This window comes from Sparus aurata, chromosome 2 (assembly GCF_900880675.1).
Source record: "Sparus aurata chromosome 2, fSpaAur1.1, whole genome shotgun sequence".
NCBI lineage: Eukaryota > Metazoa > Chordata > Actinopteri > Spariformes > Sparidae > Sparus > Sparus aurata.
In genome coordinates this window covers 4,427,165-4,692,516 of record NC_044188.1, presented here as the reverse complement: position 1 = coordinate 4,692,516, position 265,352 = coordinate 4,427,165, and the positions used below count along the sequence as shown (strand labels likewise).

At 42.0% G+C, this 265,352-nt stretch overlaps 27 protein-coding genes and 1 pseudogene across 40 annotated transcripts; 19 read left to right on the top strand and 9 right to left on the bottom strand.

Annotated features, from left to right (window-relative positions):
* Nucleotides 1-2,323: 2,323 nt before the first annotated feature.
* Nucleotides 2,324-9,029, top strand: LOC115596455 (uncharacterized). Of its 3 annotated transcripts, XM_030441605.1 has the most exons (7): nt 2,324-3,278; nt 3,388-3,448; nt 3,804-3,904; nt 5,606-5,864; nt 6,909-6,942; nt 7,168-7,354; nt 8,146-9,029. In XM_030441605.1, the coding sequence occupies exons 3-7, from the start codon at nt 3,847-3,849 to the stop codon at nt 8,499-8,501; spliced, it is 894 nt and encodes a 297-aa protein (XP_030297465.1). In that variant the 5' UTR covers nt 2,324-3,278; nt 3,388-3,448; nt 3,804-3,846; the 3' UTR covers nt 8,502-9,029. The 3 variants fall into 3 exon arrangements, with proteins under 3 accessions (XP_030297465.1, XP_030297455.1, XP_030297447.1); XM_030441595.1 differs by having other exon boundaries at nt 2,324-3,448; XM_030441587.1 differs by having other exon boundaries at nt 2,324-3,904.
* A 2,814-nt stretch (nt 9,030-11,843) lies between these two features.
* On the top strand, nt 11,844-15,358 carry LOC115571426 (cytochrome P450 2F2-like). The gene is made up of 6 exons (XM_030400847.1): nt 11,844-12,038; nt 12,268-12,444; nt 13,620-13,761; nt 13,858-14,045; nt 14,263-14,404; nt 14,619-15,358. Exons 1-6 carry the CDS (start codon nt 11,844-11,846, stop codon nt 14,798-14,800), a joined length of 1,026 nt encoding a protein of 341 aa, XP_030256707.1. The 3' UTR covers nt 14,801-15,358.
* Nucleotides 15,359-20,781: 5,423 nt separating this feature from the next.
* Nucleotides 20,782-24,622, top strand: LOC115594938 (cytochrome P450 2F3-like). The gene is made up of 9 exons (XM_030439158.1): nt 20,782-20,987; nt 21,127-21,289; nt 21,416-21,565; nt 22,311-22,471; nt 22,680-22,856; nt 23,149-23,290; nt 23,386-23,573; nt 23,782-23,923; nt 24,138-24,622. Exons 1-9 carry the CDS (start codon nt 20,817-20,819, stop codon nt 24,317-24,319), a joined length of 1,476 nt encoding a protein of 491 aa, XP_030295018.1. The 5' UTR covers nt 20,782-20,816; the 3' UTR covers nt 24,320-24,622.
* A 995-nt stretch (nt 24,623-25,617) lies between these two features.
* Nucleotides 25,618-28,422, top strand: LOC115575977 (cytochrome P450 2F3-like). The gene is made up of 7 exons (XM_030408432.1): nt 25,618-26,174; nt 26,267-26,429; nt 26,508-26,656; nt 26,949-27,090; nt 27,186-27,373; nt 27,582-27,723; nt 27,938-28,422. Exons 2-7 carry the CDS (start codon nt 26,291-26,293, stop codon nt 28,117-28,119), a joined length of 942 nt encoding a protein of 313 aa, XP_030264292.1. The 5' UTR covers nt 25,618-26,174; nt 26,267-26,290; the 3' UTR covers nt 28,120-28,422.
* A 1,527-nt stretch (nt 28,423-29,949) lies between these two features.
* LOC115575969 (cytochrome P450 2A10-like) lies at nt 29,950-44,711 on the top strand. Of its 2 annotated transcripts, none has more exons than XM_030408420.1 (9): nt 29,950-29,974; nt 40,670-40,832; nt 40,959-41,108; nt 42,260-42,420; nt 42,656-42,832; nt 43,086-43,227; nt 43,317-43,504; nt 43,617-43,758; nt 43,968-44,711. In XM_030408420.1, exons 2-9 carry the CDS (start codon nt 40,694-40,696, stop codon nt 44,147-44,149), a joined length of 1,281 nt encoding a protein of 426 aa, XP_030264280.1. In that variant the 5' UTR covers nt 29,950-29,974; nt 40,670-40,693; the 3' UTR covers nt 44,150-44,711. The 2 variants fall into 2 exon arrangements, with proteins under 2 accessions (XP_030264280.1, XP_030264271.1); XM_030408411.1 differs by lacking the exon at nt 29,950-29,974 and adding an exon at nt 40,248-40,527.
* A 5,469-nt stretch (nt 44,712-50,180) lies between these two features.
* LOC115575690 (cytochrome P450 2G1-like) lies at nt 50,181-56,518 on the top strand. The gene is made up of 9 exons (XM_030407931.1): nt 50,181-51,314; nt 51,694-51,856; nt 52,209-52,358; nt 52,561-52,721; nt 52,825-53,001; nt 53,198-53,339; nt 53,915-54,102; nt 54,462-54,603; nt 54,820-56,518. The coding sequence occupies exons 1-9, from the start codon at nt 51,144-51,146 to the stop codon at nt 55,002-55,004; spliced, it is 1,479 nt and encodes a 492-aa protein (XP_030263791.1). The 5' UTR covers nt 50,181-51,143; the 3' UTR covers nt 55,005-56,518.
* Nucleotides 56,519-58,044: 1,526 nt separating this feature from the next.
* Nucleotides 58,045-60,630, top strand: LOC115575760 (cyclin-dependent kinase-like 1). The gene is made up of 3 exons (XM_030408041.1): nt 58,045-58,196; nt 59,696-59,848; nt 60,086-60,630. Exons 1-3 carry the CDS (start codon nt 58,086-58,088, stop codon nt 60,179-60,181), a joined length of 360 nt encoding a protein of 119 aa, XP_030263901.1. The 5' UTR covers nt 58,045-58,085; the 3' UTR covers nt 60,182-60,630.
* Nucleotides 60,629-66,167, bottom strand: LOC115575701 (cytochrome P450 2F3-like). The gene is made up of 9 exons (XM_030407942.1): nt 65,794-66,167; nt 65,219-65,381; nt 64,765-64,914; nt 64,225-64,385; nt 63,893-64,069; nt 63,516-63,657; nt 63,007-63,194; nt 62,402-62,543; nt 60,629-62,222 (listed from the first exon to the last, which is right to left on the bottom strand). Exons 1-9 carry the CDS (start codon nt 65,962-65,964, stop codon nt 62,038-62,040), a joined length of 1,479 nt encoding a protein of 492 aa, XP_030263802.1. The 5' UTR covers nt 65,965-66,167; the 3' UTR covers nt 60,629-62,037.
* Nucleotides 66,168-69,155: 2,988 nt separating this feature from the next.
* LOC115575746 (putative inactive cytochrome P450 2G1) lies at nt 69,156-72,424 on the top strand. 2 transcript variants are annotated; one of them, XM_030408029.1, is made up of 5 exons: nt 69,308-69,428; nt 69,524-69,594; nt 69,980-70,167; nt 70,436-70,577; nt 70,751-72,424. In XM_030408029.1, the coding sequence occupies exons 3-5, from the start codon at nt 69,985-69,987 to the stop codon at nt 70,933-70,935; spliced, it is 510 nt and encodes a 169-aa protein (XP_030263889.1). In that variant the 5' UTR covers nt 69,308-69,428; nt 69,524-69,594; nt 69,980-69,984; the 3' UTR covers nt 70,936-72,424. The 2 variants fall into 2 exon arrangements, with proteins under 2 accessions (XP_030263881.1, XP_030263889.1); XM_030408021.1 differs by lacking the exon at nt 69,524-69,594 and having other exon boundaries at nt 69,156-69,428.
* A 363-nt stretch (nt 72,425-72,787) lies between these two features.
* On the bottom strand, nt 72,788-78,984 carry LOC115575725 (cyclin-dependent kinase-like 1). Of its 4 annotated transcripts, XM_030407991.1 has the most exons (11): nt 78,889-78,971; nt 78,474-78,519; nt 77,353-77,541; nt 76,733-76,854; nt 75,675-75,747; nt 74,747-74,837; nt 74,182-74,382; nt 73,932-74,014; nt 73,777-73,833; nt 73,233-73,385; nt 72,788-72,995 (listed from the first exon to the last, which is right to left on the bottom strand). In XM_030407991.1, the coding sequence occupies exons 3-11, from the start codon at nt 77,518-77,520 to the stop codon at nt 72,900-72,902; spliced, it is 1,044 nt and encodes a 347-aa protein (XP_030263851.1). In that variant the 5' UTR covers nt 77,521-77,541; nt 78,474-78,519; nt 78,889-78,971; the 3' UTR covers nt 72,788-72,899. The 4 variants fall into 4 exon arrangements, with proteins under 4 accessions (XP_030263851.1, XP_030263861.1, XP_030263843.1 ...); XM_030408001.1 differs by lacking the exon at nt 78,474-78,519 and having other exon boundaries at nt 78,889-78,984; XM_030407983.1 differs by lacking the exon at nt 78,889-78,971 and having other exon boundaries at nt 72,799-72,995; nt 78,474-78,858.
* tgfb1a (transforming growth factor, beta 1a) lies at nt 78,878-94,181 on the top strand. Of its 3 annotated transcripts, none has more exons than XM_030407970.1 (8): nt 78,878-79,032; nt 80,225-80,432; nt 83,712-83,882; nt 90,092-90,361; nt 90,534-90,768; nt 91,673-91,823; nt 92,647-92,757; nt 92,874-94,181. In XM_030407970.1, the coding sequence occupies exons 3-8, from the start codon at nt 83,783-83,785 to the stop codon at nt 92,919-92,921; spliced, it is 915 nt and encodes a 304-aa protein (XP_030263830.1). In that variant the 5' UTR covers nt 78,878-79,032; nt 80,225-80,432; nt 83,712-83,782; the 3' UTR covers nt 92,922-94,181. The 3 variants fall into 3 exon arrangements, with proteins under 3 accessions (XP_030263830.1, XP_030263813.1, XP_030263822.1); XM_030407953.1 differs by having other exon boundaries at nt 80,992-83,882; XM_030407962.1 differs by lacking the exon at nt 78,878-79,032 and adding an exon at nt 79,384-79,476 and having other exon boundaries at nt 80,992-83,882.
* Nucleotides 94,182-108,994: 14,813 nt separating this feature from the next.
* Nucleotides 108,995-117,665, top strand: ppp5c (protein phosphatase 5, catalytic subunit). The gene is made up of 13 exons (XM_030401830.1): nt 108,995-109,116; nt 110,799-111,040; nt 111,704-111,851; nt 112,046-112,167; nt 112,257-112,322; nt 112,531-112,629; nt 112,851-112,956; nt 113,095-113,237; nt 113,626-113,713; nt 114,184-114,224; nt 114,512-114,690; nt 114,785-114,866; nt 116,351-117,665. Exons 1-13 carry the CDS (start codon nt 109,020-109,022, stop codon nt 116,411-116,413), a joined length of 1,476 nt encoding a protein of 491 aa, XP_030257690.1. The 5' UTR covers nt 108,995-109,019; the 3' UTR covers nt 116,414-117,665.
* Nucleotides 117,666-118,224: 559 nt separating this feature from the next.
* Nucleotides 118,225-122,118, top strand: LOC115572060 (THAP domain-containing protein 5-like). Of its 2 annotated transcripts, XM_030401853.1 has the most exons (6): nt 118,226-118,428; nt 119,798-119,981; nt 120,192-120,494; nt 120,603-121,000; nt 121,234-121,420; nt 121,589-122,118. In XM_030401853.1, the coding sequence occupies exons 1-6, from the start codon at nt 118,355-118,357 to the stop codon at nt 121,706-121,708; spliced, it is 1,266 nt and encodes a 421-aa protein (XP_030257713.1). In that variant the 5' UTR covers nt 118,226-118,354; the 3' UTR covers nt 121,709-122,118. The 2 variants fall into 2 exon arrangements, with proteins under 2 accessions (XP_030257704.1, XP_030257713.1); XM_030401844.1 differs by having other exon boundaries at nt 118,225-118,428; nt 120,192-121,000.
* Nucleotides 122,119-124,122: 2,004 nt separating this feature from the next.
* Nucleotides 124,123-131,530, bottom strand: gipr (gastric inhibitory polypeptide receptor). Of its 3 annotated transcripts, none has more exons than XM_030442403.1 (15): nt 131,458-131,530; nt 130,496-130,616; nt 130,223-130,319; nt 129,390-129,497; nt 129,180-129,301; nt 128,979-129,085; nt 128,220-128,373; nt 127,312-127,471; nt 127,055-127,115; nt 126,908-126,977; nt 126,360-126,448; nt 125,431-125,569; nt 125,258-125,299; nt 125,016-125,108; nt 124,123-124,674 (listed from the first exon to the last, which is right to left on the bottom strand). In XM_030442403.1, exons 2-15 carry the CDS (start codon nt 130,544-130,546, stop codon nt 124,576-124,578), a joined length of 1,392 nt encoding a protein of 463 aa, XP_030298263.1. In that variant the 5' UTR covers nt 130,547-130,616; nt 131,458-131,530; the 3' UTR covers nt 124,123-124,575. The 3 variants fall into 3 exon arrangements, with proteins under 3 accessions (XP_030298263.1, XP_030298272.1, XP_030298278.1); XM_030442412.1 differs by having other exon boundaries at nt 130,496-131,141; nt 131,458-131,518; XM_030442418.1 differs by lacking the exon at nt 125,258-125,299.
* An 8,506-nt stretch (nt 131,531-140,036) lies between these two features.
* Nucleotides 140,037-141,463, bottom strand: LOC115595775 (claudin-3). The gene has a single exon (XM_030440595.1). It carries the CDS (start codon nt 141,299-141,301, stop codon nt 140,654-140,656), a length of 648 nt encoding a protein of 215 aa, XP_030296455.1. The 5' UTR covers nt 141,302-141,463; the 3' UTR covers nt 140,037-140,653.
* Nucleotides 141,464-143,370: 1,907 nt separating this feature from the next.
* LOC115596398 (claudin-3-like) lies at nt 143,371-144,629 on the bottom strand. Its single transcript, XM_030441480.1, has one exon. The coding sequence runs from the start codon at nt 144,471-144,473 to the stop codon at nt 143,817-143,819; it is 657 nt and encodes a 218-aa protein (XP_030297340.1). The 5' UTR covers nt 144,474-144,629; the 3' UTR covers nt 143,371-143,816.
* Nucleotides 144,630-148,268: 3,639 nt separating this feature from the next.
* Nucleotides 148,269-149,164, bottom strand: LOC115572376 (claudin-4). Its single transcript, XM_030402383.1, has one exon. The coding sequence runs from the start codon at nt 149,053-149,055 to the stop codon at nt 148,387-148,389; it is 669 nt and encodes a 222-aa protein (XP_030258243.1). The 5' UTR covers nt 149,056-149,164; the 3' UTR covers nt 148,269-148,386.
* A 7,204-nt stretch (nt 149,165-156,368) lies between these two features.
* cldnj (claudin j) lies at nt 156,369-175,341 on the top strand. Of its 2 annotated transcripts, none has more exons than XM_030442954.1 (2): nt 156,369-156,510; nt 173,479-175,341. In XM_030442954.1, the coding sequence occupies exon 2, from the start codon at nt 173,496-173,498 to the stop codon at nt 174,129-174,131; it is 636 nt and encodes a 211-aa protein (XP_030298814.1). In that variant the 5' UTR covers nt 156,369-156,510; nt 173,479-173,495; the 3' UTR covers nt 174,132-175,341. The 2 variants fall into 2 exon arrangements, with proteins under 2 accessions (XP_030298814.1, XP_030298823.1); XM_030442963.1 differs by having other exon boundaries at nt 173,471-175,341.
* cldna (claudin a) lies at nt 157,765-158,929 on the top strand. Its single transcript, XM_030442981.1, has one exon. The coding sequence runs from the start codon at nt 157,864-157,866 to the stop codon at nt 158,485-158,487; it is 624 nt and encodes a 207-aa protein (XP_030298841.1). The 5' UTR covers nt 157,765-157,863; the 3' UTR covers nt 158,488-158,929.
* On the top strand, nt 159,451-162,635 carry LOC115597174 (claudin-4-like). Its single transcript, XM_030442920.1, has 2 exons — nt 159,451-159,539; nt 161,401-162,635. The coding sequence occupies exons 1-2, from the start codon at nt 159,466-159,468 to the stop codon at nt 162,056-162,058; spliced, it is 732 nt and encodes a 243-aa protein (XP_030298780.1). The 5' UTR covers nt 159,451-159,465; the 3' UTR covers nt 162,059-162,635.
* LOC115597161 (claudin-4-like) lies at nt 164,315-165,574 on the top strand. The gene has a single exon (XM_030442898.1). It carries the CDS (start codon nt 164,396-164,398, stop codon nt 165,149-165,151), a length of 756 nt encoding a protein of 251 aa, XP_030298758.1. The 5' UTR covers nt 164,315-164,395; the 3' UTR covers nt 165,152-165,574.
* On the top strand, nt 166,278-167,373 carry LOC115597208 (claudin-4-like). Its single transcript, XM_030442970.1, has one exon. The coding sequence runs from the start codon at nt 166,355-166,357 to the stop codon at nt 166,985-166,987; it is 633 nt and encodes a 210-aa protein (XP_030298830.1). The 5' UTR covers nt 166,278-166,354; the 3' UTR covers nt 166,988-167,373.
* LOC115597188 (claudin-4-like) lies at nt 170,839-172,073 on the top strand. The gene has a single exon (XM_030442943.1). It carries the CDS (start codon nt 171,066-171,068, stop codon nt 171,729-171,731), a length of 666 nt encoding a protein of 221 aa, XP_030298803.1. The 5' UTR covers nt 170,839-171,065; the 3' UTR covers nt 171,732-172,073.
* A 196-nt stretch (nt 175,342-175,537) lies between the features above and the next one.
* LOC115597180 (claudin-9-like) lies at nt 175,538-178,210 on the top strand. Its single transcript, XM_030442933.1, has one exon. It carries the CDS (start codon nt 176,936-176,938, stop codon nt 177,617-177,619), a length of 684 nt encoding a protein of 227 aa, XP_030298793.1. The 5' UTR covers nt 175,538-176,935; the 3' UTR covers nt 177,620-178,210.
* A 339-nt stretch (nt 178,211-178,549) lies between these two features.
* Nucleotides 178,550-181,636, bottom strand: sbds (SBDS ribosome maturation factor). The gene is made up of 5 exons (XM_030442908.1): nt 181,379-181,636; nt 181,039-181,168; nt 180,727-180,927; nt 180,409-180,573; nt 178,550-179,667 (listed from the first exon to the last, which is right to left on the bottom strand). Exons 1-5 carry the CDS (start codon nt 181,504-181,506, stop codon nt 179,542-179,544), a joined length of 750 nt encoding a protein of 249 aa, XP_030298768.1. The 5' UTR covers nt 181,507-181,636; the 3' UTR covers nt 178,550-179,541.
* A 1,402-nt stretch (nt 181,637-183,038) lies between these two features.
* On the bottom strand, nt 183,039-192,193 carry LOC115571382 (uncharacterized; annotated as a pseudogene).
* Nucleotides 192,194-193,450: 1,257 nt separating this feature from the next.
* Nucleotides 193,451-196,723, bottom strand: LOC115596386 (zinc-binding protein A33-like). Its single transcript, XM_030441454.1, has one exon. It carries the CDS (start codon nt 196,392-196,394, stop codon nt 194,952-194,954), a length of 1,443 nt encoding a protein of 480 aa, XP_030297314.1. The 5' UTR covers nt 196,395-196,723; the 3' UTR covers nt 193,451-194,951.
* Nucleotides 196,724-196,913: 190 nt separating this feature from the next.
* Nucleotides 196,914-249,499, top strand: tyw1 (tRNA-yW synthesizing protein 1 homolog (S. cerevisiae)). Its single transcript, XM_030407336.1, is given in 17 exon segments — nt 196,914-197,272; nt 197,515-197,642; nt 197,835-197,957; nt 198,326-198,427; nt 199,704-199,898; nt 200,973-201,263; nt 203,103-203,225; nt 209,735-209,867; nt 215,573-215,625; nt 215,717-215,835; nt 216,820-216,868; nt 216,870-216,930; nt 222,660-222,837; nt 225,544-225,679; nt 230,220-230,330; nt 241,030-241,197; nt 247,866-249,499. Coding segments are annotated over 17 exon segments (2,256 nt in total). The 5' UTR covers nt 196,914-197,208; the 3' UTR covers nt 248,088-249,499.
* The last annotated feature ends 15,853 nt before the right edge of the window (nt 249,500-265,352 follow it).

Sequence of the window (265,352 nt, the reverse complement as noted above, 5' to 3'; positions counted from 1 at the left end):
GTATCTACTAACTTTATACTTGTTTATACTTGTTATTCATGATGTCTTGATGCTTGACATTCTTACATTTGTATTATGTGTTTTACAGGTTTAACAACATGTTCAGGGTTAAAAGGCACTTTCACAGTTCAGCTGATTAACGTGTGTCGTTCACGGGGAAAGATCGAGTTAAGAAGATTAAACGAGTAAAAGTCAGGTGGCTTTTCAACTTCATGAAAGGATTTGCTTTAATAACTCAGTTAAAAACCTTAAAAACTTAAAACCTTCTGCCCCACAGTGGATTCTATTAACCTGTTAACAGTTTAAAATGTTTCAACCTTAATTTAACATGACATTTTAATATCTTTATTACAACAACAACAACAGGATAAAGCCTTTTGATGGAGGCTGGGGAAAAAAGGAAAGTGACCAAAAAAATGTATTTTATCGCTCCTCATAAGCAGGATTATGTCATCACAATGTCTGGGAATTTGTTTGAACGTACCGCTTCAGCCAAAACAGACCGAAGCGTCAGCTGTAGTGTAAATAAAAGCTGCTGTGCCTGCATGATTCCCATCAGATGTGGGGCGCAGAGCAGCAGTGCGGGTTCATGTCGTGTTGTTGCAGACTGTGATGTCTGAGGTGACTGCGTCTGTTTGGACAGAGCAGGTGACGGCGGCGCTCGGTGCCTGGGACAACGCTCTGCAGAGTTCACATACCATTCATGAATAATTGATTTGCTGCGTAGATTCCTGTTTTTTTCTCTTTTCCCATGAAAATGATGGGATGGGAGGTGCTGGGACTCAGGTTGCAAAAGAACCTGGGTCCCACTGGCCCTTTAAGAGTGGCTCTCTGGACAGTGTTGTGTTCCCAGGGTCTTTAATGGAGACAGAGAGGGATTGAGAAAGACCCCATTGTATATGCTCCCTTTTCAATAGGAGCTTGAGCAATGGTGCTCTCACTGCTCCCAGATAGAAGCACAGAGAGGGAGAGGGAGGCAAGGGAGGGAGGAGGGTCACCGAGGGGGTCCTGTACAAGAAAGAGGGGTGTTCTGCTCAAAAACACAAAGTTTCAGGGCTTGAGACGACTGGAAGGAGCGACTGTTTGGGGTTTTTTGGGGGGGGATGGGCTTCAAGCTCTGCACATCTCAGTGTTTAAGTTGAGGCCACACTGAAATCCTGCAAACATGATTCACCAAAATTGCAAGACTTAAAGACTTTGGGGGAATTTTTGCATGAAGCTAAAAGTGGATTAAGGGAGTCGAGGGTGCACGCTTCAGTTATAAAACCACATGTATCAACAAAACATTTAAATGACCACCAGTTTCTTATTTTCCCTAACAGTTTAAAAATCCGAGTCAGTCAGTCTGCTGGTTTTAAAGGGGAGTCTCTCTTGGCTGCGAGACATGGGAAACACCGTCCTCCTGCACTCCCAGCTGAAGGGCCACCCGGGGATGCTAACAATGAGCTAACCTCTTCTTGCTCTTCTTCTTCTTCTTCATCTTCTTACTGCAGACTGGATGCAGCCAGACAGATCACTTCCCCCAACCTGTTGATTCATCACAGAGACTCTGGTGACACGTGACATCTGAAAGTTCAGACTCTTCTGCCTCCTGCTGGTGACAAAGTCCTCTTACTGCACATCTCACTGAAATCAGAAAATAGAACTTTTAGCTACCAGAATAGAAAGACAGTGACACTGGGGACAAACTCCACAGTCTTTGTTCTGAGGGGAGACTGTGGAAGTTAAGATGAAGCTAATATGAATGTTTTTAGTTTGAAGTTTCCTTTTTTTGCATCCATAAACAGAGTTTCCTTGCAGTGTAATGAAAGAGGAACAAAAACACTCCACTAAAGCTTCATATGATCTTCTTACACTTACACTTACATTACAATGGAAACCTGTAGACATGTTCTTTATTACTTTTACTTCAGGTACGTTGATATATTATATAAGCAGACCTTCAGTCCAACATCTTCTCATGATGTTGTTAAAGTAAAAGTGTATCTGACTCACCACGCTCAGTTTTAAAACAAACATTTAAATCCTTTATGACATTGATCTGAAAACATGAAATATATTTCATATATTTCATGTTTTACTTCATTGGTTTCACTGATTTGTGAATACTTATTCTGAATATGATTCCAGCAACATGTTTTCGAACCTTGGAAGGCTCGGTCACTCAGAATCACGTCATTGGATAAAGGATATTACTGCATGGGAATCAGGGCTGTAGAGAAATAAATATAGGTTTCTTGTGCAACATCAATCATTACACAGAAAGATCAGTATGGATATATATATATATATATTTTGAAGACTTCTTATTGTCACTTTTATCCAGAAACAACGCCCAACACAATTCAGTGCCCTCAGTATGTTGTCCTCTAAGTAAAAACTACCAAAAAGCAACCAAAAATGAACTATTTATATTAATTTATAATTTATTTCTATGTATCTGAAGACTGCTTAGTATTCCTAACCAGTAACAGTGATACGGTCGAGCAGATACTGAATGAGCCTTCGCTCGAGTCCTGATTTTGAACATCTGCTTTCTTTTATACATTTATAGAGTTAATGAAAATCCACTCCACAGCGCAGATCTGTCCGATGGGAAAATAACACTCACTGTAATCATAAGAGCCTGTTTTTTCCATCAACACTTGCCTTTTTTTTAATGACTATCTGTTAATGATTAGCCAATTTTTTTTACAGGGGATAAAAACTCCCAGAGTCGCTGAAAACAGAAACAGGCTTCAAACAAACACAGTTCTGGCGTGCTGCTGGTGTCATGCGGTTCATTTCACATCGTTTCTCGCTGACTGATATTAATCTGTGGGGTTTAATTTAAAATGTTTGTGAGTTCTATGCAGATTATTTCATTCTTCTGTTTGAAGATTTTCCATGATTGTGCTCCTTTCCGTCGTTGTTCAGCTGTTGCTTGAAAAATTAGACATTTTCAGTGAATGAGATATATTTTGAGTAGAATTAAATAAAAATGCACTTCACAGGACTTTAACTCAAACAGTGGATAAATCAAATGTAGGTTTTGTTTTCTCCTTCAGGCTGCCACCAGCTTCCATCCCATTTATTCGTGAAACATAGGACGTGTTTGATTGCGTTGTGACGCTGTCTGTCTCTCCTAGATCGCTGCTGTTACATAATGTTTTTCTAACTGTGATGGGAAAGCACAAGCTGATTCGACGATTGTCGTTTTAATCCCACCGAGATATATGACAATGAAAGAACAGTTAATATCTTGAAAGTTATTGCTTGGAGCGAGCCACGTATCCCAGGTCCGGGCAGATTAAATCAAATCTTGGTTGGGCCTATCTGCGGCGCGGCAACAACAAGCCTCCAGCTGTGCAAGAATATTAATCCCTCTGTTTTAATCTGCCCAAGCAGGACGTGATCCAAGCCCTGGTTCGGAGGCCATCCAAGGGCGCAGAGGTACACTGGGAAACAGGTTTGATGACAGTTTAATGATAAGCTATTATGAATCACCCATATGTTGTGCGCAGGACAACAGATAGATAGCTGAAATCTGTCTGCTCCAGAGAGAGGAGCAGTGTGGGGGTCCAACGTGACATCTGGTGACGGCTGCCATGGAAACGATAGCATCTTTCTGGTGGGATTTATCCACTGCTATTATGATTATTTGGGCCTTATGATGTTTATGTGTGCGTAAGTAGGGACGGCTCCAATTCTGCTCAAAACAGCACGGGTTTAAGGAAGGAAGGCCTACATAGTGGGGATTATTCTCCCTCTCTCTCGCTCTCTCTTTCTCTCTCTCGGTCGCTCTCTCTTACTCCGTTTTCCAGCATCGCTCGCTCTCTGCCTCTCACTTCAGTCCCTGTCGCTGCGATGACCACAGCAGGCATGAGCACAGCAGGCGTTCACCGAGGCTTCCTCAGGAAATACGGTAGGCCGACTTCCATTCCTTCATCTACGTGCACCTCTCTGCCTTCGTGTAATGAGTGATGGACTGTGTTTATTTGCCTGGTTGTTGTTTTTGTTTGCACTCAATCTATATAGGTCATTCTATTTCAGTGAATTCACCTGACCCTATTCCCTGTTAACCTGTGGTTCGCTGCAGTTTGTACTCGACACTTGACACCATGTCTGCAGTGCTGTCTTTTTCACGTCAGCTTGTCCAGGATTGAACTTTTGAATACTCAGCAGAGCTCGTTAGGCTGCTGATTTTACAGTGAACGAGGAGGATGGTGTCTCAGATCAGCACTCCAGCTCTCCAGATGAGTTATATGAATCTGAGAGTCACTTTGTGTGATAATAATAACTCCCAGATGTGTTTTTATAGAACGATGAGATGTTCGCTTCAAAAGCCAAGACACGATACAGGACTCAGCCAATGTTTTCATGTCTTTGTGCTTAGTTTACATCTGTTTTATATCCACTCAATTTGATAATGGCGTCATGATGGCTCAGGGGACTGATGCTGAAGATACTGTACTGTTAATATTCTTTATTATCTATCTATCTATCTATCTATCTATCTATCTATCTATCTATCTATCTATCTATCTATCTATCTATCTATCTATCTATCCATCCATCCATCTGTCTTTGGCTAAATCCACCTGTAATCCTCTGTATGGAGAAATAGAGCAGGTCTTCCACATCCATCAACATGTGCTCTCCATCTATTATCATTATTACACAATGGACGGCAGTCTGGGACACTTACAGTCTGACACCATCATGTGCGTCCCGACCTGAAAACTAAAGAAAAGCATCTCATTTTCATTTCTAAGGGTTAAAGGTTCTCTTTAACAGATACACACTCACACTCAAACCCCTTTTGCAATAAGAAGAGTTGATTAAAAGTGCATTATTTCCTATAGGGTTCCCCTCAATGTCTGTACAGAGAGATACACATTATCATTATTTCCATGAAGCTTTCACACTTTGATGCTGAGGGTGGTAAACATAGCTCTAGACAGAAATAGCTCAATACAATATATTTCACATGGCAGTCCTTTTTTCATGCTGAACAAAAAGGAACGACACCAAAGGACGATAATTAAAGGGGTCCAAAAAATGACAAACTCTCCACTATAACACCTGTAAACTTGGCAGTAATTCTAAATATTGATAGATTAGATAAAGCCAGCAGATCTATGAATGTATGTGTTGCTCAATCAGTTAGTTCACCACTTTGGTCCAGACTGAAATACCTGCAGCACTTCGTTTAGACATCCATTGTCAAAATGTCTATTTATCTGATAGCTGACATTTCCATCAGCCTAAGACGTACTTTGTAGTAATTGCGAGTGCTGGTTCTAACATCAGCATGGCAGCATTCTCATTGTTTGCACATATGGAAATTCTATTCCCCATGTGAAGAAAAGTAAATTGCATATAATCATACGTGATACACATGTGACTTTATAAATATGTCATGTAGAAATGTTTTTTACTTCCATTTAAACACTTTATAAATCTCTCCTGTCCAGTTTATCACATCTATTTTCATTCATAGTAAATTTAAACCTGTGTGACTCTTACCATAAATCAGCAAAAATGACAAAAAAAGCACAAAAAAAATTTAAAAAATGACCTGACCTAAAGTACATTACTCACTCTGTTTCTTCCTCTGCTGCAGGGGGCTTCATGTTTAAGCAGTGGAAGGAGAGGTACCTTGTACTCACCATGGAGGGGAGCCTGCTGGTGTGCCGCGACGCAGAGTCTCCACCTGACCAGGTGGTGGCGCTACAAACCAACTGTGAGTCGATTGCAGAGGGACCTGCAATTCTTGACCTGCCCAAGTTGCCTCCAGGGGGCAGGAGGGACTGCTGCTTCGCCCTCATCCTGCCCCAGAACAAGTTCCTGCTGCTCCTCACTGACAATCCCGATGACTGCAAGTGAGTCCCCCCTCCTCCCACACACACACACACACACACACACACGCACTGAAATTCAAAAGTCCTTTGTCCCAGTCATTATCAGTTGTGTACTGCACCTGCTGACATATTGACACATATAGGTAGATATATAACTTTATTAATCCCAGAGGGGAAATTGGGTCATAGTGTACATTCAGTGCAAATGCAATAAAAATATAAGGGCAAATGTAGAAGCAATAAGAAACAATAAAGTATTTTATAATTTCTTTCCCACTGCCATCCGACTCATAAACAGCAGACAGGAGTTTAATCTACCTCAGAGCTCTCCCGACTGTTTTGCACAGATTTCAGATTTGCACTGTTTTATTATTATTAATTATTCATCACTATATTGCTGCTCTGTCCTATTTATCACATGTGTCATTTGTAAAAGTGCTTTAAAGGTGCTTTACTTTGTATATTGTATATTTCAGTTGTATATATTTCTTTATTACACTGCTGGCATTCTGTAGACAGCAAAGGAAGAATTTTATTGCATAATTGAGAACATTTTTCTTTACTGTGCATATGACAATGAACACTTTGAATCTTGAATATGCAACAAAAACAATAGAATAAAATGTTCCTAACAATAGAATACTGTATTATACTATATATACTATGTAAAAATGTACTGCTTATCCACCCAAATCAGCGGATCTACGCAGGTTTCTTTAATGGGGGTCTACCCACTAAAAATCCCCTTTTGACCCCATCCCCACTTCCCCTAGGCAAAGCAGCCTGTCTATGTTTATTTATCTGAAGTGTCACGTTGTACGTCACCGATGTCACCGACGTTACATTTACGTCATGAATGCGCTGACAACAGCTGTAACGGAGGAGAAAACAACAATAGACCCTTTGTTAAAGAAGCATTTATAAAACGGGGGATACGTTTTTGCGAGCCCTCGTTTCATTGTCACAATTTGATCACATTCAATCCAAAAACATCTGGAAAGTCCTAACCATCTACCAAGTTGGATGTGGTTCAAGTATAATGACTCCTCATTTTATCTTTGACAGTTTGTGGCTGAACTTGATCAGGAAAGTGAGGGAGGTGAGTCATCAGTTTTGGCTTTTGTATATTCATGCTGATACTTCAGTCATCCCTGTTTTTTGTGTCTTCATTGAAGCAGCTCAACCCTCTTTTGTAGTTGTGTTTTCATACATACATTAATAAAAATATCTGAAAAGGGGAATTTCTTGTTTGTGTTTAACTATATGTGAGATTCTGTGTCACTGTTACTACATTATATGATCCTTTCCCCCTCTTATTTTCTAGGGCGTCATGTCCCCCCTCACCCCTCAGAGACGTTGCAGCATCACTCCCTGCATCACCGACAGAGAGCCCCTGCCCGACTCCTTCAGCGATAAAGACCCCGGGTCACCCAGGATTAGTGAGGGCACCCCTCCGTTGACTCGAGTCACTGAACGGGGAGGCTCCTTCAGAGACCGAGGCCAGAACCAAGGTGTGCTTTCAGCTCATCTGTCACTTAACAGATGTCATTTAGGTCTGGTTTGGCATCACAAGTCCTGTGATGCATTACAGAAAAGAAAATCTCTTTAGTATAGTTAACAATGAGCCAAAAAAAAGCCAGAAGCACCTCAAAGGTGGGGTGAATAACAATTTGAGTCAATATTATTATCAAAAATATTACTTTCTGAAGCTTCAAACAATGAATGCCATTGCAAGCTGGCTCCTCATTCACTTTTGATAAGCTTAAACATGCATGTGTGAAATTTTAAACATTACTACAATACGTATTATGTTGTTACATATATACAAACTGACTTTCATGTCACAAGTAGGAGGAGGAGATGGTGGTGGTGACATGACACCTAGGTGAGAGACCACCATTGTTCCAACTGACAAAAAAGCGTAATTTTGGTGACCGTCTAAACATTTTGCAGCCAACTTTGTGGTGACAAAACCAGATATTTTTAAACCAAAACATAATCTTTATCTAACCCTGAACAATTGGCTTTTAAACAGACTTTAAGTGTTTTCAGAAATGGACAATACCCAACATTTCTTCTGGCAGTTTGGTCAATTTACTGCTACTTGATCCCACACACATCCAGGAATCTTATAAGACTGATGGATTTGAAGCAACAGTGCTGGTTAAAGACAGGGAAAAAACCCCAAACAACACATAAACATAATAAAACATTTTGCTAACTTGTCAACTTTCCCCCCTAGTTTGGTGTATTTAAAGAAATCAACCATTTTATTAACATTATTTTTTATATTGCTCCTCAGCGAGTGCCCACCGGCGTTCTCTGCGTGGTGTTCCTGTGGCCCCGCCTCATCGTGTTTCGGATTGTCTTCGCCACGGCAACAGCAGCGATGCCCGGGCAGTGAGGGCGGTGTGCCTGCTGATGGGAGGGGCAGCGGCCTCCTCTGCTCTGGGCTACCTCAACTCCTGCTCCCCCTCCTCTCCTCTCGCCAGCAGAGGCCCAGAGATGGACCACGGTGCAGGCGGCTTCTCCGAGCTTTCTGCAGGAGGTTCCTTCCACGCCTGCAGCCAAGACGTCGACTCCCCACACTTCAACAGCTTCGACTTTGAAGGAGACTCCGACTTTGATGCATTCGACTGTGGAGGCTTTGCTTTTTAGTGTTGACTGGAAAGGGAGGGAATGTGTCTAAAAGGCCCACTGCTAGTTTTCCTTTATTAAAAAGGGCATTGTTATTAATTAACCACTCAGTTTAATTATCTATATGTCTAATTTATAAATTAATGAAGGTGTTCTTCCTGGCTTTACGCCCGTGCTCCTCAGGTAAATCATTCATGATTTTGACTCCTCTGAAAACTGTCTGTCTGTGTTGTATCAGTCTTTCCGTGCCACAGGACGGCTCGAGGTTAAGCAGTATAATATTCCAGACAGCCATGCAGACGTTTATGAGGACATTTTAATCTCATTTGTTTCTGCATTGTCCGTCTCACCACTAAGTTCATTTTATACTTTTTTAAAAACATTTTACCTCTGTGGATATTTTCTCCTTATCTGCATTCTCTCCATTTCATTCGCACAATTTCCTTTTTCGTCATGCTTTCTGAAATCACCCACCATCTGCATGTTCTCTTAACTTATAAGAAATGCAGTCCAAAGGTGAACTCCAAATAAATCCTGCTGTCAACATGCTGTGTGTCTTTCTCTCTGCGTCCATCTGCTGTTTGTTGGCTGCTGTGGAGCGTGAGCACCGACTGGAAGGAAAGCTCGATGGAACGACTGCTGTGAGATTCTTGCTGGATTCAAGTGATCATAAAAGCATCAATAAAGAGACATTTTTATTTTTCACACAGATGAAAATAAATCATTGACATCCCAGAGAATATTTCCTAACCAAAAAAAATCTTTCAGCTTCATAGTCGTTTTTGGTAATCAAACATCAACGGTGTTTATCACATCATCCCTCGATGTCTATATGTTAAGTAGACTTAGACTTCTCTTTATTGATCCTTTTGGGATGACTCCCGCAAGGAAATTGAATTTCCAGCAGCTTACAAGTAGAAAAAAGAGAGGTATAAAAATACAGTATAAATAAACAATAAACTCTTAGAATAAACAGCAAACAATAAACTCTTAGCTATATATATTATATATATATATATATATATATATATATATATATATATATATATATATATATATATATATATATATATATATATGGACTATATGGCATTGTGTTTTTATACAGTGGATAAATGACATTAGCAGAAATTAGCAGTTAAATTAAATTTAATTATTGCACTTAAGTGGTGGATCAAGTTATTGCACAAAGAGTGTGCAGGTATGTATGAGTAGATTTATTAATTGCACAGCACTAAATCACAACACACCCTAGCCCCACCCATCATCATCGACGGATTCCCTGTACCCTTCTCCCCACAAGTCAAGAGCCTCGGCGTCATTCTGGACAGCACCCTCTCATTTGCACCCCACATCAAAAACATCACCCGGACTGCCTTCTTCCACCTCCGAAATATCTCCAGACTCCGCCCATCACTGTCCCAGTCCAGCACCGAAATCCTGGTTCATTCATTTGTCACTTCCTGCATCGATTACTGCAGTGCCCTCCTCACTGGACTCCCCACCAAACTCATCAACAGACTGCAAATCATCCAGAACTCAGCCGCCCGGATTATCACCCGCACCAAATCATCTGACCACATCACCCCTATTCTCATCCAACTTCACTGGCTCCCTGTACAATACCGCATCCACTACAAAAACCTCCTCCTCACATACAAAGCTCTCCACCATCTAGCCCCCACCTACCTCTGCAACCTCCTCCACGAATACAGCCCCTCTCGCACCCTCCGCTCAACCTCTGCTGGACTGCTAACCATCCCAACACCACGCCTCAGTACCATGGGTGCCCGAGCCTTCAGCTGCTCGGCACCCAGACTATGGAACTCTCTCCCCCCACACATAAGACAGTCAGACTCCATCACAACATTCAAATCCAAACTCAAAACCCACCTGTTCAAACTGGGATACTCACTCTGACTGGTCACTGTGCACTACACTTTTCTTTTCCTTTTTATGTCAATGTTTGTTTTTAATATTCTGTGATATTATGTGGTGATATTACTCTGTGATTTTATGCTTTTATCCTATGTAAGGTTACCTTGGGTGACTTGAAAGGCGCCATCAAACAAATAAAATGTATTATTATTATTATTATTATTATTATTATTATTTATTTTAAGGAAATTAGCAAAAGCATGTTCAAATTTAAAGAATTCACATCTGAACTGATGCAAAATGCCATTCTGCTTTCGACTTTGCATGAGAAAAAATGGAAAATTGGAAATGCTTACGCACTGAGGACTATTTAAAAAAGAAAATGTAACAAAGGTTGTGCTCAAATCCCTAATCAATGGAATCTGTGTTTTCTCTCCAGTCCTTTTTTTTCTCTGTATCTTAATGGCTTCCTACACAGAGTGTGTGTACAAAGGGCAACCATGTCTAGCTGTGGTTGTTGACCTATCTGAAGATCTGCAAAAATCTAAGAGTAGTATAAGTGGATTGAGGAGCAAACAAATGAAGGAGCACATACATTCAAATGTGTTTTTTTTCCAAACAGATTTGATAAGAAATGAGATGGAAAATTCAGCCAAAAAGAGGACAATTAAACTTCACATCCCAAACAAGTACAAGCAAAATCTCAAACATCTTAAAAAGGAATACATTTCATGTAGGAGCTTTCAAGTTAGACACACATGCATCTACTGAATAAGTAAGATGGAAGATGGACGGATGAAGCAATAGGTATGCAGAGTGTGAAAGCTTTTTTAATTGCTCAGCACAAATCAGCCTATTGAGAGGAAGATTCAGATGATCTATAACAATAATCAGGTCAGGGTGCACTGAGATAAACAGGAGGGTCACATGACTCACCTGTAGCCTACTGCAGAGCTCCTGCCAACTCCCTGTTAACTATAAACACAAATAATCTCATATCACAGAGTGAGAGTCAGTATGAAAGAGACCTGTATACCAGCGAAGAGCCCAGACATATAAAGAGCATTATGGACCTTTCTACCACACTGATCTTAGGAGGGCTAATCTTAGCTCTGCTGTGGTTGGTCAAGGTAAAAAACAGTAGGAAGTATCGTTTACCTCCAGGACCCACAGCACTTCCTCTCATAGGAAACCTGCCACAGCTGGTCAAAAATGCGCCTGTTGAAAGCGCTCTGAAGGTGAGCTGAGAAACGTTAACATTTTACACAAAATAAATTGTATTAAAATCAGGATAATTATTACCCTATCAAATCTCGTCTTTCTGTAGTTAAGCAAAACCTATGGTCCTGTGATGACTCTGTACCTGGGCTGGCAGCGGGTTGTTGTTCTGGTTGGATATGATGCAGTGAAGGAGGCTCTGGTGGACCAGGATCCAAATTCCAATAGTTAATGCACTTTTATTGTGCTCATTAGTACTTTTATTGGATGAGTCCCAGTGTGTTGTGCTCTCCTCTTTCAGCCAAACCATTTGACCCCACGTTTTTGTTGAGCTGCACCGTGTCCAACATCATCTGCTGCATGGTGTTTAGCCAGCGCTTCAGTTATGATGACAAGCAGTTCCTTCGCCTCCTCAACATCATTAATGACGTTATAAAGTTCAGTAGTGGCCCCATGGGTGAGGTGAGTGGAGGTGATAGCTGGAAAGTCAGAGGATGATGGTCTTCTGAAGAAATACAAATCCATGTTTTTTAAATCTGGTTTTCATGTGGTGTCCTTATATCATCTTCAAGAAATAATGTTTTTCTGAAAAAGACTTCGGGATGATGGCAGCAACAACACTTTTATTTACATTTTGATGTTACTCCCTGAGAAACAAAGCTGCAGTTTGCTCTGTGCCTTCCTTCCACAGATGTACAACATCTTTCCCTGGCTCTTAGAGCGTCTGCCTGGCCCACAGCATGCTCTTTTTGCCCAAATGAAGGAGTTGAGAGAGTTTGTTGAGAAGAAGGTCCAAGAGCACAAAGAGACACTGGACCCCAGCTCCCCGAGAGACTATATTGACTGCTTTCTTATTCGAATGCATCAGGTTGGAAAGAACTTCAGGATAATCTGTTTTGTTAAAGGGATATTCCGGTGTAAATTTAATCCATGATCTAACACACTGTGACACTGAGTAAGACCCCCCCCCCCCCTCGAGAGATCAAGTTTGCACACAGCTAGCTTATGTAGTTCTAGCAACCTCAGAAAAGACAGCACGATAAAAATACACTGCAGTCTATGCCTCCACCAAGAAACTGCCATCAAAAAGCTTCTCATAGCCACAAATAATGCTCAGAACAGCACCAAACTTCATCAACAGTACAAATAGGGTCCCGGCACATAGTTCGAGGCATCAAACATCTGCTAGCTTTGCCAGATTTCTATTGTAAAGTGAACATAACTCACCACTCCAGTAGCTTCCTCTTGTGGGGAAGCCCTGAGTTCTGTAGCTCAAGGATGAAAATGTATGATAATTGCTCCATGGAATTGCAATCTCAGTTCATATGTGTCTTGCCTACAAGTTTATAACAGTTATTATCGAGAGCAGACAGGGAAAAGAACTGATAATTGAGCATTTCTAACTACACTCAGTGATCGACTCGTCAGGCTTCCCCACAAGAGGAAGCTGCTGGAGTGTTGAGTTGTGTTCTCTTAACAATAGAAATCTGGCTAAGCTAGCAGATGTGTGATGCCTCGAACTATGTGCTGGGACCCTATTTGTACTGTGGCTGAAGTTTGGTTCGGTTCTGAGCATTATTTGTGGCTATGAGTGGCTTTTTGATGGCGGTTTTAATCTTGGAGGCATATACTGCAATGTATTGTTATCGTGGGGTCTTTTCTGAGGTTGCTAAAACTACGTAAGCTAGTGGTCGGCAAACTTAATCTCTTGAGGGGGGATCTTACTCTATGTCACTATGTGTTAGACCATGGATTAAATTTACGCCTGAATATCCCTTTAAGGGAACGCTCCCTCATCCTATGAGTTTCATGTTAAAACTCCTCTTTATCTGTTAAAATAACTTCTTTAGAATACCCGAGGATCTGAGAATTGTTGTCTTGATGTAGCTGTGACTGATTTTCAATAATGTTAATAATGACAATTCAAATAATGCAAAATTTAATTGCAAACAAAAGCCCAACATGTTCTCTGTCACCTGCTGACTAAAGTGTGTTTAAAGTTTTTCAATTTTGGTTCTGTCTTTTACGCCTCTGTTCTGTCAGGAAAAGGACGTCCCCACATCTGAGTTTCACTATGAAAACTTGGTCGCTACAGTGCTGAATCTGTTTCTGGCAGGAACAGAAACCACCAGCTCCACCATTAGATATGCCCTCAGTGTGCTGGTCAAACACCCCGACATACAGGGTAGGTCATCTTATTTTACCAGCTCTTACCACAAACTCCTACCTTGTAACATTTATAATTACAGAGTAAAAATACTTTTAACTTTGTCCTGTACAGAGAAAATGCAGAAGGAGATTGACACTGTGATTGCCCAAGACCGTTGTCCCACAATGGAGGACAGGAAGTCACTCCCCTTCACAGATGCAGTCATCCATGAGGTGCAGCGTTTTCTGGACCTCATCCCCTTCAGCCTCCCTCGTTATGCACTCCACGACATCTCTTTCAGGGGTTATACAATCCCCAAGGTATCCTCGATTCTACGGAGCCCCTAAAGTCCTGAAAGGGGATCATTTTCTATCTTGTGTACACAAGAAAATAAATTGTATGAACAAGATCTATATCTTGTGTGCCCAAGAGAATATCACTTTGCAGGAATTTAGGTGCTTTATACAATTCCACGTTACCATATCCATCAGAGAAAAAAATGCATTATGACTCTAACATGATATATCGTCTCAACAGGACACTGTGATTATTCCCTTGTTGCATTCAGTGCTGAAAGGGGAAAAGGAATGGGTGACTCCCTGGGCCTTCAACCCCCAGCACTTCTTGGACCAGAAAAACAACTTTAAGAAAAATCCTGCGTTCATGCCATTTGCTGCAGGTAAAACACAGTCCTCAGTCAGTTGATAAACCAGCAGTTAAAGGGTTAATCCACCAATTCTACACTTTAAAGTGTGTTTACAGATCTTGGGGAGTACTGCTGCATCTGTGAAAAAGTAGTAAAAAGCTTTTCCGTGCTGCCAGAGAAGCTGAATGTTGTCTGATAAATGGCCTCCAGTGATGTCACTAAGCAGTGACATTCTGTCTCTTCACAGGGAAAAGAGCCTGTGTTGGCGAGTCTCTGGCTCGAATGGAGCTTTTTATCTTCCTGGTGTCGCTGCTGCAGCACTTCACCTTTTCCTGCGCTGAAGGCCCTGACAGTATAAACCTCATTCCAGCGTTCAGCGGTTTTGCAAATGTACCTCGCTCCTACCAGATCATCACCACACCGCGGTGAAAAGAAGAACTCCACTCAGACACACTTATGTTTGACGTTTTCACAAGGATGACTACACAACATATGTTACTGTGATGAAGCAATGTCTGCTTGACAGCTTGTTATCTGGCTGATAGCAGTCAGGCTAAATGTTTTCTATTCTGTCCAACCCCAATTATCAGAATCAGAAATATTTAATTTGATCCCCGAGGGGAAATTGCTTGCGTTACAGCTGCTCCCATTCAAAGTCCAGAAATATGCAGAAAAAAATTAAAATAAATGATATTAATAATAAAAACTACATTTAAGCAAGAACAACAAAACACACAAATCTTATCTCAATCTAAACTTTATGAATCCTCTTGTCCTTTTGGTTTGGTTGTTTTTCCATAAATATCTTTCTTTTGTGTGACATTTAATAATTCCTTGATTCTAATGTTGATTTTGAATATGCTGCCTTACACAACAAAAGCCAAATGTATTACCGCTATTAATTGCATTGCTAAATTCCTGTAAAATATTAAATCCTGTTATACGAATGGCAATAAAACACTTCCTGTTGTGGAAGAATTCTGTATACATTGTTCCTCTGGGTGGTGTTTCTGTGGCCCCCCCCCCCCATCGTGGGACGGATTGTTTTTGCCATGGCAACAGCAGCGACGCCTGGGCAGTGAGGGCGGTGTGCCTGCTGATGGGAGGCGGCTCAACCGACACCAGTTCCTGTTCCTTGGTCCAGGCCCAGCCTGTCCCAGCACCTCGGTCGGAGGCCTGGCCGAGGCCTGTCCCAGCACCTTGGTCGGACGCATGGCCGAGTGCTGTCCCTGCCCCTCGGTCGGCGGCCCGGTTTCTGCCAGAGAGTTCGGGTTCCTGCCAGTGTCTCTCAGAGGAGGGGCAGAGGAGGGCGTTGGTTCCCACGCCGACACCTCCTAGTGAACCTCCCAGACAGCTCCCTGTGGTCCCCCGTCAGTCCCCAGGCCGACACCTCCGAGTGGTCACCATCAGCTCCCAGGCAGACACCTCCTGGTGGTCCCCGTCGGCCCCCTTGCTGACGGCTCCCTGTTGTCCTCTGTTGGCTCCCACACTGACACCTCCTGGTGAACGTCCGTTGGCTCCCGGGCCGACACCTCCAGGTGGTCCCCGTCGGCACCAATGCCGACTGCTCCCTGTGGTCCTCCGTCAGCCCCCTTGCCGACAGCTCCCTGTGGTCCTCCATAGGCTTCCTTGCCGACAACTCCCTGTGGTCCACTGTCGGTCCAGGAAGTTTTCCCAGTCTTAGCCATCGTCGATGGAGCCAGCCTCCAGAAGGTCTCAATCTTCGTCTATGCCGTCGGTTTCCAGAGGGGGTCCACCTTCACCACCGGCTTCCAGAGGGTCTCAGCCTTCATCTTTACCACCGGCTCCCAGTGGGTCTCAGACTTCGTCTTGGCCACCAGTCTCCAGTGGGTCCCAGCCCACGCCACTTCTGCCGGCTTCCAGTGGGTCCCTGCCTACGCCGCCGGCCTCCAGTAGGCTTCCGCCTTTGCCGCCAGCTTCCAGCCTGTCCCAGTCTTCGTCTTCACTGCTGGATTCTAGAGGGTCTCTGCCTTTGTCTTCATCACTGGCTCCCAGTGGATCCCAGGATACATCTTCGCCGCCATCAGCCTCCCAAGGGTTTCTGCCTTTGACCCCACTGTCAGCCTCCCGAGGGTCTCTGCCTTCGCCCCCACCATCGGCCTCCCGAGGGTCTCAGCCTTCTTCCCCGCCATCGGCCTCCTGAGGGTCTCAGCCCTCGCCTCCACCCTCCCAGCTTCATTTTGACTTTGGTGGAAGATCAGCCATTCTTTGCATCTCTGCAGACCTCCTCAGCTTCCTGCATTTCACACACTGCCAAATATAAGATGATACTACTCAGTTTATCCCTGGGATCCAGTAACCATTTGACCGTATTTCACTGACTGTAAGTTCCTTGCCTTGGTGCTTGACTTTCTCATGACAGTGCAATTATCAGTCAGGCGATGTGGTGATCATTTGGAATTATTGCAGGACGCTTGAATGAACTAGGAAGAGACAAGCGACACAAAGAGCCTTTCTGACTTCAGGGTCTCTGACTGATGGGGGCAAAATTTCCTTTACCCACAAAAATGTTGGTCCTGTGAGCCAGTCAGACAAAAGAAGCTTGCTTGCTGTTAAGCCTCTTGTTGAGTGATCTGTAGGGTTTTCAGCAGTTGAGATATATCTCCATTGTTTAGGAGTTGTGTGGAGATGGATCTTCCAAACTCTGTTGGCCACAAATGTCTGGAATCATCGTGCCTGGTTGTTAATGTATCCTAGAACCACTATGGAGTTGGTCCAGAATAACTCCATCGGCCGCCACACATTCAAGCGTCCCACTTACTGTAACTGAGACAACTGCTGCTCTTAGTTCTAATCTGGGAATGGTCATGACCTTGGTGGGAGAGGCATGATTTTCCCATGACAAGCACAGTGAACATGTCCATCCTCATTTCTGAGCCTCACATATGAACATTGGCCATATCCACTTGTGCTGGCATCAGAAAAATAAAATGGTGTTCTATTCTCTGTTGTGATAATCTTTCCAAATCCAGGGGGTGCATAACAGCGTTTAATGCTTACTTTCTCCAAGTTTACAAGATCATCCTTCCACTGCTCCCACCACGGCCAAAAACTTGAAGAACTCTCTTTTCAATCAGGAGGAATGGCGCAACAAGTCCCAACGGATCATACAAAGATGCAACTGTCGATAGAACACCACCACGAGTGGCTGGCTGGTCTTTGATGTTGATACTGAAACTGAAACTGTCAGTTTCAATATCCCATTGAATTCCTAGTGTTCTCTCTGATGGTGAGTCATTAAATTTGAGGTTGAGGTCTTTGAGTTGCACACTCCGATGATGGTACACTCTCCATGACAACCTTGCTGTTGGATATGAATTTGTGCAGAGGGAGGCCACCTTTGGCACAAAGTTAACATGCCACCTGAGCAAGCTGAATGGCATTTTCTACCTTGTCAACACTTGTCAATCAACAACATAGAAATTTCACATCATGTACTGTGACCCCAATGGGTAAATGAGCTTGAGCTCCTTAGCCAGATGCTGCAGTCCATAATTAGCACATCCAGAAGAAGACGCAGCGCCAAGCAGATTGACATTCATGTGGTATTCCTGTGGCTGGGCACTGATGTCTCCATCTTTCCACCGCAGAAAGCGCAAGTAGTCTCGATCTCTCTCATGTACCTGAAACTGATGAAACATCGAGAAGATGTCACATATCAGTGCAATGGGGTGTTGGCGGAAGCGTAAAAGGCTCCTGTCAAGCATTTTGTTAAATCTGGCCCTGAGAGAAGATGATCATTCAGGTTGATTCCCTTACATTTAGCAGAGCAGTCAAACACTACCCAGAGTTTTTCTGGTTTCCAAGGATGGAAGACGCCGTGATGAGGGATAGATAGATAGATAGATAGATAGAATATACCAGGATATACCATCTCTCTCCTTCAATTCCATCATCATTAACTTCCTCAGCATCTCCCTTTTCAATGACTCCAGCCATGAAATCAGTATACTGTTCTTTGTACCTTTCATCCTTCGACAGTTTTTTTTGAGGTGGCTGAGTCGAACAACAGCGGAGTGTTTGTTGCCTGGCATGTAAGGTCTTTCCTTAAAAGTTAGGGGCATTTCATAGGTTTTCTTTATACCCCTTTCAAGCATGTTCAGGAAGAGGATATCGTCCTGAGATGCTGTCTTGCCATTTTCACCAGCATCCTTGAAATCAGACTCAAGAACACGAAGAGCATCTGCAGGAGTTAAAGGTGGCAGCTCTTTCACAGCAACTCTGTGACACAGGCTAGTGGTGCTGGGAGGGTCATGGCATGATGAAGAGGGTCCCACAGTGCTCCATCCTAACTCAGTGCGGACAGCATAAATTTCTTCATCTCCACCTGATATGACCTGCCTTGGTGTCAAGGCCCTTGAACAGTTGTGTCCTATAAGAAGGCCAACCTCGCAGTCTTGTAGTGGAGGGATTTCATCTGCCAGCATGTAGAGATGAGCCCACTGCCTTGCTGTTTCACATGTTGGGGTTGTGGAAGGTCAATCAGGACTGTGGAATTATGGCCTCTCACACGAAACCCTAAAACTCTTTGGCTTTCCACAACAGTGTCCTTTCTCATCATAGTCATTACCTTAAGCCTTACTGGTACTTCATCAGCATGTAAAGTGCGGCTTACTTCCTGGTCTATGAAAGCAGTATCTCTCTGAGTATCAAGCAAAGCGTAAACAAGCTTTTCCGCTCTTGGATTATATACCCTAACCCTAACCCACACTGGCACTATCATGGACGTGTTAGCAGCTGGTCCTCCCCATGCTTCATTAAGTGAAAGTGCAGTTGTTAACTCTGTGTTACTCTGTGTCAATTTCAAAATAAAATGTCACTGTTTTTACCAAGTCCAAAATACATACAAATGTGCAATACTGATAAATACAAAGGCAACACAAAAGATACTAAAATAGAGTCCTTTACACAGAGCCTGAATGGCTGTGTGTGATTATCTGAGATGTGCTGAGATCAGCATGCAGTACCTGTTCACAAACGACTGAGTGGAAGGAAAGCCTGATGGAGCAATTGCTGACAGATTCAAGTGATCATGAAAGCATGACTAAAGAGATTTTTTTTTATCTCTTACACAGATGAAAACAATTAATTGACATCCTGGAGAACATTTCCAAACCAAAAAAAATCTTTCTGCTTCAAAGTCAATTGATAATCTTTTCTGAATGACTTCTTACCAAAAACATCACAGGTGTTTATCACATCATCGCTCAATATTGGTTGACGGCCAACCAGACCAAACAGCCACCGAGCCTGTTGTCTCCCCCTCCCCCCCAAAGCCATGAGTCATCTTTTTGTAACTCAGCTACCAGCAAACAGGAACTTGTTTGGGAATATGCAATACTTTTACAGTTTAAATCAAGTTTCAAAAGCTTTTTCAAGGTTGGCATTCTGATTATATTTTAAACCTAGTCACCACAATAAATGTTGGCAATGTGTATTTCTGCAAAACAAGAGATTTGTTCAGACTTGTAATGTACCGATGTCTATATGTCTACAAATTTAACATGTCCATGGTTTGCAAAATTTAAAGTGACAAAAATGTTCCCAGTGACTGGGCTGTTTATATTTTATATACTTTAAGGAAATTAGCAACAGCATGTTTGAATTTAAACTAATCACATCTGAACTGACCTCTTACAAAATGTCATTCTGCTTTCAGTTTTGCATGATAAAAAAAAATCAATTAATAACATGATGTCAATAGAAAAATTGCTAATGCTAATGCACTGAGGACTATTTAAAAAAAATGGAACAGAGGTTGTGCTCAAATCCCTAATCAATGGAATCAATGTTTTCTCTCCAGTCTTTTTTTTCTCTATATCTTAATGGCTTCCTATACAGAGTGTATGTACAAAGGGCAACCATGTCTAGGTGTGGTTGTTGACCTATCTGAGGATCTGCAAAAAAATCTATGAGTAGTTTATAAAATGAGGCAGCACATACATTCAAATGTGTGTTTTTTTCCAGACATATTTGATAAGAAATGAGATGGAAAATTCAGCCAAATCAACAACAATTAAACTTTACATCCCAAACAAGTACAAGCAAAATCTCAAACATCTTAAAAAGGAATACATTTTATGTAGGAGCTTTCAAGTTAGACACACATGCATCTACTGAATAAATAAGATGGATGATGGACGGATGGAGCAATGGATTTGCAGAGAGTGAAAGCTTTTTTAATTGCTCAGCACAAATCAGCCTATTGAGAGGAAGATTCAGATGATCTATACCAATAATCAGGTGAGGGTGCACTGAGAAAAACAGGAGTCACATGACTCACCTGTAGCCTACTGCAGAGCTCCTGCCAAGTCCCTGTTAAATATAAACACAAATCATCTTATATAAGCTCATATCACAGACTGAGAGTCAGTATAAAAGAGACCTGTAGACCAGCAAAGAGCCCAGAGGTGTAAAGAGCATTATGGACCTTTCTACCACACTGATCTTAGGAGGGCTAATCTTAGCTCTGCTGTGGTTGGTCAAGGTAAAAAACAGTAGGAAGTATCGTTTGCCTCCAGGACCCACAGCACTTCCTCTCATAGGTAACCTGCCACAGCTGGAGAAAAATGCACCTTTTAGAAGCTTTCTGAAGGTGAGCTGGGAAATGAATCTCTTCAACTCATGATTTGATTTTGAATTCCATTCTGAATTGCATGTTACCATTTTACACAAAATTAATTGTATTAAAATCAGGATAATTATCAACCCTATCAAATCTTGTCTTTCTGTAGTTAAGCAAAACCTATGGTCCTGTGATGACTCTGTACCTGGGCTGGCAGCGGGTTGTTGTTCTGGTTGGATATGATGCAGTGAAGGAGGCTCTGGTGGACCAGGCAGACGACTTCACAGGCAGAGGGCCACTGCCGTTTCTGCTCAAAATTACCAAAGGCTACGGTAACATAACACATGTCAAATCTCTGTCCTCTCTGTCAAGAGATCAGTAACTTTTTAGTGGCTTAATGCGTCTGTATGTACATGGCTTGTCTTGCATGTTTCAAAGCACACATCTCCTTCTGTCAGGTTTGGGGATGAGTAACGGGGAGCGTTGGCGCCAGCTGCGACGCTTCACACTCTCAACCCTAAGAGACTTTGGGATGGGACGTAAGGGTATGGAAGAGTGGATCCAGGAGGAGAGTGGACACTTGAGAGCCCGTATACAAACACATAAAGGTGTGTTGTAATAAGAGCACGTTTGACTCGAGGTTTATGGTTGCATAATCTGCCAAGTTTGTTTGAGAACGAAGGTGAACAAAGGAAACACCTTATTAATCAAACACCTCCAATAAATCTGAACAAGACTATTGACAGTCAAATAGAGCCTTAAAAAATACACTAAAAAATAGATTATGGATGAAAATAATCGGTGTGAAAGCTTTGTTGGATCGCTGGATACATTTCTTTCTCTTGGCTTAGCTCCTCCCTTGTCTTCTTATAGGGTTCTTATCTGTCTCTGAATGCAGTTTATGCAAAGTCAACACACAATATGTTACACAACCCAATAAAACGCAGAAGCTTGGACAGATCTAAGACCAAACCGTGCATTTTAAACTTAATTTGACTTTGGACAAAAAACACATGTGGTTAATTGTGATAAATTTATCAATGTGAGTTGAAATAACAATTGCATTGAATGTTTTTACATTCTGTATAGATCATGACAGGTTAATGATTGAACAAATTGTATAAATTAAAATTGTTGCCTCAGAGAGACCTTCGCACCAGATAGTGAGTAGATGTCAACAGACTCACACAACTTTATGCCACAAAGCCTAAGGTTGTGCCTTCAAGCTAAATACTTAAAAAAAAAAAAACATTTACACGGCAGGACCCAAATTCCAATAGTTAATGCACTTTTATTCTGCTCAAAAGTACTTTTATTGGATGAGTCCCAGTGTGTTTTGCTCTCCTCTTTCAGCCAAACCATTTGACCCCACGTTTTTGTTGAGCTGCACCGTGTCCAATATAATCAGCTGCATGGTGTTTAGCGAGCGCTTCACTTATGATGACAAGCAGTTCCTTCGCCTCCTCAACATCATCAATGCCGTTTTAAAGTTCAATAGTGAGCTCGTGGGTCAGGTAAGTGGAGGTCATGGTCTTCTGAAGTAATACGGATCAATGTTTTAAAATCTCGTTTTCTTTTGGTGTCCTTATATCATCTTCAAGAAATAAGAGGTTATTCTGAAAAAAACCTTGGAATGATTGCAGCAACAACACTTTCATTTACATGTTGATGTTTTTCCCTGAGGAACAAAGCTGCAGTTTGCTGTGTGCCTTCCTTCCACAGATGTACAACATCTTTCCCTGGCTCCTAGAGCGTCTGCCCGGCCCACAGCATGCTATTTTTGCCCAAATGAAGGAGTTGAGGGAGTTTGTTGAGAAGAAGGTCCAACAGCACAAAGAGACACTGGACCCCAGCTCCCCGAGAGACTATATTGACTGCTTTCTTATTCGAATGAATCAGGTTAGAAAGAACTTCAGGATAATCTGTTTTGTTAAAGGAACGCTCCCTCATCCTATGAGTTTCCTGTTAAAACTCCTCTTTATCTGTTAAAATAACTTCAATTACCTGAGGTGCTGAGAATGTTGTCTTGGTGAAGCTGTGACTGATTGTTAATAATGTTAATAATGAAAATTCAAATGATCCAATATGTAATAGCAAACAAAAGCCCAACATGTTCTCCGTCCCCTGCTGACTAAATTGTGTTTTCAGTTTTAGAATTTTGGTTCAGTCTTTTGCCCCTCTGTCCTGTCAGGAAAAGGACGTCCCCACAACTGAGTTCCACTATGAAAACTTGGTCTCTACTGTGCTGAATCTGTTTCTGGCAGGAACAGAAACTACCAGCTCCACCATTAGATATGCCCTCAGTGTGCTGGTCAAACACCCCGACATACAGGGTAGGTCATCTTATTTTACCAGCTCTGAAGGTGAACTCGTACCTTGTAACATTTATAATTAAATGTAAAACTACTTTTAACTTTGTCCTGAACAGAGAAAATGCAGAAGGAGATTGACACTGTGATTGCCCAAGACCGTTGTCCCAAAATGGAGGACAGGAAGTCCCTCCCCTTCACAGATGCAGTCATCCATGAGGTGCAGCGTTTTCTGGACCTCATCCCCTTCAGCCTCCCTCGCTATGCACTCCACGACATCTCTTTCAGGGGTTATACAATCCCCGAGGTATCCTCGATTCTACGGAGCCCCTAAAGTCCTGAAAGGGATCATTTTCTATCTTGTGCACACCAGATAATAAATTGTATGAACAAGATCTACATCTTGTGTGCCTAAGACCTTGTAGGACTTCAGGGGCTTTATACAATTCTAAGTTACCATATTCTTCAGAGAAAAAAATGCATTATTACTCTAACATGATATATTGTCTCAACAGGACACTGTGATTATTCCCTTGTTGCATTCAGTGCTGAAAGGGGAAAAGGAATGGGCGACTCCCTGGGCCATCAATCCCCAGCACTTCTTGGACCAGAATAGCAACTTTAAGAAAAATCCTGCGTTCATGGCTTTTGCTGCAGGTAAAACACAGTCCTCAGTCAGTTGATAAACCAGCAGTTAAAGGGTTAATTCGCCAATTCTACACATTAAAGTGTGTTTACAGATCTTGGGGAGTACTGCTGCATCTGTGAAAAAGTAGTATAAAGCTTTTTTGTTGCACCAGAGAAGCTGAATGTTGTCTGATAAATGGCCTCCAGTGATGTCACTAAGCAGTGACATTCTGTCTCTTCACAGGGAAAAGAGCCTGTGTTGGCGAGTCTCTGGCTCGAATGGAGCTTTTTATCTTCCTGGTGTCGCTGCTGCAGCACTTCACCTTTTCTTGCCCTGAAGGCCCTGACAGTATAAACCTCATTCCAGTGTTCAGCGGTTTTGGCAATGTACCTCGCTCACACCAGATCATTGCCACACCACGGTGAAAAGAGGAACTCCACTCAGACACACTTATGTTTGAAATTAGGATGAAAGGATGACTGTACAGCATACATTATGTAATTGTGATGAAGCAATGTCTGTTTGACAGCTGATGGTTGTGGTTTATAAAAATATTAACTATAAAAACCTTATGAATCCTCTTGTTTTTTTGGTTTGATTGTTTTTCCATGAATATCTTTCCTTTGTGTGCCTTTTAATAATTTCTTGATTCTAATGTTAATTATGAATCTGCTGTGTTATACAGCAAAACCGAATGTATTACTACAATAAATTGCACTGCTAAATTACTCTTGTAAATGTGTTAAATTCTTTCATACGAATGGCAATAAAAACGCTTCCTGTTGTGGAAGATTTGTGTTAATATTGTGCCTCTGGGTAGTGTTTCTGTGGCCCCCCCCTCATCGTGTGTCGGATTGTCTTCGCCATGGCAACAGCAGCAATGCCCGGGCAGTGAGGGCGGTGTGCCTGCTGACGGCCTCCTCTGCTCTGGGCTACCTCAACTCCTGCTCCCCCTCCTCTCCCCTCACCAGCAGAGGCCCAGAGATGGACCACGGTGCAGGCGGCTTCTCCGAGCTTTCTGCAGGAGATTCCTTCCATGCCTGCAGCCAAGACGTCGACTCCCCACACTTCAACAGCTTCAACTTTGAAGGAAACTCCGACTTTGATGCATTCGACTGTGGAGGCTTTGCTTTTTAGTGTTGACTGGAAAGGGAGGGAATGTGTCTGAAAGACCATTTCATCTGATAAAAATCCCTCTGCTAGTTTTTTCTTAATAAAAAAGGGCGTTGTTATTAATTAACCACTCAGTTTAATTATCTATATGTCTAATTTATAAATTAATGAAGGTGTTCTTCCTGGCTTTACGCCCGTGCTCCTCAGGTAAATCATTCATGATTTTGACTCCTCTGAACACTGTCTGTGTTGTATCAGTCTTTCCGTGCCACAGGACGGCTCAAGGTTAAGCAGTATAATATTCCAGACAGCCATGCAGATGTTTATGAGGACATTTTCATCTCAGAAGTATAACACTTATGTTTCTTCACTGTCCGTCTCACCACTAAGTTCATTTTATACTTTTTAAAAAACCTTTTACCTTTGTGGATATTTTGTCCTTATCCACATTCTCTCCATTTCATTTGCACAATTTCCTTTTCGTCATGCTTTCTGAAATCTGTCCTTCAGTGTGCTGCTCATCAGCCACACTCCCCTCACCTGCTGCTCCACCTCACCTGTTCCTTGTCTTGTTGCTAGTGTGTATATAGTCTTTGTCTTCCCTCTCGTGTCTCCCGTCTCCTCTTTGCTTTTGGTTGTACTTCGCTTTAGCCTTAGTTGCTACTTTGTTTTAGTCCTCGTCTATTTTGGTTTTCTCATTTGTTCATCTGGAATTTGGATTTCTCAGCTTTGTTTTAAATAAAGCTCACCTTTTGTTTACCCCATTTCCTGCCTACTGAGTTCAATCTGCATTTGGGTCCTACATTGCAACCTCAACCTTAACAGATTGAACTGACCATAATGGACCCAGCAGTGACTGGCCTAGAGATGATTCACTGGTTTTAGGACTTGTTGGTAAATCACTCTAGCAGGGCTTGTCAGATGCCTGCTAGCTACCAGCCTGTTAGCTTCCAGTCCACCTCAACACCTGCCAACCTCGAAATGTCTCCCTTCTGGGGAAAGTGACGTTCCCGGCAGCGTCCTGGCTCCTTGAGTTCTGGCTCTCGGTTCTGCTCAGCCCGGGGGTTCGTCGTCTCTGCTGTCTAATGCCTCTGAATCGTACCTGCCCGGAGCGCAAGCCAGTGGCTCTCAGTCGGCAGTCCAGACGGCGCCTATTCCTGCTCCTCGGTCAGTGGTCCTGCATGTTACCATTTTACACAAAATTAATTGTATTAAAATCAGGATAATTATCAACCCTATCAAATCTTGTCTTTCTGTAGTTAAGCAAAACCTATGGTCCTGTGATGACTCTGTACCTGGGCTGGCAGCGGGTTGTTGTTCTGGTTGGATATGATGCAGTGAAGGAGGCTCTGGTGGACCAGGCAGACGACTTCACAGGCAGAGGGCCACTGCCGTTTCTGCTCAAAATTACCAAAGGCTACGGTAACATAACACATGTCAAATCTCTGTCCTCTCTGTCAAGAGATCAGTAAATGTACAACATCTTTCCCTGGCTCCTAGAGCGTCTGCCCGGCCCACAGCATGCTATTTTTGCCCAAATGAAGGAGTTGAGGGAGTTTGTTGAGAAGAAGGTCCAACAGCACAAAGAGACACTGGACCCCAGCTCCCCGAGAGACTATATTGACTGCTTTCTTATTCGAATGAATCAGGTTAGAAAGAACTTCAGGATAATCTGTTTTGTTAAAGGAACGCTCCCTCATCCTATGAGTTTCCTGTTAAAACTCCTCTTTATCTGTTAAAATAACTTCAATTACCTGAGGTGCTGAGAATGTTGTCTTGGTGAAGCTGTGACTGATTGTTAATAATGTTAATAATGAAAATTCAAATGATCCAATATGTAATAGCAAACAAAAGCCCAACATGTTCTCCGTCCCCTGCTGACTAAATTGTGTTTTCAGTTTTAGAATTTTGGTTCAGTCTTTTGCCCCTCTGTCCTGTCAGGAAAAGGACGTCCCCACAACTGAGTTCCACTATGAAAACTTGGTCTCTACTGTGCTGAATCTGTTTCTGGCAGGAACAGAAACTACCAGCTCCACCATTAGATATGCCCTCAGTGTGCTGGTCAAACACCCCGACATACAGGGTAGGTCATCTTATTTTACCAGCTCTGAAGGTGAACTCGTACCTTGTAACATTTATAATTAAATGTAAAACTACTTTTAACTTTGTCCTGAACAGAGAAAATGCAGAAGGAGATTGACACTGTGATTGCCCAAGACCGTTGTCCCAAAATGGAGGACAGGAAGTCCCTCCCCTTCACAGATGCAGTCATCCATGAGGTGCAGCGTTTTCTGGACCTCATCCCCTTCAGCCTCCCTCGCTATGCACTCCACGACATCTCTTTCAGGGGTTATACAATCCCCGAGGTATCCTCGATTCTACGGAGCCCCTAAAGTCCTGAAAGGGATCATTTTCTATCTTGTGCACACCAGATAATAAATTGTATGAACAAGATCTACATCTTGTGTGCCTAAGACCTTGTAGGACTTCAGGGGCTTTATACAATTCTAAGTTACCATATTCTTCAGAGAAAAAAATGCATTATTACTCTAACATGATATATTGTCTCAACAGGACACTGTGATTATTCCCTTGTTGCATTCAGTGCTGAAAGGGGAAAAGGAATGGGCGACTCCCTGGGCCATCAATCCCCAGCACTTCTTGGACCAGAATAGCAACTTTAAGAAAAATCCTGCGTTCATGGCTTTTGCTGCAGGTAAAACACAGTCCTCAGTCAGTTGATAAACCAGCAGTTAAAGGGTTAATTCGCCAATTCTACACATTAAAGTGTGTTTACAGATCTTGGGGAGTACTGCTGCATCTGTGAAAAAGTAGTATAAAGCTTTTTTGTTGCACCAGAGAAGCTGAATGTTGTCTGATAAATGGCCTCCAGTGATGTCACTAAGCAGTGACATTCTGTCTCTTCACAGGGAAAAGAGCCTGTGTTGGCGAGTCTCTGGCTCGAATGGAGCTTTTTATCTTCCTGGTGTCGCTGCTGCAGCACTTCACCTTTTCTTGCCCTGAAGGCCCTGACAGTATAAACCTCATTCCAGTGTTCAGCGGTTTTGGCAATGTACCTCGCTCACACCAGATCATTGCCACACCACGGTGAAAAGAGGAACTCCACTCAGACACACTTATGTTTGAAATTAGGATGAAAGGATGACTGTACAGCATACATTATGTAATTGTGATGAAGCAATGTCTGTTTGACAGCTGATGGTTGTGGTTTATAAAAATATTAACTATAAAAATCTTATGAATCCTCTTGTTTTTTTGGTTTGATTGTTTTTCCATGAATATCTTTCCTTTGTGTGCCTTTTAATAATTTCTTGATTCTAATGTTAATTATGAATCTGCTGTGTTATACAGCAAAACCGAATGTATTACTACAATAAATTGCACTGCTAAATTACTCTTGTAAATGTGTTAAATTCTTTCATACGAATGGCAATAAAAACGCTTCCTGTTGTGGAAGATTTGTGTTAATATTGTGCCTCTGGGTAGTGTTTCTGTGGCCCCCCCCTCATCGTGTGTCGGATTGTCTTCGCCATGGCAACAGCAGCAATGCCCGGGCAGTGAGGGCGGTGTGCCTGCTGACGGCCTCCTCTGCTCTGGGCTACCTCAACTCCTGCTCCCCCTCCTCTCCCCTCACCAGCAGAGGCCCAGAGATGGACCACGGTGCAGGCGGCTTCTCCGAGCTTTCTGCAGGAGATTCCTTCCATGCCTGCAGCCAAGACGTCGACTCCCCACACTTCAACAGCTTCAACTTTGAAGGAAACTCCGACTTTGATGCATTCGACTGTGGAGGCTTTGCTTTTTAGTGTTGACTGGAAAGGGAGGGAATGTGTCTGAAAGACCATTTCATCTGATAAAAATCCCTCTGCTAGTTTTTTCTTAATAAAAAAGGGCGTTGTTATTAATTAACCACTCAGTTTAATTATCTATATGTCTAATTTATAAATTAATGAAGGTGTTCTTCCTGGCTTTACGCCCGTGCTCCTCAGGTAAATCATTCATGATTTTGACTCCTCTGAACACTGTCTGTGTTGTATCAGTCTTTCCGTGCCACAGGACGGCTCAAGGTTAAGCAGTATAATATTCCAGACAGCCATGCAGATGTTTATGAGGACATTTTCATCTCAGAAGTATAACACTTATGTTTCTTCACTGTCCGTCTCACCACTAAGTTCATTTTATACTTTTTAAAAAACCTTTTACCTTTGTGGATATTTTGTCCTTATCCACATTCTCTCCATTTCATTTGCACAATTTCCTTTTCGTCATGCTTTCTGAAATCTGTCCTTCAGTGTGCTGCTCATCAGCCACACTCCCCTCACCTGCTGCTCCACCTCACCTGTTCCTTGTCTTGTTGCTAGTGTGTATATAGTCTTTGTCTTCCCTCTCGTGTCTCCCGTCTCCTCTTTGCTTTTGGTTGTACTTCGCTTTAGCCTTAGTTGCTACTTTGTTTTAGTCCTCGTCTATTTTGGTTTTCTCATTTGTTCATCTGGAATTTGGATTTCTCAGCTTTGTTTTAAATAAAGCTCACCTTTTGTTTCCTCCATTTCCTGCCTACTGAGTTCAATCTGCATTTGGGTCCTACATTGCAACCTCAACCTTAACAGATTGAACTGACCATAATGGACCCAGCAGTGACTGGCCTAGAGATGATTCACTGGTTTTAGGACTTGTTGGTAAATCACTCTAGCAGGGCTTGTCAGATGCCTGCTAGCTACCAGCCTGTTAGCTTCCAGTCCACCTCAACACCTGCCAACCTCGAAATGTCTCCCTTCTGGGGAAAGTGACGTTCCCGGCAGCGTCCTGGCTCCTTGAGTTCTGGCTCTCGGTTCTGCTCAGCCCGGGGGTTCGTCGTCTCTGCTGTCTAATGCCTCTGAATCGTACCTGCCCGGAGCGCAAGCCAGTGGCTCTCAGTCGGCAGTCCAGACGGCGCCTATTCCTGCTCCTCGGTCAGTGGTCCTGCCGATACCTGGCGGGGGCTCCCAGTCAGCGGCCCGACCGACACTGGTTCCTGTTCCTCGGTCGGAGGCTCAGCCTATCCTAGCCCCTCTGTTGGAGGCCTGTGGTCCCAGTCCGCCCCCTTGCTGATAGCTCCCTGTGGTCCTCCATTGGCTCCCACGCCGACACCTCCTAGTGAATGTCCATCGCCTCCCAGGCCCCAGGCTGACAGCTCCCTGTGGTCCCCGTCGGCTCCCAGGCCGACTGCTCCCTGTGGTCCTCCATCAACCCCCTTGCCGACTGCTCCCTGTGGTCCTCCATCAACCCCCTTGCCGACAGCTCCCTGTGGTCCTCTGTAGGCTCCCTTGCCGACAGCTCCCTGTGGTCCTGTCGGTCCAGGAAGTTTTCCCAGTCGGCGGTTTGGCCTCCAAAAGGTCTCAGCCATCGCTTACGCCGCTGGCCTCCAGGAAGTCTCAGCCATCGTCGACGCAGCCAGCCTCCAGAAGGTCTCAATCTTCGTCTTTGCCGCCGGTTTCCAGAGGGGGTCCACCTTCGCCCCCGGCTTCCAGAGGGTCTTAGCCTTCATCTTTACCGGCGGCTCCCAGTGGGCCTCAGAATTTGTCTTCGACCCCACGTCAGCCTCCCAAGGGTTTCTGCCAGCTTCATTTGGACTTGGTGGAAGATCAGCCATTCTTTGCATCTCTGCAGACCTCCTCTGCTTCCTGCATTTCACACACTGCCAAATATAAGATGATACTACTCAGTTTATCCCTGGGATCCAGTAACCATTTGACCATATTTCACTGACTGTAAGTCCCTTGCCTTGGTGCTTGACTTTCTCATGACATTGTGCATTTATCAGTCTGGTGATGTGGTGATCATTTGGAATTATTGCAGGATGCTTGAATGAACTAGGAAGAGACAAGTGACACAAAGAGCCTTTCTGACTTCAGGGTCTCTGACTGATGGGGGCAAAATTTCCTTTACCCGCAAAAATGTTGGTCCTGTGAGCCAGTCAGACAAAAGAAGCTTGCTTGCCGTTAAGCCTCTTGATGAGTGATCTGCAAGGTTTTCCGCAGTTGAGATATATCTCCATTGTTTAGGAGTTGTGCGGAGATGGATCTACCGACCTCTGTTGGCCACACATGTGTGAAATCGTCGTGCCTGGTGGTTAATGTATCCTAGAACCACTACGGAGTCGGTCCAGAAAAACTCCTCGGCCTCCGCATATTCAAGCTCCTCCTTAAGCGTCCCACTTACTGTAACTGAAACAACTGCTGCTGTTAGTTCTAATCTGGGAATGGTCATGACCTTGGTGGGAGAGACATGATTTTCCCATGACAAGAAAAGCACAGTGAACGTGTCCATCCTTATTTCTAAGCCTCACATATGAACATTGGCCATATCCACTTGTGCTGGCATCAGAAAAATGATGCAATTCTGTTTTGATAATCTTTCCAAATCCAGGGGGTGCATAACAGTGTTTAATGCTTACTTTCTCCAAGTTGACAAGATCATCCTTCCACTGCTCCCACCGCGGCCGGAGTTGATCAGGTAGAAGGTCATCCCAACCTGTGCCATTCCTGCATATTTCTTGAAAAGTCTCTTTCCAATCAGGAGGAATGGCGCAACAAGTCCCAACGGATCATACAAGGATGCCACTGTAGTAGGGATGTCCCGATCTGATCTGTAGGATCGGGATCGGGGCCAATCTGGGCATTTTTCCGCTGATCGGAATCTGCAATTTTGAACATGGAACCAAGCCCGATTATTTTATTTCTTCAACGTCAGAGCACAATTTGTGGCAGAACGCAGACGCGCGCGTAATGTTACTCTGTCAAACCTGTGGATAAAATGTCTGCAGTGTGGAAATAACTTAAATTAGAAAGTGAAAGCAGTCTAACAGCAACATGTAACATCTGCTATACATACTGGAGCTGCATTTAATACTACTCATTTGATATGGCATATAAAAAACAAACACTCAAAGAATACAACGTGTTCACTCGAGAGTACAGGCAAAGACACCGAAGCAGCAAACAGTCGCGGATACTTTCAAAAGGACAGAGAAATATCCTCGAGACAGCGACATGGCCACAAATATTACCGAGAGGGTCATCAAATTAATCGCTCTGGATAACCAGCTCATCTCCGTGGTAGAGGATCAGGGTTTTCTTCGTCACCTGGAGTTTTTGAATCCCCGGTATGCCCTACCATTTCTGCATTACATTTACTCTACTTTCGAGTTAGAACGTGCCGGTATGCGCACTAGTTCCGTAGGTCTCATACAGCAGAGCATGTAAAACAGGCAATCGAGGAGATGCTGAACTCGTGTGAAATAGACAAGCAACGTGTCCACGTCATTTTATGTGACAACGTAAAGAATATGAAAAAAACAACGACGATATGGAGGTACCAAGTGTGAGCTGCGTCTCACACACACTTAAGCTGGCTGTACTCGAGGGTCTGCTGTCACAGTGCAGCGTCACACACTCACCTGCTAACACAAGGAAGGTGGAGGCCAATGTTGTAATAGCATGCAGAATAAGAAAGAGCCATATGAAAATATATATTTTGTTTCAACAAAATAAAAAAAACCTATTAAGGAACAGCTTGGATGCAGGTACTTTTTTCTTAATGCAGCTGTATTATCTAGGAAAATATTAGTTAAGGCTAAGTATCGGATCGGGACTTGGTATCGGGCATTAATGTCTCTATCTTTCCATCGCAGAAAGCGCAAGTAGTCTCAATCTCTCTCATGTACCTGAAACTGATGAAACATCTTCTCAATGTCATATATCAGTGCAATGGGGTGTTGGTGGAAGCGTAATAGGACACCTGTCATGTTGTTATTTTAAATCTGACCCTGAGAGAAGATGATCATTCAGGCTGGTTCCCTTACATTTAGCAAAGCAGCCAAACACTACCCAGAGTTTTTCTGGTTCCCATGGATGGAAGACACCATGATGAGGGATATACCATCTCTCTCCTTCAATTCCATCATCATTAACTTCCTCAGCATCTCCCTCCATGGTGAAGTTTTTCTTCCCCAAAATCAAAATCCCTGTTAATGCCCGATATTCTTTCATAGGCAATTCTTATATATCTCATGTCAATGCGTCACATCCATCAATCCGTCGCCTAGTCTCCGTTGATGGTGTGATGTGATCTCTGATTTTACCATACATGCTCAAAACATTCTCCTTTGCCCTTTCTATTGTTTCAACTAGAGATGCTAGCTGGCTTTCTGGAATGTCAGCTTTTAGCTGATTTTGTGCTTTGTGGGCTTGTATCTTCCACTGGTCATATAAACATGAGAGTTTTCTTTCCCTTTTTTGTGCTTCATCCTTTTGAAGTGTGATCGACACGAGCGCCTGGGCTCTTCTGGATTCCCTTGAACTTGGTCCTCACACTGTACTCCCTCTTGACTGCTATGAACTTGTTTGTCTGATGTACTCATTTTAAGAGTTGAGATAGCTGGGTGTTCCTATTTTCAATTAGTAATTAGTAGGCCTACACGATGTGAGGAAAATCTGCGATGTGCGATAACACTGTTCAATATTGCGATGACGATATCACTTTCAAGAAATAAACAAATATTGAAGTTTGCATATTATTAACCATACAGTTAATGATGTCTAATGTTGAATTGTTCGTGTAGGTCTTTATGGTTGTATTGCAGGTGGTGATGGAGGTTGGTTGTATTTGTATAAGTTGCAAGAACTGCTCGGCATGTTTTACACAGTACCTGTGTTTGTAACACGTCGTCTCTCCTGAATCCAAAATAAGTCCATATAGCAGAAGTGCTGTTTCTTTTCACCACAAGGTCTTCGTCGACCACATTTCCATCGCTTTTCTCTCCTCCCTCAGCTATCATAATCTGGCAACCACCACCAAACTGATGCCGATTAATTTTGTCAGGGTAGCTAATGGCTAGCTGGGGCTTCATCTGATTGACCCTTGTACCCAGGGCTCCGTCTAAATACTGGCATGCTCAAGGTGCATGCATGGCACATGTAAAGAAAATGATTTTTCTTATTCATCACGTTTAAGGCAGTCTTTTGCGATGTGTTTATCACACATGTTCATATCGCGATGACAATGAAAATTCGATTTATCGGGCAGCCCTAGTTGAGTAACATGTGAGCTAATGCACATAACAGTGACAAACTTAAAGCTCAGAGGGAAATCAATACCAGTTCAATTTAAAGGAAGCTGGAATGAGCTATGTAACCTTGTGTGAAATATATTTAAAATATCTTACAGAAACCAACATATACGATAATTTTAGTTATAGCCAGATTTGTAGTGATACTGTTAAATCTTGAATTAACTCAAACAATCCAACAACAATCCAGCAGTTTTTTAAGAGTGTAGTTGTACATGTATTTACACAATATGAAAATACCCTTTATGCCTTGCTATGGATGAATGCACGTTCCTTAAACCACTGAAGAGGACATTAATAGCTTAAAGGGATAGTTCGGTTTTTTTGAAGGGGGGTCATATAAAGTACATATCTATAGTCGATCTATTTCCTACCGTAATCACCGATCAGCGCAGCCTCAGTTTGGAGAAGTAGAGAGCCGCTCCAGCCCAGACGCTCAGCTTTGTACTGCAGTGAACGGGGTCCAGCAAAAAAGCGAAATTAACCACCTAAAACAAGTAATAATGTTACGTTCTTATTGTCCTTATAGCAGTGGCATAGCTGCTATCCTGTTCAGTCTATGTGGAAATACTATTCAACTCTGACTATCACATCTAACCTGTTCAACTGCTGCTCTTATGACGTAAATAACCTGTTGTTGATGAACCGTGGGGACTATGCAGATGGGCCTGGTTGCTTCAATGTTGACATGTGAAGCTGTCTGGCACTATAAATATCATGAACACCAGGACGCAGCAGGATGGAAGGGCTGATGAAGGTCAAGCTCTTACTGCAAAAGGCCCAGAAGTACGATGGTCTGACTCCTTAACTGATGTTTCATAGCTTTAATAATTCCAAGTTGTAAGTTGTTCCCCCTCTGGAGACACTAAACCATATGATAAAAAGTCTTCTTGATGCTTCTCCATTGTCTTCTGCTGGTATCAGACGGAGTGCACGGAAAAGCCCGCGAACGTAGCACTGTAACTTCCCAATTTTTGTTTCAAAATAAAATTTCAATTTCAAAATAAAATGTCATTGTTTAAATACATACAAATGTGCAATACTGATAAACACAAAGGCAACACAAAATATACTAAAATAGAGTCCTTTACAGTTACACAGAGCCTGAATGGCTGTGTGTGCTTATCTGAGATGTGCTGAGATCAGCATGCAGCATCTGATCACAAACGACAAACAAACGAGTGGAAGGAAAGCTTGATGGAACTACGGCTGTCAGATTCAAGTGATCATGAAAGCAAAAATACAGGGACATTTTTATTTTCACACAGATGAAAATAAATCATTGTCATCCTAGAGAATATTTCCTAACAAAAAAAAAAATCTTTCTGCTTCATTGTCAATTTTGATAATCTTTTCCAAATGACTTCTTCCCACAAACATCACCGGGGTTTATCACATCATCGCTCAATATTGGATGACTGCCAACCGGAGCAAACAGCCACCTAGCCCATTGTCCCGCCCCACATAAAGCCATGAGTCATCTTTTTGTAACTCGCAGACAGGAATGTGTTTGAGGATATGCACTACTTTTACAGTTTAAATCAAGTTTCAAATGCTTTTTCAAAGTTGGCATTCTGATTATATTTTCAACCTTGTCATCCGAATAAATGTTGGCAATTTGTATTTCTGCAAACAAGGGATTTGTTCAGACTTTAAAATGTTTAAGTTTAAACTTTAAGTTTCCTTTAGCTCAATTTTCATTTTATGTTGTGAAAACACTGCTTATGCTCAGGTAGTGTATCAGTAATGTGCTGCTGTCTATATGTTATATATGACACATACAAATTGAACATATCCGTGATTTGTGAAATTTGAAATGACAAAACTTTTCCTGGTGATGGAACTGTGTATATTATATTATATATATTCTAAGGAAATTTGCAAAACCATGTTCAAATTTAAACTATTCACATCTGAATTGACCTCTTGCAAAATGCCATTCTGCTTTTAACTTTGCATGAGAATCACTAATCAATGGAATCAGTGTTTTCTCTCCAGTCTTTTTTTTTCTCTGTATCTTAATGGCTTCCTGAACAGAGTGTGTGTACAAAGGGCAACCCTGTCTAGCCGTGGTTGTTGACCTTTCTGAAGATCTGCAAAAAAGAGTAGTATGCATGGATCTAGAAGTAAACAAATGAAGGAGCACATACATTCAAATGTGTTTTTGTTTCCAAACATATTTGATCAGAAATGAGATGGAAAATTCAACCAAAAAGAGGACAATTAAACTTCACATCCCAAACAAATACAAGCAAAATCTCAAACATCTTAAAAAGGAATACATTTCATGTAGGAGCTTTCAAGTCAGACACACATGCATCTACTGAATAAATAAGATGGACGATGGACAGATGGAGCAATAGGTATGCAGAGAGTAAAATAGGTTTTTTTTAATTGCTCAGCACAAATCAGCCTATTCAGAGCAAGAGTCAGATGATCTATGTGGGACAGTGGCTTAAAAGGAGGATTAGTATGATTTGCAACTAATTATTGTGGCTCAGAGGAAATTGCAATTCCAGAGTTTCACCACAAGAGGGAGTTTGCAGTTAAGAGTCGCTCTGGGTCAGTTCAGGTCAATACATGCATTATGTTGTTCTGATGAAGCTCAGGGAGGAGCACAAGATTTACAATGCTGCTACTAGGGGTGGGCGATACTGCAAATTTTGGTATCGATCTGATACCAAGTAAATACAGGGCCAGTATTGCCGATACCGATACCGATACTGATACTTTTTACCTGAAAATTCCTGATCAATTAATGATTTTGTACTTTTGCCTTTAATTAATTGACCATGATTATAATAATGATAAACACAGGACAAAGATTTTAGCCAAATAAGAAAATTATATTTAACATAATTAAATGTATAACCTATCTGCATGTGGCCTAAATAGGAATACTAATGTTCCTTCAACAGATACACAAAAGGGTTATTATTCTTGAGGTAGGTTATATATCTTAATATAAGTATATATTTTTGAGTTATAGTGAACCTGAGTGAGCGGAGTGAGAGAGGTGAAGAGGAGCACTGCGCTTTAAGGACTGAGAGAGACGCTGCACTCACACAAACTCTGTGAAGAATTACGTGTGATTTGCTGAATTTATAGAGGCAAACTACAACAAAAATATCGATCTCATCACGCTAGTATCGATCCGATACCAATACTCACCTTGGTATCGATACTATCGATATTTGGATCGATCCGCCCACCCCTAGCTGCTACATGTTTATGTTTGCAGGTAAGCAAGCCACAGACACACATCTGTGACTATGAATTAGTGTCTGGGGTCAGAGTTTAAAGCGAAACTCTCGCCAAAAAGCAATCGAGGCTTTATTTGGGATTGAATATGAGTCAAACCTTCGTGTGAAAGCATAATTACGACGAAAGAGGCCCTTTTTTAGATTTACCGTAGTTTCGGTTTTGGGCACGTTAATTTTGAACGGGAGTGCAGGGGGCAAGACGTGCTAGCATCAAAATCACTATTTTTTAGAACACTAAGAAGGCTCGACACAACATGAAACTTTGCTCGTAGCATCACAGGCAGGAGAGTAATGGTGAACCGCTCCTCAAAAGTGCCTGTCAGGTCGCACTCGGGGATCGACACTTTTTGTCTGCCATGACGGCAACGCGCAGGAGGTGCAGCAGCTAACGTGAGTAGTTCAAAAACCTTCTTTTTCATAAACTCTGTGTACACAAACAATGTTCTCAATGCTCTTATTCATGAGTAGAGACCCTAGTGATGCTACGAGCAAAGTTTCATGTTGTGTCGAGCCTTTTTAGTGTTCTAAAAATAGCGATTTTGATGCTAGCATGTCTTGCCCCATGCACTCCCGTTCAAAATTAACGTGCCCAAAACCGAAACTACGGTAAATCTTAAAAGTGCCTCTTTCGTCGTAATTATGCTTTCGTTCAGTCATAGTCGCTAACATGCTAAGAGGACCCCGCAGTCAGTCGTACGTGTGTTGTTTTGTTTCTTGTACTATAAACCTGTACACAATGTAGCCAGTAGGCAGGAGCCACAATACTTTTGTTTTCATGATTTGATGGTTTGTGCCACACTTTTGTGTTGGTGTATTTCAGAGTGGGAAGTCTGAAGAAGTTAGCAAGTAAATACATGCATTGTGTTGTTCTGATGAAGCTCAGAGAGGAGCGCATGATTTACAATGCTGCTTTATGTGTGTGTTTGCAGAGGAAAGGAGAACAACATACAACTCCAAGCGCACTGTGTGCTACATCTATAACAATCATCAGGTGAGGATGCACTGAGACAAACAGGAGAGTCACATGGCTCACCTGTAGCCTAGTGCAGAGCTCCTGGCCACGCCCTGTTATATATAAACACAGATCATCTGATATAAGCTCCAGTATAAAAGAGACCTGTAGACCAGCGAAGAGCCCAGAGGTGTAAAGAGCATTATGGACCTTTCTACCACACTGATGTTAGGAGGGCTAATCTTAGCTCTGCTGTGGTTGGTCAAGGTAAAAAACAGTAGGAAGTATTGTTTGCCTCCAGGACCCACAGCACTTCCTCTCATAGGAAACCTGCCACAGCTGGAGAAAAATGCGCCTTTTAGAAGCCTTGTGAAGGTGAGCTGGGAAATCAGTCTCTTCATTTCATGATTTGATTTTGAGTTAACATTGCCACAAAATGAATTGTATTAAAATCAGGATAATTATTAACTCTATCAAATCTTGTCTTTCTGTAGTTAAGCAAAACCTATGGTCCTGTGATGACTCTGTACCTGGGCTGGCGACGGGTTGTTGTTCTGGTTGGATATGATGCAGTGAAGGAGGCTCTGGTGGACCAGGCAGACGACTTCACAGGCAGATGGCCAGTGCCATTTCTGGTCAAATTTACCGAGGGCTACAGTAACATAACACACGTCAAATCTCTGTCTTCTCTGTCAAGGGATCAGTATTTTTTTTACTGGCTTGGCTTGTCTTGCATGCTTCCAAGCACACATCCCAGTGAGGCATCTATGTGTATATGTCCCCCCCCCATCCCGTCAGTGCTCCGTCCAAAGCCACGCCCCCACAAACTTGAACGCGCATCTGGCAGTGGGACTCGGCAGGGAGAAGGAGAGCCGATTTAGCTGACTCAGCCATTTCAGCATCAGGCTTTCTTTTCCTTGACTTTTTAGCGGGGTGAGCTATTACAAGTAACGCTGGCTGCATTTTCTCTGCCATTGTAACCAAATGAACGTTTTCTCCTGCAACTCCGTATTTCTGCAGAGGAGTGTGCTGAATATTTCCGGCATCAGTGAAACGTGACGTGTGCATGCACGGAGGAGGAAGAGACAGAGACATGAAGGCATCTGATTGGTTTCTATTCTATTTTCTATTTGGCCGAATAGCGCGGATTGGTCAGCTTTTTCTCAGTCCTGCAGCTGCCACAGAGGTCTGATTATTTTCGCTCCTTTTTCTGAATACATAATGTATTGACTACTCTCAGGATAGAAGGACCATTTCACCCAGCATAACAAAATGTGTTTCTGAACAACATTACAGACCCTAGCTTTAAGTGGTTGAATTAGTTTAGAGAAATAACGTTACTCGTGCTTCAGAAAAGCAGCATGGTGATAATGACTACATGGTAACTCCATCTACCGCCTTGTGAGGAATGCTGTTTTTTACTCTGGATATCTACAGTGACGGCATGAGACATTCGTCATTGTAATTTAGTTGTATTGTTCAGAGAGAGAACAATCGGGGCGTATGTTGTTGTTGTCATTTTGAATGTGACATCTTGGTTATCTGGTGTCCTCTGTTACCATCGTTATTCCTCTGTGGGGAGGGGCTTTGAAGGCAGGGCTGCAGCCAGCAGAGAGGAAGAAGGACTGACCTGGGATATGTATCATTCAAATGTTCTGGCTAAGTCCACTTTTTTCTCAACTCCAGACTACAGCTTTAACCACCCAGTTTAATTATCTATACATCTAATTTATAAATTAATGAAGGTAGTGTGTGGAAGCTTTTTTAATTGCTCAGCACAAATCAGCCTATTCAGAGGAAGATTCAGATGATCTATAACAATAATCAGGTCAGGGTGCACTGAGACAAACAGGAGAGTCACATGGCTCACCTGTAGCCTACTGCAGAGCTCCCGCCAACTCCCTGTTAAATATAAACACAAATCATCTTATATAAGCTCATATCACAGACTGAGGGTCAGTAAAAAGAGACCTGCATACCAGCGAAGAGCCCAGAGGTGTAAAGAGCATTATGGACCTTTCTACCACACTGATCTTAGGAGGGCTAATCTTAGCTCTGCTGTGGCTGGTCAAGGTAAAAAACAGTAGGAAGTATCGTTTGCCTCCAGGACCCACAGCACTTCCTCTCATAGGAAACCTGCCACAGCTGGAGAAAAATGCGCCCTTTAAAAGCTTTCTGAAGGTGAGCTGGGAAACGAATCTCTTCATTTCGTGATTTGATTTTGAATTACATTCTGAATTACATGTTACCATTTCCACAAAATGAATTGTATTAAAATCAGGATAATTATAATTAAAAATTATCAAAACTTGTCTTTCTGTAGTTAAGCAAAACCTATGGTCCTGTGATGACTCTGTACCTGGGCTGGCAGCGGGTTGTTGTTCTGGTTGGATATGATGCAGTGAAGGAGGCTCTGGTGGACCAGGCAGACGACTTCACAGGCAGAGGGCCACTGCCATTTCTGCTCAAAGCTACCAAAGGCTACGGTAACATAACACACTTCAAATCTCTGTCTTCTCTGTCAAGAGATCAGTAACTTTTTAGTGGCTTAATGCGTCTGTATGTACATGGCTTGTCTTGCATGTTTCTAAGCACACGTCTCCTTTTGTCAGGTTTGGGGATCAGCAATGGGGAGCGTTGGCGCCAGCTGCGACGCTTCACACTCTCAACCCTAAGAGATTTTGGGATGGGACGTAAGGGTATGGAAGAGTGGATCCAGGAGGAGAGCGGACACTTGAGAGCCCGCATACAAACACATAAAGGTGTGTTTTTAACTGTTTTTGTGAGGGCACATATTTCACTGGAGGTTCATGTTGCATAATCCGTTAAGTTTCTACAGTCCTAAATCAGAGCTTCAGTCCTAGATAAGTTCCCTCGCCAGTGTTTCAGTTCAGCAAATCTAACCAAAGATTTCCATTCATTAATCCACTTGAGAAACAAAGGGGAACAAAGGAAACACATTATTTATCAAACCTCTAAAAACAACACTTCATGAAAGTGTGAACAAGACTACTAACAGTCAAATAGAGCCTTAAAAACTACACAAAAAAATTACAAAAAACTAGATAATGGATGAAAATAATTGCTGTGAAAGCTTTGTTGGATCGCCTGATGCATTTCTTTCTCTTGTCTTAGCTCTCCCCTTTAATGCTTATCTCTCTCTGATGGCTGTTTGTGCAAAGTAAACACACAATATGTTACACAACCCAATAACGCAGAAGCTTGGACAGACATAAGACCAAACTGTGCATTTTAAACTTAATTTGAATTTGGTCAAATAGCACATGTGGTTAATTGTGATCAACTTAGCAATGTGAATTCAAATAATACTTTTATTGAATGTTTTTACATTCTGTAAAGATCATTAGAGGTTAATAATTGAACAAGTTGTTCACAATTAAAATTGCTGCCTCAGAGACCTTTGCACCAGACAGAGAGTAGATGTCTACAGACTCACACAACTTCATTCCACAACGCCAACGGATGTGCCTTCAAGCGAAATCCTTTAAAAACATTTACATGGCAGGACCCAAATTCCAATACTAAATAGTTTGGAACGGATGACATTAGATTGTTTAAAAGTCCAAAATTGAGCAGGAAAGCATTCAAAGTTCAAGCATTTTGCTTTATGCATTTTAAAAACATAATCTTTCTTCTAACCTTTCCATAATCATATATTCAACCATATTGCCAGAGTAAATACTAGAAATGTACACTTCTGCAAACCACGGATATGATGAAACTTTATCTCAGCTCATAAACATGTAATCTGAACATCATATGACACATATTTCAAACATGTTGATATGATACAAACATTGGCTATTTACTCTGCCAGCTGTGCTGCACATTTATTGTGCTCAAAAGTACTTTTATTGGATGAGTCCCAGTGTGTTTTGCTCTCCTCTTTCAGCCAAACCATTTGACCCCACGTTTTTGTTGAGCTGCACCGTGTCCAACATCATCTGCTGCATGGTGTTTAGCCAGCGCTTCAGTTATGATGACAAGCAGTTCCTTCACCTCCTCAACATCATCGCTAACGTTTTAAGGTTCAATAGTGGCCTCATCGGTCAGGTGAGTGGAGGTGATAGCTGGAAAGTCAAAGGATGATGGTCTTCTGAAGAAATACAAATCCATGTTTTTTAAATCTGTTTTTCATATGGTGTCCTTATATCATCTTCAAGAAATATCACAAGAGGTTATTCTGAAAAAACTTTAGAATGATTGCAGCAACAACACTTTCATTTACATGTTGAAGTTTTTCCCTGAGAAACAAAGCTGCAGTTTTCTCTGTGCCTTCCTTCCACAGATGTACAACATCTTTCCCTGGCTCGTAGAGCATCTGCCTGGTCCACAGCATGCTGTTTTTGCCCAAATTAAGGAGTTGAGAGAGTTTATTGAGAAGAAGATCCAAGAGCACAAAGAGACACTGGACCCCAGCTCCCCGAGAGACTATATTGACTGCTTTCTAATTCGAATGAATCAGGTTAGAAAGAACTTCAGGATAATCTGTTTTGTTAAAGGAACGCTCCCTCATCCTATGAGTTTTCTTTAGATTACCCAAAGTGCTGAGAATTGTTGTCTTGGTGAAGCTGTGACTGATTTTTGATAATGTTAATAATGACAAGTCAAATTATCCAAAATGTAATAGCAAATACTTGCTGACTAAAGTGTTTTTTCAGTTTTTGAATTTTGGTTTTTGAATTTTGGTTCAGTCTTTTGCCCCTCTGTCCTGTCAGGAAAAGGACCTCCCCACATCTGAGTTCCACTATGAAAACTTGGTCTCTACTGTGCTGAATCTGTTTCTTGCAGGAACAGAAACCACCAGCTCCACCATTAGATATGCCCTCAGTGTGCTGATCAAACACCCCGACATACAGGGTAGGTCATCTTATTTTACCAGCTCATACCACAAACTCCTACCTTGTAACATTTATAAAAACAGAGTAAAACTACTTTGTGTTGTACAGAGAAAATGCAAAAGGAGATTGATACTGTGATTGCCCAAGACCGTTGTCCCAAAATGGAGGACAGGAAGTCCCTCCCCTTCACAGATGCAGTCATCCATGAGGTGCAGCGTTTTCTGGACATCGTCCCCTTCAGCCTCCCTCATTATGCACTCCACGACATCTCTTTCAGGGGTTATACAATCCCCAAGGTATCCTCGATTCTACAGAGCCTCTAAAGTCCTGAAAGGGGATCATTTTCTATCTTGTGCACACAAGATAGAAAATACATTATTACTCTAACATGATATCTTGTCTCAACAGGACACTGCGATTATTCCCTTGTTGCACTCAGTGCTGAAAGGGGAAAAGGAATGGACAACTCCCTGGGTCTTCAACCCCCAGCACTTCTTGGACCAGAATAGCAACTTTAAGAAAAATCCTGCATTCATGCCATTTGCTGCAGGTAAAACAAAGCCCTCAGTCAGTTGATAAGTCAGCAGTTAAAGGGTTAATCCAACATTTCTACACATTAAAGTGTGTTTACAGTTCTTGGGGAGTACTGCTGCGTATGTGAAAAAGCAGTTTAAAGCTGTTGCACCAGAGAAGCTGAATGTTGTCTGATAAATGGCCTCCAGTGATGTCACTAAGCAAAGACATTCTGTCTCTTCACAGGGAAAAGAGCCTGTGTTGGCGAGTCTCTGGCTCGAATGGAGCTTTTTATCTTCCTGGTGTCGCTGCTGCAGCACTTCACCTTTTCCTGCACTGAAGGCCCTGACAGTATAAACCTCATTCCAGCGTTCAGCGGTTTTGCAAATGTACCTCGCTCCTACCAGATCATCGCCACACCACGGTGAAAAGAGGAGCTCCACTCAGACACACTTAGGTTTGAAGGTTTCACAAGGATGATTACACAACATACATTATGTTATTGTGATGAAGCAATGTTTGTTGGACAGCTGATGGTTTTTGGCTGATCGCAGTCAGACTAAATGTTTTCTTCTTCTACTCTGTCCAACCCCTATGATCAGAATCAGAAATACTTTATTGATTCCCGAGGGGAAATTGCTTGCATTACAGCTGCTCCCATTCAGTCCAGAAATATGCAGAACAAAAAATAAATAAATGTTATTAATAATAGATAATAAAAACTATACTTAAGGAAGTCTCAATCTAAATGTTATGAATTCTCTCATCTTTTGGTTTGGTTGTTTTTTCATAAATATCTTTCTTTTGTGTGACTTTTAATAATTTCTTGATTTCTTGATGTTAATTTTTAATATGCTGCCTTACACAACAAAAAACTAATGTATTACTACTATGAAATGCTTTGCTAAATTCCTCCTGTAAAAGTATTAAATCCTTTTATACAAATGGCAATAAAACACTTCCTTTTGTGGAAGAATTGTGTAAATATCATTTTTTCCCCCTCTATCTTTAATATGAAACAATAAGTCCATCAATATTCTGTTATTCTAAATAATTTAATTGAAAGAGGAGCTATGAAATAAGGAGCTTTGCCCAGTTACAAAAGAGATGTACATTTTATAAATCACAAATTGAAATTTGCCTCAAAAATATTCAACAACTAGAGTCCTGAGTACCTTGATTATATAGATCTCACTCACAGCATGGACATGTTACAGAATACATCAGCAAAAAAGTCACATGTATATACAAATAAAATGAAATCAAATACAAACATATGTACATTGTGTAACGTAAGTGAGAAATGCCTGTGTTTTATTGACACATTTAATTTTGCACAATCATTGCTAGAGTTGTCCAACCAAAAACTACAGTCACAGCACTGAAAGAGAAGAGGTTATTTGCAACATGAAGTTCTTGACCATTGCCCTCCTGTTACACAGAAATTCCAAATCTAGATCCATTTGTTTGCATTCATGTTTTTATCTATTTTAAAATTGTTGCTTGTCGACAGCTGAAGCTGTAAAAAAGATCACTTTGTGATCTTCTGGAATATTTCAGCCTTATGTTTCTTCAAGATTATTGTCATAAGTACAAATGAAAATGATAATAAAATACAGGAATACAATAAGACAGAAGAAGCACTAAAATCCACTCAAAAAGAGACGCCAAGAATGAAGCAGAGTGGATGACTGGTTCTCAAGTGTCCTTTCTTTGTAGTAAGATATATCTGTAAATTAAAAATCGAGTCTATACTAGTGCAAATGAAACAACAGAACCAATACTCCTCTTACTGTTAATTGTAAGAAATGTTATCTAATGTGATGAATGTTACATTTTAGATTAAAAAAACATTGCAGAAGTATTTTTATGCACTAAAAATAATTCTGTTAAAAGCTGAAATTTTATGGCTATTCAGTTGCAGATTTCTCATGTTTTATTACATGAAACATGTAAATTCACAATGTATTTGTGTAACAGCAATTTTGAAACCTCAGATGCATGACAAAAGAAAAATGGCTGTTGTGCCTAGCAACGGTTGCTATGCTGGTGTGTGGGGTGTGGGGGGAGGGACTAAGGTTCTAGAATGTCTCTGATGTATGACCTAAGGTTCTAGAATGGCTTTGATGTATGACCTAAGGTTCTAGAATGTCTTTGACGTATGACCTAAGGTTCTAGAATGGCTTTGATGTATGACCTAAGGTTCTAGAATTGCTTTGATGTGTGATGCGTAAATGGAATGTCTTTGATGTTTGACCTCATAAAATATTAACCCAGGTTTCAACACACACACATATAGTTGTAGACTTCATTTCTGCTCAGACCAGTACGTGGAAACAACGCTAAGTAATTGAGAGACGAATCACACATATTTGGTAGTCGACTTAATTTCTGCTAGTGTTAAAACTCAGACCAGTACGTGGAAACTACGCTAAGTAACTGAGAGACGAATCACACATATTTGGTAGTAGACTTAATTTCTGCTAGTGTTAAAACTCAGACCAGTACTTGGAAACTACACTAAATAGTTGAAAGACGAATCAAAGATGATCGATCAGAATACAGCTACAGGCAACATGGACACAACAGCCACACAGGACATAACTCAGACACAGGAGCCATTTGGCAGCGATGCTTTTCGACCACAGGTTGAATCCTTTTTTCAAAGGATGACACCAGGAAGATGGAGAATGCTGAGTTTTGGAACTCCTGATGAGGCCACAAGGATTATGCTGGCAGACCTGCTTTTACACATAAAAACATCTGTGTGTAAAGATTTGCTGGACCATCTGAAGAGACGTGCAGATGTGACTTTGGACAGTCAAACGCTAGATGCGTGCAATGTTACCGACGGACTTACTCAGACTTTCGCTGACGCTCTGGGCGTTTCGGACCCAGTCCAGTCTGTCAGCTCGAAAGAGTTGTCAGACTTGGTTGACAAAGAGATCTCAGAGAGCGTCAACTCTGCACTCTCCTCTAGTTTGGACAGCACGGAGCCTGTGATGGGTCAGCACATCACTCCCCCCAGCAGACTTAACGCTATGGTTGAACATGCCAGCAGAATATTAATGGCATTCGCAGGTAAGGTTAAGTTTTCTTCCAGTTCTGTGTTAGGTGGACGGAAGAAGGAAGAAAATCTTAAATCTGCCTCAGTCAGTCAGTCATCAGTCAGAACAGTGGAATTAGACAGCCAAGAGAATATCTCATCAGAGGACAGCTTTGTGAAAGCAACATCTAAAGCTGCCTTGAGATTAATTAGGAAAGAGCTGGATGACATCGCAGAACCTGTTTTGGATGACGTGTCTGCGTATGAGACGCTGCAATATGAAACCTCTCAGGAGATTATGGCTGTTGCAGATGACATCGCTGAGTTAATTGTTGAAAAAATTGCGAGTTTGGAAGAGACAGGTGTTGCAAGTCCCAGTCCAAAACCCAAACAGGAGCCCAAACTGAAAGTAGTGTGCAGCAAGATAAAAACCTTTCTTGCAAAGAGTCTTGCCAAAGCAGGCATTTGTCGCATTGCAGCAAACGTAAAGGCACAATACCATCAGGACGATGAAAGCAGTCAGTCAATGCAGTCGCTCATAGATAGCATTGACTCTTTGCTTCAGACAGAACATGATGAAGATGAGGAAAATGAGCTGGCTTTGATACCTTGGTTCAAAAAGATTTCCAGTGGTGAATCCCAGGAAGTCACACAGGAACTGAGTTTGGTCCTCTACGAACACCTCACAAATGGAACCAACCCTGAGGTTTTCCAAGAAACACAAACACCTGGGACACAAACCTGCTGTAACAGTGATGTTGCCATTTCATGTTCTGTCATGTATGCTGACATAGAGATCCAAGTGCGGAATTTTCTAGCCCTAATGAGCTGGTGGCTGCACACTCAGAGTGACAGCCACAGTCAAAGTGTGACACGGGCTTTAATGTACCAGGTACCGAAGTCTCCCAAGACAGCCTCCAGAGTTGAGGAGACACCAAAGGTAGTACAAGACAAATTGTCTGTCCAACTACTTGTTGAGATGGTGGTTTGGGACACATTCCTCAAAGTCCATGTGATTCCTGAAAACAAAGAGGAGATCATTCAGCGTTTATTCTTAACCACATGGGCTAAGGTGGAAGGTGCAGATTTAAACATCAAATCTTTAAAGAAACTCAGAAAGGCAATTTTTAAAGACCTGTGTATGATTTCAGGCAGTGCAGAGACACTTTTGCTTGCACTGAATATGGACGACCCAAGACTTGATAGTTGCATTGCATTGATTTTTAAAGATCACCTGACGACCCCACCAGAAGAACCTTGCGCCATCTGCAGGTTCTTCTCCTCTGTGGGCAAATTCATCTCCAAACCCTTCAGACGTAGACGAAAGATTGGTCTCATAGGGGCTACTGGGAATTTTCAACCTGTGTAAAACGTGGGGTTGTGCAGAGAGAAATTGCCCCCACCTTCAAAGACCATCTGACGACACCACCAAAACAATATAACGTCATCTGCAGGTTCTGTGGCCTTAACAGCCTGAGACCTAACGTGACATAGGGTTTACTCCGGGATGCTCCGGTTTCTCCCACTTTCCTCGCAACCATGAAGCCAGTGGGGGCTTTGAAGCCCTTAAAAGCTTAGTGGTAGCAGGATGCTACCTTGATGTCCAGGCTACTTCCTACTCCTCTGGCCTCTGTCAATGTATAGAGACCAATGGAGCAGGAGGCTACCTTGATATCCGGGTTGGCTTAAAAAAACTTTTCACAAAACTTACAAAAAACAACTTATTCTCTCACTTTCAGTAGGAAATAGACAATTTGAAACTGGCCCTTAATGGCCTGAGACCTGACGTGACATAGGGTTTACTCCGGGATGCTCCGGTTTCTCCCACTTTCCTCGCAACCATGAAGCCAATGGGGGCTTTGAAGCCCTTAAAAGCTTAGTGGTAGCAGGATGCTACCTTGATGTCCAGGCTTCTTCCTACTCCTCTGGCCTCTGTCAATGTATGGAGACCAGTGGAGCAGGAGGCTACCTTGATATCCGGGTTGGCTTAAAAAAACTTTTCACAAAACTTACAAAAAACAACTTTTTCTCTCACTTTCAGTAGGAAATAGACAATTTGAAACTGGCCCTTAATGGCCTGAGACCTGACGTGACATAGGGTTTACTCCGGGATGCTCCGGTTTCTCCCACTTTCCTCGCAACCATGAAGTCAATGGGGGCTTTTAAGCCCTTAAAAGCTTATTGGTAGCAGGATGCTACCTTGATATCCAGGCTTCTTCCTACTCCTCTGGCCTCTGTCAATGTATGGAGACCAGTGGAGCAGGAGGCTACCTTGATATCCGGGTTGGCTTAAAAAAACTTTTCACAAAACTTACAAAAAAACAACTTTTTCTCTCACTTTCAGTAGGAAATAGACAATTTGAAACTGGCCCTTAATGGCCTGAGACCTGACGTGACATAGGGTTTACTCCGGGATGCTCCGGTTTCTCCCACTTTCCTCGCAAACATGAAGTCAATGGGGGCTTTTAAGCCCTTAAAAGCTTATTGGTAGTAGGATGCTACCTTGATATCCAGGCTTCTTCCTACTCCTCTGGCCTCTGTCAATGTATGGAGACCAGTGGAGCAGGAGGCTACCTTGATATCCAGGTTGGCTTTAAAAAACTTTTCATGAAACTTAAAAAAAACAACTTCTTCTCTCCCTTTCAGTAGGAAATAGACAATTGGAAACTGGCCCATAACGGCCAGAGACCTGAGCTTCTTTGAATTTTGAGGTTTCTTCTGTGGTGACATAGGGTTTACTCCGGGATGCTCCGGTTTCTCCCACTCTCCTCGCAACCATGAAGCCAATGGGGGCCTTGAAGCCCTCAAAAGCTAATTGGTAGCAGGAGGCTACCTTGATATCCAGACTAGTCCCTACTCCTCGGGCCTCCGTCAATGTATGGAGACCGCTGGAGCAGGAGGCTACACTTGATGTCCGGGTTAGCTTTAAAAAACTTTTCACAAAACTTTAAAAAAAAACAAAACAACTTCTTCTCTCACTTTCCATAGGAAATATACAATTGGAAACTGGCCCGTAACAGCTGGACACCTGTGCCTCTCTGAATTTTGATGTTTCTTCTGTAATGACATAGGGTTTACTCTGGGATACTCTGATTTTCTCACACTTTTCTCGCAACCATGAATTAAAAAAAAAAAAAAAAACTTTTTAAAAACACCTTTTTCTCCCACTTTTCATAGGAAAAAGACAATTTGAAACTAGAAGAAGGAAAAGGAAAAAAAAAATTTAAGAAACGGTGATTCAATAAAAAAACTAAAATCTATTATTTCTAGCTTGATCTCTTTTTACCAAATATGATGTTAGTAAAATGTAAGATGCAGTGATTGCAGTATGTTGTAGAGCCATATAAAGAGGATATCATGATAACATCTTGACCCATGAATACATTTTGTGTAATAATGTAGTCATGTGTCAAAGTTGTTGCAGGGATGATGTAGTATTGTAGGCTATCCAGGAAGTTAGCATCCCCCTGATTCCATCAACAAAAAGCCTATGGCTATGAAATATTGCTGAAAATAATCTCTGTGGAAAACATACATTTTAGATACTTTTGTTCATCACGATAATCTTCACAAATGTACCTCTTTTGAGATTTCCGCATTGTGTAAGAGTCACTGGGTCACATGACATGGCTATTAAAAACAACATTTCAGCAGCATTTTCAATCCAAAAGATGTGTTCCATGCACAAAGCCCAATTAGTATATAATTTTCTATTTGTGATTAAAACTAATATGCAGGTTTTGCAAATAAATGGATGGACAAAAACTGTGTTGAGGTTAGTTTTAAGGTGGATATTCGAGACACAAGACGGTGAACTCATAGGGGGGTTTCCTTAGGGACCATCAACAAATTATTCTTTGAACGACACAAACTCCTCCTGCTGAGTTTTCTTTGGCCGTAAATCAGCAGCAGGACAACCAGATGAAAGCAGGGGCAGGCCAGTGCCCCTGTAACTCAGAGTCTGGACCCCCCTGTGGCCCCCCCCTGAAAGGGAGTCTGCATCAATAATACAATGACAGATTTCTTGCAATGATTTTGAACTGAAGGGAAAGACAGAAATAAATCAGCAGTTTACCACCCAATGAAAATTGTTGAAATTGTAAACACTGTTTTAAGTTCCATTTATCCCTTGTTGAATGAGGGATTTGTCTTTTTTTCCTGGGTTGTATGTGACCCCCAACAAAAAAGCCGGCCCCAACCTGGCCCCCCTATAAAACCTGGTCTAGAACCGCCACTGGGTGAAAGGTTGGTCACCTGACAGCAGCAGCAGGAGCAGGAGCAGTCCCAGCTGTGTGTCAGTTGTAATCAGGTGCTCTCTCTGAAGACTTCAACCCTCGTCAGCTGCAGGAGTTGGATCTCTGCTCTCGTGCAGCAGTATGGAGTTCTCTGTTACATTCATGTCAGCAGGGCTGCTTGTTGTTCTGCTGTGGCTGCTGATCCTGAAGAGCCGCAGACAGATGTGTTTACCGCCCGGACCCTCCGGCCTGCCTGTCATAGGAAACCTGCTGCAGCTCGACAAAAGAGCTCCGTTCAAAACTCTGCTGAAGGTCAGAAAACAACCCTGTTTCTACTCTCTGGTATCATATGAAGCTTTTTTAAACATCTTGTCTGTACATAATATGATGAGCTTTGTCTGCTTTGGCTTTATTACAGTATTAAAATTCCTTCTATGCATAAATCCCCTGCCTGATTGAGCAGTCTTGCCAACCTTACTTATTAATAAGAGATATGTAGATACACTTTGCTTTAAGTCTACTTTTTCACATTTTCTTTCAAACTCTTACCAAGTCTCTAGTGTTTTGTTTTTGTTAGGAGCCCAGCCCCTGTGTTTTGCTCCCTGCAGTACTAGTTTATTGACTTTGGTTTGTTCTGTGCATGCCTGCACAAGAAACAAAGGGCTGTCTTTTTGCTCTGTTTAACCTTCAGCTCAGTGAAAGCTATGGCCCTGTGATGACTCTGAACCTGGGCCGTCAGCGCATTGTGGTTCTGGTCGGGTATGATGCAGTGAAGGAGGCACTTGTGGAGCAAGCAGATGATTTCACAGGCAGAGGTCCTCTTCCTTTCATAATGAGAGCCACCAGGGGCTACGGTAACATGTCAACATGTGATCTAATCATCAGATCAATAAACTGGTTTGTTAGTTTAATATTCCCGAATATTTGTTTTCCCTGCAGCCACACCACACACACTTTCCAACTCGCTACTTTATCCTAGTTTAAAAGAACAGCTCAGTTTTGTAGTCCAGAAAACATTTCTGGAGCTTCCCAGCAAAAACAGTGCTGCAGCATTTCTCACAAACAACTGAAGTAGATGTGGGTGTAATCCAAGTCTCTGGAAGCCCTCAGATCCGAAATTGATTTGCAAAGATTTATTCACAGCAAAGCAGCAAGCTTCTTCTTTCATGTGAGTTAGTTGTATCTACCATGTGTACATCTTTGAAGGTCTGGGGATCAGTAATGGAGAGCGCTGGCGGCAGTTGCGACGTTTCACCCTGACAACGCTGAGAGACTTTGGGATGGGACGAAAGGGAATGGAAGCGTGGATCCAGGAGGAGAGCAAACATCTGGCAGCCCGCATAAATTCTACCAAAGGTAAGTATGTGTGCGTGACAGGGAGTGTGCTGCCTTGCATGTGAGGGGACAATTCAAAGGATGAATATAATGGGTATTAATAAAAGACACTGAGGGAGATGGAACATACCACTCAGATAGGGGGGGTAGAGAATAGTCCAAGTCTTGTTATTAACAGTCACACTGAAGGTTGACTGAGCATTTTCTCCTTTTTTCTCTCCAGCCAAACCTTTTGATCCCAGCTATTTCCTGAGCGGCACTGTGTCCAATGTGATCTGCTGCTTGGTGTTTGGTCAACGCTTCAGCTATGACGATGACCACTTCCTCCACCTCCTGGAGATAATCTCAGAGACCCTGAAATTTGGCAGCAGTCCCTGGGGTCAGGTAGGATGCGTTTTTAAACAAGATCTTGGCAATGATTATAATATAACTGTCCCTACATTTCAATCTGAGCAGCATCACAAGTCTTCTCCACTCCCCATCACAGCTGTACAATATCTTCCCTCGGCTGATGGAATGGCTGCCGGGTCGACATCACAAGGCGTTTGGCAGAATTGAAGAGCTGAGAGAGTTTACGATGAAAAAAATACAGGAGCACCAGGACACTCTGGACCCGAGCTCGCCCAGGGATTACATCGACTGCTTCCTCACGAGACTCAGTCAGGTACGACCAACATCAGTTCATTAACCAGAACTAAAAGTCATGTCTGTTTCATCGTCTCTGAGCATGTTGAACTTGCTGCTTATGTCATTCATTGATGCAAATGCACATGCACCCTATAATAATAACAATGATAACACAATAACAATACATAGTTAGTAGTCTTATCAGTAAAATGGTTGTTGTTTCATTTCTTTAGGAAAAGGATTTGCCCACATCTGAGTTCCACTATGACAACTTGGTGTCGACAGTGTTGAATCTGTTCCTGGCAGGAACTGAAACCGCCAGCTCAACCATCAGATTTGGGCTAAATGTACTGATCAGATACCCCAAAATACAGGGTAGGTCTTAGCGGCTTGTGTCAAAGAATATCTCTCTTACTTAGACATGTTCAGCAAGTCTATTTGACTTTCACATTAAATAGATCCTCTTACCCAACTTTGTTTGAAACACATCTCAGTTTACAAGAGTTTACAGTTTACACATGTTATTTTCATTGGCTTAAAGTGAAACTTTCGCCAAAATGCAACCTAGGCTTTTTTTGTGAATGTGTATGAGTCAAACTCAATGGGAGCATCAAACCCTCTATTTTTAAAACACTAAGAAGGCTCGACACAACATGAAACTTCGCTCGTAGTATCACCAGGGTCTCTACACATGAACACGAGCATTGAGAACATTGTTTGTGTACACAGAGTTTACTAGTAGTTGCTTGTTCCGCTCCCAGTCGTCATCTTGGAATGCGACATAACATGGAGGACAGACTTGTATACATTCACAAAAAAAGCCTAGGTTGCATTTTGCTGCATGACAGACTATCAACAGGTTTTGTTTGCTGATTTACTAATGAATCAATCCACTAATTGTTTCACCATTGTTGCACCAGTTAAATAGCCTTGTTTCTTCTCATTTAAAGAGACCATGCAGCAGGAGATTGCGACCGTGATTGGACAGGAGCGCAGTCCTTGTATGGAAGACAGGAAATCCCTGCCCTTTACAGATGCAGTCCTCCATGAAGTTCAGCGGTTTATGGATATTGTCCCCATGAACATCCCTCACTACTCACTCAAGGACATCTCTTTCAGGGGTTACACAATTCCTAAGGTATTCTGGTTTCATCCATTTACTTAAGCTAAGATGAAAATATGCAGGTCGCCCCCTGGTGGCCAGCTGCAGCATAGGACATAATACCTACAGCTTCCATGATCACAGATGGGACAAATACATTTTTCCCAAAAAATAGTTTCTTCTGTTAAAGTGTTTGAACTATTTGCTGCTATAAAACGAGGGTAAATGGTCATCATTGAAAGCTGAGCCTTGCTCACGATTGAGCTCAATAATGCAGCTCAGGAAGTCAAAACATGTCGTCCCTCTTTATACATCAGTGGTTTCATCATAGTATCATTGATGCAGAATGTTTACAGATGAAATGCTTTACCTGATATAATTACGTGTCTCAACAGAATACAGTGATCATTCCATTGTTGCACTCCGTGTTGAAAGAAGAAAAACTGTGGGCGACCCCATGGTCCTTCAATCCACAGCACTTCCTGGACCAGAATGGCAACTTTAAGAAAAATCCTGCCTTCTTGCCATTCTCTGCAGGTAATTAATTTAATTACCTTTCTCTATGTTTTACTCAGAAAACGTCGCTGAATCCTCAGACCTGCTCGTCAAAGACATTTTCGTGTTTACAGTTGAGCTCTTTTCTATGATGTGTTCATGGGACCAATTTAAAAACCCAGTCCCTACAATCATTGTTCCACTTATCTCGGGCATAAAATTCAAATTCTCACTGATTTGTTTGTTTTTATCTCTCAGGAAAGGGGGCTTGTGTTGGAGAGTCCCTCGCACGGATGGAGATTTTCCTCTTCATGGTGTCACTGCTGCAGCGTTTCACCTTCTCATGCCCCGAAGGACCCGATAGTGTAGATCTCACCCCGGAATACAGCAGCTTCGCCAATGTGCCTCGAAGGTACAAGATAATTGCAACTCCCCGTTTGTAAAGATATTTTTCAGAATATGTACATGTTTTCAGCCTTTCATTAAGGTTACAACTTCCAAAATGCGTATGATTTGATCTAATTCTGTGTGTAGGTCAAGCACAGTGACTGAACATTTCTTTCTCTTGTGCCTGTATCTCTAAACTTTGCCATGACAGCACTAAAATTGAGCCATCGCTCTGACCATGTCTTCTCAGAGGTCACAGGAGGACATATTGACAATTAACCTCACAATATAGAAACATAGTTGCCAATAGTGCTACAATCTTATATAAAGTTAAAAAAATCCAATTACATTTTTAGTGACGAAGACAATCTTCACTGGTTACTGAAATATTACCACACACACAACTGGGTGTCTGCAATGGACATATACACACAGATTTTCACACTTGAACAGTTTAAGTGATGCCAAATGAATTTTTCAAATGTTTTTGTAATGTAATTTTTCATCATGTATTCTCCTCCTATGGCTTTAAATCATGTCACCAGTATTCCCATTTAAGTACCCAAACCAAATCTACAGTATGTCATCATATATATGAATGGAAATGGAAAAATGTTAAGTATGTTGTTAAGATAAAGAGACCCCTAGTGGCAGAAATGATGACTTGTGTGTTTAGGCTGTCTTTTTTATTATGTCACAATGGCATTTGTCTTTTTGAGCCTGTTTAGATTTTCCCCCAGAAGACACATTACACAGAAAGATCACTTATCCAGCCATGATTTAAAATGATCCTGAGGAGCAGATGAAGTCTCCAGTTGTCAAATTTGTATATAATTGAACCACATATCATCTGTCATAGATACCTAAATATTGGAAGACCGCCTTATGTAGTTGTCTGTAATGGCACACTTCATCAAGATACAATAAGATAAGATAAGAATATCGTACTATACTCCTGTAATAATATAAATTGCATTTTGTTTCCATATCCGCATAACATGCTCGCGTACACATTAAAAATGTTGTAATCTAATTTTTATTGATAGAAAATACCTACTGAATGTTTTGTCCAAATTCCACTAATCAGTTGTATTTGTCTTAACGGCAGATAAACACCCTCTGCTTTACAGCCGTTAGCTCAATGATGTTTAGCAAGTAGTTACATCTGTAATTTGATGAGTTTGAGGTCAGGTGATGGGTCAAGGTGTGAGTCAACCTGTCAGTGTGTTGATGGGTGTTCCAGTGTATCACTGTCTAGTGTCTGAGCAACAGAGTGAATGTCCATGTCAGACTCCGGGGATCGTTGTCAAAGACGGAGGCTGCAATATCTTAAGAACCCATCAAATTACTTAGAGTACCAACCGTCATGTCAAGTTTTATTAAACCTTTAATAGGACGATGTCAGGAAGTTACACATCATACAGCATGGTATCTGTTTCTGTATTATATATTCAGTACTTTTGGTTTCATAGTACAGCATTTACAACTTGTTTACTCAACCTAAAGCTAACTAATATATGAATTCTATATTTTTAATAAAATGTATAACAAATAAAGCAATTCAACAGCATTTTTCAACTGTCTTGTTCAATATATGCATCCTAATATGAAGTACATGTTTTTGTCGCCAGTATTAATTTGCGTAGAGATCAGTTGTCGTCAATGACATAGCCAGAAAAGAAGAAACCAATAGTATGTTTGTCCAAGTGATGATGGCACACTGGTAACTTTTATAAAATAATATTGAACATGCAAAACCAGGAAGTGTCTTAAAATGGACAAATACAGTAAGTTTGTTGCCTAATCTGCAGCTGTAAATGTTTGATGCCTCGAACTATCTGCTGGGACTCTGGGAGGCAACCATGAACTTCCAGTTAAACATGTGCTCTTACTACAACACACCTTACAGTGAGCGAGGAAGTTGGACTCCGAGTCGGCCGGCAGGCACACTGATCCTAAAATTACCTTCTTGAGCCCTATCGGTGCAGTGCAGAACTACAATTCGGCATTGTGTAAGAGTCACCGGGTCATATAAGATTTTACTTTAAGTCATATAAGGTTTTACTTTAAGTCATATAAGGTTTTACTTTAAGTAAAACCTTATATGACCCGGTCACTCTTACACAATGCCCAATTGTAGTTCTGCACTGCGCCGATAGGGCTCACTACAATTCGGCATTGTGTAAGAGTCACCACGTCACATAAGGTTTCACTCAGGGACCATCAACAAATTTTGTTGTTTTGTTGGGCGTAAATCAGCAGCAGGACAACCAGGTGAGAGGTTGGCCACCTGACAGCAGCAGCAGCCTGCAGGAAGGCGGGGCTGGACCGTCCAGCCCCGCCTTCCTGCAGGCTGCTGCTGCTGTCAGGTGGCCAACCCTTTACCTGGCTGCAGGTCCAACTCCGCCTACAATACCATTTTAGGATCAGTGTGCCTGCCGGCTGACTCTAAGGAGCACAGAATCAAACGTCCTCGCTCACTATAAGGCGTGTTGTAGTAAGAGCACACGTTTCACTGTAGGTTCATGGTTGCGTAATCGTCAAGTTTGTTTAAGAACAAAGGTGAACAAAGGAAACACCTAATTAATCAAACACTTCTAGAAAAAAACATGCACTTCATGCATGTCTGCACAAGTCTATTGACAGTCAAATAGAGCCTTAAAAAATACAAAAAAATAGATGATGGATGAAAACAATAGGTGGGAAAGCCTCAGAGAGGCCTTCGCGCCAGACAGAGAGTAGATGTCTACAGACTCACACAACTTTATGCCACAAGGCCAAAGGATGTCTCCTCAACATCATCGATGATGTTTTAAAGTTCAGTAGTGGCGCCATGGGTGAGGTGAGTGGAGGTGATAGCTGGAAAGTCAGAGGATGATGGTCTTCTGAAGAAATACAAATGCATGTTTTTTAAATCTGGTTGTCATGTGGTGTCCTTATATCATCTTCAAGAAATAATGTTTTTCTGAAAAAGACTTCGGAATGATTGCAGCAACAACACTTTTATTTACATGTTGATGTTACTCCCTGAGAAACAAAGCTGCAGTTTGCTCTGTGCCTTCCTTCCACAGATGTACAACATCTTTCCCTGGCTCGTAGAGCATCTGCCCGGCCCACAGCATGCTATTTTTGCCCAAATGAAGGAGTTGAGAGAGTTTGTTGAGAAGAAGATCCAAGAGCACAAAGAGACACTGGACCCCAGCTCCCCGAGAGACTATATTGACTGCTTTCTCATTCGAATGAATCAGGTTGGAAAAAACTTTGGGATAATCTGTTATGTTAAAGGGATATTCCGGTGTAAATTTAATCCATGGTCTAACACACTGTGACACCGAGTAAGACCCCCCCCCCCCCCCCCGAAAGATCAAGTTTGCAGACCGCTAGCTTACGTAGTTTTAGTTACCTTAGAAAAGACTGCACCACACTGCAGTATACGCCTCCAAGATGAAACCGCCATCAAAAAGCCACTCATAGCCACAAATAATGCTCAGACCAGCACTAAACTTCAGCAACAGTACAAATAGGGTCCCAGCACATAGTTCGAGGCATGAAACATCTGCTAGCTTTGCCAGATTTCTATTGTAAAGTGAACATAACTCACCACTCCAGCAGCTTCCTCTTGTTTGGAAGCCCTGAGTTCCGTAGCTTATTTTCTCCATGGAATTGCAATCTCAGTTCAATGTGTCTTGCCTACCAGTTTATAACCGTTATTATCAAGAGCAGACAGGGCAAAGAACTGAGAATTGAGCATTTCTAACCACACTCAGTAATCGACTACGTAGCGACCCGCTGGTACCGCGCCCCGGAGCTGCTGGTCGGAGATACTCAGTACGGTCCTCCTGTAGATGTGTGGGCTCTTGGCTGTGTCTTTGCTGAGCTGCTACATGGAAATCCACTGTGGCCCGGGAAGTCTGATGTTGACCAGCTCTACCTCATTCGAAAAACTCTTGGTACGTTAATAGCAGACCACATCAAGAAATCATCTGCCTGTGGGTGCAAAAACTAACTTGCATAATTGTGGAGATGATAACAAAGGTTTCCACTAAATCAGAGACACACACGCTAATAACATTTTTGTGATTGATGGTGATTTTGATGATCTCATTTCTGATGTCAGGTGACCTGATTCCTCGTCACCAGCAGGTCTTCCGCTCCAATGTTTTCTTCAGTGGAGTCAGTATTCCTGAGCCTGACACGACGGTACGAGTCCTGTTATCATTGCTTATGTTCTTTTTGGATAAGGAAGTGCAGTATGTTGAAGTGTGAAGTTTCTGTTCCCCATTTACTTTTGCTCTCAGGAGCCCTTGGAAAAGCGCTTCTATGGAGCGTCGCTTCAGGCCCTCCAAGTTATGAAGGTATGTCTGATACACCGGCATGATTTTAGCTTATCACAGATGTGTCATATCAGCATATTGTGTATTTCATATTGTATATTAATGAGTTAGTGACAATAAGATTTCACTTTGGAAAAAAATAGGAAAATAAACTGTATTTATGTCATTTATTAATAGTTTTATCATTAGATACTGTAGTTAGTCACAGTCACAAATTTAAGGGATTTTTAAAAAAATCTTTTAGTTTCGGCCAGTCGTTATCTGACTAAACTCTTGGATATCACATAAGCCTTAAAAACCTAGCTTGTAAGACTGTAGTGCATAACATACAGCGACAGAAGAAATGATTAAAGTTTACATTCTGAGATGCATACGTTCCACCATGCTTACTCCGTGTGTCTTCTCGTGGTCAGTCATGCCTGGTGATGGACCCTTCTCTCCGGCTGTCCTGTGAAGAGCTGCTGGAGCTGCCTTACCTCCAAGAAGAAGGAGGAGCCAACTGGGGCCGGGATGGTGAGCGCCTTGGAAGACGACATGACAAAGCCTCTCGACGTAGACAGGCAGGGGTGAGTATGAAACACTGTGGCTTAATGGTGTAAGAAATCATTAAACTACCCGAAACTAGCAGACTGTGCACATATGATACACTCCTTACATTTGTTAGACACACAAGAGCTGCTTCTTTACCACTGCCATACATTTTGACTTGGCATCAATTCAAACTAACACTGTCAAAGAAGACTTTGAGAAATGAACAAGACATAGTCCTCTTTTCACTCTCTCTTCCCCTTTCCTCTCTTTAGGCACAGTACCTGCCACAGTTACCAAACAGCAACATTTCACCAGCACCGGATGTCAAGAAACAGGTGAAGCATAAATACCACCTGCCCAACATTTAACAAAGCAACAAATTGGTCCACAAGTTTGTGGCTGAGCTGACAAAGATGGACTTGTAGTTTGCTTTGTGCAACCGTTTGAATAAAGTTACATATATTCTTCATGTGACTGTCAGGCAGTGTATTTCACTTCTTTGATCAGTTTCACATGTCAATTAACAATGACTCTTACCATTCTTAGTATAACACACAATAGTTAGGGCTTTTACAGCTGCAGATTAGGCAACAAACTTACTGCATTATCACCAAAGAATACAGTAAGTGTCCATTTGAAGACACTTCCTGGTTTTGCATTTTCAATATTATTTTATAAAAGTTACCAGTGTGCCATCATTACTTGGACAAACGTACTGTTGGTTTCTTCTTTTCTGGCTATGTCATTGACGACAACTGATCTCTACGCACATTAATACTGTTAGGATGCATATATTGAACAAGACAGTTGAAAAGTGCTGTTGAATTGCTTTATTTTTCATACATTTTATAAAAAATACATAAGTGAAGTTGAGTAAACAAGTTGTAAATCCTCTACTATAAAACCAAAAGTACTGAATATATAATACAGAAACAGATACCATGCTGTATGATGTGTAACTTCCTGACATCGTCCTATTAAAGGTTTAATAAAACTTGACATGACGGTTGGTACTCTAAGTAATTTGATGGCTTCTTAAGATATTGCAGCCTCCGTCTTTGACAATGATCCCCGGAGTCTGACATGGACATTCACTCTGTTGCTCAGACACTAGACAGTGATACACTGGAACACCCATCAACACACTGACAGGTTGACTCACACCTTGACCCATCACCTGACCTCAAACTCATCAAATTACAGATGTAACTACTTGCTAAACATCATTGAGCTAACGGCTGTAAAGCAGAGGGTGTTTATCTGCCGTTAAGACAAATACAATTGATTAGTGGAATTTGGACAAAACATTCAGTATGTATTTTTTATCAATAAAAATGAGATTACAATATTTTTAATGTGTATGCGAGGATATGGAAACAAAATGCAATTGATATTATTACAGGACTATAGTACGATACTGTATCCTAATGTTTATGAAGTGTGCCATTACAAACAACTACATTAGACGGGCTTCCAATATTTAGGTATCTATGACAGATGATATATGGTTCAATTATATACAAATTTGACAACTGGGGACTTCATCTGCTCCTCAGGATCATTTTAGATTATAAATGGATAAGTGATCTTTCTGTGTAATGTGTATTCCGGGGGTAAAATTCAAAGAGGCTCAAAAAGACAAAACCCACTGTGACATAATAAAAAAGACGGCCTAAACACACAAGTCATCATTTCTGCCACTAGGGGTCTCATTATCAAAACAACATACGTAACAATTTCCCATTTCCATTCATATATATGATGACATACTCTAGATTTGGTTTGGGTACTTGAATGGAAATACTGGTGACATGATTTAAAGCCATAAGAGGAAAATAAATGATGAAAAATTACAAAATTACATTACAAAAACATTTGAAAAATTCATTTGGCATCACTTTAACTGTTTAAGTGTGAATATCTTTGTGTAAATGTGAAGTGAAGATTGTTTTCGTCACTAAAAATGTAATTGGATTATTTTTCTTCGTATAGGATTGTAGCACTATTGGCAACTATGTTTCTATATTGTGAGGTTAATTTCCAATGTGCGCCCCAGTAACCTCTGAGAAGACATGGTCAGAGCGATAACTCAGTTTTAGTGCTGCCATGGCAACGTTTAGAGATACAGGCACAAGAGAAAGAAATGTTCAGTCACTGTGCTTGACCTACACACAAATCATACACTTGAAAGACTGAAAACATGTACATATTCTGAAAAATATCTTTACAAACGGGGAGTTGCAATTATCTTGTACCTTCGAGGCACATTGGCGAAGCTGCTGTATTCCGGGGTGAGATCTACACTATCGGGTCCTTCGGGGCATGAGAAGGTGAAACGCTGCAGCAGTGACACCATGAAGAGGAAAATCTCCATCCGTGCGAGGGACTCTCCAACACAAGCCCTCTTTCCTGAGAGATAAAAACAAACAAAATCGGTGAGAATTTGAATTTTATGCCCGAGATAAGTGGAACAATGATTGTAGGGACTGGGTTTTTAAATTGGTCCCATGAACACCTCACAGAAAAGAGCTCAACTGTAAATAGGATTCAGCTAAAACAGAGAAAGTAAATTAAATTAAATTAATTACCTGCAGAGAATGGCAGGAATGCAGGATTTTTCTTAAAGTTGCCATTCTGGTCCAGGAAGTGCTGTGGATTGAAGGACCATGGGGTCGCCCACAGTTTTTCTTCTTTCAACACGGAGTGCAACAATGGAATGATCACTGTATTCTGTTGAGACACGTAATTATATCAGGTAAAGCATTTCATCTGTAAACATTCTGCATCAGCGACACTATGATGAAACCACTGATGTAATTAAAGAGGGATGACATGTTTTCACTTCCTCCCATTGTACAAAGAGACACACAGAAAAAACGTTGGTGGGTGCTGCCATCTTGCGCTGGTTACATTAGTTGGAACCAGAGTCTGTGCGGTACTGACAGAGCGCTGGAGCTGCATTATTGAGCTCAATCGTGAGCAAGGCTCAGCTTTCAATGATGACCATTTACCCTCGTTTTATTAGCAGCAAATAGTTCAAACACTTTAACAGAAGTATTTTTTGGGAAAAATTTATTTGTCCCATCTGTGATCATGGAAGCTGTAGGTATTATGTCCTATGCTGCAGCTGGCCACCAGGGGGCGACCTGCATATTTTCATCTTAGCTTAAGTAAATGGATGAAACCAGAATACCTTAGGAATTGTGTAACCCCTGAAAGAGATGTCCTTGAGCGAGTGGCGAGGGATGTTCATGGGGGCAATATCCATAAACCGCTGAACTTCATGGACGACTGCATCTGTAAAGGGGAGGGATTTCCTGTCTTCCATACAAGGACTGCGCTCCTGTCCAATCACGGTCTCAATCTCCTGCTGCATGGTCTCTTTAAATGAGAAGAAACAAGGCTATTTAACTGGTGCAACAATGGTGAAACAATTAGTGGACTGATTCGTTAGGAAATCAACAAACAAAACCTATTTTGATAGTCTTTCATGAGGCAAAAATACCCACAGTCACAGTCAAGAGCTACAGTATGTAACCTTAAGTCAATGAAAATAACATGTGAACCTACAATGATCTTGTAAATTGAGATGTGTTTCAAACAAAGTTGGGTAAGAGGATCTATTTGATGTGAAAGTTATCAGACTTGCTGAACATGTGTAAGTGAGAGAGATATTCTTTCACACAAGCCTCTAAGACCTACCCTGTATTTTGGGGTATCTGATCAGTACATTTAGCCCAAATCTGATGGTTGAGCTGGCGGTTTCAGTTCCTGCCAGGAACAGATTCATCACTGTCGACACCAAGTTGTCAAGGTGGAACTCAGATGTGGGCAAATCCTTTTCCTAAAGAAATGAAACAACAACCATTTTACTGATAAGACTACTAACTATGTATTGTTCCTATAATTATTGATAATATTATCATCAACATTGTTTTTATTACAGGGTGCATGTGCATTTGCATCAATGGATGACATAAGCAGCAAGCTAAACATGCTCAGAGACGATGAAACAGACGTGACTTTTAGTTCTGGTTAAGGACTAATAACCGGTTCTAATGCGTAATACCTGGTCATACCTGACTGAGTCTCGTGAGGAAGCAGTCGATGTAATCCCTGGGCGAGCTCGGGTCCAGAGTGTCTTTGTGTTCCTGTATTTTTTTCATTGTAAACTCTCTCAGCACTTCAAATCTTTCAAACGCCTTGTGATGTTTACCTGGCAGCCACTCCATAAGCCGAGGGAAGATATTGTACAGCTGTGATGGGGAGTGGAGAAGACTTTTGTTTGATACAACATGTTTCATAACTGGTTATAAAAGGAGTATCTGCATTCGTGACGCTGCTCAGATTGAAATGTAGGGACAGTTATATTATAATCATGGCCAAGATCTTGTTTAAAAACTCATCCTACCTGACCCCAGGGACTGCTGCCAAATTTCAGGGTCTCTGAGATTATCTCCAGGAGGTGGAGGAAGTGGTCATCGTCATAGCTGAAGCGTTGACCAAACACCAAGCAGCAGATCACATTGGACACAGTGCCGCTCAGGAAATAGCTGGGATCAAAAGGTTTGGCTGGAGAGAAAAAAGGAGAAAATGCTCAGTCAACCTTCAGTGTGACTGTTAATAACACGACTTGGACTATTCTCTACCCCCCTATCTGAGTGGTATGTTCCATCTCCCCCACTGTCTTTTATTAATACACATTATATTCATCCTTTGAATTGTCTGAAGCTGGAAATATCAAAACGCTCTCTTTGGCAGAATGTAATTCACACTGTTTGGAGCATTTGTCTCAAAAAGTTAAATATCATGTGCCTCATTTACAGTTAATTTAAGTCATTTTAAAGTCCAGAAATATTGCTTATTTGGAACAAAATAATGACCTTTCAGTCATGACCCTGTTTACCTCAAATGCAAGGCAGCACACTCCCTGTCACACACACATACATACCTTTGGTAGAAATTATGCGGGCTGCCAGATGTTTGCTCTCCTCCTGGATCCACGCTTCCATCCCCTTACGTCCCATCCCAAAGTCTCTCAGCGTTGTCAGGGTGAAACGTCGCAACTGCCGCCAGCGCTCTCCATTACTCATCCCCAGACCTTTACAGATGTACAAATGGTAGATACAACTAACTCACGTGAAAGAAAAAGCTTGTTGTTTGTTGGTGCGAATATGAATAAATCAATTTGGGATCTGAGGGCTTCCAGAGACTTGGATTACATCCACATCTGCTTCAGTTGTTTGTGAGAAATGCTGCAGCACTGTTTGTGCTGGGAAGCTCCAGAAATGTCTTGTGGACTACACAACTCTACTTGACTTTCCAGTCACATGGCGAGAGTCTAACTAACAAACCAACTGTTGGCACTAATATGCAGATGATTAGATCACACGTTGACATGTTACCGTAGCCCCTGGTGGCTCTCATGATGAAAGGAAGAGGACCTCTGCCTGTGAAATCATCTGCTTGCTCCACCAGTGCCTCCTTCACTGCATCATACCCGACCAGTACCACAGTGCGCTGACGGCCCAGGTACAGAGTCATCACAGGGCCATAGCTTTCACTGAGCTGAAGGTTAAACAGAGCAAAAAGACAGCCCTTTGTTTCTTGTGCAGGCATGCAAGGAACAAAGCAAAGTAAATAAACCAGTAATACAGGGAGCAAAACACAGGGGCTCCTAACAAAACCACAAAACTGGAGCGACCACTTAGATTAAGGTAGTTCAAAAGTAAATGAGAACAAGTAGACTCAAAGCACAGTGTATCTAAATACCTCTTATTAATAAGTGGGGTTGGCAAAACTGCTCGATCAGCCTGGAGATTTATGAATATAAGGAATTTTAATCTAAATGCACATGCAAGGTTGCATAACATGCTGTCATGAAGCCAGAGCAGACAAAGCTCGTCATATTATGGACAGACAAGAAGATTAAACATGCTACATATCATAACGGAGTGTAGAAACAGAGTTGTCGTCTCACCTTCAGCAGAGTTGTGAACGGAGCTTTTTTGTCGAGCTGCAGCAGGTTTCCTATGACAGGCAGGCCGGAGGGTCCGGGCGGTAAACACATCTGTCTGCGGCTCTTCAGGATCAGCAGCCACAGCAGAACAACAAGCAGCCCTGCTGACATGAACGTAACAGAGAACTCCATACTGCTGCCCGAGAGCAGAGATCCAACTCCTGCAGCTGACGAAGTCTTCAGAGAGAGCACCTGATTACAGCTGACACACAGCTGTTCTGCTGCTGCTGCTGCTGCTGCTGTCAGGTAGCCAACTTCTCACCTGGTTGTCCTGCTGCTGATATACGCCCGAACAAAACTGGGCAGGAGGAGTTTAAAGAATAATTTGTTGATGGTCCCTAAGTCAAAACCTTATGTGACCCGGTGATTCTTACACCGAATTGTAGTGAGCCCTATCGGTGCAGTGCAGAACTACAATTGGGCATTGTGTAAGTGTCACCGGGTCATATAAGGTTTTAACTTAACGTTAAACCTTATATGACCCGGTGACTCTTACACAATGCCCAATTCTTCTTGTCCGTGCATAATATGACGAGCTTTGGATTCATGACAGCATGTTATGCAACCTTGCACGTGCATTTAGATTAAAATTCCTTATATTCATAAATCTCCAGGCTGATCGAGCAGTTTTGCCAACCTCACTTATTAATAAGAGGTATTTAGATACACTGTGCTTTGAGTCTACTTTTTCTCATTTACTTTTGAACTCTTACCTAAATCTAAGTGGTAGCTCCAGTTTTGTGTTTTTGTTAGGAGCCCCTGTGTTTTGCTCCCTGTATTACTGGTTTATTTACTTTGCTTTGTTCCTTGCATGTCTGCACAAGAAACAAAGGGCTGTCTTTTTGCTCTGTTTAACCTTCAGCTCAGTGAAAGCTATGGCCCTGTGATGACTCTGTACCTGGGCCGTCAGCGCACTGTGGTTCTGGTCGGGTATGATGCAGTGAAGGAGGCACTTGTGGAGCAAGCAGATGATTTCACAGGCAGAGGTCCTCTTCCTTTCATCATGAGAGCCACCAGGGTCTACGGTAACATGTCAACATGTGATCTAATCATCTGCATATTAATGCCAACAGTTGGTTTGTTAGTTAGACTCTCGCCATGTGGCTGGAAAGTCAAGTAGAGTTGTGTAGTCCACAAGACATTTCTGGAGCTTCCCAGCAAAAACAGTGCTGCAGCATTTCTCACAAACAACTGAAGCAGATGTGGATGTAATCCAAGTCTCTGGAAGCCCTCAGATCCCAAATTGATTTATTCATATTCACACCAACAAACAACAAGCTTTTTCTTTCACGTGAGTTAGTTGTATCTACCATTTGTACATCTGTAAAGGTCTGGGGATGAGTAATGGAGAGCGCTGGCGGCAGTTGCGACGTTTCACCCTGACAACGCTGAGAGACTTTGGGATGGGACTTAAGGGGATGGAAGCGTGGATCCAGGAGGAGAGCAAACATCTGGCAGCCCGCATAAATTCTACCAAAGGTAAGTTTGTGTGCGTGACAGGGAGTGTGCTGCCTTGCATGTTAGGTAAACAGGGTCATGACTGAAAGGTCATTATTTTGTTCCAAATGAGCAATATTTCTGGACTTTAAAATGACTTAAATTAACTGTAAATGAGGCACATGATATTTAACTTTTTGAGACAAATGCTCCAAACAGTGTGAATTACATTCTGCCAAAGAGAGCGTTTTGATATTTCCAGCTTCAGACAATTCAAAGGATGAATATAATGGGTATTAATAAAAGACAGTGGGGCAGTGATGTGCACAAGGGGGGGGCAGGGGGGGCAGTCGCCCCCCCCTCGTGGCTCAATTGTTGAAAAACGCGCGCTAAAGTGCCCTCCTGGGAGCCAAAAGGTGTGCTAAAGTGCCCTCTTGGGAGCCAAAAAAGCGTGTCAAAGTGCCCTCTTGGTTGGCAAAACACACTTAACTGTCCCCTTGGCTGGTTAAAACATGATAAACTGCCCTCTTGGGAGCCAAAACACGCGCTAAAGTGGACTCTGGGGGGCAAAAAAACTTGCGCTAAAGTGCCCTTCTTTTCGCCCCTGCCCTTCAAAAAGTCTGTGCACGCCACTGCAGTGGGGGAGATGGAACATACCACTCAGATAGGGGGGTAGAGAATAGTCCAAGTGGTGTTATTAACAGTCACACTGAAGGTTGACTGAGCATTTTCTCCTTTTTTCTCTCCAGCCAAACCTTTTGATCCCAGCTATCTCCTGAGTGGCACTGTGTCCAATGTGATCTGCTGCTTGGTGTTTGGTCAACGCTTCAGCTATGACGATGACCACTTCCTCCACCTCCTGGAGATAATCTCAGAGACCCTGAAATTTGGCAGCAGTCCCTGGGGTCAGGTAGGATGAGTTTTTAAACAAGATCTTGGCCATGATTATAATATAACTGTCCCTACATTTCAATCTGAGCAGCGTCACGAATGCAGATACTCCTTTTATAACCAGTTATGAAACATGTTATATCAAACAAAAGTCTTCTCCACTCCCCATCACAGCTGTACAATATCTTCCCTCGGCTTATGGAGTGGCTGCCAGGTAAACATCACAAGGCCTTTGACAAATTTGAAGTGCTTAGAGAGTTTACAATGAAAAAAATACAGGAACACAAAGACACTCTGGACCCGAGCTCGCCCAGGGATTACATCGACTGCTTTCTCACGAGACTCAGTCAGGTATGACCAGGTATTACGTATTAGAACCGGTTATTAGTCCTTAACCAGAACTAAAAGTCACGTCTGTTTCATTGTCTCTGAGCATGTTTAGCTTGCTGCTTATGTCATCCATTGATGCAAATGCACATGCACCCTGTAATAAAAACAATGTTGATGATAATATTAATAATAATAATAATAGTAACAATACGTAGTTAGTAGTCTTATCAGTAAAATGGTTGTTGTTTCATTTCTTTAGGAAAAGGATTTGCCCACATCTGAGTTCCACCTTGACAACTTGGTGTCGACAGTGATGAATCTGTTCCTGGCAGGAACTGAAACCGCCAGCTCAACCATCAGATTTGGGCTAAACGTACTGATCAGATACCCCAAAATACAGGGTAGGTCTTAGAGGCTTGTGTGAAAGAATAGCTCTCTCACTTACACATGTTCAGAAAGTCTATTTTACTTTCACATTAAATAGATCCTCTTACCCAACTTTGTTTGAAACACATCTCAATTTACAAGATCATTGTAGGTTCACATGTTATTTTGATTGACTTAAGGTTACATACTGTAGCCCTTGACTGTGACTGTGGGTATTTTTGCCTTATGAAAGACTATCAAAATAGGTTTTGTTTGCTGATTTACTCATGAACCAGTCCACTAATTGTGTAAAGAACAGTAACTTGTCTTGGGCTGTCACCTCAGCCTCTCTCTGTATTCTGTCTGTTGAGCATGTGAATGACCCTGGACTACCATCTAGTGGCAAGTCTTAACAAGGTATAAAAGGGAGGAGACTATGAGCCCTGTAAGCTCACCTGTGCGCATCCTCACCTGTGCGCATCTCGATCGCCTTCTCCTTTGTCTCTGCTGGGTTGGCGCTGCATCTGCGCTGCTGAGTCTCTCCTTTGTCTGGACTATTTGTGGTACTCCGAGTAAGTTTGCTTTGAACCATGTATTGTAATCACGTACCATCTTCATGTTGAATAGGTTGCTGCAGTCTGTCTTAAATTTGTTTTATTGTTATTAGGAGGCAGATGGCTTTCCAAACAGCACCTTCAACATAACAAACAATTAGCTCCCTTGGTAAAGTGGAACGAGGTGTGTGGAACTCAAATTTTGGGCTATTACTTTTATCCTTGAGGTGTCTAGATTTATTTTTTGTTGATCAAGTTTTAACATTGAGTGTAAACCTTTTTTTTAATAAATGTATCTCTTATTTTATTATTGAATGGGGGTGATTGTATTGAGGGTTTGGAAATTGTATTAGGAAACTGTAAATCAAGTGTTTCATGTATTTAATCTAATCTCTTTATTTTCTTTCTGTATTTCCTTTTCATAGTTTTCACGGCGCTACAGCACACAGTAAAATTTGAGCACCCGTCATGAATCTCTCCGCCTCATCTTGTTGACGCCAAGGGTCCGCTACAAATTGTTTCACCATTGTCGCATCAGTTAAATTGCCTCGTTTTTTTGTCATTTAAAGAGACCATGCAGCAGGAGATTGAGACCGTGATTGGACAGGAGCGCAGTCCTTGTATGGAAGACAGGAAATCCCTCCCCTTTACAGATGCAGTCGTCCATGAAGTTCAGCGGCTTATGGATATTGCCCCAATGAACGTCCCTCGCTACTCACTCAAGGACATCTCTTTCAGAGGTTACACAATTCCTAAGGTATTCTGGTTTCATCCATTGATTGAGCTCAATAATGCAGCTCCAGCGCTCTATCAGTACCGCACAGACTCTGGTTCCAACTAATGTAACCAGCGCAAGATGGCAGCACCCACCAATGTTTTTTTTTGTGTGTGTCTTTTTGTACAATGGGAGGAAGTCAAAACATGTCGTCCCTCTTTAATTACATCAGTGGTTTCATCATAGTGTCGCTGATGCAGAATGTTTACAGATGAAATGCTTTACCTGATATAATTTCCCATCTCAACAGAATACAGTGATCATTCCATTGTTGCACTCCGTGTTGAAAGAAGAAAAACTGTGGGCGACCCCATGGTCCTTCAATCCACAGCACTTCCTGGACCAGAATGGCAACTTTAAGAAAAATCCTGCATTCCTGCCATTCTCTGCAGGTAATTAATTTAATTTACTTTCTCTGTTTTAGCTGAATCCTATTTACAGTTGAGCTCTTTTCTATGATGTGTTCATGGGACCAATTTAAAAACCCAGTCCCTACAATCATTGTTCCACTTATCTCGGGCATAAAATTCAAATTCTCACTGATTTGTTTGTTTTTATCTCTCAGGAAAGAGGGCTTGTGTTGGAGAGTCCCTCGCACGGATGGAGATTTTCCTCTTCATGGTGTCACTGCTGCAGCGTTTTACCTTCTCATGCCCCGAAGGACCCGATAGTGTAGATCTCACCCCGGAATACAGCAGCTTCGCCAATGTGCCTCGAAGGTACAAGATAATTGCAACTCCCCGTTTGTAAAGATATTTTTCAGAATATGTACATGTTTTCAGCCTTTCATTACGGTTACAACTTCCAAAGTGTCCAAAATGATTTGATCTAATTCTGTGTGTAGGTCAAGCACAGTGACTGAACATTTCTTTCTCTTGTGCCTGTATCTCTAAACTTTGCCATGACAGCAATAAAATTGAGCCATCACTCTGACCATGTCTTCTCAGAGGACACATTGGCAATTAACCTCACAATATAGAACCATAGTTGCTAATAGTGCTACAATCCTATATAAAGAAAATTAATCCAATTACATTTTTAGTGATGAGGACAATTATTTAAATATTAGCACGCACACACCTGGGTGTCTGCAATGGACATATACACACAGATTTTTCACTCTTGAACAGTTAAAGTGATGCCAAATTAATTTTTCAAATGTTTTTGTGATGTAATTTTGTAATTTTTCATCATTTATTCTCCTCCTATGGCTCTAAATCATGTCACCAGTATTTCCATTTAAGTACCCAAACCAAATCTACAGTATGTCATCATATATATGAATGGAAATGGAAAATTGTTACGTATTTTGTTTTGATAAAGAGACCCCTAGTGGCAGAAATGATGACTTGTGTGTTTAGGCCGTCTTTTTTATGTCACAGTGGGTTTTGTCTTTTTGAGCCTCTTTAAATTTTACCCCCAGAATACACATTACACAGAAAGATCACTTATCCAGCCATAATCTAAAATGATCCTGAGGAGCAGATGAAGTCCCCAAGTTGTCAAATTTGTATATAACTGAACCACATATCATCTGTCATAGATACCTAAATATTGGAAGCCCGTCTGATGCAGTTGTTTGTAATGGCACACTTCATCAAGATACAATAAGATAAGAATATCTTACTATACTCCTGTAATAATATAAATTGCATTTTGTTTCCATATCCTCGCCTACACATTAAAAATATTGTAATCTCATTTTTATTGATAAAAAATACATACTGAATGTTTTTGTCCAAATTCCACTAATCAATTGTATCAGTGTTAACGGCAGATAAACACCCTCTGCTTTACAGCCGTTAGCTCACTGATGTATAGCAAGTAGTTACATCTGTAATTTGATGAGTTTGAGGTCAGGTGATCGGTCAAGGTGTGAGTCAACCTGTCAGTGTGTTGATGGGTGTTCCAGTGTATCACTGTCTAGTGTCTGAGCAACAGAGTGAATGTCCATGTCAGACTCCGGGGATCATTGTCAAAGACGGAGGCTGCAATATCTTAAGAAGCCATCAAATTACTTAGAGTACCAACTGTCATGTCAAGTTTTATTATACCTTTAATAGGACGATGTCAGGAAGTTACACATCATACAGCATGGTATCTGTTTCTGTATTATATATTCAGTACTTTTGGTTTTATAGTAGAGGATTTACGACTTGTTTACTCAACCTAAAGCTAACTAATTCATGAATTCTATATTTTTAATAAAATGTATAACAAATAAAGCAATTCAACAGCATTTTTCAACTGTCTTGTTTAATATATGCATCCTAATATGAAGTACATGTTGTTGTCGCCAGTATTAATGTGCGTAGAGTTGTCGTCAGTTGTCGCCAGTGACAAAACCAGAAAAGAAGAAACCAACAGTACGTTTGTCCAAGTAATGATGGCACACTGGTAACTTTTATAAAATAATATTGAAAATGCAAAACCAGGAAGTGTCTTCAAATGGACACTTACTGTATTTTTTGGTGATAATACAGTAAGTTTGTTGCCTAATCTGCAGCTGTAAAAGCCCTAACTATTGTGTGTTATACTAAGAATGATAAGAGAAATTGTTAATTGACATGTGAAACTGATCAAAGAAGTGAAATACACTGCCTGACAGTCACATGAGGAATATATGTGACTTTATTCAAACGGTTGCACAAAGCAAAGTACAAGTCCATCTTTGTCAGCTCAGCCACAAACTTGTGGACCAATTTGTTGCTTTGTTAAATGTTGGGCAGGTGGTATTTATGCTTCACCTGTTTCTTGACATCCGGTGCTGGTGAAATGTTGCTGTTTGGTAACTGTGGCAGGTACTGTGCCTAAAGAGAGGAAAGGGGAAGAGAGAGTGAAAAGAGGACTATGTCTTGTTCATTTCTCAAAGTCTTCTTTGACAGTTTTAGTTTGAATTCATGCCAAGTTAAAATGTATGGCAGTGGTAAAGAAGCAGCTCTTGTGTGTCTAACAAATGTAAGGAGTGTATCATATGTGCACAGTCTGCTAGTTTTGGGTAGTTTAATGATTTCTTACACCATTAAGCCACAGTGTTTCCTACTCACCCCTGCCTGTCTACGTCGAGAGGCTTTGTCATGTCGTCTTCCAAGGCGCTCACCATCCCGGCCCCAGTTGGCTCCTCCTTCTTCTTGGAAGTAAGGCAGCTCCAGCAGCTCTTCACAGGACAGCCGGAGAGAAGGGTCCATCACCAGACATGACTGACCACGAGAAGACACACGGAGTAAGCATGGTGGAACGTATGCATCTCAGAATGTAAACTTTAATCATTTCTTCTGTCGCTGTATGTTATGCACTACAGTCTTACAAGCTAGGTTTTTAAGGCAGATGTGATATTCAAGAGTTTAGTCAGATAACGATTGGCCGAAACTAAAAGATTTTTTAAAAAATCCCTTAAATTTGTGACTGTGACTTACTACAGTATCTAATGATAACACTATTAATAAATGACATAAATACAGTTTATGATCCTATTTTTTCTAAAGTGAAATCTTATTGTCACTAACTCATTAATATACAATATGAAATACACAATATGCTGATATGACACATCTGTGATAAGCTAAAATCATGCCGGTGAATCAGACATACCTTCATAACTTGGAGGGCCTGAAGCGACGCTCCATAGAACCGCTTTTCCAAGGGCTCCTGAGAGCAAAAGTAAATGGGGAACAGAAACTTCACACTTCAACATACTGCACTTCCTTATCCAAAAAGAACATAAGCAATGATAACAGGACTCGTACCGTCGTGTCAGGCTCAGGAATACTGACTCCACTGAAGAAAACATTGGAGCGGAAGACCTGCTGGTGACGAGGAATCAGGTCACCTGACGTCAGAAATGAGATCATCAAAAGCACCATCAATCACAAAAATGTTATTAGCGTGTGTGTCTCTGATTTAGTGGAAACCTTTGTTATCATCTCCACAATTATGCAAGTTAGTTTTTGCACCCACAGGCAGATGATTTCTTGATGTGGTCTGCTATTAACGTACCAAGAGTTTTTCGAATGAGGTAGAGCTGGTCAACATCAGACTTCCCGGGCCACAGTGGATTTCCATGTAGCAGCTCAGCAAAGACACAGCCAAGAGCCCACACATCTACAGGAGGACCGTACTGAGTATCTCCGACCAGCAGCTCCGGGGCGCGGTACCAGCGGGTCGCTACGTAGTCTGTGTAGTCATCCTCTGGTCCTGCTGAGTGTAGGACAGAGGGAGATAACTTGTACTGACACGCATACACTTAAATACTGAATAATGAACACTAAATAACTCAAACATTGTAGAGGAAAGGATTACATGGCATGCTGAATGACTACATGACTACATGTTAATGTATGGTAACATAACACTGAAACCTAAGGCAGGGAGAGTAAACAGAGACACACCACACAGAGGAGCACTAACTGGCTGAATTGTCGTCTGGTGCAATGCATTCATTGATACATTGAAAGTGAGGAGGCCATCAGCAGGAGCTGATATAGGCTCTGTGATGAATAAGTCATTAGAGGTACATTAACACTAAATGCACATAAATGCACTGGCTCTCTGGGTGACCTACTCAGAATGCGGGCGAAGCCGAAGTCGCAGAGCTTGATGACTCCAGTTTTGGTGAGGAGGATGTTCTCCGGCTTTACATCACGGTGGATGCACTGCAAGACAGACGCTTATGAGCGGGGATTTAGCAACATGATACACAGTCTCTTAGTGACACAGAGGCTTATATTAAGGCTGACAAATTAGGAATGGAGGCGTGGAGGAACAATAGCGAGAGATCAGAAACCTATACATGTCACTATTGAAACTGGATACGGCATTGCAGTCACTGAGACTTAAATGGTTCCTGTTGTGGGGAACTGAAGCCTAGACACAGTCAGACTTTGCTCTGTGTGGTCTGGAATTACTGTGTACTTTATTTAAGTTTGGCAAGTCAGAATGGCTGCTCAGAAGTTTTGTATTTTGAGATGGTACAAATGCCGGGACACCTTCAGCCAATTCTCACACATCTACAGCCAGAGAACATAAAGAGAAGAAAATCAGGAAATGCCTCTCAAGCAAATATAGGAGCATCAAAAGTCTAATGAACTAATCAACAAATTTTTGCAGCTCATTTCCAACTACATTTTGGTCAAAATACACAGTCCTCAGTGTGTACATAAAAAATGCATTCCACAATAAGTCAGAGTTGTGGCTGTGGATTTTGTCCCCAATCTATTATAGTTTATTCATCATACTAGGAATGGATCACTGCATGGCTCTCCATGCACCATGCAGGAGGCAGAAACTAATACTTCAATGTACTGTACATATGGCATGAAAGTTTTGGTCTAAGACTGTCTTGAAAACCTCAAAACTTATCCTTCAAGAGAAATAAGAAGAAACAAACAATGTGGAGGAAAATCACACAATACATTTTTTATATATATATATATATATATATATATACAGCAAAAGCACAGAACTAAGTATTGGATTAAAAATGTACTAACATTGTGTTTGTGGCAAAAGTTGACAGCCTGCAGCGTCTGCCACACTATACTTTTCAGCTGAGCCTCAGGTACCCTGCAGACAACAAGAGACAAAGGTATATTCATGTCTGTAATAGGAACAAACAAAACCAATTTACTAGTCGTGTTTTCCTCATCTATTATTCCAGCTATTTCAAAAAAGAAGTGGTGCTTTACACAGCCCTCTTGTCACCCGGGTAACCGCTGGCCTGTCTCTAACAGCAAGAGCGCCTTTGTTTTCAGGAGCAGCTAGAGTTTCTGCTGCACAGCCTTGTGGGAAAAGGAAAAATGGTGAGGCAGCAGCTAGCCATTGTGACATAGGCTTGCTGTGTGACTTCACATGACAAAAAATAAACTACAAACTGATCTTGTGACCATAGATTGCATGAAGAGTGCTCAAACACCAGTAATACTTAGTCTTAGACTTGGCTCTTCCTCCCTCACTCTGTTGAGAACATTCACACATCTTCAAATCTCTTGGCAGCTGTCTTAACTCCCTCTTTGTAATTCACCCGGCTATTTTCTGCTGCCATTCTCACTTAAACAACACCCTGACAAATACATGGACACATAATTAGTTATTTAGTTAAACTAGAATAGAAGTTTTATGCTTTAACTTATCATTATGAAGTAAATGATGATTGCACATTGTAATGTCTAAAGAATAATGACACCATTGGTGTCTCTATAAACCTTGTTTTCAATATGTTATTTTGCCTCTTGTGATCCGGTCAGACTGGCACCATTTCTACCTGCTTCAATGTCTTTCAGTATTTCAGTAACTTCACCTAGTTTAAGTCCACCACTGAGGGGCGCAAACAATGCAGATAACGGATAGACTTGTGAAGATTTGATGATTTTATATGCTTTTCTAAGTATGAAACCCCTCAGTATGTACAATACCACACTGCTCTAATTCTAAACAACTCACAGAGAGGGAACAGGCACTTTTAAATGTTACTCAACAACCCTTGACATATCATGTGGCAGCAGATGACTGTCTGTTACGCATTTAAGCCACTGTTATGCCCGTGACTTACCCTCGAGGGTGTCTGTCCAGCTCATTGAGGACGGTCTGCTCACAGAACTCAAACACCAAGTGGAGCCGTCGTTTCCTCCTGAAGACCTCCAGCAGGTTGACCAGATTCACATGTTTCAGCTGCTGCAGGGCCGATGGAGAACATGGACAGTGTGTCAGCACTCAACAGCCCAAAATGTTGAACAAAATGCCTAATTAAAAGTGCAGACGATCTAGTCTGGTCTGAGTCATCTTTAAAAGCAGACTTAAATCTCTGTTATTTTCTGCAGCCTGCTAATGCTATGTTTATGGCTTTAAGTTTGATTGTGGGTCTTTATTGAAATGTTTGTATCATTTTCCTCCAAATTTGTCCACACTTTCTTTAATTCAATGTTTTACAGTTTGATTACGAACCCTTTAAAGTTTAAATGTCGGTAAAGCTCTTTTAAACTGCCTTGTGTTTCATAATAATAATGACAATAACAATTATGCATGACTCTCCTAACAAAGTGAAAAAATATAATCTAACTTAAACAGCGGACTGAATATGTGTTTGTGTGTGTGTGTGTGTGTGTGTGTGTGTGTGCACGTCCACCTGTGGTGCTAACTTGATACTATCAGGTAATACTAATCTCTTCTTACCTTCAGCATACGTATTTCTCGCAATGCAATCTTCTTAATGACCGGGTCATCTTCTGATTCCACAAACTTCTTGATGGCAACTATCTGGCCGGTGTCTCTGTGTCTGCATTTGAACACCACACCGTAGGAACCTTCGCCAATTTTGGCCAGCTTTTCATATTTCTCCATTGGGCTGTTAGTAACTGTCACCTGTAGGGAGACAAACATTTTCACAAACTCACCACCTCAATAAAATGCAAGGAGGTGATATTTAATCATCCCCCAAATAAAATAACCTGAATGTATATGATGGTGAATGAAGTAACCTTTCCTCCAGGTACTAATACCAAACTACAACAATACTCCACAAGTGAAAGTCCTGCAGCTGAAGGAAGTATACAAGTATTATAGACAAAATGGATAGTACGGACAGTAAAAGTACTCAAAATGTTCCCTGTCAGTGTTTTACTATTATACCTGAAGAATACACCTGCTGCATTCATGTGTATGTTGCATTTCACTGCAGTAGATTGTTTAAGGTTGAGCTCATCTTTACTACTTTATATGCTGTTGGCTGGTTTAATCCACGGAAATGTATTATATCCTGTAAGATCATTTGTTTGCAGTGTCGCCACAAATCTCCAAACAGGCAACTTTTCTTTAGCTCAGAAAAACAGGCCTGTTTTTTAACCTTTGTGACACAATACAGTTAATCCACGAGGTGTTATTAATTGGTTTATTTGGTCTAAGAAGTAGTAGATTTCACTTGGACAGGGGGGGAAATCTTTCAGATAAATGAAGTGGAGGGAAATGTAAGATATTTACAGTGAAGCAGGAGAAAGGTTGTATAAAACAGAAACACTCAACTCTTTAACTGAAATAGTCGGTTACTGTTGCGCCATTAAATATATGCTATGTATGTGGTATTTCCATAGTGGGACTCAGTCTTCCTTCGACGATAAACATACAAAATTAATAAAACCAATCCTCCAGTTTGGAAAGGTTTTCACCTGTGACACCTGCCAGATAATTCTACAGTCCAGATGAGGTTTCTTGTATGTAGACAAGCCAACTCAGGCAGAAAACTGAGCCGGTTTTCAGTGTCACAACCAGCAGCCCAAAAGACTGAGGGGCACACTCACCTGTCCAGAATCTCAGAGGGTCCTCATCGACAACTCGGGAACAAGTCTGCGGGTGATTTCAGTCCATCAACAGTCCGCAGAGCTACATGTACGTGTGCGCAGCCACTTCTCTCAGCCTCTATGGGCTTAAACTCATAACGTAAATGTGAAAATTGTCGCGGTAAGGATCTCAGAGGTCCTTCTCTGCTAACTTAACTGCTAAGACTTAGCTGCTACTCCCTCCGCTGCCTGTTCGTCCTGTGCGTCGTCGCCTTGGTAACCATAGTTGGTAAACCCACCTCTGGCTAGCACCGTTCACTATCTCACCCGAAGTCTCCATTTTGAATCCAATCTCATCTTAAAAACCATGTTTTTTTAAGGGAATTACTAATAATCAGAGAAAGGAATTGGTCGTTCATTACGACGTTTAACTTACCCCTTGGAAACTGCGCAGAAATGAGCGACAATAATACGGCACACGCACAGGAAAACAATTCACAAAGCTGCTTACGTCATTTAGAACGCGCACGTGAATAAACGTGCGTTGTAACCATGGAGACAGCTGGCGGACGGGCAGCAGGTGAGGTCTAAAAGCGGGCAACTGTTAGCTTTCCAAATCAACTAGCTTAGCTTAATGATTCAGTAATAACTTCACTTATACCACTACTTTTGTCTGTTGTACATGTTCAATATGAGACAGTACAGAACAGGTGTAAAACCCCATGTTCTCTAAGATGGACGCAGGCTATATGTGCTAGCTTACACTTACTTAATGTAGACTTCTTAGGCTAATGTTGATCAAAATGGTAATTTAGCCGTTTGAATCATTTATGCTAGACAACCTAGGCAACCTTTATTTGAACTTTTCCTGTAATCAACTGTAAAAAAATGTACATTAACTCAAGTTGCCTGGTGTACTTCATTGGACAGCTAAAGTTACTATGAAGATCCATACAACCAAAACGTAGGATCAGCTCATACAAGTTCCATTTTAAGATGAGCTGAAACTTAACCAGCAACAAATGTAAGCAAGAATTGGCCTACTTCTACTTCTGACACTCTACATTCTGCAGATATGACCTCTGTATTTGTATCCGCAGGACTTCTGCTTTAGTATTTTTTCCCATTGTTATTTTGCTACTTCTACTTTGAGCAAAATATCTCAGTGCTTCTTCCATCACTGCTTATAATATACTGAAAGAGGAATATGCCTCATATCAGGGCTGGGCAATGTGGCCTTAAAATAATATTGGGATATTTTCAGATTGTATTGTGATAAACAGTATATCTTGATGTTTTTGAAATCTCCTTAAAAGCACATCATAAATACTAGGAGTGTGAGACAAAATCAAATGTCATTCAAATTCAGATTACTCAATATCCATATATTTGTACTTTGACAGAATACTAACACAAAGAGCAGCATTTAAAACCAAGGAAACACAGAACATATGAAATAACATGGTATGATGATACATATATAGTCTCAGATCGTGATAACACGATAATCAATATATGGCCTAGTCCTACCTCATATTATTGTCTACTATGAATGCATGCTCATACACCAGTACAGGCAGTTAATATATGAGCTGTTTTTACAGTTACAAGTTACAGAGCAAGCCTCTTTTCACTGTCCAATAGTCACAAGAAGCCACAGCGTTGTGTCACCCGGCCACAGATATGAAATGTCTGCAGGACAAACTCTGATGTGGTAACATGATTTACAGACTATCTGTTCTCTCTGTTGACTGTGAATATCTTTCTCCCAGCACTCTCCCTCGGCTCGTCTGGCCCAGAGACTTTGGGGTTTGCCACAGCTCTATGGGATCCAATGCAGAATCACGCAGTTATGACTTCACAGTCAATGATGAGAAAGCAGAAGATGTTGCACTCCCGTGCTCAGAGACACACAGACACCTTGAGGTGTTGGCATCGAGGCCTTGCGGCGAAGGCTATGAAAAGCCCCATGGCAGACGGGTAAGATGTGCTGGTTGTTGTGTTCAGAGGTCCATGCAGTAGGTGAAGAAGCCAATGGAGACCAGAGAAAAAAGGTCAAAACTAGAGGCTGATTGATGTCAAAGTAATAAAAACATAAATGAGCATCACTGAAAATCAAACTGGAATGAAACACACCTAAACAAACATCTTACCTATAGTTTGTAATATCCTGTCCATGCCAAGTAATCAGCCAAACCAATAAATGGGTCAGCTTCAACTCAAAACATTGATTTGGGATTTGCAATTGCTCTTTATGTGTAGTACAAGAACTAATGTAATGCTTGAGCAATCTTCAATTCACTTTGTGTTAATTAAAGTGCATTGAATTCTTCTAATTTGGCTGCTGTTATTTTATCTCTCAGACAAAAGTATACCGGAAGATCTGTAATTTTGTCTGTTGTGTGACCCTTCTCCACTTCCTCTAAACTACTGTTAAAATTGTTGTGTACATTTGTACTGCACAATGACTTAGAGTGAGAAGATTTTAAGCGTGGATAATGAATATAATACAAATTATTGTGTCATCTTTGTCCACCAGGTGGCAGTGCACACCCATCAAAGCTCTCACAGAGCAGCAAAACAGGACAAGTTGCAGTTAGATTTGTTGATACATGATAGTCACACTCATTTTGTTCTCACCTTCCTATCATTATCAGTAATCAGAGATATAGTGATGATAACACTGTGGGAGTAACCGTCAATGGTATCTGTTTGTGTGATCTTGTTGTCATAGATGCTAGTATACTAGGGGATTTTTACCTTGGATTTCCTCCTAATAAATGTCACCATTCATTGCCAGTGTTTAATGAATAGCTCATTATTCAGAAATGACCCATTGAATGGAGACCCATCGGAAACACAACCTGAAAAATTCCAAGAACAAAGACTTTACAATAGTAGTTTACTATCTTTACTTCCACGTTGAATCATCTCTCAGACAGACATATGATTGAAACCGTCACCGGTTTGTTTTAGTCTTGCCTTCCTTTTGAAAATACACAATCCAACCTTTAAAAAAGCACCCAGACCTAGGACAGTGCACCACACAGTCCAGCCCTGTTGGCCCTCTTCATCCCTTGAACTCTACCGATCTACTTTTAGACATTTAGTCTCAAGTGGCTCTTTCTTTGGCCTGGCAGGCGTTCACCTTCACAGCCACCAGGTAAATTTGTCTGCCAGTTTGGCAAGACTCTAGTACCATGCAGGGTTTATTGACTCGTCAGTCATCACTGTCTCAGTAGCAGACAGGCCAGACAGTGAGAGAGAGCTGGTGCCTCTAAAGTGAGTTATTCAGTGTATTCAGCTCCTGGCTTCCTGATGTGGACACAGGGCAGGCAGCAGAGCTCTGTTAAACAGCAGATGTTTTACACTGCGGCCGTTACCCTCATTTCCTGGGCGGAGAGCTGCTCGCGCTATTAGACGAGTAACAGGAACCAGAAAAAAAGAAGAGTTAGGGGGAGAGAGAGAGAAAGAGGCAGAGCAAGTGAGTGCAAGAGAAAAGTTAGCTGAGCTCAGAGCTCGCACAAATCACTTTGTCACCAGCAAGCTCTGACAAGCACCAGGAGAAAGAGCTCACCAGGCAGCGAGGCAGGGAGTTAAACTGAGGTGCCAATAGGGAGTTGTGTCAGAGGAGACTCAACAGGGAAGGTGTGAAGGAGTTGTAGAAGGCATAAACAAGGTGATACCGATGGATGGATAGAGGAGGAGAGGACAGAGACGAGAGCACAGTCCCGATTCCCAAAACAGCGTGAGCTAAGGACTGCTACTGCTGCCGTTACTGCTGCTGTGTCTGGATGGTACTCTCATTTAAAGAGGAAGGTGTGTCAAATGTATACGTTTTGTTACAGGAGGAGAGTCTTTGATTGACAGAAGGCAAGTTCTGCTGCGTTTTTATCTTTTAAGATACGGTCATGGAGACATCTGCGCTGTGTTTGTAGTTAGGCATGAGTTGGAGGTTTTGTAGGCAATTACGGGTAAACTGCAGCTGTACACAGATCACATGCTGTTATTGCTAAAAAGAGGTAGTCAGAGTGGAGAGTGATACAAGTTTATCGATGTGTTTTTGTGTTTTAACTTAACTGCCTGACAGCATAGGTTTGTGACAGGGGGTATAATAAGTTAGTGAGATATTCAAATACAACGGCATCCTTTTTTCTTCAGCACCGTAGATATCTGATCAGCTCTGGGCTGACTCAACCCCCTGAGAGTTCAATCTGGGCTCTAAAGGAAGCCAGAGGTCATCTGATCAAACTTCAAAAACAGCAAACAGAGAAATAGGAAGGACATTTTTCTACTCTAAGCACAAGACGTATTACTACTATTTTCTCCTCGTTGGACACACTTAGAGAGGGCCTATCTGGCACTACATACAAAAACAATAGTCTTAAACAAATTGAGAAGAGAGTTTTTTGGGACGAGGAGGACGGGAAACAAAAGCACTTGGCTCTGCCAACGACACTTTTCAGTTTGTGTCAGCGGGGACATTTAAAGAGAGACTGCCGGCTGAGCAGTACAGCACTGAGCCGACACGTGGAGATGTACACAGAATAGCTGCTCCAAGGAAAACAGAATTCAGTTTAATATCGTGGGTGGAAGCTTGAAATCAAACCAATTACAAGGTAACCTGTGAGCACATAACTAGCTCTGTTGGATATTTAAGTCTTAGATTATTAGATTATTTTGTCGAGCTCTTCTGAGCCTTGGGGGCGCTGTCTGTGTACATGTTTGGCTGGGCTCTGTTCACATTTGACAGCTCCACTCTGGACTCACTTCAGCGTCTGGGACGTCATTGTGTTACCTGTGTGGCTGAGTCAGAGGCTGGCTCATCACTCCATGTCTGTCTGCCCACTGGGTTTCTTTCCACCTGCTTCTATGCAAACAAGTGTTAGGTAGTTTTCACAGCAGCGAGCGACAGCAGTGGCACCAGTATCCCTGAACTTTCAGGACTCTCCACAGGGCTTTAATTGTGTTGTTGTGTGTAAACACCTTGCGTCACTCACACCTCTCTAACAGAGTGATTCACTGTTGCCAAAGCTTCCCCGGTCAGAGACGGGCAGTGAAAGAAAAGGTGAGAGTGGATTTGCGTGCGCAGTCAGATTGGCACCATGAAGCTGGTATTCTTGATGTTCATGGTCGCGTACGCGGTGGGCAAAGTAAGTGGCATGTCTACATGTAAGACGCTGGACTTGGAGATGGTGAAGAAAAAGCGCATTGAGGCCATCAGGAGCCAGATCCTTAGCAAACTGCGCTTACCAACAGAGCCTCCTCAGGCTGGAGACGAGGAGGAAATCCCCAGCAGCCTGTTGTCCCTCTACAACAGCACCAAGGAGATGCTGAAGGAGCAGCAGACTGAGGTCCAGACAGACATCTCCACGGAGCAGGAGGAGGAGGAATACTTCGCCAAGGTGGTGCACAAGTTCAACACGACCAGTGAGTACTCAGAACAGCAATACATCAGTCGTGTATTTCGCACACATAGACATCCATGGTCAGGAGGCAATTGCTGATGGTTTAACTACAGCACTAAGAATGTCAAAAAATATTATGACTGATTTATGCTCCTATATTTACAGGCACCTGAGACACACTGCTTAATACACGCATTGAGTCAAAGAGCATTTTGAAAAATTGTCATTCTTCACATCAGGGCCAAATCACATTACACTTGTGCCACTACCACTTAGCCTGACACCTCAGTTTTTTCCCGATTCTTGTTGGGATAGAGGGGTAGGGCGTGTTCGGGCTACAGGGTCCTACAAACTGAGCATTTTTACATATTTCAATGTTGTTGGCCCATAAAGCACGGCTAGTGGCCTTTTAATGAAGCCGTGTTCTTTTCATTTGATGATCTGATTGATAGTGTGAAGCTGTGAAAAAATGACCAGCATCAATGCTTTTTTTTTACCTCCATCGGATAAATTGCAAATGGCATTGTGATGATACCAGGATTGCGATAACAACGCACAAGAAATCAATACAACTGAAGATGGCCTATTGGAAACGTACATTCACATCTGTTTACACTTACGCAACCAATGACGACTGATGACGTATGGCAGTCTAACCTAACAGTTGCTGACAGAGGGGAAATCAACAGGTGACCTTTGGACAATAACTACTCTATATAAAGGTACCAAAACCAAAGACGGTCAAGGCATTTTGTTGCTTACAAAATCAATATTTCACATCATTTTGTTGGCCCACCGCAATACCGCATTAATAAACCATAAAGCACTCGCTGGGATAGACAGACCAAGCGGATACAGCCCAGATTAACCAGCATGTGCCCCATGGCTGGCGTCAATTCCAATCTTGTCCATAAATTCCCTCAACATGTGTACCCCTTCTGATCTCCGTCCAACATCTTCAGGCAGCTTGAGGAGTTCAGAGATCACAGGCGTTGCAAGTTAGCCGGACTGTGTGTTACATATGGTCTCAGGCACTGAGTTGCTTTCGTGGTGTCCTTGGCATTTTTACTGCTTTATTAGCGCTGTTTGTTTGGCTAGGCTGCACACGCTGTTTGTTCAGCCAAATGGTTTTTGGCTGTAATTGTGCAGTGACTCCCAAACTATTATGATAAACAGTTTTTTTGTGTCTTTGCTCCATTGTTCTCTACATGTCTATACTTCTCACCCTATCAGGCAGGCATCCACACTATCCCTCTTTTATCCACCACTTCAAAAGAAAGACTAGAGTGGATGGACCGTGCTCAGGAGTGTGCAGACCAAAACGAGAACAAAGGAACCTTCAAAACGAAGGGCATGATTTTGTTCTGGTTAGATGGAAACCTAAGAGCAGGAGGGAAATGGAAAAATTAGATGCGAGAAGACGTGAAATGCACTCCTTCACCCTCACCCTGTCTCATTCTCTCTCTCTCTCCTTTCTTTTTTCTCTTTCTCTCTCTCTCTCTCTCTCTCTCTCTCCCTGTCTCCCGGGGATTGGGGGTTTCCTGTAACTTGAGCATCGGGTTCTCCCTTGTTTGTACTGTCACTTGTTCTCCATCATATCTTTCTCTTCTCCCTTGACCATTTTCAATTTCGTTTCCATACCTCTCTGCCAACGATTACCCGTTTCTCTCTCTCTTGCTTTCTGTCTCTCTCCTCTTCGCTCCTGCTCCTCTCTCTGCTGGGTTTCCTGAGCTTATTATCAGTGTGTTTGCAGCATGTTTTTGACAGGGCAGCTTGGCAGGAAGGAAGGCAGGCTGATGGCCACTGAGATCTTGAGTGACTCAGGTCCGGTGCAAGCGGTGCCCATGGGGAGCATGTGTTTCCTACCTCTGCGGATTGCCAGAGAACACTTGTCTTAACCCTCTGCACAGCTCCTTAAAGGGACAGTTCAGCAGAAGAATCACAAATACATATTTACCTGTAGTGCTACTTACCTAGCGAAATTGTTAGCGTGACTTACCGAGTTTTGGAGGTCATAGAGATGTCTGCTTTCTCGCAGAACCAAGCACCAAAAAATGAATGATAACAATTTGAACAGAAAATTAAACGGAAGAACTTGGATCTGCCAACAGACGAGAGGCTTGTGCCCGTGACAGCATGGGATGTACACATTAATGCCGTCCTCCTCAGCTAAAATGTAATGTTAGCTAGCTTAGTTAGTAATGCTGCTTTTCTGACTTCCTACTGTAAAACGTACAATGGAATGTCTCTTGAAGTTGAACTTGTAAACCTTCATCTACCCCTGCTTCATGTGGGAGCAGTCGTCTGACGACACACAACAACGGCAGCACCCAAGGTGAAGGGGTTTTGTAGATGACATGATTCGAATTAGGCTAGTGCAGGGAATATTTCGATTTGTAAGTGCCGTAAAATAAAATGTATGATGGCGTCTCTTACCTGATGTGGTTTGCCCTCCGCTGTTTCATTTATATATGCTAGGAAAGTTCACTTACGTATAAAATTGCCAAAGAGACATCATTTTGTCACGGTCAGCCAAGATTTTTGTTAACTTTGGCGTTATGCACCTGGAACGCTTGGAGGTCGGAAATTGGACATTTCAACTAGGAAATTCCAACCCCCGATTTTTACTGGAACACAGCAGAAGATACATTCTTCCTTCTGCATGGTGATACACTTGGTGGGTGTACTTCTGTACAGAGAATAAAGTCCCACACGAAACTACTCACAGCAAAGTTTGTGGATTATCTTGAAAAACCAGTTCACACTGCTGTTGAGTTTTTCAAATTTAATTTTTTTTGGCACATGTGATGTGCAAGTGTCATGCAGTTTAATTATATTCAAGAGACTGCAGACATCTCTACTGACAATATCTCCCAAAACTCCCAAACAAAATCTAGATGGATAAATAGCACTACAGGTAAAAAGGAAAAATGTGTATTTTTGGTTTTGGGGTGAACTGTACCTTTAACAGACTCAACCTCCACACACTGGGAAAAGGGCGAACACCAGCTGTATGTGTGTACGTGTGGAGGCTCAGCAAGAAATGTTTTGCAATTATTAAAAAAAAAAAAAAAAAAAAAAAAAACCCACACGCAAGGGGTGTGGAAGACAATCCAGCTTCTGCTCCTGTTAAAGAAGTAAAAGACAGGGAACTGTGTTTCAGCAAAGCAATTATAACAGGGTCCGACCGGAGTACAAGTTGTTTTTTTTATAATATTCATTAACAATCTTATCCGTCATTTCAAATTGTGGTTCTTTTTATAGGACGACTCACACTTTCCTGATACTCCAGAACAGCCTACAGGGATGCATATTTGTGTGGAGAGCATTTTAGGACTTAATAGTTTTAGTCGCCATTATGATAATTGTGTGGTGGTATTAGGCTAAATTCCTCCAGCCAGTTAGTAGTTGCATCCGTCCGTTGAAACCCACAATTCACCTCTCCCATTTACCATGGTATTGGTCCAAGTGTTTTTCAGCTTGTTTACAGAGGGAACTCTTTTCTCCTTTGGAAAAAAAAAAGCCACTTTGGGAGTGAAGGGAGTTCACTGCTCCGAAATAATTAAGAGTAAATCAAGCTGCTACCACTGAATGATGAAGAGGAGTAGCAACGGGGTTCGGACAGTATGTGTAAAACAGGGTGAGATGGGGAAACGAGACACTGGCGAGTGGGCTGCGGGAGGGTGGAGCTGAGCGCTTGAAGGAGGCAGGTATTTAGGCTGTTGCTGGAATCTGTTTCCTCCAACTGGTAATTACAGAGCTGTCTCCCTACCTGTCACAACAGCTGTCCCCGGCTTACCTGCGGATAGGCCCTGATTCAACACACAAATCCCCCCCCACACCCATGTTAGTACCAAGGCTAGGGTGCTATCTTTACCCCCTATCTGGAGGAGCGAGGCCTTTTCTCAAGTCAAGCATAGAGAAGAGATTTCGCACTTTGTTCCTTCAAAGTGTTGTATTTTGATCACATGAGCAGTTCAGTGACAGGGCTCCTCCGACGATGCAAGCTCTGTTAATTGAAAAGTAGAAGTGAGGATTAAGGTCCATCGTAGCTAACTATAGTACTGCAGCCAAAATGCTTCTTAGAGGAAGTGACGGAATTTCCTGTTTCGTAAACACTTCTCTAACCCTTAACACACATATCTCAGTTTACTCAAACTAGCTGGAGACGATGACTTTCCGTGCCTGGTGTTGCTTGGTACGCCGTTGCCAGTCCATCGCTCCCCAAATACTGTACACTGTTTTGACACTCTGTGTTTCCATTCATGTACTTACAACCAAACATTTGACTCGGGGTGCTCTGGGCGGGACCAGTAAAATGTCATCTCATTTCCCTTTACACTCCACACCAGCTCTTTTCAGTTTCAGTTTTGGCTTCAAAACAAGGGCTGAAACACTACCTTCACAACGACACAGATGGCGTTACCGGTAAATGATACACACAAACAGCCGTGACATGGAGGTTCCTGGTACGGCCTGGATCGACTATGCAGCTCAAGTATGCAAGGCTGGGTTGTAGCCGCTGTCAAGGAGTAATTCCGGGATTTGAGAGCAGAGAATCCTGGCTTTGACAGGCTGAGACAGAGTAGAGGGTTTGGACCCGGGCCAGACCCGGGCTACATTGATACACATCTCCAATTTCTCTGCAGCCCCGCTCACACCACTACTGCCACCACCACTGACAACTGTTGAGTTATAGTCATGAATGCATTCTTCACTTCTGCTGTTTTCTTTGCAGATACCGTCACAGCCCCCCTCTCTCACTCTCTCTTTTCTGCACGGTGATTCACTCTTGATCATCTGTCTTTCTGCTCTTATCTTTGCGGGTCTTCGTCCGGCGTAATCCTTTCGTAATGTAACGCTGCTGGATTTATGGTGTTTAAAGCCATCAGTAGCTTGGCTCTGTTTTGCATCAGGCTCTGAAGGGGAATGTTCCCGCTGTCATCATATGGGCAGGCTCAGGAATAAAAGTTGCAAATATGGGCAGGGATACTGTAAGAAAACAAAACCCTCTCTATGGTCAACTTTACAGCAGCTGGAGTGGATGAATGTTTGGCTGCAGTTACGATTATTGAGTAACACTTTGAATTTGGCTGTTCCATTGTATTTATGGGTGTACGTACAAGCGTCTATGACAAATCTTTTCATGCACTTAAATGCAGCAAAACAAGAGGCAAAAAAAATAAATAAAAAAATCGGAACTAAGGTTTAAAGAAAGGGAAAGTCTCATCTTCTTATTATAGAAGCAGTTCCTAAACTCACGGCTGTGCCCTGTTCTATCTCAATTCTTCATTCGGCACTCATTCTGTCATTCCTGCCACACTGTCGGCATCCATGATAAGACGGCTGGCTCACCTCACTTGTGTACAAGAAAAGATGAGTCAGGTGCATTATTTGTGTCGGTAGAGGAGGTGATATAAATGCGTTGTCAGGTAAATTTATAGCCAACAGATAATCATCCAAGTTCGTCTCTCAAGCGGGCGAACATCAGTGTTAGCTCCTCCGACAGCTTGAGAGTTTGGATAGCCTTTTCATCATGATATTTGGTGTCCATGTTGATCTTTATTGTCATTTAACATACAGACCTAAAAAAGGTTGATGGCAGTTATTTTGAATTTAGGTCAGGTTCTATATTCTACCATAGGAATCTCTAAATTAGGGAATTCCTCGGTCGGATGGCCAAATTCATATCCTAAGACAAGATAGAAAAACATGTTTCTGTTACACCAGAACTCCTAAATGTAGTCATTTGAAAGTCTGGATTTCTTTGAACCTCATGTACATTAATTGTTCCCCTACAGCGCCCATTTCCCATTGTTGTGCTCTTTACATTTAAAACTAATTTGTTAGTTAGTAAGTCTAGCTCCTGTTCTCCTCATCCAAACTGATATTGGAAAACATGGTGAGGGAATGAAGTGTGAGGAAAGAAACAACACAGGTGTATCAGTGTACCCCTGCTCCAGATCTGAGTGTTTTAACCAACTGAAAAAGGAGTCTTGATCTAATATTTATATACTAATTAATATGTTTAGACAGTGCTAAGTAGGTTTGGTATTAATAGAATAAAAAAAATCTAAAAGACTAAAAACTATCACACATAGAAGATGGATTATATATCACACGCCAGGAGGATGTGTTTTCCATTTTTCCCTCTAACATGCTTTTATATCTGGCATAATGTGTGTTTGTACATGCAGAAACTCAGTCTTTGTATTTTTCTTGACTGAACAGATCCGGTCAGGACCCCCCAAAACATGTCGATGTCCTTCAACATCTCTGAGATACGAAGAAGTATTGGAGATTACCGCCTGCTGACCACTGCAGAGCTACGGATGCTCATCAAGGCACCCACGATACTTGATGAGCAGCGGGTGGAGCTGTACCAGGGTCTGGGGACCTCCCCCCGCTACCTCGCCTCCCGCTTCATCACTAACGAGTTGAGAGACAAATGGCTGTCCTTCGATGTCACAGAGACCCTTCAGAACTGGCTCAAAGGGAACGGTGAGCGAAAACAAGCTTTATGTAATTATCTTCTGTTGCGAATCACGTCTGTCCATTTGTTGAGGTCAGCTCATGTGCGATCTCCTGCAACTTCCAGATGATAATTACCTTTACAGATAAAGTAACCAGCCACTAAATCGCCTTATGTTGTACATTTTTTGTGTTTTGGCAGATGATGTGCAAGTTTTCCAACTTCGGCTGTACTGTGATTGCGGCCGTTCTAGTGACGTCAGTACCTTCAGTTTTGGCATCTCCGGGATGACGGCGGGTAGGGGAGACAAAGCAGTGTTAGATGATATGACGAAGCAACCACCGTACATCCTGACCATGTCCATCCCCAAAAACGTCAGCAGCCACCTCACCTCACGCAAAAAACGCTCCACGGAGACAAAGGACACCTGTACAGCGTAAGCAATCCTACACATCACGTAGTTCTTGTTTGTATTTTACTTCATTGACCTAAAGACTGCTGCACTTGGCAGCCTAACCCATTGTTAGCTTCAAAGGGCAGTGACAGTGTTTACCCTCTTGACTAGTCTGTGGCCATTTTAATTGCTATATGGTAAATGGCCTGCATTTCTGCAGTCTTAGTAGGATGAAATGCTTTGAATGAAGTTCAGTCCCAGAAACGAAGTTCATGAAGTTCGACGTAAGAAAAAAAAAAAAAAAAAAGAGCTGCACCAAGCCTCCTCTTACCCATCAATCTCTGGCCCAGAAATATTGCCACCATTGTTGCAGGATGCATGATACAGTATTGTATTCATTTTAGCAGGAACAAATAATGTAATGCGTTACGTTCAGGATTACGGTAAAATTACTTAATCTACTATGTCAGGTCTCATGTTACTGCCTAACCTTCCTTGTCTGGGAGCGACGTTGATGCGACAACAAATTGTACACGACATACTACATATCTCTGGAAAACTGCATGTTTGGCAATCCCATGATGCATTGGGTTGAGTCTGTCGACCAATCAGAGGCTGTGTTTCTGACTCAGAAGCTTTATTGGGCTGTACAATTTCACACACTGCTGGATTGGTAATAAACTGCAATAAATTTGAGCTTCTTTGGTTTGATTACACACTATGAAACGTGACCCTCCTCCATATAAAGCTGGGTGCAGTAAAACCACGCATGAGCCTAGTTAACCTTCGCGGGAGCTTCGTCAACTTTCCCAGGAGTTGACGAAGCACGAAACACTGAGAGGATGTGTTGAATATAAATGACCAATGCAGCTTCAAAACTGAAAAATGTCGCTTATACAGAATATAGGTTCTAAAATAAAATATTTCCCTTTTGTTCTTGTTGCAGCCAGACAGAGACCTGCTGCGTGAGGAGCTTGTACATCGACTTCAGGAAAGATCTGGGGTGGAAATGGATACATAAACCAACTGGCTACCATGCCAACTACTGCATGGGATCCTGTACCTACATCTGGAATGCTGAAAACAAATATTCTCAGGTATAGTACAACACCTTACTGTAGTATGCCGTCCACATCCGTTTATATGGATGCATAAGGTACTGCCATGTAAGGTTTGGCAGCTCAGACCAAAAGCTCTCTCTGGCTCTAAGGTACTGGCAGTTTGTCAGTCCGTCACTTGGGACTGAAATTTCTCTAAATTTTGTTCACACATTCAATCCCACTCGGGATGAACTCTAAAATCTTTTGTGATGGCCAACATTTCCGATAAAAATTTGAATTTGTCCGTATACTTCAGTTTATAACCAAATACCTGCAAAAAAAAAGCATTCACATCCGCCTCGGGTGTTCTTTGTGTACTGGGATAGTTAGCAGAATTTTAGCACGTCAACACAATGAACTGTCATGGTTAACATGGGTGTAACATCCAATTTGAATAGTATATTGGTGAGTACAGTACATACAGCAATGCATATGGCTTGTCCAAGCTGGTTTCTGACACAGATGTCCAAAACTAAGATCGGAAGCTACTCAGATCGGGTAGTGACAGTGGTAAACATTGTATATGCTAAAAGTCAGCGTCTGAGCATTGCCATACAGCCTCATAGAGCCACTAGAGTGGCCATAAACTATTAGGCTTGTTCATTTGAAGTCACACATCAAGGAATATTTGAGTCATGTTTTCACTGCTTTGTTGGACGTCGATCCTTTGAGGAAAATGGAAAAAATATCCAGTTGTCTTTGTGGCTAACAACTGGATCTTGACAAAAGCACTGTTGTAACTCACACTAGTAAATAAATTGTCTCTCATGTTGGTGATGAAATGCTGAGGTAAACTCTGTTTTCATATAACCGTTAACAGATTCTGGCCTTGTATAAGCATCACAACCCAGGAGCCTCTGCCCAGCCCTGCTGTGTTCCTCAGGCTCTGGAGCCACTGCCAATCCTCTACTACGTGGGCAGGCAACACAAGGTATCTATACCGCAGCCAAGCCAACCTCATTCTGGGGTGAAATGTTTACAGAACATTACTTGTGAAAGCAACACTTACTGATGATTTATCACATTACTGTTGGTTTTCACTTTCAGGTGGAGCAGCTGTCCAATATGATTGTGAAGTCCTGCAAGTGTAGCTAAAAAATACAGCATGGCACTGTGCTCTGCCTCTCCTCAAACACACACAGAGATGGAAGAGGCCGTGTTTGAGACCACAGAGAGGAGCATGTGGCAGAGATGAAGAGGACGAGAGAAATGTGGACAAGGGGAACATAATATTTAAAGTCATTAGGATTTTGGTGGTCCACTTTTCCTCCCGCGGACTCTGCCGTATCATGCTGAACGCACATCAAACCATGGACGTCTTTATTTAGATATTATAGATCTTCTTTTCTATGTGTATATACTTTTTCTTTGCAGTAGTAAAATATCCGTCTCGAAATGAACTAATTTATTTGTTGGCGAGACGGATCTGTAAAGAAGTGATATACATGTATAAAAGTGTGTCAGCTTGACATGAAAAACGGAGTAAAATGATTTATTAGAAACCAGAAAAGGTGGGTAAAGGATGCCAAAGGACATGTGGCCCAAAATGACCACGATGGAAGAACGCTTTTGTTTTCACAGATGATTTCAGTCTTCCTAATGAAGTCATAGTTAAAGGTGCTAAATCCCAGGTATGAAACGCAGCGGTTGTTGGGGTTTTCCTGGAAGATAATGCCAGCACGAGAGTTACACCGTAATGGACGGCAGACAACCACAGGGACAGTCCGACCTGGGGAAACTCCCTCTGACTGAGCGACTGGAGTTGTCGGCCGACCGAGCAACGCTTCACACGAACCGTCCATCAGTTCTGTTTGTTTTTCAAGCCATGTGATTTATACAATGCTTTTTATGTCACTGTGTTTGTGTTCATAATTGAATGTCAGCCTGCCCTCACGAAGCCTCCCCCGCTGTCAAAGCCATGAGTAATATCAGCGGTTGTGACGAGAGTGATGACACCATGTTTTTCTCTCTCTCAGGATTTACAGACAGTTAGTTGTCTTTAGATGGTGAGGGTCAGGGGGTGTGGTTGTGGTGTTGGTTTTAGGGAAGCCATTCAGACGTAATACACACATTTGCTGTTTTTTTTTTTGTTTTTTTTTTTTAAATCACTGCAGTAAATTAGGGGCAATGTATTGCCTTTTATTTCAGGACAAGGTTTTACTTTCATCTGAAGTGTGACGCTTTTTGTACAACTTGAGAATTAATTCAGCTTCTATGATATGTTTTAGGAATAAAGCCAAGTTTTTTTGTTTGTTTTTTTTCAGTTTACCATATTTTTTGTTAGTGCACTTACGATTTGAAATTTGCTTTTGTAAATATTTGAAACATTTGAAATAAAAGTTGAAGTTAAATTATCACGTCACGAGTGGAATATCTTTGCGAGCAAAGTAAAAACAACATGCAGTGTTTCCACTTGTCAGGGAGCTGTTGTGAAGGTGTGTGTATTTCACTTGTCAGTGCTTGCATGTGTGTATGTGTGCGTCTTAATTACGGTAAGGGGAGAGAACAATTTTCGAAATGAGCACAAACTGAAACACACCTACCTACCGAGTTGTGGGCATGAATGACAACACCATTCAGACATTCAGGTCACTTCTTCACATGAAAACACGACTGTAAAGTTTAATCTTAGTGTTGTTTTGATTCATGATGTTTAAGGTTTGGTTGGCTTTGATATAAAAAGACAAACAAAACTTTGAAAACTGTGGCTTGATCTTGAAACGGACAGCGGGCCGAAGGGGCTAGCTTTTTGTGGCTCGGCCCCGAGCGGGGCCCATGTGGGGCTTTTCCATAAACATGTGCAGGCTCAGCTCGGCTCGGTTTGGCTCCCGATGCTTGTCAGCTCAGCCCGCCAGGGATTTGCAATTCCTTTAAAGCATTGCTACCTGCTTGAAGAAGGGTCTTAAACTGAGTAGTGGTCAAAGCAACAGCAGTAAATACTCTTCCTCCCTGCGGTATTACCGAAGCCTCGCCGCTAACAAAGCTCCTCCAGTTTGGTAATAAAAATACTTTGTTTCTGATAACTTCTTCGCAATATAAGTCCCCCCCTTATGATGTTGGTTAAAAGCTTTTATTATGAGGCAGAAAAATTAGGAAGTGTTCGGTTTTCACCAGCCATAACTCCTGACACAGCTGAAAGCAATTATGATGAAACAGTGAAGTAAGGCAGATGTTTGAAAGTGCAAACAGGGACACTTTGTCAGGAGAGAAACTACTGAGATTGACTCACATTCACAAAAGCACAGCGAGCAAACACATCATGCTTCATGCTAAATAAGCCATGATGACCAATTTGTATTTTTTTCTTATCTTATTCAAACCAAAATATGAACCATTACTGATAAAACAATAAAAACTAAACATTTATTGTTGCTCCAGCAAACTGTAGCTTGTTTCATGCACCCAGCCAGAAATGTACCGATCCAATCTAACTACTTGCTTGGAGGAGAACCTGCACATAAATCGGGAAGTCAAAAAAACATGAAGTAAGAGAAAAAGAGAGGGAGATGGCCAGGGACTAGACCCAGACCCACATCATAAAGCAACGATCAGCTTTTTGATCGCCAAGAGGCTAACGTTACAGCTAACGCCACTAGTCAAGTAGTAGCTCAAGTCGTTGCAGGAGCCACCACCACCTGCGTGAAAGTGGACGATGCTGACGATAGAAAAGTTCATGTGTTTACGTTGGAGGCAGAGAGCACCTGCAGCATGCACCGGTTTGGGGACGGGCCCACTCACCTTTTCAGGGACCGAGCCATCACTGTGTCTGGGGCTGCTCCCTCCTACGCTTTCTCAGTACAAAGCTTCTCTTCTACCTAGAACCTGACTCTTGCACACACGATGCTTTGGTCAGATAATTTTTGTTGAACCAGGTTGTGCACTTAGCAATGGCTGTCTTGTGCCAGGAGAGAGATCTTTCAGTGGAAAAGCATGGCATCTGCCAGGTGCGTGTGGTCTATTTCTGGGCAAGCAGTGGCTTTCTGTTTACTCTGGATGACGATGGACCGACTGAGGAAGAGCTACAGGCTCTACTGGGCTTCACTGATGAACCAACACTAGAACTGATTAATGCACTGCCTGTTAATGACACTATACCTGTTGGGATGCACGCCTTGTAAACATATTTTGCCATCTTCTAGCACCTCGTCCATCCCCATCCCCACCCCCACCCTACCAGCCCCACCCCTCTCCCTCAGTACTCAAGGGATTACTGGCAGCCCACGAGGCTGTATTGGAAGTGCGGCGAGCAGGTCCAGACCCGTTGGTAAGTCCCAGACTTAAGGGCAGTGACTACATGGAAAATTAAACACACATACTCTACACATGCACATGAAAACACTGAACCCACTGACACACAGCCACGGCTCGAGCACATCAACGTCAAATGCCTTATATAAGCTTTGTGCAAGTGAGTGGTATGGGGGATGCTTGTGCTGCGAACAAGGTGACAGTGATCTGTGCGATCTTGTTCCAAAGCTGGTCGTGTTACCCACAGTTCCTCTGGAAAGCAAAGGAATTTTCCTCCCGCAAGCCAACGCTGAGAGAGATTGTTTTCGAAGGTGTTCTCCGAAGGCAGATAAACAGAGTGAAATGAAACATGATCAACATAATTGGAGCCCCTTTTATCTCACCTCTGCAAGTGATTCAGACAGATCTGCTGCCAGGTCTTGATATTTAATGGTGCCAGGGCACAATATGTACTGTTTTATGTTGGCACGGCAAATGTAATCGGAATGTTAAAAGGCCTTTTTTCTCGGAGAAAACAACATCATTACCGAACACAAACATGCAAAACACAGATTTTGTCGGAGGGGACTAGATCATTAAAAAAGGTTTCTGAAAATGCCTCCATTTCCACCTGTTTTACTTTCCCTGTAACAACCAAACAAAGGGGATGAATATCAAGAGGATCATAAATCTATCATGGTGTTAATGGAACAGTCCCAGAGGGAAGTCAAACTCAAGTAGGCTTGTCCCTCTAACCAATGTTCATTTCTCAGCAGCTGCTTCCTTTCCAGCCCTCGGGCTTTTTTATGGGACTGAAACAAACTGCTGACACCTCCTGCTGCACACCGAAGCACATCCCACAAAGTGTTCAATCCAAAGAGGGGAAAATGGGGCTCCTGAAATCACCATACTATGTTTGAGTGTTGCACAAGAGTGAAGTTCGATGCCTGCAGCATTTCAGGGTCAAGCAGGTGTTCTTTTACCACTAACGCAATCCACGTGCCGGGGTTTTATGCAACTGCATGAGTAACCAGAAAATTGTTCTTTTGCTGCACTTCATCAGAGTGATTAAGTCCTTCACTTTTGACATAATTGGCCCTTTAATGGAACCCATGTGCTGTGTTTCATCTTTTTTTATCCGCGAAAAAAAAAAAAAAAAAAAAAAAGAAATGAAAGGCTCTCTGTCGTGTAACGCTGCCCGAAAAGTTTTCTCTTTGTGGCACTTTTACAAGTTCACAATGAAAACTGATCATGCTAAGCGTACGCTGATTCGCCACACTACTGGTCTTGAAATGCTATTTTGGGTTCCGTCTTATTACAACATCTATGACATTTGCAATTATACGTCCACTGATCTTTTGCCACAAACCGGTCTTTAAAAGTGGAGCAGTAGAGCGGCCCGGTGTAATTCCTGTGGACTCAGACGGAGCTGACTGTGACCTTAATAACACACTCCGGTGTCCTGCTGCTGCTCAGCTCTGCTGCACAATCATACAGCTGCTCAAAGCTATTGTTGCCCCAGGTGCTGAAGCTGTGTGCATACACACACAAATACACACACATCAACAAACATGCCTTCCTACTCCCTGTTACAACTGTTTGTGATTTATTTTTTCTTTCATTTAAACAAAATTTTGTCTCACTTTAAAGGTCCAGTGTGGATTTAGGGGAGTCTTTCAGCCACAATGAAATATAATATTCACATTATTATTGTCTATTATTATGTTTTCCTAAGTTTAGAAGGACCTGAAACTACAAGGAATTTTTGTTTTCGTTACCTTAAAATGGGCCTTTAATATTTACAGCAGGAGCCGATCCTCTGCCGTGTCGCACTGCCAAGTTTCTACAGTAGCCCAGAGTGGACAAACACTAATTTTAAAGATGTTTTTTGCATTTTTAGCAGCCACCATGTAGGACGATAAGACAATAATGTGCAACCTCGCTGTTATATGCCACTAAATACAACACAATGGACAATTAATGGTAATCATTTAACTTGTGAATTTCCTTCAAAATAACATTGTAACTATATTTTACATGATTAATGATGTAATGATGTAATATTACATTTTGGGGGGGAATAAATTGGATCATCCTTCAATTTTCTATTTTCCACTTTGCTTAATGTCATTTTATTGGCCTATTTATTCATGTGTACCTTACTGTATGTAGTTCTAGTTTTGCCTTACAGACAGGATTTGCGGTAGCTGTACTTTACATTTACAAACATTTACTCTATTCAGTTATTTATTTATTTCAACCAGACTGTTACATAAATATCGTCCTTGAATTGTTGACATTTACACTAACATACACGCGCTAATCACATGAACTGGTCTCACTGTTTTTGTTGCGCGGTTGTTTGAGATACGCGTGACTTACATCTTAGATTTGCGAGTCTTGAGAAATTCACCGGTCGCTACGTATAAGTGTGTGAAGGCAGCACTGCTGAATGTGAGTTGACGGTTTTCTCCCACTCCACCTGTCTTGTCTGTACCAGCGTCCCTCTCACTTCACACCTGCAGTTTAAGCTAAGATGTTTATCACAGTCTTAGTCAGCTGACCATATCGCCTGCACCATCTCTTCTTTTTTCTCTCTCTTCCTCTCTCGTCTTTTTGTTAACCCCTTCCAGCTCTTTGAAGACGCTTTTGAATCATCACCTGAACTAAACAATGCATGCGATAGGGGAAGCAAAACAGATGTTGGCGAGCGGATGAATGGGGAGGACAGAATAAAAGACCACACACCCCTGCTTGCTAGACATTTGGCTAAACTGTTTTCACACTAATCTACAAGGAATAAACGCTTAACTGGGGAAAACCAACATATTCCCACATGGGAATCTTTCGTTTTCGTCTTCACCAGATGGCAGCTCTGCTCCTTTGTCATGCACATAACCGGTAGCTAACATCATAGCTTAATACACGGAGGATCAAAGGCAGAGGAGAAACTTAAACCCGCTTCAAAGTGAAAACTACAAAGGGAAAGTATGATAAACCATGTGAGAGTGTCTGAGTGTGGTTATAAAGCATGCTGCGCCCTGACTCATTTGCTGGACTTCGCTTAGTAAGAAATGTTTTCTAAAAAAGGAAAGGTACCAATTACATCTCCGGACTGGCTCCTTCTCACGGTACCGCCCCTCCATTTCCTCGCTTCTCAGTCTCTCTCTCTCTCCCTCTCTCTCTTTCTCTCTCTCTCTCTGACGCTCTCTTTCTCCGTCCGTGGTCGCAGAGGGACAATTCTGCCCCTATAAACAGCCACCATCTCCCTGGATAATAAACAGAGCGGAGGATCTGACTCTGGGGTCTGAAAGGACAACATTGGCCATGTAGATGCTACACCCAGAGGAGAGGCAGGCCCTAAATAGCAGTTTAATCTCACAACCCTGGCTGAATAACATGCCCCAGTGGGTGATGATGACGCCGGGAGGGGAGGAGAACTGGAGGGAGCTGAGGTCTGAGGGTCCCGTATTTCCAAGAAGCAGCCCCTAGCGTGCCTCTATTGCATTAGCATCTGTAACTCGATGAGTTTTTAATAGCAGGTTTTCTTTCAATGGTCTTTTCTCAAATCTCTGGAAATCCTTATTCAGTTGTCTGTCCGAATTAAAAACTAAATGCTTCACAATCACGATTCCCAAAAAAAGTTTGGATGCTGTAGAAACGGAATGAAATCATCCGGAAAAAACCCTGTTTACACAGTCACAAAGCGGTGAACATCTGAGCCTCTCGAGGATTTCCCCCTCCTTAACCAATCATGATACCATCACCTGTTATCAGTGAACCTGTTTACCTGTGGTAGACAGGTGTTTCTGGAGCATCCACAACTTTCCCAGTCTTTTTGTTGCCCGTGCCCACACTTGTTCGAAACATTTTGCTGGCATCAAATTCAGACTATGTATGGATATATTCACAAACATCTAATGAAGTAAAACTTGAAACACAGTATATTGTAGTTGTACTGTTTTCATTATATATGCCGATAAGACTTCTGTTGCCTCCTGGACGTTCTGTGTGGTAGTTGTGTAACGATGAAGACAACGACTCATGATCCCACGCTACTTTGTTGTATTGTTGAGTCGTCTGTGCCTTCTGTTCTAGGGTATATTAATTCCATCTGACATTAAACACCATGTAGTGCTCCGTATAGTGAAGAGCGGAAGATTTTGGACTCGGCCAAGTAGTTACAAAGGCATGCTGGGAGATGGGGCGGGGCTTCAGCTGGCCAAAAAACCTGAGCTTGGCTGAACTGAGGCTTTGACCCACAGCAGTGGGAGCAAACTGAAGTTCAATCACACTCTATTACTCATCCCACCGCGTCCTTCGTCAACGCACACACGCACACGCGCACACGCACACGCACGCACACACACACACACACACACACACACACACACACACACACACACACACAGCAAAAAACTGCTGACTCCAATTAAGTGAGGTGTGACTAAAGTCACAAATCACACAGTGGCGTCAAACTGACACAGCGGACAGGAAGAAATATCATCTTCCCGTTCTGTGGAAGCACACACACACACACACACACCCCCACACACACACACACCAACAAACACCTACATACACTCCTACTGTCTGTAATGTATCACACGGTAACCTGACGCTTCATATTGGATAAATGGGAGGTAAGGGAGGTGTTGGGTTTTCGCGGGGAGCTTGGTACAGGGTCTGGTTCAGATTAGTCGGCCGTGATCCGTGGCCTCCTGTGTCGGTGGAGCTCTCACATGTATTGATGGGCTTACAAGGGTTACGACAGCAGAGAGAAAGGCCCGGCAGCCTGTTCCTCCATTGCCTACACTCGGTTGGACATTAGGTCAGCGTGCCCCCACCCCTCCTTCCTCTCCCCACTGGCTCCGAAATTCCCCAATGAACAACACATTCCTCCTTCCCAGTCCCTCTGTTTATGACACGCCATCCTTTGAAGCAGCATGTCAGTGTTTGTGTACGTGTATGTACTTGGGTGCACGAATGTGTGTGTGTGTGTGTGTGTGTGTGTGTGTGTGTGTGTGTGTGTGTGTGTGTGTATGAGCCTTGAGCAACTCAGCCTCTGTGAGTACATAAACGTTTCAGTATGACGCTATCAATGTTGCCGCGTATATTTGAGCATTTTGTGAGCATTTTGTGCATCGGACGCACCTGAGCAGGTACGATAAGGGCATACATCTGTGAAACAGCTGGTTTTTTTTTACATCGCCACACCAAAGGGAGAATCTAGGCCAATTGAATTACACAGAGAGGGAGAGTGCATGAGAGCGATGGGTGGAGGAGAAAGCTATGACTCATCACCAAACACGGGATGCGCTCGTTTTAAAAGGAAGAGATTGAGAGGGGCAGAATGGGTGTTGAGGCTAAGAAAAATAAACTAGTTGCTTTTCTAATTAAAGCAGCCCTGAAGGAGAGGGTGGGGGTGTTAGGGAGTTGGGGGGGGGTGGCGGAGGTCAAAGCAAGCTGAGTCATTCCTTTACACCCATTTCCTGCGATCGGGGCACTTTGGGAGCGGGCAGCAGGGTGAAATGATGTGTTTGGTTTATGCAATCCTTCCTCAAGCACTCTCACACGCAATCATATTATACATGCACACCCATGAGAACTCTTTAAACACACGCGCCCATACATGTGCAGCATGTACGGAATATATGCACACGTGCTCACACATAACTTATTTCTGTCCGGACAACAGAATACATCACAGATCTTTCTGCAATATCTGCACTAAGTCACTGATAACGGCACTGATTGCGTATTATTTCACAGTTTTAACCAGTGTTAGAAACTAACCTGTACATTCACTACACAGTATTGTACAAATTTGAATTACCTGCACTCAACTTGACTATTTTAATCATACCCTGCATTTAAACTTCAGCTCTAGTAATGTGATAATGTAGTCCATGTTACATTAAAATGCTGTCTACTCATGAATGCACCAGGAATTGATCCATTATCAAACAGGTTAACATGTGTTTTAGATAAAGAACATTTCTACAGAAGCTGACGCAACTGATGACTGATCACTACATTACTGATTAATGCATCAGACTGTACTTCGACCTGTTTTTCCCATAATGGAGGGCACTATACGGGGCTAAATCCCAACATATCCCTTACAGTGATTAGTCATAATGTAAAAAGGTAGAACAATACAAAGATCATATCGTTATCATTAAAACTCCCACCCCACAGAGCAGTGCGTGTATGCCATGATTCACTATCATAAATCTTATGAAACAGACGTCTCGTGATAAATTTACTCATGAACTTGAGAAGTCAGCCACATGTTTCCTCAAGATAATGAAATAAATGAAGCCTTTATCTCCAGAAAACAAGACAACAAACATCTTGATGTAATGGCACACAAGTACGAGTCCTTGTTGGCTTCCATACATGTCAAATCTGTATAATACTTTCAATACATCAGTTAAATTCAGTTGATGTTGAAAGTTTGAATGCAGGACTTGGAATTTAAATGGAAAATGTTTATTCATTTTACCAGGAGGTCCCATTGAGATGAATATCTCTTTAACAAGAGAGACCGGGCCAAGAAATCAGCCGTATTAAAGTCCCAGCATAATAAAGTACAACATATAAAACAGGGGAACAAGACGTAGCGATACTGATACTTAAGTTATAGGGCTGGGCACATGTAACAGAACCCAGACTTTAAAAGCGGGGCACTAATTCAAGTCAGTCTATCTTCGCATCAGCACCACGGTCCGGCCCTCCGGCGCTGCTGAATCACAAAGGCTAACGCTCAACACACCGAAACCCTGAGAGCAACACGCACGGCCTGCCTTCTTTATTCGCATCCAAGCAATCCTTGACACAATTAGTTTGGGCTGATCCGCTTTCTGATGATAAAGAGGGAGATCATAAAGTCTACTGCATTCCACTGAAGTCCAGTGAGAGTTTGGTAGATAGTATCTGTGGCTGATTACTGCTTCACACCACCTGATGAACACATGTGACCACGCCGCTGAGTGTGGTCCTCATTTTCTTTTAGATATATACCCGCCGGTCTCTGCGGTGCAAATAGGTGCAAAGACGCCGTCTGCTCGGGAGGATACCTCCGTCTAACGCTGACTCCTCTGCCCGGCCACCCAAGTGCACAGGATGTGAACTAATACTTTACAGTAAGGAATCATACTCCCTGGAGATAAAAAAAAAAAAGGCTCAGGGATGAGTCTGGAAGGCACCCAAAGGTCTGTCAGAAGTTAATACTAACTGACAGGAAAGTCCAACAGTAAGAGCAACAGGAAGAGGAAACTCTCCCCCACAACATCCTGGATGGCCTGCGTATGTGTGAATGGATATTTTCAGACCCTGCGTAGAGTTTCTGAGCCTGTATTTGTGCCTCACAGCTGGTATTGACATGGCAAAGTTTCAGTGTATCATTAGCGACTTAAAAAGCATCTGTGTTCCAGTTTGTGTGTGCCCACTATTATGCTGCGGTTAGGAAAGTAATGTTGTTCTGCTGACGGATATTTACGGTTCGCCTTAAACACTCGTGACATGTCAGTCTGTCTGACGCTCTGCTCGGCTCTTGCTGCCGTCTCACCACATCAGATCGCAGCTATTCACACCACTTGAGACAATTCAGCCCCGTCAGAAGAGGCTGGGGCGGTTTTTTTCCTCAACAATCCGTGTGTCTCTCCACCTTGTTTGCGGAGCTCTGTGGAAGTATTCCTTCCCTTTTAAGTCCCATAGTCATCTAATAGTCCGAGTATTTGCAGCCCCAGACATCCTGAGTCACTTATGATGCGGGTTCCTTTCTGTGGGAAAGCTTGACCATGTGGGCCGCGCTCGATCGTTCATTGCTCATAAACAGTAGGAGCGCAGCCTGCGATGTAAAATAAACTAGCTGCCACAACATGTCGTCGCTACCGTTAACTAGCGCGAAAACAACAACCGCACTGCCAGATGAAAGGACTGCAGCGGGTCACGCTGCCCCGCTGGTGCGCCACTGTCGCTTTGATAGATAATCCTACGGCTCTGACTTGTTTTATGAGCTCAACTGCTTCGAGGGCTGCCGTCTGGCACATTAGTACAACTGTGGGACGTGGGTGTGATGCAGAGCCTGTCGCAAAGCCGGTGTGAAAAGAGCAAACACTGCACTGTCTGACTCCCAGAGAGCTGTAGGGTTCTTCCGCTGAAGTGAGAACCAAAGAGGGTGTCTTTGAGACTGATGAAAATGAAGATGAGACCACAGGTTAACCGTTAAACGGAGGTTTTTTCGTCACCCTCGATGGGTTCAGTGGGATGGTTGATGTCATAGGGCGACGCGGAGCAGCATCAGGGGTGGGCAGTGTCTATAAATATCATACTTGGGGTGTTCCTCCTCTCCCTGCCCTCGCGCTCACATAACAACCTTTTCACCTCGAAAAATACACAGCCTCTTGATTCAGTGTGTCTATTCCACATCCTCCTCCACCGCCTGGCCCAGCTCTATCTATCTGCATTCCTCCCCGCAAGTTTCTGTCTTTCTCTCCGAGGCGCACACACACAGACACGGGTCTATTTGCTTGAATTTCTCATTTCCTGTTTGGGGTGTGTATCCGATCCCTTGTTCTCGTGCCCAGCGCACATCAAACACTCATGCTGCTCAAAATGAGAAGAAAAAAAAAGAGACAGAAAGGAGGACACACAGAAAGCATATAAACGAGGGAAAGATGGCAAAAGTAGATGTGGATGGGAGAGGGTGTGTATGTGTGTGTGTGTGTGTGTGTGGGGGGGGGGGAGAATCAGGATGAACATGGAAAATCCTGAGTAATGACACAGTGTTATACAATGGAAAATGAAAAAGGAGTAGAGAATACAAAGTGGTTAATTATCATTCCGTCCACAGATATGGCCAAATAAGGCCAGACTCCTGCCAAACAGACTTAATACGGCAGAATTGTTTTAAATCCTAATCTAATTTTCAAGGAATCGGGCTCGGCTTTCACTTCCCGTGGCAATTTGTTTTTATTTATTTCAATTATCTGTTTAGCCGGTCATTTTCTAAATGTGCTTTAACAGGGCTGTGGTGCCAGTCGATCGGGGGGGAGCCTGCTGAGTTCCAGCCATTAAAAGAAAAACTCTTGTAGTCTGTTTCACATTTCCACAGTCAAGAATTCCCTGCAGTCTGTGTGTGGGCTCACACTCAGGTATGGAGCTGTGGTTTCAGTGGCTAATACAACTACTCGTATTGCATTAGTTTAAAAAAGAAAACCTGACTTGACTTGTATTAGTTTGCAAAGTTCTGTTCTGTTCTGGTTCCTCTGTGAGATGTCAGGGGGCTCGGGGTGCAGAACAGTCTTACTCAAATTGTGCTGCAGCTTTGAGACGCGTCTAACGAACCAAATTAACATCTGAACTGAATCGTATCTGGCAATTACGCACCCAGACACACACGCTTCAGCTTGTTTGCTTGTTTTTGTGCATTGCACGACTTCTGTGTTTGCTGATAAGAAGTCTCTGTGGATTTTCTCGATCTCACCTGCACAAGTTTATTCTTTCCTGTTGTTGTTGTTGTTGTGTTTCAGAAATCAAGAAAGACATAAAGAACATTGACATTGTTGATTGCACATATTGCTATAGAATAATGACAACATCTGCATTTACCTTGTCTACTATGCTTTTCTGTTTGCCACTGGGTACAAATTCCCCGGAGAAAGCGAAGGCAGGCAGTCTGTCACTGTTTCGATCTGCTTCCACGTCTCACATTTCATTGTAGACTAAATTCATAAACTCATGTTTTCTTTTTGTTTGTAGTTGTTTGTAGTTGCTACTCCGAAGAGAACATAAAGTAATCCAGTTGTTTTTCAGACAGTGGCGCCAACAATAATGCCACTTGGGGGGGTTTAATGTGTCTGTTTCCACTTTAAGTTCAGCCATCGCCTTTTAACTCAGCCCTATTAATAGCTTCACAGTTGCCAAAAATGTGTGTTGAAATGTGAACGTTCGAAATGAATTCTGGGCAAATCACAAATATTTTGTTATTGTTAGCTAAGGTTGTTATAAAATCATATATGGTCACCAGGGTTTACACTGCAGCTGCCTTTATTGCAGGAGCTGGAGGTAACAGCCTCGCCTTAAATGTAAAACAGCCCTACATGAAATGTAAACAGACGCTCAGCAAAATATAAACACAATTGCGTTATATACCCTCCTCCAGTCCCCGCCCATAACCACCACGAGTCCCAGAGACAAAGGAGAACACAGGGGAGGTTTTTAATGTGGGAAGGTAAAGCCGGCAGCAGCCTCTTTAGGCAGGTATGCATCACGTTTCTTTTTTCCATTTCCATGAAATTTCCAACTCCTCGTTCCCCCGCGGCACAAATAACTTTAGTGAACATGCGATGTGTCATTTCAGGATGTTGAGTTACACGCTGACTGGTGGCCGCACTGATCAGCAGGAGCTCCCACTCAAGCATGGAGGAGAGACTTGGTAATGTTTTATAACATGAGCAATCCCTTGCGATTCGTAGATGACTCAAAAAGAGACAATCAGCAAAAAAAAAAAAAAAAGGCTGGCTAATAGAGGAACCAAATGGCCAAAGCAAGATAGAGGGAAATACAAAAAGGAGGAAGGGTGGAGCGCAAGAGGATGAGTTTTTTTCCCCGATTTATCTGCAATGTTGTCCTTTGCCCTGCCCACTAGAAAAACACATGGTTCAAATAAGCGCGACCCCCCACAGACCCCCTGAAGTCATGCTCTCATTAGGGAATTATTTGGGCAGCGTGGAGCAGAGACGGGGCACCAAAAAGACTTTTTAAGCTTCTACAAAATACTGGCAAAGTCAACTGACAAAACAGTTACGGGAGTGGAGTAAAAGATTAAAAGGGGGGGTGTTCCAAACACTCGCTACACATTGGTCTTACGTGCTTACAGGATAATAAATACTAAGAAGGTCTAGATCAGGCCTATGTAACGTATACTCCACTCCGCTCTGAGGCCTCATCATTCATTGGCTTGCGACCTTGGAATGTCACTCACATTCGCCCTGACCTTCATCCGTCTCTTTCTCTGGTTGCTCGTATATCTCCTCGCTCCTCCGCTCGTGTTTGTTTTAACTTTCTCAGGACCCCTCCGAAGCCCACGCTCATGCATCGCGCACCCAAGAGGACGGCAATTTCCCCCCGCTCGGTCCATCGCAGCAGAGCCAGATTTTTTCTCTACCTCTCTTCCTCCCACACTGTCTCTCCCACTCTCTGTCTGCGTTTACTCTCATGTGGGGCTGAGGCCGTTAACGTCAGCTCTCGGTCTCAGGCAATCCTTTTTTTTTTTTTTGTTTTCCTTCCCCCGCGAGCGCTACTAGTAAAAACCATCACAGAACTAGACGTGTTATGGCTCACAGAAACAAAAGGGGCGACTCATAGATAATCTTAGCTAAGAGAAAGTGAACTCACACTCTGCAGTGAGTGAAGCGTTCGACGGGGGTCACAGTGAGTCACCCGACTGTTTGGCCTCTTACTCTTCGCTGCGGGATGTCGATTATGAGTCAGGGCAGCAGACTGGACTGGGCTGTATCCTCTGTGTCACATGCTTCTCTTTAGCGTCTCATACTCTGTTGAACTTGTAACCCTAACCATCTAAAAAACCCAAACACACCAAACCACAAACCTACGTCTCGAAAATTTGTTGACTTTTCCTTTCTGGTGCACATGACAGATGTCCTTTTTCTGACTCCAGTGACGCAAAGTGCCATTCGACAAGAGTTTCTGGCAAAGAGAAGGTGTCCAAGCTTGGATGTGTTTCTGCTTAAGGTTGCGTGATGTTTTTGCAAACCAGTTATTTGAGGCTGGGGTGCGTCAGATGCCATGTGTGCGAGTGAGTAAAGTTGTGGAGATGTGCACCTGTGCCATGATCGTCGCCATCGCTGCCACATCTGTGGATGCCGGAGGGCCGACACTGCCGCGCTCAGATGGCAGGAAACTTCCACTTCAACACTCTCAGGCCGTGAGGCAGCTGGAAGAAAACCAAAAGGAAATGTGACTGAGGCTGTGCTTATGTGTCACAGGAGCAAGTTGGTTTTAATTGACGGAATTTTATTGCAGTTGAGCCACAGAGGTGGGACTGAAGGACAAGCTACCACTCTTCATTAAAGTCACTATTCCAGAGGAGAACCAGCTCCCCCCGTGAATCACTTACCTAATCTTAAACTAATGATCTGGTTGTAACACATTACTCACCGTCAGAATATTCTTCTGGTTAACCTCATATGAATGCACCGGTATTTTCCTCTAGGCCCCTCTCCCAACCAGTAAGGCTGCTTGTATTAGTGAGAATTTCATGGATATTTCAATAAAGGTCTATATTGACCCCTGCTGGTTAATAAACCTAAACAACTAAAATGTAAATATCATTCCTGTTTGATATTTCTCCCTTCTACCATCCTGACTGTATCGTCAATGCCTCTGTCTCACACCTAGCAATCCACACACACACACAAACACACATACACACACTTCACTTTTATCAAAAATAACTGTGACAATTAATTATTAACTATTACTGTTGGACGGTGTAACACAAAAATTAGCTATAAGTCACAATAAAGACAGAAAGCCCTCCCAAAAACAAGCACTTTCCTCAACAGAGGCATAAAAACCCTCAACACATGCTACACTTGTGATTTAACCACATAATAACCTGATTAATTAGTGTAATGGAGTTTCACAATTAAGCTCAATTGAGGGAAACCCTTTTTTTGTTTTTTGTATGTAAGACATCTTTGTACTACATTGTTGTATATTGTATTTTTCATGTAGAAGCTGTCTTCTAAGGCATTTTAACACTTTACCTCTCAAATAATTAACTCACAAGTAATTTAAACTTTTTTTTCTCCATACATTTTTTTAGTTAAACTTGACAGTCCACTCTGAAAAATTAAAGTATTATTATTTATTATAACTGTAAAAAAAAAAAAAAGGGTGGGGGGGAAGAGACACTTTGCGACCTTTGCGACAATGGCGAACGGATCGGTAAACGGCAGAGAGACGAAGATGGCGGAGGGAGGTAATGATGCAGAGCTGCTGAAGGAGAAGGCGAATAAGTACTTCAAAGGTAAGTTGACACACCTGTCAGGTCGGTGGCTTTTACCAGCAGCTTACAACACACACAGATGTGACCACTAATTACAGCAGCAGCATAATTACGTTGCAACACGCTCCGGCTGGAACCGGCCGCTAACGTTAAGCTAAGCTAACGGCTCAGACAGCATGCTAACTGTAAACCCCCATTCATTGGATTACGCGGCGCTGAATTGAAACAGGTTAGCCGGATTTTAGCTAACGCTAGCTAGGAGCTAGTTTTAACACCAGCGGGCAGCAGCATGTTAACCCACGCTGTCACGCGTGTCATGTAAAGTGCACCGCTAACTTTTCTCAGATTTGGTCACATATTAGGGTTTTAACCGCACCGCCCTGTGCTGTGATCACCCATCTTGTTTGTATTGACTGCTGTCAGATTAGTGTGTAGCTAGCTAGCTGTAGGTTAGCATCAGACACAACTCCTAGAATATTCTGCTAACCGGCGGGCGCGTGTGTGCCAGCAGCCCGGCGGAGCCTCGTTTTAACACAACTCACAGTGGAAACAGGTGTTTTAATGTTCAGTATATATTGCTTTTGAGCAATTATTCCTACATTTTAGATGAGATATATCTATTTCTTACTAAGGGTTAGGATATAAATACTAACAGTCATGTTGCTGCGCCTCCGTTTTAATCCAAAGGAAGCATCAATAATGAAAGTTTATGTTCCACTGTGTTTGTATTTGATTGTTCATTCAAATACATTTCAAAATGTGCTCCTAATGCAAAGTATTAGAGGATTTTACTTGTGTTCCTTCTGAGCATACTTCCTGTTGAAGTTTGATTGCTGTAGGCCTGATGCCCTCATGAGTCATAGCAGATGTAATGTGAATGCTGTCTGTTGAAGGATGGGCATGTTGCCTTTTTTATGTCTGAAAATAAAGGACGAGGTTAAATATTTACCCATAATTACCAGGTAGCTGCTGTGTGAACGTCCCCTCCTATCCCAATATAGCCTAAAACTCATCACTTACTGGCAGAAAGATGTCATGTCAGACTAGCAGGCTCGCATCTGACAATTATTTTCAGAATTAACTGATTAATGATTTAGTCTAGAAAATGTCAAACAATGCCAGTAGAACTAATAAATTAGTTCCCGATTCTTAAATGACAAATAACAGCAGCAAATCCTCACATCTCACAGCTGGAACAAGATAATGTTTGACATTTTTGCTTGAAAAATGACTGAAATTATTAATTGATTATCAAAGCAGTTGGCATGGTTTTCCTTGCTTATTGATGAATATTGCTTAAACTGCAAAACCTGATTCAGATTTTTTTTTGACTACTCTAAAAGGGAAGCACACCATTAGGTTTAGTCGTAACAGATCATTAGAAACAAAATTCTATCAAGTTATTGTTATAAAAATCCTGTCGACAAGAATGCTGAATTATACCAAAGTGGGAGGAAACAAGCACTTGGAAATTAATTCCAAACACTGACATATTACTGAGATTGATGCAGTGACACGAGCCAATATGTCATCACGATTGTTTCAGCACACCTTGTATTTTGGCCTTACTATCAGCTCTACTATCACCCCAGTTGGAAATAAAATATACTTGTACTGGCTGCATTGTTTGTGACCTTTTTATAGGATCTTTTAAGGAGCCAGAAACCCTGCTTGCCAGTGAAGATGTGACATTTGTTTTTCAGACAAAGACTATGAAAATGCAATCAAGTACTACTCAGAGGCAGTGGACCTCAATCCATCCAATGCCATCTACTACAGCAACCGCAGCCTGGCATACCTACGCACTGAGTGCTATGGCTATGCCCTGGCTGACGCGACGAAGGCCCTGGAGATAGACAAGAACTACATTAAGGGATATTACCGCCGTGCCACCTCCAACATGGCACTGGGCAAGTTCAAGGCTGCACTTAAGGACTACGAGACGGTAATAAATGCTGCATCTTTGACTTTCAGCAGCTGCACACATGAACTGTCATGTAGTCTAAACCTAGAACAAATGAATAATGTGCACAGTAGATCTACACGTTTTCCCTGATTCTTCTCAAAACAAAGAGCACTACAATTCCATCTGTGGTCGGCATGAGTTAGGCTCCTCATTTTGCTTTGACAGCTTGGAATAGGGATCATCCTTTAATCCAGTCATGATGCCAATTAGATTCTGTGTGCAGGCGCTCATACCACAGCTAATTTGGTGTCTATTGTTCATGGTGTTCTCATAATTAGGAATATAAATATACCAAGGCTGCGGTAACAAAGACCTCCAAACTAGACGAAGCACCATGACAACAGAACATGAGAGCTAATCCTCATGAACTGATGAGAGGTTAGAGCTCAATGTATATGTATTTATAGGTCCCTGATATGTATCGGGCAAAAGAGTGTGAATGTTTTAAATGCTGTTCATTTCCAGCGCCACAATGATCAAAATATGTATTATCCATTTTAAACTGTTTGCATATTTAAGAATTTAAAACCTTGATACACTTTAATTACCGTTTTCATCCGGTTTAATTTCCCTGTAGGCCCCAATGCCAGCTGATGATTAACCAGTGTGTTTAATTCCTGTCATTTCCCTCTCTGATAATAGGTAGTGAGGGTTCGACCGAATGACAAGGATGCAAAGATGAAGTATCAGGAATGTAACAAGATTGTGAAACAGAAGGCTTTTGAGCGAGCCATCGCCAGCGATGAGATAAAGAAATCCGTTGTTGACTCTCTGGACATTGAAAACATGAGTAAGTTCTCCGTGTTATTGGATGAATATATGAACAAATACATCTATAATCACATTTGTCATGATTGGACAGGAAACAGAAAAACAGGAACTAATGAAAACAAAATCCACCAGTGTTCATATTGTCTAAATCATTGGATTCTTTACTGTACTTGTCGAGTTTTAATCTGAAATTAAGATTATGTCCAATTGCAGCGATTGAGGATGACTACGTAGGCCCCAAACTTGAAGATGGGACGATCACATTGACGTTCATGAAGGAGATGATGGATTGGTTCAAAGACCAGAAGAAGCTGCACAGAAAGTGCGCTTATCAGGTAAAGATGTTTATTAATACTAAAAACACTCACTGAAGGAAAAAATATCTGTTTGTGTCATTCAATGTTTTTTTTTGTACTCCTTTCAGATTTTGGTGCAAGTTAAAGATGTTCTATCAAAACTACCAAGTCTTGTTGAAATCACATTAAAAGAGGTGAGGACTTTGTGTTTACTTTATATACAGCGAGTTCAACAGTATGATTACATTCTTCAGTTACCAGCTCTGTGATCGGCCCATAATAACACTAGAGCGGTTAGTCACCGCATGAGAGTAAATAAACCATGCGGGTCTAAGATGTTATTCTTCATGGCTGTCTGTCATCGTTTTTGTGACCCCCTTTTTTTTTTCTTCTTCTCCACAGACAGAAAAAATAACTATTTGTGGTGACACCCATGGGCAGTACTATGATCTCCTCAACATCTTCAAGCTGAACGGCTTACCCTCAGAGACCAACCCTTACGTATCCTTTCTTTTTGCAGCAGCCACGTGTCGGCTAGATAATTTGTGCCCAGGTTTATAATTAACTGATGTGTCTACCTGCCAAGGGCCGTGTGAAGAATCCACATTATTTTCAGTGCATATCTCACTTTATATATGTCTAAGAATTTTTGTCTGTGTCCAAACCACCGACGGCCTCCAATCCAAAACTTGCGTGTCGTAATTCTTAACCACGGATTTCAGCTGTTCAACGGAGACTTTGTGGATCGCGGCTCTTTCTCTCTTGAGGTCATTCTCACCCTCTTCGGCTTCAAGCTACTCTACCCCGAAAACTTCCACTTGCTTAGGGGTGAGAGCGGTCACACTGCCTGTGCACGATGAATGTGTAATATCTGCTCAGACCCGTCAGATTAGCGCCTCACACTTTACAAATTTATTTATTAGCGGTTTTCATATTGTGGCATTTAACCAAGATTTTTACCTACAGGTAACCACGAGACAGACAACATGAACCAGATGTATGGGTTTGAAGGGGAGGTCAAAGCCAAGTACACAGCCCAGATGTTCCAGCTCTTCAGCGAGGTCTTCCAGTGGCTGCCTCTTGCACAGTGTATGAACAACAAAGTTCTGGTAAGCGGAGGTGCTCACAGGGCCACCCAACTAGTTTTGTTCTTGCTGACGTGTGCAGTCTCTGTTTGATTACTAAATTCAACAGACAGTTGTGCTCGTTTAATTTTTCAGAGAGGATTTTGTGGTAGAGTAGAACATTAAAAAGGGGTTTGGTGGTGGAAAATACCAGTGGAGGAAACAGATTAAAATAGTAGACACCTACAAGCTGTCTTCCTTTACAGTCTGTGTGTTAAAAGATGCTTTTATCAGACAATGCTGGATAATAATGGACTAACAGCCATAATTTACCCCAATCTTCCTAGTATAAATGATTTTTGCAACCCTTAATATCGCAATGGTTTGATATGTTGTACTGTGCACACAGTTCTAATAATATTCCCCATCTCAGGTCATGCATGGTGGACTGTTCAGTGAAGATGGTGTGACACTGGACGACCTCAGGAAGATTGAAAGGAACAGACAGCCTCCAGACTCAGGTAGGCTCATATTCCAAATGCAGCATGAGTCTAAATCGGGCTCTCAAAGTTTTTTTGCACCCGTAGTTTCGCTGATATGGTTTGGACGGACAGGAAAATATGTTGTAGTTGCATTTTATTTTAAGCACCAACAGATCAGAAGAATTATTAATAGTAGTTCAGCTTTTGAAATTGTGCCAAAATTGCACATCTCTGATCACAAAATCCTTGGTTGGGTTGATTTGTTTGCTTTCACACAATGAATGAATTGAACCAGAGTCCACTTGGAACCAAACCAAGACTTTTTCAACCAGTATTTTTGTCAGCAACAGGATACAAATGACGGCTTTCACACCAGTCCAAATGAACCAAACTAAATGGACAAATCCGCCAGTTTCCATTTTAACTGTCTGATGTGAATGCACCATAAAAAAAACATCAATCTAAAGGAAAATGTGTCAATTTCAACACCGTCCTCTGCTCTTTCACAGGTCCCATGTGTGACCTCCTCTGGTCAGATCCACAGCCTCAGGTCAGTTCCCGCACAGAATGTCATTAAGTCAATAATGTCAGAGTGTGCAGTAGTTTGTTAGAGCAACATTCAGGCTACTTCTGCTTCAGATTAATAATTAATTGTCCACTCTCTCTCTCTCTCTCTCTCTCTCTCCTCTCTCTCTCTCTCTCTCTCTCTCTCTCTCTCTCTCTCTCTCTCTCCCCCTCTCTCTCTCTCTCTCCTCTCTCTCTCTCTCTCTCTCTCTCTCTCTCTCTCTCCTCTCTCCCCTCTCTCTCTCCCCCTCTCTCTCTCTGTGTGTCTTGTAGAATGGCCGGTCCATCAGCAAGCGAGGAGTGAGCTGTCAGTTCGGGCCAGATGTGACAGAGCGCTTCCTGGAACAGAACAAGCTGGACTTCATTGTGCGCAGTCATGAGGTCAAAGCTGAGGGTTATGAGGTCACTCATTCAGGGAAGTGCATCACCGTGTTCTCAGCACCCAACTACTGGTAGGTCATCATGCTGACTAACTTAATTAAGAGTATAAAATCATCTGGTCCTGTTCATTTTAATAAATGTGTGTTGTATCCTGCCTTCCCTCAGTGATCAGATGGGAAACAAAGGAGCTTATATCCACCTCAGGGGATCAGACCTCAAGCCAGAATTTCACCAGTTCACTGCTGTGGTAAGTATCCTGTTCTCTCAATTGTTATATTTATTGTAATTGTCACCTTGTGTCATCATGCCCATCGGTTTTCTGTAATTATCCACCAGGAGGCTTCATCGCCCACATGATGTACATGAGGTTAGCTCTATTCATAATGCTGCAGTGACTTCTACTGGGACCTCATGCAAACCGGTCCTGTTCAGCCCAGCTGCTTATTTGGTAGTAAAATTAATTTGAAAGTGAAAAGTTCTGTTGCAATTATATTACAGAGCCACTTCAGTTAAGTAAAATGTGAACAAAACCAAGTAGAATTATGACAGAAACTACAAAAAACACTGCTGAAACATTTTTTTCAATTTGGTGCAGCAGCAGTTTTGGATTAAAGGTTAATCTAAAACCTGCTGATGTAAATATTGACAGCTGGAAAGGAGCATTGTTTGATTACATTACAGTCGACTTTCTAAAGACTAGACAGTCATTAGACAGTCTACTGCTTAACACTAAACACTACTTTGGCTAATGCAGCCAAACAGAAGTGCAACAACAGAAGTCATTGCAAGCCAGCTAATATAACTTAGAAACCAGCCAGAATGCCCGCTGGCTAAAACCTCCTCCCATTGGTTCAAAACTCCTGTGCTTCAAGTGTAAATGACAACATTCTGGTGCTGTGAACTCTCAGTTCCTGCCATGAGCAGACTCGCCCAGCAGCACAGATAACGTCAGCTACATTTAGCAGCAGTCAGCAGTTACTTCAAGTAAAGCTGTTTGTCTATGATGACACTCTGCACATCAGAGAGTTGAGGCACAACAGCCAGAGGACATCGGAGGAAAAAAAAAAATGTTTCTCAATAAGATATGATCAATTTCACTGACACTGATGGTGTGGGACATAGTGCTCCAAAGTGTCATGCACTTCTCATTGGTGAAGTTGCATCAAAATGATATTTAAGTGGTTTACTACAGGGCATGTGAGCGGAGCGGGGAGCGGAGCGTGCGAAATATATTAGGAGCGCAGAGCGGGTTTTAATCCAAAGGCCAGAGCGATGGTTCCGTTTCGCTCCAGTTCCGCTCCGATACCGCTCTCCACGAGTCTAGGGCATGCACAAGTCAACACAGACTCATGTGTGCTTTCAAGGGTTAGCCTACATCGGAGGTCATTCGTTTGTAAAATATTTGGAAAAGCAAGCAGACAGGTCATACAGGTGCAACGTCAGGAATTGCTCTTTCTTTTAAATTTGAGCGAGCATGGAGCGAATGAAATTTCAGGTGAGCGGAGAGCGGTCTTTGAGCGGAGCGGTCTGGTATAATTTTGAGCGAAGGAGCGAAGGAGCGAACACCCACGTAAGCGGGGAGCGGAAATTCTCGCCGCTCAGCTCTGCTCACATGCTCTGGTTTAATATAAGGTAAAATGGTAACATAATGTTTGGAAGCCCAGGTAGAAAGCTCAGAAAGCTTGCTGCATCTTGATCTAATTTTTGTCTGCCTCTGATTCTCTTTTACAGCCTCATCCAAACGTCAAACCCATGGCGTATGCCAACACGCTAATGCAGTTGGGGATGATGTAGAGGCCATGCTAACCTGTCTGTGACACTGACGACCTCCCATCCGACCTGAACCATCCCAGCCACCACACTCCCTCCAGTGCTCGGACATGCTCTTGTTCATGCTTAGCCTAAGGGATCCCTCTCCCCAACGAACTTCCACTAGTTGTATGCCGAAAGCACGTGGTGTAATTGCGATGGGAAGAGATCACTTACACCAGCCCAGTTCAGAACTGGGTCTGCTCTTTCATGTTATCAGTTAAAACTGGAAAATCCCCCCCATTCCATTGTCCGTTTACCCGCTCACGTGTTCCATCACTGGGTAAAGAAACCAACCCTGAGAATTTCAGACGAGTCTCCTTGGAGCTGTTTGGTTTTTAAATATCTGATAAACTCGGCAGATGGATCAAATAGCTGGTATGTACCAAAGATCTGTAATGAAAATGATTGTTCAGTTTTTACAAGGAGCATCCTCTGATTCTGAAACCTAGCACTGTTGGCCTCTGTACACAGCTTAGAGCATTGTAAACTGGGTTAAGAGCAGCATGTTTATCAGTGTTTCTCAAACCAACCTGCAGTATGTCAGTTTATTTTTTATTTCACAGGAATACAAAATATGATTACATGTATTATCCCAGCCCCCCGAAATAGATCGATTGTCCCTGGGTACACTCTTAAAGGTGCTGTTTGCCATTAGTGGTGTATTTAGTCAGTTCAGTCATGTAGCTGGTAACATTTATTTTGCACTGCTTCCTGTTGAGGAAGATACTGCTGCTCTCCATGTTTTCATCCCCTGACCGTCATTGTGCCACTCACCTGGCAGCTCCTGCACAGTCTCCTCTCCAGACTAGCTTTGGTGTAAAGGCAAACTCTGATGGCACTCTCGTCTCCAATACATGTTCGATTGCTGGTGACTTATTATCCCCATATGTGGATTTCTTCAGTACACAAACGTCCAAAATGCAATCCTGTCTTGAAACGCACAGCTGCATTGTCCAGTGGCCCTCAACTTTTTAGATAAAGAAATACACTGATGTGTATGTATATATACTGTATCATTTAAAGATTCCGTGTAATGTTTGGAGAAAATTATTGAATAAAAAAAAATACAGTCCGGTGATTTTAGAAACAAGCTCTTTGTCAATTCAGCAGTGTTGGAAAAAGTAACCAAAAGCCATATTAGAGTAAGAGTAAAGATATTGTGTGTATCATATTATTTTGGTTAATGTGAGAGTTACTCATGTAAATAATACTTCAGTAAAAGTCTTACAGCTTATGTAATAGTGAGACACTTGAGTAAAAAGTAATTGTCTGGCTATAAATGCACCTTATGTCTATATTTTATACTATGGTTCTACCAGATTATCTAATCAGGTGTTCTGCAGTTTTATGATGATCAGAATCATTAGGTTTTCTTTATCTGATTGGCCATAAATTTAAATTAATTTATAAAGTGCTACTCTGGCTCTGATGTGGCACGTAATCTGCAAAGTAACAGATGTAAATGTCATGTAAAAATACAATATTAACCTTTTTAAAGCAGCAAAAATTGAAATATTAACTACAAGTTAAGGTATTTATACTGTACTCGGGTACAGTACTTGAAAAATAGTATTTATACTTAGTTACATTCCGTCACTGCAGTTAGATTGTCTACATTTGTTTGGGGTTTGCAGTTTCCACCACCTGATGTCAACATGTTGATGAATAAAAAACACTTGTTTATTATTCGATCATAAATAATTTGCTGTCGGCTTCATAATCGATCCGGTTCACGAATGACAGAAGCCGCCCCACGCTGCTTCCGGGTTTGTGTGGCAGTCGCATGTATTTGACGTCACCAGCCTCAACAGCTGATCGTCGGGCGTCAACTATGCGCCACGCGTTGACAACACAGCACGAGTTTCACCTTGTTGTGAACCCAGTTGGACACGAAGCCGTCGGCAGCAGCGACATCGAACCGAGATGCCGAAATATTGTTCGGTTCCGAACTGCAGGAATGACTCCGGGAGCGGCAGCGACAGGAGAAGCTTCTACAAGTAAGATGGTTTGTTTTTAAAAAAGTCTTTGAGCTGCTAGCTTACTCCAGAGCTCAGGTGCTTCAGGTAAGAAGCGTCATCTAACTTTATCCAACGTCTTCCTGTTTGATGAGTCACACTTCAACAACGTCCATTCTTACAGCAGGTTTGTTGGCATGAAATAAATCAGCGTTGTCATAAAAAAATATCAGATTTTTCGACGTGTTTTTTTCGACCACCTGCTAAAGTTTGTGTGTTCTCGCTCTGCACTTTGTGACAGTCCGAGTCCTGAGTGAATCAGGATTTGTGAATCAGGATTTGTGACTCAGCTAGTTTGGAGGTTAACTGACAGGCAAACACACCTTCAACATACTTTTATCTAAGAGCCTACATGAACACAGACTTTTAAGTACCTATGATGTCCAAACTTCTAGCATTCTTAGAATAGTCGCATGCTTTATAGGAGATAAAGTCAAATAAATAAATAAATAAATGACAACAGTAGCACGAGCTACTATGATGGTGTTATTCAGATATACAGTGTTTGGACTCTTGATTTCCAATCCTAAAAGTGAAACTTTACATTCCTATAATTTGATTTCCAGTATTTTTATGGAGGTAGAGAAGGTTTTTACCAGTTTGTTCTCATCTGTCTCATAGCTAAAACATAGTATTCTGTGTAGCTAACTATCCATTTCTGATATTAGTTTGGTTGTTGATTTACCTTAAAAATAATGCACTTTGGTTCAAGTGGTTTTTTTTAACTTGTTTTGTTAATTACAGATGTTAGATGTAGTTGGGATTCGGGTGGTGCAGGAAAAACCTGATTAGAGGAGAGTAGAAGTTACAATCGGGGGCTGTGTTAAGCTGTCAGGAGCATTCCTGGCATTGATCAATCAAAGTGGGTTTAAGTGAGTATTGTATGATGAAACCTTTTTATCCTCATGGGACTGGTCTCTTGCATGAAAACACTCCCGTTCAGGGTCACTAAATGGTTTAAAGAGTGTGAAATCAGTGTTTGTAACTGAACGATTACGGCTATGATGTGTCTGACGGTATCATTTGTAAAGGTGTTTCCAATATTCTGTCCACCTCACATAAAAATATTAAAGACATCCCTCTGTGTTGTTGCCTCGCACTAAACGGAGCGTGACGGCACAAGCCAAAATGTGATGAGCCCACAGAGTCACTCAGTCACCTGATACCAGCACCTGTTCTGATGTCAGCACCTGTTCTGATACCAGCACCAGTTCTGATGCTCTGATTTCCAGCTGAGGCAGGACGATATGATGCTCACAGATACTGACTTTAACTGTCACATCTTTGCATTTCTGTTCTTTGATATTTCTGCGGTCAGTGTCTCACGTCACCGGTCTTCATCGTATTGCAGGTTCCCTCTGCAGGACACGGCCCGGCTGCATCTGTGGCTGAGGAACATTGGACGGGAGAACTGGACTCCCTCTCGGCACCAGTACATCTGCCACGAACATTTTTCACCTTCGTGCTTCAAGGTGCGATGGGGTATCCGTTACCTGGAGAATGACGCTGTGCCCACAGTCTTCCTGGAGGCCGAGGTAAAACAACAAGAGACCTTCCGCGGTCTTATTCTGAAATTTCAGCGCTACTGAATTAAGAAGATAGATCGATAGACACAGAAATCTGCTGCGGCCAATTCTGATGAGGTTTCTGAAGTTAGTAGGACAGTTTTGTTTGCAACACTACACCTGCTCTGTAATCAGTATCATGTTGGCGTTTGACAAACACACACTCCTGCTTCTTTCTAGAAACGGAAAGCTACTGATCACTGTGAGAAAACTCCAAAACGCCTTCGAGCTGACGGTAATGAAAGCGAAACAGCGTCGGATGACAGGACGGAGGCTGTTGATGCTGCAGAGATGGAGAGTATGCTGCACACGGTGCACCTGTATGAGATCACTGTGGACCCGGCGCAGCAGGGGGATCCCAGCCTGGCGGAGTCCATTGATGTTGGAGAATCTGACCACTCTCTTCAAACTGACATGAACCTGCTGGCATCGGTGGACGCATTCGAAACGGTGGCCAATTTCCCTTTGACTTTATTCCAGACGGTAAGTGATCTAAGCCAGAGTGGAGAGAACACAGAGGTGGTGGTGATGTCTGAGTGCCCTGCTGGTGAAGGGCAAGACGAGCTGCTGAATGGAATCATTTTAACTCAGGGCCACGGGCTGGTCCTGAACGAATCCACGCTCGGCTGTGCGGACGAGGCTGTGGCCTCCCTCTGCGTCGAAGATTTGACTTGTACCGCCGAGGAGCTCTCGGACGTCCACGAGGGCCAAGAGACTCAAGTCATCGCGTACTTCGAGACGATACCGAGCGTTTTCCCCAGCGAAACCGCCAAACACATCACCGTCTCTCCGGACACCGTGCTGTCGTCAGCTCTGAGCTCCAAACCCATCACATCCACTCTGCCCATAGTGTCCAAACATGTGCCGCCTTCCCCCACGTCCCTGGTGCTCACCGTGGAAAGGCTGGACACGGACGAGGGAGAGGGAGACGATGGCCAGTCAGAGGACGACGGTGTAGAACAGATGGATCACCAGCTGGAGGAGCACTGGTGAGCCATTTCAAGGACACGTTCTGTACTTTCACTCACGGAAATATTTATAAAGAATTATCACAAATGTTTCTTTTTTTTCCAGCAAGACCAAAAAGGTGCTACGATGATTAACAGAATAAACATTTTAGGACGAAAACAATCAACAGATTAACTAGTGAATTTCAGTAAAGATCTATAAATATTTAAAATGGATCATTTCATGCTTTTGCAATCCTTTTTTCAATGAACAGCTACCACAGGAACAGTCTGAGTAAGGAGCAGCTGGAGGCGATCGTGTCGGAGCTGCAGAAGAAGGTCAAAGTGCTGCAGCAGCGACACCGTCGGCACCTGGAGAAACTCCTGGGACTGGAGAACACAGTCAGCCAGCTGAGACAAAGCAACATGCTGAATGAAGAGCGGCTGCAGCTGCTTGAGAGGGTGAAGAGCTTTAAGTATTTACACGAAGTAATACCATATTATTTATTTCCTGTGAAACAATCGGCTCAGTCAGAGATGACGAGGGGAAGGCACTGAACACATCCGGGTGAAAATACAGTGAAAATATGAAACAGTAAATTTCTATTTGCGTGTTCTCCTCTTCCTCAGGCTTACATACAGACCAGCGCAGCAGTGTCGGACGCCGGCGAGACCGTGGCCATCATCTATGAAGAGGACGATGCTGCGTACCTGTACACGCCACTGAACAACGTAGACGAGAAGCTGTGAGGCCGGACTGACTGCGGACGTCCCGCCTGCACCTCTCTCTGCGACCCACTGTGCCAAAAGAGATGTGACTAATTCATCTGGCAACTAAATGCTACCTTATTTTTTTTTCTTTTAACAAAATGGCATCTATGTATTAACATGTAGTAATGTTTGGATAGGTCTGTGGTGAACTTTGCACTAATATGGATGATTGATAAGGGACAGTGTTGAATGTGTTTTTTTTTTTTTTTTTTTATGGTTTTCACTCGTTACCTATTTTTTCCTTCCTTCTATCACTTTTGTTTGACTTTTTAAAGTATTTTTGTTGGTGATAATGTTCATATCTAATTAAAAAATAACTTCCATTTCGGCGTATTCTTCATTTCTTTCGTTACTGCGCGCAGCAGCTATTAAACGAGTACTAAACCTTTCATTTTCTTCTATTTTCTTCTCTTCTGCAACAAAGAAAATGAGTCTAAACAGTATGCATACCCTGTAACCGGGTTGGTTTGTGGAAGTTATAATAAGTAATATTAAATTATAAAGTGTTGAGTGCTGTCAGGATGTCGGCACAACATGATTTTCTCCAGTTTTCTTCCTTATTGATGATTGAAATATGAAACAACGCCATTTCAGTCGTACAGTTTTATTCAGGAAACTCATTAGAGGAATACTTCGTCGACTGCAGTTTGTAAACACTCCATTTAAAAGCTGAAAGGTGGCTGATTGTTGAGTCTGTGTATGAAAGAGGCTCAGCAATCAAATGTCTTTGGAGGCAGAGGAAAGGATGTGCGCAGTATAGATCATACGAGTCTATACATTGTACTTTTTAGGAAAATCCTGCAGAGTTTATCTGAAACGAGGCGATACTGAACAAATCCGTAGGTACTTTTCCCAGTGTGCTCGCTGTCCGTCTCCACTAGATGGCGGTGGAGGCTGTTTCACCTGAATTCCAGGTTGCATTCCAAGTATTCATGATGATTTGTGACATAAAACACGAGTTTTAATGCTGAAAGATGAACTACACAACAGGAAATGAACATGTAAAAGTGTGCTGTGGGGAGTGGAGTGACGACTTAATACTTTTTAGGGCGGTTGATAATATCCAACAGTAGATTTGAGGCTGTTTCAGATGATTGAATAGAGATTTGGCTTTCCTCAGAAGGAGACTAATACAGTGATTTGATCCACGTCCCGGCAAAATTGTTCAATTTCGCATGTTTGGCACATTCCCATCTGGAAACACGAAACAATCCCAGAGGTAGAAGAAGACATACATTCATTAAAGTTTTCCCCTTTTGACAGACTGTTAGAGTCACCAAGGAACAACAGAAGAAGGATCATTATGTCGCCGAGTCTTGCTTTGGTGCCAGACGGTGGTGCCAGCTGGAGATATCTACATCGAATGACTTCTAATGAAGAAATGCCTCCAGAAAATGAAGCGCACTTCAGAGAGCAGGTTCGAGACACGTTGATCGTTCCTCAAACAACATTATCACCTCCATCACTTGGGAGTCGACACTTTATATATACCCTATAGGGGAGACTGGGGTAATATGAGCCATTTTTCATATTTAGGATCACTACATCAAGGCATTCATTGTTTTGTTACTAATTTATATATCTGCATATATTTCAGGATGTTGTGCATACGTTCAAACAAACAGAATGAGTGTAAACATAACTTTTTCGATAATATAGCATGTCCAAAAAAAGTGATCTTGTGGCACAATTTACCCCCTGGATGGGGTAAGTTGCGCCGCTAACGTGAGAGAATATGAACAGCTGTGTTTTTGGAACACTAGAACTGAATTCTTGGTCCAGAATCACAGTTTCTTGGTGTCCTTGGTGACAGTCAGGTCAGTTATGGACTAGGAACACATTTGAACAATCTGAACTGAAACTTTCATCCTCTCATCATCATCATCATTCCTTCCTTCTTTCCTCTATCTATCCTCTCTTCTCTGTCTTCGTTAAACTCCTCCCTACATCTTCCTCTTATTCCATCTATCCCCATCTCTCCCTCGATCCATCCATCTCCCACCTCTGTTGGGTGGCTCAACTTACCCCAGAGCTACCATTTTGACTTTATTAGTCCCCACAGTTAAAATGGTGCACTTTTATGCCAGGTTTATGACCTCATGTTGTAGCTCATAGATACCACAATTGATGTATAAAACAAATTTAAAATGATCTATTTTGGTCCAAACACAATTCTCATGAAACTTACTAAATTCACTTTCAAGAGTGAAAAATGTTTTTTTGGAAATAAATGTCGAACCACTTTACCCATGTGGTTCTTATCTTCACAGACTCCATGAATTGATGCCTTCCTCCTAAATATTTGGTCACATGATCAATGTTTTTTTTACTGTTTCCCAGCAACAAGGGGCGGCTCAACTTACCCCAGTCTCCCCTATTTAGTCTGGTCTTAAATTTTCTGGAGCTGTTTCTTCATTAGGCATCATACAGCGTAGATATGTTGGGTTTTAGTGTTTCTCCGTTCATAGACTCATTACTTGAATACAACCAGGACCGCAGTCTGGCCCCAGAGTAAGTTTTGCTGGAGGACTCTTTGAAAGGATGGCAGCAAATATCTAAATAAAGATCCTTTAGCTGAAGCACTGTGGCCACACACCTTTCTCTATAATGTCATCAATTTCTGGCACTAAAGAATAATGAGAATCCACAAATCTAGTTCTTTAACCACTTGTATCAGCTTTATCTTGGTACACAAAACAAGTGTCTTTAAATCTAAATGAAATAGTTTTCTGAATCATAAATCATAACAATGGAAGATAGATCGACAACCCTCTCAGTCATTCAGTGGTTCAGATGTTTGAATCCCAGCCGGTCCTGGTGGGTGAAGGGGTGAAGAAGTGGGGAGCTCAGGGTGAGAGGGGGGAGCAGAGGAGCGGGACGGGTCGGAGGGGCAGCTGATCGGCGTTGGGCGGGTGGCACTGGCTGTACGGTGGCACACTACCAACCTGCATAATTACATAACATTACAGTTTTCTGTTAAAACCAAAACATGTAAATGTCCCTTTTCCTTTCAGCTTCATTAGTTTCATGAACAACACTCCAACAAAATCAAATATGTGGCTCGTGAGGAGAAAATAGACTATATTCTGTAACAGTATCACAAATGATGACGAACAACCTCCTCAAAATTTGTTAAATGTTCCTGCTGCTCGTCCTCTGAAATGCACATTTGTAACACGAGCATAGTTTCCATATTTACTAGTCTGCCTGTTTTACCGGCCTGCACACAATATAATTTAGACATTTTGTGTGAATATACAGCAGGTATTTATTCGGCAGACTCCACCTTTAGCGTGGGGCTGCCAGTGTTCCTCAGGTCATCCAGGTCAGTCGTCCCCAGCTTCCACTTCTGCCATTTCTTCTTTATCTCTGCCTGCACCTGAGTTACAGAGAGAAAGACGAGTGAACACAGGTTATAATGACATGTACATTTATCCTCAGGGGGATACATGAGAAATGACACAAACGTTGGAAGTGACGACATACTATTAGAAATGACAACACTACACACACATGTACACAACGTACCTCCCTGTTGATAAAACAGTAGAGGACGGATACAAGTAAACCCTGTGAAGAGGGGAAATGACTCTTAATGCCAAACCAAACATATAAACACCATGAAATGCTGCTTTTATCGAGAGAAACTCTCCTGAGTGCAGATATCTGTATCCAAATGATATATAACGTCCTGACTGTACCTGGAAAGAGCTGAAGAAGAGCTGGAAAAAGAGAATGATGTAACGGAGGACGCCCTCCGTGCGCTCCTCTGCCAGCACTGCAAAGACCACTTCGTGGATCCCCAGCAGAGGGATCAGGGTCAGGGTGGATTTGGCGAGTCTGGAGAGATTGCACACAACAGAAGAAGTTTCTTTTTGCCAATTTACGCTGAACAAGGTCATGCCAGGACATTATAAGAGGCCTCTCCTCTTGTCTCAGTTTCCAAAAGCCTTTAGATATCCACTCAGTTATGAATACTGTAGCATTTATTTAGCATATTTATGTAAAAATGCACCACATATCTTAAAGGGACAGTGTGTAATATATCAAGTATTTAGCGCCATCTAGCTGTGAGGTTCTACATTGCAACTCTCCTTTGCTCACCCCTCCCGTTCTGAAGACGTTGGAGACCTTCCAGGAGCTACGGTGGCCCTGACGGACAAGAACTCATTTTCAAAATATGGACTCTTTCCCAACAGCGTTGAGTATTTCTACTGATTCAAGTAATGAGGTAAAGATGTAGTTAGTTATTAAGGCTATAAAACTAGAGGTTCCCTCTCAGTTCCGCAGTCAAGCTAGCTCTGAGCGAAAACGCTGTTAGCCTTGCTACGTAGTACCACGTAGTGCTTTGTGTCCCTCCCGGCAGTCCGTAGTTTTTTTAAAACCGGAAAGACATGGCGGCCTCCATAGAGCTTGCCCGTGCTATTGTATATTCAGATAGGATAATTCTTCACTCAGGACAGATTGTTAGCAGAGGTAATTGTACACCAATGAGGACTTACTTATGAACAGAGACGTTGATTTGAGTTAATAAATTACTTAAATCGTTACACACTGTCCCTTTAATAATTGCAGTGGTGAGCTTCCCTAAATACACTAAATGCTCTACAGCCACGTCCACGTGTCTCACCTGATTTTGTAGTCCATGTATCTCATCTGATTGGCCTTCAGTTTGGACACCAGGATGTGAATGATGCGTATAAAGATGATAAAGTTCACCTGAAGAGACAAAAACACGTAGTTTCTCACTCACAGTGTTACAGGTAAGATTATATGCAAGTTCAAAACACACATTCAAATCAGTTTTTCAATAATTTAATGCTTTGTTGAAGGAAGCTTCCACGAGTCAGCCATGAAACCGATCATGGTTGATTAATCTGAATAAGACAGTGTTGCATGTTATGGATGTACAGGCATGTTTTCTGCACTTTGACAGCAAGCAAGCAACACTTCCTGAAGAAGAACTGTGAGGCGGCAGAGAGAGGAAGTGATGAGAAACATCACACAGAAACACAACTCACAGACAAACCTTTAAGCTCACAGTGCTGTGATGTTTCTCCTCTCTGCCGTCTGCTGTCGTCTCATACTTACTGTAGAGAGTAATAAGCTCTGACACATCCTGCCACTTACCCTGAGTGAGTCTGCCTGAGTGTGTGAGTGTCCCTGCGTGTGCATTACCAGAATAACGAGCAGGATGGGAGTGCGAATTATCCACCAGTGCACCATGTTCACGTTAATTTCCCAACATCTACAAGGAAACAAACACATTAAGGAGGGTTATAAATCAAATGAAAATCGGTGGAAAAGGTGCGCACAAAACCTTACCTCGTGTTTTCAAACAGGTAACGTACAATAATCCAAGGAACCACAAATAACACCGGAGTGCCTGGCGAAAACAAAAACGTGATGTAAGCATAGAAAGTTCACAACTCAACTGCAGATTCAACTGATTAATTTGTAATAATGTGACGGATAATTAATACCAAAACCATTTCCTGTTTCATTCAATTTCATTTGCATTTCAGCTGTATTGTGTGTGACCATTTGTGTGTGTGTGTGTGTGTGTGTGTGTGTGTGTGTACCCCAGCCAATGATGAGGTATCCGTAGAAGCAGCGGCTGTCAGAGAAGACCGCCATCACCAACAGGTTGTGAAGGTACAACCCTTCCACCAGCAGCCAGTAGTAGTTGGCTCCCACACAGTACTGCATCAGCGCCTGAGCCACGTGGCAGCCTGTCACTGCCTGATGTGTGTGTGTGTGTGTGTGTGTGTGTGTGAAGAAAGAGATAAAAAGTCCTCGAGACGTTAGAAGACGTAAGTAATTTTTCCGTGTAACATCCAAAGTCTTGTGGCTCGAGTCCCTGTACAAGACTGCAGGATTTACTCTGATTTTCCAGGTCAAACCTTGAAAAAACATGATCAGTATTCCTTTTAAATTTCAAGTCTAGCCTGTAGAGAGTCAAGTCCCACTGCAGTCAAGTCCAGCAAGTCTGACTACGAGTCCAGAGTTGTGACATCGATTATTTACGGAATCCGTCAGAGGCAAAAGGGAAGTTTGCTCAGTCTCCTGTGTTAATGACCAAGAACATTTAGCAGCTGATGATGTGGACTCATTGTTGTAAGACTCATTTTGACCACAAGAGGCAGAAACACACCACTACCTACTACTAGTAGTTCTTCATGTTTTTCTCCAGGTGAGGTTTAATTCCTCCATGTAAAAGGTGCACAAGGTTCACACATTGTGTGTTGGCAAGTTGTGTAACATTACTGTCAACTTATGTAGCTCAGACTTTCAGGACTTTTATAGATACTTGATATAAAAAGCGTTGACTTTTGCTGTACTTGTTTCATAACAGATTGGACTTGTCGACTGTGGGACTCAATCTACTGAGACTTGACATTTAAAAAGCAATACTAGGGCTGTCAAACGATTAATTTTGATGCTATTATGGTTTTGAAAATACAATCAGCCACGTTTTCTGTGTCCCAACCTGATCACTGAGTACATCTGAGATGTCCCGGCTGTCTTTGACCTCAGGAATGTCTCCGCTCAGATGAGCGTCTCTGATCAGGATGGAAACAGCTCGCAGAATGAACGATGCAAACAAGTTGGCGTGGATGTAGTTTCTGGTGCAGTGCAGCCTCCTGTGGAGATGACGCACATGCACAGTGACGTTCAACAGCGCTTTAGATTCAGTCGGACTGCTAAATATGTGATACAGTGAGAGTTTCTACATTTTAAGAAGCAAATACACTGTGTTTGTTGGGGCCAAACCTGCCCAGAGATCAGCTAAATTCAAGTTTTAATCTGGGGTGCTTTTACTTTGACACTGCCAAAAATTCAGAGAAGCATGAATTATTGGCTGTGTTTTTTAGGAACCGAACAGCACCAGAGGTCTGAATTAACTCTTAAAGTTTTTTATGTGACGTTGTTTTCGTTACCTAAGAATAAGACTTTTTTTACTACAGAGGGAGCAGGTCGTCTTCCACAGAGTCTGCCATGTTGCACCGCCATGTTTTTACAGAAGTAGCCCAGAATGAACCAACCAAACACTGGCTCTAGAGAGGGCGTTTTTTTAGCATCCGCCATAGTGAAGGGTGAGACCAGGGGAGTATTTAATTGGCTGCAATCTGCAACCACAAAGCTAAATGCCACTAAATCATGCATGATAAGATGTTCTGCAGAAACATACCGGTTGTGCGTCACTGTGAGTTAACAGAAAAACAGGTTGTGGAGAAGAGGCACCAACCTGAAGAGCAGCAGAATAATCAGAGCCAGAGACAGACCCGCCAGACTGACGCAGTAACCGACTGTGTAAATGACTCTGAAGTAGAATAAGATCATCATCTGCCGCTCCTGCGAGAAAGATACTGAGTGGGTTAACACTATGGGCAGGAGTGGAAAGTTACATTGTGTGTGTGTGTGTGTGTGTGTGTGTGTGTGTGTGTACCTGAGCTTCCTTTTGGCTGTTGTCATAGTTACACTGAGAATGGTCCCTCCAGGTGCTGCTGGAGTTGCTGGTGGTCCACTGACCATCAGGTCCACACTCCCGCAACACAAAGCCGTTACGCACTGCACAAACACACCTTGATTACATAATATAGTACTATGTGTGTGTGTGTGTGTGTGTGTGTGTGTGTGTGTGAGATGGCGTTCCTACCTTGATTGTACCAGGGCAGGTACCAGGGACAGGGCACCTTAACTGTAGAGTTTGGTTTTCCATCTGACCAGCAGGCGTACATGTCGAACATACGACCACAAAACACTCCTGAGGAGGAGAGCAGAGAGGAGAGAGGAGAGAGGAGAAAGAGGAGAGAGGAGAGGAGAGGAGAGGAGAGGAGAGGAGAGGAGAGGAGAGGAGAGGAGAAAGAGGAGAGAGGAGAGGAGAGAGGAGAGGTTTTAGGTTTTCAAAATCCTTTTATTTACAGTTTTCAGGAAAAACATATTACTGTCACCTCATCATTTGAGGCCAAGACAAAAAGTTTTTAAAAATTCAAAATTAATTCCCCATCCCCCCCAACAGAGCAGAGGAGAGGAGAAGAGAAGAGAGGAGAGGAGAGGAGAGGAGGAGGAGAGAGAGAGAAGAGAGGAGAGGAGAGAGAGAGGAGAGAGGAGAGGAGAGGAGAGGAGAGGAGAGAGAGAGGAGAGGAGAGGAGAGGAGAGGAGAGGAGAGAGGGAGAGGAGGAGAGGAGAGAGGAGAGGAGAGGAGAGGAGAGGAGAGGAGAGAGGGAGAGGAGAGGGAGAGGAGAGGAGAGAGGAGAGGAGAGGAGAGAGGAGAGGAGAGGAGAGGAGAGGAGAGGAGAGGAGAGGAGAGAGGAGAGGAGGAGAGGAGAGGAGAAACAATATGTGTGTAATTACAGTTTCATTTGGAGAAACTGTAGTTAAAATGTGGAGAAAGTTAGTAGCACCTTCATTAATGTTATTATAAAGAGTGGGTTTGGGTGGCTGAACATTTTTGTTATCATTCATTAATAAAACGTTTGTATTTGATACCTTTGGGTCTGCGTTCTGTGCTCATCTGGAGCAGACATTCAGTCCGGTAGCGCTTCCATTTCTCCATCGTGTCCTTCACAGTCCTGCCTGACACACACTACACAAACATTCAGTCGAAGGTTGATTACATTAAATTTGTTTAACTATTTGCTATGTAAAGATGGAGTGGAGTGATGGCAGAGAACAGAGAAAGACATCAAACTCCATTGCAACAGAGCTTCCCTCTTGTACCCAATAAACTAGCATGTCAGTAGGAAGTCTGTAGACACATACCGGAGTCCTGCAGACGAGGAAGATGATGAGGAACATGTCAGCGGCCTTCATCACTCGGAGGTTTTACCACGAGGTCATCAGAAGTCACTTCTCAGTCCACCTCAGCTCTGCAACACACTGCCTGGAAATACAGTAAGAACACTCGACAAACTACAAGAAGGAATTCAGGAACTACAATTTTAAATTTGTTTTGGTTATTATCTCAATGTTAGAAACACAACAGCACAACTGTCAGTGTGAAGTCATTCTATAACCAGACAGTTCTCATCCACAGATTTCCAGATCTGCACAGTTTTATCTATTAATCATACAAAGCCTGAGAACTGTATAATCATGTCGGCTATTACATAATTAAAAAATACTTTTATACTCAGAGAAGCACACGGTAATGAAAGTAATAATCAAGATTCAGTGTCTCTAAATTTAATGAACGCAGATATGCCTCCAGTGTTAACTCATTAAAGATACATGGAGGAGAGAGAGAGAGAGGTCCTTATAATAAACCCTCGCTATTAGAATGAGTCTCTTAATGTTAAACAAGGTCTGTGCTGTACTTACGTACTGTAAGATATCTATAATGTAACCGAAGCTGATGAACAACAACTTACAACCTTTTCTTTTCCGTTATGTGATCACGTGTACGTCACTGCAATGATCAGATATTCAGAAGAGCATCCAGTTGTTATATCTTTATCTTTTATTGTCAATTGTCAATAGAGGTTTTTGTTTACTTGTTTACATTTTGTTGTGTTGTTTCTGTCACTTCCACTCTGCAGTAAGCATGCTTACATTCTGCCCACAGGCTGATTTATCATGCGACAATAACCAATCACAGTGTGCCGGAGGAGGCTTATCAAAACACTAAAACTGGCTGTGCAGTAGGCAAACATGTTTATTATAACACAATGAAGGCAACGGCTGCACGATGAGAGTGTAACAACAAAGAAGAAATGTGGCCTCACCTCTGGAAACGTGATCTCGTCTCTGTCAAAGTCTGCAGCCGAACCCAGAACAGCTCAGGAGAGGAATGAAGTCTGCAGTCAGAACTGTTCCTGAAGGCATCATCTCCCTCTCTCCCCCTCTCTTTCTCCCTCCCTCTTTGTCTATGGCTCTCTCTCCTCCATTATTGACATAATAATACAAACTCAGAAATATGATTTTTTATTTTCCCTTAAGCTCCTCTGAAAATAAGGTCCCCAAAACACGGTTCGAAGCTAGAAAGGTGGCGGGGTCCGCCACATATAAACAGTATGAGACTGCAAAACTGCTTATTGAAGCTTTTAAGAAGAAGAAGTCATCTTAATATGATTGACGGTATTGATTGATCTCCCTGATTATTCTACCGTGCAACTGCTACTAATAATGATATTAATTGTTGTGGACAGATCAGAGATGCCTGGTGTGAACAGCGATTCTCTCGAGGTCTCAGGTAATCACAAGCTATCAGGTTCACCTGTGATCTTCCCCCTCAGCTGGCTGCCATCAGTCAGCTGGGAGGTTTTATAAGAGTGCTGCAGTTCCTCTGCTCAGATGGTCGTGTGTTCTCAGGGAGTCGACACCATCACTTTACTCTCTGTTGTTTCTGTTTGGGATGAAAATCTGTGTTGAGTGATTGAGATTTATTTCTTTTGGTCAGTTTTCTATACATTTTGTTTTTCCCCCTGATCAGTGACTCCAACATTACCTTTAGTTTTTGGGTCCAATGTTTTTTTCTCGTCTATCGTTTTGATAGAATCAGTGGGTGGTTGTGGGTTTTATTCCCACCGCCACCTTTAAGAAGCCGAGGGACAAGTTTGCTTTGAACCTTTTGTGTTTGTGCGGTGCTTTGTTAGTTCCCCAACCTGCGACCTACGTCCTCCAACCTAAGTTGCATACATACACAAACATGCACCACATCGTTCACAGTTGCAGAGAGATGCTACTGATGAAATGAAATGACAAGAGCAGGTGATGAGATTTTTATTCCCCTCCAGCTGTCGCCTATTTATGATTTCTTCATTCCAGCACTCTGCGGGGGATTTAATTTTTATGGGATGCCAAATGAATGAAGATGAAATAAAAGCCCTATTAAACAGGACAAACAGAAATTACTTTATGAAAAGGTTGTGGATGTGATTTCCCGAAGATGTTATTTTGGTTGATGGCTGATCAAAACTGATTCGCTCTAATATCGCCGAGTAAAAGACTGAAATCTAAACTCAAAACTCACTTCTTTAATTAGCCCTTGATATCAAATGTAAGCTTCTTCAGTGGGTCGGTGTCAGTCTCAATGAGTTCCTATAGTACTAGATTCACGCTGTGCTGCCGACGAGAAACAATCGGTTTATTCTGATCAATATTGCATTTCTCTTGTTTTTGTTTTCCGTTCCCACAAGCTGCAAGCTGTGCCCCTCTCTACACTCTCTATAGCTTCCTCCTCCCTCTCCTCCTCCTCTCTCTCCTCCTTCTCTTTCTCCTCCTCCCCTCTTTCATTCAGGCTCCCTTCTGATGGACCGCGGCCCCCTGGGACCATCTACCGTTCCGGGCTCCAGCTGCCTTGAAATACTGACTGATCTGGATGGTCACACCCCGGGCTCCGCTGGATCATTGCACTCCTCTGCTTCACTATCTCCTCATATCTATATTTCTGTAATCTTGAAGCCTCTCTCTGTCTATTGATAATTATCTTGTGTGGCCTGCTCTCTTCCAGGTCATCATGTTGGACAGGAGGTCGTCTGGCTCGGGCACCGCTTGGTGATGCCTCGTCCTGCTCGGTCGTCTCCTGGATCCACTCACTTTACATAACTTGTATCAGACTTTCTGTTAATGTAACTTGTAAACTGTGAATTGTTGCTCTTTTCTGTACACGCAGTTATGATGGGGCTCAGTGCATTATGTTGCGTTATCTATACCTTCATCTTTAATCAGTGAATGACTGTTGCTCTAATGGCCTCATCAACATTAGAAGCTGTATCTCCTATAACACGACATCATGTCAGAAAATGTTGGCTTGCACGGTGTGACGATGAACTCGTGTAGCAGCTCCCTCCACAGTCATTGCAAAGCTTTTTTAAGTGTTTGTCGACATAATTAGAGAAGTTATCGCCTCGCTCTGATTACTGCTCTGGGGATTATGTAAATGTGGATGAATTTTACACAATCCAGCGACAATGATCTAACTGTTATCTACAGTAGGCGTGCTGGCACTCTTAATCCATTTAAGATTTGTCTACATATCTGCAAGCAGCCAGATCTGTGTGCAAAAAGCTTAATTGTGCATGTTCATACTGTGCTTGTTGTACACAAATCCCTCTGAAATAAACATAGAGTTTCGAGTCCACATGGGCTGCACAAGATTTCCATTTAATAATGTTTTTTATTAAACCATTCAATCTGTGACAAGCAGAGGGCGATCAAGATAAGGTGCCTCTGTGATTATTGTCTACAGTCTTATCAGTGGAGAAATTGTATATTTTTATGTACTATTTTGTCATTTCGCTGATCTTTTACATTTCTTTTTCCAGTTTTGGTGCTCCATAATTCTGTGCATTTATTATAAACTACATTTTTGCAGACATACCTGCATTTTCAGGGTCTTTTTTCCTCCTTCCAAATTTCCCAACTGTGTTCATGTGCAACATCAGCAAGTTAATTAGTCTGTTTTCTGTTTAAAAGCACTGCTTACCAGGTATTAAGCATTAACATACACTATATATTTAGCTTCCACACTACACTGCTGCAAATGACGGACCTTCTCACAGACCACTGGAGGGCAGCAGAATACTCTTCTCTGATTGTTTCTCTTGGTGCTAGGACAGATTATTTTTTTTATGCCTCTCCATCCTCCAACACTTTTAGAAATTAAGGGAAAATATATTAGTATGGTAAAAGGAACACACTTCTTCTTTACACTCGACATTAAAACCCTAAATTCTCGGATTAAGAAGGATTTTTTCTCCACAAAGATTCTGATGTTTGCACAATGTTTGATGGTCCTTTGGTGTGAAATCACAACATCCAATTATTTTGGATTTTATTTGAAGTGTCTTGCTTAACTCCTCTCAGCCAGTAACTTTTCTATACGTGTTACTTTACTCTCCGAACCACATTTTACTAAATATATTTACCTTCCTCTCTCACTCACAGCTGCTGCCGGCCCAAACTGTCTCAAACTGGAATAATTCTGCCGGGAGAGTGAAAGGTGATGAATGCGAGTGTTTCTTATCTGTCCTCAGCTGAAAGAGACACACTGCTGGAATGCAACAGGGAGGGGAACTTTATGAGCAGATACGTTAACTCACCAATGAGCTAATAGGTCAACCAACCAAACCACAAACACAGATGCATCAAAATATGCACACACACACACACAGACACAGACTGGAACACACACACGGATATTGGCAGTACAACCTGACCTGAATTACCCTGTGGCTCACACTCTGTACCTGACCTCCTTATGATGTTTTGTGAAGACAAACCGCAGCTTTATTTATCATCAGTTCAGAGATTTAATGAGCTTCGCCTTGTTGCGTCTAACAACAAATTAATACCACACTATAAACACTTTAAAAAGTCACCAATGTGTGATTTCAGGGCTGTTGTGTTGTCTGTTATTGTATTTGTTTTCTGGGCATATAAAAGTTTGAGACCAAGTGTGGCAGATCAGATCTTTTTGCATTGTCGCTATGACTGATTCACAGTGAACGAACCTTAAATTAATGTTTTATCTTTTTAAATGTACACTGACTAAGAGTGATAGCAACAATGAGACGTCTTTGGCTGAACCAAGTACACAAAGTGTGAGAAAGAAGGCTATTAAAAAAAGAAGGGACATTTTTTTATATCAAGGGACAAAAATTCAGGTTTGTGGATAAAAATAAAAGTCTGTTTTTTCCTCCTCATCTGGTTTTATACAGATTAATGTGGTCCGAACAGGAATCTCACAATAAACCTTTCAATACAAACTGCATGCTGACAAACAAAAATCAGAAGACCACATTTTACTAGATATATTCATCCTCCTCTCTCACTCACAGCTGCTGCCGGCCCAAACTGTCTCAAACTGGGATAATTCTGCTGGGAGAGTGAAAGGTGATGAATGTGAGTGTTTGTTATCTGTCCTCAGCTGACAGAGACACACTGCTGGAATGCAACAGAGAGGGGAACTTTATGAGCAGATACGTTAGCTCACAAATGAGCTAATAGGCAGGGGCGGGTCTAGGGGGGGGCAACAGGGGCCAGTGCCCCCGTAACTCTGAGGGACCATCCAGATGGGCGAAAACGATCTTTTTTTCCTCCGTCTTCCTCGGCATCGTTTCAAGAATATTTGCGCCCAGACGGACCCACTGAAAACGACCGAAAAGCTGTAGTTCATATTCCAGGCCTATAGGTGGCACCAAAAAGCTTGCATGCTGTAAACAAACAGACAGTAGACGGAGAAACTGAACACAACAAGAAGAAGATGAAAATGGCTACTGCAAGGAAACCAGAATCGTTCGTGTGGACCGATAATGAGGTAGAAGAACTGCTGCTGTGACTCACACTCAGCTACAAGGAGAGTAAGTTGCAAGAAAGGCTCAATATCTTCTGCAGCACGAACACGAGCACGTAGTCCGCCATTGTTGTTGATGTTGTTATGGGACGTCGCGGGGTTCAGAGGTCGGAGGCTAGAGGTCGAGGGGTGGGGCGATGGCGTCATCGTTTTGGAAAGTACGCAGATTCGCCGTCCACATGAAAACGGGAGGGCTGCGTTTTCAGATTTCTCCACCCTGAGACCCGTTTTTAAAAAAGTGCGTTTTCAGGATCCGTATGGACGATCGGCCAAAACAATGCAATACATGTGCGTTTTCGCAAAAGAGCGTTGTCATCTGGACGGGGCCTGAGTCTGGACCCCCCTGTGGCCCCCCTGACAGGGAGTGACAACACAATGACAGATTTCTTGCAATGATTTTGTTCTGAAGGGAAAGGGAGGAAATAAAGTGTCTCAGCAGTTTTCTACCCAATCAAAATTGCTGAAATTGTAAACACTGCTTTGTCCGAATGAGGGATTTGTCCTTTTTTCCGGGTTGTATGTGCCCCCTAACAAAAAAGCCGGCCCCAACCTGGCAACCCTATTAAAACTGGTCTAGAACCACCACTGCTAATAGGTCAACCAACCAAACCACAAACCCAGATGCATCAAAATATGCACACACACACAGACACAGACACGAACACACACACGGATATTGGCAGTACAACCTGACCTGAATTACCCTGTGGCTCACACTCCTCACACGCACCTGACCTCCTTGTGATATTTTGTGAAGACAAACTGCAGCTTTATTCACGATCACTTCAGAGATTTAATGAGTTTACACCTTGTTGCGTCTACTACAAATTACTACCACACTATAAACTATCTTTAAAAAAATCACCAATGTGTGATTTCAGGGCTGTCGTGTTGTCTGTTATTGCATTTGTTTTCTGGACATATAAAAGTTTGAAACCAAGTGAGGCAGATCAGATCTTTTTGCATTGTCGCTATGAGTGATTCACAGTGAACGAACCTTAATTTAATGTTTTATCTTTTTAAATGTACACTGACAAAGAATGAAAGCAACAGTAGAAAAGTCTTTGCCTGAACCAAGAACACAAAGTGAGAGAAAGAAGGCTTTAAAAAAAAGAAGGGACATTTCTTGTATCAAGGGACAAAAATTTAGGTGTGTGTGGATGTAAATAAAAGTGGTGGTCCGAACAGGAATCTCATGATAAACCTTTGAGTACAAACTGCTTGCTGACAAACAGAATAAGCTCTTGTGTTCTGTAACTGATTTGAAGACAAGTGTTCTCGTTGAGTCTCTTCCTTTTGTGAGTCTGCTGTGGGTCAGATTTGGATTTAGGTTTCTTGCCGTTGCAGGTAAAAACCCCGGTGAGTTTCCGTTCCCACTGAGTGGACACAGTGAGCCTGTGTTATTTTCAGGGAGGAGGAGGAGGAGGATGAGGAGGAGGGGAGGAGGAGGGTTGCTTTCTCTTTCTGACTTCAGGTGCAGGCAACCTCTCTGCCCTTCACATTCCCCAGTATCGGTCACGTGACCAAAAGTTTGGACAGAGCCAGCGGAGCACGACCGCGGAGACTCACACAACGGCTTTTTTCTCTTCACTCTTTCACTTTTTTTCTCTTTTTACAGTCAACCTGGTTTAGGTATTTGATGAGATTCAGTTTCATTATAGCCTCGGGATCTTTAGGTTTCAGCCCTTGTTTGCCTCGTACTCTTGTCGGTTTTTAATTATTTCTTATTAAAACATTAAAAGAATCTCTCTCTCTAGTGTTTTGAATTGTTTCAATTCACATACACATTATCGGAGGTTACTCCACACATTCACTCAAGCTCTATACTTATGTACGATTTGGCTAATTCAGTTTTGTGACACAAAATAAAATCGACAGATAAATTATGATATAATATAAAAGATTAAAATAAACTGTATTAATCCATCCAGCAGATAAACTATTTAACTTATTCAAACCACCCTTACCAGCTTTAACATTAAAGTAAACAGAAATAAGAAATCATCAATTAATTACTTATATACTTATAATTTGAAATGTGCCATTCTGCATAAGGAGTTAAAAGTACTCCATACTGCATACTGTGAATATATTTTGATATTAATACTTAATTGTAAACAGTATTTATACACTGTTTTAATTCTACTTCTACTTAAATACAAAATCTGAGTGCTGCACCTCAGGATGTGCTGCGAGGTACATCTGTGTGGGAATCAATGATTAGCTTAACGATCACCAAACATGCCCGAGGGTCCTAAACAAGTCACTGGAACAGCACACACACACACACACACACACACACACTGCCATCGTGATGCTCCGTCACAACTCTGAGGAACGGGCTCACTTTATCTGCTTTGTGTTTTCTTGTTTTGAGCTGATTTATGTTTTGGCTCACGGACCAACAAGAGATTTAAACAGAGAAACTGTCATTAACACTAAATTAAACAACGACTGTAGAGATTTTAATGCGAGTAGTGTTGCATTTCTTTTTAAAATATAAGAATTGAGCAGGCGAGAAAAGTTTAGTTACAGAATATAGAACCTTTCAGATAAAAGCAATTCAAAGTGCTTTACAGGGACATAGACATACATTAGAAATAGATTATTATATATGTTTAATTTGCAAGACAAAGCAAACAAATGAGCCTATAAGTAGTTAAAGATTTGAAGAAATTGCATTTGAAAGACAATAATTGAGGGTAATGGAAGGCAAATGGATAGTTAATAGACAATCTGACTTCTCCTGAACACAAATCTATAAAAGGAATGTTCACACTAGGAAATAATTTAATATATACGTCATATCTGTTAACTTTAAGGCAACTTAGGTAAAAACCTGCTGCGTGAAAGTCCTTTTTTTTCTGACTTTCTTGTTCTTTATAACATATTACTTGATATTTATTATGTGTGGCGTTTGGATGCATCTGAATCTAATGGGAAGAAAAGGATTGACGCATCACCTGCACATTAAATTGTAGCTTTGTGCGTATGTATTGCAGCAATAAAAAAATTAACTGGGCTGTAAAGGACCTTCACGTGCCTCTAAAGTCACAAAGAAAATTAAAAAAAACCGTCATGAACACTCATTAGAATTTAAATGAGCTCTAATGTGTGGTTGCTGTAATCATGACCAGATGTCGGGCAGCGTCTTTGTCAGAGGCGACATTGATATGGCAGGAAAAGACAACAGTTGGAGAGTAATGCGATGCTGCGCGGAGGGGCCTCTCCCATATTTACGATGAGACGTTCATTAAATTTTCAGACCGCTGCCTCCGTCAGGTGTGACTTCATGTGTTTTAAGCCTGACTCGTGTCTGTTCTGGGAGACTCTGGCTGATGTTTTTTAAATGTGCCGGGAGTCTGAATACCTGCGTGCTGCTTTGCTGCGTATCATCATTACTTAAAGATCAGAGGGGAAACAGTGGCACGTGAAACCGGACGGTTAAATATTGAAGGGGAGTTTGACTTATCTGAGGAATTCAAGCTGGAAGAATCGAGGTTGGATCACTGGATGGCTTTGTAAAAAAAAAAATAAAGAAGAAGATACTGTGTGCTTTTGCAGAGCTCCCCTCATTCTACCAGTAGCAGGCGGCTCCCATGAGTGATGTGTGTGGTGTAAGTGTGTGTCAGGGTGTCGGAGAGAAGCTCAGCCAAGCAGCCGATGATAACTAATGTCTAATGGTTCAAAAAAACACATGAATCATGTAAAACTGTCTGGAAGGACTCCACTCCTCTGTGCTCACACTTCTCACCTCTGCCAGTCAACTGATCCCGTGGCTAATTGCTCAGAGCGTGTGTGGTTAGAGTTGCCAGTTGCCGGTAACGTAGCCCTCCGCGGGGATCAAATGTCACGGGTACTCTTACGAAGACACCTGGACTCCGTCGTTTTTGTCACCGGGCCTGCCGACTCACGTGGAAGTGAACGCGGAGCTCGATATGAAGCACGAATGAACCTAAAAGTTTAGTCGTGTTAAGACGCAAGATAAGACAGACACAGCATCTTAAGAAAACAGTCATGTTTATTTAAAAAAAAAAAAAGAAAAGTTGTGAGATACATATCCTGCAGTTATTAATACACAAACACTGTACAGCCTTACAACATTACGTTATCTGTCTGGACTGCTGCAGGTGATTAATGACGCTCTTACTACAGTATTTATAAAACATAATCCTGGTCGTAACCCTCTCGTGCTGTTCAACACATCCAGTTCTTCCCGTGTTGCCATATTTAGGTCGGTGGCAAATGAAGCAGTCGTGTCAGTTTTTATAAAAGAAAATAATCAGTGGTAAACATCAGGACTGTATAAAAGGTATTTGATTGTTCGATGATAACATTTAGCGTGTTGACTTTTAAAAGCACAGAGCGTGATCATCCTCGCTTTTTGTCTCGAAACATGATTATCGGTAATTTTCCACTCCAGCGTCCTTTTTTTATGCTTTTTCAGTCTCTGGAAGACAAAGAGCCTACGTCAGACATACGTTACATTTAAAAGGCAAAATCAAACACATTCTTCATTGCGGAGTCTTCTCGTTTCCTTGAGCTCTGTTCCTCAGTTCACCCTCATTTCTGGTGTGGAGAGCAGGTTTGAGATTCAATAATGTCTTTTCCTCTTTGATCGCCATTCATACATAGTCTTTCCTTTCTAACCCTGGTCCTCCTGCGGACCTCGGGGCAGAGTAAGCCATTCGTGAGGGGTTGTATCTGGTCTCACGCGGCGGACAGGAGCAGCAGAGCAGTCCGCCACCGAGAATCAGGAGGGCAGCAGCTGCCCAGCCGATGTAAAGCGCGGCGCCCAGCTCCCTTCGCTGAGCATCGGTGAGTAAAGGGTTGTAGAAATCCCTGATGATGGTGTTGGCCGACCAGGAGACAGGAATGAGCTGCATGACGCCGGAAACAATGAAGAAGACCCCGGAGATGATCATCACCTTGGCCTTGGACGCTTCGTCGTCGATGCAGTTGGTGCACTTGGCCCCTGCAATGGCGATGAGCACAGCCAGGATGGCGAGCAGGATGGAGATGACGGTGAGGGCGCGGGCCGCTTGGAGGTCTTGGGAGAGGGCGAGCATGGAGTCGTAGACCTTACACTGCATCTGACCCGTGCTCTGGACCACGCAAGTCATCCACAGGCCCTCCCAGATGATCTGCGCAGTCACGATGTTGCTGCCGATGAACGCCGTCACCCTCCACATAGGGAGGGCGCACGCCACGATGGCAATAATCCATCCCAAAATGCAAAGGGAGATGCCTATCAACTCCAGCCCGACAGACATACTGAGACGTCTTCCTCTCCTGCTGCTGAACGCGTGTCACACCTGAGACGAGATCACAGAAAGGAAAAAAAAAAGGAAAATGTGCAGAGGGGAAGAATCAGCCGGAGAGCAAACTACTAATTAAGTTAATTTCAGGCCTTGCATCGGTGCGTGTGTGGTGATCTGTTGCCTCGACTTCACCAGTATCCTTTATAAGGCGGATCAGATGGAGGGAGGAGACCTTCAAGGAGCTGACATCACCAAAAAGGGGGAGGAAAGGAACCTGGACACACTCTGCTCTCAGCTTACATGGCCAGCTTCACAATGGGCCACGGCCACAAAGAGGCCTTATGCAGCGGAAAGGGGACTCAAGCGTGTCCATGTGTTGTAATAACTAAAGAAACAGTTCTAAGGTTCGAGGGCTTATTGTAGGATTGAAAATAAGGGTGTTCGATTTCACTTCACCTCTTTTATTTATCGTGCCGACGAAGCGGGTTTTAAGTGTAATCTTACCTTTCCAGGATCAGCGAATAACATATTTATGGTCTTCTTATAAGGATGTACATTTAATATTCACTTCAGTCTTAAAGGGGCTCTGCGGATTTCCGCTTTGAAAGGCTGTAATTAAAGTGTTACACATGAGTTTGGGGCGTCTGGAGACTTGGATTATCTGATTCTTTTATGCTTTTCGTGCATAACATTTGAGAATTTGCTGGTTTCGCCATCTTAAATGTGAGGATTTGCCTCTTTTCTTTCTCATTAATGACATAAAATGAAGATTATTTGTGTTTTGGACTGTTGTTTGGACAAAAAGAAGCCATTTAATTGAACTGAAGATGAATTTAAAGACGTTGCTTCTGTGCAACTTTTCTAGGCATTTTCTAGACCACACAATGAATCAATTAATTGTGAAAAATTAAACCAAGGATAGAGAAACGTACTCAAACTCTACAGCGACACAAACTCCTTCAGTTCGAGCTGGAGTTATGAGGCTTTCACCTGAACGGTCTGATGGACCTTAATGACTCTGTCTGTCTGCAGAATGCCCTTGAAATTCTTCGGGGCCGGGATTGTCTCCCTAGAAATCGCCCCCACCCCCTCCTGCATTCTGTATCCCGGCGTTGACAGGCCCCCCCCCCCCCCCCCCCAAGTCTCCCTCTCTGCCATGAAACAGATCCATTGTCTGGGATTGCAGTTGAGATAGTCGAGTGTGGGGAAGCTGACAAAGTCGCGGTTCTTGTTATCATAGAGCCAACAGACATGTGGGAGACAGCCAGGTGGAGAGGGGCTGTGATAGAGACTCCCCGTCGTCGGACTAATGGCTGGGTATGCAGTGTGCATGAGATCAGAGAGTATCTGTGCACCTGCTCATGTGAAGATCAAACATCTTACAGAGTCTATTTTTGAATGTGTTGTTTCAATTTCCCTTTTGGAACCCGTTTTGTCATGAAAAGTTGATCTGAATGTTCGACTGGCCAACCCAAAAATGAGTCATCTCACTCACTATTAGTTACATAATACACTGGATTCTAAAACATGTCATCTAATTTAAATGTTTGGGAATACTTCAATCAGATATTGAAGATATTGCACCTGATAAGAACAAATAATCAAACACATTTTGCATTTAGGATGTTGTTTCTCTTGTGAAAGTTTTTCATTGCTGATGGTTTTTAATCAAAGGAAGAAGTTTATTTACTTTAGGAAAGAAAGTTTCATATTCCAGTTCCAATATTTTAAAGACGACAAGTAAAAAGATAATCAAGTAATCCTAATCCTTATATGTAATCCTAATAACAATCATTATCACTGCTCGATCACATGATATACAAGTGCCCATGTATAGTTTTAAGCTTTATATTTAATTGTAATCATCCCAGATGTTTATAAATGTGTGTAATTAGATTATAGTTATTGATGCAGTTAAGTACGGTACAGTCAGGACACAGTGTGTTCATGAATGTGGTTAAAACAGACCTGAAAAAGTAAATGATAGATATTTCATATTAAGCCCCTCGTCCTCGCCAATGATAGTGAAACAGACAAACTGAACAGATAATTGTGATAAAAGATTTGAATCATCGAGACTGTTTAGAATAAAAAAAAACCATGGCCTTTAATTGAAAACATATTAACAACACGTCAGATATTAAAACATTTCAGATGAACTGTTACAAAAAAACATAAAGACAAATCTTCATTACGTGGCGTCCATAAACATCTCAATCTAAATTCAACGTTTCCTCATAAAACACTCACACTTCAGTGGATACAGTAAAAACAAAAACAAAGCGTACATGCAAAAGTAGGACACATCACATCACTAACAGTTGTTGGTCTCAGTGCTTCCTACAACTTCGTAGTTACACACAAAAAAACAAAACAAAAGAAAGCCAGATTGGTGCAGGTTCTGTTGAGAAGAAGAGACATCACGTGGTGGCATAAAGAATAAAGAAGTTTTCCTCCTCTCAGCATGAAGACAGTTGCGTATAAATTACGCAGTGTTTTAAGTCGTGAGAAAAGAGCAGCTGTGAGTTCAGACGTAATCTCTCCTGTCGTAACCACCCGGAGCGATCGACCTGGTTTGGGAGTACACCATCTTTGATGGAGGCCCGTAGCGTTTCTCAGGTTGCTGGGGGCAACTGGAGCACAGGATGCCCCCTCCGATGAGCAGAAACGCAGCTGCAGCCCAGCCCAGGTACAGAGCTGCACCTATCTCCCTCTTCTGCGCCTCAGGTATGACTGGATTGTAGAACTCCATGATGATAGTATGTGCGCACCAGGAGACGGGGATCAGCTGGGTCAGAGAAGCCAGGATGAAGGCCGACCCGGCGGCTATCATCACCCGAGCTTTGGCCGACTCTTCATCCACACAGTTGGTACATTTTGCCCCCATTACGGCCACAAAAGCTCCCACAATACCCACCACGATGGAGATGATGGTGAGGGCGCGGGCGGCCTGGAGATCCCCGCTCAGAGCCAACATGGAGTCGTGGATTTTACACTGCATCTGGCCCGTGCTCTGGACCACGCAGTGCATCCAGATGCCTTCCCAGGTGATCTGAGCTGTGACGATGTTCATCCCAATGAACGCGGAGACCTTCCACATGGGTAAGGCGCAGGATACAATGGCTAGGATCCATCCCAGGACAGCCATAGTCACGCCAAGTATCTCCAGTCCCGCTGAAGGCATGTTTGAACTCTGTGTTAGGGCAAATCCTCAAAAATCTGCTCTTTCTCAGTAGTTAAAAAGTGGAATGAGTGTCTCCCCAATGCTGATTACAGATATAAGCGGCAGATGTCTTTAGAGCAGAGGGAGGAGTCACTTGGTTATTGGCCGGGGAAGAATTCAAATTATCTTCTGTCGCACCTCGTTTGTCTAAAAACTCAGCCTTGGCATGTAAACGGTCACGGCTTAATCATTCAACCTCCTCTGTGCCGGTAGCTCTCCCACCTATTTGGGTGAGGGGAGAGTAAACAGAGGGTGTGTATCTCAGGTCTGGAGTAGTTAAAGAATAACAGACATGGTAAAGATCAGTGGATGAATGATTGTCGGCGGAAGGCTCTATATAACCTCCTGCGGATTTCCCATGACGATGCTCTCCTAATCGGATAAAAAAACAAAACATTTAATAAGATGTACTCCTTGTTCCTGAGCCCATACGATAACATCCTTTATACAATCTCATTCCATCCTTGCTTGTGAATATCTGAGCCTTTGTGTCACGATACGGCCACCTGGTACCAAAGATCCGTGGAATGGAAACAGGTGCTTTTTTTGGAGCATTTCACAACTTTCCCAATCTTTTCTCTCTCCAGTATTTCATGCATCACAGTCTGAATCAATAAAGATGATGAGGTGAAACATATATTTTGAAAAAAATATGCCAGAAAGGATAAGAAATTGATCACATTCTGTTTTATTTATGTTTTAAACATCGGCCCGTAGGAGTTCCGGGCAAGAATCTCTGTATCCTTCCAGAAAATGTGATAAAACTTTCACACCCTTTTCTATGGAAGGTCTGCATATTTTCATTTACTGTAACTATTAACTCTTGAAATGATGGGAAATGGTGTTTTTTTTTTTTTAGCTGCACATATGTGGGAGAAATCTGCAATCGTGTCATACAGAAAGTTTGACAAGATTGCAGACACCCGGAATCTTTCCCGTAAAAATGCCTGACAGAATTAACAGTTCATATACAAAGTTCCTCGAAAAGGAGTCGCTATAAAGATAGTTTCATTTCTCTCCAAACCGCACGGAACTTCAGATATCAGAGCAACACTTAAGATAATTTAATCTGGGAAAAAACCACAAGATGATGAAATACTACTTGTCAGTGTTGGGGTGTGTGCGCTTCAGCGTGTTTTTTGTCCCAGCTGTCTCCATGGGAAGTGAATGACTGAGACCACATGTGTTGACTGCAATGCAAACATCAGACAAAGCCCTCTGAGCATACAGTGAACTCTGTTGAAAATCATTTATAAGTAACATCCGAATGTCTCTCAGGACGTAGACATGTGTGTAATGATTATTCCGAGGAACAGTCATTCAAAGAGGGAGCACACCAACACTGGTGTGTCGGCGCTGAAACAATTGTCTGCGTGCGTGTGCACAAAGCTGATGGGTCTTATCAGCGTCCTTGTTCTGGAGGGCAGAGTGCATCAGGATCTTCAACCTTAGTTTAACATTTCCACGTGCCGCGGAAGATGGCGCTCCTAAATAAACAGCTTCAGTAGTTCCACCAGCATCCCTTATCACTCTGTGTTGAATCTGCAAAGCTAACTTTGTAGTTTTTAAACAAAAAATAAAGAGATTGGGAAGAAAGAGAGGCGGCTTTACCAACGTGATGCAATGAATTCAGTTAAAAGCATCAGAATCAGAATCAGAATTCCTTTATTGTCCCACAAATTTGTTTGCTGTAGCAGCTAAAGGACAGAATATTACAAAACAACCCAATAACAATAGCAAAAATAAACAATACAATTAAAAAGGTAAGAAATAGAATAGACTTTTATATACATATAAACATGATATTGTACAAATAAGCAGTACTTTAAACGCAGCGTGTATTTGATTATTTCTAAGTTTCTAAGAGGACAAAAGCACTATTTATCCCAAAAGGGGAACATTTAATTTATTTTCTCATTTCTTATACTCTCTTTGCCGTGAGATGATGTCTTCATATTTGAGTTTCAACTCAAGTATCAGACTGTAAAAAAGATATGCAAAAAATACAGGAAATAAACACTGATTTAAAGAGAAAGACTTAAAAAACTAAAAGACTTGATATCAGTCAAATGATCTGTCCATGCAGCAGGATTATTTTCACTTTACAAGAAATTAGGTTTAGGTTCAAGGATTTGAAAATAAAGTAAACAATGTTTACGATCTTAACTTCCGCACAATGTCACAACAAACATCTTAGAATAAGAATTCATCAAAACAAAGTTGCTTATCAAGATGAGACAAGACATTTACTCGAATAAAGTTAAATAAGTTTATTACTCTCTGTTCAATCTGTGGTTTTGCGGCGTCTGTTGAGTTTTGTTGCAGCTCCTATGAAGGGAATGTCCATGACTGACTGGACTGATGTACTTTCCCATTAACACATGACTGCGCAGCCAGTAACACAATCCTGCCAGCAGGGTCTGTGGTCACTCGGAGGGAGTGTTCAGGACGTTAACCCATCCTTCAGATCGTTAATCTCACAGTTCAAACCAAAGAAAGCAAAGAAACCTTTTCAGCATCAACGTCAGTTCTTGTTCTTTTACTTTTACTATTGATTGTAAGGAGTTAAGGACTGCTGAATTTACATACAAGTCTATACATCTTCCACACATTATAAATATTATATTTGACTCAGATTGCCAAGCAGCTCATGGTCTGGACCGGGAGCACAGGGTGAGTGATAAGTTCAGGCCAGGACTTGCAGGTTTGGATCAGGAGAGGAGTGACAGGAAGGTCAGGCATCAGTCGGCGCCGGCTTCTAGAATCTGGGCTATACTAAGACCTACCAGTAGAACTGGCTTCACAAGACACTACAGGCCTGGGCTAGCTGGTTAGCATGCTAACTTCAGTAGATTCAATAAGTTAGTTTTTGGTGTTATGATTGTTGTTTGACCCTGAACGCATCAGGCCCGCTGACCAAACACCCGCTGCTGTTAGCAACTTTCTTTAACAAACAGTTTTTTGCTCCAGCACCTTTTTTTGTTTTGCCATTTAAACTCAAACTCTTTGACCATCCAGACACACAGATTCCAGTGAGTCCTACCTGGACCAGGAAGGTAAACAGTTGCAAACCACTGGATCAATGGGGTCTTTGTGGCTCGGTTACAGTGCAGGTTGCCGTTGGAGACTTTTATCTCTGACTCAGTTTCACTCTCGCACAGGCTACAATGGAGGGGAAGCACAAGGTCCTCTTCTGAAACAAGCCACCCATTGTTCCTTTTCTCCATTTACATTGAAACAAAATATCTCATTTTCTACGTGCACCAGCGGCTCTTATTGGTCAGACTCTGCTGAACTCTACAGCTGGTATCTGCCCTCATTTCCAAGTACCAACAAACGTGAGCAAAGTTGTTATGTTAAGTTAAGCATCCAACTTCAGTAAGGTTGTCAGGGCAAAAAGAAAAAGAAATTCTAGGGACACAAAATAGAATATTTTCTTCTTTTCTTTAATCAGAAACCTGCACACGTTGCTGTTACAGAAAAAGTGACTAAAAACACATCTACACATTTGTAATAATGTTCATATATGTGCAGCCTTTTGCTCAAAATCAGATTGTGGAGTTGCAAAGTTACGAACGGTATCCACTAAGAAGAAGGCTTCAAAAGTAGTAAATTATTGAACAGGTTGTTTTCTTTTATTCATGATGTTATGTGAAATTATTCAAATCAGACGATGTCTTAATATTTCTTTAAAAAAGCGAAACATCGACAAGTAAAGTGTGCTGATGTTTGATACAAAATATTAAAAGCACCTACAGAGAAATTGTTATTACAAAAAAACATCATGAGACATGCAGCAATAAGTCACATTCAATATTTAAGCCCTCTCATGAGCACAGATTCACCAACACTGTCATCATGTGCGCCCACATGCTCATACATAGTCCCTTCTTGTGTATCCATTGACTGACATGGTCTTCACGGGTGTGTAGTTCACCCGGGGAGGCGCGGAGCCGCCACCACTCGGCGCTGTAGCTGCTGTCTGTGGGCAAGAGCAACAGAGCAGGGCTCCCCCTAGGATGAGCAGGCAGGAGGCAGCCCATCCAAAGTACAGAGCATTACCAAACTCCCTCTTCCCCGTCTCCTCCAGCATCGGGTCGTAAAAGCCGATGACGATGGCGTGCGCGGTCCACGACACGGCCACCAACAGCAGCAGTCCGGCCACCACAAATGTGACTCCGGCTGAAACCACGAGCCGAGGTTTACTGCTCACATCTCGGCTACAGTTGGTGCACTTGGCACCAGCCACCGACAGCCCGATGCCCACAATGGACAGCACCATGGAGACGATGACCAGGGCGCGGGCCGCCTGCAGGTCCAACGGCAGCCCCAGCATGGAGTCGTGTACTTTGCAGTGCATCTGGCCTGTGCTCTGCACCGAGCAGTTCATCCACAAGCCTTCCCAGATCACCTGGGAGATGACAATGTTCTGACCGATGTAGGCGGCCACCCGCCACATGGGCAGGCCGCAGGCCACCATTACCCCGAGCCAGCCGGCCACGGCCAGGATCATCCCGAGGATCTCCACGCCTGCAGAGTACATAGTTATATCTGGGGATGAAGAAGGAGCTGAACGAGATTATCTTCCAGGGATAGAAGGCCCTCTGTGTCCGCAGGCTCAACCCTCCTGAGATGAAGGCGATATCGGATCCCGTTGGCTCAAAGTCCTCTGAAGACTTTTAGTGGGAGAGAAAGTGAGAGGGAGAAACAGATTCTACCTTCTTTATACAGCTTAGACCACTGAAGGTGGAGTCTGCTTAAGGTGGCATCATGTTTACCTTCAAACTGCACTTGTGGTCATACGTTAATATCCTGTGTTCACCTGGAGTTTGTGTCACATGGGAAAAAACCATCAAAAATGATTTCCAACAAAGAATTTGTCAAGCACATGTAGAGTCTTAATCGAGGTAAACATAATTAATACGTATAGATTCTGGGGGAAAGCGTTAAATCCGAACCACATTCACACAGGAGCAGTTTGTACACCAGTCATTTATGCACTCAGTTCTGATTTCACTGCGTAAAGGTGCTCGCACCAGTCTTCCGTTTAAGTCTTGTGAATTTGAGAAAGAGTAAATGTGTGTCTGCATGTGTGACGTGTGACAACCTTGAAGAAAAACGCTGAATCACCATCTGAATGAGATCTCCGTGCAGGAAAAACCAGCAACAATGACAGGCCTTGTTTTTTTTTTTGTTGGTCAGCTACATAATCCCTCCTTGGAGAAAAAAAAAAACACACACACACACACACACACACACTGAGGTAACAAGCCTCCCTGTTCGCGGGCATGTTTGAGGTGTTAAAATGGAGCACGTATGGTTAAAAACAAACTAAAAATGCATGACAGGAGCAGGTAATGCTCTTTTGAATCTCCATGGGACGAACGCTGCAAACGCCAAACCATAAATACATACCTGGGACTTAATGATCGGTCGTCTGCGTAACTAATCCCCTCAGTAAATACCCCCTTTGTATAGTATCATTTTTTTTTTGGGAACCTCATACGACGGAGAGACCATTTTGTTTTCGGCTAAAACATTCTCCGTGAGCAAAAACCAGATCCTACATTTCACGTTTCATTTTAATAACCGTTCTATCTGAAGCTGGAAATGCATCATCAACATCATCGTGCCGCACGGTGAGTCAATCAAAGGATGTGTTGTTGTTTCTGAAGACAGCAGGGACGTTGATGTGAGTCGAGCTCTGTGTCATTACAGGCTCTCCTCTAATTCACAGAGGTCGGCGGGGGTCAGCAGTCGGGATCAGTATCTCTGCTATCTCGTGGTGAACCCCGCTCCACTGATCCACATCCATCCACCCACACACACCCACACACACACAGACACACACCTGACAGGAACCTTCACATGGAATGTTTATATTTTTTTATTTCTGTGCAACACAGATTACAAAAAGGTTTGTAAGGCATGTAAAAGATAATTAGAAACTGAACTCAACCCTTTATACGATCATGTGTTTCACAACGGACGCCCCTTTCATACCCAATCATGATGCTATCACCTGTAACCAATGAACCTGTTTACCTGTGAAATGGTCCACAAACAGGTGCTTCTACAGGTGCATTCTATAACTTTCCCAGTCTTTTTTTGCTCACCTTGTCTGAACCGTGTTGCAGCCATCAAATTCATAATTTCGCACTGTTTGCAATCGATCCGTCAGAAAGGATCAGCAAATTATCACATTGTGTTTTATTCACGTTTCACACAGCAGCTTAACTTTATTTTGAGGAAGTTTGCACATCAGGAAGAAGAAGAAGAAGAAGCTCTTTCCTCATCAACACAAAATGCTTTTATTTATTTCATTTTGAGTAACTGTTTCATCTTTTCTGTAGATATTATCGGTCCATTTATATCAGATCTCAGTGGAATGTTTGACAAAGATGGTAGTTTTTGGCATCATTACTTTCACTGCGGAGGAAAAGTTAGACGCAGAAGACGCAGATCGAACTTTCAGGTACTTGTACCTTACTTGAGTATTTGCATTTTACTTTACTTACTATACTTTAGACCTCCACTCCACTGCATGTGTTTGATACTTCTTCTTGTTTAGTTACTTTACAGATTAAATGTTACATTAGAAATGAGAATTTAAAGAAACAAAACACTGATTCTGATTATCAGAGAAATACTGACTATTACATCCAGGCTGATGATTGATCGACACATAGACTACAGTTTAAACATACTTATAAAAATGTTTAATTTACTTTTTACTTGTGCTTTTGGTTCTTACATAAGTACATTTAATGTCAGATATTTCAGACTTTTACTTCAGTACTTTCTGTGTGGGTGACTTTCACTTTTACCAAAGTAATATTGTAATAAAATATCTTTATATCTTGTTGTTTTTGCTCAGATTAAAGATGGAGGTCAGAAACAATACATGTGACTTTGGCGACTTGATTCAAAACAAGCCTGTTGAGTTACTGTTTGTGTGCGTCATACTGTAAATGTTTGTTTGTGCAGGCAGGGGGAGCCACTTCTACATTTGATCAGTGTTGTGCTGATTATATTTGGTTTAGGAGAAAGCACCTGTCTGTCTGTCTGTCTGGTGTCAGTACAGGTGGATTTGTGGTTATCGAATTGTCTTTTTCTTTGTTTCTGTCTGTTCATCCAATGGTTTGTAATTCTTTTAATTCAAATGTCTTGCCCCGTGTAAATCCATCTGTATCTTGAGTTTGAAAAGTGCTCTATAAATAAAATGTATTTTGAGAACAAAACGTTGCTAGTTTAACGGGTTTCTTGGTTATTTCTGTAATGTTCAAATGTAGTGCCCTTCTCTGTGGTTTCCTCCGCAGCTGGCATCCATCACTGTATCACGAGCTCTCAGTATTGGACAGTTCCAATGAAAAACATATTTATGTCTTGGTACAGCCAGGTCTTCAGAGCACTGTGCTTCCCTTGGGTTTGCCAGGTGCCGCCAGATAAAACCAGATACAGCTTGAATCATAACATCATCATAATATTTGGAGGAGGATGAGGCGTTGTCCCTACGGGCATAATCTGTATTTTTAACCTTTATCAAGCAGCAGTGAGCTAAACAGGTCTTTTCACTCCCAGTCAAAAACCCCTGGTGAGAGACCTGTAACCAAAACATCTCAAAACACAAGAAACAAAATCTAACAAAAAACACTGATACCCTGAGATAAGCAATACAACTTGTGAACAGAATCTTTTACACATTGCATCACTTCAATCAGGAGAGACACGTGAATATAGGTAAAGAAAATGTTAATAACATCAGATGATGTGAAGACGATTGGCGCTTAGACTCTACAGAGAGATTTGGTGATTGAAGAATGTAACCGAGCAGCAGCTAGAAAAATCCCCTCACACCTTTCGAGGCGATGGCTGATGACTCTTCTGACACCGGAAGGCCGATGAGATGGTGAAGTTGGAAACATATGATGCAAATTTAATTAGTGCATAACAGGTGGTGTATTTACTCTTGATCTCTGAGACGAGATGTTTGTGTGCCTTCAGAAAAGCTGTAACTTTAGTTTCAAAAACACAGAGAGAACATGACTCTGCTGTTTCCTTCTATTAATCAAACAATAGGCTTAATGTTACTCAATGTGACGGAGAGAAAATGATTCACATTGCCGTTACGTCTTGACTTGACCAAACTTGCCAAGACAGCACACAAATCCCACTATTACAAAATGCAGACTTCACCAAAACGTAATATATTATGCAACTTTGTGTCCGTGTAACATTTGACTTTTGCATTTTTTAGCTTCTGGGTTCCTGATTTGCACCTTTAATCAGCTGAGTGTTGTTTATTAAGACGCCTTTTTTAGATTAACCTATAGTGAAATGTTGATTTGTACTAAAAATTCAGGAACAGCATCATGAATTGTGAAGAAGAGACTTTTTATTACAATCAAATCACTGACATTTATGCAAAAATGTGTTTAAATGCTGAATTAACCACATCCAGTGAATGTCACGCTATATTTACTGAGAGTCAGATGCACAGGTGTGTTGTTTGATGGGTATACAATCAATAGATCTCCATAAATCTTTATCTCTGAATTACAGGCCATTATGTGTTGCAGGTGCAGCTTCGTGATTATAGTATATCCTGGAAATATACATGCAGCAACTTGCAGAGCACCTTGCTTCACGTTCACCTGTCATGAGAACAAGAGCAGGTCAGACCGGTTTCCACGAGGCGCTGTTGTCTGCTGTAGGTCGCTGTTTTTTCACAGCACGCTCTAAGAACTATACGAATATTCTTTGTGACTTATTAATTCAATACAAACCTTTATTTATTCAGATGATGTTGTCATTGTGTGTGTTTCACCACCAATGTGTACAAAATGTACATTATTAACGTCCATGCTGTGTCGTCTATGGCAGACGATGGGAAGTCGCTAAATTATTTAAGAAAAAGGAAGCAAAAGTTGTTCCTGTTTTTTTTGTTGAATGTGAAAAATTGGTTTTGCTAACACTCACGAGGAACTGAAAGTGTTCCCGGGCTAAAACACAAACAGTCAGTCACTCATTGTTTCACAACCAAAATGGCTTTTCTTCAGACTTGCACGGCAGCAGTCGTGTGCAGTTTGTATTATTTCATAGATGACATCTACGCTACCTGCCTCCACACATTCACCTGGAATTCTCTTAAGACGAACAGATGACCTTTGCTGATGAATCCATCAGTCCAAGTCACCAACATAACAATAAAAACCTTCAAGAACACAAAGATCTGAGCCGTTGTGTCCCGATATTAGAGAAAACATATGTGCTACACTCTGGATGTCAGGATGTATCTGATAATATCTTTCAACTCTCCTGCAGACTCTTGAAAGCTTCAGCTGCCTGTTTGTGTCATGTGACATCGTGTCATGTCTGAACATGCGTGACTCACTGAGGAGATACTTGCTGTGCTTATTTTACCCACTGAAACTGTGACTGTACCTGCACAACGGCCTCAGGGCTCGCTGCGATTAAATCACCAAACACACACATACTTCCCACTCTGATGCGTGAAACTACTCGGCATGCTTTTATCTTCTGAAAAACCAAAACAGCGTAACTAACGACAACAGTTGCAAATTATTAACGTGGTTTAATTTGTGTCTTAGCCTGAACTTAAAATTCTGTAATACTTAAAATATCTCACACAGGACACAGATATATGTCAAATTTGTTATTGTTTTAAATCGACACAGATACATATTCAAGAGAAAGGGGAGGCAGGGTGTGATGTAATTATATGTTAAATAAAGTCTATTATCTTTGTTAAAATGGTGAATTCAAAAACACAAACTCACAAGAGCTTTGAATACAACACTGGATCAGAACTTGCAGTGGAGCACAAATTCTAAGCGATTTCATATCGTCCATATGGAGGTTTCTTGATGAAAAGATATAAAAATGGAATAAGAACCAATTCATTTGTGCATTTAAAGGGATATTCCGATGTAAATTTAATCCATGGTCTAACACATGGATTTCTACTGAAAAGCTGACTAAATTTACCACTCTTCTGCAGCAGCTTCCTGTTGACGGGAAGTCCAGACGAGTCGATTACCGAGTGCAGTAGAGTTCCGCGGCTCATGGATGAAAATGTATGATAATGACTCCATGGAAAAACAATCAAAGTTCAAATGTGTCTTACCTGCCAGTTTATAACAGTTATTATCGAGAGCGGACAGGGAAAAGAACGGAATTGAGCATTTCTAACCACACTCGGTAATCGTCGCGTCGGGACTTCTCCGACCTGGAAGCTGATGGAGGAGAGTTGAAATCTGTTTTTAGCTTCCCACTAGAAATCCAGCTAAGCTAGCGGAGGTTAGATGCCCCGGACTATGTGCTGAGACCCTATTTGTACTGTTGCTGAAGTTTGGTGCTGTTCTGAGCATTATTTGTGGCTTTTTGGTGGCGGTTTATATTTGGATCCATTTACTGCAGTGTATTGTTGTCGTGCGGTCGTTTCTGAGGTTGATAAAACTCCGTAAATTAGTGGTCTGCTAACTTGATCTCTCGAGAGCGAGTCTAACACAGTGTCACAGTGATTTAGACCATGGATTAAAAAGTACACCGGAATATCCCTTTAAGAAACACATTTCCCAGTGCCGGACACATAAACTGAGAGTATTTCAAGAATCTGAAGGCGTATACTACATTTTTTGCTTCACTCAACTTTTTCTGCTTAATTCAAGCAGTCCTGATGAAAGCGACAGTCCAAAACAACTTGGTCATACAGTAGTAAGTTGTTCTGAAGGAAGGGATTTTTTAAAAAACATTCTTCAGTATGCACCCTAACCCTAACAGGCAATGTAATGAAGAATGGTATGAGGTCAGAATATGCATTTATGGTGGAAAAAAAGTTGCATAATGTGGTATCAAAGTTAATTTAATCTAATTTGTTAGTTTACGTTTCTTGGTGCAAGATTTTTCTTTAACACATTTTTAACTAATAATGCTTTTAAGGAGTGATGGGGACAAAATTGCTCACTTTAAAAAGAGACACGCCCCCAGCAGCATTCAAAATGTGTTTCTTTATGCATATATTTGAACTAATCTCGTCTACTATATGGGGAAAAAATAGGTCAATACAGACTCCTGAACTTTTGTCTTCTGCACTGATAGATGTTGTGCTTAATAACCCCGCCAGTTTAACCGAACGGGTCCAACCCTTCAGGTGAACCGGCGTGTCAACCTGAGCGACAGCCGTTACAGTGCAGTTTGGGCTTGCCTCCGACGACCTGCTGACACTTGTTGCTTCGGCTCCCTCTGGCATTTTCTCACGGCAGCTTCAATCAAATCTTTCGTCTGTTGCTGCTAAATTTGCTCTGGTCCCTTTTGCAAAGTTGCCTCAAAGTCAACGTTTTCAAGTTGTGACACTGTTCAGTTCCTTTACTCTCAAACACAAAGATTTATAAGAGACACTTAATTTAGCATTTTAATAAGACTATTTGAGATTATTCAGTGCTTTTTTTATAGCTACTAAAGTTGCAGCATGTGTATTAACTACTGTGATGTTCATTTCAAAACATGACACATGTGATTGTGGCGTCTCTGAGGCCTATCAGGACTAATCTCACCCTGAAACCATCTCTCCTCAGATTCTTAATTGTGGAAATTCCTCGCTGCCTCCTTGTGTGTGGAACCCAATCTCCTTAGCCAGGCCGAAGTAGCTTTAATGATCCTACCTTGGATAAAATAGAGGCATTATGGTCCTAACGGTAGTTTTGGCTCTTAAACACTGCCTCCATTCATTTCTGAAACAATCTGATTCTCTCTCTACCTCTCTTTGCCCCCTCTCACTATTCCCTCTTTTTTTTTTTGGACCAGCCTGTCAACTGGAATCACTTGGCAGAGTGTTGTCCATTTCCCCAACATCTCCCTCCTGCATGTCTTCTCACCGCTGAGGAAAACTATCGATAAATCAAGCGGGACCCCCCAAATTTTATCTCCCAGAACGACCTGCAGGAGACGACTACAACCCTTCTGACATCACTGCAAGGTCAGCACTTACCTCGCTCTTTTTTGCCTTACGATTCATATTTTCTGTTCATTTATGTTTATATAAAATGCCTAATTGCTTATTTCTTATTTCTAATGGAAACGTTGTTAAGAAATATTGAGTTTCTTATTCTATGGATATATTTACATGGTCACGTCTTTTGGCTGTTCAGTCGCACTGCTATGTGAGTGTAGGCCTGTTAAATCAGTTTGATCATTTTTTAAATGTAATATGGACCTGAGTTTTACATTTTTACAGTATTTTACAGGGATACTGGGACTGATGAATACCAGAATGGTCGGAGCACTTGCACAACCAGTTGCATTTGGTGGTTTAGATTTTGTCAAAGTCAGTAGTAGTAGTTAGTGGTTATTAAGGAGTTCAAGTGAAACGTGTTGTGTTTCTGTTCATCATATCAACAGTTCTTGATGTTTTATTAAATTCTGTGAACTAAGTATTCATCAACCGAGAAATAAAGAAGCAAAGAAGGGAAATTAAAGTGTTTTTATGCACTGAAATGCATATTCAGACACAGTTTTTTTAACCTGCACACAAGCAGGTGTGCAGATTTTCTGTCTCTGTCACAAAGTGAAGCTCCCAAAGCTGAAAAGATCCGAGACAAGTTAAAGGTTAACAGAAAAACATCACGAGCAAACAAAGGTTGTTTTTATTTATTCATTTCGTAAATCTAAACTTAGGACTCTTATTTTTTTAATAATGGACTAAAATGGAATGGAAATGACAGATATAACTGGCTCATGAAAACCCTGAGACTGAGAAAATCTGTCTTTATTTCTGGTTTTAATCACGAGTGACACATTAAGCGCTCCTCTATAGACTCATCAGTACAATCCTCTGGTGTAGGAAATGTTTTGAGAACCACAACAGCCATTTTTAAACCACACTGTGCCTTAAAATGTCCTTTAAAGCTAACATTTTGCACATGTAGGAGGAAATAACAGGACTCGTAATATGCTCCAGCAGCTTTGAGGGTGTGGCCAATGACATTTTTTTAAAGTCTACTCAACTGATCCCAGCACATGTGAGTCACAGCGTGGCCATTCCACCTGTAACGATTTACTGACTGAGACAAAAACTGACATGATGACACATGCCCACGGCTTCGGGTGGGGAAGTGGGGGTTAGCCATCACGTCACAGCTCTGTGCGACAGTTTGCGTGTGTTTATACGCCAAGCCCCTCCCGGGTCAAATGTATAAAAGACCCGGTCCAACCGTGCCCAAACATTCATTCTTGGGGATCTCTCAAGCAAGACTTAACTGACTTCCAGAGACACAACTTTTGGACCTTTCTTTTCTTTTTGGGACAACTGCAAGAATCTTTCTGAGGAGACATGGTGGCGGCTGGCTTACAGATGTTGGGCATCGCCCTCTGCATTATCGGATGGATTGGGACCATCGTCGTCTGCGCCCTGCCCCAGTGGAAAGTGACGGCCTTCATTGGCCAGAACATTGTGACTGCTCAAACGACTTGGGAAGGCATCTGGATGAGCTGCGTGGTCCAGAGCACGGGCCAGATGCAGTGCAAGGTTTACGACTCCATGCTGGCGCTTTCCCGTGACCTCCAGGCCGCCCGCGCCCTCATCATCATCGCCATTCTGATCGGCATCCTTGGAGTCCTCCTGTCCATCGCAGGGGGCAAATGCACCAACTGCGTGGAGGACGAGAGCTCCAAAGCTAAAATCGGCGTGGCGTCCGGTGTGATCTTCATCCTTGCTGGTGTGATGTGCCTCATCCCCGTGTGCTGGACGGCAAACACCATCATTAGCAACTTCTACAACCCTCTTACAATGGGCTCCCAGAAAAGGGAGCTCGGAGCTGCACTCTTCATCGGCTGGGGGGCCTCAGGCCTCCTCATCGTGGGCGGTGCACTCCTCTGTGCCAACTGCCCTCCCAAGGATAACTACTCTGCCAAGTACTCAGCTGCCCGATCATCTGGACCCAAGGACTACGTCTGAGGAGGAATGACAAACAGACTGAAAAGAGACTTTAATCAAATGCTTTACGGTCCGTTGAAATTAATTCATACTGCCGAAATGAGCATGGTTTGAATTTCACAGTGATTTTATTGCGATCACAGCTTGTTTTGACGCTTTCATGTTGAGTTACGGCGCTTCAGGATTTGATTCATCGTCGGCACGACAAAGAGACACGCACCACACCCACAACAACTCCTTCTGTGGACTGAGAGTCGAAGTGATTGAATCAATGAGAGTGCAAAAAAAAAAAAAGAAGAAGAAGAAGAAGAAAAAGATACATAGAGATATTGGAGCAACTTTTAACATGTCACTGAATTTGTATTACTTTTCATCTGTTATAGATATCATTTCATTTTACTGTGTGAGTAATTTGTGACTGTCTGAATCTGTAAATAAAGATTGTTTTTGTATCAACATCTAATTATCATGTTTGTGCGTTCTTTCAGATTTTTATAACATATTAAAACAGCTTCTTCTTAAGATAAAATGGAGGCTACAGGGGGGAAGACATTGGGTGTGGCACTGCGAGACACGACGGGTCAATAAGCTTCAGCCACCCTTGTAGTATTAAGAACAACTTTATTAACAGACATATTTACAGCTATTTAATAACAACATAAATAACAAAAGCAATTATAAATATTTTACAAATAAAATACAACTTTTTACTTAATACTAATTCACCTATCATTAAAAATCTGTTTGAAAAGAAGTCTGAAAAACTATTTAACTGAATTGAGACTTTAAATAATTAACTACTTTGTTAAAAGCAACAAAACTCTCTCTAGATTTTAAGCACATCTATACAAGGTTGTTAATAAATTAGTCATAATCTTCATGTTAGTCTTGTGAATAATGAGACGAATGTATCTATATATTTTTTTTAACAGGAAGTCTCCCTGATGACTGAGGACTCATTACCGGTGCAACACTGCCCCTTGCTGTAAACAAAACAACATGTCATGTGGTTTATCTCACATCCAGTCATGTAAAAACACCCACGTAACAACCGGAGCTTCAGGTAACATCAGGTACATAAACACACAGTAGATGTTTTCATTTATAAACAAGATCACTTGTGTTTTTCTTGTTCAGATCAGAAACCTGAATATTAGACAAGACAAGACACAGCAAGTTTATTTGTAGAGCACAATTCAGACACCAGGCAACTCAAAATGCTTTACAGGGGCATAAAAATGACATTAAAAGACATTAAAAAACAAGTTGGAAGTCATCAAGAAACACGACGATAAAACAAGTTAAGAAATTGGAAAATAAGCTAAAATAGAGATGGTTTAAAAGAGACAAGACTACAAAATAAAAGCCTCGATTTAAAAGAGGTGAGAGTCGAGCAGACCTGCAGTTTTTCCTCTGAGTTTGTTCCAGATGTGAGGTGCATAATAACTGATCGCTGCTCTGATGAACCTGACTGGATGGTTCCTAACGTGGCAACACATCAGAAATGTATAACCCTGAAACCAGTCAGTGCTTTATAAACCAACAGCAGGATTTTATAATATATTCTCTGACGGACAGGACTGCAGAATAAAGATCTATAACAGGAGCGATGTGATCTTCTTTTTTGGTTCTTGGACTCGAGCAGCAGCGTTCAAAAGATCTTCGACATCGAGACACTAAAACAGGAGGCCTGAATAAAACGGTAAAATTAACAAATAATAAAAAGCCAAAACGTCAGGAATGAATCAGATGAATCAGTAGACACAAGAACAGCGAGAAGTCAAAGAAGATGAGATTAAAATACTGAGAGTGCCCTCAGGATAAAAATGAGGTCAGCTTTAGGTGGTTCTGCTTGTTATTTCAAGTGAGACGTGAACAAAAAGAAAAACTTGATTTTCCAAAGTTCAGGTGAAGCACCTGCAGCGTAATCCAGTCATTCAAGCGAGGACAAAGCTATGTAGGGGCGTTAAATAACAGTAAGGGCCTTACAGATACAAAAAGTAAAAACAATGTCTATCACGGCCTGCAGAGAGAGAGCGACACCTTGAAGCAACACCATGCAACTTTTTGTGTTGTTGCAGTGTCTTGTAACGGTGAGCAGCGTCACGAGTAACGAGGCTGTAATGAGTTTTGTTTGTCGTGAGCACCGCCAGTACGTCTGACAGTCAGAAACTGTGGGCGGCACCAAGTTGCACGAAATGCTGATTTTAACATGTTTCTTGAACCCACAGTTGCAATAACCAGCAAAACATCTTAGTGCAGAATGATAAATGACATCCGAGGGCTGTAGAGTTGCAGTTGAAGCATGCAGCATGTTACTGTGAGTAGTTTTTAGTCCACAAAACATTTCTGGAGCTTCACAGCAGAACAGCGTTGCAGCATTCGCCTAAATAACTGTATGAGCTGGACACTAAAAATCAAAGACAAAAACAAATGGCTTCATAAAGCTCAGTGTGAATGAGTGAACAAGCTCGACTGCATGTAAACATGTAAAAAACATATTTTTTAAATCAATGTGAAACCTGTAGGCAGACACCAGATGAGCTGCAGGGAGACTTTTTTTGTATTTCTTTTAAGTTGTTTTGCTGTGAAGCTCCAGAAATGTTTGCTGGATAATGACTGAATTTTCATCTTTTGGATGAACTTTAAGGGTTTTATAAAGTTGTGAATTCAGAAGAATATTCTTTCAAAGTTTGTGCTTGTGCTGTCGACAGTGTTTCTTTTGTTTGTGTCTGACCTTGAAGCGCTGGATTCTGGCAGGTCAGCACCACTAAAAGGTCAGTGGGTCTCTGTTTGTGTGTAAACTCCTTCCAGCCAATAGGAGCTGAGGTTTGTGGTATCACATACCCTCATGTCTGTGTCCCACTTCTCACACGGCACCCTATAAATACCAGCTCTCCTCATTCCACTCGTCTTTTGTCTTGGATTTTCAAGTGTGACGGACGGAGGCGGCAAAATGGTTTCTCAGGGGATCCAGATCATTGGTATATCGATGGCTGTGATTGGCTGGTTCATGGTCATCGTGGTGTGCGCGCTGCCCATGTGGAAGGTCACCGCTTTCATCGGAGCCAACATCATCACGGCTCAGACCATCTGGCAGGGCATGTGGATGAACTGTGTGGTGCAGAGCACGGGCCAGATGCAGTGTAAGGTGTACGACTCCATGCTGGCTCTGCCCCAAGACCTGCAGGCCGCCCGGGCCATGATCATCATCTCCATCCTGACCGGAGTCGTCGGAGTGATGCTGTCGATCGCTGGCGGGAAATGCACAAACTGCATCGAGGACGAGCGGTCCAAGTCGAAGGCCTGCATCCTGGCTGGAGTTCTGTTCATCGTCTCGGGGTTGCTCTGCCTCATCCCGGTCTCCTGGTCTGCCAACACCATCATCACCAACTTCTACAACCCCATAACTCTCAACGCCCAGAGGTACGAGTTAGGAGCGGCGCTGTACATCGGCTGGTCGGCTGCTGCACTGCTGCTGTTGGGAGGCGGGCTTCTGTGCTGGAACTGCCCGCCCAAACACGAACAGCATCACTACGCACCCAAATTCATACCCGTGAAGTCAACCTCCACATCAAGAGAATACGTATAAGACGATCAGCACTTCCTGCACGGACTCTTGCTTTTAAAACGTGTCTGACCTGGAAATGTAAAACATGAAATCAGAGCCGAATCCTGAGATCTGATTGGTGGTTAGCGAATGTGTCAAAGTGACCTTTCTCACAACGGACATTTTGTCCTGTCCGGCAAGTTTGACTAGAAGCATAAACACTGGCTTCATTCCATTTAGTTGTGCTGACGAGGCCCTGAGATTGCTCAGGTTGGCTCACAGTCACACCAATGGAATAAAGCCTTCTCAGTCTAAATCTTAATTTAAAGTAATGTTTTAAATCCAAGTTGTATTGTGGCTGTCTGGTGAATAACTAGGATTAGTATTGTTATTGCAGTCAGACTAGTTGTCAGCTTCCTTCTCGTATAACTTCTGCTTAATCACATTTTCTAATTACGTCAACAAAAAGGGGTTTTGGTAATAGTTACACCTTCAGTAAAGTCTGTGCATTTTAATCCGTTTTCCTTTTCATGTTCACACATCCTGCAGATACCACATGTGTATTTCTGTGTTTCTGAATCTTGTGATGTTGCTGTAAATAAACAATATACTCACCGGATGATGACTGTTTACTTGCGCATTGGAATAAAAAAAGGATCAGCATTTTGATGGCATTATGGAGATTAAAGAGGAGGGAAGAGGTGTTAAATTAAGAGATGATTATGCAGCAGTGCCGTTCACATGACGTGATCATAACATGCCCACAAAAAAAATAGACCAGATTGACATAAACCAGAAACGAAACCTGTAAATCTGCATTATTAAAATCAAAATCATGTCTGAGAGTTTCTTTATCTTTGATTGTCTGCAACCAAAATCATCACCGAGGACTTCAACAACCTGATTTTGCTCAGCAGAGACATTAGCCCACACATAACATACTCAGACTTAGCTTAAACACAATTTAAAAAGTTGCAGTTGTTTTAAATGTGCTGGGCTTTAAAATGAGTGTGCTGTGAAAACGTAGCGTCATTTTCTTCTCTGGATTCTAGTGTGGAAATAGTTGCCAGTGCAGTATCACTGTGATAGGTGTGTGAAAATGGAGTGTCTGTTTGTTTACCCAACAGCGGTATCTGTGGGATGTAGTACTTCTCTTTCTTTTCAAATGCAACGTCACTAGACGCGGCCGACTTCCTGTGTGTCATCACTCCATCAAGCTGATTGTTATCAATGCTGAACAGATGAAGTCTCCTCCTCAGCTTAAGGCTTGGTTTTTGTTTTTGTATTAACGAGGCCACATCCGGTCTCCTGTCACTGCACGGGCCATATTAAGATCTGCTGGCTTTCGATTATCTTTCAGACTGCCACAGAGCTTACAGTCGACATCAGGGACACATATAAGTCCATTTTCTGTGTCTTGTGTCTTATTTATGTGGCCTTAAATGTGGAAAAATATAGAGATATGTGGACAAATATAGAGATTTGTGATATTGGATTTTTGTTGATATGTGAAACGTCAATATATTTCAACTCATTTTGCATTTTTTCCATCTTATTGTACATAAAGTTACTTCTTGTGTGATGGATTTAACATATCATTATCTCCACTGTTATTGTGATCTGCACATTCACTGGGAAAAATAAGAAAACTAAAAGAAATCATGCATGCAATCCCTCTGCTGTGGTTGTATAAAGACGCTGTGGTCTACAGCTATAATTCAATGAGTCAACAGTGTGACAACTCTGAAGTAAAAAAGGAAAAGTGAAAGCTCACAATTTTCTCCCATCATTTCCTTAAAAGTTGTCTCAACGTGGTGGCAAATAAACAGTGTAGAAGTCTTAAAAATACTCTGTGCATTTCCCTTATCCGAACAATAAAGACTCTTTAAACTAAAATTAAATATTGACATTAACTCCAAAGTAAAAAGAAATCATCTCATGAGCTCAACAGTTGTGTGTTGGGGGTTCAACATTGTACTAAATTGCCTCACCGCTGCTCTGATGTTAAATTGCCTGTTTGTGAATAAAACAACTAGATATAATTTAACCATTCACCATCTTTTACAGCCTGAACTGGTTTCAGGACCTTTTAAATCACAGAGTGGTTGTAACTCCAGCCAATAACTCCATCCTGACTGAAATCTGCATATGAAAGTGCGTTTTCCAAGAACAAAAACGAGGCATCGTTTAAACAATGAGCGCCACTCCTTGAGGTCTATAAGAAGGAATCTTGTTTGACCAGAAGAGCTCCCCTGACAACATGACAGCCCTCCTCCTGCACATTTTCTGACAAACAACAAGTGAGAGAGCTGCGTTACTTCGAAAGGGAACCGGACCTGAAGCACATCTCTCTCCTGCCGCGGACAAAGCCTCTTCAACATGGGGAGGATTGGCAAGGAAGTGGCGGGCCAGATCATCAGCTTCATAGGTTTTGTCGGGGTGGCGGTGACGTGCGGGATCCCCATGTGGAGAGTGACCTCCTTCATCGGAGCCAACATCGTGACGGGCCAGATCGTGTGGGACGGCCTGTGGATGAACTGTGTGATGCAGAGCACCGGGCAGATGCAGTGCAGGCTGAACGAGTCTGTTATCAGGCTGTCCAGGGATCTGCAAGCTGCCCGAGCCCTCGTCATCATCTCCCTCATCTTCGCCTTCATCGGCTTCATCGTCTCCTTCATCGGAGCCAAGTGCATGGGCTGCCTGAAGAAAGACTCATCGAAGGCCAACGTGGTGATCGTAGGAGGCTGTCTCATCATTTTCGCCGCCATCCTGGAGCTGATCCCCGTCTGCTGGTCTGCAGCCATCACCATCACAGACTTCGAGAACCCTTTGACCATCGAGACGCAGAGGAGGGAGATCGGAGCCTCCATCTACATCGGTTGGGGCTCTGCTGTATTTCTTCTGGTCGGTGGGATCATCCTAACCACGTCCTGCCCTCCTCAACGGCCCGCGTACGGATACCAAGGCTACCCAGCAGCACAGATGTACCCTTACGCGGCGCCAGGGGCAAACCCATCAGCGTACGGCCCCGTGTACGTACCCCCATCCAGCCGTCCGTACACAGCCACTGGGTCGTACGTACCCAGCAAACCGTACGCAGGACCAAACGCATACTCTCCCGCGGGATACATCTAAAACTGAAACAACACGAGTAGGATAAAGACTGTAAATCCTGGCAAGCTGCTTTCAGGAACTTTGTATCTGATTATTGTAAAATTGCACCAATATGCACAGTGTATTTCTAGAGGATGGTATGCATCCCGAAACATTCATGGGATTGAAAATTAATCGGCTTAAAAAAAAAACAACAATCACTGTAAACTGTTTTTCTTTTGGATTGATGCTGTGCTCTTTTCTAGTTGATGAAGTCTTGAGACAAGAAGAATATTGTGAAAGTTGCATTGCTTTTCGAATAAATCAGTGTCAATGTATTTATTTCCTTGTCACACAGAGCTGATTTTGTATATAGTAAAGATTTGTGATGTGTTTGATTTCTGTAAATGCCACTTTATTTTTTGAGATTATTCAAAAGATTTTCAATAAAACGTTTGTACTTTATTCACTCATGTGTTTGTGGAGTCATTATCACAATACTGTTGCTATTTTATGGGTATGTGAAGGTCTGAGATAAATAAATCTATAAGAAGTATATCAACAAACTTTAGATCTCTGCGTCATTTTGCTATGAGCTCTGATAAAAAGTTAGACTTGACGAACCTGTGAAAATAAAGACAAAATCAAAATATAAACCTTTTTTGTATCGATCCAATCAACTGTGACATTGATCAGTGACAACACTTTCATTCTGGTTAGATAAAAATACATTACTAGAACAGTTTTTAAGTGATTAAACAGAAGTAATGAATAACCACAGGAAAGAGGAAACATAAATGGTGGTTCTTTCTGTAAACGTCTGGCATCTGGTGATACTCACTCCCTTGTCGATGTTTTTTTTTAAACCTGAAACCAGTGACCGGACCTGATCTTCCGGTAACCCGTCAAATCAGAGAGGCCGGTCACTGAGAAAGCATTGTTCGGCTGACGAATGCGGTGCCTCTTTACGGCCCTCATTAACATAGAGTCGTTTCAGACTGATGTTCATCTCATCGAAACTCCTCCGTCCACATACGAATAATGTCAAGAATCTGGTTGGGCGGGTAAAAGTACATCGGTTTCAGGTCAGAGGCAACCTGACTCCACCTTCGAGAGAGGCATCCTTATAACCAGGCGAAGTGTACCACAGCCTTCATTCAACTTTACAACTCTGAGCTGAGCTGACCTGCTCCTGAAATCTTCAATTCTTCAGTTCAGATCTAAGTGACTCAACGAGACCTCATCATGGTGTCAATGGGACGGCAGATGCTGGGCTTCGTCCTGGCCGTCATCGGTTTCTTGGGGACCATCATCGTGTGCGCCCTGCCGATGTGGAGGGTCACGGCCTTCATCGGAGCCAACATTGTGACAGCGCAGGTCATCTGGGAAGGCTTATGGATGAACTGCGTGACGCAGAGCACAGGCCAGATGCAGTGCAAGATCTACGACTCTCTGCTGGCGCTGCCCCAGGACCTCCAGGCCGCCAGAGCCCTCGTGGTCATCGCCATCATCGTTTCCGTCTTCGGCGTCATTGTGGGCATCGCAGGAGGCAAGTGCACCAACTTTGTGGAGAATGAACGCTCCAAAGCCAAGGTGGCCGTCGCTTCTGGGGTCATCTTCATTTGTGCCGGCGTCCTCATCCTGATCCCCGTCTGCTGGTCTGCCCACTCCATCATCAGGGACTTCTACAGCCCCATCCTGACCAACCCCCAGAGGAGAGAGCTGGGAGCCGCGCTTTACATCGGCTGGGGCACGGCTGCACTTCTCCTCCTGGGTGGTGCCCTCCTCTGCAGCTCCTGCCCACCCAAAGACGGCCCAGAATATCCAGTCAAGTACTCCGGCGCCAGGTCCACAGCCACCAGCAGAGCCTACGTCTGAGCGGCCCGCTCTCCTGAAAAAGACTGCACATGATTTTACTTTTTCTTTGAGTGAATCCCCTTCATTGTGAGTTTCTGATAGCCCCATAAGCTGTGTCTCCACACAGAGCGAGGACGATTGTCTGAGAAATTTCTGATTTCTCTGGAAGCGAGCGAGTATGTGTTTCTTGTGGCAGAAGGACGTGTTGTGAAACTACAGCACATCACAATGAACGGACTGAGTTATTCCATTCTAAGCTTGTATCAAACCGAATGTTTGAATGTATTGAAGAAAACCTGTACAGTACACTGATGCATTGTGAATATATATAATTCAATAGTAATACCAAAAGGCTGCTTTTGTTTACTGAAATCGCTGATTTTAATAAAAATATTTCTTAAATTATATTCTTTTGTCGAAGCGTTTCATTTCCGTTCACAGAGAGTCGACTTAACTTTTATTATGTTCTCTTGTTTTTCTGTGAATGGTTGTGGGTTTGAATTGACAGTCCAGAGCAACTCGTCAGACAAGTTCAGTGTGAAGATGACTTTGTAGAAGATTCACAAAGTAAACTCAAACCAGGTCAGGGGTGTGACCGACTGTGAGCAAGACATTTAAATTAATCCAGATGCGACACTGACCAAATCTGTCAGTTTGATCACGTCTGAAGAGGAAATCACTGGTGACCCAACTTCATGTGCTGGCATGTGCTGGCTGGCACAAATTACCGTGCTGTAAAATTTAAAGAGGTCACAAACTAGAAACTTTGGCACGACACGATGAAACCAACAAAAACATGCAGCAGTCGATTGAATTCTTCATGCAGACGTTAAACCGGTTAAACCAGTTGTACAGTGCTGAGTGCCAGTCAAAGCTGGCTACAGTGTGTTAGTTTCAACACGCATTAAGAGCCGTACCCACACACACACACACACACACACACACACACACACACACACACCTACACACACACAAACACACGCACACAAACACACACACACACACACACACACACACACAAACACACAACCAGCCTTTAAGCACCACCTGGATCAAAACGTCGACATTTCAAAAGTTCTTTCAGGGTGAAACTTCTTTTTAGTTCAGTGATCATTCTTGTTTCTAGACGTTGCTTTAGATCAGATAAACAATGACGAGGAGGTTTGAGGACCGACTCAGTTTTAAAGGATAAAGCTGCGATTATATTCTACATTTAGTCTGAACAATTTATAAAAAAGACCAAAACTATCTCCCAATAATAGAGACACGCGAGAAAATATTTTCTTACCAGGTGATTAAATGTGGGTCACACGTGGTTTAAATCACTAGCTGTGAAATGACTCACTGATGTGTTTTATATGTCAATGGAGTTCAATTAAGACAAAAGGCTAATTGTAATGACATGTAAGGCTAATTATGGCAACCTTTTATGGAGATTAGGGGTGTCAACGTCTACACGTGTAAACGGGTACACGCATAACAAATCATAACCGTTTAGAAAAATCAATAACCGTTTACACGTCTTTTTTTTCCCTCCTCCTCCTCCTTGTTCATTTCTCATCAATATATATACTATTCAGGGTTTCCTCTACATGTAATTTACTGTGGCGCACCGCCACGGCAAAATAAAAGCCGCCACACCTTAAAAATTCAGGCATAAATAAATCTAGTGGAAATATTTTACCGTCGTCTTCCACCATAGTCTTTGACGTTAACTAGCATGTTGGATATTTAGCTTGATAATTGGCTAGAGGATTAAAATGGTCACTTAGACCAGAGTCCTGCACGGGTCACCGCATCCGACCCGTTTTCCGACAGTAGCACAGATTACATTCCGTACCAGAGCCGACCCGCTATAAATTGATACCGACGGCCGAAGGAAAATTGGAGGGACGCAATTTTTTAAAAGTGAAAGTAAGATAATGTTGCCTGAAAGCTTCAGATAATAACATTAACTAACTATACAATTAAATGTTCCCACTAGCGCAGTTATCCGCATACATAATAGATGAATGGGGCACAATGTTACGTTGATATAAAAAAAATAAAAAAAAACCTGCAGCCACAGCCAATGTCGCGTCACGTCACTTCAAGTTGACTGGGGGACACGATGGCGGCGGTCAACAAGCGGAGCACTGTGTGTTTTTTGAACAAACTGCCAGTGGAAATCAAGTTGAGTGTAGGCACTCAATGTACTCAATGGCAGGCAAAGTTGGCTTACAATAACAGCACGGGATGCATGCTAAACCACCTGCGATGGAAACACCCGAACAAGTTGGAGGGAGAGACTGCTGCTGGCATCGGTGCTAACACAACTGCGATAGAAAGAGATCATAAATCTCCGACGTGTAACCGGGTACACGTCGGTTAGAAGCCCCGTTTACACGTGTCGAAAAAAATGTAAACGTTGACACCCCTAATGGAGATACAGAATATTTCAGGCTTTGGATGGATTCAGAAATATTGTTGCTGCCTTTAAGTAACCCGATTTGGTGAACTTTGAAGCAGCTGAAGCTCACCTCACTCTCACTGTCGTTTTGTCCTGAAATTCGGTGACTACACTATTTATTTTGTTTTGCTTTAAATCGCACTGAATCACAGGTGAGGTAATTAAGATTTATTGAGGACTGAAGTCAGGATGTTGTATTACATGTGTCTTTTAAAATGTGAAGGTAAAAAGAAAACATTTAACTGTTCAAATAAGACTTTCCTCTCCAAATGCCCCAAAATGAAATGTTTACATTCACCACACAAGCCCTTCAGTGAACGAAGTAATGATAATGTGTCGATTGTGAGTGAAGGAGGAAGTCGGGTGACTTAAACACAGGACACAGCTGCTCTGTTCTCATTTCCAACCAACAGTACATGTGGTTTAGTCATAGCGTGACCACGATGATTGCCAAACCTCATCCAAGTGCTTTTTATCATGACCATGGCGGTGAATGTTAATAATTCAAACCAGGATTTTTGCCTGAAACTAAACGAGCTGCCAAAATCTCACTGAATCATACAGTGAATTTAGTTTTCAGCTCAAACTCAAGATGTCCTCCCGCCGACTTGTTTACAAATACTTGTGGTCCGTGTTGTGTGACATCGCGGAAATCACCTGCGTTTCTTTCTATCATGTTCCTTATCAAAAACATGATGTCAGCGCAGAATTACAGGGTGTTTCACAGGTGTGAACACACCCTGCGCATGATCTGGTTTCACATTCCTATGTTGCCCTCTGCCACGCAAGAGTGAATCTACCGGGACCTGTTATATGTGAATGATTGTGTGATGTCAGAGTTAGACAGTGGAACAAATGAATCACAGGTCCACCAAATAAACAATGATCAGAAAAAAATGGGTTTCGGTAAATGAATAATACATTTTTAATAAATGATATTCCAAATAACACTGTAGTTTCTGCGTTTGCTTTTAAACATATTAATCACTGAAAGCACTAAAGATGTATTTACATGGATAATTCAGATTATTCTATGTAATGTTTAAAGTTTTATTATCAGGTTAAACGCGCAGTATGTAAGTCCTGCTGCTCGGGGTCAATCACAACTTGTAAAACACAAGACATGAGTCGTGTGGGATCATGTGAGTTCACGGGTCTTTGTTAAACATTCATAGTTTATTGGAAATCTGTCTTATGCGCCTCAGGCAGAAATGTTTATGAACGAGGTGATGATTCAGAGTTTTATTCATGTTATTTTCAGTCACGTTTGCTGACTTCCTTCCTCACTCTCTGACTCTCTCCAGGAAGTTATTAACAGGCGACCGGATGAAACGCAGCGTTTGATGTTTATGTGTATGTATGTGACCATTTTCTGTCACATTCATCCTTTTCCTCGTAAAAGAATACAAGCAAATCCTTGAGTAACACAATACTCGTCTCCATCCAGACGAATAATTGAAACTCCGACCTTTATTGTCCCTGCGCACAAAGAATCCTGCACGGCTGGTATTCTTTGGCAGGGCCTCTAATGTGTCTCTACGAGCTTGGTTTTCACGCCCTTCTATTCTTCATTCTTCGTCTGCTTCGCGTGCACATGAACACCTGATCAGCTGTTAATATTCTCTCAGAGACGCTCGGGGAGAGAGGACGATGGCTTCCATGGGGATGCAGATGGCCGGCTGCGCCCTGGCTCTTTTCGGCTGGATCGGGGTGCTCATCGTCTGCGGCTCGCCCATGTGGCGGGTCACCGCCTTCATTGGCAACAACATAGTGACATCGCAGACCATGTGGGAGGGCCTCTGGATGAGCTGCGTGGTCCAGAGTACGGGCCAGATGCAGTGTAAGGTGTACGACTCCATGCTGGCTCTGAGCACTGACCTCCAGGCCGCCCGAGCTCTGATGGTGGTGTCCATCATCACGGGCATCGCGGGGCTCCTCGTCGCGTTCGCCGGTGGAAAGTGCACCAACTTCATTCCGGAGGAGAGGGCCAAGGCGAGGGCTTCAGTGGCAGCAGGTGTGGTGCTGATCATCTGTGGATTACTCTGTCTCATCCCCGTTTCCTGGACCGCCAGCATCATCATCAGGAACTTCTACAACCCTCAGCTCATAGACGCACAGAAAAGAGAACTCGGGGCCTCCCTTTACATCGGCTGGGGGGCCGGGGGACTGCTGATCTTGGGTGGAGCGCTTCTGTGTGCCAGCTGCCCCCCCAAAGAGGACGAGGCGCCTTCGGTGAAGTATCTCATAAACAAGGCTGGAGGAAACAGCAAAGTGGATTCATTCCGATCTTCCACGCCGACAAAGACGTACATTTAACATCTCTAAAGGGAGAAAGAGAAGTTCGGCTCATGGCTTTCTGTTTTGTGGCTTGAAGTTGAGATAGCTGCTGTGGAATATGAAGAAAAAGGACATTTGACAGTCAACCGGCGATGAAGGAAACATGCACTTTGTCTTTATAAGAGAATCACTTTGGATGTATGAAGAAGCTTTGTCTGATATTGTTGCTTTGGGTAATGGTCCTGTTTATGTGGTACTTTGACATGTTTGGGAATATGGTTTCAGTTGAAGAGAAACCTTTGTGTCACTGCACTGTGCATCGTTTTGTTCTTTGATATATGTAATTCTTTTTTCACAATAAATGACCTCCTATTGCTCTAAGTTTTTTTCCTCTCATGCTTCTTGTTTATGTACATTTGAAAAATGCACCTGTGGCGATTCAAACCAAACGCAGAGAGAGAGAGAGAACCGGTTTGTCGAGTTCTCACTATCCAGGGAACAAACACGGTGACTCAGGGACGGACGATCCTGCTGATCTGTTTAGTAAAGAGAGACCTCCTTTAGAATGTTTAGTAAATCACTGTCAGCGTTTGTTGCGTAAATACTTAAGAAAGGAAATGGTTTTAAGTAATTAAAGGAGGATTATCTGAAGCTAATGACAAGTTTAGACTTTTCAACTAAACTAAATATTTGGATTTGAGTTGATTTAGAAAGATGGTTTCGATTTGAAGTGCTGATGTTGTTAGTTGACTGTAACGGCAACCTTTTGAGAGTATTGTGTGTTTTTTTCTCGTGTTACCTGTCGGTGGATCAGAGAAAAGAACAGAGTCAAATAACTCAAAGTGTGAACAACTTACAATGTTAGAAAATGACAGTTTTCCGCTAAATGTGTTCTCACTGGTTTACTTTCACATTTCTCTTCAGTGACTCTGAGCACAACAAGAATAACACAGAACACGTATAAGACAAATTTAACAGGACATTTACAGGGTTACCTGTTCAAAGTAAAACTGGCACTAAAAAAACATGCACAAGTTAAAGTAATAAAGCTTTTATCTCAGGCATTAATGTCCTTTTAGCTTCAGTCAGGAAACAACATTCTGATGATCTTTAACAGTGATGAAATGTACATTTACTCAAGTGTTGTAAGTGCATTTTTGTAGTTGACTTGAGTTCCTCCACATGATACACATACATGAATATAAAAAGAGAAGGAACATGACAGAAATCCAGGGGTCATTTCCTGGATGTCACACAATGTGGATCATCCTTTTCGGCAATGCATAGAATTGTTTCTGATCTCCCGCAGCAAAACATTTAAGTTTGAGCCTTTTAAAACTGTTCCAACCCACCGAAACAGAAAAATAGATTAACTGGCAAAACAAAAACACTTGTTGAGCTTCAACAAACAGCTGTTTGGAAGTAAAGTTCAAACTGAATCACAGAGTTTGTCTTTGGTGACACACTGCTCTCTAGTGGCTCTTTGACTTCATGACTACAAATTCCTTAAATTTTTATCTAATGACTCCAATTACAGGAAACAACCTCAGCTTTATGGAAAACTCTCTCTGGGGTCACTGTTATGACTTCTGTTTTGGTTTATCTGTATGTGTTCTCATCACCAGCCTTTGTTTCCATATCTGATATATTCTATTGTTGTACATTGAAATGAAAAGCCACACGTTAACATTTCAGTTTTGTGTTAATCAATGAAACCATCAGTCCCTTCTGATGAAATCTAAACTGTTCTGTTGCTCTCCTCCCTCTGCGTCTCTCAGGGTGTGAGGGTCTTCGCTCGGCCTCATGGCTCTGCAGGAGCTGGGTATCAGCCTCTCCATGATCGGCTTCGCTGGGACCGTCCTGATCTGCGCTCTGCCCATGTGGAAGGTGACCGCGTTCATCGGCACCCACCTGGTGGTCATGCAGGTGTTCTGGGAGGGTCTGTGGATGACGTGTGTCAGTGAGTACACGGGGCAGATGCAGTGTAAGCTCTACGACGCCCTGCTGGATCTGTCGCCGGACCTGCAGGCAGCTCGAGGCCTCATCTGCATCAGCCTGGTGCTGGGATGTTTGGGATTCCTCATCTTCCTCCTGGGAGCGCGCTGCACCAACTGCCTGAGCCACCCGAGGATCAAGGCTCGCTTGGTGCTGAGTTCGGGGGCCACCTTCTGTCTGGGAGCCCTGACCACTATAGTTTCTGTTTCCTGGACGGCCCACTCCATCATCAGCGACTTTTACAACCCGCGAGTCCCCGAGGTGCTGAAGAGGGAGCTTGGAGCGGCCATTTATATAGGCTTTGTAACCTCTGGGCTGCTGTTCTTGGGAGGAGCCATTCTGTGCACGAGCTGCCCCCCGCAGAGGGCCAGGTTCCCCACCAGTGGGTACACACTAGCCAGGACACCCACACACAGCAGCTACGCCATCAAGAACTACGTGTGAGGTGACGACTGAGGGCTGAACACAGATTAGCGAGCGTGTTCCAGCTTTGAAAACGCGTCACAAACAAGTTACCACTTCAGGATTAAAGGATGAAACTGTGTGATATAAGCAAATGGCCGTAGATAGATACACTGATGACTAACAAGTGAAGTGAATAACATTGACTGTGTGACAATGCAATGTCCTGCGAGGAACCAACCCAAACGCTGTTGCAGACCAAGTACGCCCCCTCATGGCCACAGCACTCCACAATGTCCCTGTCCCCCCCAGCAGGACAGCGTTCCCATGGCAAACTGCAGGAAGGAACGAAGTGAGGAATCTGTTAAGTCTTTTAAGTTCATAGCTGTAAATTTGTAGACGTACATCTTCCTTTCCGCCCGCCCGGAAGGTAGAGTTACGCTAAGGTCGTGTTCAGATTCACGAGCTTCTGTATTCAGAGGACCCTCTTCTCCTCCCTGAACCGTATCTCATCCATAGTACGATACGATACGATACGATACGATACGATACAATACGATATAATACAATACGATATACTTTATCGTCCCGTTCAGGGAAATTTGTCTTGGACTCAACAGCTGCGCCATAAATGCCTTGACAGCCACAATGACAACAAACAATACATCATCAGCCATACCATCACTGACAAACACATAACAGTATTGCACATATCCCATACCATAACACATACATACACTATACATAAGTAATACATGCTAAAAGATCACCACAATAAATAATCGAAGAGGAGGAACACATACAGTGGCAGCTGGGGTGATAAGGTCAGATTCCTGGTCTTCTAGCATCTTATACATCTCATACGAGAGATGCACCAGCTCCATGAACTCCAAATGCTTCCATCAATCTGATTTAGGTAAGCGTGTGTCACTGAACTGATATAACTGGAGTTCAGGGACAGCTTTAAATGGATATTCTTCATTAGGTTTAAATGGACACAGATCAAGAAGTCTCCTTCAGAGCTGGCGCGGCGTTACACTATTACTACATGTGCTGTGTCAGCCTGTGTTGCAGTCTCCTGGGTCTCCTTCCTCTGTTGAGTTGGCCAGATGTAAAATAATAAATAGACAAAGCTGTTGACCTGGCCTCCAAATTCTCTAGATCAGTGGTGGTTCTAGACCAGTTTTAATGGGGGGCCAGGTTGGGGCCGGCTTTTTTGTAAGGGGGCACATACAACCCGGAAAAAAGGACAAATCCCTCATTCAGACAAAGCAGTGTTAACAATTTCAGCAATTTGATTGGGTAGTAAACTGCTGAGACGCTTTATTTCCTCCCTTTCCCTTCAGAACAAAATCATTGCAAGAAATCTGTCATTGTGTTATTAATGCAGACTCCCTGTCGGGGGGGCCACAGGGGGGTCCAGACTCAGAGTTACGGGGGCACTGGCCCCTGTTGGCCCCCCCCTAGAACCGCCCCTGCTCCAGATCCCAATCCGATTGAGAATCAGAGTGAGACGTGCCCGGACAAGCCCGACCAAGGGATGCCCCATCATGGATCAGACTTGGCTCTGATCCATCAGGGCATGGAAACAGGCCTCAGTGGATGTGACTCGTTCTGGCGCATCTCATGGCGCTCAATCTATTTGGGATCTGGGCAGTCTGGAGATCCGGTTGATGCCTTGAGCTCTCTGTCATGTTTTCTTGGTGTCAGGTTGGCCGGAACATGTCAAGTGGCAACATTTAATTTGAACTACATGATCAATAATATTCACTTCACCTGTTGGCTTCTTTTTATGTTTTAGCTTTTCAGTGTACCTATATATGTCCAATCACATACGAATGTACGCAGGTAATTCATATGTGAAAATGTAGATTTCATGTCCAGTTCACATGACATTACTTTGCTTTTCATGTGTAGGTGTTTTTATAATTGTTTGTAAGGGGTGACATGTAGATTTGACTCTTATCAGTACAGTAACCTGAATAAAAGCAGCCATTTACAGAAGTACAGATTCTGGTTTTCCTGAAACATGCAGCTGAATTATTAGATCTTTTTATGGGGAACATTTCAATAACTAATTAACTTTTTAAAAAATAGCTGCAATCTGTCTTTTTTTGGTTTTATGCTCCTTTCACAGACGAATAATAACTGATTTGTACTCATGTAGCTGAATGTTTATGCATTTTTGCTAGTTATTCATGTTTTAGTTAGTATTTTTAGTGAAATGACGCTTGTGTGTTTGTGTTTTGTGTCTCAGAATGTTAAATAAACTCTGCAGAGTGAACATGTGCCACTTGAATCGGTTTTCTGCAGTATGGAAGGTGTCATTGTTGTTCTCCACCCAGTAGCTCCCCTCAGGGAGGCCGACGCACTGCTACTGTAACGCAGGTCCAAATAGAGTAAAAAGTAAAAAGATCTCGTGGCTCTTTAATTCAAATTCCCTCAGAAACATGACACAGTGGCCGAGGAATCAGCCAACAGTGGATCCTTTGTTGTCCCCTCGCTGCAGAAACTGGGAGAAAGGGATTGTTTTGAAACCATGGCAGAGAAAACAGAGGGATTTCCCTCCTCCACCCAAGGCCTTCTTCTTCTTCTTCTTCTTCTTCCCATGAATACCAGAGAACTGGTTTCCCTGTTCTGAGCAGACATGCAAAACATACACACACACACACCTATTCACACACATACACACACACATACACATACACACACAGAGACACACACGTTATTATCTCTCCCTCACTCATGCACACACTAGTTAAAAAAACACCCCACCCCGCTCTGCTGCCAGCTGTTTCTGGTTAGGCCTGCAGCGAAGAGGAGGAGCAGGCAGGCCGGCCGGAGTCATGGAACGGCAGCTGGAGCTCGCTGCCCTCGGTCTGGCCCTCGCTGGGTGGCTTTGTGCCATTCTGACACGCTGCCTGGCTCTGTGGAAGGTGAGCGGCACCCTGGACAACACCACCGCTACCCTGCCGGCCTACTGGGACGGGGTGTGGCTGGAATGGGATCACTGGGACTTGAACCACGATGGCAGCCTGCACTGCTCCTTCTACCAGTCTCTCTTGTCTCTTTCTGGAAGTTTTCGGACGTGGAGAGCCCTCATCATGGCGGCCGTGGGTGCTGGGGCTTTCGCGTCAGCGATCGGAGCGGCGGGAGCAGTGTGGTTCCCTCAGCGGGGTCAGATCAAAGTGTTTTCTGGTTCTCTCTTTGTTTTGTCTGGGATCCTGCTGCTGATCCCCACAGCCTGGACGTGTCATCACACCAGTCAGCCACTGGAGGGGGCTGAACTGCTGAGGAGAGACTGGGGACCGGCACTGTACCTTGGATGGATCTCCTTTGCTTTGATGCTGGCTGGCGGGGTGTACCTCACCACCAGGTGCCCCACAAAGGAGACAGAGGTGGCGCAGCCTGCAGGGAGCAGAGGGAGCGGGTACCCGCATCTCCAGGATGAGGCTAATCACCCGCTGAGCAGGATCAACAGGACTGCGTTCACCAACAGCCAGTACGAGCGCAGATCAGAGCCGATCTGAGGGGACTGTGATGTAATATTTAACAGGGTGTGAGAGTTTAAACTGGATAATCATCAATGTGTGAAATGACTGCGGACAGATTGAACAGCCGAGGGAAACTTGCGGCTGCATGTGATGAGCTGTGATGCACTGGCTTCAATTAGCGTGAACATTAGAAAGTTTGAGCACAGGGGAAGCGTCATGTAGGTTTATTGATAGGGGTGTGAGTGAATAGCACTTTGAATTTTCTTTCTATTACTATTCAAATTAACAAACTGAATGTACTGTATGGGATTGTTTTCCATTCCATCACCATTTCCCCGGATTCCGTATTACAGTAAAATACTACTTGTTTGCTTTACTCGATGCAGTAACTGACACTAAACTGACATTAAGACAGTAAAGTGCTCTGATTGTTTTAATAGTTATGTTTTAGATGTGAAAGAATCGATACTGATCTTCAGACTAGATACTGTGCTGCACAAACACATTGCCCTACATTAGAGTGATGCAGTTTCATGTTTGTTTTGCTTTTGTTGAGAGTGTTTAGAGATGAATTCTTCTGCACCAAAGGACACTGTGGAATAATAAAGCATTGGAAATATTCAGATACATTTGTTTACATTAGTTATTTGATGTACATGAGTCTTAGATTATAGTGGCTCCGACTGTTCTTGCCATTGGTTCGGCTGGTTGTAGAGAAAGAATGAAACAACACTTTACATGAGTGCTGACTGGACACACATACCGAAAAACCTTTTTTAATCTTCACTAACTCCAAAAGGTTGAGAGCCACTGAGCCACAGAGCACTTGAGGAACGCCTCACCTCTTTAAGGTGAGGGGTAATTATGAAGAACAAACCTTAGTAACCTATTTCTGAGTATTTTTCTTTAAATAATATAAAAACAAGAATACGCACGATGGAAAAGAAGCAGCCAACGTCTTGCGAGCAGGGTTGATATACTTTATAAACTTTTCAGAGGAGGTTGTAAAATGATCAGATGTGAAACTGGAGTTTTCAGGCTTCTATTTGCAGATAAACACAAATGTTTGAGGGTAAATCACAGAAAAGATGGTCAGATGAACACAGGAATCAGACTGAGGGAAACAGTTACTGAGTTCACTTTTACTCCGTACAGTCGAACTTAAAGTAGAAGTCAAAGATAGAAACCTGACAGGAAAACATCCGTGTTTCTTCATGTTTCATCCCCTTTTTTTTGCATCAAATGATGATAATATGATTCAGAGATGACTCAACACCATGAGCCCTCAGATCAGTTTGAGTATGAAAACAATTATTTAAGCTACTTCGCTGTGACTTGATTCTTCAGGTCTTTGTGTTCACATTTCTGCAGTTAGACTTAAATGTGTCTTGTTTTGTCTCAAAATACAATTTTTCAACTAAAAATACCTTTTAGAGATTATTTAAAGTCAAACAGAGAATGAGAATTCTGCAAAGTCGATTTCATTTGTTCTCCATCGACTGCATTAATCTGAGAAAAGTCGGTTTGTGTACACAGAAAATAAAAATACTCGGTTGAACATTTATTGCGACAGAAGAAAAACACTCTTTATGACAAAATATAACTTATTAGGTTGAAGGAATTATGCATAAAAACGGGATATTGAGTGTGACTACATGGCACAAGGCTGCTGGAAGGCAAAAACACTTTGTCCAGAATCCAGAGACACTGAAATTAGCCTGGAGAAATGTATTGATCTGTGACTTTAGGTATAAACGCTCCAAAATAAATTCCACCCAGCACACCAATCTGGTAAATAGTAATAGTCAAATAAATCCTTTAAATATAAGAGGCATTGGTACAGGGAGCGCTGAAACGAGAATGAATCTCTTCATGTTTATAGTCTCTTAAATGAGCGTTTGTGCCGCAGTGAAGCTCGTTAGTGTGGATAAGGTGCAGAGTCCCGACTAGTTGGTTTACTAGAACTTCTCATCTCCCTCCTCCACATCCTTCAGATTGAGAACCTCCAGAGAACCTCGGCCTCTAGTCTCACAGCGGATCAGCTCGTCGATCTCCCTGTAGAAGCCGGGATCCACCAGACACACCTGAGAGAGACAAACAGACGCCACAGTGAATACAAAGACAGAGTAGAAGTTTGCATCTGCCCCACCTGATCTCACGATCACAGCAGGAGACAAAAGTAACAACGGTCTTGACAGGGCTTCTGCAGGTCTGAACGAGTCAAATTTAAGACTTTTTAAGACCTTTTTGAGACCAGAACTGGATGAACTTGGACTGGGAACTGGTGACAAGTGTGACTTCGCTGGAGACTTTTAGATGCTAACTGGTGTTTTTCCGATTTTGTGTGTGACACCAAGTGTGCCCAAGTTGAGGGTCCTCTTGCAGAGCGTACACCGCGCTTCAAATTCATGATTAGGTACGGCTTTTAACCAACTGAATTCTGGTTGTTCAAGCCAACACTTGTTAAATTTACACTTTCCCACAGCTGCAGCAGATTCCTCTGTCTTTCCAGAAATGGCGAAGTGTGCGGTGAGCTGGCTACTTCAGGAAGAAGTACAACACACAGAACTAACTGTGAATCTCACCAACACGTTTCCCCAAAATAAAACAAAAAAAAGGGGATGACGGAAGCGGTACATGAACTTAGTTAAATGGAATTTAAGCATTATGCAAAATATGGACGTATTTAAGACTTTTTAAGGCCTAAAATTGAGATTGTCAAATTTTAGACTTTGTAAGACTTTTAAGACCCGGCAGAAACCCTGCTTAAATGATATCAGTTTGCATCACATCATTCAGTAATAGTAGAGTAGATTACTCCTCACCATTTCCAGCTCCTCGTCAAAGTCTTCACTCTCCACGACCTCCAGCAGAGGCTTCAGCTTCTCCTTCAGCCTCTTGGCCTCCTTGGCTGGCAGCACCAACCGCAGCCTCATGTGGGCTCTCTGGATCTCCATGGTCTCCTTCAGCTGCCGGATCACTTCCAGAGCCTGCGAACGACAAGCCAGGGCATTTAGCGAGGACTTAACTGACAGTTTTTGTACACTCTCATGCACACTTCCAAGTCAGATCTTTGTGGGACGGCAACTCAAATAAACTTCTACATATGAGAACAAACAAATAAAGCTCCTGTGTCTCCGGACCTGCTGTTTGGTGTTCTTGCCGGTCTTGACAGAGTAGTGGATGTCCTTCATGGCCCGCTCAATGAGGTTGACTGTATACGGCCTCTTGGTCTGCGGGTTGACACACTTCTCTGCCACAACCGTCGCAATGTCCCTGAACATCGACTCCATCTGACTCTGCCTCTCCTTGTCTGACACCTGGAGCTCTCCTTTAGCCAAGATCTGTCCGAAAAAGGAAAAAAAAAAGAAAAAAGGACACAGCAGGTAAAAGGTGAGGAAGTGGGAGAGGATACGGTGTGAAAATGAGGTGGGAAGGAAAAAAACATGTCGTACCTGTTTACAGATTTCTGTCAGGTCATCCGTCCCAAACGCTTTGGTCAAGTCATCCTTCTTTGCCACCTGTCCTTTGGATACATTAACGAAAACTGAGCTGGTCTGTAAAACCTCATCCAGGTCTTTCTCTCTGGAAGAAAACACGAGCAGTTTGGATTCAGACATGTTTGTTCTCGGTAGTTTCCCAAAGAAGCTTCGAGAGGAATTTAACTGACATGTTTAATACGACCTTTACAAAACAAACCAGCTAACTAACTAAAACAGATAATAACCACGATGTTTAAGTAACTACTGAGTTAGACCAGTTACTCAGTGCGGGTGTTGACATCACTTTACTCACGCTCCTGATCTCCAGCTCATGACTTTATTCTTGTAGCAGGCGATTTCAAACCGCTTCCCTCCTTTTTTTATCCGCACCACCGCCACGTTCGTCAGCCGGATTTGATTTGTTGGCGTAAATATCGACATGTTTGAGTTTAATGCGACAGACTGCTCCGTTCAAAACAAACAAGCTGCGCTGACAGTTCACAACGCCTTCGCTGAGCGCCGAGTACGTCACTCAAATGTATCCGCAGTGAAACGATGTTCAAAAACAGTTCCGCTCCCGCTTTTTTTTCTTCAGTAGTTGTAAATAACTTGGTGAATTATCTTAAAAAACAACAACAATAGAAAACTAATTAATGACTGATTCAAAATAACATATAACAATAACGACAATACAATAACCGTGTGAAGTGTATTGTAAAAGTGCGTCACTACAACTTTTTTAATTTTAAAATAGCTTACACAAACATGTAGCGCACTATTATACGCTTGGCAGAGTTAATGGTTTAGGTGAGCGCATTTAGAATCATGACTTTAAACGAGAGAAAAGAACAATTCATTTATGTCCATTACTTCCTGGTCCTGATTTTGGTATTTTGAAAGTATCTACCGGAAGTTCAAGCACGCTTTTGATCCTGCAGTTCCTTTCTGTGAGCACAAGAGGGGAGTGAGCACTCATAAACATTAATGATACTCCGCTCAACTACCACGTATTAACAAATGAACTATAATAGTAAAACTGTGTGTCTACTCACCTGTCCACTTGGCCACACCTTTTTTTCAGTGCGCAGATGAACTAATGTTTACGGTAATTGTAATGCAGCCGCTCTGACTGTGGGTCAGACTGCAGTCTCACAATCAGACCCGTGAAACATAATATCCTTTACAGTAATTATTCCCGATAATAAACTGCAAGTATCGCGTTGTATACTTCCGGATTTTAAAGTAAAGGACAACATGAGAACCCCCAAAAAACATTGTTTACATAAATAGTCCAAGATTCACATACTGCTGAACTTTGTACTTCCTAGACTACTTGCATGAATAATATGAAGTACTTTTACTGTGTGCTTTTAGACTAATACTTTGTCAAATTCCTTAAATAATGATATTGAAAACGTTGTAATTTAGTTTATTTTTAGACCAATAAATAATATATTAATGCCTTTATTTATTGTACAATTAGTTAAATGCTTTATTACTATTTTCCGTGACACTGCGGTCTGTCTGTGTGAGAGAGAGAGAGGGACATTGACTGACCCTCAGTCCTTCTCATTAACTACAAAATACTTACTCATTAAAAACAAAGATGGGAACATTAATATTAGAGAGGAAGTTCCTGCCTTGATGAATGAATGAATGTTTGTGAGTTTGCTTAATTAAAGAAAATACCTCCTGCTCAGAATAAAAACACCAAAACTCTTATTGCCAAAATGTTACATTGTGAGCGACAGGAGATTCTGAATGAACTGATGTGGATTGGGAACGATGAAGAAATGACAGCGACTTAAGACAACTGTTAGTGTTTGTTCTCCTCCTGACATTAAGTTTGGAATTGGGCGTAGTTGGTCTTTTCTCTCAGTAAACAAAACCCATGTAATATGCTGAACTGAAACAAGGCCAGTTGAACACTCACTGACAACTGAAATGTGCAATGTTATATTTTATTTCTCAAGAGCAAAAAAACAAAAAGCCAGACTGGCACATTCTGCCAAGTACCATCCACCAGCTGTAAAAATCAGGATGAACCTAAAGACAAAATACAACTTAATTCATCTTCATACAGAGTTAAACAACATGGAGGAGGCAGTCTGCAGCAACACTCCCAAAACTAATCTGTCAAAGACTGAATCAGGAAATAATCAAATCTCTTGTGTCCTCTGAGTAAAACGACGGCCCCAGAGTGAACATGATTAGAGTATGTTGATACACTACATTGTGACTGACAGACGTAAAACAAGAGCCTCAGCACTTTATCATGACCTTAGAAACAGACATGAACAACTTTATCAACTGTTATCTTTATGAGAATCAAACTGTACTTTGTTAAAGAGACACCGCCAACAGATCAGCAATGTTAGTGAACATAAAACAACATAACAGAATATTAAATTGAAATAATCTCAAATGGAAGTGGTAAGTAAAAAATAAAAAGTTTTGATAAACTAACATCGATTAACAACATTGATTGGGAGGAACTGAGATTCAAAAAAAGAACAAACCAACATGAAAAACACTTTGAATGATTCACGTCAGACTGTAGAACAGTTATAAAACATTTCAGGACCTTTGACACCAAATCAAATCTGCAGAAGATGTTGAAGAACAAAAACAATGAAGAAGCTGATGAACAGTGTTTGTACTGTAACACTAACCTTAACACAACCTAAATTCACACCTTACCACTGACCTGAACCAGGACCTGAGAAATGGCATCTTGTTCTCCTCTTTATGACCGAGCTTTGGTCCCCATGACGACTACAGGTCATGACAAGGTCAGTGTTTAAGAGACACACACACACACACACACACACACACACACACACACTCACACAGACACACACACACACACACACACACACACACACACTACAGACAATAGTATTCCTATCATTCCTGAACATCACAGGGAAATATCAGTCTGACAGATTTGGATATCAGCAGTTTTAGCATCACCAGCCTTTCCAATATCAAAATATGGGAAGAGTTTCTCAGTGAAAGTGTCTCTGTGAGTGCAGATGTGAGTCATGTCTTCAGGGTCGTAGAAGGACACCTCCCCCCTGTCATAGTCCAGCTGGACTCTGATCCTCTGGAGACTCTTCTTCACTCTGACAGTCTCACCAGCACCATTAGTGTATTTTCCATCACCATGCAATAAACACCAGATTCCATATTTTGGTGAAACACGTATCTCTCCCTTCCTGTCAACTGACTCTTTAACCAAACCTACACGCCAGTCAGGATGATCTCCCACCTCCACCTCCCAGCTGTGTTTCCCTGAGCTGAAGCCCTCAGAACCAAAAACAGTGGCATACTTAGTGTTTCTCTCTGGATTGTCAGGAAGCTGCTGCCATGTGTCCCCCAGTCTCACACTGGTCAGATCATCAGACAGATGGAGCCAGCCATGCTGCAGTGTTTGGGTCCAGAATGACAGGACTGAAGTGGACCTGGTCCTTCATCTTCTCCCAGACTCTGAAGGACAGGTTGCCCAGGTGTTTGGCCACATCTATCAGCGCTCCTGAGACCAGCTGTGGATCTGACAGTGAGCACTGGACTCTGGCTCTGGTCTGAGTGGCTTTATAGCTGCTGAGGAATGGCACGTTGTGTTTCTGCAGCTCTTCTTCAACAGCACAGATACTGTCTGACAGAGAGGAGATCTGCTCCTCAATCACCTTCATCTCTCTGCTGACAGTCTTCCCCTTCTGCTCCTCTTCCTCCCTCAGAGCTGCCAGTCTGGACTCCTCTTCCTCTTTCAGGAACTGGTGGAGCTTGTTGAACTCTGCTCTGATCTGCCTCTCTGTGGACAACAGCTGCTTCTTGGAGTGTTGAATCACTTCATTGTATGTTTTCTCCACTTGTTTGTATGTGTTCCTCTTGTCCTGTAGAGACTTTAAGTCAGATTTCAGCTGCTCCTTCAGCTCACTGACTGCTTGTTCTACAGGAACCACCTTGTGACTCTGGTGGAGAGAAAACTCACAGACAGGACACACAGCTCTCTGCTCGTCCTCACAGAACAAGTAAGAGACTTCTGGGTGTTTATCACACACGACCTCCTCTTTCACCTCCACCTGCTTCTCTCCTTTTTCTGTCTCAGGTGCTCCAGTGTTCAGTCTCTCAGCAAAGGAGTCAGCCAGTTCCTTCAGAGTAAAGTTCACTTCTGGATTATCTTTTGAGGATTTCCTTTTACAAATGGGACAGTTTTTGTTTTTAGCTTGTTCCCAGAATTTGTTCAGGCAGCTTGAACAGAAGCTGTGGTTGCAGCTCAGAGACACAGGATCTCTGAAAGTCTCTGAACACACATGGCAGCTCAGGAAACTTTCAAAAAGAGCAGAATTTTTCGCAGCCATTTGTTCAGATATGTGAATTATTCTTCAACAGCACGACTCACCAAATCAATGTCTCTCTGATTAACAGTTTAAGATCCTTGTGATTCCTGTTTATTGGAGAGATTCTTCGCCCTGTAATGTCGTCTCAGCTCCGATCAGGAAATGTCAAAATCAGTTTCACTTTCATGGAAAGTAAATAATTAACAGCTGACATTTCGTTTTCTCACCAGCAGATGGTGCTTTGTGATCTATTAACTGATTTTAAGGTAACTGTCCACTTGAGGTGCTGATGTACAAAATAAAAAGTTTTATAAATACTGTTTACATGATTTAGTAAAATTAATCAGCACGATGATTCATGTTTGAAATAACCAAAGTGCTGTATACATTTCTGATGAAAAATATTGATTGTAGATTAAATATATTCACAATAAATAGAATATAAAAAGGTAAACATTCAATTGATGTATTCAAACAGCACTACATGGAAAAAAAGTTTACATAGCACTTCACTCAGAACAAGAAGTAGAAACTAGTGATGTTCGATACCACCGATTTCCTTTCCGATCCGATACTGAGTAAAATTCAGGCTGGTATCGGTGATACCGCTCCGATACTGATACTTTGTGCAAATACACCTAATGTGTCAGTAAATCTAAAAAAAGTAGTGTATTTCAAATCATAGCTTCATAAAGAATACAAGACTTCAGAGTAATTTATTTATTAATGTTAAAATCACAGGACAAAACAAATGATGGGGCTACTCTGCACTGAATCCTTAATCTTATTTAGATTCAACTATGTACGTAGTCTCTCCAAATAGCCTACAATAAGGGGATACAAACACTCGCTGTTTTATAATACTGGGTGACTCAAATTGAAATTGCCATTAAAATATTTAATTAAATAAATAAATACCACAATAATTGCACAAGTTTGGCAATACCTACATTTAAACATATTCATTTAACAGTTAAAGCAAATTAGACTGATTGTAAATAATAACATATATATTTTATAGATAACATATTATTTTTTATCAACCTTTTCTAGTATATATTTTTCTAAGTTCATCATGGCTGTTTTATCGCACTCCAGTACTCCAGCAGTCAAACACACAGTCACATGAGTGTTTTTGATAAAATGTTGGTTCTTGTTATAAAAAGAAAACAAAACAAAGAACCAAATAAATACAAATATAGTTTCTATCAGTGTGAACAGCTCAGGAGGACACTCCTTCCCCTCTGTGATTCGACATTTCCTTAAAGACAATGTGTTGACCTATTAACAGATTTTAAGGCAACTGTCCACTTGAGGTGCTGATGTACAAAATAAATGCAAGTTTTATAAATACTGTTTACATGATTTAGGAAATATTCACCATGATGATTCATGTATGAAATGTATGATAAAGCCAAAGGGCTGTATACATTTCTAATAGAGTACATTGATTGTAGATTAAATATATTCACAATAAATATAAAATGGTAAATGTTCGATTGATGTATTCAAACAGCACTACATGGATAAAAGGTTAACGTAGCACTTCACTCAGAACAAGAAGTAGAAACCTCTCCTATTCCTTTGCAGGCTTTTAAACTTCTTGTACTCCAGCAGTCAAACACACACAGTCACATGAGTGTTCTTGATAAAATGTTGGTTCTTGTTAGAAAAACTAAACAAAAAACAAAACAAATAAAACTTTTGCCAGGGTAGGGCTGGGCGATATGGACCAATAGTCATATCCCGATATGTTTAGGCTGAATATCGATATACGATATATATCCCGATAATTTTATTGCAAAGTGAGAACAAATGTTCAGTCAAAGTCAAAGCCAAATATGACATGTGGGTGGGTATTTTGTCATTTTAGGGCACGGCCATTTGGCCTTCACTTTTTATTTTTTTTCAGGGGCACCAAGGCCACATGACAGGGCACAAAGACCACTAAGTAAAATTTGTTGATTTACCTTTCAGACTGATACCATTACATCCTAATTTATAATAAGACATGGGTTATGTATTAAAACATTTTTAAATACCAATATCAAGTAAATGTTACATTAGAAAACAGTTTTTTTCTAAGTAGGGTTAGAGTGAGGTGAGTTTTGTGACACTACACTGAATATTATTTTTATTGAATATTTCTCCCAATAGAAATTCCCCAAAATTATGGCAAAGCACATTTTTTCCCAAACAAAAAAAAAAATTGTAGAATAAGCAGCAGGAGACCACTGATGTGTGGAGTGATTTTGGTGACACTACACTGTGAATAATATTTTTTGTAGTATCTCTTTTCGGTGTTGCACTTTGTAGACGGTCCCTGCGCCCTCGTCTCACAGACGGCTGACCATAGAGACCAGAGTTAATGTCCAGCCGCTCGTTTTGATTAACATACGGCTGTAGCTCGTTGTCTATCGTACTACGGTAGGAAAGAGCCGTCAGTTTGTGTTTCAACAAGGATTTCACTTATGAGTTTTTGATCCGGGAATCTGTGAATATATTTCCAACTTTACCGGACTAAATCCTACCACATAAGTCAGTTACGTATCATATCAAACCGGCTGAGCTCGCTTGCGCACCTGTGCTGTAAAGTTTCGCTCTTCTGTTTTGAGACGCTGCTGCTGTTTGAGAGGCTTTCACGTGAGATCATCGTGATAATGAGGCTCCACCTGCGCGAACCGCGGACTCACTGGAGTTACTGTGAGTGACTACTGTGCACTCAGGTGGCTGTAATTGAAGGCAAGCTCGCTACACTGACCGGGCCAGGGGCACAGAGGCCACTGAGGCCGTACGATGATTTTTTTTCCCACGGGGCATCAAGGCCAAAGTGCGTGGCAACAATTGTTTGTTGAAGAGTGTCGGAGTGTCTGTTCCAGCCCCTCCCCTCTCTGTGCATGAAAGAGGAGGGGCGCGGGGAGCAGTGCAGAGAGCTCCGGGTCAGCGGCTCGTCTGGAGCAAGGATCACAGCGCAAATTTGAACTATATCGATATATGCGATAGGGTCTAATTCCAGATTAAGGTAACTGTCCACTTGAGGTGCTGATGTACAAAATAAAATGCAAGTTTTATAAATACTGTTTACATGATTTAGGAAATATTCACCATGATGATTCATGTATGAAATGTATGATGAAGCCAAAGGGCTGTATACATTTCTAATAGAGTACATTGATTGTAGATTAAATATATTCACAATACATATAAAATGGTTAATGTTCGATTGATGTATTCAAACAGCACTACATGGATAAAAGGTTAACATAGCACTTCACTCAGAACAAGAAGTAGAAACCTCTCCTATTCCTTTGCAGGCTTTTAAACTTCTTGTACTCCAGCAGTCAAACACACACAGTCACATGAGTGTTCTTGATAAAATGTTGGTTCTTGTTAGAAAAACAAAACAAAGAACCAAATAAATACAAATAAAATTTCTATCAGTGTGAACAGCTCAGGAGGACACTCCTTCCCCTCTGTGATTCGAGCCATTTCCTTCAAGACAATGTGTTAAGGTGTTATCAATAAAACGATCATTTAAATAGAAAAGTGACTCAGTTTCTGTGTTCACAAACATTGTATTTTTATTGATCGTAGTTACTGGGAAAATGTTGGAACTGCTCTTGACTAGAACATTTTCTAAGCAGGTTGAAAACATACAAGTTTTTTTTTTAACACAACTTAAAGTGAATCCACAGTTATCCAGCATCAATCCTGAAGATCATCCAGCACAGACTCGTGCTGTTGGGACAGTTAACATAAACACACAGGAACAAACAGCAGCTGCACCTTAATGAATGTTCAGGAATTATTAAATAAATGCTGCTGGGAAATAATAAAGATTAATGTTTGAGATCAAGATTAAAGCAAACACTGCTTTAGAATTCAATATCAACAATTCTGACATGTGGAATGTGGTGACATTTAATTAATGTTAAGCTGTAATCAATTTTGATGTCAACTTAAACAATTAGTACCAAGAAAACATTTCATAGACTGTCTTTAACAGTCGTTAGTGTCAACTAGCAGAATCATTCACTCAACAGTGAGTCAGGTGATGATGACCCTTTAGTTTCACCTGCAGCGTCACATTAGAGAGAAGTCTTTCCATTATAACTGGACCACTAATCCTCACTGCTAAACCAGACTGTGTGAATTAGATACAATAATGTTCAGCTCAGTTTACACTGATAGTTATCATAAAATGATGCTCACATGATAAAAACATCTTTCATATAAATCTCACTGACAACTGAAATGTGCAATGTTATATTTTATTTCTCAAGAGCAAAAAAACAAAAAGCCAAACTGGCACATTCTGCCAAGTACCATCCACCAGCTGTAAAAATCAGGATGAACCTAAAGACAAAATACAACTTAATTCATCATCATACAGAGTTAAACAACATGGAGGAGGCAGTCTGCAGCAACACTCCCAAAACTAATCCGTTAAAGACTGAATCAGGAAATAATCAAATCTCTTGTGTCCTCTGAGTAAAACGACGGCCCCAGAGTGAACATGATTAGAGTATGTTGATACACTACATTGTGACTGACAGACGTAAAACAAGAGCCTCAGCACTTTATCATGACCTTAGAAACAGACATGAACAACTTTATCAACTGTTATCTTTATGAGAATCAAACTGTACTTTGTTAAAGAGACACCGCCAACAGATCAGCAATGTTAGTGAACATAAAACAACATAACAGAATATTACATTGAAATGATCTCAAATAGAAGTGGTAAGTAAAAAATAAAAAGTTTTGATAAACTAACATTGATTAACAACATTGATTGGGAGGAACTGAGATTCAAAAAAAAGAACCAAACCAACATGAAAAACACTTTGAATGATTCACGTCAGACTGTAGAACAGTTAGAAAACATTTCAGGACCTTTGACACCAAATCAAATCTGCAGAAGATGTTGAAGAACAAAAACAATGAAGAAGCTGATGAACAGTGTTTGTACTGTAACACTAACCTTAACCCAACCTAAATTCACACCTTACCCCTGACCTGAACCAGGACCTGAGAAATGGCACCTTGTTCGCCTCTTTATGACCGGGCTTTGGTCCCCATGACGACTACAGGTCGTGACAAGGTCAGTGTTTAAGAAACACACACACACACACACACACACACACACACACTACAGACAATAATATTCCTATCATTCCTGAACATCACAGAGAAATATCAGCCTGACAGATTTGGATATCAGCAGTTTTAGCATCACCAGCCTTTCCAATATCCAAAATATGGGAAGAGTTTCTCAGTGAAAGTGTCTCTGTAAGTGTAGATGTGAGTCATGTCTTCAGGGTCGTAGAAGGACACCTCCCCCCTGTCATAGTCCAGCTGGACTCTGATCCTCTGGAGACTCTTCTTCACTCTGACAGTCTCACCAGCACCATCAGTGTATTTTCCATCACGATGCTTCAAACACCAGATTCCATATTCTGGTGAAGCAGGTATCTTTCCCTTCCTGTCAACTGACTCTTTAACCAAACCTACAATCCAGTCAGGATGATCTCCCACCTCCACCTCCCAGCTGTGTTTCCCTGAGCTGAAGCCCTCAGAACCAAAAACAATGTTATACTTAGTGTTTCTCTCTGGATTGTCAGGAAGCTGCTGCTTTGTGTCCCCCCGTCTCACACTGGTCAGATCATCAGACAGATGGAGCCAGCCATGTGCAGTGTTTGGGTCCAGAATGACAGGACTGAAGTGGACCTGGTCCTTCATCTTCTCCCAGACTCTGAAGGACAGGTTGCCCAGGTGTTTGGCCACATCTATCAGCGCTCCTGAGACCAGCTGTGGATCTGACAGTGAGCACTGGACTCTGGCTCTGGTCTGAGTGGCTTTATAGCTGCTGAGGAATGGCACGTTGTGTTTCTGCAGCTCTTCTTCAACAGCACAGATACTGTCTGACAGAGAGGAGATCTGCTCCTCAATCACCTTCATCTCTCTGCTGACAGTCTTCCCCTTCTGCTCCTCTTCCTCCCTCAGAGCTGCCAGTCTGGACTCCTCTTCCTCTTTCAGGAACTGGTGGAGCTTGTTGAACTCTGCTCTGATCTGCCTCTCTGTGGACAACAGCTGCTTCTTGGAGTGTTGAATCACTTCATTGTATGTTTTCTCCACTTGTTTGTATGTGTTCCTCTTGTCCTGTAGAGACTTTAAGTCAGATTTCAGCTGCTCCTTCAGCTCACTGACTGCTTGTTCTACAGGAACCACCTTGTGACTCTGGTGGAGAGAAAACTCACAGACAGGACACACAGCTCTCTGCTCGTCCTCACAGAACAAGTAAGAGACTTCTGGGTGTTTATCACACACGACCTCCTCTTTCACCTCCACCTGCTTCTCTCCTTTTTCTGTCTCAGGTGGTCCAGTGTTCAGTCTCTCAGCAAAGGAGTCAGCCAGTTCCTTCAGAGTAAAGTTCACTCGTGGATCTTCTTTTGAGGATTTCCTTTTACAAATGGGACAGTTTTTGTTTTTAGCTTGTTCCCAGAATTTGTTCAGGCAGCTTGAACAGAAGCTGTGGTTGCAGCTCAGAGACACAGGATCTCTGAAAGTCTCTGAACACACATGGCAGCTCAGGATAACTTTCAAAAACAGCAATTTTCTCAGCCATTTGTTCAGATATGTGAATTATTCTTCAACAGCACGACTCACCAAATCAATGTCTCTCTGATTAACAGTTTAAGATCCTTGTGATTCCTGTTTATTGGAGAGATTCTTCGCCCTGTAATGTCGTCTCAGCTCCGATCAGGAAATGTCAAAATCAGTTTCACTTTCATGGAAAGTAAATAAATGACAGCTGACATTTCGTGTTCTCACCAGCAGATGGTGCTTTGTGACCTATTAACAGATTTTAAGGCAACTGTCCACTTGAGGTGCTGATGTACAAAATAAAATGCAAGTTTTATAAATACTGTTTACATGATTTAGTAAAAATAATCAGCATGATGATTCATGTTTGAAATAGCCAAAGTGCTGTATACATTTCTAATGAAAAATATTGATTGTATATTAAATATATTCACAATAAATAGAATATAAAAAGGTAAACATTCAATTGATGTATTCAAACAGCACTACATGGATAAAAGGTTTACATAGCACTTCACTCAGAACAGGAAGTAGAAACTAGTGATGTTTGATACCACCGATTTCCTTTCCGATCCGATACTGAGTAAAATTCAGGCTGGTATCGGTGATACCGCTCCGATACCGATACTTTGTGCAAATACACCTAATGTGTCAGTAAATCTGAATAAAGTAGTGTATTTCAAATCATAGCTTCATAAAGAATACAAGACTTCAGAGTAATTTATTTATTAATGTTAAAATCACAGGGCAAAACAAATGATGGGGCTACTCTGCACTGAATCCTTCATCTTATTTAGATTCAACTATGTACGTAGTCTCTCCAAGTAGCCTACAATAAGGGGATACAAACACTCGCTGTTTTATAATACTGGGTGACTCAAACTGAAATTGACAGTAAAATATTTAACTAAATAAATAAATGCCACAATAATTGCACAAGTTTGGCAATACCTACATTTAAACATATTCATTCAACAGTTAAAGCAAATTAGACTGATTGTATATAATAATATATATATTTTATAGAGAAAATAATATTTTTTATCAACCGTTTCTAGTATATATTTTTCTAAGTTCACCATGGCTGTTTTATCGCACTCCAGTACTCCAGCAGTCAAACACACAGTCACATGAGTGTTTTTGATAAAATGTTGGTTCTTGTTATAAAAACAAAACAAAACATAGAACCAAATAAATACAAATAAAATTTCTATCAGTGTGAACAGCTCAGGAGGACACTCCTTCCCTTCTGTTATTCGAGCCATTTCCTTCAAGACAATGTGTTAAGGTGTTATCAATAAAACGATCATTTAAATAGAAAAGTGACTCAGTTTCTGTGTTCACAAACATTGTATTTTTATTGATCGTAGTAACTGGGAAAATGTTGGAACTGCTCTTGACTAGAACATTTTCTAAGCAGGTTGAAAACATACAAGTTTTTTTTTAACACAACTTAAAGTGAGTCCACAGTTATCCAGCATCAATCCTGAAGATCATCCAGCACAGACTCGTGCTGTTGGGACAGTTAACATAAACACACAGGAACAAACAGCAGCTGCATCTTAATGAATGTTCAGGAATTATTAAATAAATGCTGCTGGGAAATAATAAAGATTCATGTCTGAGATCAAGATTAAAGCAAACACTGCTTTAGAATTCAATATCAACAATTCTGACATGTGGAATGTGGTGACATTTAATTAATGTTAAGCTGTTATCAATTTTGATGTCAACTTAAACAATTAGTACCAAGAAAACATTTCATAGACTGTCTTTAACAGTCGTTAGTGTCAACTAGCAGAATCATTCACTCAACAGTGAGTCAGGTGATGATGACCCTTTAGTTTCACCTGCAGCGTCACATTAGAGAGAAGTCTTTCCATTATAACTGGACCACTAATCCTCACTGCTAAACCAGACTGTGTGAATCAGATACAATAATGTTCAGCTCAGTTTACACTGATAGTTATCATAAAATGATGCTCACATGATAAAAAGATCTTTCATATAAATCTCACTGACAACTGAAATGTGCAATGTTATATTTCATTTCTCAAGAGCAAAAAAACAAAAAGCCAAACTGGCACATTCTGCCAAGTACCATCCACCAGCTGTAAAAATCAGGATGAACCTAAAGACAAAATACAACTTAATTCATCATCATACAGAGTTAAACAACATGGAGGAGGCAGTCTGCAGCAACACTCCCGAAACTAATCCGTTAAAGACTGAATGAGGAAACAATCAAATCTCTTGTGTCCTCTGAGTAAAACGACGGCCCCAGAGTGAACATGATTAGAGGATGTTACTACACTACATTGTGACTGACAGAGGTAAAATAAGAGCCTCAGCACATTATCACGACCTTTGAAACAGACATGAACAACTTTATCAACTGTTATCTTTATGAGAATCAAACTGTACTTTGTTAAAGAGACACCGCCAACAGATCAGCAATGTTAGTAAACATGAAACAACATAACAGAATATTACATTGACATAATCTCAAATGGAAGTGGTAAGTAAAAAATAAAAAGTTTTGATAAACTTACACTGATTAACAACATTGATTGGGAGGAACTGAGATTCAAAAAAAGAACAAATCAACATGAAAAACACTTTGAATGATTCACGTCAGACTGTAGAACTGTTAGAAAACATGTCAGGACGTTTGACACCGAATCAAATTTGCAGAAGATGTTGAAGAACAAAAACAATGAAGAAGCTGATGAACAGTGTTTGTACTGTAACACTAACCTTAACCCAACCTAAATTCACACCTTACCCCTGACCTGAACCAGGACCTGAGAAATGACACCTTGTTCTCCTCTTTATGACCGGGCTTTGGTCCCCATGACGACTACAGGTCGTGACAAGGTCAGTGTTTAAGAAACACACACACACTACAGGCAATAATATTCCTAACATTCCTGAACATCACAGAGAAATATCAGTATGACAGATTTTGATATCAGCAGTTTTAGCATCACCAGCCTTTCCAATACCGAAATATGGGAAGAGTTTCTCAGTGAAAGTGTCTCTGAGAGTGCAGATGTGAGTCATGTCTTCAGGGTCGTAGAAGGACACCTCCCCCCTGTCATAGTCCAGCTGGACTCTGATCCTCTGGAGACTCTTCTTCACTCTGACAGTCTTTCCAGCACCATTAGTGTATTTTCCATCACGATGACATGAACACCAGATTCCATATTCTGGTGAAACATATATCTCTCCCTTCCTGTCAACTGACTCTTTAACCAAACCTACACGCCAGTCAGGATGATCTCCCACCTCCACCTCCCAGCTGTGTTTCCCTGAGCTGAAGCCCTCAGAACCAAAAACATGGGCATACTTAGTGTTTCTCTCTGGATTGTCAGGAAGCTGCGGCCATGTGTCCCCCTGTCTCACATTGGTCAGATCATCAGACAGATAGAGACAGCCATGTGCAGTGTTTGGGTCCAGAACGACAGGACTGAAGTGGACCTGGTCCTTCATCTTCTCCCAGACTCTGAAGGACAGGTTGCCCAGGTGTTTGGCCACATCTATCAGCGCTCCTGAGACCAGCTGTGGATCTGACAGTGAGCACTGGACTCTGGCTCTGGTCTGAGTGGCTTTATAGCTGCTGAGGAATGGCACGTTGTGTTTCTGCAGCTCTTCTTCAACAGCACAGATACTGTCTGACAGAGAGGAGATCTGCTCCTCAATCACCTTCATCTCTCTGCTGACAGTCTTCCCCTTCTGCTCCTCTTCCTCCCTCAGAGCTGCCAGTCTGGACTCCTCTTCCTCTTTCAGGAACTGGTGGAGCTTGTTGAACTCTGCTCTGATCTGCCTCTCTGTGGACAACAGCTGCTTCTTGGAGTGTTCAGCCACTTCATTGTATGTTTTCTCCACTTGTTTGTATGTGTTCCTCTTGTCCTGTAGAGACTTTAAGTCAGATTTCAGCTGCTCCTTCAGCTCACTGACTGCTTGTTCTACAGGAACCACCTTGTGACTCTGGTGGAGAGAAAACTCACAGACAGGACACACAGCTCTCTGCTCGTCCTCACAGAACAAGTAAGAGACTTCTGGGTGTTTATCACACACAACCTTCTTTTTCACCTCCACCCGCTTCTTTCCTTTTTCTGTCTCAGGTGGTCCAGTGTTCAGTCTCTCAGCAAAGGAGTCAGCCAGTTCCTTCAGAGCAAAGTTCACATTTGGATCTTGTTTTGAGGATTTCCTTTTACAAATGGGACAGTTTTTGTTTTTAGCTTGTTCCCAGAATATTCGCAGGCAGCTTGAACAGAAGCTGTGGTTGCAGCTCAGAGACACAGGATCTCTGAAAGTCTCTGAACACAAATGGCAGCTCAGGAAACTTTCAAAAAGAGCAGAATTTTTCGCAGCCATTTGTCCGGATATGTAAATTGTTCTTCAACAGCCCAACTCACCAAATCAATGTCTCTCTGATTAACAGTTTAAGATCCTTAGATTCTCGTTTACTGGAGAGATTCTTCGCCCTGTAATGTCGTCTCAGCTCCGATCAGGAAATGTCAAAATCAATTTCAATGTCATGGAAAGTAAATAAGTAACAGCTGATAAGGAGAGGTGAGACTGCACTCTGACCCACAGTTAGAGCGGGTTCAGTACGATTACCGTAAATGTTAGAGCATTTGCGCACTGAAAAAAAGGTGCGGCAGATTTGACCAAGCAAACCCGAACCACAGCTGGCTTGATCGCAGTCGAAAGCCATCGTCTTCATAGAAAAGATGTATACTACTGTTATTCACTCAAAAGTATGTTAAACGATAGTACACATATTGAGTATGTATAGTGTATAATATGGAATTCCGGACGCAACCAATGAATACGACACGCTGACTGGTCACGTGAACGCGTCCCTGTCCTTAAACGAGAGGTTAACGTCAGGTAGCGTGTAGCCATGGCAATACTTCCGGTTAAGAAATTCTAAATAAAATTAAAAATAAGGCAGACGTGAAATTTGGTGTTCTGTCTCGGGGGATCGTTACAAAAGATTAAATATATTGTATTTGTCGTCTTTCTGTATTTCTGCCACGATACTTGAAAGACTGCCTCGAGCGTAACGTCAACTATACTAAGAACTACGCTTCCCGGCATGCTCCGCGGCCAGACAACATGGTGACACACACTGCACCAGCTGCAGAGTATTGTGTACTTTAATATAACCTCACAATTTGCAGCCATGTCGAGCTTCTTCGTGGTTGTTTTGCTCTTCGTAGGTCGGGTGTCTTCCTCGGATACTAAAGGTGAGCTTACTTCACATTTTAACGGATCTGGGAACGAACTTTAGGTGATTGTTTAAGCTAATGTTAGTAACATTCTTAGCATGCTAACCTGTCATCCGCCTTTTGATGTGGCTGACCTGAATGTTGTTGTCTTGCTGCGTTGGATTAACAGACATAAACACACGCAGCTAGCTAACATATTATTATTTATTTATTTATATGTGTAAACAGAGGACGTGATGCTTTGTCTCTTCTGCCTCCAGTCTCACAGAATGCCTACAGCACCACTGAGAGCTATTTCATGTCGATATGGCACAACAGGCTGTACTTGTATTCAGCTGCTGCACTTGTTTTTGGGATCTGGTTCTCACTGAAGGTGGCGCTGAAGAAGGTGAATTCTCTACTTGCTCATATCATCACATCACTTGCTCATTCCTGTCCAGTGTGTGTTGTTGTTGTTGGTATGTTGTGTTATCAGTTTCTCCTGTTTCCAAACATTTGAGATCTTTGTCTTAGTAGGTAAAGGAAGCTCAGGGTGCAAAAATGCCTGACATTTATTTGTCGTCCCCTGTATGTTTTTTAGAAAAGCTTCTCCAAAGACGTCGGCACGTTGGTGTACAGAGCTGTGAAGAACAATGACCGAGACACTGTGGTTCACCTGTCAGGAGTTAAAATCTTCTACGGCTCACAAACTGGAACAGCAAAGGTACAGAGATCATTACTGAACACTTACACATCTTCACTAGGTTATGATGTTAAGATATAAACAACTTGATGCTATAATAACATGATGTAAACTCTGGGGAGACGGAACAACAGGGTTCACGATATTCTAAAGAAATGAGGTTAACAGTTTATGTAATGACGCCAGCGAGCGCGGCCTCCCAAATGTGATCAAATCAAAAACCAAATGTGAACAAAAACACTTAATTCATCACAATACAAATGGATCAAATCAAAAGTAAAGGTCACAATTGATTAGTCCAAGGCCAGACAGACCGGCAACTCCCACAAAGTAAACATGCCATTCTGAGAGGGCTAACAAGCATCAACTGTGGCTCTTCTTTTGTTTAGGGCTTTGCACAAGAGCTGTCCGAGGAGGTGAAGACTTTGGGTATACCAGCAGAGGTGATTGACATGAAAGACTACGATCCCGATGATCAGCTTGCTGATGAGGTAAGACGAGGAAGAAGAAGAGGATTCCTTGTTTATTAAAGCGCAGAGAGATGGCATAAGGAAAACGGCAGCATCTGGAAACATATGGCCCTCAACTTGAGGATGTCACCTCTCTTAAATTAGAACCTAAACTCCTGCCAGCTTACAGAGCTGCTCCTTACTGCATAACCCTTGAATTTGGCATTATATAACATGAAGTGACTAATTAATGCATCTGTGAATTATGGCGTCCCTGTTAAGAGGATAAACACTCTGTATAGACTGTACTAAGAAGTTGCTCCAGGGTGTTAATTAAATCGTTAAAATGTAACTTCAAGCACATAAGACCCGGCGATGTGTCTTTACCGGCGAGGCTTAATTAGAGCCAAATTAATCAAAGTGAAATAAATCAAATGTTTTTTTTAATTTTTTTTATAAAAGCTTGACAACAAGCTGTACAGTAAGCCTCACGTTGTGTAATGTTCCAGCTCAGCCTTTCTTCAAACGGCTGTCACAGAGGACACAAATCCTGCTCAGCTGAAGAGAGATGGATTATTTTCATCAGCGCTCCCTTGTTATTTTGTGGGCACAGGCACAGACGGTGCATCAAGAGAGGAATAGGATATTGGTTGGCTGCTACACCGCTGGAAAGAAAATGTCTTTTTTGCTCTATGGGACCGTGATAAAGTTTTCAATGAAGGAAAATCTCCGCAAGGGGAAATGATAGCAGACACCAGAAACTGACCAGCCATCAATCAAGAAGACGCGATGTGTTTGAACACGTTGCAGTTTTCTGTTTGTTGAGACGAGGTCAAGGACACAATGTCGGCTTACTTTTGGTTTAATCTTTATTGATTTTCTGCTGTCTGTTGCATGAAATCTGATTCTTGGAGGCCGAATCAATGTTAGTTTAATCATCATTCATCACACGGCTGCCATAAGTAATATGGCTCAGACTTAAAATAGGTGGGCAGGTTTTTTACTCCGGTTGTTTTTGTTGTCCCTGTTCTGCTCCACCGTGTGGTGAAATACATTATTACACAATTCTTTCCCCTTATTCCAGAGAATGGTTAATGTTTAATAAGAGATGTTCCTAACGACTCATCTACCTGACGCTTATGTGAATATGTAATTAAATGTGTAAAATTAAATGATGAAACGACTAATCGAGCACATCTCTATGTTTTAATATCGTTGAATGATGTCTTGGATCAAAGAATGTCTTGGATCGTTGTGTTTAATGAAATCTTTAATTATACGTAATCGTTTCCCTGTCTTCTTTTATGTCTCCGCTCAGTGCTCCAACAAGTCCGTCTGTGTGTTCCTCGTGGCCACCTACACTGACGGGCAGCCCACAGAGAACGCTGAGTGGTTCTGCAAGTGGTTGGAGGAGGCGTCCACTGACTTCAGATACGGGAAGACCTACCTCAAAGGCCTCAGATATGCAGTGTTTGGTCTCGGCAACTCTGTCTATGTTGGCCACTACAACACAGTGAGAAACGGTTTCCACATTCTTCTATGTGAATTAGGGATGCACATGGTTAACCGTTTAACGGTTAACCGATAACAGGAACTTTGACCGATTAATACTATCGGTAAAAAAAATTTTAGCTACTTGTCAATCAACTCATGGGAGCGTGTCGACGCGTGCCACACGTGCAACACGTGCCTTTATGTGCTTTCCGCCACAGCCCACTTCACAGCAAAAAGAAGTTCTGTGTGGGACAATTTCGACCAAAAAAGAGATGAGGTTATTTGCAAACTATGCGGTACAGCACTAAAATATTCAAGCAGTACCAGTACAATGCAGCCGAACCTGCAGGGACTTATTTTCCCCATAATGACGTTCTATACATTATCCCGCTTATTACACGGCTACTTGCCAACACGAAAAAAGAAAAGTCACACAGTATGTCTTTTTATAATTTATTTGTTACCGTTCAGGTGTTCACAGTGTTTTTCAGCAGAGAAATGGTTCGCCAAACCAATGCCGTTTTGCTGCTTTCCTCTTCTTCTTTTCTTGACCTTTGATGACAACTCAGCCTTTTGCCGAGACTCGAAATCACCGTATTCACCAAAAATATTAAAGTGAATGTGAAACTCATCCATACTAGTGGCATAGGAGTAGCTTTTTCCCATATGAAGTAGACTACAGATCAGCTGACGTCGCTTAGCAACCGAAGACGCTGCGGTGACAAGTGACCGGGACTACATGCGGAGCAAAGATTTTAGAGCGCGGAGTGATACGAAATACACGAGTCAGAAGCAAAAAGGCCACTTTCCTTGACGATGGTCAAATATGCTTAGCAGCATTAAGAAGAGCCGTGTAATAACGGTTATTAATCGGTTAATGAGCGTCGGTTATGGGTCATAAAAAAAATGAAAAATGTGCATCCCTAATGTGAATAATGATGCTTGATAATATGCTTTAGATATTCAAGGATTATCTAAAACGTAAAAATGTGGTGGGAAATGTATTCCAGGTCCAAAAATGTCAAAACTCAAGACCAGCCAGAATTTATTTGTTTAAATCGTTTTGACTCACTTTGCCTTTTTGCATCACCAGGTGGGTAAAAACGTGGACAAGTGGCTGTGGATGCTGAGCGGCATGCGAGTCATGACCAGGGGAGAGGGCGACTGCAATGTGGTGAAGAGCCGTAATGGCAGCGTCCAGGCGGACTTCCTGGCATGGAAGGTCAAGTTCCTGAACCGCCTCCAGGCTCTGGCCAAGGGAGAGAAGAAGAGCTGCAGTGGGAACTGCAAGACTGGAGGCTCCTGTAAGAGCAAGAGGAGAGACACACAGGAGGAGGAGGAGGAGGAGGAGGAGAAGGCAGCGCTGAAGAATAACGGCTCTGAGGTAAAGACAGAAGAACAGAGTTTATTTCACTGATGTGTTTTTAATGACACACTGAACACTTTTATTTTTGGGGCAGTCGGCTGACTTGGCAGTTAAAAAGATTTCCTCAAGCAAAATATAAGGGGTGAGCTCACTTTGCTGAAGTGCCCTTGAGCAAAATGAATGCCTATCTGCCCCTGGAGCAGAGTTCTGACAATGACAATGTTGTTTTCTTTATAATTGGGGGCTACAAATCTGGTCACCTGTCTGTTACCTGTTATGGATCATATCTCCCTTCATGAAAGTAGCTCTGCTGATCTGGATTTACTGAACTAACACACAGTGTCTGTGTCTGCAGTAACCACCTTTTACTGAATTTACATGGATCTAAACGGCCTGAAGTTAAAGACACACAATATCAAGGCAGTGATTCTAGTCAGACTCATGATAGATTCTGCTGTTCATGTCAGTTTCTGTGCATTGTCCCTTCTTTAAATGAAGTAAACAAACGAAAACACAGTGTGTTAAAGATCCAGACTGCTACATCACATACCTGGTGATGTAGCAGTCTGCCTACCGTTCCCTCTAACAGCCTTCTGACTGAGGATGTCAGTTGTTAGTCCATCATTTTCTTGAACAAAAAGCCAATTTAAAAAAACTCTCTGGCTTCTGCCTAAGATTATAAATGTGATCAAATACAGTATTTACAGTCTTATAAGAGAGTGTTTACTATTGAATAAAAAGAGGCTGAACATGCCTTTGCTTTACCTTTTTAAATGATCAATTATAGTAGTTTAAACTCTGTCATAACAGACAGTATTTGTATGGTAAGTCCGAGTGGCTCTGTAATAAAACACAAAACAAAAAAACTCAACCATGTTCTTCAGCCTTTGAACAAATTAATTTACTATGTACCATCAAATCAATCTGTCTCATTGAAGTATAGTAGAACTAATAGTTTAAATCTGTTATATAGACTCCATCTTCTGTCCTTTGACCCAGAATACAAGCGAGCAGATGGTTAAGATAAGAGTAAGAACAGCAGAGAAAGTGTAGCTGATGTCTAATAAAGAAAATGTCCCGTATGATGTCATCTTTCAACATTACAAGGTCAAACACACAACATCCCAGCAGGCTTCAGTAGTCTGAATGGGCCAACAGCCTCCTGCTGCACTTTCAACAACGTGATGAACGTCAAGACGAGTGTTACTCTCTGTATCAGCTTCTGATTTAGCAGCACCGATGTTGTGTAATTTCAATAGTAAGCACGGTGTTATAAATGTCCTGCACAGCTTACATGAAATTTGTCATCACTGTCAACACTGTCGTCACGTCAAAACAGCATTCATACGCATCGCTGCACACACGGATGACCAGTTGTCATGGCAGCAGGCACCTCAGAGCCAAATCTAGCTGAGACTTCTTCCCCTCTGTCCTCAACACTCGCTGCACTCAGCTGAGGTGACATTCAGCCGGAACCAGGAGCTGCTGAAGAACTGTGGCGAAGTGGATCATCATCGTGATTTATCTTCCCACAGTGCCGCTCATACACTTTATCCTGCCGCCGCCGAGTGTGTGGTCGGAATCTTCAACACTGCATTGTGATAAATCCTCTAAAAGACCATAAACATGCACATGGCTTTTGTTATTTAATCAGGCAGCCCAGGAGGAGACGACAGCGTGCAATAAATGTGTTCCATATGGGCTCCCTTACTTAATCATGTCAGGCGTCACAGGTTTTTAATTGGTTATGTGATGGGACATATGTGAGTCTCTCCACGCTGGAGGATCATTTACATTTGTCCTTGAGCTTGTTTAACCTTATTTTGATGTTTCTGATTCTGTTTGTTCTGGTTTCAGGAGGAGCTGATCGAGTCCAGCAGCGATGACGAGGAGTCTGGTCCGCAGGATGAGGAGAAGTCTGCTTCAGTGGTCGACGTGGAGGATCTGGGCAACATCATGAACAGCGTCAAGAAAGCAAAGGTCAGATTCTGATACGAGTGACTTTTACTCGTAATATTGCACCAAAGTAAAGTTTGGAGTCTTTGTACTTTGACTTTTTTTCCTACTTTAAACTTCCACTTCACTACAATTCAGAGGCAAAAATCAAACTTTTTACTAAACTACTTTTATTTGACAACTTTAGCTACTAGCTCCTTTGCTGTTTTAGCTTAATAATGTTTATCTTAACCTATAAGATATTATAGATGAAGATAAACCTCCTTCATCAGCTCGAATGCATCAATTATAACAATCCAATATAATGAAATATGCCATCCTGCATGAGTACTCTCACTGCTGGTGCACGTAAGTAAAAGTTAAAATACATAACTTTTGTTTGTAATAGAGTATTTCTGCACTTTGGTACAAAATTGGTACTTTAAATTGGCCTCAAAACGCAGCGACCCCTCAGAATCAAAATGTAAACTGTACAAGTTAGACATATAGTATTTAACAGCCCGCTTTACAGTATTACAGTTAAATGACTGTATAATTATTTTAAGCTGGAGCTCCAGTCATCATCCAGCAGGTTTATTTTGAGCATTTCCATGTTGATGCCTATAAGCAGGCACCATCGGGGCATAAAGCCTCCACCACCTTAGTCTGATCGAAGTGTGTTGAGTGAGGAGAAAAAAGAGGTGTCATTGAAGAAGAAATGGCAGATGGGTTGATAGACACCAGACCCCCGGCAGGCGAGAAGCGGAGGCTTGCATAAGAGCGAAGACGCCCACCTCACAGACTTGTGAGGAACGAGTGAGTCAAGAAAGCAGGAAAAAAAATCAGAAGGCAGAAACATTATCCGTCTCCTTTATATACTGTAGTGTAAAGAATATAGCGATGAAGTGAACACGAGGGGTTTAAGGGAAGGAAAAGACCGGGAGGTATTCACTGTGACATTTACTTTACTTTTCTGGGATCCATAACTGGAGATAAGGTTTCATTCATAGAGTGTCTCCTTGGTAGAGATGTGACGGCATGTTGTGTCGTATATAGTTATCAGTCTGTTAAAGTAACATAACATTTTATGAATTTAACACTTTATATTTGAAAGTCACGCCCCCACAGTGTTGGTTGTGTCCCTGCTCTTAAGAGACAAGTCAATGAACGTGTTGACTTCTGTTTTGTTTGGACAGTTGTAAAATCATTTTTGTGTTTTTCAGTAACTCCAGAGAATACCAGAGATAATATTGCAGTTTATTTTTAATTTGTTCATGACAGATTTAATGTTGTGCTGGATTGCAGTGGGAGTGTCCACGCCTACCACAGATTTAACAACACGTTCTCGCCCGGCTCGTCCCGTCTCACGTCATATGAATATTACAGGACATTGTGTGTCGTCTCTGTGAGGTTCGGACAGGCCTCTTTGTAAGCACGACATCGACGTGTTTTTAAATCACAGCTGGAAAGTTGAAGAGGCATCAGTTGATGACTCGAGGACTCTGGGAAGCTCAGCGCAGTGGAACGAGGCAGACGTCTTTTTAAAGTGTTTTTATTTAGTGTTTATGACTAAAGCCGTGGGGGTCCCATTGTCATTCTTCACTCTGAGGATATTCCAGTTTATTTTTTTGTGACAGCCAAACGCAAACATGGACATAGACTTTAAACAGAATGTAGTCTAATTTTCTTGTAGCATTTTAGTATGATTGTTATTGTATCATCCCACTTGGATGTCAGGATGACAACTTTGCTGCGTGTCTGCGGTAACAAATTAGTGTTTTTGCATAATTTGGTCACAGAGAGCAGGCAGTGCAAGATGTAATTAGTTTGTACACTAAAAATGTGCTAATGCCAAGAGACGACGAGTATTTAGCCAAGCTGCAAATTAAGTGTGAACAAGGAAATTCCCCTGACAGGAATATGTTAGCTGGCTAATTTTCAGTGTGGAGCCGACCGCAAAGTTGATATGTTTTTTTTATAAACTGGATGTTTTTTTCTTTTTTTGAATCTCATGTTATAAAGGTTAAATATAATTCACTGTCATGTTGCAGCTTTCAAAAAGGAGCTTGAGATACAATATTTCATCATCACTGCAGGTGGAAGCACACTTTGGCCACGTTTGACCACTAGGTGATGGCAGAGACTCTCGGTTGCAAACACCTCAGATCTCAGAATGAACCACAGCTCTGACATTTAACACCACACTGTCATTTCACCTCCAGAGCGATTTGCTTTAATGCTCTGTGCACACCAGCAGGACAGACATTTAACAGATTTCATAACATTTTCTCTCTCTGTTTGTCTCCAAACCTCGCCGATTGTCTGAGGCTGTATTCAAGAGCTTTGAATCAGCAGGTTGCCGGTAGATGTTTTAGTGAATTCCTCCAAGATCATGTCCAGGTGATTTATGAACACCAGTCACACACATGCAGAAAAACAAACTATGTTCATGTTACTGTGTTCTTTTATCTCAAGTCGTTTGGATTTTGAGGCTGATCAGTTTTCAAATTAAATACTTAACGTGATGGTATATTTCCTTACTGGTGATGGCAATGTTTGATCATATTTCTTTGCCAACGTTCTTGTTTTTTTTTCATCTTTATTACACAACTATATCACCCCCGAGGGCTGCGTTAGAAAATGCAGTAAACATCAGCACATTTCCATTTACTGGTACTAATTTGTATCATACCTCAAGGCTCTGTTCCCTATATACACTGGTGAGTAGGGCTGCAAGTAACGATTATTTTTATTATCATTTCATCTGACGGTTTTAAAACATTGTGAGAAATGCCGTCATCACGATTTCCTAGAGCGCAACATGACGTCTTTATTTTCCCAACACTCCAAAACGCTCCATTTACTCTAATAAATGACAAAAAGAAGCTGTAACCAGCAAATCTGTCGAAATTTCTGATTTGAAAATTATTAAAATACTTACCAATTTACTCATACTAATCTTCTTTTAATCGATTTAATACATTAATCAGGTACTTGTTGTCACTCCCAAAAGATGTCCAAGAGAGCACGTTGGCGTAATTGTTGAAATGTTGTTATTTAACAGAGGAATCGTTTTCAGAGGTGTGTTTGTGTGAATATCCAGACTGACACAAGAAAAATGTTTTCAAACACAGTATCGATCCGTCGGCCTGTTATTGAACTGAGCCGTCCAGAGATTAGGGCTGTTTTCACCCACTAATGAGTTTCATTTGCGGTGGTATTTCACGCTCTCAAAGCCATTACACTCAAATGAACATCTGTCTCCAGTTGATTTTGATCTTACAGTTACCGAAATTAAATGTCAGTGGCTGTCACCTCACCCAACCCTGAATGTTCTTCTTGCCGTCATGACTGTTTGTTGAGGCCGACCCGTAAAAAGCAGCAGGCTGTAGAGCTAAAAATGGCACTGATGGATGTCTGTATTGATGTCAGTGGAGCTTGTAGCCAGGCAGGACTGAGGATGAGTGGACTGCTGCTAAACCTGATGACATGATTTGCTCATATTGCCAGACCTGAGTCAGTAACAGTCGTTGGCTGTAGTTTTTATTTGTTTTCTGCCAAGTTCCAGTAAAGCTTCACTGTCTTTGTTTTTCTAATTGATTGTGCACAAATAGATGTTGCACCGGCATCTAAACTCTGTCAAAGGAGGCTTTTTTTTTGTGTTTTTCATGTTGTGGGACTGTTAGCAGATCGGTGTTTGTGTCCAGCGCATCATTAAACTTGGTGGCTGAGCAGCTTTTTTTAGCTGGATTTTAATTTTTTTTCAGCTCAGTGTCCAGTCGAGGTGGGAATCTCCAAGCACCTCATGATAAAAGGATTGTGGATACATTTTGATGCATTCAAATGTAGGATTTCAGTACATTTCATCTCGTATTTATGTGCTTGTATCTTCTTTCCCTGCTTCCTCTTCACCCGTCTCGCTTGTGCTGTCAGTCCCAAATGTACCGTTGTGTTTGTCCCTCGATCACCTGCTTGCACTGTGTGTTGTCGCTGTGCTGTCCGTCTGCATCAACCCCATGTCGCGTCGTGGTTCCAGAGCACAACGTGGTGCTGTGAGATGTCCCAGTTCCGTTAGTCCAGACACATCCGGGCATAACTGGATGTCTGTGAGCTCTCGGGCGAAGGGTGAATGCGGAGCTGTGGGAACCAGAGACCGGGGCCAGATGAATCGCCGGTGCTGCACGCAAACACCGCAGGGACAGATTGTTGCACTGTCGGCTACATGTAGCGTATGCTGTCAGGATTTTGCATGCAGTAAGTGAAGGTGGACATTTGTGCTGGCTGACGGTGTCAAACTAGTCTTATCCCCTTTTAGGGTTTAAATTGCAGGCCACAGAGTTTTCACCCTCCGTATAAAAATCTGGCAAACCTGAACAGCTTCTTTGAGCCACATCCTCCCGATAAATGAACCTCAGGGTGGCTGGTGTTTTTGCAAATTGATTATTTGTGTGAGTTACTGCACACCAGAAATGATAACTGGAGTAGAGCATGGCTTAGAGCATCATTTAAACCAGCTAAAGTAAGGTGGAATTATTTGCAGAGACAAATTTAAGTCTCAAAATCCTTTTCCACCTTGGAACAAGATGTGGGTGGATTACACAGCATGATGGCTTACTTATTCACAGTGGTCTCCTTTCAGCAAAGGAGCTGCTCATCCAAGGGACCACATGAGTCCCATGCTCTGGGCCAGTGCCTCGTAATGGTAGGCACACATGGCCTCAGATGAACAGAGCAGTTTGGGCTGCTAGATAGTTGGAGACATGTTGGATCCTGGTTTCTTTGCGGTGATACTCGGTATTAATTTTTGCAATGTTTGTGGGATGCAAGAAGCAGGTTACCTATATGTTTTGTTCATTTTGTTTTTCGCCTGAAGATATTTTGATGAAATCGACGAGTAGTGTGTCGCAGCTGCACGACGTCGTTTAGCAAAGTAGTTCATTGCAGTTAAACAAAACATAGAAAAGCAGAAACAAGTCAGAATTGTTCAGCTGAAAAATTACAGATGATATGCAAGCAAACAAATATATTCAAATAGTTTTGCCCCTGTTCTATTAGAATTGTATTTGCTGCAGCAGGCAATAACAAAATCCCTTAAACGTTTAGCATTCAGCAGCAGGCGTGTCCCTCAGAAGCTGGAAGAAAGAAACCGTCATCTCTTGGCCAAAAACAACACTTTAAGTTAACAATCGTGTTGGACCAACTGTTAGTTAACAAGTTCGCCGTGTCAACTTTAAAGTTTTTCTGTTCACAGCTTGAGCCAAAACATTGTGTTAGTGCAGATGTAGAACTTTCTAACAGAAAGAAAGTCCACATTCTCTGGAGTCTAAACACTCTGATCCAGGAGGAATCATTTGGAAAATATGGAACTGGGGAGTGTAAAACAACCCATGGATTTTTGGTATATGTGGATATTTACTCTTCTCTAAATCAAGTGGAAATCAGACTGACTTGCCTTAAACACATATCTTATTTCAGCAGTCTTCTCAGAACCATTACTTAGACTCAGCGGTGCATGTCTGTAGCACTTAGAGCTCTCCAGCATGCTGCACAGAAACCAGTGAACTGTCTCGTTTCTTCAGATATACACACAAACATTCGTCAATGTTTGCTGACAGAGTATCAGCCCCTTATGAACACTGCAGTGCTGAGAAGATGACATATAGATCCCGACAGACCAGCTGAAGCAGTGGCAGCAGCACCATAATTGGGTGGAGCTGTCACTTAACATGGTTAATCTCCGAGACGTCTCGTCCATCACGCTCCTCTGGAAGTATTACCTGTTCCCATCCACCAGTGTTGTATCTGTAAACAGCACATTTCTGAGATATTTAGATTTACATACAAATGTTGTACTCCACAACGAAGTAGTCCTGGCTTGAGGGAAGTTTCTAATCTTTAAAATGCTGCTGCCGTTTCAACATAAAAAAAAGAGCTTTTGGGATAAATCTAAATAACTCTTGTGTTACCTTTCGTTGCGTTTCAAAAGGCCCCTGAGGAGCCTTAAACCAACATTACCTTCCGCTGTCTCGACAGGAACATGGTCCTGTATTAGACAAATGAAGTTGTCACGCACTGGTTAATGGTTATATCACATACAAAGTCATGCGAGGACCGCTGAATCATAATCCTTGATCTTCTCTCCTGTCAAACATCAGACACTTAGAGGAGCTCATTAGAATTTCTTACTTTCAACTTAGTTCCTTTAAGTGTTCAGCATCAAATGTGGCAAGCAGGTAAGACACATTCAAAATAGATTCATTAAAGCTTATCTGGATGTTTGCTGCTGTTGGAGTCTGGTCGAAGAAATGCACATTGTATTTTTTCCATCTGTTTCACCTTCAGCCTTATCGTGTCTATTAAGTGATTTATTGGCATCTGGTTGGTCTATTTGTTTCTTGAATAAATTGAATTTATTGTCGGCTGAAACAATGTTGGTTGTTTTGGTTTTTTTGCTAATGTCAGAATGTATGGATCACGACACAGCAACAGAGTCTGATCTTCATCGATACCAGCAAGGTTATAAACAATAACTGAGGTTTTTCTGTCTGCTGCAGAGTAAAGATGAGAGTCGAGGAGACGGCCAGATGGTGAAACTATCCAAACTGAACGGAATGGGGAAGATTGAAGATGAAGGGGAAAGAAGAGAGATGATCACCCCTGCCCTTAGAGACGCGCTGACAAAACAAGGTGAGGAAAAGGATAATATGGTAATAAAAGTTCTAAATTACAAAGTTTATATGAAACAAATTAGAAACGAGGATGAACATGCTGTCAATATGGTCTATAAATGAGAGCGCTTAATTTGTTGATATGAATCTTTGACTTGTGCATGCAAAACTGTGCATTCATTTCCAAAATAACATCTGCTGAGTGTCACTGAGTAATATATTCATATTATCTAGCTGCACTGCTCCGCAACAAAAAAATCACATTACAGACCTTGCACACCAGCTGCTTGTCAGCATATCCTTAACCTTGCTCTTTCCACAAGGGCAGCAGAGTTGTAATTCACTTTAAAACATGAATTATGAGTCATGTCAGTTTTTTTTTTATTTCCACAGTAAAGCTAACAAGGATGTACAGCTTGCCAACGGAGAAATCAATCTAGATTTTCTTTCCATAAAAGTATAGTTTCATGATCAGAGTCACTGATTGAGGTGTCCCCTCTCTTTAAGTCAGGTACCTAAATATGTGGTAATGTTACATATTATATTTTGAAGGCTAATCTGAGGTGCTCCATGAGGAGAAATGTCGAGCCGGTGAATGTGTGTTGTCTAATGGCACCTAATGATGCATTGCAGTCCAATTAGCCTCTCTGCCTCCACCTGTCCTCAGGGTGCAGTACCAAGACTTTCACTCCTCTCTCCTCCCACACAAACACTCCTAGCCGGTGTCATAAAGTTCTTAATTCATCACCCAGAGCCTGTAGTTGAACTTGCATGATGTCACCTTGTCTGAGAAGAAAGTTCCTCTTGTATCCGTCCTGTAGAGATGTTTTTATACCCAGTCCTTCCAGAAAAACACGGGAGTTTTTTTGTGATTGTTGCGGGCAAAAATCCTTGATTGCGCGGCACGTTTTCTTAAAAAATGCGATGGAATATGCAAGATATTTATGCATTTTTTTGCGATGAAATTGCGGGAACTTGCAAAAACTGCGGTTTGATGAAAAAGAGAAAAAAAGTGATTCCCCAACACCCTGTTCTCACTAGGCTACTACCTTAACGTAAAGGGTCATTTCTTATTACTTCCTATGATGAGCAGCATACTACATCACAGAAAATGCTGCGAATATTTAAGTTCTCATCTTGTTTTATTTCAGACCTTAATAAACACATGGCTCAAACTTACAAAACATTGATGAGTCAAACAAGTTCTGTAGCTTTACAAAAGGAATATGCTACAACTTCTGTAAATATGAATAAATAAAATATAAAAAAATAAAGTGTGTTTCCTGTTAAAGAGATAGCTGTACAAAACAGACATCTTCTGTTAAAATAAGTGCTTCCAATGCACAAAGTGCATCTCTTACTGTACCGTACATTTACATACTACTAATATACTTACAACTGTAAGGTTTTTTAAACTAGTATGATTTTTTTGTTGGCAAATGAGACTGATTTGCGGGCTTCATCAAGGCATCATCGCGGGGTTTGCAGTTTTTTGATGATGTTCACGTCACGTAATTACGTCACTTCATAATGTTTCCATGGCAACAGGGGAAAATGGCTGCTCTTGAGTGAAGCAAACATTTTTCAACTTTCTGCTGAGATATATGTGACTTTTTTGCAAATAAATTAAATAAAATAAATATTGCCGTTTTCCGTGCAAAATATGCGGGGCTTGCATGATTTCATAATCCCCGCATATTTTGCACGAAAATCTGCAATTTCTGCGACGAAAGTGCGGCGTATTTGAATTATGCAATCGCATAATCGCATTTTTCTGGAGGGACTGTATACCTGTTTCATTAGATGAAAATGTCTGCTGGATTTGAGGATGAGACATTTACTCACTGAAACCTCAGTGAAGTCTCAAATCTCTGATTACACATGCATGCCCAGGCAACAATACTTTTAATCCAGTATTTTTTGTTTGTTTTTTCCGTTAGATTAAGGAGATGTGAAACTGTATGTATATTTTAAGAAAAGTGCCGCGTGAGATTCATGTCACTCTCGCCTCTATGTGAATGCTTTAACTCTGAGTAAAGCTCAATATTTATGATATTGCATCTGTGTTTTGGTAAATGAAGCTACATGTAGTGTATCCATATGTTCTCTGTGTAGGTGTTTGCCTCTCATAAGGCCCGAGACTCTCAGTTGTTGACTCATTAGCGCAGCCTGAAACATTTTACAATCTCTCCTCTCTTTAGTCCATTCACAAGTATAACACAGGCCAGTCATTTTCAGCCAAACCCCCCCCCCCACTGTTTGCTTACACAACAGTCTATAAATAGGACTCTGTGAGGAAGACTTCACTTTATTTGACCAAATGGTGACCTATTTCATGGTGATTGTGTTGGCAAAAGTCGGTCCCCGGGGACAGTTTGTTTTATCTGCAATAAAAGAATGAAGGATGAAAGTTTTGGCATTGTTTTAACGATACTGTGTCTTTTGGTCGCTGTATTTTCTGCGCCGCCATTTTCTGGCACGACACGGATGCAAAAGTCACTCTTCCGATTGAAACTCTCGTGTCGCGTCCAAGAACGTTTTAACGTAGTGCTGCACGCAAGAATCTACAGATGATGTTTAAAACTTGTACACCTGTACCCAAAATCTGTTTCTTTAGAAATGCATTCGCAAAGAATAAACGTAGAGGGCAGACATGCATTTAAAAACAGTCACTGTAATGGATTAGACCACAGGAATCTCGTCAGCTATAAACCAAGGTGAACGCTTTTTTGTTTTTCTTTCTTCCACATGATTTATGAGCTGGCACACGTGTGAGTAAGGAGGTAAAAATGAGGTCATATCCAGGTCCATAAGCATTTACAGGAAAGCAGGGCTCTAAAAATTTCTCATCAGAATATTCAGATTGTGCAGTCGAAATACTGAAATGTTATTTTGCCAAGTGTCTCTTTGTTTTATTGTTGGAAATCTAGTACCTGTGAGATCCTGATACAGGATGCTGCAGACCTGTCCAAACAAATTAGGCTTTATTTTCCAGCTCTTTGATTATTCACATCCTCCCCTTGCTCATTTTTATTTCCCTCAGAGCTCAGAGTAGAGGACAGGATATCGCAAATCAAAGTATAAATTGTCTGCAGAACTGTCAATAGTGTTGTACCAAAATCGCTCGGGCACCACTGAATCTGTGCTTTACAAATTAGAGGCCCTGTGGGTAAAGACTTGTTCCTCTTTAGAAGTTATTTGTAGCGGCAGGCCACCTGTGAGCCTCGGTTGATTAGATCTAGTGGCAATTTATCTTTAAAGAGTTGTTAGAGAAGCAGGTGGTCACTAATATAATCAAAGAAACAGATGTTTTATTAACAGGCTTTGAATTCGTTGTCAATCTGTTTTTGATTTTGATGACACGTCTCCAAACGCATGCCTGTAATGAACACCTGTGCATGAGGGCCACGAACATCAGCACTTTCAGGCTTTATTGGTGTTCACCCTCCTGGTGAAGCTGTTGGTCTTTTTTCCTTGATGCATTACACGTTAAAGTGTAACATTTCACAGCACATATTCTACTCTTGCAGCGATAACAGAGAAAGGGGGGGGAAAGGAACAGACTTTCTTTTCTTCTCTCCATCCACCTCCCACTCACTCTGGCTCCATCCTCTCCAGTGACACATTAAAGGATGTGAGGGCATTGGAAATCAATTTTCCTAGGAAACACAAGAGGGGAAATGTTGCTTACATTAAAATCATTAATAGTTAAATAAACTGCCTGCAGGTCCAGTTCCTTACTGTTATTTCCACAGTCTTGTTGGCCTGGGATTATATATTTGTATGTATCTTGCAGTTGCTAGGCTCGAGGTTAAAGGAGGCCGTGTGCTCTCGAGGTGTTTTCAAGTGGAAAAAACAATTTGATGCTAGTCAGCATGTTTTTTCTCCTAAAGAAAAAAGGTAAAACAAACATTAGTTGAGAAAAAAGACACTCAATTCTGTATTTGTGCAGTTATTGTTATCAAGAAACTCAAAAAACATCCTTGATTATTGTCAAGCCGTTTCATTCAGGTGCTTAATCAAATAATTTGTATTTTCATCCTTTGGCCATCTCTGAAAATAAACTCTAAACAGCTTTAATGAATCACATTAAAGGGATATTCCGGTGTAAATTTAATCCATGGTCTAAATCACCATGAAACTGTGTTAGACTTCCTCTCGAGAGATCAAGTTAGCAGACCGCAAATTTACGGAGTTTTATCAACCTCAGAAACGACCGCACGACAACAATACACTGCAGTAAATGGATCCAAATATAAACCGCCACCAAAAAGCCACAAATAATGTTCAGAACAGCACCAAACTTCAGCAACAGTACAAATAGGGTCTCAGCACATAGTCCGGGGCATCTAACCTCCGCTAGCTTAGCTGGATTTCTACTGAAAAGCTGACTAAATTTACCACTCTTCTGCAGCAGCTTCCTGTTGACGGGAAGTCCCGACGAGTCGATTACCGAGTGCAGTAGAGTTCCGTGGCTCATGGATGAAAATGTATGATTATGACTCCATGGAAAAGCAATCAAAGTTCATATGTGTCTTACCTGCCAGTTTATAACAGTTATTATCGAGAGCGGACTGGGAAAAGAACGGAATTGAGCGTTTCTAACCGCACTCGGTAATCGTCGCGTCGGGACTTCCCCGACCCGGAAGCTGATGGAGGAGAGTTGAAATCTGTTTTTAGCTTCACAATAGAAATCCAGCTAAGCTAGCGGAGGTTAGATGCCCCGGACTATGTGCTGAGACGCTATTTGTACTGTTGCTGAAGTTTGGTGCTGTTCTGAGCATTATTTGTGGCTTTTTGGTGGCGGTTTATATTTGGATCCATTTACTGCAGTGTATTGTTGTCGTGCAGTCGTTTCTGAGGTTGAAACTCCGTAAATTAGCGGTCTGCTAACTTGATCTCTCGAGAGGGAGTCTAACACAGTTTCACGGTGATTTGGACCATGGATTAGACTTACACCAGAATATCCCTTTAAGATCTGTGGAAGCAGAGGGAGTTCATACACACCCTGACACAAATCATGCTGTGTTTTAACTATTTCAGCTACAAGGATTTAAAATCAAAGCCCATAAAATGGCCCAAATAAAACGTCACTACCTGGATTCCACGTCAGGCGGTTCTGCTGCTGCATAGCTTAAATATAAAAGCCCCTTAAAATATTGGGACTTTAAAGTGAGCCCTCCTCGATTCACCCAGAAGCAATCCCCATGTTCTGCTATTTACTGAGCAGATTAAGTGTTAAATGATTCAAAGATAAAAGTGTTCTCTTTGACAGACATCACAGAGGAGGGTTTGTTACAGAACAGACCTGCAGGGACTCACCCAAACGTGACCATTCGTGGCTTCTGGTTTTAGGCTGGTGGTAATTCAAGAGGATAGAGAGGCAGACTTGTGAAGAAAGTGAATTTGAAACACTTTATCCTCCTTTTGTGCTGAGGGGGAATTTGAAACGCCATCCCCTCCTTCTCACTGTGGACGTGCCCTTGAGCTGCCATTAGTCACTTTATTGGAGATGTTCAGTGGCCTATCAGAGGGACTGTGAACGAAGATGACTCTGTGAATGCTGAGCAGGGCTTTTGTTAATGCACCAGTCAAAGTAGATATTATCTCCACTGGTATATGTATTGATTATCTGCTGAATGTGGCCTCGTTGTTCTGGGTCAGAGAAGTGTTTAACGGATTAAAAAATTCCTCTCACATGTTGTTCTGTCTCGTTCTGCGCAGGGTACAAACTAATTGGAAGTCACTCGGGAGTGAAGTTGTGTCGATGGACCAAGGTAACGGATCTTACCCTTCTCAATAAAACATGAGAGTTTGTGAAATACTGAATGCATGAATCACAATAAAGCTGTTGTGTCTTATTGCTAGTCTATGTTGCGGGGGAGAGGAGGCTGTTACAAGCACACGTTCTATGGTATCGAGTCCCACCGCTGCATGGAGACGACCCCCAGCCTCGCCTGTGCTAACAAGTGTGTCTTCTGTTGGAGGTACGTGCCTGAGGAATAAAGCCAGAATCTTTTGACATATTAATAAACAAGGCCAAGTACCTCTGCTAACTCATCAACCTTGGTTAAACAAAAACAACTGATGCTGTCTTCACCTTTCTCTTCCTCGTCTTACTTATTCACCTAGTTAGTCCAGCTGTCGCTGAGCGACGACTTCTCTTTGGCAAACAAGTAATTGATTTACGTGCGGAAGACTAACGGCCAGCGTAAATGCGAGGCCTAAAGGTGGACACTGATTCATCGCGACATTAGCGCGAGACGAGCCCGTTCACTCCCCTCAAGTTCCATTTGAAAAGGTGACCGTGTTGAGCGCTGAAAGGTCGCTGTCAGAATGTGCTGCGGAGAACTGCCACGCTGTCACCGCAGATATGCCAGTGTCTCTTAAGGCAGAAATGTGGGATGACAGGAAATAAGCAGTTTCAGGGGCCGAGATGTATTGTTGCAGCTGCCCTCTCCATCCACCTCTCTCTGTCGCAACAGGTGGAATTAGACTTGATGTGTGAGGCCAGCATGTGTGGAGTGAGTGCGTGCATATGCATGCGACAAACCAGACAGTTTTGTAATTCCCTCGGGATTTGTTGTTGCACCTAGACATCACACTTACAGAGTCAGAGGGTGTTATTAACACCTAAAGGAGGTGTGATCTTTTACAGAAGGATGCACTCATTCACTCCACGTTTGTGTAGTGTGAAAATATGCATTAGCCTTCATTATCCACTTTCAGTTTGTGAATAAACTTGTTTTGGTCTTGACATTTTGTCACATTGTTAGAAGGATGCTCCTGTCAATCCAGTGAAATAACTGTTATTTGTGTCAAGTCGAATGGCCTGAATCTATCTAAATCGAAGTAACGCCTTGGAGTGATACTATCTGTCAGTCAAGAGCTCCAGTAGGCAGCAAACAAGTGGTGTAGTCAAAGTGTCTGCTGTTATTACCTACCTGTTCATCTGTGTGCCCCACTGACAGACATCACACCAATCCTGTGGGCACAGAGTGGCGCTGGAAGATGGATCCTGCAGGAAAAAATCCTGCAGGACTCCCTGGAGAAGCATCAGAACATGATCCGACAGTTCAGAGGTTGGCGATACTATAAATCTGTTGTTTAGAAAATAGAATATCTGACAAATCCTTACATTTAAGAAGCTAGAACCAGAACATTTCTGACATTTTTGCTAGAAAAAAATGACTGAAATGATAAATCAACTTTCAAAAAAGTTGTCAACTGATATTCTTTGATTTTACTGATCAATTAATCAACTCATAGTTTCACCTGAGACGTGATTGTTCTCTCCTTTTCCATCTCCTCCTTTAACGTTCTCCAGCAGACTGTCGATCCATCAGCTGCACTGTTGAGTTCACATCATACATTTTATTCCTTGTCAAAATAAACATTAGACTCTATAGCACACATCTGAACACTTTGCCTCTTTACAAGCTTCAATTTACTGCTCGTGACTTCTTGTAACCTCCTGTGTAATGAAGCACAGTGAAGATCAAATAACTGATGTTCTGTCAGCTGTTGCTCCACGCCCTATCTACGCTACCTCATCAATCACTTCTCATCATAAACACACACACAAACTTTCCCCATCTGGTGCATGCACTGTGAATTATTTGTCAAAACTTTTATTTTCTCCAAACTTTTACTCACAACATTTGAGCTTAAAGGGATATTACGGTGTAAGTTTAATCCATGGTCTAACACACCGTGAAACTGTGTTAGACTCCCTCTCGAGAGATCAAGTTAGCAGACCGCTAATTTACGGAGTTTTATCAACCACAGAAACGACCGCACGACAACAATACACTGCAGTAAATGGATCCAAATATAAATCGCCACCAAAAAGCCACAAATAATGCTCAGAACAGCACCAAACTTCAGCAACAGCACAAATAGGGTCTCAGCACATAGTCCGGGGCATCTAACCTCCGCTAGCTTAGCTGGATTTCTATTGTGAAGCTAAAAACAGATTTCAACTCTCCTCCATCAGCTTCCGGGTCAGGGAAGTCCCGACGTGACGATTACCGAGTGCGGTTAGAAATGCTCAATTCCGTTCTTTTCCCTGTCCGCTCTCGATAATAACTGTTATAAACTGGCAGGTAAGACACATATGAACTTTGATTGCTTTTCCATGGAGTCATAATCATACATTTTCATCCATGAGCTGCGGAACTCTACTGCACTCGGTAATCGACTCGTCGGGACTTCCCGTCAACAGGAAGCTGCTGCAGAAGAGTGGTAAATTTAGTCAGCTTTTCAGTAGAAATCCAGCTAAGCTAGCGGAGGTTAGATGCCCTGGACTATGTACTGAGACCCTATTTGTACTGTTGCTGAAGTTTAGTGTTGTTCTGAGCATTATTTGTGGCTTTTTGGTGGCGGTTTATATTTGGATCCATTTACTGCAGTGTATTGTTGTCGTGCGGTCGTTTCTGAGGTTGATAAAACTCCGTAAAATTAGCAGTCTGCTAACTTGATCTCTCGAGAGGGAGTCTAACACAGTTTGACGGTGTGTTAGACCATGGATTAAATTTACACCGGAATATCCCTTTAAACTGCACTCAGGGTTCTATAGAGAATGAACTCAATTAGAATTGCAGTATGTTATGGTTTATAGTGTAAGAATCAGCTCTGTGCTCACATTTCCGGCTCTATTTGTGCTACTTGTGCTAATGCTATTGGCATTTAGGACTTAATTTTTCTGGCGGCTTCCAGCATTGGCTGAGGATGGCTGGTTGGACGCCCAAAGCTCAGTGAAAATTGAATTTAGTGATCATCCTGTCAGTCCTCCCTAAGCAGATTTTCCTGAAGAGGTTTTGATAAATGTTGTCAAAACATGGTGGTGACACATTAATCAGACATTTATCAAGGCAAACAAGTATTGGTTGGCTTGTGTTCCCCATAGATTTAAAGGTTTTAAACAAGATCTTCACTGTTGATGGATTGTTTATAATGTGGGGAAATTTATGCATCAATACGCTTTTCACTTAAAAGATTTGTAAATGAATCTCTTCGCAAAATATTGTGAAATATGCCCGGCACAGTTTCCCAAAATATGAGGCGATGTTCACATTTCTTGCTTTCTCTGATCACATGTCCAAAAGCCAAAGACTTTCAACTTAAAATGATATAATATAGAGAATCAGATAGATAGATAGATAGATAGATAGATAGATAGATAGATAGATACTTTATTTATCCCAAGGGAAATCAGCGACTTCTCACAGCAGCTGTAACATTGATACATTTATTCGATTCGATACATTTGATACATTTACCTGATGATCTAGTTTTTTTGTCAATTGACTGATCATTCCAGCACAAAATGTTTTTTTCTTCAGCTGCATGTTTGTGTTGTGACTTGTTACAGAAAGTTACAGATATTTCATCACCATATTTGAGAAGACAATGAATCACAGATGAACAATTGGCACAAAATAGTTTTGTCCTCCTCAGTACTGTTTGTTTTTTGAGCTTCTTTCACTGCAGCATCAGTTGCAAGTACAGCAATAAGCTCTTGCATCGCCCCACTCCAAACTACACCCTGTTCATTATTTAACAGGTTACACTGCATAGTTAACACTTGGTTTTCTGTGACATGACTCTGGCTGTGCAGCCCGTCGAGACTTGGAACAAATTTAGCCTGCAGATCCCTTTCGGCACAGACACTCACACACACACACACACACACACACACACCCAAAGACTGTTCTCAAATCCAATCTCAGTTTGTCTTCTTTTCAGTTAATCTCATTGTTTATTTCTTTTGTTTTTTGCGTAACTCAAACTGAAGCCAGAAGCCAGTACCTACAGTACACTGATGTAAAAAAAGATTACATAGCTGACATATAAATGAACCTCCAGCCTATATATTCATAAGGACTGTCTTGATTCTGCAACCTCACAGTCAGAAGGCTGCCTCTCTAACCTCAAAGCCACTGCTGGTCCCATTATAAAACAGAGAAGCAGTGGTACTCAGGAAATGACACAGATGCCAAATGCTAAAAGCTTTCGAGACGTATCTTCTTCAAAGGGCTACTTTTATAGCTAATGTCATTCTCAGAGCAGTCATCCACGATGTTTCATAATGCGTGTCATCATAGAAGATGTCATTTCCTGATGTGATTATAATGGAACAATAGCACACATAAGCTAATGTTGACAGTAAGCTGCTTCTAAGTTCACTTAGCATTAAAGAAAAAAAAAAACCACATTGTTGCAAAAATGATTACAGTTTCATTGTTTTGTGCATAAGATAACAAAACATACATTTTCAGCAAAGCTTTGCAACTCCAATTAGAAACAAACTAGAGCACAGAGCACTATATTATCACTTTCATCCATAATTTTCTTTCCAGTCGCACTATAAAATCACATTCGGCAGCCGTCATCTCCATTTACAATCAACAGAGGTAAATTTTTATGACGTCTAGCACAATGAGCTATCCAGACAATGTCTGTGAAAACCCACAGTGTGGTTAAGCTGCTGGTTTCTGCTCTGACTACCTGATGATGTGCTGCTTAAAAGGTCTCATCAATTAGCAGCTTTAAACATCAATCAACTGTTTATAATGAGAAGTTATTAGTCAACATTTAAATGCGGTGCCGGCTTAAGTTTTGTCTCTCAGGTCCTTCTACCTGTAAAGACTTGAGACAGAAACTTGGAATATAACACTGTTAATTGGATTATTTTAAACTATAAAACAACAGAATTTACCATGCAGTACATTTGCATATGAGAAGGAATCTTTAGCAGCTAAGTCGATGCATAAATTAAATATTCTGCTCTGTGATTCTTTTAGCTACAACAACACAAAACTTACATTTTTAGAATTGACTCACTCAGTCAGTCATGCATACTGTACTTCTGCACTACACCCTTCCATCCAAGCACATTTGACCTGGTTTAGTATTAAAAAGTAAATGCATCGAGTAGACACCAAACAAATGTGTGAAATGTGTTTCCTGAATTGCACATCTTGGGCAAATTTATGAGGTGAACAATTAATCAAACTAGAGGATAAAGACTAAACCATCTTCTGTGAGTATCAGTGTCAAACCAAAGGTGATGCAGGTGAAGATCAGACGACACTAAAGGTCTTTGATTCCCTTGAATCTATTCTAATTCCCTAACGATCATTACACAGCTTGTAAAACCGCCCTACGTCCTCGCTGACAGACTTTGTATCTGAGCGATCCACTTCAGAAAGGAGCACTCCTCACCTTCCCAAAGGACCTCCAGGGAGGTTAGAATATAATGGGATTTCACATCACTAATACCAAAAGATGTATACTTTTAATGAGGTTTCTCACACTTGTCTTAACACACTTGCACCGTCCTCCTCAGCTGGTTGTTATGAACACAGTTAAATGGTATTTCTCCTGAGGGAAAGTTTGACGTCTTTGTAGCTGTTGCAGGATGTAATTTGTCCTCGAAAGATAGATGACAGAGTAACAGCTGATTTTTCTGTGCGTCATCCGTAGAAAACTTTGCAAATGTATCAATAATTCAGAGACTGTTTTTATAAAGCTCATGAAGGCAACAGTCCAAAGTCTTATTTGATTAAGATTCGCTGCATGTACTTTTAAATTAACTGGCAGCTGCTGTAGCTTCAGTAATATCACATTAAATCCCCGTGACAGAGTGTGAAACTTTTCCCCTCAAGCTTTTACTGTTTGTTTATTTCCTGTCGCCATCAAATCCCATACTTTATACTGTGGGCAGAAAGCAGGCTTATATGCTTATATATTGCTTCTTGCATGTTTACTTGACACTCTCTACCTGCCCACCCCCTCTAAATCCCAAAAGATGTGCATATTCAAATGAAGATGCACCTCATCGCTCTGCTCCTTGTTGGTTTAATGTCCCAGGCGCTTTTTTTTCATTAATCTAACTTTGCTCGGCAAAGGAAATCAGTGTTATTTACTGCAACATTTAATGCCTAAGGCTGAGGTTTAAACTCTGTTTTGATGAAGCGGTTACCTCTGGGACTGAAAAATGAAGCCGATGCAGAGGTGCCACAAACATTTCCTGCAGTTCCTCAAATGGTCACTTGAGGCTCCAACAGTGAGTCAATCCCCATAATTGAAATGCCAAACTTTACAGTAGAATTGATCGTGTTTACAGCCTGGTGCAAAACACGGTTTTGGTCTCTAAAGCTAATTTTCCTCTTCATTAAAACTCTACAGGGGATTGAATATTTGTATAACTTTTATTTTATCAAAGCCAGGAGTCGGGCGGAGTCAAGGACTGCCGAAGCCACCATGCTGTTCTTCTCACACGTTACGTGTTTTATGCTTCTTGGTTGTCTTCTCAACTGTTACTCAATTGTTTTCCCTTTTTCGTATTTAATGATCTTCTAGCTGTAGTTATTTAAACTTTATAACAGTTATCCTTCATACTCAGGAACTTGCGCTGAGCATATTTTTACAGCACCCTGAAGTCTTCTGCTTCACTGAACATAGGGAGAGTCCAAGACCACCCACTGGAAGAGAGAGAGGGGGGAAGTGGAAGAGAGATGATGAACTGGGCTTTGGGCCCAACTCTCGAAGCTCAAACTTTTACTGTTTCTCCTCTCTCCATTTTTCAGCAGCACCACACGTCTCGCTTCTGCCTTTTTGGGTTGTATGCAATTGCTCAGCTTGACCTCACTTCAAAGTCTGACCTCCCGCTGTTCACTCTCACAGTGCTCTTAAACTTTGCGGTGCTCTGATTTATGCTTCCAGATGTTAGGCTCCTTATTTTATCGTTGGGAGACACTGATTAAGTCAAAAGGTGGAGCTGACTCCACAACCTTTCTCACTCCAGGTGTCCCCGGAGTGAAGCCCGAGAGATACGAGGAGGGCTTGGCAGTCAAACACTGTGCACTCTCCCTTGTGGGGGAGCCAATCATGTACCCCGAAATCAACACTTTCATCCGCCTTCTCCACTCCCACCACATCTCCAGTTTCCTGGTCACCAATGCGCAGTTTCCACAGGAAATCAGGTACGGGCAAAACAGGAGTGTGGATGTTGCTATTTCTTCTCTGCTCTCAAAATATCCATTCCAGCCAGCCTGTTTTGGCAAAATATGATTCAGCGGTATATTTTTATTCACTGCCATTCGCAAGCTCTTTTCTTTGAAGTCTCAGAGGATGAATTGGAAAGTAGGGAGTGTGAGTGTGTCTTAGGCTCTAAGCAGGTAGATTATTCCATAGCAGGAAGGATCAAAGGTTCAGCCTCCACAAGTGCTCTGTGTGTTCTTAACAAGGAGGCTACAATGCTGTTAAGTTGAGCTGTTTATTGTATCGGAACATAAATAATCAGCAGTACTTTGTTGAGCTAAATTAAACTTTTAAAGCTGTGAGCAGCATAAACAAAATCACAGTAATTTATTAGGCTGGCACAAGTAGTTCTAATTACCTGCTTATGATAAACGAGCATTTCACACCTGAGTGTTCTTCTTCTTCTCTTCTGTATTTATTGGTGGATCTCAAACCAGATTTTAAGGTGCCATCAGCCACCGACTGTATCAGAGTTTGCAAATGCTCTTGTTTAGTTGATGAAAGCAATTTGGCTCCATATTAATGGCTCTATTTATTGATAGAATTTCACCAATTGATAGTCAATAATATACAAGTTTCCCAATATTGTGCAGATAATTTATCAGTCAGATACACATCACCTATCTCTAGTCACAAGTTTCAGTGTAGACATGTCTGAACTTTTGCACATTTAACTGAATCTGTCGGCATGACCAGATGCCACAAAAGAAAAGGGAGACATTTTTTTATACAAGTTGGGTGAACTGGCCCTTTAAACCAGTGTTGCTTACTGGTCATGCAGCCTTTCTAATGACCACTTGCTGCTGGTTCAACAGGAGGTCTTATTGTTCTAAAGTGATCAGGAATCATCTTACGTTTTTCCACAAAAAGTGAGGTTCTGTAGGTGATGCCACTGACGCTACAACCATTCTTTTGCTGTCTGTAAGTTTACCTGTCTGATAGTCTGAAGTGCCGCATTGTATATCGTAACCCAGCTAGAAGAGTTTGGGTATTCAGGTTCCGCATCGATGTTTCTTTGACAGAGGAGTTCAACACGGGGTCAGTTCCTAGAGGCATGCACCTACAGAAACTGTATGAAAAATTCATGAAAGACAGTAACACCTCAGATGGCTTTCATGCAACAGATCAACAATACACACACACATAAAAAAAGTTTTGTGTCTGAGGAAGAAAAGCACTGAATTGACCTCAGAGTGTCATTATTCTCTGCATGATGGCTTCTATTCAGCACGCTGTCAGGGCAACATTGAGCTGTTACCTCTCTGACATCCCTTTTGTGTAGAAAATAACAAAATAAATGGAGCCCTTTTCCATTATAAGTACAGTAAAAACAGTGTGGAGTGAAATAGGAACTCGCCCAAAAACTCACACTGAAAAACAACAACAGCAATTTCTCCGGTTACTTGTTTTCAAAAGATCAATAGTTTCATATATCAAATTTTTAATGGGCTTTCATTTTATTGAGTCAGTCATTCACTTCCACATAAAGAAAGAACTTTATATTATTATGATTATAAGCAGCAGTAGTAGTTGTAGCACACTGACGACAAGTATATCGTCTATATCTCAAAAGTCTAAATTTGTTTTGTACTCTCGCAAATCCTTTGTCATCAATATGCTTTCTATATAATTTTGGTATACAGTTACTGGTTTCTCAAACAACGTAGACTCTAGAGGCTGTATGTCCTTAACCTTTTAGAAATGAACACTATGTTTATCCTGGTGTCTGTCTTCTCTATCCGCCCTTTGACTCTTAAATCTACAGACATCACTCCATCCAGAAGCCTTGGAAGTTGTCATCAAGACATACACTGACATTATGGGCGATATCTCAGCTAACTTTCCTGTCACACGCTGACACGTCTTATACTCACTGAGTAGGTCAAAGGCAAGGACAACTAGCCATCAGCCATTTTTTTTCTATCTGCCAGTTCGGCTGAGCAGCTCATCGAGTGTCTCCTACAGCTCTGCTTTGATAAGGGGGGGATGGAGATTCACCAGAAACGGTGTGTCTACTTGATTTAAGTCTTATTGCTCATTTAAGTTACTGGTTTGGAGTTTTGCATCCTTACATAATTGCCTCTCTTATCTAAAGACACATAAAAGGGTAGTGACCTTCATGTTTAAGTAGTTTTTTGGTCCTTCTGCTCTGGAGCCTTCTGCTTCTCTCACAGATTGTGTCAGAATGCAGACACACACAAATAAGTTAATGTCTCTCCTCTCATTCATTATTGATGAGAGGCACTCTGAGTTTTTCCACAGCTTCTCCTTCTCCATTCTCTCAATTTGCTTTCACCTGGCTATGCAACAAATTTGCGTTGGAGAGTGTTTGACCTCATGTTGTTGTGCGTATATTATTGTACCAACATTGTAAAAGATAAATATACTGAGTGGAGCTGAGCGACAGGTCTGTGTTCAGTGCAGATGTTTTCTGTTCTGTCTCACACTGAAGAGGTACAACAGCTTGATTAAAGAGATGATAAAATACACTTGTAGTCTTAAGAGTCTAAAGACTAAAGTAAAATATTTGTATATATTGCTTTTCTTCAAATGTTTTCAAATGCCCCCGTGGGTTTTGTACTACCTTTCTCTCTCAAATTGGGTCATTCTTATCCTCATCTCTCCGCCGTGTTTTCTTTAATTTCCAGGAGCCTGGTGCCAGTTACCCAGCTGTATGTTAGTGTGGACGCCAGCACCAAAGACAGTCTGAAGAAGATTGACCGGCCACTTTTCAAGGACTTCTGGCCACGCTTCCTGGACAGCCTCAGGGCCCTTGGAGAGAAGGTGAGCTGCCCACTGAGCAGGTTTGGTTTTCAGCCAGGTGGTCAGAGAGATTAATATATTCTAATGTTCACATTTTTAAGATGGGTAAATAATGCAAAAAAACGGTTACAATTGGCTTCACAATCAAATGATAATTTTTAAATTGGGCCACTCTGCATGCACAGCCAACCACCATTCTTCAACAGTTTATCAAACGAAGCAGGGTCGACCTTGGTTGTTTGGTAAAATTCACTCCTCTACAAAACGTTTTTCTAAATAGAGCTATTCACGTTATCTGGTGTAGATTTTCATATCACACTATATATCGCAGAAAACCAAAGTATCATAATGTGTGTATATTATCTATATACAGTATATCAGTATACTGTGACGAGAACAATCATAATTTCTTGGATGTGTTATGTTACCTCTACATTCTGTACAATGACAGTGACAACGACATCACTGTAAATAAGGACTCTGGGATTGTTTTAGTACCTATAAAGCGTTGTGTAGTCTTCTTCTTCTTCTTCTTCTTCTTCTTCTCCTTCTCCTTCTTCTTCTCCTCCTTCTCCTTCTTCTTCTCCTCCTTCTTCTCCTCCTCTCTTCTCCTTCTTCTTCTCCTCCTTCTCCTTCTTCTTCTCCTCCTTCTCCTTCTTCTTCTCCTCCTTCTTCGTCTTCTTCTGTCTCACTGCCCAAACTTCAGAATCTGCATATCTGGAAAAGGAAACTTCCAGAAAATTGATCTGGCAAATGTGTCTGATCACATGAAATCAGTGAAATATAAATCAAAATACAATATATTTTAGTATCTTTTGTGTTTGTCGGTTATACCAGATACATTATTGAGGGAAGCTTCTGACAGCACATTCATTTCATCGACTGAGGGGCCACATGGCATCCTGGGAGTTTTCCAATACGCTGCCAGTTATGAACCCTGCGTTCATATTCAACTGCAGTGCACAATGTTTATCTTGCTATATCATGAAGACAGATGTAGCTAGCAAAAGTATACACATGTTGGTATCCTACATTAAACTCAACTTCAAATTCATCATGAAATAGATAGTTGGAGCCTAAATTAAAGGGATTTCTTTGACAGCTGAAGATTTGATAGCAGGCTGGAGGTGAATTATTAACGACCTTCAGTTTCCAGTTCCTGATTTTACCCACATCATCCTGACATCGTTGTGGCTTTTCTCCTCTAATCGAAATTCTTTTTGTCGTGGTTTGTTGTTCTCTCCGCTCACGGAGAAATGCCCACAGTTTGTCTGCGAGATTGTTTCGTATAAAGTCCTTGATAAGAGTATCTTATTTAAATACTTGTCAGATGCACCAAGAACAAAACAATCAGACTCAAATCTTGGCATGGAGGGAGTTTATTTTTTCTCTGCAGCCTCAGGGGATTGGTGACAGGAAATGTTTTGTTGTTATTAATCTTTGGAATAGAAGAGAAACTTTGTCCATAGTGCTTTAAACTTTCAAACTATTCTGTCTCACCCTGCCATGAAAATATACTGAAGCTCTACAACAATTGAAGGTCTCGACAACACCCTCATTTCTTGGAAAGCCGTGACTAGAAATATGCTGTGTTGATGATTTCAACAGAAGTAATCTCTTATCACCAACTCACTGTCAGATTGTCAGATGTGACAGATTCTTACCTCTTGTGCCGACTCATCTTTTTTGTTTTGAGTGAATCAGAGCAGTCTGATTGAGTCCTCTCAGAAAATGCTGAGATCTCCTCTCTCTATGTACTGGCAGCCAGATGCCAATGAATTATAGACTCTTCAAACCTTTAACACTTTACTCAAGTGGGGAAGGGTGTCTTAGTATTGATTTCTGAACCTTTTAACAGTCCGGCTCTGTCAGAGTGTGTAATGCTGCTGCTGCCACCAGAATGAAAACATACGGTGGTGTTATTCTATTAAATGTGTGATCTGTGTCCATATAACCTTGCAGCAGTTCAGAAAAGTGCGTCCTATAACCTTGCACGCCTTTTCATCATCCGCGAGCAGAGGGAAAGTCCATTATCACAGTCTGCCTTCAGTCACCACACCCTCTGTGTAAATCGATTCTCTCTGTTAGCTTCCTAAAAAGCCAAAGTGGGGAAAAAATGGTGCTTGGGTGCGACGGGGAAAATGACCTTGAGGGAGATCTGGGCTGTGAAGTCTGTGTGAAGAGGGAGCCTCTGTTACACCTCTCTGTAATGGGACCAACTTCCTCTTGATTAATCCTTTTTGCAAACAATGAGCAAATTCATTACCACTCAGTCTGAGGTGTTGGAGACTGCGCTGCTTGAGGCAAATCACTGGCGATGGATCATTGTGCTGTGATTGCATCTCGATCCCCATTTTCACCACATGACAACAAGCAGATATCAGTGTGAGGTAGCAGCAGGAGTGGATACAAGAACCGGAACATCTTTAGAATTAAATGAAACAATAGCCCTGTATTAGATGCTACCATCGTGAAGGAGGATATTTAATTTTCTGTCAGCACTCTTGTCAAGTCAGTGGTAGGTTTTGAGGTCATTACAGTCTGTCTTTCAGTCTTACTCCTGATGGATTTCGCTGTGTCGTGATGGATTTGCATGAGATGATGCTGAAGCAGTCATGATGATTTATGGTCATATCTGCGGCAGAACTTGGTTTGATCCCTGGCATATTCGAGCAAAGTTAAAAATGAAATGGAAAGCACTGGATGTGTTTTAGTGAATATTTTATTAACGCTTTAAATATTAAAGTGAACATTTGCATAACAAACCCTTGAGTCAGTAAAGTTTTATACTTGAAAGACAACAGTACATTAAAAAGACATTTGTGCACATGAGCGTATATGGTTATTTATTTTGTAGATGAATATGGTTATATTTGTCGCAGGAGGTTGCACTTGTGTTTTTGCTTCAGCCAGTGTGACAATATGTTTTTTTGCTGTGTGCAACTTCCCCGTTTCCAAAAATAAACTCTCTGTTCCCCCCCTCCCACCCCCGCTGCCTCCCTGTCTCAGCTCCATATTCCTAAGTCTCCATTTCATGGTGGGCTCTATCTCCATCCCTCCTGAGTGCTTATCCCTCTCTGTTCTCTGTTCGCTCTCCTGTTTTTCCTCCACCTGGCCTCCCTGACAGGGCGCTGGGGGATTGATAGAGCTGTGCCTCAGTGTCAGATTTGGAACAGAGGCAGCTCACCTCCCTGCTTCCACTGGCCAATTATCCCCTTTCCTACTGGGCTGAAAGGACCGAGTGTTACAGATAACCTTCCAGTCAGAGAGGGAGAGACTGAGGAGATGAGGGAAGGGGTGCTCTCTCTCTCTCCGTTCCCATCGTCATTACCTGTTTCTTTTGTTATCGATTTCTCATGTCCCGTGTCCTTATCATCCCCCTTCTTCGAACTTTTTTCCTGATCTTTATTCCTCTTCATCACACTCTCAGTTATCCCTTTCCTCCTGCTATACAGCAACAACAATGGCCTGAATCTGGACCATTGAACTGAGATCAAGGCTTTTTTCAGTACTTTTATATACCCAGGGAAAGTTAGCTGAGCACAGATCAGATATTCTTGGCTCTGACCTTAATCCAAATCTGTATTTTTTTCCTATCAGCCAAAACATAGTGCAATCTAACATATCTTTTATTTATACGTTTGTTTTTATTTACTAAATAAACCATCTTTACATTGCACAAAGAACGCATAGCAGGCCGACATCAACATGCTGAAACCATAAAAACCTGATCACTTGCTGAGAATACTGTTGAGTTTTAATACTTTTGGATGCCCATTAGGATATGTTTGACAGCTGGAGGAATAAACAAAGTATTAGTATTAATAAGGAAATGTCTCTACTGGCCCCTGATCTTTCAGACAAAATTGGGAAATGCTCAACATATGCTGCTCTGCTGCAACCCAGCAGTTGTTGAGCATTAACAAACATGCAGATCTCCCGCTATCTGCTCTGTTATGATTCAGACAGAAAGGAGATGGTTGGCAGGACATCTGTGAGCTGCTGTGTTGCCCGTTGAGGACAGATGTCTGTGACAACTAACTTCCCTGGTCATTTGTTTGTAATCAAAGACAAAAAGGATGAACATTTGAATTTGAATGATTTGATGGCATAACTGTGCTAGCACCTCCACTTCAGAGACGTCATATTTAACTGTTTATTTTTGCAAACAAATTCCAGTTTGAGCTCCATCAAGTGTGTTGTTTTGTTTTGCTCTGATGAGATTTTACAGTTGAGATGATGATCCGACCACCACAGTGAAACCACTTAGTTTATGGCAGAACTCACCGTTATGACTATTTAATTCTGGTTTACAGTGGTGCTCAAAAAACTGAATTCAGTTATAAAGATGAGTCTTTTTCTAAAGTAGAGGGGTTTTCTCAAGGAAAATCTGTACAAAAGTGTTGCACAAACAATGTGATTAACAAATAAATTGGATTTTTTAATCAAATATGATTTAAGTAAAGGACTATAGAAAGTTAGGTCTCCTATACATTCGAGACGCCACACAATATTACTACAACATGTTCCACCGCTCCCTGACACCTGTCTGTCCATCCAGAGACAGAGGACGGTGTACAGACTGACGCTGGTGAAGGCCTGGAACGTGGAGGAGATGCAGGCCTACTCGGAGCTCATCGCTTTGGGCCAGCCGGACTTCGTCGAGGTTAAGGTGGGTTCAGCAGCATGTACGTCGTATCTTCTTGTGTTGCTCGTGTTCTCTGCTGTCACAATATGTTTATGCACTGAGCTAAATGAGCTTCAGCCACTGAGGGACTCAATGATGCACGTCTTCATTTATAGCTGCTCAGTCAGTCGGTGCACTTTGTGTTTACGGTGCTGTTTTTTTTTTTTTATTATCGCCCCTCATCCCCCGATTGCAGAGATAAGAGAGAGCCCTGACCTTTTGAAATCAAATAAAGTTGAGTCAGTTGTGTTCTATTTTAATTTCACTGCAGGGGTGCGAGCTAATTGGTTTGAACAAGTGATCTGCTCATTTGTCCGGCCTCATTCCACCTCCTACACACACGCACACAAGAGTAAACATGCTGAAACACACCTCATCCATTCCCTTGTGTGTCCCAACACACGCCTCCCTCATCCTGAACATACTGCTATAGAGGCAAAAGAGGAGAAAGGCTTCCCACAGGCAGAGTTGGCATTCATGAAGCACCGTCTCCAAGGGAATGCCTCCCCACATCCTCTCATTCAGAATCCGGAACACATCTCATTCTTGTGCTACCTGCTAACACAGTTCCATCACTGACCAGTCTCCACTGGGATCCCACTGCTCACAGCTAATACTTTCTTTAACCTCCATTTTTCAAGGAGAGCTTTACATAGCTAAACAGTCTCTTTCTGTGCGAATGTGTATGTTCTGTGTAGCTGCTCACAGAGCCTCACCTGGGAACTGCCCATTCAAACACACTTATGTGTTGGCCAGCAGCAGAAATGAGTATTCAAGGATAAATCTCCTTATTGAAGGACACCTAAACCGTGGATAATGAGGGAGATTTTACAGATAAAGAGCACTGATTCATTAAAATTTTACTGAATATATGAATTTAACAAGGAAACATTTTTCTTCTTTCTTAAGCAGCAGGCACAACCTGTTTTTCCTTCCTCTCTCTGTACTATTTTCCCTCTGGTGCTGCGGAATGGTGCTGATGATGCAGAAATAAGTTTTACACCCCACACACACACACACACACACACACACATTCGCAGAAGAATTAGTTACGACCCAACTTACTTTGGTGAAAATGTGCATACGGGACTACTGGAAGTAATAATGTTGTTGCTTGAGCAGTCTATTGATTTAGGTGTTAACTGTGAACAAGGAGGCAGACTGATGAAAATAAACACAATCATCTAAAGTGAGTGAAGCCCATTTGAGCTCACAGTTCACACTGATAGAAATAAGAAAATCATCAGATCAGGGTGACAAGTTTAACTGTTAACACTGTTTAATGACATTTGGTGACCATTTACTCCTGCATGGTATAAGGACTAATTAGTTTTTGCTATAGATTTGACATCACTTGTGCACTTGAATTACCAAATCGGCACTTTTATCCTATGATTCCCAACCGCTGTGTTGATATGCAACATTTTCTGTATCTAAAATATTACATTTGAAGCGAGTTACTAGTCTGCATACAAGCAAACGATAGAAATGATGGTGTAGGTTCAGAAACACACAAGGATTGTGCAGAGATCAGATTCAAACAGCCAGCAGTCCTTGTCAGGCCTGAAATATAATCAGTTCACTCTCTCCAAAGAGCTTATTTCCTCTTAGTAACTCTCTTAGCATATTAATTACTTTGTCCTTTATTCTATAATTTGTGGCCTGGTCTTTGTCTCTCATGTCTCTGCACTGTTGTGTCGTGACTCGTGACACACCCATCCTCAACTCGACTCTCTCAACTTTCCTCCATTCTTTCTCTCTGTCTCTTTCGCTTCTTCTCCTTGTGATCTGATTCTTTCTTGTACTCGAACTTGTCATGTGTTGTAAATGTCAAGGCATTTTTTTTTTTTAAAGCATTTTGTGCCATCTGCGCAAAAATGGATTCGACCCAGCTGTGTGACAATTAAATGTTCCCCGTCTTCTTCTCCTCGCTCTCTTTCCTCTACATTAAGCTAATCTTGTCTACTTACATGCTGTGTTTTATCGCTACTTGAGTAATCAACAACTGGCTTTATGATGAGGTTTATAATGTTAATGGGTGAGAAACACACACTGAATCTTAAGTTGCTCCCCTGAGACGTGGCTGGCAGTTCTATTAAAGATTTTTTCGTAGGAGCGTGCATTGATCCACTGCTACGTGGCATTTCACCACATCAGAGAGAGCACAACACTAACAAGACAGCGGGGAGCATTGGATCGGGCAGGTAATATGGCTACCCATCAAATGTAGCTTTACACAGGAGCTAAGATGTTAATATAATTAAGCTGCACTCACATTTTCCCACTTTGTTCGTGTGCGGCTTCCTTTCATCCCACAACGAGAGAAGCAGAGAACAAAATCAAAACAGATCAATTCTTGGCATTTTTCTTACGCTGTGGGGGGAATGAAGACGGGTAACAACAAGCACACACACACGCGCACAAAAACCCTCTAAACACCTTTATGGTCGATCAATGGATTCAACAGTATGATAATCAGCTAATTGCATGTCATTTATCAGTGCCACTAATGATCTGGTTCACCAGTGCAAATACTTGCTGCTTCTTTGTTTTTACATCAGTGTGAAGTAGAGCTGCAATGACTTATCGGTTAATCCATTAGTCAGTTAAAAGACAATTAATTGCAAAACGTTTTCGATAATCATGAACAGTTTCAGTGTTTGTTTGTTTTTTAGCAGTTTCATCTTGAATATGAGGATTTGCTGCTCTTGTGTGTAATTTATGACGGTAAATGAAAAGTCTTTGGAGTTTTGGACTGTTTTATTTCTTTTTACACTAATCATCAGATTGATCTCTAATGAAAATAATTGTAAAACACTACATAGCAGAGATTACTGTTGGAATATAGAGGTGTGTAATACGTACAGCAGCTTTGACCTTCTTTCATTATTTATAGGCTAAATTGAGAAATAATTTGGAGGATTTGGATTATTAACATTAACATTCATTTCAGCGCTTTCTTACTCAGAATCACATCTGATCAGTTGGTAGAAGTTGTGACGGTGTGTTTAATTTTCATACTTTATTCCCACCTTTGCCCTGGCATTTGTTCAATACTCCCAGTCCACAGTTGAGAATGACTAATGTCCCTGTCTTCATATATTAAGTGTTTAATGTCGTCCAAGTCTGACCTTCAAGACTGTAAAAATCGCAGAAGAATCTTCCTCTAATCCGGACAATCAATTATTTACCCAGTCTCACTGGCGCAGGTAAAGAGGTCGCCGTCAGGGTGATCCCTCCTTCTTTCTTATCTCCTTCTCGTCTTCCCTCCCTAAATTATCTCCCCTGTGTCTCTCTCTTATCTCCTTGCTCCTCACTTTCCTCCTCCTGCCTCCGAGTCGTTTACTGTATCTTCCTTCACTGAACGGCTGAACACCTCTTGCTGCCGAGCCTTGGGCGAGCTATCGACTTCAGCATCATGAGCCCAGTAATTAGTGCGTCCCAGGATGAACTGGTGACAGTGTGATGGAGTGACGTGCTCTTTCATATCACCAGCTCTCAAATCAGCCCTCGCTGCTGACTGATGGGAGACGGGGGGGCGTCACCAACAGGTCTATTTTAAATTTACACCGCCCCCTTCAAATCACCTTCTACAATATCATGATTCTGTACACTTAGATTTGCTGCTTGTGTAAAGGTTTCCTAAAATGTTTAGAGCCCAATCTATAATAATAATCTAGGTTCACTTTTGCTTTGACGGACTGGAAAAATAACTCATATTTGAAGCATAATTTAGGAGGAAAACAACACTGACTGAATACATTTTTTTAATCATTTAATTCTTCTTTTCTTTTTCTGTTTGGGGCCAATAGTAATTCAACTTGGTGTCCTATTTTGACAGTTTTTATCTGTGTAAAAGCAGCCATTAGGAAAGAAAGAAGAAAAACATCAGTGTAACGGGTGATTCCAAACATTAGAGAGGGTATATATTTTCCGTAAACTCTATAATGGAATTACAATGGGGCCTTAAAGACCAAGAGGAATGATAAACCATTGGCAGACATGTTAATCAATACACACAGCTATTAGAGAAGCTGCAGTAATAAAACTGAATCTCAGCTGATGGAAATTAAAGCTTCTATTGTTGTAGATATTTGGGTCTGTAGAGAAAGGACATGAAAGCTCAGCAATTTCAGTCGAAGTGGGACAAATGGAAAGTAAACTAATTAGTTACTATAGAAATTAGTAAGATTTTAAAGGGGTTAGGGAGCTAATGCAGTAATTGCTTAAATGGAGGATGTGTGATGTTTCCATATTTGTGTAGATTAAAATCTTTCTGCTGTGTTTTAGTTTAGCTGGAGTGGAAAGAAAGCTGTACGTCCATAAACGGAAGCAATGATTGAAAGTCAATATTTGTGAGAAAATAAGTATCTGAAAGGACAACAAGACATGTTCTGCTAATGTCTCAGCGGTCACCATGATGGTGAGACTCCGGGGTTTTGGGTTGTCGGGTCAGAATGATCCACTAGAAGAGCTGTAACGTCCCATGGCAGTACTTTTCAAATTCTCTGGAACAGTACTGGACAGAAGAACCATTCATCCTAATTGATATACCCTCTCCTTTCATTTGGTGATCTCCCATAGGTGATTTTATTACGTTGAGATCTGATGACTGCAAACGCCATAGCATATGATTTACACTATTCATCGACCCCCTCGTGCCCTGTGAGTGCTGCCATGGTCACAATGGAGGAGACTTTTCTTATAAAGATTGATAATGGACCCAAACAATGCCAGGAAAAGGCTTCTCATGTAGAGTTTGACCAGCAGTCAATGCACCTACTAAAGATGCCTCGTTTGCGAACAAATCAGTTCGAAGGAACGACTCTTTAACGCGAACGAACTGACCTGATTCCACGTTTCACTTCTCTCTCGTTTGTTCTTTCGTTCTCACAGACGAGTCGCTGTGTTGTTCACTGTTTAGTTATCAGAGTGGTGAAGAGGACTGCGAGCCAGCCAATCGTATGCTGAGGTTAGGACACTGTCGTCGAATTTTAGCCAATGAGAAACAGGAAAGCATAGCAACCGTTTCCATGAAAAAAAACATTTCATTTCGTTCGTAGCTCATCGTTCTCGTTCAGTCAGTCACTCTTGGCTTTACCTTCAATACATGTCAATTTAATGTCAAGGTGAATACACACATTATCCACTGTTGTCTAAAAGTACACATAATCATGAAGTTGCAGCGATGTATTTGCCTTGAACTACAGCGTGATGTTGACCGTTGGCACGATCGTTTGAGAACGAGGAGCTGAGAACTGGAAATTACATGATTCACCGCTAAACAACGTTGTACCAGAAACGCGACTGAATGAACGAACAAATTATATGAACGATGTTTGAACAATTAAATCTACCTCTGGCACCTACATATTGAGTTACTGCTCCTTTTGTTGGAGCGAAGAAGATCTCACTCTTGGTAATTTAGCTGAGATCAGCAGATTTAAAGAATGCATTATCATTATATTTTTCTCTTCTATTGTTCGCGCTTAATCCTTTAATTTACCAACCATCTTTATCGAGGGGGAGAGACACCAGTGTTGTGTGTGTGTGTGTGTGTGTGTGTGTGTGCGTTTGATCAAGATGAAGTGTGGGTCTGTAGAAATGATGTATTGCATGGATGTGTGTGTCCACCGTCGCCGGCAGCAAGATCTTTGTTATTGACCCATTAATTATTAGTCCGTCATCTTATATGGTGCAACACATTGTGCCTACGCAAATTTAGCATCCACTGTCCGACTGTGTGATTTATCATCTCGCTGCTGCATCAATACCACTTACATGCCACTGGACCCTCACTCGGCCAGCAAGGAAATGGATTACTGAAAGAGAGCGAGGGAGAGGAGGGGACTGGGCAAGGGCGTGGATGTACAGAGATAAATGTATTCAAACGCACACTGCTGTATGTTGGGCGCCGTGAGGGGGGCCTCGAGGATCAGCATTTATGATTTCCATAGAAGGCAAAAGACATAGATTATTAGTAAACAGGTGAAAGGACTCTTGCTCTTTCCCTTCGTCTCTTGCACACCCGCTCATAACTTCCTTGATGATACAGCTCATTCACTTCCTCAGTATATCTCACAGATCTTTACCCATCTCCTCCCATTGCCTCCCTCCTCCTGCCCGGCCCATTCCTGGTGATTTATACTGAGTCCTGGATAGTTGATCTTTATTCAGCGGGGGCCTCCAGGCAAGGCTGATAACACCAAGGTCCCCCATCAATTCTGTCCAGCGCCCCTGCCCTGCCTTACCCCCAGCAGCATCCTCACTCTCTCTCTCTCTCTCTCTCCAAATTCAACCTCTAAAGATACGGTTCACTCTCTGTTTGTGTTGGTTCTGTTTGTGCGGGGAATTCACAAGCGGCACTACGAGACATATGTGGTTGGCCGCGGTTCACAAGTGTGACTGCGTATGGACAGGCACATGTGAATGGCACTCCTGAAATAACTGGCCCGATGGGAGAAGGAGATCAGTTGTAAGAATGTTTCTTGTGTAGTCTGCCACAGAGTTTGAGTTTTACTGTCTCCTCAGACAAATCGTTGCTGTCATGGATATAAATTCTGCTCGTGCGATTTAGGGAATTGGCCTCAGTCAACAGATTGTTGCACTTTTGACGTCTGGCTCGGGTGGAACGGTGGAACATCTGGTACTTCATATTCACGAAACATGTCATTTCTTCAGTGGTTAGAACTTTTTGACTTCCTAGAATTCATATTTATGTTATATTCTTAGCAAAAGTCAGAAAAGTGCTCAGTAGGAGGTCTGAAGCTTACGGCTCATCTCTCACCAAACAAGGTGAAACAGTTTTAACCAGCTGAGATTTTCATAATTTAGCACCATTGAATGAAAACTATTTTAAAAAATCACACTGCGGATTAAATGTTTTAAAAGTGGATCCTGCACATTAAATCTGATCAGTGAGTCTTCTCAGGAGATCTCATCAACTGTGCAGTAGACTTTCAACAACCAGAATATAAATACAAAGTTATTTATATAATTGTGGATACTGTGGCTGATAAACTCCAGTAAGATCTTTCCCATGGTTCTTTTTAAATCAACTCAAAATAAAACATTTGAGACATTTACTGTTTCCAGCTTCTTAAGATTTACTTCCTTCCTTTGTCCTTGATGACAGTAAATGGTGTTTTATTCTAATTATCGATTAGTCTGCTGATTTCTTTTCACAGTTTGCGAATGACATTTTTGAGAGTAGCCACAGGAATATGGTTCAGTGTGTACAGCAGGGGTTGATATTGACTGGCTGGCTCCAACAAAGGGCCTGTGCAGCTATCTTTACATTTACAGTGGGGAGCTTCCTGTCTGCTGCTGTTTTTGGCGATCGATCCGTTGCCAGAACGACAGACGGGGAGAATGCCTATATGCCTGATTTAACTTTAAACATGCTCACAATTATTATGTTTCCTCGAACACGCAGACATACACAAAAACACACACAGACAGTGACTCTTGGTTTTCCTCCATGAGATACCTGGGTGAGGATCAGACGTTGTTCCTGGCCAACGGATCAGAGGATTATGGGAGCACAGCTGCTCTCTTGGCTCTTTTGCAGCACATTTATACACAGGTGGTGTGTGTGTGTGTGTGTGTTTGTGTGCGTGCACAGACATTTGTGTGTTTAAAGACTGAAACTCGGTAAGAAATGTTGAAGTGAGTAAAACAACTATGACTTAAATACAGCATATTTGGAGCAGTGGGATGTGGTAGGATGCTGTCACTGAGAATCCCAAACAAGCCATTACTTGGTTAGAGAACAACTGCAGTGCTGCCTGCTCTGTAAGCACACACCATAATATGTAGGCAGTCTTAAGAAAGCCTGTATAATTCAGTTTACCCCTTAAGGAACACCGTTCCAACGTAGGAACACCCTTCACTAAACAAACACCCTTCGTAGAAACGAATAATTTTTTTGCTAATAGTTTTAAGCATCAGATCTTAACAGTATATACTCAATGTTGGAAAGCTGAGACTGTCGTGATTATTTTAAGCCCAAACACAAAGTAAAAAAGTCATTTCCAGACCATGTAATAGCCTTCTAAACTCACCATGACACAACATTAGAAAGAGCCCTCTACCGCAAGAAGCAAGAATGCCTACATACCTTCGGAGTGTTCCCTTTTTCCACAGCTACAACGTCATGCCACAATTTTTTTTTCATAGTTCGCCAAGAGTCCATAGAATGGGAATATCCATGTCATTTTACCCAAAACTAGCTACAAGTGTCGAACAAGCAAGAAACCCCCAGGGTCTTAGCTTTCATTTGAGACCAAGATTATGTTTCTAGGTAAAGGGGTTCTCAAGTTATAAGCCTTTGAATCTCAGTAGGCGCTCTTGGAAAAAAAGGACCCAAGCAAAATGCACAGACATGCCTTTAGAAAAGAAATTGTGAAAAATCAATTTTTTAGTCTTTTGACTTCAAATTTTGAGTGTAGCAAGCTGAGACCTGTGGCTATGGCCTAATTGTGTCTGCTTTGTCCATAGACATACCTGAACCCTTATATCTTAGTCAGTTTATTGACATTTGAATTGGACGGAAACCAAAATGTGGAGATGTGTTCAAACCTCTGTAACTCTGTGTCAGTATGTCATAGAATTACAGTTACACTTCTAGAAAAAACTTGAGGGTGTTACTTTTCCAATGTTACCAAGCTCAAATGTCGTTTTGGAAAAAGAACCTTAAAATGTTCATTAAGAGGTTAAGCCAAACATACTAAAGCGTTTCAAACAAACTCACACACGGACACCATTTCTTGGAAAACGTTTCAGAGACGATCATGCTGCTGTGGTTGATGGTGTACATGCTTCTGCTGTTATGGATATGTTAGAACCGCTTTATTCTTTTATTATTTTACTCTTTCATTAAAAAAAAAAAGTGTGTCCTCAGCTCACATTTGACTAATTATTCCCCTAAATACTCCTGAAATCTTAATTACTCCCCCAAACGTCTCTTCCTTTGTGCCTCTCTGCTCGCTTTCTCTCTTCTTCCAGTTTTTGGAGACTCTGCAGAAGCAACAACATTGAGTCATCCTCTCAGACTCTAAATCAGTTATATCTGCTTCTCTCCTCTAAAATATGTCAGCTGTGCAATTCAGGAGCTCTTCAAATGAGAGCAAAATGTCAACAAAAACATCAGTCTGGGTTTTTAATTGACGCTTGACGCTGAACTGCAATAATGAATGAACTACACAGCAATATGATTATTTAACTTTTTAGGGATTGAAACATAGACATCCAAACACATTTGAATTCATCTGAAATACATCTGAGATGATACGAAAATCCCGTTATGGTTTAGTGCAAAATTGATAAGGTTCAAATGTGTCACAAAACAGCATTATGATGATTCATTGCGGTGCTACAGAGACGCCTCGGCCCACAAATTCTGTTCTCCAGATGGTACAGATCCCAACAAACTCCACAAAACTGTGATTTTCAAAGATTTTTAAGTGAAAGTGGAAAATTATGATGCTAAAACAACATCCCCACTAATCATCAGTTATATTACAATCTTTTATGTGTTGTAAAAGTGATTGCAGATTCATTTCTTTTCCTGTACAGTGTATTGTATTATGATTAATGTGGTTGCTGGTGCAGGTCTTGTGTTGAGGCTGCTGCTCTCCCTTCACCGCTGCCTCACACCTCTCTGCTCTCAGCCCGGCTTGTCAATAGTTCGTCTCTGCCATTGCGAGCTGTTGTTCTCTCTCTCTCTCTCTCCCTCCTCATCACTTGTAACCGCAGCTCAACTTCTCCAGTATTGATCAGAAAACACTCAGCAATCCAGCCTGCTGTTTTGATTGATTTTTTTTTTGTATCCGAGGCCAAATGGTTTTGCACCTCCTACTGCATTTCTCTCACCTGCTGAACAGGAAATTATATGTGAGCTCCCAAAGTTTTAGCAGCTGTTACCATGTATGAAGCCTTTTTCGTCAATCATGTACGCCAGCTTTTGGTAGGATTGCTTGTTTGTGTGTAATATGTTGGGATGAACCTGTAAATAGCCGTACTCGTGTTTTGCCTCTGCTTAGTGCTTAGTACTTCACCACTGATCAGGCAGGCAGACGCATCCAAGAAGCCTGAATTAATTCCTGATGCTCTGGCACCTTGAAACAATCTAGAGTTAGTGCTGCCAGGTGCTACAACTGTGTGTGTGTGTGAATTATAAACACCTCAATTTAATACAGCAGTGACACACTGCATCATAGACATTTGCTAGCTAGAGGCTCGCTAACTGGAATGTCACTGACAGTTTGTTGTCATTCTCATGAAGCTGCTGAAAGTTGGTAGTACAGGAGGAGAATCTCTGTTTTTTTATGGTAGTCTGAGATTCAAATCAGCAACCTGTGATTTAGTCTCACTTCTAGGCTCTGCTTTCCCTTATAGGCATCAGAAATATACAAAGTATAGTGCAACTAAAACGCAAAACAACAATTATGTGTCAGATATCTGGATTTTCATACAACAGTTTATTCCTCAAAATCCGAGCCCATGATCAGATTATATCCGGTGATCCTGTGTGATTAAAAACCTGCAAAAATATGAAATATGAGCATTTTATTTTGTACTTTTTGTACTAAAATTGCCCTTTTTCCATGTGTTGATAAATTGCAAAGCCTGGCTCTCTTCTGTGCTTTGCTTTGCTTCTGATCATGTGCTCATGTGTTTGCAGGGAGTGACGTACTGTGGGGAAAGCTCTGCCAGCAGTCTCACCATGGCTAACGTGCCTTGGCACCAGGAAGTGGTCGCTTTCGTCCAGCAGTTGGCTGACATGTTGCCTCAGTATGAGATTGCCTGCGAGCACGAGCACTCCAACTGTCTGCTCATCGCGCACACCAAGGTAAGAACTCGGCATCGGAGGGTCAAACACGGCTCAGCGTATCATATCCAGAGATATAGAAGATAAATTCATACTTTCAGAGCTCATTTTGTATATATTTATATTTATTTTTTATCGAGGTGAACCAGGAACTGCACAGCTCTAACACTCAATACAATAACCTGACACATGCATGTTCATTAGGTGTTTTGCTTTATGTTTATACGGTGCAACTTACTGGCTGTTGCTGTTTTTGCATGTGAGCATTTCTAAGTAATCATCACGATCAGCGGACCCAGACAGTTGATTCTGCATTAAGCATCCCTTCACACATAATCATGAATAATGTGCACCTGGTGATCCTCTGTGGTTCTGCAGGAGTTCTGCTCGGACACAAACATAAACATCCTTAATCTCCATTTTCTTTCAAAGTGGCTTTTCCAGACGGCCCAATAACTTTCTGCAGGTTCCTAGTTTTTGAATCATTGTTTTGATTTAGTCTTGTTTCATTATTTATCTTATTTCGTCGCCTGTCTGCCTTCCTATAGAAATATGCAACCATCAGAGGGTTTTTATTCTGGCTCACCCCTCCCCAGAACGTACCAGGCAGCGGTGGGTTTCTGCCAAGGCCACTGTCCATCAATAATTAATGAATGATTAATTGCCTTCTTGGCTCTGCCTGGCAGAGTAGAAATTCGAGCCAGCCCAGCTAGTCACCCACACCTCCTGAACACACACACACACACAAAACACACACAAACATAAATGTTGTGCTCGATGTGTTATCACAGTTTATTTAAGCATCCAAACTCCTAATCCTCGTTTGTTTGTATTTACTGGAGCTTTGTTTTCATGGGACTGCGTACAGATTTGTTTACCTCGGTGCTGTCTGTAGGCTCTTTCTGGGCCCGCAACGCCTCGAGGGATAACAGGAGAGAGAGACGGAGAGAGAGACGGCTCAGGGTGTTTACACTTCACTCTGCAGATTTTCTGCCACACAGTGGATTTCATGTTTTCAGTTACTTTGACAAAAATAATCAGTGGCTTTACAGTCACAAGACAAAATGGTACAGTACAGTGGCGGCTGGCGACTGAAAAAATTGGGGAGGACAGGAGGAAAACCAGTCCACGGTGTCATGTTATTTTATACAAGTCAACTACTTATCCCTAGTTTCTTATATTCAATGAAAATTAAGCAATAAAACAATGACTTACAAGACTTAATTAAAAAACATTTTATTAAATGGCTAATATACAAGACAAAAAAAATACAAATGTGTACCCCTTCCGGGATTCAATCCTAGTCACCTGTGTGGCAGGAAACTGCTCTACCCACTGTGCTACCTTAGCAGTCAATGTGCATACTTCACGACAGCACAGGACATCACACTCATCACTCATCACCATCGCCCAAAACAGCTGTGTTGCTGCTCTGTATTGTGTCCCGGTCGTGCCGCTAACTTCATGTCCTCCAGCAGGACGAACGAAACGAAAACTATGAATTATCTTTTCTGACTGCTACTCTCTGATTTCTCCCAACATTTTTTTTTCTTTCAGAAATGTGCTTATATTTCCATTGAAACCAATTCGAATATCGCTGAAAACTCCATATTTCTTGTCCGAGCATGGCTGGCAGTAAAAGCTGTAAAATACATAGTAGTATTTTTTGTTTACGGTTGTATAAATGTGAGAATGAAATTTGGGAACTGTTATTGGTACAACCTGCTGTCGATCTTGTATTCTGGTTGCTGATTGGTAAGGGAGGACGTCCTCCCTTAGCGCATCATTTTACGTGTCTTTGCCAATCATAGATCAGCATGAAAAAATCCTAAATGCATTGAGTGAATGGAAGGAGACTTCTCCCACGGAGGACAGAAGCCCTCCGTCCTCCTCTAGCCCCCACCTTCCTGCTCCCTGCTCCTCTCACAGACTGCTCTGTCTCCTCCGTCTGCAGCTGTCGCTGTTCAACCATTTTAAGTGGATTTTTTTCCAAAGAAGAAACTTTTTTTTATGATATAATATATATATATATATATATATAATATTTTATAAATGATACTGAGATTTATTTCAACCAGTTACTCTTTCTTAAAAAAAAAATTGGTCTTCCTCTTGCCTCTCAAAAATAGAGGAGGACCAACCTCCTCTGCCTCTATGGACGAGCTTCCTCCAGCACAGTAGTGTCTTTCTTCCATAATTCAAGATTGAGAGGAGGTTTAAACAGGATGTTGGCAGCTCGAATCTTCTGGGGTTGCAGGTGTCGTATCATGGCCCACCATTAAGGATACAAATCAATATTTCACTGAACCGATTTCCACGTTCCTCTGTTCATCCCCCTCTCTTTCCTCCGTCGTCTCTATTTTCATCTCTCCATCATTTCCTCTCCAACACAAATATAACAGGGGCCATTTGTGCACCTGCTTCAGACGCCGTAATTCATTTGCACCTCCTCGTCTACAACTGTCAGTATTTCTTAATATACACGCTCAAACGCACACATTCTCTGCGTGTCTTCCCGCTTTCAGCCACACAGATTGCAGCATTAGCGCTTGATGCTCTGAAGCGGGATCTGTCTGCCTGTTAACTAATAGCCCCAGCTGAGCCGCCGTGAGAAGAATGAACAGCGTTTTGCACTCACGGCATCTTTTGAGGCTTTTTAAGCATCACAAAGACTTTCACAAGGAAAAACCAGAGCAGAGGAGCTTCATTTTCATGCAAACACACCTCCAATTATTCTTTTCCCCCCACTGAGTGTGTGTGTGTGTGTGTGTGTGTGTGTGTGTGTGTGCATGCACTTGTAGAAATTGACAGGAAGAAAATGTATTATGTTTTTTATTGTAAAATATGAGCAAAAATTGAGATTAATAAGGACGAAGTTATAATGTGGGAGAGACGTGAGACTCTAACATTAAAAACTGTTTCTGCAGAATGAAAAATATTGTTCATGGATGCCGTGGTTTTGTTCTTGTGGATTATTGTGGCTTAACTACTTTCTTTTTTAAATGCAACAGCACGTGTAGAATAAGTTACTCGTCATTTTTTTTTCTCCTCCAAGTTTTAACGTTCACTTATGTAACAGCAGAGTTTTAAAAAACGCAGCGAAGAAAAGCACATCACTCTCATTTTGTGTGTGTGTGTGTGTGCTGACTGCACAGTCCTCAGATCTTCTACTTCCAGTTAGATGAGATCACTGTTTGATGTACTCCTTTAAAAGACATCAGAGGTGTGTGTGAGTGTGTGTGAGCGCGTGAGTGTGTGTGTGTGATCACACTTTAGCAGCAGCTACTGATAGATCCTCCGTGCACTGACACATCATCATCATTAGTTCCTTTTCAACCCCTGGGATCTTCCCGGTGATTGGCATTTCTCTCTTGTTCTGAGTCTCTGCCTCGCTCACACCTCATTCTACTTTCTCCACCAGCCGTTTTCTCTCTTTCATCTCCCCCTTCTTTCGTCTCTTCTTCCCCTCCACCGCCTCTTTTTTCTCCTCTTATCCTCCAACCTCCTCCATCCATCTCGGTCCCATTTCTCTCGGAGGACGGTGTAATGAAAACAGCAAACCTCCCAGAGATAATCTCCCTGAAACACCTGTTGACTCTCAGATCAGTAGACCTGTTGACCTGTTGTGTTTGTTTGTTTGTTTTCAATGTCCAAGGGAAGTCCTCCCCTTTGGCAGTCAAACATCATATTATATAAGTGCAAAGAACAAAACAGGAACACTTAATCAATCATTTTAGCCATTTTTCAAGCAAAAATATCAGACGTTTGCTGCTCTTCAGCTTCTTAAATGTAAGGAATTGTTGCTTTTCTTTGTCATTTAAGATATTAAATAACGAGTCTCTTGGGTTGTGACTCTGGGAAATCACAATGAGCGTTTTTTTTCTTTTGCATTTTCTGACATTTTTATAGGAAAAATAAATAATCGATAAAGAAAATAATGGTGAGTTGGAGCCTGAATTCTTTGAAGACATTGTTGTTGTCGTCTCCTGACTCGTAATTATAACTAGATGACACACGTGAAAGGTTTTTCACACTTGACTGCTCATCTGTGCAGCATGGCAGAGAGGCACCATTCTTAGCTTTGGTGGATGTTTCTTTACAATATGCATAAAGAAATCTGTGTCCCTGCCTGTAGATAAGAAAAAGACATTGGCTTTATTTTGGTTGAGGTTTGAAGTCTGAAATTATTAAGTTAGATGCAAAGAAATGTCAATTTATATGCAAACAACAGCAGCTCTCTGAGTGCAGAAGAAATGTAATTTACTGGGTAGATCTCCGTACGGGGATAGAAAAGGATATAATTGAATTTTCTTGAAGCCAGAGATCGGATGCGATTATCCTCCATTACTTTCCTGTGAATGTGTGTTTGTGATATTGCTGTATAGCTCATTGGCATGAGCCCAGACATGAAGACACCTCCTGTGGTGCTCAGTGAAGAAGCTGTCGTCAGCGTCCTCACTGATCCTCGGCAAATACGCTGTCGGTAAAAACAACAGGCCGTCTTGTTCTCGTCCCAGACAGCGGAAGCTTTGCTTTGTTGCTTAGAGACATAAATTGTTTGCCGAGATGCCGGCTGAACAAATATCGTCCTTTCTCATTACCAGAAACATTAACTCCCTATAGGCGCTGTTTTCATTTTTTCCCCCTCCTTTCTCAGGCCTCATTAGCAATGCGGCGTGTAGCTTTTCTCTAATGGCTGAGGCAGGCGCAAGGCATCCAAAGGCTACTGCTCAAACGCTTAATGCCACTGCTTCCTCAGCGGGGCCATCATCCTCAACACTAAAGCCTTCAACTTTGCAAATAAATGTTAGCTCTTTGCGAGTATGTTTTGTGTCTTTTTGCGCTGCTGTTTTTTGTCTGGTCAGTGATGTAACACCACTCCGTTTCCCTCCCGTCGTGTGAACTGCAGTAGTGGAAGCCGTCTGAGAATTTTAAAGAAGCCGGCTCCAGTGCACACATGGGGGTCCGGTCAAAAGCAGCTGCAAACCTGAAAAGAGCTTTTAAATTCTAAATGCCGAGCACTAAAGCACAACAGTCGTCCCCGATGACAACTTACCAACATTTTGCATTCAGTTACAGCTTATCAGAAACCTCCAAACAACACCCGCGGGTGACTTCACGTCAACAAGGAGCTTTTCAAACATCAAACTTTTGCTACTTGCTGCCATGTGGTGTTATATGTTATACTTCCTATGTTGCTTGTTCTGTTTCTCTGTCATTCTTTACCGACGCCAAAGGATACGTGGTATTGTATCAACTGGAGTGCTCTGGTGCACACTCTCTACTCTGAGAGCTGGTGTGGGAAAACAAGCAGGATTAGAGAGGCAGAATGATGTGAGAGGGTTTTTTTTTCCTCACCGTCAAACACTTAAGCTCTTCACTCTCTCTCTGGTAGTTAGTGTGCCTCTCACAAATAAACACACACACACACACACACACTCCTGGTCCTCACTCTCCTTCTGTCCATTTATTTCCCTCTTTTTTCTCTTTAGTAAGATGGATGGCCATTTGGGTGGAGGAGTTAGGAGCAGTGATTGATAACAGGAGAGATGGGAGGAGATGGGAGGAGGTGGACTTTGTGAATCCACCAACCATTTAAAGAAAAGATTGAATTAAGAGCGAGAAGCTCTGAACTCACTGTTGGGCTGCTCCATCTCATCTGTTCAGTCTCTGGGCACCAAGGGAACATATATCAGCCATTAAGTAGTTGCCTGCTAGCGTGCTTATTAGTTTAATGATTAGAATAAATAAATAAGATTCCTCTAATTAAAGGGATATTCCGGTGTAAGTTTAATTCATGGTCTAAATCACCATGAAACTGTGTTAGACTCCCTCTCGAGAGATCAAGTTAGCAGACCGCTAATTTACGGAGTTTTATCAACCTCAGAAACGACCGCACGACAACAATACACTGCAGTAAATTGATCCGAATATAAACCGCCACCAAAAAGCCACAAATAATGCTCAGAACAGCACCAAACTTCAGCAACAGTACAAACAGGGTCTCAGCACATAGTCCGGGGCATCTAACCTCCGCTAGCTTAGCTGGATTTCTATTGTGAAGCTAAAAACAGATTTCAACTCTCCTCCATCAGCTTCCGGGTCGGGGAAGTCCCGACGCAACGATTACCGAGTGCGGTTAGAAATGCTCAATTCCGTTCTTTTCCCTGTCCGCTCTCGATAATAACTGTTATAAACTGGCAGGTAAGACACATATGAACTTTGATTGCTTTTCCATGGAGTCATAATCAGACATTTTCATCCATGAGCCGCGGAACTCTACTGCACTCGGTAATCGACTCGTCGGGACTTCCCGTCAACAGGAAGCTGCTGCAGAAGAGTGGTACATTTAGTCAGCTTTTCAGTAGAAATCCAGCTAAGCTAGCGGAGGTTAGATGCCCCGGACTATGTGCTGAGACCCTGTTTGTACTGTTGCTGAAGTTTGGTGCTGTTCTGAGCATTATTTGTGGCTTTTTGGTGGCGGTTTATATTTGGATCCATTTACCGCAGTGTATTGTAAATTAGCGGTCTGCTAACTTGATCTCTCGAGATGGAGTCTAACACAGTTTCACTGTGATTTAGACCATGGATTAAATTTACACCGGAATATCCCTTTAATTAATACCAGGTCTCACTGTAAGTGCTGTTTGCTCATCTACCACTTTGTTTCTCTCTCTGCCTTCTTTCAGTTCAAGGTGGACGGCGAGTGGTGGACATGGATCGACTACGAGCGCTTCCAGGAGCTGGTCCAGACTCACGAGGAGAGTGGAGGACGGCAGAGCTTCTCAGCCTTGGATTACACAGCCAAGACTCCCAGCTGGGCTCTGTTCGGAGCCAACGAGCAGGGCTTCGACCCGGCCGACACGCGCTTCCAACGACGCAACAAAACCAAAGACATCTCGGGATGCTGAGAGAGAGAAAGAGGGATTGTAAAGATGAAGTAGTTGAGTTTCGATGTTTCCTTTTGCTGGACAGCTTTTTTTTTTTTTACTGTCCGCAGCTGCACTCTTTCTAATGTGAAACTCATTCTCCCTCTTTTAATTTCTTTTCAATTTGCATTTTGTTCTAAGATCAGATGAAACCTGCCAGAATCAATTACTTTGCCCTCATTTTCTAGACATTCCCCTTCATTTTGTGTCAGCGCTTGTTTTGCTTTGTAGATGTACGTCAATCTTTTGATACTTCTCTTTATTTTTGAAGGGGTCATTATTTTAACGTCAATGGTTTTGATCGATTGGAACCTTCTGGCAGCACTTTATACTCTCAAAGTTGAACCTGGCTGTGGCTTCATCGCCAGCCTCATTTCTTACGATCCAGTTCTTAGTTTGGCAGCTGTTCAGTTCAGGACATGATCAGAATGTAAGGAGCAGATTCTTCTCCTCGTGTCGTCTGTGGGAGCGGCACATCTTTCCCAGACACCTTTGCTCTTCCTCCCACTCATTAGGACGGTGGTTTTATCAACTTGCCGGTGAGAGACTGGAGCAGTGAGAAAAAAGCTTTAAGGCTGCGTCTCCACTGGGAGAGTCAAGCTTCTTATCGCTCTCTTTGTGCTTTTTTTATTTGTAATTTTTTTTAGTCCAAACGTTGCACTGTAGCACATTCCCAGCAATGTCAGCTTTGCTTGAATTCAGAGCTCTGAGCCTGGAGGAGGAAAATATAGCAGGTTTTGACGGGTGGTGACTGTTTGACTGTGTGTTAGTAAAAGGATAGACAGCATTTTAGAAAACGAACATCACAACCGACAGTTTTTGACTTATTTTAGTAACTTGATATCAAGTTTCTGAACATTTTAGGTGTGATGGTAACTGCTAGGGAAGGATGATATAGTCTCAAACTTGTACAGTATAAATGTACTGTACACATTAGCCAGATCGAGATCTGATTGCTCTTACCACTTTTGTCCACAGGGGCTGCTAGAATCAACAAAAAAATAAAGTTTCTTGTAGTTGCTTTTAAATAGACATACCACTGGACACAATTATAGATAACTACTGTACTAATGTACAACACATTTATGATGTAAACAACCAAAAGTATACAGTTTAGTATACCTTCAGGTAGCAGTCTAAACGAAGCTACGTGGGTGATGATGTAGCTTCACATCTAACTCATAGACGCCTTGCCAGAATTAAGCCATTACTGATATTTGAGTGAATCCTGATGTAAAAGTGAAGTCCATTTGAATTAGTTTTTGTATTTGAATGTAAACATTTCAGTCCCTTTTTTGTATTTGTTTTGTATTTTCTTCAATGTTGTAGCGACTCCATGTTGGGAGAAACAGCAGGTGTGCGATGAATCACTGTAGTAAACGGATTTGAAATACCGTGCTTTGTGTTTTGTGACCCTCACATGCAACATACACACTCACACATGTAAGTGCATTAACGCACTTGTGTCTCATTTTTTTTCTGGCAACCTGCTAGCTTGACATTTAAAGACGACTATTATTTTGGCAAAAGCTTTCTGGGCTGCACTTAAAGGCCAACAGAGGAGCCCTCTGCCAAGGATGGAGGCAGACGTGGAGTTAAAGATTGATCAGACGGAACAGAGGCTGTCATTACTCCTTTTTCAAGTACACACATATAATACAGCTGTAGTTTAGAAATGTAAAACTGCAGTAAGTTAATAGTATAAGTGGTGGAGGCTAATTCTTTCACAATCACAATTGTTATATATATAATTAAGGAATTATTGTAATTGGTTCACGGGTCGTACCATCTTCCTGTTCCACTCTTAAGGGGGGTACACACATAAGGATTTTATAAATCTTAAGAGATTTTTTATCTGTAGAGCCCCCACACATGAAGATTAAAACATCAGCTTTGATCGTACTGTGTGTGGTGTGCTCCGATATTCTCAGCACAGGACACCACACATAAAGATTATCTGTCTCACGGCCGATCTAGAATCTAGTCCTCCGAGCCAGAAATATCGCGTGATCAAACGTGATCTACAGTGACCAATAGCAACGACCCCATCGTCAACGGGCTCTTCATAAACGGAGAAGAGCATAGACTGTATATAAAAAAGAGAAAATAAACGTTTGAAAACATGAGAGACATGGAGGACATAGAAGAGGGAATGATGGTGTTCCTCGGACTGTTGCTGTCCCATTAAAAACATTGATATGGCTAATTCAAACACCCCCATAGGAAAAGTTAGATCTCACCGCTGTTTTTATTTACGTCCGCTTCCGTGTTCCTCAGTCAGCTGATTGGCTACGTTGCCTCTCACGTCACATTTCACGGAGTAGGGACTCAGGAGTCGTCAGCTTTCCCCACACACAAAGATAAATGTGTCGATAAATATTGAACAAGTTTTACATTTACGATTGTCGGCCGCGACCCCTTTCCGAGCAAATTATCGGGAGAAATTGACTCTTAACACACCACAGACCACAGGATAATCGTATAGAGTAATCTTATAAGACAGAAGATAATCTTCCGTGGTCAGGAAGGGGTAAAATCGGAGCAAAATCAGCCTGATTATCGTTATGTGTGTACCCCCCTTTATATAGATTGTCTTGGTGAAGATGTTCGGGAAACTCAAAGACTATCAAAATAGAAACTGGTGCCACTTGATCTTCTCTTCCATCAGTATCGTCACCACAGGCAAACAATAAATCACTGTCATCTGGTTGTCAGCCTCCATGATGGAGTCGATGGTCCACTCCCTGTAAATAATGCAGAATGCTTTTAATTCAGTTATGTGGTCATTTCCTCTCAGTGGCTCTTAATCCTGCTGAAGAAACCAAAGCCAGAGAGACACAAATCTTAAAGTACTAACATCCTCTCTGCGACAAGAAGCGAGTCCTTAATTATAGGAAATGATGCTGCAAAACAAATGTAACACTCGACAGATATCCGACATGACTAATCATCTGTAACACCTGGGAATGGGTACAGATACAAACTGTCCCTCGTTAAATAATCTTAAATTGGGTTTTCTGTGATGTGAGATTACAGAAGAAAGCACAGGAGAGCACAGGCTCCTTGGTGGGTAAACTATGATTGAGGTCGCTGGGTGTGAAGTCATGTTAATGCAAACACGTAGCAGCAACATTCAAACCTCCTTTTAATAAATGAAGATTAAAAGAAGTCACTTTGATTTGACCCTGCTGGTTTACCCACCCTGTGCTTCCAGCTGCGCTCGTTTCACTCCACACATCCCAGCTCGTGTCAGGAGATAAATGACGGGAGCAGATTGCACGTCTCAGAGGAGAGAACCTGCCTGGTGAGATGGTGAGAAGGCCCCTGGGGGATGATGGGTAATGGCTGCAGTGCCCCAGGGAACGCAAGGTAACAGGTTGTTTAGGTGCTTGTGCATCTTCTGCCAGCGCTGACAGTTTGTCAGCTCCTCTGCCTCCTTAGGTGTTCAGGCGCCGCTTCAAAAACACGAGGCAGTTCTCAGACGCTGTTGTGCAGCTGTCACCGAGAACTGGTTGTTATCATGTCGAGGGACAGTCACTCTAATGTGAATATATGTTCCATCAAGGCTCCTCCAGCACTTCCTCTGGGATTGGAAGACGTTCGGACGAGTCTATACCTTCGAGCTTCCTTTCTAGAATTTTACATTTGCTGGGACTTCTCTCAGTGGCATCATCACCTTTTAACACGAGCTCCGAGTGCTGCTGCGCTGCTGGTCGGACACGCCATCACTCAGGAGAGAAACCACGCGCTCCCACAGGAGAGGTAAAATACTGGGAGGATGCGTGATGTTTCCACAGCGCCCTGTGTGTCAGTTGATTGATGCTGCCAATTTTTATTTTTTTTTTTGTAGGTCCACTGAAGATAATTATTCACGTCTGTCAAACATCCATTTTATTCCAGACACAGCACCGGCGTGTCACTTAAAGGGATATTCCGGTGTAAATTTAATCCATGGTCTAAATCACCGTGAAACTGTGTTAGACTCCCTCTCGAGAGATCAAGTTAGCAGACCGCTAATTTACGGAGTTTTATCAACCTCAGAAACGACCACACGACAACAATACACTGCAGTAAATGGATCCAAATATAAACCGCCACCAAAAAGCCACAAATAATGCTCAGAACAGCACCAAACTTCAGCAACAGTACAAATAGGGTCTCAGCACATAGTCCGGGGCATCTAACCTCCGCTAGCTTAGCTAGGGAAGCTATTGTGAAGCTAAAAACAGATTTCAACTCTCCTCCATCAGTTTCCGGGTCGGGGAAGTCCCGACGCGACGATTACCGAGTGCGGTTAGAAATGCTCAATTCCGTTCTTTTCCCTGTCCGCTCTCGATAATAACTGTTATAAACTGGCAGGTAAGACACATATGAACTTTGATTGCTTTTCCATGGAGTCATAATCATACATTTTCATCCATGAGCCGCGGAACTCTACTGCACTCGGTAATCGACTCGTCGGGACTTCCCGTCAACAGGAAGCTGCTGCAGAAGAGTGGTAAATTTAGTCAGCTTTTCAGTAGAAATCCAGCTAAGCTAGCGGAGGTTAGATGCCCCGGACTATGTGCTGAGACCCTATTTGTACTGTTGCTGAAGTTTGGTGCTGTTCTGAGCATTATTTGTGGCTTTTTGGTGGCGGTTTATATTTGGATCCATTTACTGCAGTGTACTGTTGTCGTGCGGTCGTTTCTGAGGTTGATAAAACTCCGTAAATTAGCGGTCTGCTAACTTGATCTTTCGAGAGGGAGTCTAACACAGTTTCACGGTGATTTAGACCATGGATTTAACTTACACCGGAATATCCCTTTAAAGACACCGATGGAATGTTAAGAAGTACATTTACTCAAATTATGTACTTGTACTTTACTTGAGTTTTTCCATTTTATGCTACTGCTCCACTACAACTAAGAGGCAAGTGTTATACTTTTTACTCCACTCCAGATTCTGACAAAATTAGTTAATAGTGACTTTTTTTTCACACCTTTCCTATCTGGCGTAAACCATGTACGGTATCTCCAAATTGGGCGAGATTTGAATTTGAATGAAGTGTTCCTCTAAGTAGTGAGAAAATGATCATCCCTCTTTATAATCTTAATCTCCTAATACAGTTTAAATACCTTCGTGGATTAGCTAGAAAAAGCCTCATCAAAACAGCTGGAAATACGCTGTTTTTCTGACACCATGAAACTTTTCACAGATGACCGTTTCTCACAGGACAAACACGATGACCCAAAAGTATAAAGGATCTCGACGTTAAACAGCAGTAAAATGCAACATTCACATCACTGCAGCTGTCATATTAATCCCTAAACATCAGACCACTGACAGGGAACATATAACTACACAATGAGTATCTTTGCTATTCATACTTTGAGTACATTGTGTTGATAATACTTGCATATTTTTAGACCTTTACATGTACTTGAGTATTTTCACAGTGCGTTATTTAATATTTTAACTGAATTAATCAGAATACTTCCTCCATCACTGTTAAAAACAAATAAGTATGTGTATCAGTATGTAACAAGAGTCTGACAAGAGCATAAAATGAGTTATTTTAAAGTGTGTGATTCAGTCTACAGTGTGTGCGGAATGATGAAAATAAGTTTGTAGGATTCAAAATGATTATTGTCTTTGACTCTGACATCAGCGCTCTTGAGTGTTTTCTGCTCTTGAAGTATATTCTTATTTAAGTGCCTTACTGACTGAAATATGTAAATGATTAATGGTTTCAGTAGAGATTTTTATACAGTACCGATAAATTTAGCTATATACACCATTAGAAGCTAAAAAGACAACATTTATTGAAGGCCATTGAACTACACACGGCAATAAAAATGTAATTGAACACGAATAAAAACATTCCCAGTGTCGGGAAAATGAAGTAAAACCAACATCGAGGGGCAGAAACACGAGCTTAATACTAGAACAGTAAATCATGGCGCCAACTATATTTGGCCCGACTCTGTTCTCTCTTATTGTCACATACAGTACGGCTCACCGTCACAGAATATGGCTCCGTCATCCAAGCTCGTTTCTGGGCGCAGTCCCCAGAAGTGTAAGATGAATTTTTCATAATGTTGAACGCATGCAGTGAATGACTTTTGAATGAGAATTTTGTTTTTTTATCGTCCTCCAGCAATCCTCCCTCAACACACCAAAGAGACAAATAATAAATAATTAATAACGGAGGCCGACTGAAAGAGAAAAGATTAGAGTAATTATTTTTAACAGAGAGACTGTTGGTGCTTTGTGGGAGGGCTGAGAGAGGAACAGAAAGGGGAGGCCATCTGATTTTGTTGTCTTGCACACACACACACACACACACACACACACACACTTACTGCTGAGGACTGATCTTTTTTTCATATCTTAAAATCTCCCGGATCATAAGTCACAAAGCCTCTTAATAAGCATTTAGCTAAAACATATGTGAAGCTTAAACACACACACACACACACACACACACACTTGGCTGTGCCCAAACAATGACAGATGGAGACTTAAATGGCTTCAGTTCATCCAGAATGCTTTGTACTGTCGTTCCTTTGTGGATTTTGGTGACATTTGAAAGCGAAGACCCAAAAGACAGGAGAGGACATATTTGGCATCTCGAGTATTGAATGTATTTTAACTTCAAGTCTTTTTCCCAGTAAAGTTTGGAGCCCGAGGATACGTCTCCGGAGGGCGACATTGACGGGATATCCATTAAAAGTTGAACATGTGCCCACAAAGTAAGCCTGATATTCTCTCAGGGTGATATTGCTGAGCAGGAGTCCGGCTGGCGGTCCATCATCAGAACAGCAGGGGGTCCCTGCTCGGAGACGGTCACCAGCCCTGTAGAGACCGCTGAAAAATAGCAGTAGGTGGTGATGTTTTTTTCCTGCTTTTTCTCCCAAAGGCTCTGTCATCCGTTTTTAATCTGCGGCTGCTGCTGCTGCTGGTGTGTGCGAGCTCAGAGTCGGCCTGCGATGGCAGGACTGTAAACAGTTTGTGTGTCACGCTGCCTGTCAGCTTCTGCTCGGACTCGGGAGATAATCCGTGTATTTATAAAGGTGATGTCTTCAAGTTTGTCTCCGTATTGCGTGCCTAGCGATGATGTGCCCGAAACTCAAGGGTATGTGAAAGTGACGAGGGTTCTTACAGATGGCTGCCGAACGTGTTGGAGGATATTATCGGTGTGATTACATGTTTGCCAGATAGAGATGTGGAAACAGTCTGTTCTGCTCCACTACCGGCTCCAACCATTACTGAGGCCCCTTCCTCTCCACAGCTTCTGTTTGTATGTATGTGTGTGTGTGTGTGTGTCCTGTTTGGGCCAGATGTCCCGACAATCTGGGCTCCAAGCAGGCCGCCATTCTGCAGTTTTTCTCATCTGTGTCCATCTGTAAGCCAGAACCTCTCCGGGCTAATGCGTGTTCATCTTTCTCCTCTGACGCTTCACGGCTCTCCTGTTCCCTCGTCTTTGTCAGCCCCGGAGTCAAAGTCATTGTAAATAATCTCATTCTTTTATTCCCGGTCTTCAGACTTGTGTTCTGGCAGGTTCTGCTGCCTGCAGTGTAAACAACAGCACTTCCCGGTGCTTCAAATTCTCGGCTCGGTTAGCTAACAACACGCTGCACGGCTAATTGGACCATTTCGACAGGTGGCCATATCTCACAGATTGCACCTTTTAAGCTGTGTAGTTTTCTTATGGAAGTCATAGTGGGACAAAGTTAATCACAATTAACATCCATTGGATTATTTTAAATGTGTTTTTTGATGGATCCTCTATGGATTTTTACATTCACAATATGATTTATGTCAACTTTACTGTGAGTAATCTTGTTTGTACAGTTCGGATCGATTTCCAACATCCTGTGTCAGCACCAGTTTCTGCTGACTGGGAACGAGGCCTCTCTCAACAACATACAGTAAAATACAATTTAATACAATATACTTTTATTTACATTTTATGACACTGCTGTTACATTAAATATTTATCAGCACTTGAACATCACCACTGAGTATTTTAATCTCGCTCTCGCTCTCTACGACACATTACATTCTCCTCACTCCTCACACAAAACCTGCTGTGTTCAATTAGATGCAGCGTACGTTTGCGTCCATGCAGTTCGATCTGCACCTGTGTGAATCCATTCTGTTGTTTAAAGCGTCTGAAAACGGTGGCAGATACCTGGACGAACTGCCTGCACCCTCCTGTGTTTATGGTTCATTCCAGAATTGGAGGACATTTGGAATTTTCAAAAAATGAACCTTCTATTTGACAATTTTCTGTTACATATAAATCAATAATAGGTATTAAACTATAAAAAGCTTTATTGGCTCATCTCAGGCATTAAAAAGATTTTTTTTGTATTACGTGTTTCATTTGATATCTGCTAAATCTGGCACAACTATCTTGCAAATACATGCTAATTTTAGCCTTTTCTCAAAAATCTATGCTAGCCGTTTAGCTAGCTGTTAGCATTTACCAAGATGACAAACTTACAAAAAGAAGAAAAGTATTTATATCGTTCTGGAAATATGCATAACAGGGTTGCGTGAGGTAAAGTGAGACATTCAAGCAAGGCTGACAATGTTATAAAAATATGAAAAATATAAGAGTGGACATACCTTTGCTCTTCCCATGCTGTTGGGAAACTGTTTGATGATGTCACTTCCTGTCTATCGTGTGGCGAACGCTTTTCTTCTTCTTTTACAATGCTCAAAAGTTTAAGGTAACAGGGTTGCATGCAAGTTGTGGGACACAGGTTTCTACTTATTTAAAACATTATGTCTTATTAAAAAGATGTTTCTCCATCTACAAGAGACATCTATGAACAAAACAATACAAAAGAAAGTAGATTTAAATGTCATTTTGACAGTTTTTATTGGAGTTTAGTTTGGTCACTAAGGGTGTGGGACAAGAGAAAAGTAGCATATTAGGGGGTACTCCAGACTTAAGACAGTTTATTAAGAGTTGATCTCTGGACAAGTAAAAGTTACACAACAACTGCATGATTTTGTATTTGGCAAATTTATTATTTGAAATTTCATGGGTGGGATGTAAAATGTCCTCCAATGTTGGATTGGCCCTTATATCTATGCCTGTACGTCAGACGCCGGTGTGGATGCGCAGTGCTTTGCCTCTCTGTCTACACGAGGATGCCTTCGTACTCGCAGGGACGAGCTTGTCGGGACTCTGTCAGAGCAACAGATTGGAGGGGAGCAGGGACCAAATGTTGGGCTGCTGCTCTCTGCCAAAGAGGAAATTGCTGAAAATGACTTGAGCAGCCCCAAAACAAATTACAACACAATAGAGACTCTTGTCTAGTGCCATGCTGCAGACATAGAGGCGGTTTATTGGTCATTGTTTCAGTGGACTCTGCAAAATGTGGGTGTTGAAACCTGTCGTACTGTCGCTTTATATCCAATCTTCTCAATGAGCGTCTGATAAACGCTTAGATCAGAGTTTTTTTTATTATGTTTTACTGTATAATAATGTATTATTTATTGCTTGTGTTACTGCTGAAACATTTATCACTGCAGTTAAATTCCCCTTTTCAGACCTAATTCTATTCTGTCGTAAGTAATGTGATAAATACTGGAGCGCAGAGGCACAGTTCCCACGCTGACGATGTGTTTGTGATCTGTAATTTTTCCGCCCCAGCTGTATTGACGCCGCCTTCTCCTGGACCGCGGTTCATTTTTCACATCACCTGAGGCATCGGTGGATCTCAGCTGTGATTACAAGCCAGCGACACAAATGTTCTGTCAACAGACGAACACACCTGACCTCCCGCGCTGTGGGAGTTCATCATTAATCAATTGCATTAATTAATAACCTCCTTTTTGCAGTATATTAGTCAAGAAAAAAAAAAAAAGCAACTGGCTCAAGAGTGACATTTGCCCTCAGAAGCTGCCGCTTCGTTTCCTGCCAGCACACACGGCTCTGTGTGAGACAGGTGCTGCGGGGAACGACCTTGATTAGCTCGTATGCTAATCCCCTCTTTAAACAGAGAGACTCAATTAACCAAATGACCGTCTAACGAAGGCATCGCCTTGCATATTGATGCTTTATTTTCGAGGGAGGATTTGCATTCTAACGGCGTAATGAATTCTCGCCTGACAACTGACTGGTGGTAAATCACACAGCAATGCGATGAATCATAGAAAATCTGTCTCAATAATGAGTGTTGAAATGCGTTCTGGGTGCCGAGCGATTAGAAGAGATATGTGCTAATTGCCTGCTGTGTGTCCTGGATCATTCTTTTTTTTTTTTTTCTCTTCAGGCTCAGCTGTCATATGCTCTGTTTCACAACTCGTAGGATAAAGGGGGGCAGCCCGCACCAAAGTTTTGCACCATCAAACGCAATTAAGGGATCACTTTGAAGGTTAAGGCCTTTTTATCCAGATTACATCATTTCCGCGATGGTTAATTGATGGAGACTGAAATTTTTTTTTTTTTTAACTACTCCATCCTCTATTGTTTTTGACATCATGGTATGAAGCGCTGCAGTAATCACCATGAAGTAAATCAAACATTACCTTTGCTGTTTAGGTGTTGACTCAGTTTTGTGGTCTTTAAAGGCACAGTACGTCATTTCTTCTGCTTGGAGTCTCTCAATGAAACAAAAAAAACAAAAGATCTAAGGCCCCGTCCAGACGAAAACGCTCATTTGCGAAAACGCACACGTATTGCATCGTTTTGGCCGACCGTCCACACGGATCCTGAAAACGCACTTTTTTGAAAACAGGTCTCAGGGTAGAGAAATCCGGAAACGCAGCCCTCCCGTTCTCGTGTGGACGGCGAATCCGAATACTTTCCAAAACGATGACGCCATCGCCCCACCCCTCGACCTCTAGCCTCCGACTTCTCAACCCCACGACATCTCATAACAGCCACAACAACAATGCTGCAGAAGATATTGAGCCTTTCTTGCAACTTACTCGCCTTGTAGTTGAGTGTGAGTCGCAGCAGCAGTTCGGCCTCATTAACGGTCCACATGAACGATTCTGGTTTCCTTGCAGTAGCCATTTTCATCTTCTTCTTGTTGTGTTCGGTTTCTCCGTCTACTGTCTGTTTGTTTACAGCGTGCAAGCTTAATGCGCATGCTCCGTCTCTTCTTCTGCGATTTTGGTGAATGTCAAGCGCCACCTATAGGCCTGGAATATGAACTACAGCGTTTTCGGTCGTTTTCAGTGGATCCGTGTGGACGCAAATATTCTTGAAACGATGCCGAGGAAGACGGAGGAAAAAAGATCGTTTTCGCCCGTCTGGACGGCCCCTAAGTAGCATGGGTCCATGGGAGTCATTGTTCATCTATCTACGTGACTGATTATGTCCCAATCACTGACTGCATTAAACCTGCATTCTTTCTGAATACTGATTATTTGTAAGCGTATAAGAAAATATGTTTCACTTGATATATTACCTCAGTAAACAGTTTCTAGATGGTTTCAAATCTTCTTTAATGCAGCGTGATGTTCATTTTGTGAATTATGGCCTCATTTACAGTAAAACAGACGATTATCCAGGGTTTACTTTCGGCTGCTGACTAGGATCTGTGTTTACTAACACAATCATTGGAAAGATGAGAAGCATTTAGAGAGAAAGAGAAGACCTTTCGGATGATTCCAGGAAATTACAAAAGCTGAATGAAAACCAAATAAAGCTGCTGTGTCTCCTCACTGTCCCACAGAGAGCTCACATGTGTGAGCACTGCAGGAGTGAGAGAGATCGCTGGTGGGCATCGAGTGAAGCCTATTTTCCAGTAACCTTTGTGTCCTGTGGTCTGCGCTGTGCTATTGAGCTCAGGGAGTCTGATTGATGAATGAACCGCGGGCAGGTTAGCAGGCGAGGAGCCAGGTCGCCTTGTGAGCTGAATCACACTGAGCTGATTATTATCCATCACGCCGACGGACGGAAATAAAGACCTGTGACACTTGAATCGGCTCTAAGTGAGAGGTTTTTTTTTTTTTATTGACCCTGAAACTGAAAAGCTGTTGATTCCACTTCTGTAACACACAGGTGTGTGATATTTTCTGCACTTAACCTCTTGTGTAAATTACAAATACAGCACGATGCTACACAGCATGTGTGTGTGTGTGTGTGTGTTTGTACCAATAATGAGCAATTATGGAAAGTTGCTGAAATAGGAACTGTTTGTTCTGTACATTTTGAGCCACACATCAGTGATCAAAGCTGTTTCCGAGGCAGAACTAAAGTGAAACACGTCTGAACTTCACGTTCATTGACGTCAGGATCTATCCAACCTGGTCCGGTTCCAGTGGCACAGTAGGAAATTGTGATTTGATTAGTTTAAATCTGCGCTCATCATGGATCAAATGAAAGCATGTTCATTCATTGTTCAAACCTTCCCTACCGCATCCTCCAGGGGATCCTAACCGGGCTAGATGGGACATGTGGTCCCTCCAGTAGGTTCTGCTTCTGCTCCGGGTCTCCTCCCAGGTGTTCATGCCCCAAATACCTCCAGCTGTAAAAAGTCACGGACCTTTGAGCTGAAGCTTATTCACCCCTAACATTTATTCTTAGTGCTGCCTGTGGTTTGGCACTCAGTCTGTTGGACATGATTGAATGTATATCTCAGGCCGGTTGCCAAGCTAAAAGACAGGTCTCCGAGCTGAATAAGACTCTAATTGAAGAAAAAAAAAAATGGGAATCCTCCATCAGAACTGAGGCACTTGATTGAGAGATACAAAACTGAAATTTGACACACAGTTGTTGATGCCATGAAGGTGCAAAGGTGCATCAGTTTGGCTGCGTACATGGCGTCATGTCTAATTGCATTAGAAATACATCTGTTGTGCAACACGTTACAGTTACCGTGGTCTACTTGTTCGTGCACATGCTATGGATGAAACGCCGACGAGGGAAGGCACCTGGGAATTACCTGTTCTCTGGCTAACCTTCGCCTGAACTCATCTGGAAACGTGCTGAGCTCAGTGTTTGTGTCAGTGCATGGATCGTTCACAGCCCGCAGGGTTTTATTCCAACTGGAAAATATCCTCACAGCTTTTACTCAGAGCCTAAACAGGTCCGTTTGTAGGGAAAAATGAAAATTGAAACACGTTGAATAGCACCCATAAGAGCCGTCAGTCACCCAGAACGTAGCCTGGTCCAGGTTAGATATGTGTGTCTGAGAAAAGGGAGATACGATTTGATTACTGTCACCAACAAGGAAGTGAACTGTACGGTTCGATTTCTGCACGTGTTATTTGATCAGGAAGTGTGCACGACTTCATATGACGTCGACAGGCAGTGATGAATGTGTGTGTACTCTATGTAAATACTCCCTCGCGATGCAAATCTGTGTAGAGAAAACGTTTGTTAATGTGTAAACAGGCAGCACAGGAAGATTTATTTCAGTCTAGTTGGAGCAAAGTGTTTGCATAATGACTGAGTGTCTTTAATCTTAAGTGTTCTCTACCTGCATTCTTCTCTCGGTTTCTTTTGGTGGCTGTCATATCTTTGTTTCCTGAATGCGTGGCGCTGACACTGCTGCAGCAGATTTAGCACTCATCTGACATGCTGTAATTTATTTTTCTGCTAGAATAAAATTGCAAGCTGAGAGTGATCATGAGGTACGTTGTGTGTGTGTGTGTGCAGAGCTTGTTGATAGCTGTCAGTCTGCAGCACTTTGTCCGGTCTTCTCTCTGCACATGAACACGAACGTCGAACATGCGAACAGTCACCGAGCACAGATGCCTCACATTCGGTTGTTGTCCGGAGAAACTGTGCGTGCTTCATGTGCTGCGTCTGTGAGCAGCGGGCTTGGCAGATATATGATCGACCAAATATAGGAACAGGAGGACTGTGGGACTGTGAGCGCAATTCACCAGGTGTGATGAAATTAGAGGAAATGTCAATACAGTAACGGCTCTGGATGGCGACAGGAGGAAGATATCGTCCCGATATTCTCTGAAATCTTTCAGCTGGGATCACGATTGTTGCAGCATACAGATGAAGTTGCTGACATTTACTGCTACACATATTCAAAGCTCCTGCAACATGTTGAAAGGCTGCAGTCGATCCAGAAAAACACCATAATTCAACATAGAATAAAAAGCTTTCCTTTCCTTGAAATGACTGTATGTTCACACCACACGTCTCCCAGCTGTTTGTGGAGTTTCGTGTGTATGTCGGTGAGAACACTGAAAGGAATACTTGGAAAACGGCACACAGAAATAGGTGATGTTACACCTATTTGCATCAGAGGTGCAACTGTCATGCAATACATAATAATCACTGCAGTAGATCTGTTTGTGCACATTATGTTACGGATGAAGAGCAGATGAGAAGAGGCTACACGCGGGAGCTCGTCAAACAAATGATGCAGAGTTCTGTAATTGCTTTGCAGCTGATTTTGCAGTATGTTGACGTCCTTTACTTGGTTATTTATATCTTCTGCTATGTTATGCTTCCACCCCACAATAGATTTTGGAGGCAAATATTGTATTTTAACTCGCATATTGTTCCTGACAACATTAGTTACTAGTTACTCTGCAGATTGCATGAAGCATCAGAGCCAAAGAAGCACAATTAAAAGGATTTTTTTTTCGGCAGTCGGAAATAAAAACACTGATTCTGATCATGCAGAATGTCAGATCCAATAATTGTTCAACCTGTTGACCCATAGTATGCACAGTATATACATGTAAATATATCTATAATTTACTTTTACTGTTGATACTTAGGTAATCCACATTTAGCATCATTTAGCTTAATTTTTACTCAAATATTATTCACCTGGAAGACTTTCACTTTTAAGCAATATTTAAGCAGAATATCTTCTCTTTCACTCTAAAACGACTTCTGCATACTTTTTACAACTCTGGTAAAAAGGCGATTACATAAATAGACAGAACCTTAAAATAACAGAAATCCAGAATTCCTCAGAGTCCAAATTAATAATACCAACTCAAAAAGTAAAGTAATAAAGTAAGTCTTAAGTATGTTGATGAAAACATCTGTCAGTGTGTCAGCTCCCTGCTGAATCGTGTAAACCGGAAGACTGTTGTCGTTTTATTTGCTCACCTTATGTGTGTTATTCAGGTCAGATCACACCTGCACCTCTCTGTCTCAGCAGCTGAACCCTGGAGTCAGAATACTGTCACAATAAAGAACAATGTGCATGAAAAAGGATTCCAGTACCTTGGTATTCTTTCTTGTTTTCCAACTGATGACAGGAGAAAGAACAACAGTAAAACAGCAGAAACAGCGCAGCAGCAGAAGAAGAAGTGCGATATTTTGCACCAAAGTGAAGACGAGCTGTCTTTTTGTGTCGTTGCTGGAGGCCGTTGAGCCGGCAGGAGCAGCCGCACTGATGCTCGACTGCCTGAGGAGACCTTTCTTTTCTCTGAAGCGGCTGCAGTGCCGGGTACATCTTATCTACTGGCTCCAAGATTTACTTTGAAAAACATCGCAAGGTGGTTTAAGGACTTCCTACAGTGCAATGAAAACTGTTATCTCAATCTCAGCATCCAAAGTATAGAAAATACAGCCTCTGAGGGTCTTCTTAAAGGAACTTGGGTTTAGGTGTAAAGATACTGTAAATACCACTCAACCTGTAAACGGTGTCGTCCACAAGACTTCCATGATGTAAATACGGGGTTTTGAACATTATTGAAATGCTAAGAAATACACTAACGCTGGCATCAGGGCTGCTTTTCTCAACCTGGCAGTGATATTTCTGCAGGAAGTACATTTGTCACATTGGTTTTTCCTGAAATGTAAAGTACATAACATTCAGGCAATCTGTTTTATTTCTTCTGGGCTCAATGAAATGCTAAGCAGGATTTATCTTTTGCATATTTTACTATAAACAATCAAAGAAAATGTATATTAACATACCACGGTTTCTTTATTTCCATCCATGTGGGTAATTCTGTTTCGCTGCTTTTTACAGTGTTCGCTACATTTCTGGTCGTCAAGAAGCTGTAAATGAATCCGCTGTTGTTATTCTGGGTGCAGTTGTTAGTCCAGCAGGGCAGCGGTCGCACGCTGGCATCATGCGTCACCTGTCACCTGCTCCATGTGACTGTGGTTTTGGTTTCCGGCCTCCTTCCGTCGCTAACGAGGTGGCTGCTGCCGGAGATGACCTGACTTCACTGTGATCCTCAGAATACATGCTCAACTCCTCACTGAAATTTTAAAAAGGGAACAAAATGACCAGGGTGTTTTCTGGGAATATATTATACTGACTTACTTCTTTATATTTATATTTCATTCACATTTGCACTCCCTCACAGCAACAATCACAAAGCAGGCAGTTTCAGAGCTGCCAGTTAATGAAGCCTGACTGTGGACCGTGGGAGGAAACAGACACTGAACCCTCTAAAGCGCCCTGAGCTGTGAATGTTAGTGTGAACGTGTCGGACTCTGGTTGTGGTGGATCAGTGGTCTGTTCTAGGTGTGCCCTGCCTTTTGCCAATGCATGCTGGGAAAAGGCTGTTGCTGCCATGACCTTGAATGGGAATGAACTGGTACAGAGAGTATTTTGACTGGTGAAGCATGTGATGTTGATCATAATGTATTATTATTATTATTATTAGTAGTATTATTGTTGTTGCTCAGGCTCACTTAAAGGTTCAGTGTGTCAGAGTTAAAGGGATATTCCGGTGTAAGTTTAATCCATGGTCTAAATCACCGTGAAACTGTGTTAGACTCCCTCTCAAGAGATCAAGTTAGCAGACCGCTAATTTACGGAGTTTTATCAACCTCAGAAACGACCGCACGACAACAATAGCAGCACATTTTAACTCCTAAACTAGCGGAGGTTAGATGCCCCGGACTATGTGCTGGGACCCTGTTTCTAATGTTGCTGAAGTTTGGTGCTGTTCTGAGCATTATTTGTGGCTTTTTGGTGGTGGTTTATATTTGGATCCATTTACTGCAGTGTATTGTTGTCGTGCGGTCATTTCTGAGGTTGATAAAACTCCATAAATTAGCGGTCTGCTAACTTGATCTCTTGAGAGGGAGTCTAACACAGTTTCACGGTGATTTAGACCATGGATTAAATTTACACCGGAATATCCCTTTAAGGGGATTCAGGAGTTGAAATATAATCTGATATCTGCAAATATGTCATGTTTGATATTAGTAATTATGTTTTTAAAAGACTATAATGACCTGAAACAATTAATTATTGTATTATTATTAGCTCAGCATGAGGTATCCAAACAATGGCTCCAGAAAAGCCTTTTTTTTCCCACCTTACTCGCCACCGTTGAGGCTTTTGAGGC

Excerpts from the sequence above, each read along its gene's own strand:
- LOC115597180 (XM_030442933.1), top strand. The coding sequence starts at position 176,936 with ATGGAACGGCAGCTGGAGCTCGCTGCCCTCGGTCTGGCCCTCGCTGGG.
- LOC115572376 (XM_030402383.1), bottom strand. The coding sequence starts at position 149,055 with ATGTACTCTGCAGGCGTGGAGATCCTCGGGATGATCCTGGCCGTGGCC.
- LOC115575760 (XM_030408041.1), top strand. The coding sequence starts at position 58,086 with ATGAAGGAGTTGAGAGAGTTTGTTGAGAAGAAGATCCAAGAGCACAAA. Across the intron at positions 58,197-59,695 it reads TTCTCATTCGAATGAATCAG|TCATGCCTGGTGATGGACCC; the intron begins GTTGGAAAAAAC and ends TCTCGTGGTCAG. Across the intron at positions 59,849-60,085 it reads CTCGACGTAGACAGGCAGGG|GCACAGTACCTGCCACAGTT; the intron begins GTGAGTATGAAA and ends TCCTCTCTTTAG.
- LOC115575690 (XM_030407931.1), top strand. The coding sequence starts at position 51,144 with ATGGAGTTCTCTGTTACATTCATGTCAGCAGGGCTGCTTGTTGTTCTG. Across the intron at positions 52,359-52,560 it reads CCGCATAAATTCTACCAAAG|CCAAACCTTTTGATCCCAGC; the intron begins GTAAGTATGTGT and ends TTTTCTCTCCAG. Across the intron at positions 53,340-53,914 it reads CAGATACCCCAAAATACAGG|AGACCATGCAGCAGGAGATT; the intron begins GTAGGTCTTAGC and ends TCTCATTTAAAG.
- LOC115597161 (XM_030442898.1), top strand. The coding sequence starts at position 164,396 with ATGGGGAGGATTGGCAAGGAAGTGGCGGGCCAGATCATCAGCTTCATA.
- cldnj (XM_030442954.1), top strand. The coding sequence starts at position 173,496 with ATGGCTCTGCAGGAGCTGGGTATCAGCCTCTCCATGATCGGCTTCGCT.
- LOC115575725 (XM_030408001.1), bottom strand. The coding sequence starts at position 77,520 with ATGGAGAAATATGAAAAGCTGGCCAAAATTGGCGAAGGTTCCTACGGT. Across the intron at positions 74,838-75,674 it reads ACTTTTGCCACAAACACAAT|TGCATCCACCGTGATGTAAA; the intron begins GTTAGTACATTT and ends TCTGTCTTGCAG. Across the intron at positions 74,383-74,746 it reads CGGCTTCGCCCGCATTCTGA|CAGGACCAGAGGATGACTAC; the intron begins GTAGGTCACCCA and ends TCCTACACTCAG.
- LOC115596386 (XM_030441454.1), bottom strand. The coding sequence starts at position 196,394 with ATGGCTGCGAAAAATTCTGCTCTTTTTGAAAGTTTCCTGAGCTGCCAT.
- cldna (XM_030442981.1), top strand. The coding sequence starts at position 157,864 with ATGGTGGCGGCTGGCTTACAGATGTTGGGCATCGCCCTCTGCATTATC.
- LOC115596398 (XM_030441480.1), bottom strand. The coding sequence starts at position 144,473 with ATGCCTTCAGCGGGACTGGAGATACTTGGCGTGACTATGGCTGTCCTG.
- LOC115597188 (XM_030442943.1), top strand. The coding sequence starts at position 171,066 with ATGGCTTCCATGGGGATGCAGATGGCCGGCTGCGCCCTGGCTCTTTTC.
- LOC115575969 (XM_030408411.1), top strand. The coding sequence starts at position 40,357 with ATGGACCTTTCTACCACACTGATCTTAGGAGGGCTAATCTTAGCTCTG. Across the intron at positions 40,528-40,669 it reads CCTTTAAAAGCTTTCTGAAG|TTAAGCAAAACCTATGGTCC; the intron begins GTGAGCTGGGAA and ends GTCTTTCTGTAG. Across the intron at positions 43,228-43,316 it reads CAAACACCCCGACATACAGG|AGAAAATGCAAAAGGAGATT; the intron begins GTAGGTCATCTT and ends TGTGTTGTACAG.
- LOC115595775 (XM_030440595.1), bottom strand. The coding sequence starts at position 141,301 with ATGTCTGTCGGGCTGGAGTTGATAGGCATCTCCCTTTGCATTTTGGGA.
- ppp5c (XM_030401830.1), top strand. The coding sequence starts at position 109,020 with ATGGCGAACGGATCGGTAAACGGCAGAGAGACGAAGATGGCGGAGGGA. Across the intron at positions 112,630-112,850 it reads CCTCAGAGACCAACCCTTAC|CTGTTCAACGGAGACTTTGT; the intron begins GTATCCTTTCTT and ends CACGGATTTCAG. Across the intron at positions 114,225-114,511 it reads GGTCAGATCCACAGCCTCAG|AATGGCCGGTCCATCAGCAA; the intron begins GTCAGTTCCCGC and ends TGTGTCTTGTAG.
- gipr (XM_030442403.1), bottom strand. The coding sequence starts at position 130,546 with ATGAAGGCCGCTGACATGTTCCTCATCATCTTCCTCGTCTGCAGGACT. Across the intron at positions 129,302-129,389 it reads CCTGCCCTGGTACAATCAAG|TGCGTAACGGCTTTGTGTTG; the intron begins GTAGGAACGCCA and ends GTGTTTGTGCAG. Across the intron at positions 126,449-126,907 it reads CCATCCTGCTCGTTATTCTG|GTGAACTTTATCATCTTTAT; the intron begins GTAATGCACACG and ends TTGTCTCTTCAG.
- tgfb1a (XM_030407953.1), top strand. The coding sequence starts at position 83,558 with ATGAAGCTGGTATTCTTGATGTTCATGGTCGCGTACGCGGTGGGCAAA. Across the intron at positions 90,362-90,533 it reads GAACTGGCTCAAAGGGAACG|ATGATGTGCAAGTTTTCCAA; the intron begins GTGAGCGAAAAC and ends GTGTTTTGGCAG. Across the intron at positions 92,758-92,873 it reads ACGTGGGCAGGCAACACAAG|GTGGAGCAGCTGTCCAATAT; the intron begins GTATCTATACCG and ends TTTCACTTTCAG.
- LOC115572060 (XM_030401844.1), top strand. The coding sequence starts at position 118,355 with ATGCCGAAATATTGTTCGGTTCCGAACTGCAGGAATGACTCCGGGAGC. Across the intron at positions 121,001-121,233 it reads CACCAGCTGGAGGAGCACTG|CTACCACAGGAACAGTCTGA; the intron begins GTGAGCCATTTC and ends TTCAATGAACAG. Across the intron at positions 121,421-121,588 it reads GGCTGCAGCTGCTTGAGAGG|GCTTACATACAGACCAGCGC; the intron begins GTGAAGAGCTTT and ends CCTCTTCCTCAG.
- LOC115575977 (XM_030408432.1), top strand. The coding sequence starts at position 26,291 with ATGACTCTGTACCTGGGCTGGCAGCGGGTTGTTGTTCTGGTTGGATAT. Across the intron at positions 26,657-26,948 it reads TTCTTATTCGAATGAATCAG|GAAAAGGACGTCCCCACAAC; the intron begins GTTAGAAAGAAC and ends CTGTCCTGTCAG. Across the intron at positions 27,091-27,185 it reads CAAACACCCCGACATACAGG|AGAAAATGCAGAAGGAGATT; the intron begins GTAGGTCATCTT and ends TGTCCTGAACAG.
- LOC115597174 (XM_030442920.1), top strand. The coding sequence starts at position 159,466 with ATGTCATGTGGTTTATCTCACATCCAGTCATGTAAAAACACCCACGTA. Across the intron at positions 159,540-161,400 it reads GGAGCTTCAGGTAACATCAG|TGTGACGGACGGAGGCGGCA; the intron begins GTACATAAACAC and ends TGGATTTTCAAG.
- LOC115594938 (XM_030439158.1), top strand. The coding sequence starts at position 20,817 with ATGGACCTTTCTACCACACTGATCTTAGGAGGGCTAATCTTAGCTCTG. Across the intron at positions 22,472-22,679 it reads ATAGTGAGCTCGTGGGTCAG|ATGTACAACATCTTTCCCTG; the intron begins GTAAGTGGAGGT and ends TTCCTTCCACAG. Across the intron at positions 23,291-23,385 it reads CAAACACCCCGACATACAGG|AGAAAATGCAGAAGGAGATT; the intron begins GTAGGTCATCTT and ends TGTCCTGAACAG.
- LOC115596455 (XM_030441605.1), top strand. The coding sequence starts at position 3,847 with ATGACCACAGCAGGCATGAGCACAGCAGGCGTTCACCGAGGCTTCCTC. Across the intron at positions 5,865-6,908 it reads GACAATCCCGATGACTGCAA|TTTGTGGCTGAACTTGATCA; the intron begins GTGAGTCCCCCC and ends TATCTTTGACAG. Across the intron at positions 6,943-7,167 it reads TGATCAGGAAAGTGAGGGAG|GGCGTCATGTCCCCCCTCAC; the intron begins GTGAGTCATCAG and ends CTTATTTTCTAG.
- LOC115575746 (XM_030408021.1), top strand. The coding sequence starts at position 69,293 with ATGAGCCCTGTAAGCTCACCTGTGCGCATCCTCACCTGTGCGCATCTC. Across the intron at positions 69,429-69,979 it reads GACTATTTGTGGTACTCCGA|AGACCATGCAGCAGGAGATT; the intron begins GTAAGTTTGCTT and ends TGTCATTTAAAG. Across the intron at positions 70,578-70,750 it reads ATTCCTGCCATTCTCTGCAG|GAAAGAGGGCTTGTGTTGGA; the intron begins GTAATTAATTTA and ends TTTATCTCTCAG.
- sbds (XM_030442908.1), bottom strand. The coding sequence starts at position 181,506 with ATGTCGATATTTACGCCAACAAATCAAATCCGGCTGACGAACGTGGCG. Across the intron at positions 181,169-181,378 it reads ATGAGCTGGAGATCAGGAGC|AGAGAAAGACCTGGATGAGG; the intron begins GTGAGTAAAGTG and ends GTTTTCTTCCAG. Across the intron at positions 180,574-180,726 it reads GCAAGAACACCAAACAGCAG|GCTCTGGAAGTGATCCGGCA; the intron begins GTCCGGAGACAC and ends TGTCGTTCGCAG.
- LOC115597208 (XM_030442970.1), top strand. The coding sequence starts at position 166,355 with ATGGTGTCAATGGGACGGCAGATGCTGGGCTTCGTCCTGGCCGTCATC.
- LOC115575701 (XM_030407942.1), bottom strand. The coding sequence starts at position 65,964 with ATGGAGTTCTCTGTTACGTTCATGTCAGCAGGGCTGCTTGTTGTTCTG. Across the intron at positions 64,070-64,224 it reads GCAGCAGTCCCTGGGGTCAG|CTGTACAATATCTTCCCTCG; the intron begins GTAGGATGAGTT and ends TCCCCATCACAG. Across the intron at positions 62,544-63,006 it reads GGGGTTACACAATTCCTAAG|AATACAGTGATCATTCCATT; the intron begins GTATTCTGGTTT and ends GTGTCTCAACAG.
- LOC115571426 (XM_030400847.1), top strand. The coding sequence starts at position 11,844 with ATGAGTCCCAGTGTGTTGTGCTCTCCTCTTTCAGCCAAACCATTTGAC. Across the intron at positions 13,762-13,857 it reads CAAACACCCCGACATACAGG|AGAAAATGCAGAAGGAGATT; the intron begins GTAGGTCATCTT and ends TGTCCTGTACAG. Across the intron at positions 14,046-14,262 it reads GGGGTTATACAATCCCCAAG|GACACTGTGATTATTCCCTT; the intron begins GTATCCTCGATT and ends TCGTCTCAACAG.